This window comes from Hippocampus bargibanti, linkage group LG04 (assembly GCF_051943395.1).
Source record: "Hippocampus bargibanti isolate YZ-2025 linkage group LG04, ASM5194339v1, whole genome shotgun sequence".
NCBI classification, from domain to species: domain Eukaryota; kingdom Metazoa; phylum Chordata; class Actinopteri; order Syngnathiformes; family Syngnathidae; genus Hippocampus; species Hippocampus bargibanti.
The window spans coordinates 10938500-11172500 of record NC_142737.1 but is presented as its reverse complement, the minus strand read 5'-3'; the positions used below and the strand labels follow the sequence as shown (position 1 = coordinate 11172500).

At 40.4% G+C, this 234001-nt stretch overlaps 13 protein-coding genes across 25 annotated transcripts in view; 4 read left to right on the top strand and 9 right to left on the bottom strand.

Moving 5' to 3' along the window:
* loxhd1b (lipoxygenase homology PLAT domains 1b) overlaps positions 1 to 20886 on the top strand; it is a 37970-nt gene extending 17084 nt beyond the window's left edge. The window contains exons 19-42 of the mRNA XM_088993802.1: positions 1 to 84; positions 1210 to 1528; positions 3157 to 3308; positions 3741 to 3874; positions 4102 to 4253; positions 5525 to 5629; positions 5692 to 5820; positions 5895 to 6059; positions 6142 to 6323; positions 6381 to 6497; positions 6565 to 6727; positions 8418 to 8572; positions 8640 to 8849; positions 8925 to 9045; positions 9995 to 10203; positions 11700 to 11885; positions 11963 to 12090; positions 13903 to 14020; positions 14105 to 14282; positions 15824 to 16009; positions 17389 to 17559; positions 17652 to 17784; positions 17869 to 18024; positions 20350 to 20886. The exon at positions 1 to 84 is cut by the window's left edge and continues 77 nt beyond it. Coding sequence (XP_088849928.1) covers positions 1 to 84; positions 1210 to 1528; positions 3157 to 3308; positions 3741 to 3874; positions 4102 to 4253; positions 5525 to 5629; positions 5692 to 5820; positions 5895 to 6059; positions 6142 to 6323; positions 6381 to 6497; positions 6565 to 6727; positions 8418 to 8572; positions 8640 to 8849; positions 8925 to 9045; positions 9995 to 10203; positions 11700 to 11885; positions 11963 to 12090; positions 13903 to 14020; positions 14105 to 14282; positions 15824 to 16009; positions 17389 to 17559; positions 17652 to 17784; positions 17869 to 18024; positions 20350 to 20830 — 4134 coding nt within the window. The 3' untranslated portion in view covers positions 20831 to 20886. The remainder of the gene's footprint in view (positions 85 to 1209; positions 1529 to 3156; positions 3309 to 3740; positions 3875 to 4101; positions 4254 to 5524; positions 5630 to 5691; positions 5821 to 5894; positions 6060 to 6141; positions 6324 to 6380; positions 6498 to 6564; positions 6728 to 8417; positions 8573 to 8639; positions 8850 to 8924; positions 9046 to 9994; positions 10204 to 11699; positions 11886 to 11962; positions 12091 to 13902; positions 14021 to 14104; positions 14283 to 15823; positions 16010 to 17388; positions 17560 to 17651; positions 17785 to 17868; positions 18025 to 20349) is intronic.
* Positions 20887 to 24899: 4013 nt separating this feature from the next.
* ark2cb (arkadia (RNF111) C-terminal like ring finger ubiquitin ligase 2Cb) lies at positions 24900 to 46196 on the bottom strand. Its single transcript, XM_088993999.1, has 8 exons — positions 45875 to 46196; positions 39340 to 39661; positions 38459 to 38587; positions 36919 to 37048; positions 36721 to 36825; positions 34776 to 34871; positions 34470 to 34573; positions 24900 to 32808 (listed from the first exon to the last, which is right to left on the bottom strand). Exons 1-8 carry the CDS (start codon positions 45933 to 45935, stop codon positions 32691 to 32693), a joined length of 1065 nt encoding a protein of 354 aa, XP_088850125.1. The 5' UTR covers positions 45936 to 46196; the 3' UTR covers positions 24900 to 32690.
* A 1167-nt stretch (positions 46197 to 47363) lies between these two features.
* On the top strand, positions 47364 to 53103 carry LOC148898963 (ATP synthase F(1) complex subunit alpha, mitochondrial-like). Its single transcript, XM_088993997.1, has 11 exons — positions 47364 to 47518; positions 47992 to 48067; positions 48654 to 48823; positions 49078 to 49251; positions 49335 to 49501; positions 50461 to 50761; positions 50828 to 51052; positions 51127 to 51234; positions 52232 to 52376; positions 52459 to 52609; positions 52686 to 53103. Exons 1-11 carry the CDS (start codon positions 47459 to 47461, stop codon positions 52762 to 52764), a joined length of 1656 nt encoding a protein of 551 aa, XP_088850123.1. The 5' UTR covers positions 47364 to 47458; the 3' UTR covers positions 52765 to 53103.
* A 5512-nt stretch (positions 53104 to 58615) lies between these two features.
* Positions 58616 to 66181, bottom strand: LOC148898962 (phospholipid phosphatase 1-like). Of its 2 annotated transcripts, XM_088994004.1 has the most exons (7): positions 65903 to 66181; positions 64512 to 64663; positions 64138 to 64418; positions 62648 to 62705; positions 61071 to 61247; positions 60250 to 60423; positions 58616 to 60152 (listed from the first exon to the last, which is right to left on the bottom strand). In XM_088994004.1, the coding sequence occupies exons 1-6, from the start codon at positions 65958 to 65960 to the stop codon at positions 60298 to 60300; spliced, it is 852 nt and encodes a 283-aa protein (XP_088850130.1). In that variant the 5' UTR covers positions 65961 to 66181; the 3' UTR covers positions 58616 to 60152; positions 60250 to 60297. The 2 variants fall into 2 exon arrangements, with proteins under 2 accessions (XP_088850130.1, XP_088850129.1); XM_088994003.1 differs by having other exon boundaries at positions 58616 to 60423.
* A 1113-nt stretch (positions 66182 to 67294) lies between these two features.
* On the bottom strand, positions 67295 to 77279 carry LOC148898961 (chondroitin sulfate N-acetylgalactosaminyltransferase 1-like). Its single transcript, XM_088995453.1, has 10 exons — positions 77144 to 77279; positions 75341 to 75901; positions 73974 to 74074; positions 73490 to 73668; positions 72243 to 72459; positions 72047 to 72148; positions 70895 to 71076; positions 70624 to 70718; positions 68615 to 68696; positions 67295 to 67619 (listed from the first exon to the last, which is right to left on the bottom strand). The coding sequence occupies exons 2-10, from the start codon at positions 75710 to 75712 to the stop codon at positions 67345 to 67347; spliced, it is 1605 nt and encodes a 534-aa protein (XP_088851579.1). The 5' UTR covers positions 75713 to 75901; positions 77144 to 77279; the 3' UTR covers positions 67295 to 67344.
* Positions 77280 to 80035: 2756 nt separating this feature from the next.
* rnf122 (ring finger protein 122) lies at positions 80036 to 93960 on the bottom strand. 3 transcript variants are annotated; one of them, XM_088993994.1, is made up of 7 exons: positions 93815 to 93960; positions 93405 to 93716; positions 88018 to 88174; positions 83997 to 84042; positions 83761 to 83802; positions 83605 to 83687; positions 80036 to 82331 (listed from the first exon to the last, which is right to left on the bottom strand). In XM_088993994.1, exons 2-7 carry the CDS (start codon positions 93427 to 93429, stop codon positions 82220 to 82222), a joined length of 465 nt encoding a protein of 154 aa, XP_088850120.1. In that variant the 5' UTR covers positions 93430 to 93716; positions 93815 to 93960; the 3' UTR covers positions 80036 to 82219. The 3 variants fall into 3 exon arrangements, with proteins under 3 accessions (XP_088850120.1, XP_088850122.1, XP_088850121.1); XM_088993996.1 differs by having other exon boundaries at positions 83605 to 83684; XM_088993995.1 differs by lacking the exon at positions 93815 to 93960 and having other exon boundaries at positions 93405 to 93797.
* Positions 93961 to 94647: 687 nt separating this feature from the next.
* Positions 94648 to 103208, bottom strand: gghl (gamma-glutamyl hydrolase like). The gene is made up of 9 exons (XM_088993991.1): positions 102854 to 103208; positions 101262 to 101376; positions 101129 to 101179; positions 100979 to 101063; positions 99568 to 99706; positions 97807 to 97913; positions 97548 to 97641; positions 97096 to 97233; positions 94648 to 95660 (listed from the first exon to the last, which is right to left on the bottom strand). Exons 1-9 carry the CDS (start codon positions 102963 to 102965, stop codon positions 95542 to 95544), a joined length of 960 nt encoding a protein of 319 aa, XP_088850117.1. The 5' UTR covers positions 102966 to 103208; the 3' UTR covers positions 94648 to 95541.
* A 150-nt stretch (positions 103209 to 103358) lies between these two features.
* nmrk1 (nicotinamide riboside kinase 1) lies at positions 103359 to 106972 on the bottom strand. The gene is made up of 8 exons (XM_088993993.1): positions 106773 to 106972; positions 106239 to 106329; positions 106101 to 106149; positions 105481 to 105646; positions 104994 to 105065; positions 104806 to 104912; positions 104321 to 104404; positions 103359 to 104012 (listed from the first exon to the last, which is right to left on the bottom strand). Exons 1-8 carry the CDS (start codon positions 106799 to 106801, stop codon positions 104002 to 104004), a joined length of 609 nt encoding a protein of 202 aa, XP_088850119.1. The 5' UTR covers positions 106802 to 106972; the 3' UTR covers positions 103359 to 104001.
* Positions 106973 to 107883: 911 nt separating this feature from the next.
* ostf1 (osteoclast stimulating factor 1) lies at positions 107884 to 117595 on the top strand. The gene is made up of 10 exons (XM_088993992.1): positions 107884 to 108041; positions 112761 to 112807; positions 113642 to 113692; positions 113790 to 113853; positions 113927 to 113980; positions 114073 to 114180; positions 114294 to 114343; positions 114428 to 114506; positions 117113 to 117211; positions 117299 to 117595. Exons 1-10 carry the CDS (start codon positions 108008 to 108010, stop codon positions 117355 to 117357), a joined length of 645 nt encoding a protein of 214 aa, XP_088850118.1. The 5' UTR covers positions 107884 to 108007; the 3' UTR covers positions 117358 to 117595.
* Positions 117596 to 119183: 1588 nt separating this feature from the next.
* Positions 119184 to 130858, bottom strand: mapkapk5 (MAPK activated protein kinase 5). Of its 4 annotated transcripts, none has more exons than XM_088993987.1 (14): positions 129972 to 130858; positions 128970 to 129043; positions 128314 to 128389; positions 126963 to 127060; positions 126784 to 126892; positions 126473 to 126562; positions 126280 to 126375; positions 126135 to 126215; positions 124815 to 125002; positions 124485 to 124605; positions 124273 to 124403; positions 122710 to 122825; positions 122519 to 122623; positions 119184 to 121436 (listed from the first exon to the last, which is right to left on the bottom strand). In XM_088993987.1, exons 1-14 carry the CDS (start codon positions 130005 to 130007, stop codon positions 121342 to 121344), a joined length of 1416 nt encoding a protein of 471 aa, XP_088850113.1. In that variant the 5' UTR covers positions 130008 to 130858; the 3' UTR covers positions 119184 to 121341. The 4 variants fall into 4 exon arrangements, with proteins under 4 accessions (XP_088850113.1, XP_088850116.1, XP_088850114.1 ...); XM_088993990.1 differs by having other exon boundaries at positions 129652 to 130856; XM_088993988.1 differs by having other exon boundaries at positions 128970 to 129889; positions 129972 to 130856.
* Positions 130859 to 131809: 951 nt separating this feature from the next.
* On the top strand, positions 131810 to 158773 carry atxn2 (ataxin 2). Of its 5 annotated transcripts, XM_088993979.1 has the most exons (26): positions 131810 to 132150; positions 136270 to 136300; positions 137838 to 137897; positions 138241 to 138312; positions 139562 to 139712; positions 140801 to 140815; positions 142838 to 142992; positions 143071 to 143162; positions 144510 to 144698; positions 144774 to 144946; positions 146865 to 147128; positions 148504 to 148689; positions 148779 to 148952; positions 149026 to 149127; positions 150650 to 150720; positions 150805 to 151133; positions 151219 to 151282; positions 151359 to 151505; positions 151712 to 151729; positions 152534 to 152606; positions 152717 to 152910; positions 155377 to 155503; positions 155580 to 155762; positions 155842 to 156053; positions 157941 to 158118; positions 158200 to 158773. In XM_088993979.1, the coding sequence occupies exons 1-26, from the start codon at positions 132056 to 132058 to the stop codon at positions 158226 to 158228; spliced, it is 3384 nt and encodes a 1127-aa protein (XP_088850105.1). In that variant the 5' UTR covers positions 131810 to 132055; the 3' UTR covers positions 158229 to 158773. The 5 variants fall into 5 exon arrangements, with proteins under 5 accessions (XP_088850105.1, XP_088850108.1, XP_088850106.1 ...); XM_088993982.1 differs by lacking the exon at positions 136270 to 136300; XM_088993980.1 differs by lacking the exon at positions 140801 to 140815.
* A 1507-nt stretch (positions 158774 to 160280) lies between these two features.
* On the bottom strand, positions 160281 to 222408 carry sh2b3 (SH2B adaptor protein 3). Of its 2 annotated transcripts, none has more exons than XM_088993984.1 (8): positions 222120 to 222408; positions 194484 to 195644; positions 170003 to 170104; positions 169415 to 169503; positions 167395 to 167546; positions 165385 to 165599; positions 165118 to 165295; positions 160281 to 164219 (listed from the first exon to the last, which is right to left on the bottom strand). In XM_088993984.1, the coding sequence occupies exons 2-8, from the start codon at positions 195615 to 195617 to the stop codon at positions 163837 to 163839; spliced, it is 2253 nt and encodes a 750-aa protein (XP_088850110.1). In that variant the 5' UTR covers positions 195618 to 195644; positions 222120 to 222408; the 3' UTR covers positions 160281 to 163836. The 2 variants fall into 2 exon arrangements, with proteins under 2 accessions (XP_088850110.1, XP_088850112.1); XM_088993986.1 differs by lacking the exon at positions 222120 to 222408 and adding an exon at positions 200084 to 200214.
* A 1837-nt stretch (positions 222409 to 224245) lies between these two features.
* On the bottom strand, positions 224246 to 231465 carry pheta1 (PH domain containing endocytic trafficking adaptor 1). Of its 2 annotated transcripts, XM_088993977.1 has the most exons (3): positions 231249 to 231465; positions 230909 to 230989; positions 224246 to 229132 (listed from the first exon to the last, which is right to left on the bottom strand). In XM_088993977.1, the coding sequence occupies exon 3, from the start codon at positions 229091 to 229093 to the stop codon at positions 228260 to 228262; it is 834 nt and encodes a 277-aa protein (XP_088850103.1). In that variant the 5' UTR covers positions 229094 to 229132; positions 230909 to 230989; positions 231249 to 231465; the 3' UTR covers positions 224246 to 228259. The 2 variants fall into 2 exon arrangements, with proteins under 2 accessions (XP_088850103.1, XP_088850104.1); XM_088993978.1 differs by lacking the exons at positions 230909 to 230989; positions 231249 to 231465 and having other exon boundaries at positions 224246 to 228230; positions 228335 to 229103.
* Positions 231466 to 234001: the final 2536 nt, after the last annotated feature.

The following is a 234001-nucleotide window of genomic DNA, read 5'->3' as shown; positions in this document are numbered from 1 at the left end:
TATGGCGACAAAGGAAAGACCGAGGTCATCGAGCTCCACAGCCGGTCCAATAAGTTTGAGAGAAGATCCACAGACATATTCAAGGTAACCTATTCTTTAAAAAAAGGCATTTCCTCAAGACCCCAAGATGACCAGCTACACCAGACATGGCCAAATGTTACAAAAGTTACAAAAGAGCAAAGTGAGTATTCAATTGCAATTTTCATTGCCAATTCAATTTTTATATGCATGTTTCAAATCAACCAAACACATGCTTAAATTAGCTGAAAGTAAAATAAAAAAAAGCAAATGTACAACACAGAATGGCCTGCTGAAATGTATTTAAATGAATTCCTGTTATGTATATGTAAAGAATGTCCGCCAAGGTTGCCCCCCCGCCTATATTTTTAACACACCAAATCTGGCCTCCTTTGCAAAAAAAATGGACATCCCTGTGCTACACTCTCAATTATACAATTATCTCTATTTTTACTTCGGGATTTGCCAAAAATGTTGGTTTATTCAAGCTATAACTTGTTTGCTCTCTGTTGGTTGTGTATTGGCTATTCGTTATCTAGCTAGCTAGCTAGCTATTAGCTATATAATAGCTAGCTAGTAGCTAGCTATCTATTAGCTAGATGCCTATAAAATAGCTACCTAGTAGCTTGCTATCTATTAGCTATATAGCTATTAGCTAGCTAGCTAGCTTTCTATCTATTTGAATGACTTCTGGGTTGAGTGAACGCTGGCGCGTGTGGCTGCCGCTGATCACCCACAGAAAAATTTGTCCTGTGACTGTAGAGTGACCTTGAAAGTTTTGAAAGGCGCTTATAAATGAAATGTATTATTATTATTATTATTATTATTATTATTATTATTATTATTATTGTTATTATTGTTTTTGTTGTTGTTGTTGTTCTTCTACATCTTCTTCTTCTTCTTCTTCTTCTTCTTCTTCTTCTTATTATTATTATTATTATTATTATTATTATTGTTTTTGTTGTTATTATTGTTTTTGTTGTTCGTCTTCTTCGTCTTCTTCTTCTTCTCCTTCTTCTCCTTCTTCTTCTTCTTCTTCTTCTTCTTATTATTATTATTATCATTATTATTATTATTATTATTATTATTATTATTATTATTATTATTATTATTATTATTATTATTATTACATGAGCCACATCTGCCTAAAAGTGTATGAACCAACCCCTCTTGTCACTCCCGCCCCCCAAGATCGAAGCCAGAGACGTGGGAAAGGTGTTCAAGATCCGCATCGGCCACGACGGCTCGGGCGTCGGATCCGGCTGGTTCCTAGACACGGTGGAGGTCAAGCACCTCGCAATGGTTGCGGTGCCAAAGGAGAAGAAGAAAGAGGAAAAGAAGAAGAAGAAGAAAAAGAAGAAGGATGAAGATGAGGAGGAGGAAGAAGTGGAGGAAATGCAAGAAGTGGTGGTGACGTATAGTTTCCCTTGCGGCCGGTGGCTTGCCCACGGGGAGGAGGACGGCGAGCTGCAGGTGGAGCTGCTACCTGAAGGAGCCGAAGAACTAGAAGGTAAACACTCCCTTAGTTGGATGAAAATGTAATCCACTTAATTAACTCATTCACTGCCATTTACAAATTTATTCGGGAATTGAAACTATGACGTAGAGCGCCATTCCTGAATTTGCTTGGGTTTTGGTTTTTCTTGCTGGGGTGCCGATAAAGCGATGGGAAAAAAACCTCTGGCAATGTTTTTCGCATCCACAAGAGGGCATCATTTCCCTTTTTTCCATGTTAGCGCTTTGTTCCAGCTTCAGCTGTTGTGAAAGCGCTATATAAACAAATATGTATGGATTGCATTGTACGTATTTTGGATAGCCTATAATTTAGGAAATACAGCATTTTCTGCACTATAAGGCGCACCTAAACGCCTTCAATCTTTTTCAAAAGCTGACCATGTGCCTTAAAATCCAATGCACCCTTTACCTGTATATGGAAAACTATATGAAAAAATATGTCATTCATTGAAGGTGCTCCTTACAATCCCATCCGTCTTATACAGTGAGACCTCAACTTACGAACTTAATTGGTTCCCAGACAGAGTGTGTAAGGCGAAAAGTGTGTATCTAAAAAAAAAAATTCCATAGGAAACCATTAAAATGGGAATCATCCGTTCCCGGGTTTCCATAAAATATACTTTTCAACTAAATAAGCCTTAAAACTACACACAACATACCTTATTCTATGTATAATAAATGTGCTATTGTATTGTAATGAAAGAATTACACTGCATTATATCATAAAGTCACTTTATTTACATTTGTGATGGTCATTGATGGCTTGGTGGAATGGCGTTGGAGGTCGAAGGTCAAAGGGAATTGCTGTTTGGAAAGAGAGGCGCATTACATGAGGACTGTAATTAAAGAAATAAACTGTGCTGTAAAATAAAGTTTTATTTGCCTTTTTGATGGTCGTTGATGGCTTATGGAAGGAGAGTCACCTTCCATAAGGACTGTTGGTAACTTAACCTCTGGTGCTGTTCGGTCGTGTGCTTCCGCCGAAGATCACTCCGCCAGCCGTGGTGGGTGTGTATTATGAAAATAGTGCTTATTATAAGGTTTAATTTTCAGAAATTTGACGTTTGTAAGACAAAAAGTTTGTAAGTTGAGGTGTTTGTAAGTTGAGGTCTCACTGTATATGGAAAGTTTTAAAATATGTAATTCATTGGAGGTGTACCTTATAGTGCGGACAATATGGTAATTCTTTTATTCTGATGAAAGAAGAGAGTTTAAGGTTTCTTACGCTGCACTGAATTTTTATGTAGTCCTCAAACTCTTTTGTGGGTCCTGCAATTTGAGTGAAAATGACAAACACCCTGGCATTGGAGTGGACACATTTTTATAATAATAATAATAATAATAATAATAATAATAGTATCGATGAGAAGGTTTCTTCAGCCGTAGTAATAATAATAATAATAATAATAATAATAATAATAATAATAATAATAATAATAATAATAATAATAATAATAATAATAATACATTTTTGCAAATCGTCTGGCAGTGAATGAATTAAAATTCAATTGAGTCATTTTAAATTCCAAATCCTATTTCAGTCGCACATATGGTGTGTTATTATTTCTTGCCTACAATGTAGGACAGAAGTGTTGGTAATTTATCCTTTGTATTGTCTCGCAGTCAACACCTACGAAGTGTGCGTCTTCACTGGTGACGTCCTGGGAGCCGGGAGTGACGCCAATGTCTTCATTAATATTTACGGCGAGAACGGAGACACCGGAGAACGCGGTCTCCTAAACTCTGACAACCTCAACAAATTTGAACGAGGAGAGGTAACATTGGCTCATTGGTGTCACGATTTGCAAGGTGGTGGTGGTGGTGGACCCCAAAAAAGCAGGCAGGAGGGAGGAGCAGGGTGTAAGTGACAAATTGTATTAAATAAAGTCAGCAGGAACAACATTTCAAAGAACAAAGTCATCGGAACAAAAAGGTCCAAAGTAGCAAATAAAACCATGAGTAAAACATGACAAAACGAAAAAAACCGTTTTTGACATGATGACACAAAAAAATAACCTGACACTGAATGGTCGCACCGGGAGTCCTTTTAACTCATTCATTGCCAGACGTGCAAAAATGTGTCCACTCCAGTGCCAGGGTTTTTGTTATTTTCACTCAAATTCAGGGACCCACAGAATATTGAGTTTTAGGACTAGATAAACAGTCAATCCAGTGTTAGAAACCGTTGACTCTCTTATGTGCTGTAGGAGGACGTGTTCATCTTGACAGCTATTAATTTGGGCCCTCTGAAGAAACTTCGGATACGTCATGATAATACGCGGCCGTATTCATCGTGGTATCTGGATCGAGTGGAGATTGTGGACACAAAGGATGATATAACGTGGGTGAAAATGGATATGCACTGTATAAATATATCAAAAATATACTAAATATATTTTAGAAAATCTCTCTCTCTCTCTCTCTCTCTCTCTCTCTCTCTCTCTCTCTCTCTCTCTCTCTCTCTCTCTCTCTCTCTCTCTCTCTCTCTCTCTCTCTCTCTCTCTCTATCTCTTTCTATTTCTCTCTTGCTTTGTCTCTCTTTCTCTCTCTTTCCTTGTGGGTTTTCAGGTACTACTTCCCGTGCAACCGATGGCTGGCCGTGGACGAGGATGATGGCCAGAACGCGAGAGAGCTGGTTCCTGTGGATGAGGCCTTCATGAAGAAGGATGAGGATGAGGATTGGGAGGGAGGTGTAGCCACTCTGGGACTTGAGCAGAAAGGTAAGTTATTTCCAATCCATGTGATTTAGAAAGGGGAAGATAAAAGGATGTATTTATTCAAGTGGCTACGTTGCAGATATTGTCTAACCCAAAAAAATGTATGAATGTTAGCAATCATTTTTATGGATTTTTACATGATACCAGTTCCCTCTCGAGTCACTATACATTTTCTCATAGTCTATAGCAGACATGGGCAAACTACGTCCCGCGGGCCACATACGGCCCGTTAGGCTTTTTAATCCGGCCCGCCGAACTCGTCCAAATTATAGTAAAAACGGTGTCTGAATGTCAGTGTCAGTTCAATGTGTCCAAAAAGTCCATATAGACTCTTTAGGGACTTTTTTGACACATTGAACTGAATTAGTTAAATGCCCTTGCCTGTGGGAAAGGAGAGTCACAGTCATTGATAGAGATTAGGCAGAATAAGAAGTTATCATATTTGAAAGTTTCATGCTGTGTGACTCGAATACACAATTGAAGTACAGACAACCCGGGGTCAATCAGGTCAACAGACACAGCCAGTTAAACTGTCAACTTCATCTCGGAGATCTGGCCTTGCACAGAATTTCCTGCCTTTCCAGCAGATCATGTATTTTGTTTTTCTACTTTCATTCCTTTCATCACTTTGCTGCTGTGAAATGTAAATTTCTCCACTGTGAGACTAATAAAGGCATATCCAATCCAATCCAATCCAATCCAATTTAGGATTTGGGAAATTCCTTACCACAGGAAAACCTCATTAGCCAGGTTACAAATGTATCAGTTCATAGAAAAGACAATGTTTTATTGCTTACAGCTGTTGGGGCTCAGAACGTTCCAGGGGCGTGGTATTCTAATCAAGAAAACTATATTTTACTAATGTATGATTTAAATGTGCATATACTCTCAATAAACAGCTTGGCAGAGGGCTGCAGAATTCAGACATCTGTCATGAACGGCTGCGTCTCCTGCCGGCTGTAAAAGACAATCTTTCTGGGTCCGAGCCTTCGTCCACAGTGTCCGATCAAACATCTCTGACAGTCATCAATGCAGTTTTCAACCGTTTTAGGCAGTTTATGGAAAGTCACTAAAGCCCTCCATCACGCCGCCTGTTTCAAACCACATTTTGTCGCCCTTTAAAAAAAAAGTTCAATGTCATATTTAGACCCCCCCTCAATCAAATGCCTTATACATCTCACAAAGTTAGCCCCATCTTCTAAAATCCCCATACATCATCCATTGTAATCAGATTATTGATCAATCATCACTGATAGATTTCATTTCTCTTCCAGCTATGTCAACAACATACACCGTAAAAATCAAAACCGGAGAAAAGAAGTACGCAGGAACCGACGCTAACGTCTTTGTCATATTATTCGGAGAGAACGATGACACGGGTAAGAAAAGTCATCCACCTTCTTTGGGTGTTGTTTGGTTTCAACTCCGTTTCATCTGACAGGTGTCGTCAACCTGAAGGCGTGTAAGAACTACAAGAACAAGTTTGAGCAAGGCGCAATCAACGAGTTCACCGTGGAGGCGGTGGACTTGGGCGGGTTGGAAAAGCTTCGAATTGGTCATGACAACTCAGGTGCTGAAAAACTAAAGCGTTCTATGATGATGACAAGTCAATAAAACCTAAACCCCCTCACCTCACTCTTAAAGGAGGATCACCTGGTTGGTTCTTGGACTGGGTGGAGATCGACGCTCCCTCCAAGGGTCTGAGGTTACGCTTCCCATGCGGCCGCTGGTTGGACAGAGGAGAGGACGATGGCGCCATATTGAGGGATCTTTATCCAGCCGAATTACAGACAGAACTGTACACGCCGTGTGAGTCGACAAGCAGTCACGAAATGTACCTGTGTATGGAATCGAGCATGCTCTGATGACAAACCATCTGTGCGCATTTCAGTTGTGCCCTACGAGCTGAAGATCTACACCAGCGACGTGTTGGGCGCGGGGACTGATGCGGATGTGTTCATCGTTCTGTACGGTGAGAAAGGAGTGTGTACTTTGCAGAAGCATCTGTGTGTCAACAAGAGGGAGAGGCGACTGTGCTTTGAGAGAGGAGCTGAGGACATGTTCATCGTGGAGGTAAAGTTACTTTGAATTGGGCTTTTTTATACACCCACTGTATGTATTCTGTGCCAGTTGGAAGACGTCGGTGACATTATCGAGAAGATCCGAGTTGGTCACGACAACAGAGGCTCCAATTCCGGATGGCACCTTGACAGAGTGGAGATCAGACGCCTGCTGAGGAAAGGAAAGGTAGCACCAAAAAAAAAAAAAAACATCAATCGGAGATAAACACACTCGTGGTCTATTTCCATGACAGGGTTCCGAGACTACCATTTTCCCGTGTGAGCGGTGGTTGGCGAAATCAGAAGATGATGGGGAGACAGTGAGGGAGCTGGTCCCGTCAGACATCATCACAGAAAAACTCCTCAGGGGTGGCACTCTAAAGCGCACTGAGACTGAGGTGGAAGATGCTTTGGAAAGTGAGCTGAAACCCCAAATTCCATGAATCACTTAGTTATTGAACATTTGGCACACATACACAATTAAAGGACAACCGACACCATTTTTTTGTTTACTAACTGACATCAGAAAAACGTTTTATAGCATCTAAAATACCCAAAACACGCAGGCTGATATTTTTAGTCAAATGCAAAGCACCAATAAAAATGAGTTAAACTGTCCCCAAACTACTTCAAAATGACCTCGGAGATGCCAAGTTTCAGAAAGTCCCACCCCCTTGTTCGTGACGTCACGCCAGGACGTCTTGCCTTGCTCGAGAATCAAAACAATGGCTTTAGATTCGGAGAAGATGCTTTCTTGTTACTCATCCAGTTATAAATATGATTCAAATAGTTCTGAAGAGGAAAGCATAAATGTTTGCAATCGATTAAAGAAGTCCTCCTGTATCAATTCGAGCCGTCAGGACTCCAATGTAGCGTCCCAGAAAATGCACAAGATGGCACCTAAGCTCCGTTGGTGATGGGCTGATTTGTCTGCTGGGAATGTGTGTCAACTAGTATCAAATAGTAGTCTTGGTGCAACACACAACGATTCACCATCACGTTATTTATGTGTTTTCCTTCTAAATTTGCCATCAACACGGATCAACATGAAGTTTTCAGATCAAACAAAAATCAACGCATGAACCACATTGAGTTATTATGCTATTTCTTTCATGTTATTATTTGAATTATTTTTGTTATTGCTTTGCAGTATTATGACTGTTACTATATTTTGATTGCACTAACATTCAATATACCAGAACAGCATCAGAATGTTCTTTTACGTGTTTACTGAATGAAGGGAAAGTTCCCTTCCACTATGTGATATAAATGTTTCACTACATGACCTACTTCTTTGTTGTTTAATGATAAACCGTGTCATGAAAATACTAATACTTTGGATTAAATAAAAGTTCATTCCTTTTGGGAGTGAATGGAGTTGCTAGAAAACGCCTTATACTGTATATATAACTCGCTATCCGGCTACCTGGCTACCTATCTATTTGATATCCATTCGCTATCTAACTAGCTAGCTAGCTACCTAGCTACCTATCTATTTGCTATCTATTCGCTATCTAACTAGCTACCTATCTAGCTATCTCTTTGCTATCTATTCACTATCTAACTAGCTAGCTAAATAGCTATTAGTTATCTATTAGCTAGCTAGCTAACTTTATATCTATTTGAGTTATTCCGGGGTGAGTGAACGCTGGCACATGTGGCTGCCGCTGCTCACTCGCAGAAAAACTGATGAAGTGACCTTGAGAGTTTTGAAAGGCTCTTATAAATGAAATGTATTATTATTATTGTATGAATAAGTTTTAAAATATATACTTTAATTCATTGAAGGTTTGCCTTATAATGCGATGCGCCCTATAGTGCGGAAAATATGGTGGTTTAGAAAAAAAAATATTCATATGGTAATATCAGACACTTGATCTGGGTTTTACTCCCTGGCGCTTTCTACTACTATCTTTGTGACTGCTTTGTTTCATGTATATGATAGCTGTTCATGTTAAGTGCTTTGTTACAGTTACGCTGTTGTTACAGCGTTATATAAATCAATATGTAGTGTATTGCATTGTATAGAGACCATCATCACAGAATGGCAAACAACCAACTTTGCGTTCACAATGCTTTCACTGATGTGTTCTTCCTCCCATGCCAGCTCACACGTACCAAGTGTCCGTACGCACCGGTGACATGTACAAAGCAGGAACAGATGCCAACGTCTTCCTCACTATCTACGGAGACCTTGGAGACACGGGAGAGCGCAAGCTCGCCAGATCTGAAAACAACAAGAACAAGTTTAAGAGAGGAGAGGTATTTGAGTGAAGACCATGGAAATAATAAAAGTAGGTCTCACATTTTATTGAAATTTGGGTTCTAGGTGGACAAATTCACTATTGAAGCGGTAGACCTGGGTCAAGTCTATAAGATCCGGATTCGTCATGACAACTCCATGATGGGGGCCGACTGGTACCTGGACCAAGTGGAAGTTCTGGATATAGACACGGAGGAGGTTTCCATGTTCTTGTGTGAGCGTTGGCTGTCGAAAAAGAAGGAAGACAAACGCTTGGAGAGGACCTTTTTTGTCAAGGTTCATGAAATGTGGTGAGCCAAATAAAGAGCAGACAAAAAAACATACCAGTGACACCAAACATTTGTATTTCAGGGCTATGAAGGTGAAAGAAATAACCATTCAAATTCCGAGAAGATGGCACACGCTAAAATGGGGCTGGACCGAAATTCAAAGAAGAAGAAGAAGAAGATAGCAATGGTGAAAGAAGCGCCAAGTAAGGATGAAAACGATATCTTCCATTGTAGGAATTGTGATACAAACACTCCCCTAATTACGAACATTCGAGTTACGAACAATCCTACATATGAACATTTTTGTAGTACAAATGTAGTCCTCTCTCCAGTTGTACATGTACATATATTTATAGAGCATATATTTTATTAAATACGGATGTTTATTTTCAGTACAAACCAATACAGGTTACGTGTACAAGCCTTAAACGTACTTATATACACCTTAAACATATTTATATAAGCCTGAAGCATACATTCCATACAAAATATAGCACTGAAGCAACGTACAAAAAAATTCACCTTATAAACGACCGTTCGGAACGTATCTCATCATTAAGTTGGGGAGCGTCTGTAAACAGTATAGATTATGTGCCCTTACCGCGCCCCCCCCCCCCCAAAAAAAAAAATCTTATATATCTTATATATCTTTGCTGCTGTGAAATGTAAATTTCTCCACTGTGAGACTAATAAAGGCAAAAATCCAATCCAATCCAATCCAATATATATATATAGCATCGCTACATAGATGCTACATAGCATTAGCATTAAGCTAACCAAGAGATGAAGCCATGTGGTTGTTTTCAACACATAAAGGTTGTAATTATTTTTGTTTGCATGTTTAGTTTGACAGTAAACTGCAACTGGGAGTGATCAGAAATCGGTTTTGGGAAGTCTTGTTTATTTTTTGCTAAACTGATATGAGATATGTGAGCTTGTAGCTAAAAACAAAACTTGTAAAATTTGTCAGTCGTATCTCAAAGCACTATTGTTGATATTTCTGACTCAAAACGTCTGTGAATATTGATGTACATGTACAAAATATAAATTTCATGGTTTCTATTTCACTCCATAAACTCTTTGTATCCTCCAATGAGGCTTTTGACCTTCCTTATTAGATTTAAAGCTACTTTACAATTCTGTGGCTCCCAGGCATCCCGTATCACTTCACACTTTCCACCGGGCTGGAGCGCGATGCCAGCACCACCGCCAGGGTCTACGTCATCATTATCGGTCCCGGAGAGCGAGAGACGGACCGGCTGTGGCTTGATCTGCCAGATGGGAAGAAATCCTTCGCAAATGGCAGCATGGAGCATTTTGTGTGCTATGGAGCCGACGTGGGAGAGATCAAGCGAGTGGAAGTGAGAATCTAGGACTCTGTTCGAAACACACAGCACTGTTTGATTTCTTTAGGCGTTTAATGATAGCCAATATAAGGACAGAGAACGTGTTAATGACTGAATATTATTCCAGATAAAATATATAACATTGAGACATTTTTCATCGATATTTTATCCTTCTAACAAACTTTAAACATATTTAAACAGAATGATGGAAACAGAAAGCCGTGGATTTCATCGCTAGGCCTTCAGTAGTGCTACGTCTGAATCAATCCAGACTGAAAAAAGTGTGGTGTAATTTACTAAAAGTCCACTAGAGGGCACCACTAGCCAGGAAGTATCTGACCGACCTTTCTTAATGATGTCCATTTTTTCTTGAAAAGTCCGTCTTGAAAATGGCGTTAACGGTAAATCTCCAACCAAATACATTTCTTCTCCCCCTTCAGCCATTGTGGGTTGACAAAACTGCTATCCATTGCAATTGATTGGCTTATGCAGCTCGCTACCGATGCAGTGTGCTAGCTCTGGCCAGTATGCGCTTATCACTCGCGGCTAGTAATAAGAGCAGTTTACGCAAACTATGATTGGCTAGTGTCTAACCAATCATAGTTTGCAAAAACTCTGACGTTGACCAGCCTTCAAGAAGGCGCTGGTACCCCTTTTGGGTTGCCAACTTGAAATCTGATTGGTTAGAGCACAGGTGTCAAAGTCAAGGCCCGCGGGCCAAATCCGGCCCGCCACATCATTTTTTTCGGCCCGCAAAAGCAAATCAAACTTCTTAAATTCCATGATGATTGCTAAAATCTGAGCCAAAATGTCATATTTTCGGATGTCAACCACAATAAAAGTCATTATTCTTGACTTCAGATTTGAAAACGAGTTATTCATTAATTTGCTGTGTGCTCTATATGTAATATTTGAAGGGATTTAAACATTCTAATGGGTTCCCCAAATTCATAACGGCCCTCGAGAGGAAACCATAACTACAATGTGGCCCGCGGCAAAAAATGACTTTGACACCCCTGGGTTAGAGTAACAGTTTGATGGACACATTTGATGCGACAGGGGCCACAGAACTGATTATGAAGGTGTCCAGGTAGATTTCTGACCCTGGTAACAAATGATGGCTGAAATGTGATTGGTTGAAAATTTAAATACAAAAACACATGTCTGGAAGCAGCATAACAGGGAAAAGTAATGAAAGGAAGCTGCATAGCAATTTGTAATTATTTACATAAGAATTCAAGGACAAAGTATCATTAACATCAGACTGTGATTCAGATATTTTTAGGCCAGCAAAGAAGGCTTTGCAGGCCTTGACGGTCCGCCACTGATATTCTATCCTTCCCACTTCAAAGCATTGCGTCGTTTGTATCCCAAGGGAAAGTTTGTATGGCAAGGTAAAATTTTCCTGAATGTAACTTTCGTAAACCGAAAAGTTCGTAAGCCAAGGGGTTCGTAAACCGAGGTATCACTGTATATTTTATATTTGTTTTCTTTATCCTGCCATTCCTTAGCTCGGCCATAACGGCGCCACGCCGGAGAGTTGCTGGTTGGTGGACGAGCTGGTGATCGGCGTGCCCACTAAAGGCATCGAATACAGCTTCCTGTGCAAGTGCTGGCTGGCCAAAGATCGGGGTGACGGTCTCACCGTCCGACTGCTCAACGTGTTGGACGCCAGCACTATCAGCATCAGCCGCAAAGTGAGTGTTGATTAATGCGACAGCTTGTCTTGATACGTAGACGATATCTTGAAAAAAAAAACACTTTTTGGGAATAGGTGATTTATTCTGTGGTGGTTGTCACGGGCGACACGCAATTTGCCGGTACGGACACCAACATTTTCCTGACTGTGTTTGGAAACAATGGGAGAACTGAAGAAATTCTTTTGGCCAAGAATGAGGACAGGTGAGATCATTGTAGCAGCTACCTGAAACAAATATGGAAGACATTAGAGAGTGCTTCGTTTGGTCTGAAGAACTTTTGATTTTGAACCTCGTACTGTTTGTATAGACGACAGCAATTTTTATTTTTATTTGTATTTTTCCCATGATAAAAATGTGCATTTTCTTTCTCATAAATGACGAAATGAATAATTTGAAGTTACATTTTTTTCTAATTCATCCTTTAAAGGACAACCGACGCCTTCGGAAAAGTTGCGTCCATAATTTGTAAAATCACTTCAAATGACTTCTACTGAGCGTATTTTACAAAGATTCCAACCCATACAGCTATATTTTACGGTTTAAGACTCGCGCTGAATATTCAGGAAGTCTTGTTTTTTAGTTGGTCACGGTAGGTATTGTCACTGACCGAGAAAGTGACACACAATGCATTTTGGGTACTTTGTTTGGTCTGAAAACTTCGTGTTTATCCGTGTTGATGGCGAAATTAGAAGGACAACACATAAATAACGCGATGGTGAATCGTTGTGTCTTGCACCAAGACTACTATTTGATACTCGCTGACACAAATTCCCAGCAGACAAATCAGCCCACTTCCAACGGAGCTTGGGCGCCATCTTGTGCATTTTTTTGTTCGGAAACAAAAAAATGGCGTTGGTTGTCAAAACAATGGCTTCAGATTCTGAGAAGATGCTTTCTTTTTACTCATCCAGTTATGAATATGATTCAAATAGTTCTGAGGAGGAAAGCATAAATGTTTGAAATTGATTAAAGAAGTCCTTCCGTGTCATTTTGAGGCGTCTGGTCTCCAATGTAGCGTCCCATAAAATGCACAAGATGGCGCCCAAGCTCCGTTGGAAATGGGCTTATTTGTCTGCTTATTTGTCTGCTCTGTGTCAGCTCGTATCAAATAGTAGTCTTGGTGCAACACACAACGATTCACCATCGCGTTATTTATGTGTTTTCCATCTAATTTTGCTAACAACTCGGATCAACACGATGTTTTCAGACCAAACAAAGTACCCAAAATGCATTATGTGTCGCTTTCTCGGTCAGGGGCGTTCCAGATGTGATGTCACGTCAGGAATCGTCACCAACTCGAAAACAAGACTTCCTGAATATTTAGCGCGAGTCTAAAAACGTAAAATATAGCTATATGCAGTGGAATCTTTGTAAAATATGCTCAGTAGAAGTCATTTCTAGTGATTTTACAAATTATGGACACAACTTGTCCGGAGGCGTCGGTTATCCTTTAAATATTTTGACCTCAACATGTCATAGACGTTTCATTAACTCATTCCCCGCCAGACGATGTGCAAAAATGTGTCCATTCCAGTGTCATGGTTTTTGTCATTGACACTTGAATTATAGGACCCACAGAATATTGAGTTTTAGGACTACATCAACATTCAACGCGGCGTAAAAAACGTTAAACTCTCTTCTTTCATCAGAAAAAAAGAGCTTATTCCTAAATTCGATGGGTCTGGAGTTATGAGTTTGAAATGAGGGCAGCTGTCCAAAACAATGCAATACTGTACATACGTACATACCTGTACATATACATACCTGTATTGGTTTATATAGCGCTTCAACAACACCTGAAGCTGGAACAAAGCGCTAAAATGGAAAAAGGGAAATACTGCTTCCTTGTGCAAGAAAAAAACAAAACCTGAATTAATTCGGGAATGCCGCTCTCCGTCATATTTTCAATTCCCGAATAAATTCTTGAATGGCAGTGAATGACATCCAGAAACATTTTTTCCCCAATTTTCCATTTGTGTTAAAATGACGTTTAAAATAACATTACGCTACTAAGGTTTGAGAGAGGCCAAGAGGACACATTCAACCTGGAGGTGGACGACATCGCCCCGCTAAAGAAGATACGGGTCAGGATTGATGGCAGCGGGAGTCGCCCCGATTGGTGCCTTGAAAGGGTAACTTCCGATGATGAAAATAATATCACAAATACATTTTTAACCCATCCAGTTTACCTGCGATGTATATCTTTTTTTATTGAGATCCTGTTACGGAACCCGATTACAGAGGAGGTGTGTACATTCACCTATGACAACTGGCTGTCAAAGAGCAAAGGTCCAAGAAGGACTCGCATGTGCGAGCTGGCGGCCGTGGTGGACGGAGAGGAGATGGTGGAGAAAACCACTTACGTCATCCAAGTCCAGACCAGTGACGTCACAGGTAGGTTGTGCTCATATCTCCATCGTAGCGCCGATGCGCATGTGGAGCTGTTGCCGCTCGGAATTGAAGCGGATTTACGTGGGACAGGAGATGTGAGAAGATGTCTTTTCGTCAATGGATGCTACAGCTTCGTGTTTGCTTTCAACATTTAACTTGTAGGAGACGTGCACATTTCACAGTGACGTCCGTGATCCACTGGTGAAAAGGACTCTTTGATCCTTTCCTCTTTCATGTAGAACTGTTGCATACAACAAAAGAGGGTGCAGAAAGTGCTTAAGATTGAAGACTGTCTGTGTCTATTGTGTTGCATCACATTCTTTGTTATTTTTTCTTGTTGTTTTGTCTTCAAGACGGCGCCGCGAGAGTGGCTGCCTTTACAGCAGCTCCTGTATTTTGTTATTGCTGCAGTCAAATATAAATTTCTTCACTGTGAGACAAATAAAGGCTGATCTAATTTAATTGTAGGGAAACTACTCTCCCAAATTATTGTCAGATTCCCTTAACGGACAACCGACACCATTTTTTTGGTTCCTAACTGACATCAGAAAAACGTTTTATAGCATCTAAAATACCCAAAACAAGCAGGCTGATATTTTTTGTCAAATACAAAACACCAATAAAAATGAATTAAAGTGTCCTCAAACTATTTCAAAATGACCCCGGAAATGGCGACTTTCATAAGGTCCCGCCCCCTTGTTCGTGACGTCACACCAGGACGTCTTGCCTTGCTCTAGAATCAAAACAATGGCTTCAGATTCAGAGAAGAGGCTTTCTTGTTACTCATCCAGTTATGAATATGATTCAAATAGTTCTGAAAAGGAAAGCATAAATGTTTGCAATCGATTAAAGAAGTCCTTCTGTATCAATTCGAGCCGTCAGGACTCCAATGTAGCGTCCCAGAAAATTTACAAGATGGCGCCCAAGCTCCGTTGGAAATGGGCTGAATTGTCTGCTGGGAATTTGTGTCAACTAGTATCTAATCGTAGTCTTGGTGTAACACACAACCATTCACCATCACGTTATTTATGTGTTTTCCTTCTAATTTCGCCATCAACACGGATCAACATGAAGTTTTCAGACCAAACAAAGTACCCAAAATGCATTGTGTGTCGCTTTCTCGGTCAGGGGCGTTCCTGACGTGACGTCACGTCAGGAATCGTCACCAACCCGAAAACAAAACTCCTGAATATTCAGGTCTTAAAACGTCAAATATAGCTATATGCGGTGTAATCTTTGTAAAATATGCGCAGTAGACGTCATTTCAAGTGATTTTACAAATTATGGACACAACTTGTTCGGAGGCGTCTGTTGTCCTTTTATGATGTAATACTGTAACTTCATACAGACGGTGATCCCAAAAGTGACAAAAAAGTAATCATCACTCATTTTATTTTGCCACGAACCAGCACAGCATATTATATTTATTTTCTGATTGGTTCATCCATTTCATAACCATTGTCGTTATTTAATGGGAAAAGAATGGCTGACGCTGAATGAGTAAAATAATAAATCAGAAAATCTCTTTCCGTTCATTTTTTTAGGGGCTGGAACAGATGCCAACGTGTGTCTGATGGTGTTCGGGGAATTCGGTGACACAGGGACTTTGCCGCTAAAGGAAAGTGCAAACAGGAACAAGTTTGAGCGCAAAATGAAAGACGTGTTCCATTTCCCCGACATGTTGAGTTTGGGCGAACTCTCCAAAGTGCGAGTTTGGCACGATAACAAAGGTAATGATGACATTGTCTCCATTTAATTATAATGTTGAAGCCTTTTATGGGTAACGTAAAACTTTGCTCAATGTCAGTCTGGGGTGAATGATATTCTGTTCAGCAGCGCCTGCCATTAAAATCAAACAACACAAATTGGGATCAGGACCAAAATGTTCAACCTTTCATAGCTTGTTTTTGTTTTTCTTTAAACAGGGAAATTGAGATAAAAGTATGAGTGAGAACTTTTCGATGAAGCGTGACCCAAATTTATGATTATCGAGTGTGGAGAGATATTTTAACACTTTCAGGGGAAGCGGGAACAACAGTGGACAGCTTATCAAGTTGTTCGGTGACAGGGTGCACAAAGGTGTTCATGTAAATTTTTTTAAAATATGTTCCTATGTTTCTGTTTTTTTAAATTTATTTACTTATTTATGTATTAATGTATTAATCCATCTACACATTTATTACTCATTCATCCATTTAATTATTAGTCCACCCATGCACCCACCAACCCAATTATGTATGTATGTATGTATTTATTTATTTGCATATTCATTCATATATTTATATGTGTATTTATTCATTTATTTATTTATTCATTCAATCATTCATTTGTTTATTCATTCATTTATTAGTTCATTCATACATCCATCCATTTATTTATCGATTTGCTTATTTATGTATTGATGTATTTATTTACAGTATTATGTGTTCATCTTTTTTTATTTGATTTTATTCATTAGTTTATTTATTCATTCAGATATTCATTTATTTATTTATGTGTTCATTCATTTATTCATTCATTCATTTATTATGTGTTCATCTATTTTTATTTATTTATCTATTTGCTAATTTATATCTGATTCATTAATCCATTCAATGGATCGTTTATTTGTTCATCTATTTATTTATTTGCATATTCACTCATGTATTTATGTATATTTATTCATTTATTTATTCATTTATTCAATCATTCATTTTTTATTCATTCATTTAGTTGTTAATTCATGCATCCATCCATTCATTTATCTATTTGCTTATTGAGGTATTGATGTATGTATTTAATGTATTATTTGTTCATCCTTTTTTATTTTTTATTAAAAATGTATTCATTCATTCATTCATATATTCATGTATTTGTTTATTTATGTGTTCATTCATTCATTTTTATTTGTTCATCTATTTTTATTTATTTATCTATTTGCTTATTTTTGTCTGATTCATTAATTCATTCAATGATTCGTTCATTTATTTATTTATTTATTCCTGTGTTTATTCAAGTATTCATTCATGTATTCATTCATGTATTCATTTGTTCACCCGTTCACCTATTTATTGATTTATTTGTGTATTGATTTATTGGTTTATTTTTATTTATTTATTTCAATAAAAAGGTGTCGCTGCGGGTTGGCACCTGGATTACATCGACGTCAAAGATGAAAGCATGGCAAAAACATTCAGGTTTCCGTGCGACCGCTGGCTGGCTAAAAACAAAGACGACGGTCAGATCATCAGGGAGCTGGCGTGCGCCAACAACGATGCTGTGGACCTTAGCGAAAAAACAAGTCAGTCATTAAAAAAATATGTAATAATAAATAAAAAGGGATTAAAAAAGAACAAGTCATCCATGCAATGGTGTGTATTTGCTTTCAAACAGATTATGAAATTACCATAACCACAGCAAACACGGATGATGCATCCACCAATGAGAATGTTTGGATTATTCTGGAAGGAAGGAAAGCCCGCTCCAAGGAGTTTGTTTTGGAGAATAAGAAGAACACATTTTCTTGGTGGGTATTTAAAAAAAAAATCCATCTACGCTAAAAAAAAAAATCATCAATGTGTTTCTTTTGTTTTTGGGTCTTATCTGACAGCGGCTCCACTGACACCTTTGAGTTCTCGTCCAAGCACGTGGGCGAGATCGCCGGCATCTGCATCGGACATATTACCAAAGACGGAAAAAAAGTGAAGAGTGAATCCTTCTGGCACGTGGCTGAGGTGGTGGTGACCGAAAAGGAGCTGGGCAATAAGTGAGTGACATCCTTTCTGGGATTCTTGTCTGGCGCACGTGCACCTTGATAAACAACACACATTTGGTTGGCAGTGTTTTTGTTGTGATTCAGAATTTGTACTGTTGGTGAATTGGATTGGATTAGCTTTTATTCATCTGACAGTGGAGAAATTTAAATTTCACAGCAGCAAAGTTATGAAAGGAAGACCAAATGAAAGGAAGAGGTAGAAACACAAAATACATGAGCTGCTGGAAAGGCAACCACTCCTGCAAAGATGTTGAATTAAAAAAAAGGAAATGTAAATTCCAAAAAATGCACAAAATTGGATTGAGCTGAATGGTTCAAAATTGAGTTTTGCAAGAATCCTGAGCTATAAAATATTTATAATTTCATATTTTCTTGTGGCTAAAAAAAGCAAAGCACAAAGAGTCTCAGTCGGATGGTTTCAGTTGTGGATATGCATGGCAGTGCATGGAGCTATACCTTGTTACTAACAGTTTTTTAAAATATCCACACTCTCGATTGTCCTCCCTTTGATTCAACATGCTACTTCCCTCACAGTTTTTTTTAAATTAGTATTACAAAATAACACAGCACGTAAGCGCCTTATTTTCCGGTGTATAAGACGCACCCAAACGCCTTTATTTTCTTCAAAAGATAACCCTGTGCCTTATACACAGGTGCGTCTTATATGTGAAGTAATATTGAGCCACAACAGGTCTCGCAACGACTGTCAGCAGTCACCGACTCCATTTCCCCCTGTCGAAGACCTAGCGCGTAACCACAGCCTCGACTATTGTGCCTTATAATGTGGTGTGCCTTATATTTCGAATATTTGATATTTTTCTATATTAGATTTGAAAACCCTATTTCATTCATTGGGACTGCCCCATATAGTCTGGTGCGGACTATATGAGTGATGGAGAATAAGAAGGTATCATATTTTAAAGTTTCATGTAGTTATATGCTTCGTGAACATGTGTGACTCGAAAACACAATTGAAGCACAGATAACCTGGGGTCAATCTAAGGTCAACAGACACAGCTTGTTAAACTGTCATCTTCATCTAGGAGATCTGGTCTTGGACAGAATTAAGAACTTGGGAAACTCCTGTATCACCGGAGTAATTTACGACTTCAAACTCCTTCACAGGAAGAGCTCATTAGCCAGGTTACAAATTTATCAGTTCATGGAAAATACAATGTTTTATTGCTTACAACTGTTCGTGTTTAGAACTAAAGAGCTGTGGTATTCTAATCAAGAAAACCATGTTTTACTAATGTATCACTTTAATTTGCATATACATACTCTCAATAAATAGCTTGGGCTGCAGATTTCAGGCGTCTGTCATGAATTGCTATGTCTCCTGCCAGCAGTAAAAGACAAGCTTTCTGGGTTCAGGCCTTTGTCCACAGTGTCCGGTCGACATCTCTGATAATGGGGCACCTTATATATGGAAAATGTCCACACCTTATATATGAAAAAAGTTTGTAAATACACCATTCATTGGGGGTGCGCCTTATACTCCGGTGCGCCTTATACATCGGAAAATACTATATATTATTTTTAGAGTCTCAAAACCCAACACATGTTGCAAGTTTCCTTCATTGCAGCCATTTGGTAGGTGTACAGCACCCATTCACTGTTATTCCCCAATTATATTTTTATTGCAATAGTCCACTTCAGACCGGCGTAGGTTAAATAGCGAAATGTTGCTGTGATTTAATTGACGACCGTGAAAGCAGAATGTGGATCTCAGTGACTCGGGCCAATCCTTCATGAAGCGTCTCCAGCTGATCCAGAATGTGATTGCTCGCTTCTTCACTGGTACCCGTAAGAGGGAGCATATACTGTAACTCCTACTCTGGCATCCCTTCACTATACATTTTAGAGTTCTTTTCAAGATCTTATTTGTTTTCAAATCTTTAAATGGCCTCGCTCATCCACCCCTATACACCTTCCCGGCGCCTCAGGTCTGCTGACCAGACATTATTAGATGTGCCAAAAACTAATCGGAGGCTCAGAGGGGATGGAACCTTTTCCGTTGCTGGTCCCACTCTCTGGAGTGACCTGCCACTGAACATTCGGCAAGCCTTCCTCGCTGCCCATTTAAAACCCGCCTCAAAACTCACTTATACTCTTTGGCATTCGACTCAGCATGACACCAACTTGATCTTGGTTTTACTCCCTGATGCTTTCTACTATTTTTTGTCACTGCTTTATTTCCTGTATATGATAGTTGTCCATGTTAAGCGCTTTGTTACAGACTCAGCTGTTGTTAAAGCGCTATATAAGTCAATATGTATTGTATTGTATTGTATTGTAATGATTCGCATTCTTCAGGTATTTTTTCCAGTGCGACGCCCGAGTACCGCTAGCATCCAAAAAGGATCAGTTCCGCAACTTTGAGTGCTCCAAGTCAACGGAAAGCTTTGCCAGCAAAGTCCGCAACCTGGTAGCCGTCAAGTACGAGATCATCGTGATCACAGGCGACGTCAAGGACGCCGGCACGGACGCCAACGTCCACGTCACCGTCTACGGCGTCAACGGCGACTCAGGCAGGCGTCATCTGCGCAAGAAATTCCGCAACCTGTTTGAGCGAGGTGGTGCGAACCGTTTTGTGGTGGAGATGTTGGATCTGGGTGAGCTGCTCAGAATCAAGGTGGAGCACGACAACAGCGGATTCAACCACGGATGGTTTCTGGAGTGCGTGGAGGTGACCAACATGGCTAACTCGGTCACTACCATCTTTCAATGCGGCAAGTGGCTGGACAAGAGTAAGGCTGATGGCCACACGGAGAGGGTCCTTTACCCCAAGTACTAGATGACCTTATTCAGAATCAGAAAACCTTTAATCGTCCCACAATGGGGAAATTTGCAGTCCACAGCAGCAATTTGAAAGGGGATGTGGTGGGGGGTGAAAGAATAAAAAACGATATTCTAAGCATAGTAAAAATGTCAGAAGACTGACATGTATACTGTAAATGTGCAAAACTGTTTCATTAAAAAACTGTACATAGTGCAAGTATCAAAGAAAAGGTATCTTGATATATGTAGCTGTATTGCATCAACACATGTTCACATTCATTTTTAACATTTCTTTTTCATTCAATTGAAAAAGTCTACACCAGTGTCTGAAACTCATGACAAAAAGTTAGCGGACACCAGGGCAGACAACTCTGAAAAGTTGCCTGCCCCATTTTTCACAACTTGAAACACAATAAGACGACTAATCGCAAAAAAAAACAAAAAACAAAAAATTTGTTGCAAAGTATAAAGGATTTTTTTAAATTAAGAAAGTACCTCCCACAAATGCTCCCTTGCTTAATTTATGGTAAATATCCCTTGCTGAAGATTTTGCTCCAGTTGTCGTTTGTCGTCATGGTGCACAATGCAATGTTTGTATTGCGTTGTCTGCTAAAAGCCACCTGGACTCCTCTTTCTAAGCGCCTTTCAAAACTCTCAAGTACACGTTACAGTCACGGCATAATGTACGTTTACATTTTGTAGCGTCATATATTTTGTTAGCTTCTGTTGAAGCTTTCTTCTGGGGCTGAGGTTCAGGAAAATGATATTCAAATGCACGACCTTATAACGCTCGGAAAAGTCTGTATTGAATAATGCAAACGTTTGATTTGGAAAAAAAAGCATTTTTTTTTTCCTTGAAGAAGTTGTCGGCCACCCAGTTTTGAAAGTTGTACGCCCGACGTAATAGTTGTACGCCTCGGGCCTCCGGGCAGACGTTATTTCAAACACTAGTCTACACCCCATGGACAAATGCCAGGTTTTTGTGATACCAACCAAATATCTGATCAAATCATTTCAAACCTTTTTACACCAGAAATGTAAACAATAACCAATATGAAACAATCTAAAATAATAAATTACATATTTTATAGTGGGCAAGCATAAATACATTTTGATTCTGTGATGTTGCAGAAGTGTGCACACCCTCTTACGACAGGGGATGTGGCTGTGGTTGGAATTAACCAGTTGTAGAGTCGTATTATATTAGATCTTTTTGACTAGGAGAGCCATAAAAGTAAATTAAATGTTTTGCAGTGAGAGCCACACACACGCGAGCGCGCGCGCACACGCACACACACGCACGCAAACATGCACGTGCGCGGCCACTTTTCTACAAAATGTCAGAATGTATTATTTAAAATAACTGTGATAGTCCTCACCGTTAACATGAATGGTTTTTCCATTCCTCATGATTGGTAAAAATCCAGCCAAACGATGGGAATGAAAGTCAACTTGCTGGCTACATACGCGAAGTCACTGCTAGCCTGCACACAGCTCATTAGCTTCCACACTTGCTATCTGCAATCTACTTCTCGCAGAAGTATATTGATGCTAACATTAACATGGGGCTTGTTAAAATGACATTCCACTGTTTCATCGATGGTATTGTTTCATTGCAAATTAGAATCAGAACCTTTTCATTCCACAAAGGCGAATCCTCCGGTGCATTCAAGCTGAAGTGTACTTGTCATTTTTTTTTTACTTGTCGGGATCATTTAAAGGGCCGTTTACCTGTTTCAACATGACGGCCAGTATCATCCAATCAAATTGGCGCTTTCTGCCGACCTAGGTCAGTGTCATCCAATCAAAATTGCGTTTTCCGCCAACTGCAGCCCCAACAGGAAATGAACAGCAAAAAAGCGAGAATATGTATTTAGTTTTATCGGCGAGCCATATGCAATCATCAAAAGAGCCATATAGGGCTCGTGAGCCATAGGTTCCCGACCCCTGTCTTAGATGATCACATATTGATGGAAAAATCGAGCAGGAATCAAAAGTAAGAGCCAAAAAAAAATCTTGAATCTTTGGGACGGCACAAAAGCATGTTTCTCCGAAAGCAGTGGAGGAGAGAGAGAGAGAGAGAGAGAGAGAGAGAGAGAGCCCCTCGCCTCCTCCGGGTTGATATACATTGGGGAAAATGACATCATTTCAAATGAAGGAAGTCACATTTGGACTAAAGAAATACAAAAATTAGTTATTGAAAGTAGCATATGTTTAAAAATGTGTACATAAAATTACCCTATCACTACTAGTCACATTCTGACTCATGTATGGCAGTCAGGCTTTTTATGACATTTTTATCTGCTATTTGGAACTGTTCACATTTACCTCCATGCTGACAAAAGCCAGGTCTCGACACTGTTTTTACTAACTGGCATTGTTTTAAATTTTTGGGGACAAAATGCCACCATTTAGGGGCAGTGTAAACCCTTGACATCATGGTGTCCACATCCTGCTTTGTGGCAGTTTTTCCTTCAGCTGGAATTGGGGCCTTAGACAAGGTGGGAAGAAATATGTGTGTGTGAGTATGTGCGAAACCATCAAGATGCCAGTCAAGTTAGCGCCATAATGAAGTACAAAGGAGGGGCAGCATTGAAATTACCGGTCGATACAACATTGTAATCATGATATGATATTTGGAGTCAATCAGATTAAATTCATTTCTTCTCAGGAAATGTTAAAAGTAAAAAAAAAATCCATGGCAGAAGTAATAACCTGACATAACTTGTTTTTTTTCATCATAAATGTATGCCAACACTGAATATTAAGACAGATTTAATTGGATTACAATTACCTTTATTCGGCGTGCAATGGATACATTTACATTTCACAGCAACAAAGTTATGAAATGAAGATGAAAGGAAAGAAAGAAGTAGAAAAACAAAAAACACAAGCTGCTGGAAAGGCAGCCACTCTCGCACCGCTATCTTGCATTGCTTATTATTGACATTTTTTTAACTTCAAGATGGCGGCGCGAGAGTGGCTGGCTTTACAGCAGCTCCTGTATTTTGTTTTTGCTGCTGTGAAATCTAAATTTCTCCAGACAAATAAAGGCTCATCTAATCTAATCTAATCTAATCTAAAACATGTTTAATTTTTGTATTTTGGCTGTTCATTGAAATAGAAAAGGAAAAAAAATCTACCCAACCAAGGATATATTTTAATGCATTGTATGAATATTTGAACATTACTTTTAATATTATCAGGTTGTCAATAAATGTTTAATGGCGATTATGTGTCCGATTTGGTATGTTGTCATTTTGCACTCTTCATTCATGAACTATGAATAAATGAATCCGAAACGGTGCCTTTGTCGTCAGCATTTTAGGCGTTTTATTTGAAAAACACATAGAAAAAGATCATATACAAGACAATAAATAAAAAAGAGACAGAACAGTTTGGGTTAAGCTATGCAATTTTTTTGCATTGTCATTAGTAATAAATACAGTACAAAAATCCACCCAGAGTGAATCTAAAGGTTCCTTTTTTTTGTCTCCACAATATTAATCACCGATCAATGTTATTCTTCATGATGATTTAGCTATTGCTTTCATATTATTGATGATACATACTACTTCTCTATAAAATACTCAAGATCATAAAACATTGCGCGGTTACAGCAAAACAGCAGGGCGTTATACAAAGATGGCCACTTCCCTTTTTCACTGGCAGGTTAATAATCATAAACCACATTTTTTTGTGAGTGTTTTTTTTTTGTCATTGTTTACTGTCAGCAGCAAAGAAAAAGCATATTCAAGAAGGTATACAGCATCATATGAAAGACATCTAAAACAGCTACTCCCACATACACATAGGAAAACCTGAGAAGGACATGCATTGAAATAGCTTGTGCTTTCATAGTTCTACTGTTTCGTCAGTTGGACTTCATGTAATACGTACTATGGCTACGCTCCGTTTGGCTATGGAGCAACACACGGAGTGGCAGAGGCGGGGGTCGGAGTGTGGGGGTTCACTGTGGCGGGCATACGTGGGCTAAGGCCAGTGAGAGCACACAATAACCATTCGAAAATGCTAAAACAAACAAACAAACAAAAAAGAATAATAGTCAATACCAGCCCGCCAGCTTTGTTTTTTTCAATATTTAGTTTTCCTTGTTTTTTAATCTCCATTTTTTTTGTATCGAGAGCAAAAGCACACTGAAAAGTTAGCTTTTTACATCCACACTCTGTTTACATGTGTGTTTTTTTAATAGATATTCGTGGATAATGGCTCAAGTTAGCATGTTAAGTAAATAAAATATACCCCCTCAATCCACCTACCCGCTGCGAGTACATCAAGCAAAAACAGCCAGCGATACAAAGAGCGACACGTTACCTCGCAATCCGGATATGAGTGTCCGCTATGTGGAGTTTAATAAACAAAAATTAAAATTAAAAAAAAAACATTGATTGCAAAGCAGCATCTTATGGCAAAAAGAAGAGCGATTACGAAGACAAAACGTGTCTCCGATCCAAAACGGGGAGGCTAAAGGGAATGTCATCTCAATCAACAGCACCATGCTGGCTTCAAAAGTGTAAGATGTTTCTTTGTTTTGTTTTGGGGATGGGTAATAATAATAATCATCATCATCAAATCATAATCACACAGACTGCATGCAGAAGCATCCCCACTTACCCAATGCATAATGAGGTATTGTTTTTTTGTCATTTTTTTTGTCTTATTTTAAATAAATATATCCATTAAATTGCAAAGTTATGAGACATGAAATATTCCACCACAATAGCTAGCTAGCTACAGTTAGTAATAAATAATGATTGTTAAATACTTAAGGCATCTTTAAAATCACAGCATTCTATGTGAACTAGCAGAACCTCCTGTTATTTCAGCACTTTTTTTAGGGGGGGGGGCGTGGAGAAATCACATGAGCGCAGGAGGTGTGGGGGGGGGGGGGGTAACTGAATCAAGTTATTCTCCTATAAAGACCAAGCAGTGTTAGCGCGAGGCTGACTGGCAAAAAAAAAAAACAACAACTCCAATTCCAAGTATATTTTCAGAGGCAGGGTGGAAAAAAGTTATCTGACCAGATTTTGGCTCCCCCTCCCACACACACATTTTCAACAATTAAGTCATACTACAACATTGATGAAAAGGTTTCTTAAGCCGTCATCTGTACTTCTTTGAAGGTGTCGGACGTTTCGCTTCTTATCCAAGAAGCTTCGTCAGCAAACTAAAGTCTTACTGGTAGTTTCGGCCCTATATATACTGTCCCTACTGTCCAGACGTGGCGGTGCCGGACTCTGCTATGATTGGTCCCTGCTCTCAGGTTGGAGGGAGCAAATTGATCAATCGGTAGTACATATGCACCTCAAAGCTAGCAACCACTCATTTGATGACAATAAGGTTAAAATCATAGCGAAAGAAAATAGATGGTTTGAAAGGGGAGTAAAAGAAGCTATTTTCATAAAACAGCAAAATCCTTCCCTTAACCGCCATGGTGGAGTGAGGTTCAATTCGGATCGTTCGTACAATAGACTGCTTAGGCAACATAGGGTTAGTTATGATGATGAGGTGATACCAGGGCAAATTGGGCAATCAGGCTAGTCGTCAGTCAGGACAATAGAAGTAACCTGTGGAGCCGCAGGGATTAGTCCTCTGCTCCCCCCAATCTGAGAGCAGGGACAATCATAGCAGAGTCCGGCACCTCTGTCTGTCTGGACAGTAGGGATATATATATATATATATATATATATATATATATATATATATATATATATATATATATATATATATATAGGGCCGAAACTACCAGTAAGACTTTAGTTTGCTGACGAAGCTTCTTGGATAAGAAGCGAAACGTCCGACACCTTCAAAGAAGTACAGATGACGGCTGAAGAAACCTTTTCATCAATGGACCATTCCTGTACGGCTGAGAGTTTACACAGACGTATACTACAACATTGGAATTCACAGACACTACAGATTCCGCAACAAAAAGTGGAGGTTACGCCAAAAGCCGATGAAATGTCATTTTGAGCACCTTTCAGACAAGACGTAAGCTGTCAAGTATTTGACAGCTTGGGTTTGTCAATTTTTTTCACCATAATGATGTTGGAGGAAACTCCAGCACACCCCGCTAACCATGGTGATGACAAGCGGATTCGAAATGTGGATAAATGAAGGGATCATTTTCTTGTGAATGTATCGCCAATAGACATTAGAGCAGTGTTGAAAACTTGCCATCCAGCAATTTTTTCTTTTCTGTCGCAGACAGCATCATTTGGAAACCATTACGGCCATCACACTTCTTTGACGTGTTGTATAATTTCTACTGTTTGTGTTTTTTGAAACAGGCTCTGTTCTTGATGAAGCAAATGTCTTAACTCATTCACTGCCTGACTATGTGATAAAATATGTCCACTCCAGTGCCAGGGTTTTTATCGTTTTCACTCAAATTGCAGGACCAACAGAATCTTGAGTTTTAGGACTACATAAACATTCAATTCAGCATTAGAATCTTTTTTTTTTCATCGGAAAAAAAGAGTTAATTCATAAGTTATTTGGGTCTGGAGTTATCTGAGCTTGAAATAGGGGCATCTGTACAAAATACAATAAAATACAGACATATTGATTTCTATAGCGCTTTAACAACAGTTGAAGCTGTAACAAAGCACTAACATGGACAAAAGGCAAATGCTACCCCCTCGTGGGAGGGAAAAACATTGCCAGAGGTCTGACCAGCACTTTATCGGCCAAGCAAGAAAAAACAAAACCTGAAAAAATTTTGGAATGGCACTCCATGTCATGCTTTGCAGTTCCCAAATACATTTGGGAATGGCAGTGAATGAGTTAATAGTCATGATGGTTTCACTGCATAGCTTACAAAATTAAATATTTTTTGTTGTTGAGGTGAATAGCCTTAACCTCTGGACAAGTTGTGTCCATAATTTGTAAAATCACTTCAAATGACTTCTACTGAGTGTATTTTGCAAAGATTCCACGATATATAGCTAGATTTTACGTTTTAAGACTTGCGCTGAATATTCAGGAAGTCTTGTTTTCGAATTGATGACGTTGCCTGACGTGACGTCACGTCTGGAACGCCCCTGACCGAGAAAGCGACACACAATGCATTTTGGGTACTTTGTTTGGACTGAAAACTTCGCGTTCATCCGTGTCGATGGCGAAATTAAAAGGAAAACACACAAATAATGCGATGGTGAATCGTTGTGTGTTGCACCGAGACTACTATTTGATAATAGTTGACACAAATTCCCAGCAGACAAATCAGCCCATTTCCAACAGAGCTTGGGCGCCATCTTGTGCATTTTCTGGGACGCTACATTGGAGTCCAGACGCCTCAAAATGACACGGAAGTACTTCTTTAATCGATTGCAAATATTTATGCTTTCCTCTTCAGAACTATTTGAATCATATTCATAACTGGATGAGAAACAAGAAAGCATCTTCTCCGAATCTGAAGCCATTGTTTTGATTCTAGAGCAAGGCAGGACGTCTTGGTGTGACGTCACAAACAAGGGGGCCGCTCTGAAACTCGCCATCCCGAGGTCATTTTGAAGTAGTTTTGGGACACTTCAAGTCATTTTTATTGGTGTTGTGCATTTGACTAAAAATATCAGCCTGCGTGTTTTGGGTATTTTACATACTATAAAACGTTTTTCTGATGTCAGTAAGGAAACCAAAAAATGGTGTCGGTTGGCCTTTAATCATCAGAGAAGTGTGATGGCTGAACTTTTTGCTGGTGGAGCAATTTTGCACCCCAACTCCAGTGTCAACTTCGGGGAGGGGAATGCCATGGTTGTAAAAACTAGAAAACAGAAACTGTCAAATACTGATGACGTCTTTTTAGTCTGCATTAAGAGAAACTAACAAGCATCTGGTGACCATCAGGGCCTGCAAGGCCTTCTCTGCTGTCCTAAAATATCTGAATCACAGACTGATTAATTATATTTTGTCCATAATTTTTTATTAAATAATTCCGAATTGTCTTTCAGTTTCCTTTCGTTGCTTTTCCCCTATTGTGCTGCTTCGAGATGTGTGTTTTCGTATTTAAGCTTTTAACCAATCACAATTCAGCCATCATTTGTCACCAGGGTCAGAAATCTACCTGGATGCCTTCACAATCAGTTCCGGGGGATCTGTCGCATCAAATGTGTCAATCAAACTGTTGCACTATCCAATCAGATTTCGAGTTGGCAAACCAAGGCCTTCTCGAAGGCGCTGGAAACGTCAGAGTTTCCGCAAACCATGATTGGCTAGTCACTAGCCAATCATAGTATCACTATCCGCGAGTGATAAGCGCATATTGGCCAGAGCGATAGCGGTAGCAAGCTGCACAACCCACAATGGCTGAAGGAGAAGAAATTGATTTGGTTGGAGGTTTACTGCTAAAGCCATTTTCAAGACGGACTTGTCAAGAAAAAATGGACATCATTAGGAATGGTTGGTCAGTTATTTCCTGGCTAACAGCACCCTCTAGTGGACTTGTAGTAAATCACACCACACTTTTTTCAGTCTGGATTGATTCAGACATAGCAATACTGAAGGCCTAGCGCTGAAATCCACAGCTCGCCACTGCAAAATAAAGAAGCATTACTACCAAAAAATATTGAGTTTATGAGGGGAGAAAAAAACTCGAATATTGCAAAATATATTCTCATTTAAACTGAATGAAGAATAGGGAACCTTTTTCCAACCACTCTTAATTCACTTTTTTGTGTGTGTCTTTTTAACATTCCAGCATGGCCCTATCACTGCTTGGTAAAGAACGCACAGGGGAGCATACAAATATTTGGAATCCAAACAAAACACAAACTCCTAAGACAAGAAAAAACTCCACCCACACACTCACGCCAAAACAAACAACTCCATACAATAGTGCACATTTACAAAAAAAACAAGCTACATTACAATAAATACATATCTTTTTTTGTTGCAGAATTGCAGCTATTTCGCTTCACTGTGGTTAATTGACACGGACATGGGCCAGGTGTAGTGGGCCATGTCCAAAATGGCATGTGAGGTAAAAAAAAAAAAAAAAAAAAAAAAAAAGACAAACAAACAAGCAAACGGAAATGACTATCCAATCATATGAGTATACAACGTTAAGAACAATTGTTTGGTTGTTGTTTTTGTTTTTGTTTTCCAAAATGGATGGCTTTTAATCCCTTTCACCCTAAGACTACATGCGTCAATTCACACACACGCACATTCACACAGGCCATGACAACATCACTGCAAAGGAAGCGAGCGTTCATTCAAACAAACGCAGACAAAGTAGTGTAACTGTACGTTTTGTTTTCACCGTTAGCGCTATTTGCATGCGAGTGGCGGCAACAGAGATTGAAATGGAAATTAATATTCATGACCAATCACCCAAAAAGTCACATGTGCTTGTTCGGTAGGCAATAAGGTTCTGAGAAATGTCACTTATCTTGAAGCAAGATGGTGGCGATGCAGGAGGTTTTGGGGGGACCCGAGGACTAGATCTGAGTGCGCGTGTGTCGAAGAGGATTGAAAGAGAGGTGGGGTGGGGGTCACTGCATGTACTTAGCAACACTACGACCACGATGAGCACGACGACATAGCTCACAAAACCTTAGCCAACGGGCATGCAAACCGGATGATGGCATAACACACAAATCCTTGGAAGCCATGCCTGCAGTTAGCTTTGTTAGCATGGATAGCGTCAACAGCCCGACCACCACCCCCCCCTTCCTATATTGCAGTTAAAGTTTGAATTTAACTCATTCACTGCCATATGTTTTTTCCCTCCCACAATGGGGCAGCATTTGCCTTTTGTACAGCTGCTTCAATTTCAAGCTCATATAACTCCAAATCCATACAATTTAGGAATTAACAGTTTTTCTTCTGATAAAAGAAGGGAGTCTAAGGTTTCTAACTCTGCATTGAATGTTTATGTAATCCTAAAACTCTAGGTTCTGTGGGTCCTGCAATTTGAGTGAAAATGACAAAAACCCTGGCACTGGAGTGGACACATTTTTTGCACATAGTCTGGCAGTAAATGAGTTAAAGAAGCAGTTGTTAGTAAAACATTTCCGCTAATTTCAGTTAGCACACATATGGTGTGCATTAAGCTAGCATACTTGCATTAAAAGAGCTAATATGGTTTGTTTGATTTTGCAACAAATGATAGCATTAACCAAATGTTAGCATTAAGCAAGTGGACTTTTGTTAGTTTTAGTTTTTTGTTGTTTGTTTAAAGGACAACCGACGTCTCCGGACAAGTTGTGTACATAATTTGTAAAATGGCTTCAAATGACTTCTACTGAGTGTATTTTAAAAAGATTCCACCGCATATAGCTATATTTTATGTCTCAAGACTCGCACTGAATATTCAGGAAGTTTTGTTTTTGAGTTGGTGACGAGTACGTGACGTCACTAAAGGAACGCCCCCTGACCGAAAAAAAGACACATTGTAGCAGTCCTTCCATCACGTCAATGTATTTTGCTGTGTTGTTTGGTCTGAAAAGCTTGTGTTGCACCCAAAAGCCGCCAGAAGAGGGTGTCCAAGCTCCATATAAGGAATTTATCAGCCTGTGGAAACGGAGGTGGCCACAGGAGGTCGCCATTTTGTGCCTCTTTTCTGGTGATCCTTTCTCCCCAATGTTGCCTCAAAATGGCACGGAATAAATTCTTTAATCGTTTGCAAACATGTATGCTTTCCTCTACAGAACCATTTAAATCATATTCATAACTGGAGGTGTCACAAGAAAGCATCTTTTCTGAATCTGAAGCCATTGTTTTGATTCTCCAGCAATGCAAGACATCTTGGCGTGACGCCACAAACTGGGGGCAGGACTTTCTGAAAATGCCCAATTCGCAGCTCAATTTTTTGCAGATTTTGGACACTTTAAGTCATTTTTATTGGTGTTTTGCATTTGAATAAAAATATCATACTGCGTGTTTTGGGTATTTTAGATGCTATAAAACGTTTTTCTGATGTCAGTTAAGAAACAAAAAAGACGTCGGTTGTCCTTTAAATATAATTCTGTCCAATTCATGGTTAGGTTTGTAGCACATTTCAGCTGGATGTGACAAATACAGATGAAGCAAGAATGCTGTGCCTCTTTTTTGGAAAAGTTCCACACGCAAGACTGTAACTTGGGGAGGGCGGGTGAAGGGCAAAATTGGCATCATAATGATCAACTCCTTATAAGTGAAGTTAGACCCTCATTTTGTTCCATTTCTTGCCAATAACAGAGATGAATGTTGTCGGGTTGAAACTTAAAAAAAAGTTCTATATGATCTCACTGTATGACAGATTTCCACTTAAACACAACAAACAAGGGGACGGGGGTTGTCCGCTATTTTTTTATTTTTTTGGCCTTAGGACGCTGTGAGCCTCCCCCCCGCCTGGTTTTCTAACCTTGGCCTATCTGTCACACAGACTCTCAAGTTGCTACACAACACTGTTACTCAGTAAATACTCAATCAGTACTATAGCACACCACAAGCATCGGGCTACACACCAATCATGCTTTTGTATAATGTTCTATACAGATGTGCTCGTGTGTGTTTGTGTATGTGAAGTGGAGAAGGGGCGGGTCGCGATCAGAGCATGACTCAGCACGTCCGTCTTACAGCCGCTCCCTCCCTTTTCTTGTACATCCACTAAGTCAGCCCAGTTTTCTTTTTAAATATGTCCACCGCATTCTCAGCTTGTGTTCTGCATGAGTCGGAGTGCGAGTGTGTGAGTGTGTACGTGCCTCTGTTTGTGTGTATATGTGTGTGTATATGTGCTTTGTTCATATCCTCCCCTTGGCCCCTCCTACTAAAAATAGGGGGGAGCGTAGAGGCCTACCTCCCGCGACTCCCCCTCAAGGAGAGTGAGTGGAGGATTGTGGGATACTAGGCTGCGTGCTGCGCAGCAGTTATCAACTGTCGGGGTTGAGCTGGGTTTCAATGTCCACTCTGCAGATGGGGCACTTGCGACTGGTCGCCAGCCATTGGTCCACGCACGCCTGATGGAACAAGTGCATGCAGGGCAATCTCCTAAACAGACACAAACGACACCGTTTTAGGGAACGTCAAAATAGTCAGCTCTCACATCATCTTTCTCCATTGAAATGAATGGGAAAGCCATTAATCTGTTCCAATTTTCCGCAAAAAGCAAAAAAAAAATGTTGGAAGGTATAATTAGGGAAAAATAGTTCAGAAGACCCCCTGTGGTGTGTCTACCTCCGGACACACGGATATAATGTTCAATGAGGAATTTGTATGATTCTCTGTATGGGGGAAGATTTTTGAACTCTTTTCAACACATTACCAATGAACCACCAATATTTGTCGCTTTATCCAGAGGTGAGAAGGTTTCTTCAGCAGTCATCTGTACAAATATATTTGCACAGATGACGGCTGAAGAAACCTGCTCATCGATGGACCACTCCTGTACGACTGAGAGCTTACACAGACGGATTTATCCAGAGGACAAATAAAAAATATTGTCTGTGGCATTTTGAACTAACATACAAAAATGGCTGCCGCTGCTCCCCCGCATAAAAAAAATGTTCTTATGGCGTGCCTGTAAAGTGTCCTTGAGAGTTTTGAAAGGCGCTTAGAAATCAAATATATTGTTATTATTATTAAAAGTTAAAAACTCGTTTTGTTCAACAGTAATGGGGAGCGTAAATAAAAATAAAAAATAAACTGGACGTAAGCACGAGACCTTTTTAATCAAGACCCCTGTTGTGAAATTCACTGTTGGCATTAGATATTTCACAAGTTGGCTGCAATCAGCAGAGGGAGCAAAAAAGTCTGACCAAACTGGCTTTCTGCCTTAGTGGGTTACGAGAGATATTCAAAACAGGATGTAAACGGTTCCAACTAGCAATATACAGTAATTGATGATGACGATGATGATGATGATGATGATGATGATGATGATGATGATTAGTATTAGGTGCGGCATGAGTAATTAGAGGCATGAGACATTTCAGAGAGGAGTGAAAGAATTGACGAAAAAAATGTTGCAAAGCTTTTTAGGAATCATCTGAAATAAAGCATATCCAAACAAGGGGTTTAAAAAAAAACACAAATTAGGATGTGGTCAGATATCAATTTTTTTCTTTTTAATAAATAACTGCCTGATTTCAGTTTCAATACTGTATGGTATATTGGAATACAAAATATCAAAGTAATAAAACATAAACGAAAGGATGTGTCCTGACACAAGAAACAAATGGTATGCCGGCGCAAAATGATAACATTAGAAATGACTATACGTGTACAGTATTAACTCATTCACTGCCATTCCCAAATTTATTCGGGAATTGAAAATATGACGTAGAGCGCCATTTTCGAATTTGTTCGGGTTTTCGTTTTTCTTGCCGGGGATGCTGATAAACCACTGGCAATGTTTTTCCCTTTCACGAGGGGGCAGCATTAGCCTTTTGTACAACTCCCCCCACTTCAAGCTCAGATAACTCCAGACCCATATAACATGGGAATTAACTCTTTTTCTGATGAAAGAAGAGAGTCTAAGGATTTTTATGCTGAATTGAATGTTTATGTAGGCCTAAAACTGAATATTCTGTGGGTCCTGGAATTTGAGTGAAAATGACAAAAAAACCTGACACTGCAGTGGACACATTTTTGCACATCTGGCAGTGAATGAGTTAAGAAGAAACATGCGTGTGTGCTAAGTGTATTGGTACCTGACATCTTCTCCATCTTCAAGCATAGACAAACAGATGGTGCACTTTTCGTCCGTATCCAATTCCTCGTCGTCCAGACACATTTTCAGGTCTTGTGGGAATCTCTGCAACCCCAACACAAATTGGTGTGACCCTTTTTACCTTGTATTTAGGTCACGTTGGCTATATGCGCTGCTTGAAATTCACTGGAATGAGTCATCCATCACTGTGATATGGAGCAGGCTGCAGGCTGCACGCTGGTCTCACTTCATCTGCTGCCGGAAACGAGTTTGCACGTTCAACTCACGGAATCGACAAGAGGCTTACCTTCTTGTACTTGTGGGGGAAAGTAAATCTCTCGATGGTTGTCTGGACTGCGCCGCGGTTCACGCTCCCTAATCGGTCCTCCAGCTGCAAAAGTTCCTGTTTAAAAAATAAAAAAACAAAAACAGAATAAATAAGGAGAATTTGCAAAGGTTATATTTGTTGTTGTAAAAGTGGTTCTAAACATGTAACAGCGGGAACGTTTTAACCACTTTGCAGTAAATAGCACAAAGGTGGAAGAAAATCTCATTTTGGTTTGTTGCCTAAATAATAATAATAATAATAATAATAATAATAATAATAATAATAATAATAATAATAATAACAACAATCACACATTATCTATTTATTTATTTATTTGTACATAATAATACATTTCAGCTATAAGCGCCTTTCAAAACTCTCAATGTCCCTTTACAGTTACAGGATGTGTTTTTTTCTGTGGTCGAGCAGCAGCAGCCACACGCGCCAGCGTTCACTCAATTCAGAATAGCTCAAATAGATAGAAAGCTAGCTAGCTAATAGCTAGCTAACAGATAGCCAGCTAGATAGCTAGATAGCTAATAGTCAGCTAGATAGCTAATAGATCGCCAGCTAGCCAGATAGATCGCTAATAGACAGCAAAAAGATAGCAAATACATAGCTAGCTAGGTAGCCAGCTAGGTAACAAGCTAGATAGCGAAACAGGCTACGGGACGAATGTCACTCAAAATATATATATATATATAAAGTGAGCCAAACAAGGTTTTCTTTGAATATTAATTGGTATGTTGTGAATTTGTGGAGGAAGTGAAGATGTCACAACTTGGTGAGAGAAATTCAGACACAACCTGTTTGGATGCCTGAACGGGCTGCGTGACGTCCCCAAAACAAAAGGGAAAACGCTCTTTCACCGAGGTTATATTGTTGTGTCCGAAAATAATGGCAAGAAAAGAGGTGATTTCATGGTGAGTAGAGGATGCTAGAAATTCAGCGGCCACTGGTTTGCTGCCGAGACAGGCAGCAGGCGAAACCGAAAACAGAATGCTAATGGGGCTCCAACACAGTGTGACACAAATAGTAATTGTTAAGGATTTCGCAACTTGGCTGCACGTTTCAGAGAATGCAAGCATTTCAGGCCAGACTGGCTTGCTGCCTCGTCGGGCAGCTTCATAGAATGTAATTACAATCAGACATTTGTTAAAAGGTATGGAATAAATTTCGAATTTTGAAGAGGATTGTCTACATCCTTTCTGTTCTATTTTACCATTTTTATGTCTAACGAGATTTGCTCAACTCATTCACTGCCAGACGATGTGCAAAAATTATGGATACAACTTGTCCGGAGGCGTTGGTTGTCCTTTAACTCATTCACTGCCAGACTATGTGATAAAATATGTGCACTCCAATGCCAGGGTTTTTGTCATTTTCACTCAAATTGAAAGACCCACAGATTGAGTTTTAGGACTGCATTCACAGAAAACTTTAGACTCTCTTCTTTCATCAGAAAAAAAAGTTAGTTCCTAAGTTATATGGGTCTGGAGTTATCTGAGCTTGAAATGGGGGCGGCTGAACAAAAGGCAAATGCATTGTGGGAGGGGAAAAACATTGACAGAGGTCTGACCAGCGCTTTATCGGCACTCCTCGCAAGTTAACCAAAACCCAAACAAACTCGGGAACAGCACTCCACGTCATGCTTTTCAATTCCCGAATACATTCGGGAATGGCAGTGTATGAGCTAAACAATAGTCTGAATATCATTAAATTAATCTGGAAATACATCAGTTTGACAATTGTCAAATCTGTGATTTGATACCGATAAGAAATATGCATTGGAAGGTGTTTAAAAAAAAATCTTAATAATTCAATTATCAAATTTGCGGATGTCTGCTTCTCAGAACTGCACGAATTACCCACATTTTTTTATCCTGGAAAAATCTTGAATGAATGATTTTAATCGAGCACTCACCTCATAGCTCTCCCTGACGGCAGAAGCGTGTCGTGAAGGGTTGAGACTCTGCAGCGCCAACAGGTGCAGCTGAGGGTACGGATAATTCCGGATCTCGTGAACGACCTGCAAGAGGACGGAGAAAAGAAAATGGCGTCGGTCCCTCCGCTCATCCAGATGACCAATGTTTGCCGTGAAAAGGACGTGATTGCGACTCACCACTTGTGTTGAGGTGTTGTTTCTGGGGAAGTGGTGCATCCTGGGAGATGTCAGGTAGTGCTGATAGTGCTGCGGCAGTGGGTGGATGTGGTACTGGTGTGGCGGTAGGCCTGCGTCGACACTTAAATCCCTGGAGCAGAGGGAAAAAAAACTTTTTTTTGTCCACTTGCACCAAAAATGAGTTTGACACCCTTGTGTCCGAGGATCTTTTTTGCACAATTTTTGTCCATATTTATATGATCAAACAGCCGTCAATCTCCAAAGCGGCTATTTCCGAAATATTTAGAATGCTAAATGCTTTAATGGTTTCTAATGCCAGAGATGCTTGAATACGTCTGTCTAAGCTCTCAGTCGTACAGGAGTGGTCCATCGATGAAAAGGTTTCTTCAGCCGTCATCTGGATTATATTAGGGATATATATGTAAAGGGCCACAGCAAATGTTTAATTCGCTGACGAAGCTTTTCGGATGAGGAGCGAAACATCCGACACCGTCCAAGAAGTACAGATAACGGCTGAAGAAACCTTTTCATTGCTTGAACTTTTGATGAATTTTGAAAATGCGCTTGTCTGTACACACTGGGCACATTGTTACCAGCAGCAACAGCAGGTGGTGATGCTCGTGTGTGTCTGTTTCACACTTGAACTAGTGCTGTAACACCTCCCGCCCCCTCTACTGCCCAATCACTGTGCCACGGGGAGACTATACAAATATTACTGCATCTGCCTGTGCCTGCATACTAACAAAAATGACTTTCTGGAAAAAAAATAGGGAGAGCTTCTTCAGAAAGGGGATATGGCTAAAGGCGTTTCACAGGCACTAATCCAACTCCTGTAATATGCATGTATTTAATTATTGCAGGCACCAAATCATTGAGAGATTTGAGTCGCATCGCGATAGACAGCAGATTGGACATATAATCATTGCCACTCAGTTATTCTATTTACGCCCTAAGCGATTGTATATGCAAAATCAGGGGACTGTGGGAATTCTGGACAGCGTGACTATCACCCTTGTTCGTATAATTCATAATATTTATGCCACTGTTTTGTTATTGTTTTTTAATGTCCTATTTCCCACATAACAAACAGACAGACCCATGCTAGGTTCTCACACTCAGAACTGACTCTAATGATGACAAGTGCCATAAAAAACTGACCGATGTACAGGATCAAGTTTTTTTTATTTCTTTAGATTGAAAGGTGTTTTCTGTCTTCAAAAAAATAATATTTAAAAAGCTGAAACTGCAGCAATTTAAATGTGTTAATAGTAAATAACGCTACTAACATTTTATGCCTCTAGGTTAAACCTCAGAAAACTCATTACTGCCTGTTAATGTTACAACCCTCATGAGACGTGCGCTGTTTACTCCTCAGTTTAGTGTTAAAGCAACGTTCTCGTTTCATGAAATTAAACTCAATTGCGACCATGTTCTAATTGCCCCTAATTTATGACAAGAAAAAAAAACAGCTTTTGTGATCTTTAAATAAAACAGCACTTTCGTGCACTTTTCAGGCGTTGTTGAGGTATGCGCTCCCTACCAGTCTGTGCCTTCGGCCAGGTAGCGGGGCTGCTGAACCACCGGTTGGGGCGGAACGTGCAGAGGTGGGGCAAACTCGAAGCCCGGACGCAGTCTGTGGGGCTGGTGAGGAACCCTCTCTGTTGTACGTCTACTGACACATGAATAGGTTTTATATTGACTTCAAGTAAGACACACACCTACACAGGTCCTCACAATGTCATGGGTACAAGAAACAACCATGGGTCCCCACAATGTCATGACTACAAGAACACACACAGAGAGGTCTTAACAATGTCATGGGTACAAGAACACACACAGGTCCTCACAATGTCATGGGTACAAGAGCACACACACACACACACAGCTCCTCACAATGTCATGGGTACAAAAACACACACATTGGTCCTCACAATGCCATGAGTACAATAACACACACAGGTCCTCACAATCTCATTACGACAAGAACACACACACCAGTGCTCACAACATCATGACTACAAGAACACACACAGAGGTCTTCACAACGTCATAACTAAAAGAACGTACACAGAGGTCCTTAACCTGTCATGGGCACAAGAACACACACACTGGTCCTCACAATGTCATGACTACAAGAACGCACACAAAGGTCCTCACAATGTCATGGGTACAAAAACACAAACGTACACACAGGTCCCCACAATCTAATTACGACAAGAACACACACATAGGTCCTCACAATGTCATGAGTACAATAACACACACACACAAACAGGTCCTCACAGTGTCATGACTACAAGAACACACACAGAGGTTTTCACAATGTCATGGGTACAAACACACACACACACACAGGTCCTCACAAGTACAAGAACCCACACACATCTAGTGGTGTGGGTTCTTTGTGCCTTTGAACTGTACCTGTTGGGTGGCAGGATGTGCCGGTGCTGGGCCTCAAGGATTTGCTGCTGGAGGAGGTATTGCTGGTGTAATGCCTGAGGTAGGAAGGGAGGGGCGGGGATGTCCTGGAACTGGGCCGCGGGCATGGGGTTGAGGGGTGGGTGGTGTAGCGGGGGTCCGTGCTGGTGGCCAGGTGGGGCCATGTGGGGGTTGATACCCGACTGTGGCTGACCTGGGTGAGGCATGGGGAAGTCCATGGGCAGCGGGGCCTGGGGACCTAGCTGGAAATGGCGGCAAGAGGTAGCATGGCTGTGCTGCTGCTGTTGCCGGGTGAAATGGGATCCTGGGGGCGGAGTGAGGGGGAGAAGCAGAATACGTCAGGTACCCCAACATCAAAAATGAGCTGTTATTAATTCTGGGTGAAATATGCTGTCAATGTATGTATACATACGTGTATGTGTGTGTATGTGTGTGTGCATGTTTGTGTATGTGAGAGACATCATGTTCATGAAGCCCTACCTCATACCTACGATGAGAAAAATGCTTCTGTGAGGGTGGGACAATGATGGATACCACAAGTGTCACCGAAAGCAAACACCGAAATGTGCTCCGTCACAAAAATACATGAGCCGCCATTTTCGGGATCCTTTCCTGTTCTTGGAAGTAGACGAAGCTACCATGGGAACTAAGTGTATACACGGCCCTGTCCAGGTACAATGTGGCTAAGTCAAAAACATGACGAGAGATGAAATACCTGTAAAAAGCAACCCGAACGGAACACAATTTTTTTACTGATGTGACGGATTCGGTTTCTTTTAAAATTGGTGTGACCTTTAAAGGTTGACTGACCCTAGTGGAAGTCGATTGTTTCCTATAGCAAAAAAAAAATGGTTTTGAAATCCAAACAAATCAGCAATTGATCATCCTGCGGTACAAATAGGGCTGGTTCGACAGTATTCAATGTTCATTGACACTTTATTCATGCATTGTCAAAATGTAGTATTTACAGATTAACCCTAATTGTCCCCTCTCCGAAATGTTCCGCTTCTTAGAATTATCTTGGCAAGTTTTTTTTTTCTTCGAATAAAAACCGACCACAAGTATTTGGCAAGCGCTGTTCGCAGACAGTCGAAACACGGCAGGCTTCCTTGGGTAGCTGCGTGCTTTTAATATATTCCACATGTGTGCTTTTTTTTGTCCTAGAACATTATAAATGACATCCATTTGGCAGGGCTTCAGATTTCTAAAAAGACAAAGAAATCCGTTTTGTAATTCTATGTCTAAATGGCTAGTCTGCGTTGCATTTTCCGAGACGAAGAAAAAAAAATGGGTTATAGCAGGGCTTGATAACCGCAGCCAGGCGGCAGACATGTTGTGACCTTACAAGGTCAAGTTCAAAAGAATGGGGGCACAGAGGACGTTTAAGGGAGGGCGGGGGTGATGGCCACCACGAATGATAGCAGATAGGTTGGTACGGGCTCTGTGATGGAGGAAGCATGGAGAATCGTCTATCTTTTGTCACGGTGGGGGGGGGGGGTGGGACGAGGGGTAGTAGGGGGTAGGACAATAAATGGAAATCAGCAAGAAGCACACTGAAGGTTAGGAAAAACACTAGATTCTTTATTGAAAAATATTAGTAAACTGTTTTTTTTTCTTGGCGTTTTTTTGTGGGGGCGGGGTGTAATAATCGTATAAAAATCCATGCAACCAAAAAATAAACCACATAGACTGAAGGCAAGGCCCACCATGCTCCGTATAGGGTTAAATAAAGGAACAAAAGCGGCATCCAATGAGCTACAGCACATGATTCAAGTACAGCAGGGTAAACATCTTTACTACAGAAAGATTACATTGGATTCTCACAAGTCAATGTAGAGTCAAACCAAAAACAAAAACCAAACAAAAATATGAATCATAAAATGTGACCATGCATTGAAAAAGTACTATCAAGAGAGACCACAACCAAACAATAGAGACGTTATTTACTAATAGAGAATCTCTTTTAGCAGTGCAGGAAAATATAGGCATCCCTGTGAAATGGATAGCATTTTGGCCATGTTAGTGGGTGAGGGAGGGGGTATAGGGGGGGATTTTTTTAGAAAGGGATGAACCACCAGTGAAGTGAGCTTGTTTGACCTGCTGATACAGTGGAACCTCCAAAGTCAAAACGCTGCGAAAAAGCATGAAAATTGGGAGTGTTTCAGGAAAGAAAAATGGTCTTCCAATGTCCTATAAATTTGAAAAGGTTTCAAGAGCATCTCATAACATTTTTTTACAGTGCATGTGTACTGCCCTTTTCCGTTGACCACTTGTGGCTTTTTATTGCACGAAATTGAAACAGAAAAGACTCTTAAAGGACAACCGACGTCTCCGGACAAGTTGTGTCCAGAATTTGTAAAATGGCTTCAAATGACTTCTACTGGGCGTATTTAATAAGATTCCACCGCATATAGCAATATTTTACATTTTAAGACTCGCGCTGAACATTCAGGAAGTCTTGTTTTTGAGTTGTTGACGAGTCCTCACGTGACGTCAGAAAAGGACCGCCTCCTGACCGTAAAAAAAATGCATTGTAGCGTCTTTCCATCACGTCAATGTATTTTGCTGTACTGTTTTTTGGAAACCCTTGTGTTACATCCAAAAGCCACCAGCAGAGGGAGTCCAAGCTCCATGCAAGGAATGTATCAGCATGTGAAAACGGGCTGACTCATTCCTCACAGGAGCTGGTCGCCATTTTTCTGCCTCTTTTGTGGTACGTTACATTATGTCCAGATGCCTCAAAATGACACGGAAGGACTTCTTTAATCGATGGCAAACATGTATGCTTTCCTCTTCAGAACTATTTGAATCATATTCATAACTGGATGTGTAACAAGAAAGCATATTATCCGAATCTGAAGCCATTGTTTTTATTCTCCAGCAATGCAAGACGTCTTGGCGTGACGTCACGAACTGGGGGCGGGACTTTCTGAATTTTTTTTTTGCAGATTTTGGACACTTTAAGTCATTTTTATTTGTGTTTTGCATTTGACGAAAACTATCATACTGCGTGTTTTGGGTATTTTAGATGCTATAACACGTTTTTCTGATGTCAGTTAAAAAACAAAAAAGTGACGTTGGTTGCCCTTTAAGGTCTCCGAGTATATTTGTCATGCATTTGCGAGGTTTTCAGGGTCCTCCACAGCCATCAATAAATAGCATTACTCATTACATTTGTGCTCCCTTTCTTCTCTCTCATAGAATTTTCCGGACACCATCTAGCTAGCATGAAACTAGCGGACTTTTGTTGGATGAAAGTGAATTTTGGAGGGTGGTTAAGAATTTAAGCCTTGAAATATTCGCTTCAAGCACACTTACATTTCTTTTGACTGTTTTTCTACTTTTTCCGTTTGCATTGAAGGCCATTTGTTTGTGCTGTTCAACAAGACGCAGCACCAAGGTAAGGCAATGTTGTGCTAACTAGTTAGCAGTAACTTTGAATATTTTTGTATGTAGTGGTTTAATTTGAATTCAAAGAAACGTAAAATTAACACTGCCCTGTCGTGGGTGACATTTCTATTTCATTTCTATGAAATTTAACAAAAATGGACTGAAATTAGATCATATATTTATACACCTCGCCAAATTAAATTAAAAATATAGCCAAATACAAATTCATAGTTTGGTTTCTATCATTGTCAATTAATATCATAAATGAGCTTTCAGGGTTCATTTTAAAAGAATTAATTTCAGTGCATTTGTAGAACATTACTTGATTCCATCATACTTTAGTCTAATCTCGCACCCGACAAATCCTCCACACTAAAAAGTTACTAATACATAGATAATGTTCAATGTACTTAAACATATGACCATGTTTTCCATTTTCTAACTGTTTCCAAAAAAATAACAAGTTTAATAATAAAAAGTTACTAATACTAAAACTAATTTTAAAACTTGTTTCAATATAAAATAAAAAAATAAACCTTGGTTCACAACGCATTGAAACTCACCAATAATGGAAAAACTCAACAGAAAATAATAATTATAGTAAAAAGACCAAACTATTAGAACTCACATTAAAACGTGAGTCAAAACGTTGCTTATATATTGAGTTAAAATAAACGCATGAAAAATTGTTTTGAGTGTTTCATGGTTCCATGCACGCAACACAAGAAGGCTCGCTCAACTATAGCCGTCCTTAGTTTTATAATTAGATTTTTTTTTACGTAATTGTTATAATATTTGAACAATAATTTGAACATCTTTCAACATTTTCTTTAATTATGACTTTTTTTAGTGATGGACTATGACATGTTCCAACCTTCGGGTAATTTTACCAGTGAGGGAACAGAACGACTTGCTAAACCGAGGACCGCCTGTTTTACTTTTCCACTTGGTCTCGGGAACAAATCAATGCAAATTAATTTCCAACTGGAAATAATGTTTTCACTTCTACGACGGACAGCATTCAACTTTTGAGGTAACACTGTATCTGATATTAAATTTTTGGGTCCTGTTAAAAATGAGAAGGAGGGCAAGCAGCCCCTAATAATTCAGTGTGATTCAAAGGTATTCTTATTTTTTTTGGGGCGGAGGAATAACAAAAAGGACTACACAAAATGGAGACAGTTATGGCAGGTTGTCGTGTGCAGGTGCAGTGTACCTTCACTCCATTCATTTCCCGCAGAAACTCCCAAGTCCAGCACGCCAAACTAAATGCCTAACAACCATCATCTTCCTTTTTTGTTTTTCCACCACATAATATTGTATGAGGTGCACACGTTTGTTGCCGTGCGACAATTGACTGCACTAAGGATCTATGCTGATTTTCAAGAGACCATCAAGAAACTTTCACATTTATGCCAGTTCCACGATTTTCATTGCATTCGTTTGTAAGGTGCGGTTGAACATTTTAATGTTTAAATACAATGTTTAATTCTCTTATATTTTGCCTGTAAAGTTAATAAAATTTGATTACAGCTGATCTTAGTGTTCTTAGTTTTATTGTTTTTATGTAATAGCTTAAAAATACCACGGAAGCGCTTTTACTTTTATGATGGTGGTAGTTTCACCTCTGAATGAACTGGAAAAAAATTCTCCAATAATCAAAAGGTTTCAGAAATAATAACAGTCATTGAGGGGCTTGTGTTGGACTTTGGAAGTTCCACTGCACAGCAAAACACTGATTTTGCCATTCAAATAGTCACATGTACACTGCACCTTGAGTGAAGAGAAAGGAGGATGAGCCAAATTCTGGTGTTCAACGATGCGAGTGCAGCCGTTTTTTGAGATCATGCAAAAATGTATCCACTTGACAGGAATTTACAGCATGTTGTCTATCAAAAGACTGGATGGGAGGTACACAATGACATTCCATTCAAAAAAAGGAGCTACATGTCCACTCAGGTGCTACAGCAAAAATTTGACAGAAACAAAAGACAAAAAGGTGCTCTGCTCTAAGATGTTAGCTATGTTTTTAGTCAGCTTAACATGGTTGGAATACATCTTGAAGGGAGGAGGAGGAATAGGAGAGGGGGAAGGGGTGCTTTGTTTTTTTTTCAATACCAATGTCGTCTTCGGATGGAAAGAGGAAATGAAGAAGGGGTTCACAATACAGCTAAATGCAGAGAACAGGCAGAGGCCACGCCACACCACACAGCAGCAGATGATCATTAGCTACACAATGGGGGGACGACAAAGATCTGATAAATGCAGAATGTAGAGCCAGCCTCCATACTATGAAACAGGGAAATAAGAACAGAAATAAAAGCACAATGAAATCGCTGATGCCACTGCTGTCAAATTAATGTTGCACTGCAGCTTCGTGTATGCGCGTGTTTCTTTTATTAGCCGCTAGCTCGCATCTGAGTGTAAAAAACGCAAAGTTCCAAACACCAAACAGCTGACAGTTTGCGGTAAATTTGATTCATGTGTTCTCCATGAGCAATTACCGTTCGTATCGATTTACAATCTCACCGATCGACGCAAACAGTTGTAAATAACGCGATGGCAAAACCAGATGATTTTTTTTTCAAATGACATCATCCAGGCACAGATAAAACGACTGTCTGGAGACGGCTATGATTAGCTTGCGGTATTTCTAAGGTGCAAATACACAACCGCGAGTAAAACCCGAGAAGAGGCGCATTGCAACGTAATCCAATTGACGTTAGCAGAAAACGAATGGAAAGAGCCACCGCGTTGTTCTGTTCGGGAATGTTGTGTACACGCAACAGCCGGCGCTTGCCGAATCCTTTGTGACAATTGATTCCGCTTCTGGATGAAGCCATCCCCCCGCACGAGTCAGTTAGCTTATCTCGAGTGGCGATATCTGGATGTTAACTGGAGCCAAATACAGCTGTCAAAACAAGTCATTTCGTGATTTACGGTTATCTGCGAACAAAGCAAAATAACGCCAAATGGAATTTGGCGAGTAGTTTGTGCGGAAACGACGACCTAGCTAACGCGAGCTAAACCAGCGGCTAAATTGGGAGCTAACTAGCCAACAGCTGCAGTGAATATTAAGATAAACAGGGCACACGTTTAACGTGCTTACCAACAAACCACGACATACCTCTGTTTCTGACTGAGCCAAATACGGGGAGAACCAGATATCCGACATGCACTAACACCATCCTGTGATCCTTGTTTTGCGACTCCGTTGGCTTATTTGGAGAGAAAGAGTGCGATGGTTGTAGTCGCCCATGCGGATCTACATTCAGGCGGCTGGGCTAGCGTGCAGCGCGCGGGCCGAGTCACTGAAGCAACTGTTTCGCTAACTGACTGATTAAATTGCTGCACTGTACTGTACTGGGGCTTCGTGTCTCTCCCTGCAGTCGATTGACTCGAGTGCCCGCCTGGTGATGACTGACAAAAGCAGACGTGTCTTTCTTCGCAGTCGACACGGGGGGCGCTGTTTCCCCATTGCGTGACCTCGGGAGACCCAGTTCAGTGACAATGGACGGCCAGCGGGCAGCATGGAACCCCGCTCTCGATTTATTTTTGAAAACAAAAACAAAAAGGACATCGCTTACCTACGGAAGAGGATTAGGGCCAACGAAGAAAAAAAATAAAGTTGGCAAGATTCTCACTGTAATCTCAGAATTCTGACTTTATTGTCAGAATTCTGACTTTAAAATCAGAATTCTCGCAAAACGCCGCGAGGTTACGACATTGTCTTTTCTTCCAAGCCACACCACACGGAGATGCCCCCCACACGCAGATGCCCCCCACAATTCAAAGTGAAAATTCTGACTTTATTCTCAGAATGTTCACTTTTAAAGTCATAATTCTGAAATTATAGTCAGAATTCTGAGAATGAAAGTTTAATTCTGAGATTAGAATCAGAATTCTCACTTTAAAATCATAATTTTGATTCTGAGATTAATGTGAGAATTTTGCTAACCTTTTTCTAAAGTGTCCCTAATCCTTTTCCGTATTTACCAGCGCCTCCAAACCCGATGTGCTAATTGTAAACAAGATCGTCTAATGGACACCACAGCAATCTGTAATCCCCCCAAAACAGTGTACACGTTTTTCTTTTATTTAAAAGCAAATGTTAAATATTTTTGACAATCGTAACTGGTGTGAGAGAAAGAGGATGCACAAAACCGGGTTAGATGGAGGACACTGATTCGCTGTGGCGACCCATGAAGGGAAAAGCCGAAAGGAAAATAAATGATTTCCTACTTATGGATATACGCTACATGAATTAAAATGTTCTATCATAACATAACGAGCGCAAAAATTACAAACAATATCCACTATCATGATGTCAATCTTTTGGACGTTTTTAGAACATTCATACATATTCTTGAGTTCCCCTATTGAATAAATATTGTACAAAGTTGTGATGTACCTAAACAGTGAACACGTGTTCTTCTTACAAATTCTTATTCAAAAAAACATGGACAATGGTACACAAAAATACCCACCACTTTGTCACACACGGTGGGGCTCTCACAAAGCATGTCTGACCTTGCTGACGTTGCTTGCAGTACGTTAGCTTCAGCGAGAAGTGGCGGTATTGAGTGCAGTTGGTCAGATGGAGGTGGAATTTGCAGATAAATAGAAGAAGAGTTCATTCAGCCATTACATTCTCCCTCAGCCAGGTCGAAGCCGTCAGTGGTGGAGGACAAGTCATTACCAAGCGAGTAAAATGTTATCCGTGCGAGTTGCAGCAGCGTTGGCCAGGACCCTGCCAAGAAGGGCCGGATTGGTAGGCGCTTCATAAAAAAATCCTTATCGCTTTCATGTTTTCACGGGTGCTTCATTTGTATTCAATGCGTAAACTTCGTCCGTGAGAAGGGTAACGCGGAATATAATGTCAACCGAGCAGGCCCGCTAACTTGACTTGCACTGCAAAATGCCATCTAAAATATACCCTCAGTGCACTTTAATGTTACTTTCTATCTGTTATGCAGTATGTTGCAATTGTGTTGATTGGGTTGATGTTGCCCTTGTGACATCGCCTGTGCGCCGTGCTAATAATAGCACGCGAGCTAACCTAAATGCTAGTTAGCAACTCATTTAACCACGCTTTGAAGGTCAGCTAGCTTGACAGCAGCCGACGGGACTGCAACCACGGTGCACCTTTCTCATTTAGCATGCATTATTTGTAATGCATAGTTGCAACGTTATGAGAATAGTAATTATTTACAATATAATGACTATCGATCATTTTAATCGTAGGTGTCCAAGGCTCTGCCAGCCGCCTGCGTTGGGGTCAATCATCTCCACACCCACAGACCATGGCTACAGAAGACTGGTAGGAAATATAACGGACTACAAAATTAGGATAAAATATTAATTTTTATTTTTTTGCCCTCGTGGAAACTTGTTTCTCACCTTAAATTGCTCCTGTTAGCCTAGTGGGCGTTCAAATAAATCAATGCAGTTTTGTTTGCTGTCACCGGTTTCAAAAAATAAAACAACATTTGAACGCAAATGCTCAAAAAGGTTCCCTTTTAGTCCAACCCCTCTCCCGTGGTGGGATTTTTGGTACTCTATTACCAAAATAGGCTTTTAAACAGTTTTCCCCAACAACATCAACATTTTTATAAGATTTTTTTTCATTGTTTCTGTGGAAATAACTTAGTAATGCACATTAACAATAATTCTGACAGCAATATTTTAATTGTCTAAAATGTATATCATGATTAGGATTTATATAGAATTGTTTTTAATCACCAAGTTATAACTTAGGCCTTGTTGAAGATTTTACTCCATGTATATACAGCCTTTGAATGTGGTGATGGATGTTTTTCAAGTCCTCTACAAGTAAAGTTGAAGTAGCACCACCAATGCTATGTTACAATTACCATGATGATGATTGTGGCTGTTTTTTCAAAAAGGAACCGCTGAGGTGTCTTCAATCCTGGAGGAGAAGATCATGGGGGCAGACACCTCGGCTGACCTGGAGGAGACCGGCCGCGTACTGTCCATCGGCGACGGTATCGCCAGGGTGTATGGTCTGAGGAATGTTCAGGCGGAAGAGATGGTGGAGTTCTCATCTGGACTCAAAGTACGCATGGAAAGATGCTCAAGCAGTGGTTATTGAGTAAAGGCACATTTTACATGTGAAAAATGCCAAGGCCATTGATGATGGAGTGGGGCTTGACAATTTAAGATTGTTTTCCCAAGTAAATAACACATATGAGCAATAAACACAATGGCATCCTCCATAATACATTAGGCAATGAAAATTAAAATCTTAAAACTGTCAGCGCTCTACATTGGAGAGATTTTCATTCATCCAGTCTGCTTCTCACCCACCAGGGAATGTCTCTGAACTTGGAGCCCGACAATGTTGGCGTGGTGGTGTTTGGTAACGACAAGCTGATCAAGGAAGGTGACATCGTGAAGAGGACTGGCGCCATTGTGGATGTTCCCGTCGGTGAGGAGCTGCTCGGCCGTGTGGTGGACGCCCTGGGAAACGCCATTGATGGAAAGGTCAATAAAGCCACAAAAATAGTCTTTTCGTTATAATAAATTGAAATAGATGGTTTTCAGTGGGCCTTTTGCTTTTCCCACAGGGCCCTCTCGGTTCCAAGACACGTAGACGTGTTGGTCTCAAGGCTCCAGGTATCATCCCTCGTATTTCTGTGAGGGAGCCAATGCAGACTGGTATCAAGGCTGTGGACAGCCTTGTGCCCATTGGCAGAGGCCAGCGTGAGCTCATCATTGGTGACAGGCAGACAGGGTAAGAAGTCTTGAAATGCAATTAATCGAATGCATTATAATCTTTAATGGATGCTTTTGTGTTTGACAACAGTCATGTAAAATAAAGAGTTAAAATGGTCCCTTATGAGTGCCGTGAATTTAAAAAAAAATGGAACTACATTTAAGTCATTCACTGCCATTCCCGAATTTATTTGGGAATAGAAAAGGTGGTAATAATAATAATACATTTCATTTCTAAGCGCCTTTCAAAACTCTCAAGGTCACTTTACAGTCACATGATCCGTTTTTCTGTGGGTGAGCAGCGACAGCCACACGCGCTAGCCTTCTCAACCCCGAAGTAACTCAAATAGATAGGAAGCTAACTAATAGATAGTCGCTAATAGATGGCTACCTAATGATGAAAATAAAATGTGTGTTAGAGCGCTTTATAAATCAATATATATTGTATTTTGTACAGCCACACCTATTTCAAGCTCAGATAACTCCAGATAATAATAATAATCATAATAATAATACATTACATTTTAAGCGCCTTTCAAAGCTCTCAAGGACACTTTACAGTCACAGACAAGCATAGGTACTGTAATAAATAAAATGCAATCACAACTAGAATGCAATAGATAAAATACAATTATAAATATAAACAACAGAGAGAACTACACAGAAAATGCATATAACTTAGCAATTAACCCTTTTTTATGATTAAAGGAGATAGTTTGTTTCTTACGCTGTATTGAATTTTTATGTAGTCCTAAAACTCATTATTCTGTGGGTCCTGCAATTTAATTGAAAATGCCAAAAACCCTGGCACATTTTTGCACATCATCTGGCAGTGAATGAGTTTAGCAATGAATCCATGTCTTTATCTTTGGAAAGTCTATTATTTGGCTGAACTGTTGGTATCTATTCAATTGATGAAATATTCTTTAATTCTATGTTATAAGGGAACAAAATATGATCAATACCTCCCCTCCACAGCAAAACCGCCATTGCCATTGACACCATCATCAACCAGAAGCGTTTCAACGAGGGAACTGACGAGAAGAAGAAGCTGTACTGCATCTACGTGGCCATCGGCCAGAAAAGGTCCACCGTGGCCCAGCTGGTGAAGAGGCTGACTGATGCGGACGCCATGAAGTACACCATCGTGGTGTCGGCCACCGCCTCTGATGCCGCCCCCCTGCAGTACCTGGCCCCGTATTCGGGCTGCTCCATGGGCGAGTACTTCCGTGACAACGGCAAGCACGCCCTGATCATCTATGACGATCTGTCCAAGCAGGTGAGCGCATGACGAGCAAATAGTTCTTCGGAACCACGGTTTCATGACATTTTGGGTATTTCTTAGGCCGTAGCCTACCGTCAAATGTCCCTGCTGCTGCGTCGTCCCCCTGGTCGCGAGGCTTACCCCGGTGACGTCTTCTACCTGCACTCGCGACTGCTGGAGAGAGCCGCCAAGATGAACGACAACTTTGGAGGCGGCTCCCTCACCGCTCTGCCAGTCATCGAGACCCAGGCTGGCGACGTGTCTGCCTACATCCCCACCAATGTCATTTCCATCACTGATGGACAGGTATTTTTTGGGTGACGTTGCACCATTTTTTTTCTTGGGCCCTTGTGTCAATGTTTGTCGTGATTTTGGCGTAGATCTTCTTGGAGACGGAGCTGTTCTACAAGGGTATCCGGCCTGCTATTAACGTGGGTCTGTCTGTGTCCCGTGTGGGTTCTGCTGCCCAGACCAGAGCCATGAAGCAGGTTACTGAACACTTTCGTCATATCATGAAAAAAAAGAAAATAATAGCTCTTATTTCGTAATAAGGTGGATCGTTTTATCAATACTAGCTTTAAAAATCAGATTTTTTTTCTAATTGAGGATTTTTAAGATCTTGATTCCAGGATTTTTAAAATTTAGATTTTATTGACCGTATTTTCTGATGTGTAAGGTGCACCCCCAACGAATGGTGTATTTTTAAACATTTTCCACATGTAAGGCACATCAGACTATAAGGTGCACCTTCAATGAATGAGAAAAAGTTATCCAAATATAATACATAAATATCTAAAAGTTCCAAATATAAGGCACACCACATTATAAGGCACTACAGTAAAGGCTGATGTTACACACTACTTCTATGTGGGGGAAATCGCGTCGGTGGCTGCTAATAGTATTTGAAAGACCTGTTGTGGCTCAATATGACTTCACATATAAGGCGCACCTGCATCTAAGGCGCAGGGTCATCTTTTGAAGAAAATGAAGGTTTTTGGTTGCGCCTTATACACCGGAAAATATAGTACTGTATTTTCCGGTGTATAAGATACGCACCACCAATGAATGGTGTATTTTCAAACTTTTTCCCATGTAAAGCGCACCGGACTATCAGGCACACCTTCAGTGACTGAAAAAAAAATCCAAATCTAATTTATAAACGCCTAAAAGTTTTTGAAATATAAGGTACACCACACTTATAAGGCGCTGCAGTAGAGGCTATGGCTATGTGCTACTATGTGGGGAAATGAGGTTGGTGACTGTTAACAGTAGTTGAGAGACCTATTGTGGCTCAATATTACTTCACGTATAAGGTGCACCTGCGTATAAGGCGCAGGGTCGTCTTGAAGAAAATCAAGGCTTTTGGATGCGCCTTATATACCGAAAAATCCGATAATTTATTTTTTTGATCGTACTCTGGCTTTTTTATGCTTATTTAATGCAAGAAAAAAATCTATAAACATCTTGATCCCCTGAACATTTCAGGTTGCTGGTACCATGAAGCTGGAACTGGCTCAATACCGCGAGGTGGCCGCTTTCGCCCAGTTTGGCTCCGATCTGGATGCCGCCACCCAGCAGCTTCTCAACAGGGGCGTCAGGCTGACGGAACTGCTCAAGCAGGGACAGTACTGTGAGTGTTGAGCTGAATAAGTCTCTCTATCTGCTTTTGGAGTTAAATCTGGGACCCACTTGTGGCTTTCCTTCCTCCTTAGCTCCCATGGCCATCGAGGAGCAGGTGACGGTTATCTATGCGGGCGTCAGGGGACACCTGGACAAAATGGAGCCCAGTAAGATCACAAGGTTCGAGAAGGCTTTCCTGCAGCACATTCTCAGCCAGCATCAAGACCTGCTCGCTGCAATCAAGTAAGATCGCTCTTGTCCCGATTGAGTTTTTTAACATCCCATTGAAAACATTCGAACTTCAATGTTTACCTTCCAGAGCTGACGGCAAGATTTCCGAGGCATCCGACGCCAAACTCAAGCAGATTGTTCTAAATTTCCTGTCCAGTTTTGAGTAAGCAGATTCAGCACTTGATCTTCAGTGTCCCCCCCCCCCCCCCCTCCCCCTTACCATTATGTATGTGAACACGCTGAACGCCAAAACCTCCATGTACAGATTTGTCCCAAGAAATATCTACACAAGCCTGCCGAGCTGTTAAATGTATTCTGATTGGATCAGACAAAATCTTGAATACACACGTGGATCATTTCAGAACATTAGTTAAGAGTCCTGCTGTTCACTGTAGTAATTGAGGGGGAACAAATGTCGGGTCGTGTGTTTGGCTCTTTCTGCACCTAAGTATGTCAGGTTGGAGTCAAATGTTTGTTCATATGATGAGAATAAATTGTGTAACAAATGTCAGTGGTTTTGTATTATCTGTTGAACACATGGCTGTATGAGACACATTGAGAGCCTGAAAGCACTGAGACAAATGTATTTCACATTCAAGTTGAAATATATATATATATATATATATAAAATTTGTTCTCATTTTCAAGAAATTGTGTTGAATGATTCAACATAATTTCTTGGTGACCGAAATGAGAACAAATTATTTTAAATGCATAAAATTACCTCAGTATGGCATAACATCCAGCAGGTGGCAGCACACGTACAACGCTTTCAGGCCATGACTAAGTTCATTAGTCAGGATTTAAAATTTACAAGATATAATTTAAAAGGTAAATCATAAGTGATTCATACACAATGACCACAAAATTGTATAAAATTACCTCATTTTGGCATGATAACGTCCAGCCGGTGGCAGCACATGCTTTCAAGCAATTAATACGTTCATTAGTCATGATTTAAAATTTACAAGATATAATTAAAAAGGTAAATCATAAGTGATTCATACACAATGGCCAAAAAATGGCATACAATTACCTCATTTTGGCATAACGTCCAGCAGGTGGCAGCACACGTACGACGCTTTCAAGCCATGAATACGTTCATCAGTCTTGATTTAAAATTTACAAGATATAATTTAAAAGGTAAATCAAGTGATTTATACACTACACATTCACAATCTATAATTCACTGGAGTAAAGTTGGATGCAGATCTGTGGTGAAAGAAACATCGTCAATACAGGTAAATTGTGGTTTAATATCCAAGAAAAGTTCAGTTAAAGTGAGATATTCTTCAAAGTCAGGAAATACTTAATTATTGCTTTTTATTTTATTGATAATTCTTGCACGTTTTATATTTTGGAAATGTGTAATATTCCAATTTGAGATGGAATTTGGTTTATGTGAATCCCATGAACCAAAAAGTCAGTCAAAAACCAATTTGTATGTATTGCATCGTATTTTGGACAGCCACCCTCATTTCAAGCTTATATTACTCCAGGCCCATATAACTTAGGTATTAACTTTTTTTCTGATGAATGAAGAGAGTCTAAGCTTTCTTCCGCTGCATTGAATGTTTATGTAGTCCTAAAACTCAATATTCTGCGTCCTGTAATTTCAGTGAAAATGACAAAAACCCTGGCAGTGTAGTGGACACGTCTTTCCACATCATCTGGCAGTGAACGAGTTAAAATAGAACCAACCAAGTGTTTCACAATACTGTACATTCATTGCAATTTAAAAAAAGTAAAATTTATATTTTAGTTTCAAGATGGATCGGTACCTATCGGCATCAACGTCTCGCCTGCCAGGAATGACGTGATTCATGTGATTGAGTCATTGAGTGACTGAAGCTGCGTTTATGAGGGCTTCAATTGTAACAGCAGGCGAGATCTCCTAAGTAGCAGCAGCGCATGACAACACAGATGCTTCATACTCACTGAATGAGTCATCTCACAAAGCAGTCTGGAACCATCTCAACCATTCAGCACTTGTTCAATTTAATTAGCAGTTCCACCGCTCCAACATGATTGTAAAACCAAAGCCATGACGCCTGCAATTGAGTGGCGAAAAAGTCACAGCACAGTTATCAGGTTACACATTTAGCTGGAATACATGACAGCGATGATGGACAAAAGTGTGGCATGCGTGAAGGTTGCTTTCTTTTAATTGAATGTCAAAAGAATTACCGCACCAAGTGCTCCGAAGTAGCTGTCAACGTAAAGCCCGGGTTGATATGCTGCTGGTCAAATTTGAGAAATCTTTCCAGTCCTCTCTTGTGTGATGTATTCAGGGCTGACACTGAGATGCCCCAAAGTGGCCACGCATGCCAAAACTCATCGTCCACATCAGTTGTTCTCATCAGACTTAAAAAAAACAGTGTTCATTTCACATGTGTACACTTCCAGCACCACTAACAACAACCAGGCACTCTAAAGCAGTCATGCTACCTCAAAATGTGACCACATGCTGGCCGTTTTAAAGGTCACTCACCTTCCATCTAACTTTTATCAAATGTTTACTAAAAAAGGAAAACATCATCGGAAAGGCTGTGTATGATTGATAATAAAACCATTTCAATGTTACAGTATAAGAACACGGTTGTTTAAATGGATTACAGTAATCCCAGTAAAAAAAATGCCGGGGACTGGGTGGAATGGCCAAACCCTACTTCACGGAATTTTGTCTATCGCGGGTGGTCCTGCTCCTCATTAACTCATTCACTGCCAGACGATGTGCAAAAATGTGTCCATTCCAGTGTCATGGTTTTTGTCATTGACACTTGAATTATAGAACCCACAGAATATTGAGTTTTAGGACTACATAAGCATTCAATGCAGCGTAATAAACCGTAAACTCTCTTCATTCATCAGAAAAAAAGTTAATACCTAAGTTATATGGGCCTGGAGTTATATAAGCTTGAAATGAGGGTGGCTGTCCAAAATACGATGCAATACATACAAATTGGTTTACCTAATAATAATAATAATAATACATTTCATTTCTAAGTGCCTTTCAAAACTCTCAAGGGCACTTCACAGTCACGAGATAAGACATTTTCTTGTGCGGGTGAGCAGCTGCAGCCATTCGCGCCACAGTTCACTCTACCCGGAAGTAACATAGCAGCAAAGTTATGAAAAGATATAGATTTAACAACAGCTGAGGCTGCAACAAAGCGATAACATGGAAAATAGAGAAATGCTTCCCCCTTGTGGAAAAGAAAAAACAGAGGCCATGGCCAGCGCTTTATTGGCACTCAAACAAGAAAAAACAAAACCCAAGCTAGTTCAGGAATGGCACTCTGTCATATTTTCAATTCCCGAATAAATTCATGAATGACAGTGAATGAGTTAACCACAAAAACAAGGGATTGCTGTATTAACTCCACAATTCAACAAACACCTTGTTTTCTGTCAGCCATTATCAAAGTCGTTGATTTTAGTTCTGATGAGTGCGTGAGGTTGTCACTTTTTTTTCTCTGCAACGCGGTGATGCAAACAAACACTCAGCAGTTACGCACACTGCCATGCATCATTTGTTGCACAATCGATTTTCACAGCAGCCGTTTACCAAGGTCTTTAATAACTGACAGACGACTCTTTTGGTGACGCATAGACAACCACGGTTGTTTCGTCTGGTAGACTCACAGAGTGCACCTGAGGGGGCATGTTGATCAACCACTCAAACCACCGATACGCTGTCATGAGAGTGAACAAGGATTTCAAAGTGGTTTCTGTGGTCGGGCTCACTGAGCCGAATGCTTACAAGCAATTGTTTGCATGTTAAAATAAGGTAGTTTCGGTACGAGTCGGCAAGATACATTTCACTGGACACGCCGATACGGTGCGTTTGTTTGATGAACTCATTCACTGCCATTCCCGAATTTATTTGGGAATTGAAAATATGGCGTGGCGCGCCATTTCTGAATTTGTTGGGGTTTTGCTTTTTTCTTGTTTGGGTGCCGATAAAGCGCTGGCCATGGTCTCTGGCAATGTTTTTCCCTCCCACGAATGGGCAGCATTTGCCATTTCAAGCCCAGATAACTCCAGATGCATATACAGTAACTTAGGAAATAACTTTTTTTTCTGATGAATGAAGAGTTCAAGGTTTCTTATGCTGCATTGAATGTTTATGTAGTCCTAAAACTCAATATTCTGTGGGTCCTGCAATTTGTCTAAAAATGACAAAAACCTTGGCACTGGAGTGGACACATTTTTGCACATCTTCTAGCAGTGAATGAGTTAAATGAAACATTAAATTTGCGCATTTATGAGAAAAATGAAATAGATAAAAAAGGCGATAAAACAAATACAGGTAACATCCGACTTACGACCGACTCAACTTACGACCACCAGTACTTACAACCATGACATCCAGACCCTATTTTTCATTTTTTTATTCTACGCCTGGCACTTCAACGCGCTAGCAGGCAGGCAACGCGTACGACAATTTTGGCCAGTCAGCCAACATCTCACTTTCGCACAGCAATTGACCGTGTGATGGCACCAGAGGGGGCAGTTTGTGAGTCACTTAACCTCCGAGTCTCTATTCAACATTTTGAATGGATTTTGACTTACGACCATTTCGATTTATGACCGTTTGGTCGGAACGGAACTCGGTCGTAAATCGGATGTTACCTGTAATATGGATTGGATTAGCCTTTATTAGTCTCGCAGTGGAGAAATTGACATTTCACAGCAGCAAAGTGATGGAAGGAAGAGGAAGGGAAGACGTACAAAAACAAAATACAGGAGCGTAAAGGCAGCCACTCTTGCGGTGCCATCTTGAAGTTAAAAGAAACTAAATAACAAATACATGCAACATTCGACTTATGACCAGCTCGACTTACGACCGACCACCCGTACTTACGACCATGACATCCAGACCCTATTTAAAAAAATATATTCTACGCCTGGCACCACAACGCGCTAGCAGCCCGGCAACGCGTCCGACAATTTTGGCCAGCCAGCCAGCATCTCACTCTTACACAGCAATCAACCGCGTGATGGCACCAGAGGGGGGGAGTTTGTGAGCCATTTAGCTTCCGAGTCTCTATTCAACATTTTGAATGGATTTCAACTTACGGCCATTTCGACTTAGGACCGTTTGGACGGAACAGAACTCTGTCGTAAGTCGGATGTTACCTGGACATTAAAAAAAGGCAGATGAAAAAAGAACGAGCAACATTCACTTGTTTAATTTTTCATATTTTCAACAGCACCCGTCACCCGTGGGAGCGTTTGATCTGGCCTGCCTCGTAATTTTTAAAAACAAATAACACCTAGTAAAAACAAAACATCAAAAAACTTTTGATGTTGAATAATAAAGATCATCATTGTTTTCATGAATTTGGTATGGTCATCAGAGAAATGAAAACTGAAAAGATTGAACAGCTTTGATTTGGGTAAATTTGAATAAAATGAAAAACACAGACGGGCGCACGGACACACACATTCAACATGTGACTGAGCCTTTCACAAGTTGCCACTGGCCACAATAAAAGGCAATGAATGAATGCACACAAATTATATCGATATAACACTCCGATAAGCGGCACTTTGTTGTTGACATGCTGGAGGCACAGGTGTGGAGGGGTGTTTGTGTTTGGCAATGTGTTCATATGGCATATACACACACATAGTACAACCATGAGTTGAAATTAGGCTCCATGGTGCTAAAAAAGCTATTTTTTAAAGCAATATAATGAGCACAAATGATGCTATTTTTGGTCTTGGGCAGGACTAACCAAAAGCACGTCACAGACATGTTATTATGACAGGTACAGGACAGGTTTGAAATATTGGGATTGGGGAAAAAAATGTCTTTTCACATCTTGCATAAAAACCGAGTTAGCTTTCAAGTGAAATTTCAGGATAAGCCTAAGATATAATAGGTCACCTTTTCAGGTGAACTTATCTTGACCTTCCCTTATTTTTTGAAAAACCAGTACACACATTTGCCGAGTCTACACTTTTTCTACAACTTGTTAGACTTCTATCTCATTGACAGGTATGAATAACTTTGCCGGTTTTCCCTTACATTTAGTTGTGTGTATATGCGAAAAGCTGACTTGAATGACTTACATTTGCATATTTTTGTATGCTCGCACATTACTCGTATTTAGGCGAATACCGTATTTTCCGGTGTATAAGGCGCACTCAAAAGCATTGATTTTCTTCAAAAGATGACCCTGCGCCTTATATGCAGGTGCTCCTTATATGTAAAGTAATATTGAGCACCCACCAAATTTTTTTATAGATTTATATATTATATTTGGAAAACTTTTTATTAATTCAAGGTGCGCCTTATATATGGAAAAAGTTCGAAAAAGACACCATTCATTGGAGGTATGCCTTATACTCTAGTGAGCATTATACACCGGAAAATCTTCTTTTCCTTTTCGGCTTTTGCCTTCAAGGGGTCGCCAAAGCAAATCAGTGTCCTCCATCTTTAGAGGTTTGATCCGCATGTTTGTTTTGGCCAAGCTTTTACGTTGGATGCCCTTCCTGACACAAGAAGACATATGTCCCTTTGTGGCGACAGAACAAGCAACTCGCTGAGTAAAAGGCTCCCAAACACAAAATGGTAATCGGCACAGCAACATTCAAAAAAGCAAAAACTATACTCACCATTTGATGACAATGCTCTGATCTTACAGTGAAATGGGCATCTCTTTCCTTACATTACATCACAAACAGAACTTCAGTCCTTTAAGATGCTTTATCTTCCAGTCACACCGGAAAATACGGTGAGTATAATTTAAAAAAATCATATAAAACTCAATCTGAATTCTTCATTTAAGTGTGATCAGTCTCAGCATTTCTTTTGTCTTTCTGGCCTCACATATGAACCCATCAGTATTTCTAATGCTTCGCCCATTCCGAATTAATGAACTCGTGAATATGTATACTTTTCAATCAGCTGTGACTTTCACGAGGACGTATGACTTTTTAATATTGTGCATAAAATTCCAGGAAATGTTCACTGGAGAGCATATTTGGAATTTGTTTATATATTTATATATTATATTTGGAAAATGTTTTTCATTCATTGAAGGTGCGCCCTATATATGGAAAAAGTTTGAAAATTCACCATTCTTATACTCCGGTGCGCCTTATGCACGGGTAAATACAGTATACTAACAAACGATATCATTTAAAGATTGAGCATCATACGTGCTAGATCCATGGTCTTGATGCTTCAGTATCGTCGCTATCTTTGCAACCATGTGGTGGCATCCATAGTTATATATTGATGACAGATTTTCATTATTCACCGCAGGGTTGAGTTTCCTGTATTGGTCCATCCATTGAAAAAGTATTATCGTACATTTTCAGTCCATCTTTAAACGTCACTCAAAAACGGATTTTTTTGGGGGGTGCGGGGGATGTTGTACAGTACCTGTGTGTCTCATTTCAGGATAGTGGAGGTGTTGAAATGTGCCAGACTCTCCATTACAAGGTTGCTCGCAGTGAGTGCACAAGCCTCCCATTATATTCACAGCAAATGGAATTTCATTCCTCCGTGACACACGGCATATATCCACCCCATGGCACCCTGTTGTAAAAAAAGTCCCCTCCCGCTTGACAAGGCGCTCAGATTGTGCCAAAAATGTGTAGTTATCTCAGTAAAGTGCATGTGCTGCCACCCCTACCCCGATCGCTCCGCCTGCAGGGGTGATCACTGATTGAGGTGAGGTGGTTCAGTCAGTGCTGCCGTAGTGGTTGGAATTAGGGGGATTCTCATGTAAACTGGTGTGCTGGCTTCCCTCCTCCTGGGACACGCCCACCTCAAGGGGCTGCTGGAAGAAATTGGACACGCAGAACACCTGCGGGTGGAAACAAAAGTGCTTTTACTCTGAATTTAAGAAGAGACAAAAGTGGTGATTCTATTCATGTGCAGATTATGAAATGTATTTAACTCATTCACTGCCATTCACAAATTTATTCGGGAATTGAAAATATGACGTAGAGCCATTCCTGAATTTATTCGGATTTGGGTGTCGATAAAGTGCTGTCCATGGCATCTGGCAAGGTATTTGCCTTTCCACAAGGGGGCATGATTTCCCTTTTTTTCCATGTTAGCGTTTTTTTCCAGCTTCAGCTGTTGTTAAAGTCCTATATAAAGCAATATGTATGTATCGCATTGTATTTTGGACAGCCGCACTCATTTCAAGCTCATATAACTCCAGATCCATATAATTTAGGAATTAACTCTTTTTTTCTGATGAAAGAAGAGAGTCTAAGGTTTCTAACGTTGTACTGAATGTTTAGGTAGTCCTAAAACTCAATATTCTGTGGGTCTTGGAATTCAAGTGACAGTGACAAAAACGCCGGCGCTGGAGTGGACACATTTTTGCACGTCTGGCTGTGAATGAGTGAAATACAAAGATAGAGCAGTTTCGTCTCACTCTCTTCACTGGTCATCCCCATACGCGGGAGAAAAAAAGTTAAACACCAAGGGGTCAGAACTCACAGTGAAGGCGGCCACAGCGCCGCCCTGCAGGAGGCCGGCAAGCACGTCGGTCCAGTGGTGCTTGTAGTCGGACACGCGGGACAGACCCACATAGACGGCTGTGGAGAGCAGGAAGAATTGCACAGTGGGCCGCAGCAGCCTCGCCCACTTGACCTTCAGCCTGGCTTGGATGTACAACTGGCAGCGGCAGAAAATGATTTCATTTAAATTATATATATAGACAGTAACAGTGATGCCTTCATGAACAAAGTTATTTATTTCAATTCAGCGATCAAATATGTCACACAACACAATAAAATGTCAACAAACAATAAGTCAAAAATCAAGTAGTAAGGTAATACAGTACTTATGCTTATTGCCTAATACGTCTGTGTAAGCTCTCAGTCGTACAGGAGTGGTCCATCGATGAGAAGGTTTCTTCAGCCGTCATCTGTACAAAAGTGAAGGTTTCGGACGTTTCGCCTCCTATCCAAGAGACTTCGTCAGCGAACTAAAGTCTGACTGGTCGTATCGGCCCCATTTATATATCCCTAATGTCCAGACCTAGTGGTGCCGGACACAGCTATGATAGGTCCCTACTCTCAGGTTGGGGGGGGGGGGCGCGGGACCCCCCCCTGTGGCCCCACTGATTGTTCCTACATTCCTGACTAACGATTGGCCTATTACCCCCACACCCCCCGGTATCACCTCATCAGCATAACGACCCTCATCAGCATTGCGAAAGTTGCCTAACCTGTTTTGCCTGAGCAGGCTATTGTATGATATCATATCATATGATATGATATCATATGATATGATATCATATGATATGATATCATACAATAGCCTCCCATATGATATCATATGATATGATATCATATGATATGATATCATATGATATGATATCATACAATAGCCTGCTCAGGCAAAACAGGTTAGGCAACTTTCGCAATGCTGATGAGGGTCGTTATGCTGATGAGGTGATACCGGGGGGTGTGGGGGTAATAGGCCAATCGTTAGTCAGGAATGTAGGAACAATCAGTGGGGCCACAGGGGGGGGTCCCGCGCCCCCCCCAACCTGAGAGTAGGGACCTATCATAGCTGTGTCCGGCACCACTAGGTCTGGACATTAGGGATATATAAATGGGGCCGATACGACCAGTCAGACTTTAGTTCGCTGACGAAGTCTCTTGGATAGGAGGCGAAACGTCCGAAACCTTCACTTTTGTACAGATGACGGCTGAAGAAACCTTCTCTTATTGCCTAATAGACTTTTTAAGTTCTTGGAATGAATTAAACTGCAAGGAAAATGGCAAATCTGTTGTTTCAAAATCCCAAACGGGACAACAATTTTGCAAGATACAACACGCAAAAACAGATTGAACTCATTTTAAAATCTGACTATCGTACTGCTATTGAGATTGCATTTTTTATACAATACGATACATTTTTTTCTACATGTTAGCATATTGCGTTTTGCCATTTTATTTTCATATAGTAGATCAGTGATCCCTGACACTGCATGTTTTTCAAATTTTGTGCAAGGGTTATTGAGGGTCATCTCATTTTAAATACACAAAAAAAAAGATTTTACTTACAACCAGAAACAACATGCAGTACATGGAGAACGACGAATGTCCAGAGTAGAAGGACAGCCTGCAAAAGTAAAAAAAAAAAACATTGACAAAAAATATCTTATTTAAATATGCTGTATAGAATTTGATAGATAGCTAAATAGCTAGATAGTTAGATACTGTAGCTAGATAGCTAGACAGCTAAATAGATTTTTGGGAAGGAGCATCAGTGTTTTTTTGGGGTCCGAAGTGGATTATTTGGAACTTCAAACAAAAGGTCTTTTTTCCTCTTTCCGCCTTTATATAAACTATGCCTGACAATATTTGGACCTGTAATAATAATTTCTATAAATCGTTATAATCCAACAAAAATCATGCATCTCCATATGTAGTGACATTTTTCTATATTTAAATAAAAAATATATATGAACGTAGTTTCCTTTGTATTTTGGCTTAAAATGAAGAAAAGAAAAAAAATTGAGGAAAAAAGGGGTACTGAATATGCTTTTTCTAAGGGAAGGGGAAAACAACAATATTCAAATTTTATTTCTGCCCTTTTTATGGAAAAAAAATAATAATATATTTTTAGTTTATACTATGTTCATAAGAATAAAAATCAATGACCCTTAATTTGTTGCCATTGCTATTTTTGTTAACATATTACGGTGCTTTAAGTACCGTATTTTCCGGTGTAAAATACACACCCCAATTCCTTCATTAAACCGGTCTGGTGGGGTGAGGTTCAATTTGGATCGTTCATACAATAGCCTGCTTAGGCAAAACAGGTTAGGCAACATTCGTAATGCTGATGAGGTGATACCGGTGGGAGTGGGGCAAATAGGCCAGTCGTTAGTCGGGAATGTAGGAACAATCAGTGGGGCCACAGGGAGTGTTCCTCTGCTCCCCCCAACCTGAGAGTAGGGACATATTATAGCTGTGTCCGGCGCCGCTATGTCTGGACATTAGGGATATATAAATAGGGCCGATACGACCAGTCAGACTTTAGTTCGCTGACGAAGCCTCTTGGATAGGAGGCGAAACGTCCGAAACCTTCAAATTTGTACAGATGACGGCTGAAGAAACCTTCTCATCGATGGACCACTCCTGTACGACTGAGAGCTTACACAGACGTACACACCCCAAAGCCTTGATTTTCTTCAAAAGATGACCCTGCGCCTTCTACGCAGGTGCGCCTTCTATGGGAAGTAATATTAAGCCACAACAGCCACCGACTCCATTTCACCCTGTAGTAGTGCGTAACTCCTGCCTCTACTGTAGCACCTTATAATGTGGTGTGCCGTATATTTGGAAAATTTTATATATTTATATATTTGGAAAACATTTTTCATTCAGTGAAGGGCGCCTTATATGTACTCCGGTGCGCCTTATACATGGAAAACATTTGAAAATACATCATTCATTGGGGGTGCGCCTTATACTCCGGTGCACCTTATACACCGGAAAATACATTGCATAAAAAATACAACAAATGGTCAACGGAGTAATGTTTCTACCTGGCTTCATCCACCAGGAACTTGTCACCTGTACAGGTGAAGTTCTCCACATATCCTCCGGCTTTGCAGTTGATGCGATCCCACCGCGGCTTGCACACGGCCAAAAAATGCGGCCGGAGACGCCCCACAGAGTACTTAGCGATATCTGTCAGCGACTGGTTGGCCGCCGCTCCGAATAAGTAGCAGCCCACGGCTTTGTAGACACACGCTACATACTTGCGGCCAAGCCTTTTTTTCTTGATGTGGGACAGGTAGACGGAAAGACACTCACCACAGATGATCTGTAAAGGAACCGAGAGTGGGAGCTACAGAGGGGAAGGATGGATGCCCCAGAATGGATGACATCACGATATCGCAGACTATTCCATGCTTACGGCAATGAGCGTGAAAGGGATCATCACGCCCCCAAGGAGTTGGTAGGAAATGGTGTCCTCTTTGAGGGGGTATCGGATGGAGTCATCATCGCAGAAGAAGCCTCGTTTGAAGGGGTTGTGCTGAGGAGTCAGGATGACGAAAGGGAGTCCCACTAGTGGAGGGCAAACAAAGGCACAAGCATGGATCGAAAATTGTTTTTTACTAGAAAGCTAGAGATACATAGAATAAGAAATATGTTACACTATGTGGAATTTATTTTTTTAGTGGGGCAGGGTTTCATGGCCCTAGCATTTGAGAACAGATTTTGTTTCATTCAAATTGGCAGAACTGATCACAATATTTCTCGTGCAAGGGTCACCAACCTTTTTGAAATAAAGAGCTCCTTATTGGCTATTGATTAATGGAAGGGCTACCAGTTTGAGAGGATGATATTCAGCAATTACATTTTGGAGCTGCTTATTGATTTAAGTGCTGACCCTTTTGCTAATCAGAAACGTATTTTCAACTCCTCATTCTGTTATGTGTGGTTTTTGGCATTGCTCTCATATACTGTATTATTTTTCAACAGCTTTGTGTGTGTACAATATATATATATACATGCATACATGACAGAAACATGAAACATGTGTATTTCATAAACAATATAAACAATGGCATATATTTAAGGGCAATGAGAAGAAGAAAGAGAGAAAAGATAAACACAGTACAACTTTTGTCACTGGCAGCCTAGGAGAAAACAGATTCAATAGTGAGACAAACACTCGAGTTGAGCATGACTTTGGAGACGAACAATCAATTATTTTTCGTCTAAATTACTATATTAAATTATGCTTAATTGCTTTTGTTAAGAAATACTTCACAGAATTAAGAGAAGGTAGTTTAGTCCTACCAGCCTAGCCAGATAATGACACAAAATGTTTGCTTTTTAAGTGAGTCGACTGTTTGTAATTCGGCCCTGCGGTGATATTACAAAACATCTTCAAACAGACTGAACAACTAGATGGTGTTACTACATAGCAAAATACATGACTACTGTACCAAAGGGGAAAATTACACCAACTAGTCACATCGAACCAAACGGACAGTTATGGAACCAGAGTGCAGGCTACAGAGTCAGTGGCAGCAATTCTGTTGGTGCTTCAGGTTTCTTATGATTACAAAGCAAATACAGTAGTGGACTAAAAATACAACTTTGGGCTGGAAAACTCACACACGGGGTAGAACTTTTCCATTGCCCTGTCTGCCGTTCCACACATCAAGCTTCCCTATGTGTATACTATTTAAATGCTCTTAACCTCAATCGAAAAAAATACACTTTAGAAATAATGTACTTGGGGGAGAAATACCAGTAGAGTGTAAGGTATCTTAAAGAATGGACAATTTCACATACCGAGTATGAGACAAGTAATGTCCAGCAGGAAATATGGAATTCCAGAAACTTCAAACATGTTGTCTTCTTTGTGTTGTGAAATAAAAATAAATGGTGACTAAAAATCCCTTCGTTTCGCTGTCTTATTCCATAAAATACGGCCAAAATAATTAAAAACGCGCATCTAACTTATCCACGCTTGGACAGTGTTAGGTCCGTGATAGTTGTTCGAGCACATTTCTCCACAGCTGCGTTCGAGTAAAACGTCTCCGGTGAAACCACAGAAACAAGAACCTCGTTACCGTTGTGAATAATGAGAATGTTGTGTTCTGCTGGGAAATGTTAGTTTTTTACGGCAGCAATTTCTGACAGATGAGCATGAGGGTCAAAAAGAAGTAATATACGGGATATTTTAGATTTGATACGTGACAAAAAATATCTCATTTAAGCAATTAATATTATATGTCTGAATTAAATATATTTCATGGAACAAATAGAAGAAGAAAACAAAAAAAGCAGTGACGGTAGAAAAATGTCCGTTTAACGGTTGAACACGAACGCAGCACAAAATACGGAAGTTGGAAATAGGAGTAGCCAATCAGGTGCCAAGCATGCCCTCGGGCGATTGCCACTGAGAGGCCCTGCCCCTTGCCTCGTGTCACTCATCCTGAGCTACGATAATGAGGTTTGGAGGAGTCACATTGTCATTAAAACATGCCAACACTGCACTTTGTTCGATTGGATTTGGCCTCGAGCCTATTCCACGCGCGTTTTCAGCTGTCTTCTATTCAATAACGTCAGGCAAAAAAAAAAAAAAAACAGAAGAGGACCTCGGTTTACAAGGCAGTAGCATGTGGGTAAACAAGTTTCAAATCTTGACAACAATAGGACAAAAACACATCTGGTGCAAAATATAAAAGAAATGAATAAAAATAGTAGAAGCTTATTGTCATACTAAATATAAATCAGCTCCTCCAAATCAAAGTTAACCATACTTGGCCCAAATTTAGTCAAAACATCACGCTCAACCTCTCCACTTTGTCACCCTCCCTCCCCGACTGCAGACCTGCGGCAACTTTGACAGCACCCTATCCTTCAATCAACGTATTTTTCAAAGTTTAATGTTATTATTAATATTATTATGGAATTTAGGGAAATAAAAGATCCTTTTACGGTATTTACTGGCCTGTATCCATTGTGCTAAACTCACGTCTGCTCTTCACACCCTTCAATTTCGCACTGACCTATCTATCGCCATGGGTCCCTTAATAAAAAAACAGATGCTCTTCCACCTCCAAGATTTTGCGGTGGATGAAACCAGGAAGGGCAATTACTGCAATTCTTGATTCTCGGACTATTGTACAAAAGCATGACACAGATATTTTATTAATTAATTGTTTTTATTTATTCCCATTTGAATGTCATCTTTGGTTCAATTAACTATGAATTCAACGTCCAACTCTTCAAGATTTTGTACTTTTCCTGTCAAGGTGCGCTTGGATATCTGCTTTGAAAAGTAGCTCTCCCAGTTGCCCATGTGAAGCCTCGCTCATGGCTTTGGTCCGCATGCACATTTGGTACTTGTCCGGTGGCAATTCATCAGCACACGTCTTCTCATGCCATAAGTGAAAGAGACCACGGGATGGAGCGCGCACCACCATCAGTTTGCTGTGTAGATACTTCCTGTACAGATGCACATCCTCCAGCCCCCAGCCTTTGATGCTGCGGTCAAAACCACCTGCAGAGAGTGGACAACCACTCACAGTGAAAAGGAAATTCACTACGTGTCAGAATCCAGAGGCTTTCTCGTGAGTGCTACTTCCGTAATTTTATTTTTTGCAATATCCTGCAGTTGTATCATAACATTGTCACGTTTTGTTTTGTGACCAACGGGCGGCACTGTAGGGCTCAACCTGCTGCAGCACACCTGTTGGCCGTTTGTCATAATAATAATAATAATAATAATAATAATAATAATAATAATAATAATAATAATAATAATAATAATAATAATAATACATTACATTTTAAGCAGCTTTCAAAGCTCTCAAGGACACTTTACAGTCACAGACAAGCATAGGTACTATAATAAATAAAATACAATCACAAATAGAATAAAATAAATGAAATACAATCACAAATAGAATACAATAAATAAAATACAATTATAATTATAAATACAAACAAGAGAGAGAGCTACACAAAAAAATGCAATTTTAAAAAGGTCATTAAGTGTTAAGTGCCATTAGTGACACTTAACGGTAAAAGGACTCCCGGCACGACCATTCATGGTCGGGTCATTGTTTGTTTCACCCTGTCGGGTTTGTTTCACCATGTCATGTTTTACTCATGGTTTTGTTTGCTACTTTGGACCTTTCTGTTCTGATGACTTTGTTGTGTGACATTTGTTCCTGCTGACTTCAATTTGTCAAATAGAGCTCATTTCTCCCTCTTGCCTGCTTTTTTGGGGTCCATCACCTTGCAAATCGTAACAAACATATGATTCAAACTGACACCAGCAGTAATTTGTGACATTAAGAAGGATGCAATAAATAAAGACACTGAGGTGAAATGAGATTTGTTAGTGTTCTTAAAAAACGAAATTCAGCAATTTGATATTTCCTTTTTAGAAACTTTTGCTATATGCTATAAACGTCCACTCTTCTTGCTATTTTATGTCAGTGTATACGTACAGTAATGTAACATTTCTTCATCATGTCGCTTAGTCCTTACCTATGTTGAGGAAATCCGACCTGTACTGGCATGCCATCCCAAAGCCAAAATCTCTCCAGAAACCCGTGTCGCGTCTTATCACCTGGAAAAAAAGTGGAAGGGGGTGGTGGGAGAGGACACTTTAGTGTAAAGAGTAGACATACAGTAACCCTCCATCCATAGTGGTCTTGCTATTTCATGGCTTTTTCTTTGTTTTTTGTTTATTTGTTTTTTGATTCGTGCATATAATTAAAAATAATAGCATTTTAAGATCGTTTTATTTTTTTACTGAAGTTATTTAGAAATCTCACTATACTATATTATCCTGTGTTTTATCCTAATAGAAAGGAAGTGGATTCATTTCCAAATGTGCATCTTTTGGCATGATTGTTGATGTCCGTCAGAGTTGTCGAACTCGTTTTTTTTTTGTCACGGACCACATTGTAATGAATAATAATAATAATAATAATAATAATAATAATGTAATACATTTCATTTAGTCTGTGTTTCGTCCAGGGGGGGGGTTGCCATGATTGTGAACTCAAATAAATGTATGAATATCTCAAATTACATTTACACAACAAAATTACAATATATATATATATATATATATATATATATATATATATATATATATATATATATATATATATATATATATATATATATATACTTGCAGTGTGCAAGTCCTTGATAGTGGGGTTTTTCCACTGTCCTAACTGTTGGTTGAAGTTGTATTTTGTCCATTTTTGTGGCAGCCCCGAACCAAACCGTAATGGAAGAACACAGGATTGATTCGATGACTGCCGTGTAGAATTGTCGTAGCACCTCCTGTGGCAGGCCATGCTTCTTCAGCAGCCATGCAGATGATAAATAAACCACGCTGTAAAGGAACAGCCCAGCCCAACCCCCTATGTTTTTGTTATGCTCCAAAGCAAATTATGTATGTCCACTTTGTGTCCCTTGGCTGAAGTAACAAAATGGCAAATGATCAATTTCAAACACAATGAGTTATTGCAAGTATTTTTTGGTAACAAATCCCCTTCTTAAAATAAATATTTGATACCCAGTTTTTATTGACCTCTGATTTCCGATATATATATATATATATATATATATATATATATATATATATATATATATATATATATATATATATATATATCGGAAATCAGAGGTCAATAAAAACTGGGTATCAAATATTTATTTTAAGTTTTAATGTATGTCCACTTTGTGTCCCTTGGCTGAAGTAACAAAATGGCAAATGATCAATTTCAAACACAATGAGTTATTGCAAGTATTTTTTGGTAACAAATCCCCTTCTTAAAATAAATATTTGATACCCAGTTTTTATTGACCTCTGATTTCCGATATATATATATATATATATATATATATATATATATATATCGGAAATCAGAGGCCGATATATATATATATATATATATATATATATCGGAAATCAGAGGTCAATAAAAACTGGGTATCAAATATTTATTTTAAGAAGGGGATTTGTTACCAAAAAATACTTGCAATAACTCATTGTGTTTGAAATTGATCATTTGCCATTTTGTTACTTCAGCCAAGGGACACAAAGTGGACATACATAATTTGCTTTGGAGCATAACAAAAACATAGGGGGTTGGGCTGGGCTGTTCCTTTACAGCGTGGTTTATTTATCATCTGCATGGCTGCTGAAGAAGCATGGCCTGCCACAGGAGGTGCTACGACAATTCTACACGGCAGTCATCGAATCAATCCTGTGTTCTTCCATTACGGTTTGGTTCGGGGCTGCCACAAAAATGGACAAAATACAACTTCAACCAACAGTTAGGACAGTGGAAAAACCCCACTATCAAGGACTTGCACACTGCAAGAACCAAGACAAGGGCACGGAAAATCCTCCTGGACCTTCAGCAGCCTGCCCACCACCTTTTCCAGCTACTCCCCATTGTAGCTCTGTACTCACTTGAACCACAGTTACTGACCAATATACAGTAATCTCCAGCACCAGAGGCACTCAAACTCACCAGTTGTTGCTGTATAGATGGTACATGAGTGTAATTACTGTAGATGATGGATGGATTGTACTGGCTGAAGAGGATTGGGTAGTACACCTTTTTACCTGCTCAAAAACAAATATCACAAAATAACTCATAAGCTAGATCGATCAGTTACCCTAAAAAGATTAAAGTTGTTTAATGTTTTCTTTTTCACACCAATGCACAGGTAGCATCAAGCTGGACCGATGAAGACGTCAAATGTTGAATGCGGCTATCAATTTCAACAAAGAACACCCACCTGGCTCTGCATTGAGGCGACAGGAAGTCAAGAAATCTGCCGTGAAGTGGATGTCGACATCACAGAAAAACATCAAGACATTGTGGCTTCGCCTCCATGCCCTGGCACCCACTTCTAAACCCCGCCCACGTGAAAACTCCTCATTGAGCTGGATCAGAGTGAAGCTCTTGAAATGGGTCTCTCTGGTAGAAGAAGGAGAAAGCTTTACCACATAATTTAGGATCATTATATGTTTTGACTGATTGTCTAAAAGGCCTGCAAAGCCTTCTTTGCTGGCCTAAAAATATATGACTCACGGACTATTGTTATATTTTATCCATGAATTCTTATTAAATAATTCCAAATTGTCTTTCAGCTTCCTTTCATTACTTTTCCCCTGTTGCGCTACTCCCAGATGTGTGTTTTCGTATTTAAGTATTTAGCCAATCACATTTCAGCCGTCATTTGTTACCAGGGTCAAAAATCACCTTCACAATCAGTTTTGCGGGCCCTGTCGCATCAAACGTGTTAATCAAACTGTTGCTCTTACCAATCCGGTTTCGAGTTGGCAAACCAAAATTGGTACCAATGCCATGAAGGTGCTGGTTAACGTCAGAGTGTGCTAATGACTAGCCAATCTCAGTTTGCGAAAGCTGTTCATCACTAGCCTCTACTTACAAGAGCATACTGGCCAGAGGTAGCACACTGTATTGGTAGCGAGCCCCATAAGCAAATATATTATGTTGATTTAATAGCGGTTTTGTCAACACACAATGGCTGAAGGAGGAGAAGAAATGGATTTGGTTGCAGATTTTACGTTAAACGACATTTTCAAGACAGACTTTTCAAGAAAAAAATTACATTTTTAAGAAAGGTCTAGTGGAATTATAATAAATCACACAACACTTTTTTCAGTCTGGATTGGTTCAGATGTAGCATTACTAGCGATTAAATCCACCACCCGCCATTGGTTAAGAGTGATATTTTTTCCCCTGTCCAAGCTCCTCAGAAAAATGTCAGGCCCCAACGTTATGAATGTTGAACCTGTTAACATTGTTAAATATATATATTTTTAAGATGGTAAATCCTTCCAACTGGAATCAACATACTGGACATAGCTAGCTAGCTTGTAAGTAGCTAGCAGGCAGTTAAAACTAAGTTCATGTTACCTACTTGCTTGTCTGATCCAACACGGCTTTCACCTGGTCAATCTGCTCACGCCCAAAGTAGACCACGGTGAGATGGACTTGGCCATCTTGCTGAATACACACTTCTCTATGGCAAACATCATAAAATAACGCACAGACTTGAGCATTACTTACCATCAAAACTGTCCCACAATGCCTCATTTTTTTTCTCCATATAGTACCTGAAGTTGTCGACAAACTGACGGAAGGTGTGCGCCCTTTTAGAAAGCGGTACGATGATATTGACGAGCATGCTACTTGTGTCCACTCGCACGCTCTTCACCTTAACCAAAGGACCGAAAGGCCTGAAGAGAACCATCTTGGCGTACTCTCGCGGTCCGCCGCCTTTGAACATCAAGTCGTACACAGTACCCCTGTCCCGTTCGGTGCGAGTCAGTCCTGTGAGTACAATGTAATGCTTGGTCAGCGAACCATATGTAGTTACCTGTGGCAGGTATAAAATGTGTAATGTATGGAATTGTGTTTTTATGTTTCAGATACCCAAGCTATCATATGTTTTAAAACCCAATGACAAAATAACATTATAAAATATATGTGTATATATTCTGTATATATACATCGGAGTGGTGGGCCGTGCATGTCAACCCAAGGCCTTCAGTAGTGCTATGTCTGAATCACTCCACAGCTGCGAGTGTGGTATGATTTACTACACGTCCACTAGAGGGTGACTTGAAGAAACTTAACAAATACTGTCATTAAACTGTTTGAATTTTGAACGTATGGATTCATGAAAACCTCATAAAATTGCAATATTATTTGCTATTTTTGCTAACTTCGGAGCTGCCCAATCTTAATGATGTCCATCTATTCTTGAAACGTCCATCTTAAAAATGGCTTTGACAGTATATCTGCAACAAAATCCATTTCTTCTTTTCCTTCACCCATTGTGGGTTGACAAAACTGCTATTAAATCATAACAAAAATATATTTCCTTATACAGCTCATTGCTGATACAATGTGCTAGTTCTGGCTAGTATGCTCTTATCACTAGCAGCTCGTGATACTATGATTGGCTGCTAGTAACTAGCCAATCATGTGACTAGCCAATCATAGTTTGCGAAAACTCTGGCGTTTCCAGCGCCCTCGAGCAGGCCTTGTGTTGCCAACTCAAAATCTGATTGGTTAAAGCAACAGTTTGATCAACATTGATTTTTACGCTGCAGGGCCTGCAGAACTGATTGTGAGGGCGTCCACATAGATTTCTGATCCTGGTAACAAACGATGGCTGAAATGTGATTGGTTAAAGGCTTAAATACAAAACAAACATCTAGAAGCAGCGCAACAGGGGAAAAGCAATGAAAGGAAGCTGAAAGACCATTTGGAATTATTTAATAAGAATTCATGGACAAAATATAATTCACATTAGTCTGTGATTCACATATTTCTAGGCCAGCAGAGAAAGACTCACCCTCAATGAAATCTGATGGGGAGAAGGTGCGCTTCCTTCTGCTGGTGTCCACATGTTGCTGAGGTCCATTCAGGACATGAAGTGCTGTTTCCACGCTGCCTATCAGCTCATCCCTGCGGTCCTTCCTCACAGGCCTCTCCTCGGGGTGTCTGGTTAAACCCGTCTCCAGTTGGTAGACCCTGAGGGGGGAGACACCCACTTGCCTGCCTAACATTGATGATGAACTTCCACACTTAGAAAATAGTTTTCCAAAAGAAAATATAAATACCTTGAGTTACCCTATAAAAATAAATCAAATCATTTTGGGAAAAAAAAACTCCTAAAGCGGATATTTGAAATCCAGCCACGATGTGATGAAGGCACAGATTTTACTGTTTCAAAGTGCTTTTATGCAAGGGGCTACCCCACTGCAAACAACAATAATTTGGTAGAATAAAAACTTCTCACAAATGAACAATGTGTATGCCAGATCAGTATCTCTTACCTTCGCAGTGTAAAGGTGTCAAATGGAATCACAACATATTCGTTGGGTAGCGGTACGCCCATATTGACCTCTGCATGAATCAGCTGTGAGCGGAAGAACTCCTGGAAGGATTAAATCATTCATTCATTCATTCATTCATTCATTCATTCATTCATTCATTCATTAAGTCATTCATTCATTCATTCATTCATTCATTCATTCATTCATTCATTCATTCATTCATTCGTTTGTGCATCCATCCATTCATTCATTCATTCATTCATTGATTCATGAAAACTGTAGAACAGGGATGTGTCCCAGGCCCACTTTGCTTCTAGATTGAAATTAACTTCAAAGGCCAACCGACGTCTCCGGACAAGTTGTGTCCATAATTTGTAAAATGGCTTCAAACGACTTCTACTGAGCGTATTTTACAAAGATTCCACCGCATATAGCTATATTTTACGTTTCAAGACTCGCGCTGAATATTCCGGAAGTCTTGTTTTTGAGTTGGTGACGAGTCCTCACCCTACGTCACTGAAGGAACGCCCCTCAGCGAGAAAGGACATACCTTGCATCACCTCAATGCATTTTGCAATACGTACTTTGTTTGGTCTGAAAACTTCGTGTTGATCTGTGTTGATGGCGAAATTAGAAGGAAAACACAGAAATAACGCGATGGTGAATCCTTGTGTGTGGCACCGAGCATCTATTTAATATTCACTGACAAAAATCGTAAAGAATTAATCAGCCCGTTTCCACGGAGCTTTCCATGGAGCTTTGTCGCCCTCTTCTGCCTCTTTTCGGTGCTACACCACCCCCCCAGATGACACACATTCGGTGCTACATTTCCCCCCTCAAAATGACACTGAATAAATTCTTTAATCGATTGCAAACATGTATGCTTTCCTTTTCAGAACTATTTGAATCATATTCATAACTAGATGAGTAACAAGAAAGTATATTCTCCGAATCTGAAGCCATTGTTTTGATTCTCGAGCAAGGCAAGACGTCTTGCCGTGACACCACGAACATGGGGGCGGGACCTTCTGAAACTGGCCACTTCCGGTTTCATTTTTTTGCAGTTTCAACACACTTTAAGTCATTTTTATTGGTGTTTTGCATTTGATTCAAAATATCATCCTGCATGTTTTGGGTATTTTAGATACTATAAAACCTTTTTCTGATGTCAGCTAGGAAACAAAAAAGTGACGTCGGTTGTCCTTTAAGATAAGATCAGAAAACTTAATTTGTATCAAAATGGAGAAATTCCCAATTTAGAGCATCAAAAATTATGAAAGGGAGAGAGACAAAAATGACTTTTGCGTCATGGTCACCCCCCCCCCCCCCTCCCGGCCTATGACATTATCTCATCAATATTACTGTACCTTCAGGTCAGACTGCATGGGGGATTTGTGCAAACTCTCCAGGCCCTGAGTCAGAATCCCTTTGCTTTTGGCTTTGTCCAGGGACTCCTGCAGCTGCAGCGTCCGGTCCTGGAGAGCCCCCTTGAGCTGCGCTATCTGCTTCCCCAGGCTGTCAACATAATGCCTGTGGGAGTCTTCCCTCTCCTGGAGCAACGCCATGTAGCCTTCCTTGCTAGTGGTCCCTGTTGACCACAGGGGGTCTCGATGGAGGTCTCTGGACGCGGGTCTACAGGCCAACAGGTAGAGCAGCGCCACGCAACAGCAGAGGCCCGCTAGCACTGCGCCGACCCGGGCCAGCAGGGCCAGAAGCCATCGTTTGAACATGGCTGTCATTCAGTCGCAGAAACGACTCCACGAATGTCATGTGAATATGCAAAATGCAAAAAATAATCGCAATTGTTTCGTTATGTGACTGCTGAAGTTATTTTGCGCATGTAACTCGTTTGATTTTGACCTTTATATAAAAAAGCATCTTTACGGTGGGTCACTTTTTTAACATCCTTCAGTAGTTGACTGGCGCTCCTGAAATGGCAGAAAAATACAACAAAAAACTTCAATCTGAGAGAGTGAATACTGTATGTATTTCTTTTTAAAACGAATTGTTTGTATACAGCTACAGATACATGTTTTGTTCGTATACAACGCCTTATATGTGAAGTCATATTGATAATAATAATAATAATAATAATAATAATAATAATAATAATAATAATAATACAACAACTACTACTACTACTACTAATACTACTACTACTACTACTACTACTACTACTACTACTACTACTACTACTACTAATAATAATAATAATAATAATAATAATGATCATGATCATGATATTTTTAAAATGAATTGTTTGTATACAGCTACTGATACATGTTTTGTTTGTATACAACGCCTTATATGTGAAGTCATATAGATAATAATAATAATAATAATAATAATAATAATAATAATAATAATAATAATAACAACTACTACTACTACTACTACTACTACTACTACTACTACTACTACTACTACTACTACTACATGATCATGATAGTGATCATGATAATGATAATGATAATGATAATGATAATGATAATGATAATGATAATGATATAACTACAACTACAACTACTACTACTACTATTACTACTACTCACAATGATAATGATAATACATTTCATTTACAATTGCCTTTCAAAACTTTAAAGGTCACTTTTCAGTCACATGATCAGAGAATGACAAAAAAAGCACAAAAATCATGAATAGAAATACCTTTTCTGCACACAGAAAGACCAACTTTGACCTTCTCTGAATCTCATAAAACCCAAGTGACAGAAACAACCGTGTCTGTGTGTGAGTGTGTGTCTATTCGTGTGTGTGCGCGTGTATGTGCTCCCATGAGTTCCCATCATCAGTTTATTCGCAGCACAGTTACGTCTTTCTTGCACAGGTAGAGGCTGAGCCCATGAAAGAGCTGCTTATGTTTCCACATTCACCCATTTATGGCCTACTCTCAGTCAGTGTGTGCGAATAAGAGAGAAGCGTGTTGTGATTACAGATGTATGCATGTTTTCTTTCAATGCAGATTGGGTAAGATGTTAAAATTTACAACATTGGGAAATTAAAAGTAGCCCAAAAGTCATTATATAAATCTGAAAGATGTGTTTAGCTTTTTCAGTATTCTCACCAAGTAGTAAATAACAACACCCGTAGCACACATTCACTAATTCACAAGGTTATTAATGTAACGGAAAAAAAAAAACTATTGTACTTACCCAAGCAATCAGCAAGGCATTCAATGCTTATTAATTCAAAACCTCTATTGTGAAAAATATTTTGGGTTGTGAAATGTGTCAAAGGTGAACGAAAAAAAGTTCTGAAGTGAACCCGTAGGAGCAAAATGAGTATGCATCCTCCTCCTCTCATTTTATCGCTGCCCTCCCTCCCAATAGGACCTCCCTCTGGTTACAGATTCTGTTTTGGGAATTTAGTCTTAGAAATCATCACAGAGTAGAATCTCCCAAATGAATCCCAATTTAAAGAATAAGATTGTAAAAAGGGAGAAAAAATCCTCATCCCATAGGAACTACTCATAAAGGCGACGTGAGTTTATAAACAGATTGCTGATCATGATTTAAAGGACAACCGACACCATTTTTTTGTTTCCTAACTGATGTCAGAAAAACGTTTTATAGCATCTAAAATACCCAAAACACGCAGTATGATATTTTTAGTCAAATGCAAAACACCAATAAAAATGACTTAAAGTGTCTAAAAAGTGTTCGTGACGTCACGCCAAGACGTCTTGCCTTGCTCGAGAATCAAAACAATGGCTTCATATTCGGGAAGATGCTTTCTTGTTACACATCCAGTTATGAATATGATTCAAATAGTTCTGAAGAGGAAAGCGTAAATGTTTGCATCGATTAAAGAAGTTCTTCCGGGTCATTTTGAGGCGTCAGGACAGATGTGTAGCGTCCCAGAAAATGCAGAAGATGGCACCCAAGCTCCATTGGAAATGGGCTGATTTGTCTGCTGGGAATTTAGGTCAACTAGTATCAAATAGTAGTCTTGGTGCAACACAAAACAATTCACCATCGCGTTATTTATGTTTTCCTTCTAATTTCGTATCAACACGGATCGACACAAAGTTTTCAGATCAAACAAAGTACCGCAAAATGCATTGTGTGTCGCTTTCTCGGTCAGGGGTGTTCCAAACGTGACGTCACATGGGGATCGTCATCAACTTGAAAATAAGACTTCCTGAATATTCAGCGCGAGTCTTAAAATGTAAAATATAGCTATATGTGGTGAAATCTTTGTAAAATACGCACAGTAAAAGTCATTTGAAGTGATTTTACAAATTATGGACACAATTTGTCAGGAGGCATCGGTTGTCCGTTAAAGGACAACCGACGCTGCCGGACAATTCCGGACAATATTCCGGAAGTCTTGTTTTTGAGTTGGTGACGAGTCCTCACGTGACGTCAGAAAAGGACCACCTCCTGACCGTAAAAAAGACGCATTGTAGTGTCTTTCCATCACGTCAATGTATTTTGCTGTACTGTTTTTTTTTTAAACCCTTGTGTTACATCCAAAAGCCGCCAGCAGAGGGAGTCCAAGCTCCATGCAAGGAATGTATCAGCCTGTGGAAACGGGCTGATTCATTCCTCACAGGAGCTGGTCACCATTTTTCTGCCTCTTTTGTGGGACGTTACATTGCAGTCCAGATGCCTCGAAATGACACAGAAGGACTTCTTTAATCGATGGCAAACATGTATGCTTTCCTCTTCAGAACTATTTGAATCATATTCATAACTGGATGTGTAACAAGAAATCATCTTCTCCGAATCTGAAGCCATTGTTTTGATTCTCCAGCAATGCAAGACTTTCTGAAAATGCCCAATTCGCAGCTCCATTTTTTGCAGATTTTGGACACTTTAAGTGATTTTTTTGGTGTTTTGCATTTGACTAAAAATATCATACTGCGTGTTTTGGGTATTTTAGATGCTATAAAACGTTTTTCTGAAGTCAGTTAAAAAACAAAAAAGTGACGTCGGTTGCCCTTTAATGATACAATTCAATTCATTATGCATCTCCCTCCGTGGTACCCGTCTTGGCCAGCGGGAGGCAGTCTAGCACAAACAGACTGATCAAAATAAAGAAGACTTCTATTGACAGTGTGAAGGATTCAGGGTGTGTTTGAATGTTCAGATTTTTTTTCCCCAAAAAGCGGGAATATTCACCTCCTTTCTGGTGCTGTTGAAATTTATGAAACAAGTATTTGTTTATATTGTTTGTTATTTCGTAACATCGATTCGCTTCCCACCTTCAAATCCCATCTCAAAACCCACCTATTTAAAATTACATTTTCTGTGTCGCTCTATTTCTTGTTTCGATTTATAATTGTATTTTATTTATTATTGTATCTATGCTTGTCTGTGACTGTAAAGCAGTGGTGTCAAAGTCATTTTTTGGCGAGGGCCACATTGTAGTTATGGTTTCCTCTCGAGGGCCGTTATGAATTTGGGGAAGCCATTAGAATGTTTAATCCCCTCCACATATTACATATAGAGCGCACAATAAATTAATGAAGAACTAGTTTTCAAATCTGAAGTCAAGAATAATGACTGTTATTGTGGTTTACATCCAAAAATCAGAAATTTTGGTTAGGATTTTAGCACACATCATGGAATTTCACATATTGATTTGCTTTCGCGGGCCGAATAAAATGATGTGGCGGGCTGGATTTGGCCCCCGGGCCTTGACTTTGACAACCTGTGCTGTAAAGTGTCCTTGAGTGCTTTGAAAGGCCCTTCAAATGAAATGTATTATTATTATCTAGGATTTTTTTTTGTTCTTTTGGCTTCAAGATGGCACCGCGAGAGTGTCTGCCTTTCCAGCAGCTCATGTATTTAGTTTTTTCTACTTCTTTCATTCCTTTCTTCTTCTTTTCATAACTTTGCTGCTGTGAAATGTAAATTTCTCCACTGCGAGACTAATAAATACAATCCAATTACTTGTATCTCTTTGGTCGTATTTTGCAGTATTTTACAGTATACTTCAATGGTAATGAATAACCATTTACAAGTACAGTACAAGACAAGTTTTTCATCTGAGGGTGGCGCCACATGCACTCCTGTCAAGACCAAAAAAAAAAGAGCTGATTGATACAAGTACATTTATTTTAAGTTATTTACATATGTTGTTTTACATAGTGAACATTTTCTTTTGCTTACACAACTTCTTTAGTTTGTTTCTTGTTGTTTGTCATGAATTCAGGAGTGTGCTTTGTGACGCTTGTGCTCAATTTAGGCAGTGTGTCGCTTCAAGAGAAAAAATAATGGAATGTAAAATACGGAAGCACCACTAATCATCTGAGGGGTGCCTCTGGGGTGATCTTACATTTGTAAAGTGCGTTTGTTTTGAACGGAGAGCCACACAGTTGGTGCGGTAACAAGAGATTTCATTAGGGGCACCTTTCATAATCTAATGAGAAAATGAAACTAACCCAGAAAAAACACTAGTTCGCGACAATAGAGCCATTACAAGGGACCATTTACCATATTTTTTGGTGTATAAGGCGCACCCAAAAGCCTTGATTTTCTTCAAAAGATGACCCTGCACCTTATACGCAGGTGCGCCTTATATGTGGAGTCATATTGAGCCAGAACAGGTCTCACAACTACTGTCAGCAGCCATCCACTCCATTTCCCCCATGTAGAAGTAGGGCGTAACTCCAGCCTCGACTGTAGCACCTTATAATGTGGTGTGCTCGGTATTTGGAAAATGTGTAATATTTATATAGTATCTTTGCAAAATCTTTTTCATTCATTGAAGGTCCGCCTTATACTGCGATACACATTATAAATGGAAAAAGTTTGAAAATAAACCATTCATTGGGGTTGTGCCTTATACTCCGGTGCGCCTTATAGTCCGGTGTGCCTTATACATTAAAAAGAAAGAAAAGAAAAATATGACAATTGAACACATTTTGTATAGTCTGTGGGTTAAAGAACTTAGGGGGCATTTTGATTTATAACAAAATAGCTATAATAATAACAATAATAATAATAATAATAATAATAATAATAATAATAATAATAATAATAATAATAATACAGACCTCTTTTTAACTCATTCACTGCCATTCACAAATTTATTAGGGAATTGAAAATATGACGTAGAGCGCCAAATTTGTTCAGGTTTTGTTTTTTTAATGCTTCGGTGCCGATAAAGCGCTGGCCAAGACCATCTCCAATGTTTTTTATTTGCCACAAGGGGGAGGATTTCCCTTTTTTCCATGGTAGCGCTTTGTTCCAGTTTCAGCTGTTGTTAAAGCGCTGTATAAACCAATACGTATGTATCGCATTGTAGTTTGGACAGCAACCCTCATTTCAAGCTCAGATAACTCCAGATCCATATAATTTAGGAATTAACTCTTTTTTTCTGGTGAAACAAGACAGTCAGGTTTCTTACCCTGCATTGAATGTGTATGTAGTCCTAAAACTCAATATTCTGTGAGTCCTGAAATTTTAGTGACAATGACCCCATCCAGCCCCTTTCAAATTTCCCCATTGTGGGACGAATAAAGTTTTTTTTTTAATTCTGATTCTGATGACAAAAACCCTGGCACTGGAGTGCACACATTTTGGCACATTTCTGGCAGTGGATGAGTTAAAAAGTTCCCCCCAAAATTGTTTTGGATATACGTGTACCAAATGGCAACAATTTATTAACATATTCCCTACGAATGATTAATTAAAATAAAGAAACATAATTAGTGTGCATGTAGGACCAAATTGTTACATCTCAACTGTGTAACATTTGTAATTCAAGTTAACGTACAAACACAACACTGTATTTGTTCATATTTGTTATCCAGAATGTTCTTGCCACAGTGCTTTGTTCTCTTCAAAGGTAGTCTTCTCCACAGTGTGTCGACATAACAATACGCTTGTGCAAACGTCTTTCATTGCGGCCATGAAAGTCTTGTAGCGTCGAAGAGGTCACCGAAACATAAAAAAATGTTGTTGACCTCCCTGGAGTGGAAAATGTGAAGATGTGTGAGTGGGGAAGCATGAAAGAAAAGCGGTTGGAGGGACGTGTGGGTGGCTGCACATAATCTCCGCACCAGAAGGCGGTGTCATGTTCCCATCTAGGAGGAGGGAGTTGCCAGGCAACAGCATCCCTCACCATGAGGGATTTGATTTCTTTTTTTCTGGGTGTACAGTTACTCCGAAGTGCTGTGGTGTTGTTGCCACAGCTGTTAAATGTTGATTTTGACATCCGGCAGCGGTATGTCCATCCATCAGCGCCGCTGCCCCTAGAGTGGGAAGCGAGTTGTCGAGCTACACCAGTTCGTCCAGTAGGGTACCAATGCTGTGGTGCTCAGGGGGGCCGGCGATGGGCTTGTTGCACATGGGGCAGACGCAGCGCACCTCTAACCACTTGACAAGACACCTGCAGACAGGCAGAGTGAGCATTGGTCAGCACACCCATATGGGCCATATGAAATATACCGTATTTTCCGGTGTATAAGGCGCACCCAAAAGCCTTGATTTTATTCAAAAGAAGACCCTGCGCCTTATACGCAAGTGCGCCTTATATGTGAAGTCATATTGAGCCACAACAGGTCTCGCAACTACTGTCAGCAGCTATCAACTTAATTTCCCCCCCATCGAAGTAGTGCGTAACCCCAGCCTCTACTGTAGCGCCTTATAATGTGGTGTGCCTTATATTTCCAAAAAATATATATATATACAGTAAAGTCTCGTTATATCGATATTCAAGGGAGTCCGAAAAAATATCGATATAACCGGGACTATCGATATATCCGACCCTGTTTGCATGTAATTTTCTCCGTGCGTGCATAGAAATAGTATCGATATAACCGGGACTATCGATATATGCGATATCGATATAACGAGACTTTACTGTGTGTATATATATATCATCTGTACTTCAAAGAAGTACAGATGACGGCTAAAGAAACCTTCTCATCAATTCAAGTACTAAATACAGGAAACTACACAAAATCTATAGATATTGCCACTGCTCACCCGCAAAAAAGTTATCATGTGACTGTAATGTGTCCTTTAAAGTTTTGAAAGGCGCTAAGAAATTCTTCTTCTTCTTCTTATTATTATTATTATTATTATTACAAAGAAGCTTAAAATGATGTCATCGCTACCTTGAGAAGTGGAAACTTCCCCCGACAATAGACACAATGGCAGTCGACGGCGAGACTATTTTTATCAATGAGCAACGGAAGTTGCCCAAATCTTAATAAAGCACAGTTGAACTTGTTAGTTTCGTTGCCCCCCCGCACAAAAAGTTTTTGTATAAAAGTGTAGCCCTGCCTGTAAGGAAGGAAACAATTGGCTATTGTCATGTTTCAGTTTGCAACCATCGGGTGGCGCTGTAGGGCCCTGCCTGCAGCTGCACATGTGTTCGTCGTTTTTATCAGTGCCGGTTAAAAGGACTCCTGGCACGACCATTCATTAATTGTTCCACCCTGTCAGGTTTGTTTCGTCTTGTCCTTATTTATTCATGGTTTTGTTTGCTACTTTGGATCTTTTTGTTCCGATGACTTTGTCGTTTGAGATTTTGTTCCTGCTAACTTTATTTCATACCATTTGTCAAATACACCCTGATTCTCCCTGCTGCCTGCTTTTTTGGGGTTCACCAACACCACCACCGCGCAAATCACGACAGCTTGTACTCGCGTACTCACTTTCGATGGAAAGCATGTTGGCATGGCAACACTCCCAGCTCGTCTTTCACTTTAAAGTCCTCCAGGCACACTGCGCACGTCTGCTGCGTGAAGTGACAGACAGCACACTCAGCATCTTTTTTCTCATTTTTTAGACCAATTGTTGTTCATTCTTACCCCGTGTACGTTTAACCTCTTTGGATCTCCTTTCAAAATCACCTGTAGAGTCGCGCGCGCGCACACACACACACACACACACACACACACACACACACACACACACACACACACACACACACACACACACACACACACACACACGCACACGCACAGACACACACACACACGCACACACACACACACTTAAATGAAAGCAGTGCGGGAGAAGGCATAATCGACTGTTTTGAGTTTACCTCTCTGTATCCAAAGCGCTCACTCTGGGCCTGATGTCGAAGTTTACTATTGGAAAAAAGACACAACATGGTGTTAAATATTCTCGAGTCACTTCAATGTGGAGGAAACGTGATTAAACAGTGACTAGAAATAGGAGAGACCTTTAGTGGTTTGTTGTCATTATTTTAAAATATGAATGAGGCTGTCGGCTGTCGTGTGTGTATATACAGAATGGGATTCCCCTCCATTACTTAGCAAAGTGATTGACTCATTCATTGTGTTTTGGAAACATGGGAGGGGGTCCTGAGCTCGTGGTCTGTAAACAGGTCTGATCAATGGAAGTAAATCTTGCTGTCTTTGAACTCTAAAGTTGTCTCTCACTTTTGAAAGGGAGTCTTTCTGAGATGAAGCTCAATCGAAATGACGAATTGGCAAAGTCAACCATTTTGACAATCATCTGTAATGGCAACAAAAATATGATAGAGTTTGGCGCCAATAGATTTCTTTTTCATTTTTTCTTCATATAGTATACATGTATTAGTAATTGAAATGTTTACAGCGTACATGAAAAACAAAGTAATGCAGTTTATTCAATACATTGTAAAAATGAAAATTGTAAAGAGCAATACATCGCAGGGATAATACTAGTGGGCCTCAATCGGCAGTACATATGCACCTAAAAGCTAGCAACCACTCATTTGACGACAATTAGGTTAAAATCTTAGCGAAAGAAACTAGATGGTTTGAAAGGGCAGTAAAATAAGCTATTTTCATAAAACAGCAAAATCCTTCACTACATCGCCATGGTGGGGTGAGGTTCACTTTTGATCGTATGTACAACAGACCTTTTAGGCAACATAGGCTTACTTATGCTGATGAGGTGATACAAGAGCAAATGGGGCAATCAGGCCAGTGCTAGACCTCATACTCAGGCAGGACAAGAGAAGTAATCAGTCAGGACAATAGAAGTAATGAGTGTAGTCCGGCACCGCCACATCTGGGCAGTAGTGAGGAGTGTATTACATGTTCAAATTTTTACATCTATCTAAGTTCATACTGTGTTATGTATTGTCACTGGCAGCCATTTTATTGGATATTTTTCCAACAAATGACCAACAGATTCGTTCTGACCCTCAAGAAGAAGGTTCGACTGTTATAAATTGAATGCAATGAATCCACGCGCCACCCAAAAAAGCAACAATGGAGGGATGCTTATCACTGTCAAGGCCAAATCTGATGAAGTGGTTATATTTACACCCGAAAACACAAACACACACACATGTTTTGGATTGTCAGACCTCATGTTGCCACACACGCGCAAGCACATACACGCATATTGACATCCACCTAAATTAAAATCCAAATTCCGTTTTGCTGAATGACTGTTTCGACAAGGGAAATAACAACTATTGGCTGTTGTCATTGGACTTATTGTTTACGCTGATTGCAATGAGCGAACCTCTGTGCGGAACAATGTGAGGATACAGCTTTCGCGTGCTTGTGGAGTTCCCATGCTGAGAGAATCATGAGAAGTGGGTTAAAACTTGGAAAGGGGGTTTCGGGGGAAGGGTGTCATAATGGGCACTTCTATAGCTGTTCTGTGCAATTGAAATTGTAAATGTTACACATTTCAGAATGTGTATTCTGTGTCTGTTAATTTGTCATTTTTATGTATTAGAGTGATACCTTGGCTTACGAACTTAATTGGTTCCCAGAAAGAGTGTGTAAGCCGAAAAGTGTGTCTGCCAAAAATTAATTTCCCATAGGAAACCATTAAAATGAGAATAATACGTTCACAGGTCCCTATAAAACATAATTTTCTACTTTATAATTTTCTAAGCCTTAAAACTACACAAAATATACCTTAATTTATGTATAATAAATGTGCTATGGTATTATAGTTAAATAAATAAACTGTACTGTATAATAAAGAACGACACATCACTCATTGAGGCAGCTCCATGTGTATCCCGAAAAATAGTTTGTATGCCAGAGTAAAATTTTCAGAAATTTAACGTTCGTAAACTGAAAAGTTCGTAAGCCAAGGTGTTCATAAACCAAGGTATCGCTGTACTTCTAAGTTGTTGAATTTTTCACCCAAAGCCCTTAACTCATTCACTGCCTTTCATGAATTTATTCGGGAATTGAAAAGCATGACGTGGAGCGCCATTCCGGAATTTGTTCGGGTTTTGTTTTTTTCTTGTAGAAGGGTGCCAATAAAGCGCTGGTCAGACCTCTGACAATGTTTTTCCCTCTTACGAGGGGGAATCATTTCCCTTTTTTTGCATGTTAGTGCTTTGTTACAGCTTCAGCTGTTGTTAAAGCCCTATATACACCAATAGGTATGTATTGCATTGCCTTTTGTACAGCCACCCCCATTTCAAGCTCAGATAACTCCAGACCCATATAACTTAGGAATTAACTAAATTTTCTGGATGAAAGAAGAGAGTCTAAGCTTTCTTACGCTGCATTGAATGTTCACGTTATCCTAAAACCCAATATTCTCTGGGTCCTGCAATCTGAGTGAAAATGACAAAAACCCTGGTACTGGAGTGGACACATCGTCTGGCAGTGAATGAGGTACAATAACTCTCCTTCAATGGACATCATCTTCTTGCCACTTTGTGATTCTGTTTCCTTTTTTTGTATAAGGTGATTAAAAAATGGTATCCGGATGGTGGTGGGGGCATAAAGACTTCTCTTTTGCACCATGCAGGAGATTCTAGATCGGGAAGGAGCCCGTCGGAGGGATAGCGGGAAAGCTGCCCTCTTATCCTACAAAGAGTGGCATTCATCGCTGAGCATTCATCACATGAATCAGTCGCTCTATAAATGAAGCTTTCGCTCGCCCCCCCCCCCTCTTTTTAACGCTCTACCATCAGCATGTTAATGTGGACACAGGAAGTGACTCACTGCTGATGACTCACATTGAAGTAATCAAACAAGATTTTTTATGAGGGATCGACATGACCAACAATTGAGGTGTCTGTGTGGCTTTTAACTCATTCACTGCCATTCCCGAATTTATTTGGGAATTGAAAAGTGTGACGTGGAGCGCCATTCCCAAATTAGTTTGGGTTTTGTTTTTTTTCTTGCGGGGGCGCAATAAAGTGCTGGCCAGACCTCTGGCAATGTTTTTCCCTTCCACAAAATTTGCCTTTTGTCCATGTTAGCACTTTGTTACAGCTTCAGCTTGTTATGATCTGGTTGGCGACCAACGGGTGGCACTGTCGGCCCCGCCTGCACCTGCACAGGTGCTGGTGTCCCAATCAGTGGCAGTCAAAAGGACTCCTGGCACGACCATTCGGTGTCGGGTCATTGCATTGTGCTTTGTGTATGCATTGTATGCTGTGCATGTGTTTGTTTCATCATCTCAGACTTGTACTGTTGGTTTTTCTTTGATACTTTGTATTTTTCTGTTCAGATGATTTTGATGTTTTAGATTTTGTTCCCGTTGACTTTATTTTAAGACGATTTCTCAAATACAACCTGCTGCTCCCTCCTGCCTGCTTTTTTGGGATCCAAAACCGCCATCACCACCTTGCAATACCGTGACACAGCTGTTGTTAAAGCGCTATATAAATCAATACGTACGTACATATTGTATTATATTTTGTACAGCCGCCCCCATTTCAAGCTCACTCCAGACTCCTATATAGCGCTTTTTTTTCTGATGAAAGAAGAGAGTCTAAGGTTTCTTATGCTGCATTGAATGTTTATGTTATCATAAAACTCCATATTTTATGGATCCTGCAATTTGAGTGAAAATGACAAAAACCCTGGCACTGGAGTGAACATATTTTGGCACATCGTCTGGCAGTGAATGAGTTAACAGCTTCACTTTAAATTCTGATCTGAGAAAAGGACCAAAAGTAAATGAGAAAAACTGTACAGTACTTTGTGCATTTTCCCTCAACCTTGTCCATGTTGCACAGGGTCACATTTCATAAGGAAGCTTCCTGTTGCCTCATTTCCTGCAGTCCCCAACAGCCGCAAGTTGACCTCAACAGTGCTGTAAACTTTTCAACCGAGTGTCCTCACCTGATGAAATAGCAGCAAAAGATGAGGCTGAGGATGAAGACGAAGATGCCCGTGCCGAAGATGACCATGTAAATGTTGAGCGGCAGGTCCTGGAAGGTGATGGGCGGCATGGCGCACGATTTGTTGCCGTAATCCAAAACCAGACCACAGAAGCAGTCTATGTGAGGAGAGATAGGCAACTTAACAAAGTGGATATTGAATTTCCCTCCATGGGTCACAATTTAATCATAAGTAGCATAATCAATTCCAATGAAACTAATTAAGTGTGAAGATGTCAAGTGGACGGAAACAGGAAAGTGAGACGATGCTGTTGTGATAGGAACACAACAGCGGAAGAAGCAGGAATGATTTGGTCAGCACAAACTGTACATCAAGGTCTTTAAAGGGGGAATTGATGGAATCCGATTTTTGTTAATCTTAACTCATTCACTGCCAGACGATGTGCAAAAATATGTCCAATCCTGCCACTGAACATTCGGCAAGCCCCCTCGCTGCCCATTTCAAAACTCACTTGTATGTACTCTGACATTCGACTCAGCATGACATGGGTGCGGGGGTGGTGGCTGCTGACGACAAGGCATTCGTAGCTGGGCTTGTATAATAAAAATGATGTTTGCTGTATGTATGCATGTTGAACATTTCAACAGTAATCCTGATAGAAGCACCGAAGAACACCTATTACCTCAAAAACGCCAAAATGTTAATATTTGATATTTGACAACGGAGTTTGGTTCGTATAACTCCGAAGCATGCATTATTTTATTTATTGCATTCTATTTGTGATTGTATTTTATTTATGATTGTACCTATGCTTGTCTGTGACTGTAAAGTGTACTTGAGATCTTTGAAAGGCACTTCAAATGTAATGTATTATTATTATTATTAATATTGGCAACTGATTCGATGGACCAATCAGGAGATTTGTGTATTAATGGATTTTATTAGATTAGATTGAGAAGAAAGGAGCGTCAGTGCAGAGTGCCGAGGCGTATCTGAACTGTCGTGGCTTGGAATTGAAGCGGATTTACGTGGGACAGGAGATGTGAGACAATTTCTTTCGTCAATGGATGCTACAGCTTCATGTTTGCTTTCAACATTTAGCTTGTAGCAGACGTGCATATTCCACCATGACGTCTCTGATCCACTGGTGAAAAGGACGCTTTGATTGGATTGGATTGGATTTGCCTTTATTAGTCTCGCAGTGGAGAAATTTACATTTCACAGCAGCAAAGTTATGAAAGAAATGAAAGTAGAAAAGCAAAACACAGAACAGCTTCATGTAAGAGGGTGCAGAAAGTGCTAAAGATTGCATGACTGTTTGCGTCTTATGTGTTGTGTCACATTATTTTTATATATTTTTTTTTTCAAGATGGTACCGCGAGAGTGGCTGCCTTTACAGCAGCTCCTGTATTTTGTTTATGCTGCTGTGAAATATAAAATTCTCCACTGTGAGCACCTGCTCTAGGACAAACAAAATAAGAGGAAGATAGGAATAAATGTTGGATATGAGACTGGATGGATGGACCCAAACGCTTATTCTGTGGGACACTTTTTGTACAGACGAAGGATCTCAAATTAAATGGCAATGGCAGGATGAACAATGAAACAATTGTGACCTTTAGCAATTTCATTCTGCCATCAGAGTTATTGTTTTCTTTGGCCTCTATTTTCAAATCGATCACGGTCTCTTTTTCCTCTCCCCTTTCACAACAAAAATAACATTCCATGTGGCATTTTACTCCCACCTCTCAGCCCAAATTGAATCCGCAGAGTGGATCAATAATCGACGCCACTGTACTCCCTTCTATTTGACCGAGCTATTAATCAGCACCCAATAATGGCCTGTCGGTCAACTTCCGCAGGAAGAAACAACTTAATTATTTAAGATAGGAATGCGATAGCCATTGGTAATAATAGCTTGCAAACATCCAAAATAAAATCAACCGAATAATCATGGTGGCGGCGTACGAGATGACGATACCTGCGAGGATACCGCACATGCACTCAACAAATCTGGGTCAAGCATACAGCCCATTCTAACCTTATCAACGATTTCTACATGCATGAGTGCACGCATGTTCTTCATTCACCTATATGTGCCGCACGAGGAGCTCTGTGTTTTGCAAAGGTTACTCAAGTACTCACACTTGGTGCATCCATTTTATTTGTGGTTGTATGCTATGTGCACCCCACTAGGTATTCTATCTCCTACCACATGAGCTGCTACGACATTTCTACACGGCAGTCATCAACTCAATCATGTGTTATTCCATCGCGGTTTGGTTCGGGGCCGCCACAAAAATGGACTATAGCTATATTTTTACGTTTTAAGACGCGCTGAATATTCAGGAAGTCTTGTTTTCGAGTTGGTGACGATTCCTGACGTGACATCACGTCAGGAACGCCCCTTGCTGAGAAAGCGACACACGGCCCATTTCCAACGGAACTTGGGCGCCATCTTGTGCATTTTCTGGGAGCTACATTGGAGTTCAGACGCCTCAAAATGATACGGAAAGAATTCTTTAATCGATTGCAAACATTTATCTCTTCATAACTATTTGAATGATATTCATAACTGGATGAGTAACAAGAAAGCATCTTCTCCGAATCTGAAGCCATTGTATTGATTCTAGAGCAAAGCAAGACGTCCTGGCGTGACGTCACGAACAAGGGGGCGGGACCTTCTGAAATTGGCCATTTCTGAGGTCATTTTGAAGTAGTTTTGGGACACTTTAAGTCATTTTTATTGGTATTTTGCATTTGACTAAAATATCAGACTGCATGTTTTGGGTATTTTAGATGCTATAAAACCTTTTTCTGATGTCAGTTAGGAAACAAAAAAATGGTGTCGGTTGTCCTTTAATGATACACTCCAAATTGTCCATCAGTGTGATTGTTAGCACAATTGGTTGTTTGTCAATGTGTGCCCCACGATTGGCTGACTACCAGTTAAAGGTGTCCTACTAAGCTTTTTTGTTGTGGATGTCAAAGCCCCGCAGGAACGTTGACCTAAATATGGTCACACTTGGGTAGCAAATCCTGAGTAGCAAATCAATCACAACAAATAGGACGATCCACTCGTCACGTTTGGCTGCTCGACATGACGTTGGGAAAGCCCTTGTGATTCCGTATCTCCTTGAACTGCTCCTGGCGGAGTTTTGTCCTATTTACACACAAAACTGCTGCTGCGTGCATCAAAGGCGGTATAAAATATTCAACAGTTCCCGTGAAGAGGAGGAGGAGGATTTTCTACGCCTGTTTTTGCCGCTACAAAGTAAACAATGGCAAATGGCAGTATGACATTGTGTTGGCACAAACATGGTGCTATCGCAGAGACTGGACGTGTGGTAAAAGACCACCAGATCCATTTTCCTTTAGTTTCAATATACATACAGTATATGTTTTGAATTTGATACTGAGTCATGATTTGGAAGCAAATGGTAACGAATGAACTTGTCTAAAATGTTTTTGTCATGCTGTAGATGTTTCTGTATAAAAGATCCATATTTTATGTTTAATACAAGACCACTGTGAAATAAATGTGTCGGAATAAAGTTTAAATTCCATTTAAAGTATTTGTCATGAACAAACCCTAATCCTCAAATTGCTGTTTATACTTATTCTGCTTTCAATACATAAGTAATCATTTAGTATGAGGCGACAGGCATTGTCCACCCTCGACTGGTCGCTAACCAATCTCAATCAAAATTAACTCATTCACCACCATTCACAAATTAATTCAGGAATTGAAAATATGACATAGAGGGCCATTCCCAAATTTGTTTGGGTTTTGTTTTTTTCTTGTTTGGGTGCAGATAAAGCACTGGCCATGGTGCCTGGCAATGTTTTTCCCTTTCACAAGTGGGCAGCATTTCCCCCTTTTCCGTATTAGCGCTTTGTTCCAGCTTCAGCTGTTGTTAAAGTGCTACAGTACATAAAGCAAAATGTATATTGTATGTTGCATTGTATTTTGGACAGACGCCTATTTCCAGCTCATATAACTCCAGACCCATATCATTTAGGAATTAACTATTTTTTATGATGAAAGAAGAGAGTCTCAGGTTTCTTATGGTGCATTGAATGTTTATGTAGTCCTAACACACAATAGTCTGTGGGTCCTGGAATTTGAGCGACAATGACAAACACCCTGGCACTGGAGTCGGACACATTTTTGTATTTCTTGAAGTCAAAAGAACAAAAAAAGGAAATAACAAATAACATGACAACACAAAGACACAGAGAGTCATTCATTCGTAGGAACTTTCTGCACCCTCTTTGTTAAACAAAGCAGTTCCAGATGAAAGATGAGAGGGCCAAGGCATCTCTTCACCAGTGTATCAGGGACATCATGGTGGAATATGCACGTCGACTACAAGCTAAATGTTGAAAGCAAACACGCAGCTGTAGCATCCATTGACGAAAAGAGATTGTCTCATATCTCCTGTCCCACATAAATCCACTTCAATTCCAAGCCGCGACAGTTCCACATATGCATCAGCGCTCTGCACTGACGCCCCTTTCTTCTTATCGCGGGCTCTTCAAGCCATGCATACATCCAGCCGCAGACTGTCCAACAGCACTGACCCTTCCGCTGAACAAAGCGGGGCTGTGAAGATGCTGCCCATTACAGGCGCAAAAAAAGCACAATGGCCTCACAGCTGTCCAGCAATCACAGTCAAATGGCACCGACATTCCTCCCATTCAAAAACAGTACTGGCATATTCATGCTGCCGAAAAGGCGCAACCGCTCAGCACAGTCTCCTCCTTGATGAATGTCGTGGCCAAAAATGCTGAAAAACAATCCGAATCCATTCCACACGATGCGCGACAACACAAAGTGACAAAAGAAAACACAAAAACAACAAAAAAAGCAAGGCTCATGAGAGCACTTGCTGAGTTAAACAAATAGCAATTTCCGCTCACATGCACCTATGGAAAATTTAGAGTTTTTAATAAGCCTACTAACCTACTAACAATGTTTATTTTTGGAATATATGAGGGACTTCATACACAGAGCCAGATGTAACGTGATGTCTTTTTTTTTCTGGTATATACGTACTATCATTTTTAAAAACAATATAAAACCAACACTGATCACACTTGAAACCAAAACACCCTCCAGTGGACAACGTAATTGTTTTGCCATTTACTGCTGTTTTGCCTCTAAAACAGGAGGGGAATTGAGCAGCACAAAGGGAGGAATTGTTCTAACCAAAACAGCAACGTGCTTGCTGCGCCCAAAATGAAGCAAGCTGATACAGATGGTTGCTTTGGATCGACCTATTTATCAGCATTTCATTGCAACAACGCGGTCCAACAACATTATTGCACTGCTTGAGTTTTAGATTTTTTTTTAAGATGCACTTTATGAGATCATTTATGCTTACCGTTGCACCACTGAGAGGGGTGCATCAATGCATTGGTGGTGGGGGAGATTCTCTTGGAAGATCCCACCGTTTCAACCAAGCGGATGGTAGTCCTCAACAAAGTCAAGCAGTCAAGATGAGGTCACATAACAAAGTCAAGAGCAACACAGATGAAAACAAGCGCCGGCGATCCAAGCTGCATCATCCACCGTTTCGTCAGCGAGTGACCACCCCTCAAAATAGGCGGCGGGTGGGGTGGGGGGTCGAGTTGACCGTCCAGGTTCGGTTATTCATCACACAGAGGTTTCACGAGGACGGGGAGTCCGCCGACATCTGTGGGAGAGACAAAGTGGAACACATTCACGATTTTTTTCCACCGCTCCAGCGGGCTCCCTCCCTCCTTCCGCCCCCCACGAAGGAGAGTGACGTACGTGGGGACGGATATGCGACGTTTGCGTTGGAATCGTGTTTCCCGACATCCGAGGTCATCCTCTGACTTCTTCTTTCTCAAGAAGGGACAAACACTCCACTCAACTCATGAATCGCTCCTCGAAAGCCAACGACCAAAGGTCGACACCCCCCCCCCGAAAAAAATCATATAATACTGGAAAAAAATCATACTGGAAATCGAATAAGGAACACATTTGTCAAATTCTGAATTTGACTGCCTGTAAAAAGCACCCCCTTGTCGCCCCTTTCTGGTAACATTCTGATTCCTATACAATACAAGCAGCTAACCAAATCAGCGAACCAAATATCAACTTAATTCACCCTGAAAAAGTCTGACATTTGCTTTGCTGTTGAATTGATGATTATATCTTTATGAGATCCTCTATGTGCCACCCTCCCTCCGGAAATATTAAATAATGTGAGGTAGGTAGACAACCTCTCCACTCCCACTGCTTCCTTTGTAAGTGTACTGTGAGCAAGCTAGCTCTTTTATTTGACGGTTGACATAGCTATTTTTTGACAACAACATAACCTTCCGCACAGTAGCATTGGATTACCTGCCAAGACACGTGGGAGATATGGATGTTAAAATATGTAAATAATATTTAAATAGATTGTTATTTTCAATTAAAACAGGCGGTGTCAGAAGATACTCAGTGTGCGTATAGTAAAACACGATTGATAGCAGTGGAGGACTGTGAAGGACGGCAATGTAAATTTCTCCACTGTGAGACTAATAAAGGCATATCCAATCCAATCCAATCCAATCCAATCCAAAGCCGTCTCTGCTGGCCTAAAAATATCTCAATCACGGACTGATGTTAATTATATTTTGTCCGTGAATTCATATTAAATAATTCCAAATTGTCTTTCAGCTTCCTTTCATTACTTTACCGCTGTTGCACTGCTTCCAGATGTGTGTTTTCGTATTTAAGCATTCAACCAATCACATTTCATCCATCATTTGTTACCAGGGTCAGAAATGTACCTGGACACCTTCACAAGTAGTTCTGGAGGACCTGTCGCATCACATGTGTCGATCAAACAATTGCACTAACCAATCAGATTTTGAGTTGGCAACCTAAAATGGTACCAACGCCTTCTTGAAGGCCGTGGTCAATGTCAGAATTGTCACAAACTATGATTGGCTAGTCACTAGCCAATCATAGTTTGCAAACACTGCTCATCCCTAGCCATGAGTTACAATAGCATACTGGCCAGAGCTAGCACGCTGTATCTGTAGCAAGCTGCATAAGCAAATAGATTGTGTTGATTTAAGAGCAGCTTTGTCACCCACAATGGCTGAATGAGAAGAAATGGATTTGGTTGGAGAATAACTGTTAAAGCCATTTTAAAACGGATCATTTCAAGAAAAAATGGACATCATTAAGAAAGGTCGGTCAGTTATTTACTGGCTAATGGCACCCTCTAGTGACCTTGTAGTAAATAATGCCAAAAAAATTCAGTCTGGATTGATTCAGACGTAGCACTGCTGAAGGCCTAGCGATGAAATCGATGAAATCCATGGCCCACCACTGATTGATTGTCACCATTGTCAAAAGTATGTTTTTGGAGGAATACTACAATAATCATTTTATTTACAAAGACATTGCAATAAAATCACATCACAATTAATTATTAAAGAAAAATCAGGATCCACACGTGACTTGCCTTCCTTGCGAAATGTGACTTTTTTAATGACAGCTTTTCAGAAGAAATAGATCTGCTCATAACCACTGAAGTTTCCTGCAAAGACGGGCGTGTAGCTGTAAATCAGGTTCAAGGCCTCCTCTTTCGAGTCATCAAACTTATGTAAACTTTTCCTTGCTGAAAAAAAGCAGAAATGAGATTCATGTGATTTGGTCACATCCTCTTTTCATCCTCTTGATGTACTGTAGAATGGTGGTTCTCAAACTTTTTTTCACCAAATACTGTATCCCCCTCAAAAAATATCTTTATTTACATAAATATCAATGTCAAAATACGGTAGCTTACTAGACCTAAGTGTTGACCACACCAAAAAACGGCAACGTGTTTAGTCTTAAAAATAATATGTAATATTTTTCTAAGTCACTATAACATTATGTACAGTTTGAATGTCAACACTGCATTTAAAAACAGGAAACCAGAAAACTGTATTTAAAGGACAACCGACACAATTTTTTTGTTTCCTAACTGACATCAGAAGAAACCTTTTATAGCATCTAAAATATCCAAAACACGCAGGCTGATATTTTTTGTCAAATTAAAAACACCAATAAACACTAAAAGTGTCCAAAAACTACTTCAAAATGAAACCGGAAATGGCCAGTTTCAGAAAGTCCCGCCCCCTTGTTCGTGACGTCATGCAAGACGGCTTGCCTTGCTCGAGAATCAAAACAGTGGCTTCAGATTCGGAGAAGATGCTTTCTTGTTACTCACCCAGTTATGAATATGATTCAAATAGTTCTGAAGAGGAAATCATAAATGTTTGCAATCAATTAAAGAAGTACTTGTGTATCAATTCGAGCTATCAGGACTCCAATGTAGAGTCCCAGAAAATGCACAAGATGGCGCCCAAGCTCCGTTGGAAATGGGCTGATTTGTCTGCTGGGAATTTGTGTCAACTAGTATCAAATAGTAGTCTTGGTGCAACACACAACGATTCACCATGGCATTATTTATGTGTTGTCCTTCTAATTTCACCATCGACACGGATCAACACGAAGTTTTCAGACCAAACAAAGTGTGTCGCTTTCTCGGTCAGGAGCGTCATGTCAGGCATCGTCATCAACTCAAAAACCAGACTCCCTGAATATTCAGCGCAAGTCTTAAAACATCAAATATAGCTATATGCCGTGGAATCTTTGTAAAATAATAATATCCAATAACATAGAAGTCATTTGAAGTGATTTTACAAATTATGGACACACCTTGTCGGGAGGCGTCGGTTGTCTTTTAAATAATGATTCAATTAAAATCTACTACACACGTTGAAGAAAGTTGTACTTCGATAAATACATTTTACGTAAAAATTAGCTTAAAGGTTTCTTGATCCTGATACCAAGATTTAATTCTGATCAAAGTCACTCATTGACGCCACTGTAATAAAATCCAACGTTATCTACAGTGCGATCGAAGCATCACTTATTTGTAACAGTGTTATTATAAATACTTAATGTGATACATTTTTTTCTGAATTTATACTCAATTAAAATGATAATTTGTTTCTACTTTCCTCCTCTCCCTAATTGTTAGATTTTTGTAGCGATTGGAGGCTGACCTTCATTCACCAAAAAATGGGCCAGAAGTGATGACAGCTGGACGGCATGAGGAGAGTGGGGAAAGCTCAGTTTGCTGTCCCACTGAAAACGGTTCACCTCTGGGTGCCACTGCACCCCATAGAATGGATATCTCTTGCCTGCCATAACAATACAGTACATGAAAATATTGTTTAGAGAAATTTAGATTCACAATACGTAAGAAAAAAAATGGCGGCATTTCTTTATTCCAGGAAGGGAGAATGGTTAAAATGCGCTGTTACATTTTCAGCTGTTGTTAAAGCACTATATAAATCAATATGTATTATATTGTAAAATATGCAGGCTCAAACTGGGACCCTGAGCCATAGCTTGGTGGTTAACCAAATTGTCGATGCTTTGCATTTTACTGGTGAGATTGTTTCGATGCAGTCTCCATAGTGAATCTGGGTAGGATGACTCATTTTTCACAAACCTTCGATGGTTGAGATGAAGTGGACCCCATTTTCACCAACATTTGTAGAAATCACCGAAAAGAAGTTCATCAGCTCTTTGTTTTGATAGAAGGCCTGGCAAAAACACAATACTGTTTTGAAAGGGGCTTAGAAATAAAATGTGTCGTTATTATGATGATTATTAATTATTCTTCTTATTATTATTAATAATCACAATTCTTCAGTAAAACAAAATGAGTAGTGTTTTGTCTTAAGAGGACGTAGAATGATTTACTCTACTTTCGGGCTGAGTCCATAGTGGTGAAAATGGCCAGTGAGAGGTTCTCTTTGCAAAGCTTGCATCAACTCCTCAGGAAAGCCCTGAAACATGTGACTGGAGAAGCCCGCTGAAACATTGAAAAGACACTTCATTAGTTCAGTGTTTTGTTTCTTTTCTTTTTTGCATGTTTTGTGAAAGTTGAATAATACACAGTACAATGGCCAATTAATAATTCTTGAAGTGTCAATAAAAAATGCATTATGATCGTGATGCAGCATCAACATAGTACACAATTATCATTATTATTACTGTATATTAATTACATGTGCGTAATTAATATGTGTGTAATTAATATTACGTATACGTATCTGAAAGTGAAAACTTTCGGTCGTAGTTTTCACTGAGTGTCCAAAGTCAAAATTTGAATTGTGGCAGTTGTCACTCTGCTTCCACAAAGTGGTGAGATTCAGTATTGCACATTGTGTTCGCTTTGTTGAAAATCCATCACACTGAGGTGGTTGGTGAATGCTGTGGATTCCCAAAAGTTACACTACTCCAGAATTTAGGCATCAACATTTAAAAATGAATAACAAGTACACGGGCAAAACATCATATTGGTGTTCTGTTTTCAAAGCTAGATAAAAATTGTAATTCCTGTTGTTAAATTGAGAATCATTGCTGAATTTGGTTGGCAAAAAGGGATTTTGTGTAAGCTCAATACCACCAGAGAAACATTTTTGTACATTTAAAATATATTTGTGATAAAAGAAAATTCTTTAAAAATTATCAGAGGGATTGTCAGAGATATAACAGTCAGACACTGTGGACGATGACTCGGAACCAGAAAGATTGTCTTTACTGCCGGCAGGAAACGTAGTCATTCATGACAGACGTCTGAATTCTGCAGCCCTGTGCCAAGCTATTTATTGAGAGTATATGCAAATTTAAGTGATACATTAGTAAAACCGTTTTCATGATTAGAATACCACGCCCAGGGAACGTTCTGAGCCCCAACAGCTGTAAGCAATAAGACATTTCTTTTCGATGAGCTGATACATTTGTAACTTGTCTAATGAGCTCTTCCTGTGCAGGATGTTCAAGCCGTAAATAACTTCAGTGATAAAGGAGTATCCCAAGTCCTAAATTCTGTGCAAGGCCCGATCTCCTAGATCAGGGGCCGGGAACCTATGGCTCGCGAGCCATATATGGCTCTTTTGATGATTGCATATGGCTCGCCGATAAAACTAAATACATATTGTCGTTTTTTTCGCCGTTCATTTCCCGTTGGGGCTGCAGTTGGCGGAGAGCGCAATTTTGATTGGATGACACTGACCTAGAATGACCTAGCTGTGTCTGTTGACCTGATTGACTCCAGGTTGTCAGTGCTTCAATCAAGTCACACATGTTGACTAAGCATATAACAGCATGAAACTATGATAACTTCTTATTCTGTCTAATATCTATCAGGGATACATCTGTAACATCATATTTTAGATTTAATTGAAAAACAAATCTACTATCCATCCATTTTCCATACCGCTTATTCCTCATTCGGGTCGCGGGGGGTGCTGGAGCCTATCCCAGCTGTCTTCGGGGACTAGGCGGGGGACACCCTGAATTGGTTGCCAACCTGAGAAAATGTCCGCCAATTCTGAATTGCTCTTAGATAAACAACCATTCACACCAATGGACACACCAATGGACACTTCAATGAACATGTTACCCGGACCCAAGATTCTAACCTTTACAAACAAAAACAATCAGACAACTAAGTAACAAACCTTGTGTTAAGTTCAGAGGCAGGGCCGCATTCTCAACCGTGGCTGTCGTCAACAGGTTGTGGCCGGACACCAGGACGGTGAGTAGCTGCATTCCCAAGCATGTTCCCCACATTGGGAAGTGATCACCTGCTTCGTTGGCCTGTCAAATTTCAGATGTTCTAGGAGGCTTTTCCTGATATTTGTTTATTTTTCTTTATTTGTTGTTTTTTTTTCTTGTCATTTCAGAGAAATACATTTCATTTCTTTCCTTTGATTTTTCATGTTTTCAAATCCCTCCAATCCCCATGTCAATAAAACTACCGTATTTTCCGGTGTATAAGGTGCACCCCCAACAAATGGAATATTTTCAAACTTTTTCAAACTAAGGCACACCGGACTATAAGGCACACCTTCAGTTAATGAAAAAAGTTTTCCAAATATAATATATAAATACAGTAAAGTCTCGTTATATCGATATTCAAGGGAGTCCGAAAAAATATCGATATAACCGGGACTATCGATATATCCGACCCTGTTTTCATGTAATTTTCTCCGTGCGTGCATAGAAATAGGATCGATATAACCGGGACTATCGATATATCCGATATCGATATAACGAGACTTTACTGTATATCAACATTTTCCAAATACAGTATAGGGCACACCACATAATAAGGCGCTACAGTAGAGGCTGGGGTTACGCACTACTTCTTTTACAGGGGGAAACGGAGTCAGTGGGTGCTCAATATTACTTCACATATAAGGCGCACCTGCCTATAAGGCGCAGGGTCATCTTTTGAGGAAAATGATGGCGTTTGGGTGCGCCTTATACACCGGAAAATATGGTACTCAATAATGTTTGACTATTTGGTACAAGTCACTTGTAACTTTGGCTTTCATGTTACAGTCTTTAAATTATTTATTTCTTACAAAATGGCATTTGCATGTGTACAATTCTTAAATCTCATATTTTTCAATTGTAGTTTTGTATGAATTTCAAACAATTTCGATGATCAATGCCTTCAATTGACAAAAATGTGAGACCTTTGATAAATTATTACTAAGAAAACAATGGTCAATATTCATTCATATACTAAATTATTCTTATCCTTATAAACAAATGATGTATTTATTTATATTGTATAATTTTTTTTACATTTTATTATAAATGTTTATTTACATAGATTTGTTTAATCTTTGTGAAATCACTTTAAGCATATGTATTGTCTCTTGCTCTGTTTTCTTTTTCCTAATTAGTAACATTTTAAAAATTAGTTTACAATACATTTTTGAAATGTATTGAGGTTTTTTTTGCGTGATAAACAATGTTTGGTTAACATTAAGTCTTTGCGACCTAATACTATTAAATATTGATCAGCTTAAATTAAACGTCAGTAAAACTATGAAGCTTCCGGTACAGTATGCAACTAACCTTCAGAGCAAGTCGATAGAAAATCTTTGACACCCGAGCAAAGTCAGACGTCTCAAGATCGCAGTCTCCGCCGATGAGAAGGAGACTGAAACATGAATCACGAATCAAGGCGTGGGTCTTTGACTGGTGATGTCATCAACATTTGCTTACCCATTTATCCTGCTGAAGATGTTTTCATACTCCACAGTACTAAGCGTCAGTCTGCATGAGCGAAGATGAAAAGAAACATGGAATGAAAATGTTTTAAATATGATGTTCATGGCCTCAAATGTTCCCAACTGACTTAATGGGCATCACTCGGCTGCCCGCAGACTCAATGTACTTGACGTAGGACGCAGGTATGTATGTACTCCCGTATTGTTTCATGGCTTCATCGGAAACCATCTGAGTCAAAATACCTGCACAGAAACAAAATATTTAACACAAGAAGAATGTGTTGGTAACCGATTAACTCCTTCAATGCCAGAGGTGCAAAAATGTGTCCATTCCGATGCCAGCGTTTTTGTCATTGTCACTCGAATTCCAGGACCCATGGAATATTGAGTTTTAGGACCACATAAACATTCAATACAGCGTTAGAAACCTTACACTCTCTTCTTTCATCAGAAAAAATAGTTAATTCCTAAATTATATGAGTCTGGAGTTATATAAGCTTGAAATGAGGGAGGCTGTCCAAAATACAATGCAATACATACATATTGGTTTATAGAGCGCTTTAACAACAAAGCGCTAACATGGAAAAAACGGAAATGCTGCCCCCTTGTGAAAATGGAATAAACATATCCAGAGGCCATGGCCAGCGTTTTATCAGCACCCAAACATGAAAAAACAAAACCCGAACAATTTCAGGAATGGCACTCTGTCATATTTTCAATTCCCGAATAAAATCGTGAATGGCAGTGAATGAGTTAACTTTAAAAGTGCTAAGTTTTACTTTTATAATACATTTTACATCGCGCATCTTTGAATTTTCGTCCTTTCTACATACCGTGATAACTCGGTTTATGAACCCCTTGGCTTACGAACTTTTCGGTTTACGAACGTTAAATTTATGAAAATTTCACCTTGGCATTGGAACTTTTTTTGGGATACACACGGAGCTGCCTGAATGATTGGTGTCGTTCGCGAACGAGCCCGTTCTTCTCACAACAAAGTGGCAGCCGACTGTTTTTGTCCTCTATTCCCCGCCCCAGTCTTCGATTAAAGCCACGTGACTGGTCAAGAACGCAGAAGTGATGGGGCAAGGGTGGTTTAAACATTAAAGAGACAGGCAGACGACAGTGAGAGTTTCAACTTTGATAGTTCAAAGGCAGACTGTAGACTGCAAGGTTAAGATATCCCATCAATCAGGCTCCACAAACAAGCCACACAAGCCATCTATACACTTGATGCAAAACGCTATCAACCCAGATAAACAGAACACAACTGATGAGGAACTAGATAAAATTATCACAGAGAAAGCACCGACAAGGATCATTCCTCAAGATGGTGAAAATAGGCTACGTTCCTCATCAAGTGTTTAATGCTGATGAAACCGGCCACTCCATTCCAATAAAACGGCTTTATTAAACAGTACAGTTTATTTCTTTAATTATAATACCATAGCACATTTATTATACATAACATAAGGTATATTTTGTGTAGTTTTAAGGCTTAGAAAATTAGAAAGGAGAAAATTATGTTTTATGGGTACCTGGGAAGGGACTATTCTCATTTCAATGGTTTCCTATGGGAAATTAATTTTTGGGATACACACTTTTCGCCTTACATTGTCTGTGAACCAATTAAGTTCGTAAGCCAAGGTATCACTGTACTTATTTTTAAATTCTCTGCCTTTTTTTCATCCGGTCAGCAATTGTATTGTACTGTACTTACCAATAACAGGTCTGTCATTCAAAATGCTCCGCTTACTTGCAATCAGCCTGTTATGGCAAGAACCAAAACATCCGCAAACCAAAATGATGCAGAGAAGAGAGCAAAATCGCATTTTGAAGCCTTAACTTGATTCAAATGGCTCAATGTGCTTTCAACAGATTCGGAAGAGGTCGAAAGAGAAACTTTATGTTGACATTTCACTGAATGAGGAAGTGTAGTGAGGGCATGTGACCAATCACGTGCACGCAATCAGTCCACTGATAACATGTCACAACCAAGTTTGAGGAAAATAATCTGTGGTAATCGTCAATCGATTTCTGGTTAATATGATGCTTTTGAACTAAATGTTATTTTTTGAATGTAATTCTCTCAACGCCTTGGATCGGACAGTCGTGATGTTTTCTCTCATTGCAACAGATGGTAATAATTTGCTTTTCTAACCTGTAATAGATTTAATAATAGAAATGTTTTTATGGTGTGGACAAAGAAGGGGACAAAAACGGGATGTTGTATTGATCATTGATTCACAATGTACAATATTAACTCATTCACTGCCATACGTGATGAAAAATGTGTCCACTCAAGTGCCAGGGTTTTTGTCATTGTAACTCGAATTCCCGCACCCACAGAATATTGAGTTTAAGGACTATATAAATATTCAATGCAGAGTAAGAAACCTTAGACTCTTTTTTTTCATCAGAAAAAAGAGGTAATTCCTAAATTGCACCAATGCAATACATACATATTGGTTTATATTGAACTTTAACAACAGGTGGAGCTGGAACAAAGCACTAACATGGAAAAACAGGGAAATGCTGCCTCCTTATGGAAAGGAAAAAAAACATTGCCGGAGGCCATGGGCAGCGCTTTATTGGCACCCAAGCATGAAAAAAAAAACAAAACCAGAACAAATTCGGGAATGGCGCTCTACGTCATATTTTCAATTCCCGAATAAATTAGTGAATTTCAGTGGATGAGTTAATAATCAATCTCAAGCAGTACGGTGGCTAACTGGTTAGCTTGCCGATCTCACAGTGCACAGGTCAAGGTTTCGTTTCCGGCCTTCTTAATGTAGAGTTTGAATGAATTAGTTTGGTCCTTTTGTAATAAACATGAGATTGAAGTCTTCCAGTTCAACCGGATTTCAGTCAGTCCTCCTCTGTAAATAAGTAAACAAACAAAAAAAAATGTTTAATTGCATATACAATGCAACGCATCTTGATTTATATAGCACTTTAACAACAGCTGTAGCTGTAACAAAGCGCTTAACATGGACAAATATATACAGGAAATAAAGCAGTCACAAAGGTATTCGAAAGCATCAGGGAGTAAAACTAAGATAAAAAAAACAAGTCTGAATCATGCTGAGTCAAATGTTGAAAAGTACAAGTGAGTTTTGAGTCAGGTTTTAAAAATGAGCAGATGTTTGAATATGTTCAAATTCCATGCATATACTTCACAACTTACCTCTTTGCATGTTTATTTCCCGACTAACATCTTGATACACGGTGGCAAGCAGATCCTCCTTTGACTTCAATCCATCCAAAAATACTGTATGATAGACACAATTGAAATATGTTTTCGTGATACAGGACATTTCTCCTCACATTGCAAAATTTTAAATATCAACATCTAAGTAACAGCTGTTTGAGCATTTTTTAATATCCTGCTTGAGGATGAGAATGTGCAATTACTCACATGTGAGGGAATATTACATGAAGCCAACATTTAACTACAGTAAAGTCTCGTTATATCGATATCGGTTATATCGATAGTACTGCTTATTACGATACTATTTCTATGAACGCAAGGAGAAAATTTACATGCCGCAGGATCGGATATATCGATAGTCCGGTTATATCTATATTTTTTCCAACTCCCGAGAATATCGATATAACGAGACTTTATTGTAATTGAAATTATTTTGAACTTTTCAAATGTCTGAGACGCACAGATTCCCGTCGCCGTGTTATCCATCTCCTGGCGGTTCCTCAAGTACATGGGCCATACGTGTCCGTCAAAGTAGCCGGGTGGGTCAGGTGGCTTGTACACCCTCAAACTGTTTGTTCCACACAAGTGACATCCATGTGCTTACATGATGTTCAACATGTCAAGCAAGAAAATAAAAAGAGAGACTCGCCTTCGTCTTTTCTTGCAGATGTCATACGGAATTTCCAGGAAATATCTTTTGTTCATTAGCTTATTCAAAGGTCTGCAAACAAAGGTTCAACTGTTCATTTGAATTGAATACTTTCTGCACAATTTACTAACAAGCAGCGAAATGGAAACATTCACAACAGTCAAGTGAACATTGTTTCTTGAAATCTAACAAAATAACCCAAATTAAAATTGCACATTTTAAAAAGAAAAATAAATACAAAATAAAGTGCTTTAAAAATGATAACTGACACTACATTTTGCGTTTCCACAATTAAAAACAAAAGTCAAGACAAAATAACAAAAGATGTTTCCCCCCAAAAAATCTAAAATTATTACATCAAATGAACATGCACTCACAAGCTTAGAAAAGGTCAAATTCAATTTTAATAAGCATGATCCTGAAATTTCACCACAAACATGACTATCCCTAAAACTATCCCATATTATTGTGTATTGTGCATATTAACCTGTAATTGAATATCAGGAAGCCTTCCACAATCAGCACAAACACGTGATTGGCTGATGATGTCACTCTCTCCGTCGTCTGACCCAGTTCCTTCAAAAATGATTGTGGGTCTTTTCGCCAGGCGTTAACCTGGCTCATCATGGCATCCATGTGGAGAGCATCCAGCGCTAGACAAGGTCACACACAAATGCATTGAAAGTGTTTTTAGAATTTCAGATCTGCCTGCTCCAAATACATTGACATGTCTATAAGTGGAACCTGAATTTTCTGAGAAAGTATGTCTCGAACAGTGACGTGCAGTCAGTGCAGGCAGGTGAGGCAGTGCCTCACCTGTCATCATGGAAAGCTGTCATGGAAATATCAAATGAAAAAATAAATTAAACAGTTAGATGTATTTAGTGATTTGTACTTTAAAGTTCTTGTCCATTTAACTTCACCGTTTTAGGATTTTTTTCAAAATACTAAGTCGAGACGAGCGGTGACGTCATTGATGGCGTCAGTGCCTCACAAGCCATGAACCTCACCGCACGTCACTGGCTCCAATGTCACTGGACTGCAGTGACATTTGTTAAGTTGACTATTTGTGCTTTGTGACATGTCCAATGCGTGATATATCCTTACTGTCATACTGCTTGAAGCCATTACCGTCCACTGGGACCACAGAATCATCCTGAATGAACAGCAGACTCAAGTTAGAAAATGTGGATTTACAAAAAAATGGTATGTTTCTCACAGGAGTTTATAAAAAAAAACGTTTACCTTGAAAAACGAATCCTGTGCAATGATAAAGCTGCGGGGTATCTTCTCTTTTAAACTTTTGGCAAGAGTGGACTTTCCTCCATTGGTCATTCTTAAAAAAATACCATAAAACGTGATGAGAATTAAAACAAGACAAACACCTGGACAACTGGCGTCCTTTTTACATACGTCAGAAAGACACTTTCTTTTAAACAAAAGTCGGAAGTGTACCATAATTGTTTAGTTTTATAAGAAATCATAACTGTACCAGAGAGACAAGGTATTATTAAGACACCCGGGTACTGTTTCAAATTGTGGGACAAAAATGCATGTCTCTTTTAAAGGATTCACAACATACAGTACTTATTTAGCTGCTTTGTATACCACCATATGTTTGTTAAATGCGGCGTCACTCTTCATTGTCATTTGCATTCAGTCTCAACATCGTTCTCACATTTTATTTTATACATATATTGGTTAGCATAATTGCTTTGTCCACAAATTAGGAGTAGAGTTGGGAAAATGTCCTTGATGAAAATAAAATATCGCACTTACCCACCGACTCCCACAATTAGTTTCTTCATATCTACTTGCAAAGGTCGCTCGGGGACGTTAGCAATTGCATGCTAGGCTACCCGGTAAACAAATAGCTCATATCGTTCAAAATATGCACGATCTGACACGCTGCAGTAACTACGGCAGTAACGTGTGTACCTCGACCATGTTCTCATAACATTTTGCACTCATCCATAAACTTCCGCTTACACTCCTTCGCAAATGGCTGGCTACAATGTGACGTCATTCAGGGGAAAATCTTTAAAAAAGTACAGTAAGATTTTAATTGGAAAAAATATTCATTCGTTCATTCTAAATACCTGTAATCCCTATTTGAGTTACAGAATACATAATGTAAATAAAATGTAAAAATAAAAATACACGAGAAATAATGTTTAAAATTAAATAACAATAAAAAAATCAATCATTTTCTGATCGTTTATGATCACAAGGGCGTGATAGACCTATTCCAGCTGTTATAGGCCAGGAAGTGGGGTAGACCCTGAAATGGCTGCTAGCCAATCGCAGGGCACACAGAGACGAACAACCATTAAAATCACACCTTGGGACAAATTAGAGTACGGACTAGGAAACTCGAGTACCCTGGGAGAACACGAATACGGCACGCAGGAAAGCCGTAGCCGAAATCGAACCCTGCGCCTCTGCGGTGACAGGCTAACCACCGCCTCATGTATCTGAACTGTAAAAATAATACGTTGCGTGTCACATTGTATCACCGTAACTTATTTAGGTGATTTTGTTATCTTAAAGAAAATAACCTAAACCGTTGTGCACATTTTCCTTATGATTCTTGTCAATGCAAATTCGAGGCACATTTATTGTATTAGGTGTCTTTGGATTAGATATTAGTGCAATTGGTTCCCTTAACCGTCTGGTTTGTCCGTTTTTTGTGATAAGCATATGAAAAATATACAACTATGTATCTAAAGTCATTTTTCAAATACGGGTTATGGGAAAACACAGTAAAGTACTAAGATTTGGTCAACCCATATGAAATGTAAAGTTGGCAAAAAAAGTAAGACCAAATAAGTAAATACTGTATATAAATTAATCATAATGGATTATTTTTTTGCGCATGCGTAGATGGTCACTTCCGTGTAGCCAGAGGCAGCCTCGACTTCCTCAAAGGGAGTGACTCCTGTGCTGAGTGTTTAGCTCAGCAAACTTTTTCATTTCACAGCGTTTGGTTTGCAATTTGACTTTTACCCTCGCCAATGTCCAAGCCTCCTCCAAAGCCGGCCAAGCCTGGTAAGAGATACATTACGTTTGACCTATTGGTTAGATTTGCCGAAACTCGTTTCGTACACCTTGCTAGCGCGATTCCAGTCGTACGGTTTGGTGAAGAAAAAAAACAATATGGGACATCTCTGAGTTGTATTGAGTCCCTACCCCGCAAAAAAAGTAAGATCAACTAGTGAGCAACGAAGGAACGACGTAAACCGGGCAAAAATAGTGATGGAGGTCTTGAGACAATCGCCTGGCCTCTGACTTCCCTATTTGCCCCAGTCCTGTAGGTGAGTGTGTTGCGTTTAAGGTCACAGGTTAAAAGCTCACAGGAACCGTAAACGTCGATACAGTTTGTACAGCTTTACGTTTGCGTATGCGCAATGTTTAAAATCAAGCGTTTATTGAAACACAAATGACGTGGCGCACATTCGTTTTTTTAAACGACAAAATACTAACGTACATAAACATGGAGTCCTTCCATATTACTTCGAATATTTCCACCCACCAACCCCCAGGATCATTTTTACGATTTAATTAGAAATAAGAGAAAACTCACATGCAGTGTATGGATGGACCTCAGAATTAAGAGACACAATACTCCCAAAGTCTAATTTATCAATCAATATAAAACCCACAAGAAAGATAATATACACAAACTTATCTTAATGGTTACTGACTTTAAAGTAACCTATAACTGGTCAACCATTAACCGAACTGTTGGTTGATTGTGCATTTAATTGACAAGAAAGCCATTGAAAGACAAAGTAATTGACCAGAGTCTGATTTACAGTCAATTAAAAACTAACACAAGTCCACCACTATCATAAATATGATCTCTGTAACAACAACGTGTAACTTTTATATTAAAACTACTAGATATACAACATGTGTAGAGAAGAGCGCTTATGTTACATTACACTCTTTGTCGTTCAGAGAATAATTTATTTGGATGAGAAGTGATGGAAAATGCTTCCATGATGTCATTTGGATGTGAAATTGCATGTGTGTATATTTCGGAGCCTCACTTTTGGATGATGGCAAGCAGTCTGTCACCATGAACCTACTTGTGTGGTTTGATTGCACTGGTAAAAACCAAAGTGCCAAAAGAATGATTACTGCTTGTTATTGTTGTACTAAATTCATCCTGTCTACTTGATAACTAATGTTAAGCAGATTCCTTACTTACTTGTTATTGTCTTGTGGTTATTTGTGAGTATTCGGCTAGATGAAGGGCTATTTGTTGCAGAGAATTTACACAGAAGTCCTCCGGTGGAACTAATTACGTTTCTGGACCTTTGCTAAATGGGTGCTGCTTTTTAAACATTTTAGTTTTACATTTTTATTTTATTACAATTTTACCTTGCAACATTTGTAAGCACCGGACGGCTGCCATGATTCAACATTCTCAGGCATGTTACTAAACCTCAACATTTGAAATTCTCAGTCTGGTTGCACAAACGTTATTAAAAACTGTGCAATTTCTCATACACTAAAGCCCACGTCGAGAACATCTCACCTCACATCATGATAAGAGAGTTCCGCCATCACCATGATATTGCCAAAAGCAAACAAAATCAACAGATCCACTCTAGGGGTTCTCCAAATTATATGTATTTCTTAAGACAAGTGACAATCGGATTTGCTGAAGGTAACAAGGCTCACAGCTATACTCCTCCATAACCGACTTGTTTTTGTACTCTTTGTTAAATGACTTTCATGTCAACCCAAGACCCCCAATTGAGACCATATTACATCATGCAGGTGTACCGAATAAAATGTTTCTGCGCTTAGATATCACAAAATGTGATTCTTGGCATTCAATCCACCCTGAAAGCACCACGAAAAAGTTTGGGAGCACACAGAATGCGTTTAAAGCGGCGTGATGGGGCCTGTGGTGTGTATCTGTGAGAGCTCGACATGACCGGACCTGCGGAGTGTGCAAAAAAAAAAGATGCAAATAGAGCCAAGGCTTATGTGTGAGGCACTCGCCCAGCTTGAAAACACTGCCACACTTGTCAGTTTGAGGATACACACAAACCAGGATGTAAATAACTCCCGTTTGGTTACAGATGAAGCCATTTGAGGTCTTGTGTAATACACGCCGATGTCTAAAGGGTACAACATGGCTGCATTCCAATGGTGGGGCTCGCCTTAGGTGTATACCTGGAAAAATGGGACACTCGGCCGTCAGTGTCGTCATTTCGTGGGGACGTTACTGAAAGTTGACGCTCCGTCAGAATTTGGCCGATTTTAGTTGAAACAACGCCTTCAAACCATGACTTGATTCTTACAAGGATGAAAGTCTTGTCTTGGTGTCTCTGTGCACTTCTGTTTCTGTGTCGAGTGCACCTTGAGTGTGCTTTTTCGTCTTCTAACTCGCGCTGCCGCATTGCAGCGAGTCCATAATTATCCGAATGAGCTATTAAAGGACAACCGACACCATTTTTTTGTTTCCTAACTGACATCAGAAAAACGTTTTATCGCATCTAAAATACCCAAAACACGCAGGCTGATATTTTTAGTCAAATGCAAAACACCAATAAAAATGAGTTAAAGTGTCGAAAAACTACTTCAAAATGACCTCAGAGATGGTGAGTTTCAGAAGATCCCGCCCCCTAGTTCGTGACGTCACGCCAAGACGTCTTGCCTTGCACTACAATCAAAACAATGGCTTCAGATTCGGAGAAGATGCTTTCTTGTTACTCATCCAGTTATGAATGTGATTCAAATAGTTCTGAAGAGTGTTAGGGTAAAATATTACGGTTATCTTTAAAATTGTAAATATTATGAACAGAATTAAATATTTACCTTATTGCGCAACGTTGTAACCTAACAATTGGCATGTTCGTTGTGAGAGAGATCACCAAAGAAGCCGGCAAGTTACTCACAGATGATTTATTTCTAACAATTTGATCTAATGCAAAATTCTGGGTCTCAGCTCCCTGACACAGAAAATATTCTTGTGCCCCAAATCAGTAAGAGAGACCAAAGACTGAGACTGAGCAGCCCAGATTTAAAGGTGTCCCACATGCATATTCAAATATGGCTCAAACAAAGAAATCAGCAGTTGATTGGATCCCTCTCCTCTGATGTCGTCATCCTTTTGGTGGAGTGTTGTGGAGACGGCTCCAGTTGCCTTTGCCAAGATAGCGTTGGTTTATGTTGTATCCCTTCGCCTCCTTCCTTCAGGCTTGGTCAGGTCGTAACTTTTCCTCTCCTTTTGGTGATACGAATCAGCGTGGAGACGTCTCGAGTTGCTCTTTTATCTTTCCTTGGGTGATGAGGACCAGCTGACCCCTTGACATCCTGGTTCCTGAATAGACACAACTCCACAAACAAACATGCAAACCTTCCATGCCCGCCTGCACATCCTCCTGTTGAAAGCAAAGCACTATCAATGCTGAATAACTCAATTGTTTTACCGCTTATCCTACACAGTGCCTAACATGGCTAAGTAAATTTATTACTTCCTTTATTGCAGACCAGCCGACCCCTTAACCCCCTGGTATCTAAACAACCAGAACTTCAAACATGCAACCATTCCACATCTGTTCCTTCACCCATCCACTGAAAACAAAACACAATTGATACTGATTACCTCACTATTTTAATGTTCATCATACAATGTTAAAAAATGGCTAACTAAATGTATTTATTTCCTTCAAGAGGAAAGCATAAATGTTTGCAATCGATTAAAGAAGTCCTTCCGTATCAATTTGAGCCATCAGGACTCCAATGTAGCGTCCTAGAAAATGCACAAGACGGCGCCCAAGCTCCGTCGGAAATGGGCTGATTTGTCTACTGGGAATTTGTGTCAACTAGTATCAAGTAGTAGTCTTGGTGCAACACACAACGATTAACCATTGCGTTATTTATGTGTTTTCCGTATAATTTCGCCATCAACACGAAGATTTCAGACTAAACAAAGTACCCAAAATGGATCGTGTGTCGCTTTCTCGGCCAGCGGCGTTTCTGACGTGACGTCGTGTCAGGAATCGTCACCAAGACTTCCTGAATATTCAGTGTGAGTCTTAAAACGTAAAATTTAGCTATATGCGGTGGAATCTTTGTAAAATACGCTCAGTAGAAGACATTTGAAGTGATTTCACAAATTATGGACACAACTTTTCCGGAGGTGTCGGTTGTCCTTTAAATATGCAATTCAAGTCAGTGTGGTGGCGATGCAGGCAAGTCTGCTTCATTTATATTGCACATTTCAGCACAGTTTTTGAAGCTGCATTCACAAATGTGGCTCACTTCACTTCTGGTGACGGTTTATTTCTTTTACATGCTGCATAACAACTAAATGCTGATTCGCCGTGTTTGTTTTAAACTCTCGTCTCCAACTAATTGACTTAAATTTGCAAATCTCAGTGCTTTACTGGTCTATATTTAATTAGCATTGCCTTCCTGGATTGAGGACCTAAACCATTCAGTGATTTATAGACCAGTCGCATCATTTTTAAATCAATTTATGTGCCTGATTGGGAGTCTGCGTACCAACTTTAGGATTTGAGTTATATGATCCAATGTCTTTGTTTTGGTCGGATTCCAGCCTGCAGCATTCTGAATGTTGGATTGTTTTATTTTATTATTCTTTTTTTTTTTTTTTTTTTTGAGGGAGTTAAGACGATACAATAATGAACTCCACTGGAGATAAATAATAGACGAGTCCAAATGAAGGGCATTTCCTTCTGCCATTTGCTGTCTGATGTTTTATTTTTTTTGTTTTACTTGCAGGCCAGGTCAAGGTGTTCAGAGCTGAGTTCACCTTTGACCCCAGGACGGTAAGTAATTTTTTTTCTGGGCAAAGTCATATTGTGTGTAAGATATGTGAGTGATGAAATATTGAGTGCCTGATATATATCTAGCTAGCAAGCTAGCTTCTTGTTTTTCTAGCTCGCTAGCTACTTGTCTATCTAGCTGGCTAGCTACATGTTTATCTGTCAGCTAGCTGGCTACTTGTTTATCTGTCAGCTAGCTGACTAGTTGTTTATCTGTTTAGCTAGCTGCCACTTGTTTATTTATCTATCGAGGTCTTTGTTTATTTATTTATTTATTTATAATAATAATAACAACAATAATATAATATTAGCAGTTTTTTTGACGACGATACTAGTGCAGCGTGTTCTACGGAAACAAATTCCTTGTGTGTTCTACATACTTGGCAATAAAGATGATTCTGATTCTGATATAATAATAATACATTTAATTTCTAAGCGCCTTTCAAAACTCTCAAGGACACTTTACAGTCACTGGATTTTTTTGTGCGGGTGAGCAGCGGTACATTGTAACTGGTACTCCTGTGCAAGTAGTAACTACAGATAAAAGTACAAGTTGCTTATTATAAATTAGAACATAGGAAAAAAACAATAACATTCATCTTACTCCAAAAGATGAACCGATGTAATGCACAGGTTCTGTTTTTCCAATAGTAGCAGTGAACAATATCTATTATTTCTGAAATGAAAATTAGTTTGGAGATCAGAACATGTCTGCCATGTCTCTGATTGTGTTGTTCATACGTTTCACCATCGTGAAGTTGCTGAAAAGTGAGCAAGAGCATTCACACTCCAACAATCTAGTCGCTCGTTGAACCGTGCTCTTGTTGTACGTTGCAGCCTGATGAGCTTTACTTTGAAGAAGGAGACATCCTTTACATCTCTGACACAGTAAGACCGACCTTTCAGAATAAGAATATGGATCAAAAAAAAAAAAGATCCAGCCCAATGGTTTTTTTCTCCCTTAACATTTTGCCGTTGTCCTCAGAGTGACAGCAACTGGTGGAAAGGAACATGCCGAGGGAGGACGGGTCTTATTCCACGCAACTACGGTAACCGAAAGAAGATGATAAAAATCTTTCCATCTGTGAATCCAAAATCATAACACTTGTTGTCCATTTTTAGTGACGGAGCAGGCGGAATCTATCGACCACCCAATGCACGAAGCGGCCAAACGAGGTGGGCAGCCCGCACGGTTTCCACCCTTCTGTTAATTGTAACTGTTCCAAGTACATTGATTGATTGATTGATTGATTGATTGATTGATTCAGGGAATCTTTCCTGGTTGAGGGAATGTGTGGAGAACAGGGTGGGAATCAACGGCCTGGACAAGGCTGGCAACACTGCCCTCTACTGGGGATGTCACGGAGGACATAAAGGTACAGTGATGGGAAATACCGGCATATTTATTCAAGCATTTATTATATTTTATATTAATAATTTCACTCTGTTGTCATTATGAGCTGTTTGATTCTCATGTTGTTCCCCTTAGATGTCGTGGAGCTTCTGCTCAACCAGTCCAGCGTGGAACTCAACCAACAGGTTAGGATCCGTTAAGAACTTTTTGGATAGATGACGTTAAATGAGAAATAAAAACTATATTAAAATGCAAAACTTGTCTTGTAGAATAAGCTCGGGGACACTGCTCTGCACGCTGCTGCCTGGAAGGGTTATTCTGACATTGTGGCCATGTTACTGAACAAGGGTGAGAGTATTTCCACAAACCCCAATTCCAATGAAGTTGGGATGTTGGGTTCAGTGTGAAAAAAAAAAAACATTTTCTACCTAAATGTAATTGAATCCACTGCAAAGACAAGGAGTGCTTAACTCATTCACTGCCAGACGTGCAAAAATATGTCCACTCCAGTGTCAGGGTTTTTGTCATTGTCACTTAAATTCCAGGACCCACAGAATATTGAGTTTTAGGACCACATAAACATTCAATGCAGCGGCTTACATTTTCTTCTTTCATCAGAAAAACAGTTAATTCCTAAATGATATGAGTCTGGGGTTATATGAGCTTGAAATTAGGACGGCTGTCCAAAAGACAATGCAATACATACATATTGGTTTATACAGTAATCCCTCACTACTTCGCGGTTCACTTATCGCGGCTTCAGTGCATCGTGGATTTTTTTTCTGCGGGAACAAAACTATATATTTTTTTTATTGATGGCATGGAAATGTGCAAACAAACAAAGTATAACGATGAGGGTTTCTTCAGCCGTCATCTGTACAAATGTGACGGTTTCGGACGTTTCGCCTCCTATCCAAGAGGCTTCGTCAGCGAACTAAAGTCTGACTGGTCGTATCGGCCCCATTTTTATATCCCTAATGTCCAGACATGGTGGCGCCGGACACAGCTATGACTGAGAGCTGTACGACTGAGAGCTTACACAGAAACAAAGTACAGTAAAGTCTCGTTATATCGATATCGGATATATCGATAGTTCCGGTTATATCGATACTATTTCTATGCACGCACGGAGAAAATTACATGCAAACAGGGTCGGATATATCGATAGTCCCGGTTATATCGATATTTTTTCGGACTCCCTTGAATATCGATATAACGAGACTTTACTGTATAAGAAACAACACTGCAAACAAAGCAGAATAAAATCAAACACGCTGGCTTTGAAAAGCTCATGGATGTCACGGTTTGAGAGGTGGTGATGGTTGTGGATCCCAAATAAGCAGGCAGGAGGGAGCAGCAGGTTGTATTTGACAAATTGTATTACAATAAAGTCAGCAGGAACAAAATCTAGAACATAAAAGTCATCAGAACAGAAAAGTACAAAGTATCAAAGAAAACCATGAGTAAAAATCCAAGATGGAACAAACCTGACAGGGTGAAGCAAACACATACAATGACCCGACTCGGAATGGTCGCGCCGGGAGTCCTTTTAACTGCCACTGATTGGAACGACCAACACATGTGCAGGTGCAGGCGGGTCGACAGCGCCACCCATTGGTCGCCAACCAGATCGTGACAGTGGAGCATTCTGCTTCTCGAAATCGGTTTCTAAAAATCTTCTTGTTAAAAAAAAGAGAGTGCCAGCAACTACCGATAACAATTTTCTTCTCTCGGAGAAAGACTCCTTCAGTAGAAAAAGACGCTACAGCGCAGCAGAGTCATGATGAATAGGCCCAGCCACAAAATATTGTTTTACAACACTCAAAAGAGGTTTTATTTTTTGTTTCATTCTGTAGTATATACAGTTTGCATTGTCAAAAAAAAGCTGACTACATTGTAGTTTGCGGATTTGACCTATCGCGGGCTATTTTTGGAACGTATCTCCCACGATAAATGAGGGTTCACTGTATAGCGCTTTAACAAAAGCTTAAAGGACAACCGACTTCTCCGGACAAGTTGTGTCCATAATTTGTAAAATGGCTTCAAATGACTTCTACTGGGCATTTTTTAATAAGATTCCACCGCATATCGCTATATTTTACGTTTTAAGACTCGCGCTGAATATTCCGGAAGTCTTGTTTTTGAGTTGGTGACGAGTCCGTACGTTGCGTCACTGAAGAACGCCCCTGACCGAAAAAAGGACATATTGTAGCAGTCCTTCCATCACGTCAATGCATTTTTGCTGTACTTTGACGTCTGAAAACGTCATGTAGGACCAAAAAGAGGCAGAAGAGGGCGACAAAGCTCCACGTAAGGAATTAATCAGCCTGTGGAAACAGGCTGATTAATTCCTTACACGGCTTTGTCGCCATGTTCTGCCTTTTTTTGATGCGACATTTCCCACACCTGATGCCTCAAAATGACACGGAATAAATTATTTAATCGATTGCAAACATGTATGCTTTCTTCTTCAGAACTATTTGAATCATATTCATAACTGGATGAGTAACAAGAAAGCGTATTATCCAAATCTGAAGCCATTGTTTTGATTCTCCAGTAAGGCAAGACGTCTTGGGGTGACACCACGAACATGGGGGCGGGACCTTCTGAAACTGGCCACATCCGGTTTCAAATTGAAGCACTTTTTAGACACTTTTTTTTTAATTGGTGTTTTGCATTTGACTAAAAATATCATACTGCATGTTTTGGGTATTTTAGATGCTATAAAACGTTTTTCCTTCCTTTAAGGTGGAACAAAGCGCTAACATGGAAAAAGGGAAAATGCTGCCCCCTTTATAGCCATTTTATGGCCAGCACTTTATCTACACCCAAACAAGAAAAAAATGAAACCTGAACAAATTCAGAAATGGCCCTCGACGTCATATTTTCAATTCCTGAATAAATTCGTGAATGGCATTGAAGAAGTTAAACGTCTTTTTTTTTTTTTCATTCAGATGCACGGACAGACATCCGGAACAATGAGAACAAGCTAGCTCTGGAGATGGCCACCAATGCACAATGTGCCTCGCTGCTTAAAAGAAAGCTGGCCAGCGGTAAGTCCAGAATCCGCATGGTGCTTTTGCTCCAAATAAAACTGAGAAAAAACGCACACATCAAATGTGTTCCTTATTCCCCCTCAGCTATCACCCGCTCGCACAGCAATGCTGAGGAGTATTTGGACGAAGAGGACTCGGACTGATGACGTGGCGCCCGCAGAGAGATTTCATCAGCGATGTAAAAACGTAACGAAAAAAAGTTCCATGTTGTCCTCCTCCTCCTCCTTGTTGGCATGGTTGTTACTGTTAACTCTATTCTGAATTAAGCCCTCAGCATCACAGCAATGCAAATTGAAACATCGAAACAGTTAATTCATTGTCTGGAATGTTGTTGCGCAACGGGACCAAAAAAAAATTTTGAAACGTATTGATTCGATACAACTGCTGATGCTGTTTGTTGACTTTAATTTGTGTGTGTGTGAGCACAGATTTTTTTTTGTATATGCTCCTTAGTCAAATTAAGACGTCTCATTCCTCATATTTCTCAAAATTATCGAAAATAAGAACCGTATCAGTTGGTCTTTTCACTTTCAAATGGCACTCTGAAACCTAAAACACAAATGAGTCATTATTTTGTTTAGTTTCTGTAAACGACAAAATAATCCGGCATTTTTTGTTTGTATTTATATTGCCAATTTAAAATGTGAGAGAATGCTACAGATTTAAAATACTCTTCAATTCCAACGCGTTCCAAGTGTTGCTGCTTCGAGGAAGAAAATCCAAAGTGCCTTTTGTATGTGGAATAGTGTCTTGGTGGCTGTGAATTTATCTTTTCTTACGAAACACAAACTTAATTTCTACCTGCTTCTATCCACAATTAAAAGCGTTTAACTTAAAATGTGGTTGGCATTTATTGAACACATGCTTGGCGCCGCTGTTCGAATTTCATCAATTATGTGTTTTATTTCATCAAGCAGTATTGGTTTGAATGTAAACTCAAGAGACAGATGAGTAGAACATTATTCAGTTAAAGGACAACCGACACCATTTTTTTGTTTCCTGACATCAGAAAAACGTTTCACAGCATCTAAAATACCCAAAACACGCAGGCTGATATTTTTAGTCAAATGCAAACCACCAATAAAAATGACTTAAGTGTCCCAAAACGACTTCAAAATGAACTCAAAGTTTCAGTTTCATAAGGTCCCGCGCCCTTGTTCGTGACATCACACCAGGACTTCTTGCCTTGCTCGAGAATCAAAACAATGGTTTCAGATTCGGAGAAGATGCTTTGTTAGTCATCCAGTTATGAATATGATTCAAATAGTTCTGAAGAGGAAAGCATAAATGTTTGTAATCGATGAAAGAAGTCCTGTTTCATTTTGAGGTTTCTGGACTCCAATGTCGCGCCCAGAAAATGCCCAAGATGGCGCCAAAACTCCATTGGAAATGGGCTGATTTGTCTGCTGGGAATTTGTGTCAACTAGTATCAAATAGTAGTCTTGGTGCAACAAACGATTCACCATCACGTTATTTATGTTTTCCTTGTAATTTCGCCATCAACACAGATCAACACGAAGTTTTCAGACCAAACAAAGTACCCAAAATGCATTGTGTGTCGCTTTCTCGGTCAGGGACGTTCCTGACGTGACATCACGTGGGGATCGTCATCAACTCAAAAACAAGACTTCCTGAATATTCAGCGCAAGTCTTAAAACGTAAAATATAGCTATATGCAGTGCAATCTTTGTAAAATACGCTCAGTAGAAGTCATTTAAAGCCATTTTACAAATTATGGATGATATACGGATACTATACTTGTACTTGTCCGGAGGCGTCAGTTGTCCTTTAACTGTATGTTATGTAACACGAGAAAGAGGAACTTGTATTTATAGCTTGACCATAGTGAGCTAACTTCAAGTTGACCCGATTTGGAACATTCATGCAAAAAAATGTCTTTAAAACAAAAACTTTTTTTAAGTTTTTTTTTTTATTTCAAAGTCAGCAAATTGAAGACATTCCAGGGAAGGAAGAAAAATGACTTTTATGGACTCATGCTACATCAGCTGATAAAGAAATTTTTTGACATGGATAACCACTGTTGGTGAAAATCATTTGAGGATTGAATCAGTTGATCAACTTCAAAGGCTCATTTTTGTAATGTGCTTAAGTGATGCTCCCCCCCCCAAAAAAAAAATCATTGATTTGAAGTCTTATGAAAAAAAAGCCTTTGATGGAATTATTTCATTTTAACAATATGACCGATTTTATACTCATGGTCACCAAGGCACGTTTGCTTGTGCAATAAGGCCTTAAAAAAACATTCTATTATGGTGATTACAGATCGTTAAAGTCGAAAATCCCCCCCAAACAAGTTTCCCGCAATATGAAAATGACTGAGCAGACCAGAAGAAGGGACAAAAAAAAAAAATCATAATCCAAACAAATGGTTTACAAAAAGTGAAGTTTCAGTAACGCTTGATGTAAACGGAGTATGAATCATTGCAGTTTTGACTAAAAGTACTATGGTAAAGACTCCGCCCATCGCTTTCTGATCATATCCAAACACGTGACTTGCTTTTCCAACAACAAAGGATTGGAAAACAAATATACACGTATCATGAAAATGGGTGCAGAGGAATTGCCCCATAAATATTTCTTTAAAAAAACGTGTAAGGAGACAGCGTGTACAGGGTTCTGGCTCAGCCCGACACCATAGAAACGCTACACTGGCTCACTGCAGATGTAATCACTAGAATCCGACATGCTGATATGATAGACAATGTCCATAATAATGCCATCATGTCAAGTACATTGACATTCCAAATATGACCATATATGAACATGAATACATAAATTATATTAGCACATGGTCTTGAAAACATAGAAGCATGACTACCCAGTATGGGTATTTCACATGACCATATTTGGGCATCACCACATACATAAGCGCACAGACCTACCATGGACATGACCATATTTGGGAACGACCACCTATGGACATGACTACAAGATATGTACATTAGGACATGGATCTAGCATATATGGTCATGACTCCATTTGATGGACATCAGAATAGACATGACTACATATAACCACTTAGAAACGATTCTATCCTCCATAGTCTGGATATTAGGACATGGACCTGACCATATAAGGGCAAAACTCCAAGGGTCTGACTGTATGTGAATCTGACTACAATATATAGATTTTAGCACATGGCATTAAAAAGTGATTGGCTTTAATTTATTCACTTACTAAAATTGAGGCGATGTTTTTTTTACAAAAGGGTATCTTGAAACAATATTCCAGATATATTAGATTAGAGATCAAGTGCTGCCGTTTTGGTTAGCAATATAGTTCCAATGGGCACAGCAAACCGTGAAGGATATCGTTTTGGAAGTGACATTCTGTTTTAGGACAAATGGTGCATAGTTTCTAAAAGAGAAGTGAGTTCTATATGAGGAAATATGGTGGATGAAGACAGATGTCCACTCCAAAAGAAAATTGATTAGCCACGCAACATGCTGTGCAAGTTTGAAACAGAAACAAATCCCATTTAAAAAAAGGCAATGTTTAAGGCTGAATCATGACTTTACCAAGATACATTTTGAGGTGTAGTGTGACACATTGAAGGGAAGTGGAGAAGGAAGATCTAAATGCTGTCAGAAGCTCAAGTCAGTGAGATTTAGTCAAAAGCGGATTTGATGTGAGGCGTAAGAACCTTTCATGTCTTCTTGGATTTGCAGCTTTAAAATAAGGACTCATCTTTTCTTGAACGCAAAAGATGAATTAAATGGGGACAAACAAGAGGATAGAATTCATAAAAAATTGATTTCTTCTCTTTAAAGTCTGCTCATAGGCTACCCCACCCCCCAAAATTATATAAATAATGGAACTTTTTCTTTAAATAAATAAATGTTAGGAAAATTAAAATAAAATCATTGGGATCAAACAAATACTCCAAGCAGCAGATACAAATTCCCCACTTGATGTGATTTTTTTTTCAAAAACAAAGATAGTCTTTTTTTCTTGCAAGTACCAATGAGTCTTTTTTAAACAGCTGTACTAAAGGCCTTGCAAATGGAACCATGGGGTGAAAAAAAAATGGACTTTTTACTCCTTTTAAAAAAAAAAAAGCCTTGTTAAAAAGAGAATATAAAAACAAGTGGGGAGAAGGATGTTCGCTAGTGAGGCTCTTCCAGATTTGTCCTCTCCTCAATGGCCTGTTTCACAATTTCGGCCAATTTCAGGCGATCCACCTTATCACAGAACGCTCGACCTGTGTCACAAAACAACAAATAAGAATGTAAAGAGTCCTTGAGAGTTTTGAAACGCGCTTAGAAATTAAATGTATTATTATTATTATTATCATCAAGTAACAAGACTAAGAAAAAGAAATAATGCTACAAAGACAATGGGCAAAAGTGCTTATTGACAAAGCTTTGGGCATCATTCATGATTTGGTTAATTCAGCAGATTATTTTTTTTGTACAGTGATACCTTAGTTTGCAAATTTAATTGGTTCCCAGACAGAGTGTGTAAGGCAAAGTGTGTATCCCAAAAAATAATTTCCCATAGGAAACCATTAAAATGAGAATAATCCGTTCCCAGGTCCCCATACAACATAATTTTCTACTTTCTAATTTTCTAAGCCTTAAAACTACACAAAATATACCTTATTTCATGTATAATAAATGTGCTATGGTATTATAATTAAAGAAATAAACTGTACTGTATGATAAAGTCGTTTTATTTACCTCTGTGATGGTCGTTGATGGCTTGATGGAATGGATAGCTTTTTGCATAAAGTGTCTCAAGGAGCTCTGGGTTGTACATCTTGGAAGTTGTGATATTGCAACAGATGCAAGCAGACACACTAGAAACATCATTAATAGCTCGTTCCCTTGCTTGTCTTTTCATTTTAAATTGAACTGATGGCTAGTGCGGGTTATTTGTGGAGCCTGATTGATGGGAATTTTAACCTTGCAGTCTACACTCTGCCTTTGAACTTTTGAATCAAAGTTGAAACGAGTCCAAATTTCACCTTTTACTATCTATTTTGTCACTTTCTTTAATGTTTAAACCACCTCCCCCTTACTGCTGAGTTCTTGACCAATTACGTGGCTTTTACCGAAGCCACCAAAACAACCCCGAAGGACAGAAACAAGCCGGATGCCATTTTCTTTTAGGAGAACGGGCTCGTTCGCGAACAACACATCACTCATTGTGGCAGCTCCGTGTGTTTCCCGAAAAATAGTTTGTATGCCAAGGTAAAATTTTTAACGTTTGTAAACCGAAAGGTGAGTAAGCCAAGGGGTTCGTAAACCAAGGTATCACTGTACGTAGTAAGTGAACACGAACCGTTCCAGCTGAGTCCGTGCAAGCCATCTCGCAGGAGTTTACAGTCCCTGTTGAACCTCCAGGCTTCAAACATCATCACGTTCAGCTTCTCGTCTTCGTTCTCTCCTTATCACACAAACGCAACCATTTGAAATTTCCCCCCCAATATTTATTGCTGTATGTATTTTAATTTTTTTGGGGGGTTGACTGACCAGCCTGTGGAAGAATACACTGTGCGATGACATCGCGTAGTTTCTCCAGCGCTACATTGGAGTCCTCGCCTCCGTTCTCTGGGTCATGAATGAAGAAACCATCACTGGGCTTGGGGCTGGCGCAAAAACAACAATAACAATAATAATAATACATTTTATTTCTAAGTGCCTTTCAAAACTCTCAAGGGCACTTTACAGTCATGGGATAAGAACATTTTTTTCCTGCGGGTGAGCAGCAGCAGCCATTCACGCCGGCGTTCACTCAACCCGGAAGTAACACAAGCTCACGCCACTAATGTGAGTGTGTGTATATAGACAATACATCCTAATTTATATAGCGCTTTCACAGCAGCTGTAACAAAGCGCTTCACATAATAGTCAACACAAAGCAAAATAATAAACAATGAATGTACGGTGATACCTTAGCTTACGAACTAAATTGGTTCCCAGACAGAGTGTGTAAGGCGGAAAGTGTGTAACCCAAAAATTAACTTCCCATAGGAAACCATTGAAATGAGAATAGTCCGTTCCCAGGTCCCCATAAAACATATTTTTTCTATTATTTTTTCTAATTTCCTTGGGGTTTCGGGGAAGGGTGTCATAATGGACATTTCTATAGCTGTTCTGTGCAATTGAAATTGTAAATGTTACACATTTCAGAATTAGTATTTTGTTATTTTGTCATTTTTTATGTATTACATTGATACCTTGGCTTACGAACTAAATTGGTTCCCAGACAGAGTGTGTAAAGCGACAAGTGTGTATCCCAAAAATTAATTTCCCATAGGAAACCATTAAAATGAGAATAATCCATTCCCAGGTCCCCCTAAAACATAATTTTCCATTTTCTAATTTTCTAAGCCTTAAAACTACACAAAATATACCTTATTTTATGTATAATAAATGTGCTATGGTATTATAATTAAAGAAATAAACTGTACTTTAGCTTTTTGCATCAAGTGTACAGATGGCTTGTGCGGGTTGTTTTTGGAGCCTGATTGATGATTGATATTTTAACCTTGCAGTCTACACTCTGCCTTTGAACTATCAAAGTTGAAACTCTCTCACTGTCGTCTGCCTGTCTCTTTAATGTTTAAACCTCCTCCTCTGACTGCTGAGTTCTTGGCCAATCACGTGGCTTTCACCGAAGACTGGGGGCGGGGAATGGAGGACAAAAAAAGTCGGCAGCCATTTTCTTTTGGGAGAATGGCTGCACTCTCTCTCTCTCTCTGTGACCCCCGCCCCCACTGCTGCGTTCTTGACCAATCATGCGGCTTTAACTGAAGACTGAGGGTGGGAAATAGAGGAGAAAAACAGTCGGCTGCCATTTTGTTTTTAGAAGAACGGGCTCGTTCGCGAACGACACATCACTCATTGAGGCAGCTCCGTGCGTATCCCGAAAAAAGGTTGTATGACAAGGCAACATTTTCATAAATGTAAAAACCGAAGAGTTCGTAAGCCAAGGGGTTCGTAAACCGAGGTATCACGATACATACTGTTAAAATATGCCACAAAAGCCCCCTTAAAAGGTCATTCCATTGAAATAAACTTAAGCAAACAAACCCAAGTAGTTTCCTCTTCCTGAGGATTGGGTTGTTGACAGTGTTGAGCGGCTTCAGGCTGATGTTCAAATCCTGAATTCTCATGTTGGCCAACTGTTCCGCATGGGCCTGCTGGATGCCCGCCACCACGGCCTGAGATACAAAGTCATGGTTATCCTCCTGAGTAGCACGAAATATATCATGATTTAAAAACAACCACTCCTTGACGCCCACCTTGTCCATCATCATCTGAGCAGAGGGCAACACGTTGTCCAGCGCCTCGGTGCAATTGAGCCAAGGGTGAGACAAGACTCCTTCGATGGTCAGCCTCTCTTCTGGCTTTACCTTCAGCAGCCTGTATGTGAGCACAGCAAGAAAGACAAGTGAAGAAGATTGAGATTTGGAAATTTCTGACACAAGTTTTTTTTATTTTTTAGGTTTTCTTTGGCTTTTTCCTTTGGAAAATCATATGATGCTGACCAAACTGGAAAAGGAAACAGATCATACCGGAATGGATCACAGCTGACTAAACCCTGGACAGGTCACAAATGAAACTAAACCTACTTGCGCACGATGTCCTTTGCCATCTCCGAGATTTGACTCCACTCATCTTCGGGGAAGTCAAAACTGCCCATCATAATCTTTTTTCTCATGTCCTTGGGAATGGTGCGACTGTGATGCTTGGAGTAAAACGGAGGATAGCCGCACAGCATTACGTAGATGATGACGCCCAGAGACCACAAGTCACAGCTCTGGGGGGAAAAAAAATGACGAGAGTTTATTTAAGGACAACCGATGCCTCTGGACAAGTTGTGCCCATAAAGCTATATTTTAGCTATATGCATGATATTTCTAAATTGTAAATGAAAAAAAAAACATGATTTGTGTAAATTCAATTTTTCTAATATATCAACAATTTTAATTCAAGTCAAATAATTGAGATTCATACATAAAATAAACATTTTCCATTTTCTATAGTTACTAGACAATTAATCCTGTGCTATTTTGATATTGTGCTGTATTACAGAGAAGACAAATTTAATTTCCCATAGGAAACCATTAAAATGAGAATAATCCATTCCCAGGTCGCCATAAAACATAATTTTTTACTTTATAATTCTCTAAGCCTTAAAACTACACAAAACATACCTTATTTTATGTATAATAAATGTGCCATGGTATTATAATTAAAGAAATAAACTGTACTGTATAATAAAATTGTTTTATTAACCTTTGTGATGGTCGTTGATGGCTTGATGGAATAGAGTGGCCAGTTTCATCAGCATTAAACATTTGATGAGAAACGTAGCCTTCTTTCACCATCTTGAGGAATGATCCCTTGTGGGTGCTTTCTCTGCGATAATTTTACCTAGTTCCTCATCAATTGTGTTCTGTTTAGCTGGGTTGATAGCTTTTTGCATCAAGTGTACAGATGGCTTGTGCGGGTTATTTGTGGAGCCTGATTGATAGGATATTTTAACCTTGGAGTCTACACACTGCCTTTGAACTATCAAAGTTGAAATTCATTTTCTCACACTCTCTCTCTGTCGTCTGCCTGTCTTTTTAATGTTTAAACACCACCCGCTCACTGCTGCGTTTTTGACCAATCACGTGGCTTTAACTGAACAAAAACAGTCGTCTGCCATTTTCTTGTTAGGAAAACGGGCTCGTTCGCGAACGACACATCACTTATTGTGGCACTCCGTGTGTATCCCGAAAAATAGTTCGTATGCCAAGGTAAAACTTTCATAAATTTAACGTTCGTAAACTGAAAAGTTCGGAAGCCAAAGGGTTCATAAACTGAGGTATCACTGTATAGTGTCCATTGAACCATACAAAGACATTGAAAGGGAATGAAACTGCAGTGAGGTGGGTGAGTCTGACCTTGTTGTAGGTGTAAGGAGTGGGTGAGGTAGGTATGATTCCAGACTTTTCCTTCTGGTGTCTTCTTTGAGCCTCAAGTACCTACACAGCAACAAGAAGATTTGGGGTGTATTCTAATTTTTGTTGCTGTTTTTATTTTCCCTACCTGAGGTGCTACATAGTAGGGAGTGAACTGGGGTGTCATCAAGTCCCCCTGATCAATTTTGGCAAAGCCAAAGTCACACAGCTTCACGGGTGCATCCTGAAGAAAATATTTCCAAAAGGAACAAAACATAACAGTAAAGCATTTAACACATACAATATGAAGACCGCACATGTGTGCAAATTCCTCAAATTACCAGAGAGTTATCCTTGAAGAGCAGGTTCTCTGGTTTCAGGTCTCGATGTGCAATATTTAAGGAGTGGCAATGTTGCAAGGCTTGGCTGATCTGGAAGAGTGATTTCACACATTTATATGCATATCTAAACAACTGCCTTATGGCGTGCTGATCGAGTGTGACATCCGTTGCTGAATCCAAGCGGGAAGCTGCTAACGAGACTGCCAGACGCGCTATTAGTCATGTGACCCAAAAATAAATCAGACTCCGAAATCATATGCACAGACGACGCTGGTTAAATCACAATGAAGCTTGATTGTGCTATCGGCTACCTGCTTTGTAACCTCGCTAGCCATCTTTTCAGTAAAGTGCCTGTGCTGACTGATTCTGTGGAATAGTTCGCCACCTTCCATCATCTCCATGACGATTAGAAGCCTGGCTCTGACAAAACAAACCAAGATTTTTTTATTATAGCATGAATAAAGAAATTGTGACAGACAGAAAAAGTTACCTCGGACTAGACTCGTGTGGGAACTGGACACTATTGGCGTACACTTCCAAGATTTGTACGGTGTTTGGGTGGTTGGCGCACATCATATGAAGTCGCACCTGCGGGCGGAGACGGTCAAGTGTTTCAAAAACAATGCAGGTAAAAGTATCCAGTCTGTGATGTGACCTACCTCGGTGAAAAGTTTCAAAATAAGACAAGATACATTTCCATTTTTTTTTTAATTATTCCCACATAAATTTAAAACACAACTCATCCTCATCAAAATCATTTTTGAAACGCAAGTCTACATTTGTGTTGGTAACCGATTAACACATTCACTGCCAGATGATGTGCAAAAATGTGTCCGCGACAGTGCCAGGGTTTTTGTCACCGTCACTCAAATTCTAGGCCCAACAGACTCTTGAGTTTTAGGACTACATAAACATTCAATACAGCGTTTCTTCTTTCATCACAAAAAAAAGAGATAATTCCTAAATGATATGGGTCTGGAGTTATATGAGCTTGAAAAGAGGGCGGCTGTCCAACATACAATGCAATACATACATGTTGGTTTATATAATGCTTTAACAACAGCTGAAGCTGGAAGAAAATGTGAACATGGAAAAAGAGCAATGCTGCCCCCTTGTGGAAATGAAAAAAAACATTGCCAGAGGCCACGGCCAGCGCTTTATCAGCACCCAAGCATGTAAAAACAAAACCCGAACAAATTCGGGAATGGCGCTTTACATTATATTTTCAAGTTCACACGAGATCTCCGTGTAGATCACTTTCGTGCCGATCAATGAACACAAGCCTCCGTAATGTTTAGCGGGGTGACGGAGCCAAAATATATTGGTTATGCATCCATTCTCCCTTTTTTTACTTCCATTTTTCATGCACTGAAGACTCAAGATAGATAACCTTTCCAATATCATACTCGAGTTTCTGGAAAATGAATGAATCCCACCTCTCATTCAAAGTCCAAAGTAAGATTGGAAAGACTCCAACTCTTCCCCCCCAAGTCTCCCGTCAAGACAAATACTACCTAAAACGAATGGCTGAGCAAAAACAAGAGTTGGTGTTCCTATCCCCCCTCCGTCCCGATTGCACAAGTTGAGGACACGCTGTACTTTAATCAAAAACAAAAGCTCATGATTCAACTCAGATGTTCTGTTCTTATTTTTACAGCTGTGTCAGGAGTGCTTGCATGTTGACTGCATGCCTGAAAAAAGAAAACGGTTGCTACCGATAGAGGAGCCTTAAATGCTATGTTGAATTATTGGACACCCTCACAAACATTAGTAGTATTTGAGACTCAAACGCAAGTCAAATTAATTCAAGGGTAACAAAGAACAGGTAATGATCGTCTAACCTCATTTCTGGCTTTGGGGCGATCAATCAGGATCTTCAGGGCCAACCGTTCCTGTGATGACTTCTTCACACAAACTCTTCAATGAGCACAAAATACAAGGAGAAAGTTGAATGCAAAGGCTGCATCAATCATGTTATATTAGAGCCTATTTCAGAAACAAAAACGTAGAAATGTGCTGTGACTCAGAAGTGATCCAACACAGTCAAGTGCGGTCTTGAGTCATCGAGTTCCCAAATAACGCACGTCATGCAAATGTGTCACGTTTCCGGCGTCTCGAGGACATCGCGAATCAAAATGACAGCTTTTCATCTGTACAGTGCCAGACACGCTCTTCATCACTATGTTTAACCTTTTCTAAGTTAGTTTTTAGGAAAACCATTGATTTAATAATAATAATACGTTTAATTTACAAGCGCCTTTCAAATCACCCAAGGACACTTTATAATTAAAAGAGCAAGAAACACCAGAACAATAAAACCACAAATAAAATGATAAATAATAACAGACCTGATTAAACTAAACTGTGAATGCAATTTTAAACAGATGGGTTTCACATTTTGGGTAATTCAAGTAAATTTTAAAAAGATTCAGGAACCCGATGGACTGATCATACTGGAATTTGACACTCCTTACTTTTTGTCTCACCCCAGACTCACCTGACAGGTCCACTGATGCCAGCGCCAAGCTTCTGTGTCCAATTTATGCTGTATTCCTCGAGAATAGATGCCTCCTGTAATTAGGGTTAGGTATTAATCTAAGTTAGCCATAATTAGTCATTTAATTTGTTCTACATATCTACCACATGCAGGTTTTAAGATAACTTGACCAATCAGCCAAATGTTGGTTATTGTTGAGCAAGTTATCCAGCAGGTTGTCAACTCCATTCTACTCCACACCACACTGTCTGTGATCATAGCCGAAGTGGACACTCTCATCAGTGTTCAAGTTGTCAGGGAAATAACCCAGTCACCTCATCAAGAAGCACACTCAGACCCAGTTGTAAAAGCAGAGGCTCGTAGCATTTGAGATCACATTTTCCTGCTGGCTTCGATGCCAGGCTGGTGATGCGTGGCAGGTAGTAAGTTAGGAGGTATTCCCATAGGCAAGGTAGTAGTACTAATGGAACCCAGACACCCAATCAGGAAGGATGAGTCTTGAAGATGGGGATTGCAAATAAAGTCAGGTGGATGAATCTGTGGGAGCATGGCTACGTTAGTACATCTGCCTCACAAACCCACGTTGCATTTCTTGGTGAATTACAACTTTATTGTCAGTAATTAGATTGTGCAGTGGCTGTTTGTCAAGCGAATCGTACTCAAGAAATTACAATACATTTACCTAAGTAATGAAAATCTGCACTCTGAGATGGACGTGCGAATGAGTCACCCACCACACACATTATCTATATGTATATAGCTAGATAGATTGATAGATCAATAAAGACAATGTTTAATTTTGATGAATTGCACTGCCCTAGCCCTGATATTTACTGATGACCATCCCACGAGGTTAAGGCAATTTCGGGATCAACTGGGCGCCTTCTGACTTTGGTAAACGCTCCAGTAAAGTCCCTGTCCTGGGAATGAAACTCCATCGTAAATCAAGACGCCCCATCGAATGTGCTTGCCAAATGACAGTTTTCATTTCCCATACGTTACCTTGATGAAGTTATCTGCGCTGTTATCTTCAGACATGGTGATCCACTTGGCAAAGTTGTTATCACCGTAAGATCTCGCACAGTTGACAGTGGAAACAAAGGCTTTATGCTTGACCTTTAAGCAAGCCTCGATCCTGTATCCCTGATCCGTACCAGGGCTCGTTATTTGACTACTAACGACAGGGCATGGGGACAAAGTAACGCTCGACCACCCCCCTCACCCCCACCACTTCCCGGCTGGTGAGATGCGGCGTCACGTCAGCCCAACCCGGCTCACCACCACGGGGTCCGACTCGCTCTTCCTGTCGCCTTGGATCCACTGTAGTGACCATGAAGAGTGCCAAACACCGATCGGTTTCACCATAAAATCCGCAGACTAGGATAATTTTGAGGGTGAGCCCACCACTTAAGCGGAGGACCACAGGACAAGAGTGGATTTTTAGTAGAAGCTAGCTAGCGAAGTCGAGGACCCTTGGTAACAGCTAGCACGCGTCCTAGCATATAGCTAATGACATTCCATTCAGGCGATCGGGTACAAAACTGTCAAGTGGGTTCTATCCAAAAACACTGTCTAGCCCTACCTTAAATCTGCATTTAACCCAACAAGAACATTGCCGCAAGAATAAACCTCCGAGCTGCCCCAACGTGTCATCGAGCTTGAGCTGGAGCTAACTCGCTATCGAGTCGGCTCATGTGACAAGTTACGTTTGTCACTTTTAGGTAGCGAGAAACATATTAACATCCTTCCACTGAGGACAGCTATTGGCAGCCGGTTGATGTCTGCGAAAGGCAATGGCACGAGTGGTGGAGAACAGTCCGAGTGTAGTATCCCAACAAACGCGTGTACCTATTATGCTAATGTTGTATCATGTTCGCAGGAGGAACAGCTCGATTGGCCTAGGATACAAAATAGGAGGTAAACCATAACGCCTGATCAAAATGTTTAATGACTCTTTAATATGCAAAACATACACCATAACACGACAAAATAAATAAATTACATATATTGAATAAGGTAGTCTTTTTCACTACCTTATTCACGTTGACGAGTCAAAATATAGGCATGTCGCTAAAAAAAGTCTCACAATTTAGGGAAATTCGTCAACTTCGTGTTCTGTTTGTTGTGAAAGAATAATGACGTCCACAAAATAACTGGGACGATAACATAAAATAAACTTCACATCATTCACGTGAGTGATGGCATTTATTTTATTCACATTTTCTTCCTGTTGTCCACGCGAGGGAGACAAGATACAACAGTAATTTCAAAAAAATGTGGAATTAATCGTGTGCATTACAAGACATTTAATAATTTCTAATGCTGTTGTTGATATGCATGTTGCGTATTAATTACGGTACAATAGAGGCGCATGTGTATGCGGTGTGTTCGCCGGCTCACGTGGATGCCGCAACACAGCCTTGGAGGACTTCCTGAAAATAGTTCCATTAAGTTGCGCGTTTGTTTCAAATACTTCCAGTATTTCCGTGTTTAATTGATTTAAAATGGCCTTTTGCGGTCCGTTCGCGATAGCCGTGAGTTGTCGTTAAATGTGGCCCGGTTATTTATTTCTGTTGGATCGGAAGCCAAATGCCGCTCCGCATGTCAAATATCCCTCCGCTATTTTTTTGTCCCCTTTCAGACTGTTTTGGTCTTTTCGATGTTAGCAACGGAAACAACCCGAGACAGCACTAAAAATCTAATTTCAGATTACAAAATCATTTCGTTCGGATTAACGCATAACGTTGGCAAGAGGTTGAACGCCAGGATTTATTTCAGCAGAGCCGTTTTCAAGTGCTGTCTTTTTTTAAGTCGCGTTGTTTCCCATTTCTTTTAAAAGCAATTGTACAGGGTGCTAATTGGGCTCGCCTAGCCCCGCTACCTAGTTAGCATAGCATCTTCAAGACAGGCACGTTGACATTAGCCTGCTAGCCACTAGAGCTCGGTACTGTGCTAACGGCGGGGGCTAACAATCACAAAACCAACCACCACAAACACATACGCACACAGTTGTCTCGTCGTCGTCGTCAAGAGAATTTGCGGTGCCAAGCTGGTCATTGTAAAACGCCGTTTTTTATGGGCTCGGCATGTCAATGAAGGCCGGTGGAAATCGCAGCAAGCCCGGCGGTGGCAACGCCGCTGGTGCCGGAGGAAGCGGCGGGGGAAGACAGAATCTGGGCAGGTCAGTGCAAATTTCAATCATTCAACGAAGTGAGTAAATACAACGACGGATTCTTGTACATTGTTCCGATTTATCGATGTGTTTGCATTTCTTTGAGTGTGGCGTCGTTATTTAGAGATGACATGCCTTTCTTGTGCTTATTTTTGATTGGGGAAACGAGTGTGAGGGCCTTGCGACGTGATGGTCACCCAGAAAGCCTCCGAGCTAACGCGGCCTGCCCGTTCGCCCTACGTAGTGCACAATTAACGTCACAATTTCGATTTAATTAATGTGTTTTCAAACACTCCCGTCCCGGCATGCTTGCATACTGCTCCTTTTGGATGGTTTCCTTTACGCATATTAGCATCTTGGCAGGAATGTAACTGAACGCCCCGGCCTCGCTAATCACTCGTTTGCCTGAACGCACGATTTGACTCGAGTACGACCATTATCATTCATGTCGACCGATGCCAGATTGGTATTTTTGTCCTTCAATTACACCAACTAGAGCCGGGGGTCTGTGTGCGCGTGTTGGTGAAGAAATGGTCGAGTAAGATGTCTGTCAACCTTGACGTCGCCCCTCTCGTGTGAAATCATCATGTCCTTCACGTGTGACTTTTAAACACGATGCCCAAGGATCATGTGATCGCATAGCTTGTCAGCTACATACATTCATGTCATCTCGGCTTCTTCTCACACTCACCGGCTCAATACGCCCTGTTTGTTCACTGCGCAGCTTTCCATTGAGGCCGCTTTACATTTTCCCCCTACATTTAAACGCACACCATGGCATAGGAGGCCATTTATTTGTACATCTGTAGATTTATACGAGTTGATATTAGTGGAAAACGAAGCTTAAATTTTCCACTTAAAGATATTTAATGATAGCGAACGTCTATTGATTAATATTTGAGGCCTGGCCACATTCCAGTAGCTCAATAAGGTGCATTCTAGGACATGATAAATGTAGAAGGTGCATTTAAGCTGTTACTCCAGTTTAAGAAATCAACAAATTTCACTGATTGATGAATGTGCATCCAATGACATACTTATTGAATGAGGCCTATTCTAGGCCGTCACAATAATATGTCAGTGCCTGATACACGTGAAAGGTGCATTTAAGGACACAAGCAATGAGTGTTTATTTTAGGGTGTGATTATAACAATATAATCCATTTAAAACAAAGTAAAAGGGCATTCAAGGTCGCTTCCTGAACTCGACTAAGTATACAATGGATTTTAATTCAAGATTACAAAATGGGTAAAGGTGCATGATGGAGGAGGGTGTGGGCTATATGGGTAAAAAAACAAACGGGAAATGCAATCATATTGCAAATTTGCTATGAACAATCTATGAACAGACACCATTTCTGAACACAAACTAATACATCGGTTACCCTCAGTGGTCGTTTAACAAATGTCAAAAAAAGAACAGTGAATGAAACCAAAAATCCTGAAGATACAAAAAGGAGAGCAGTAGCAGTACCGTACATTACAGGGGTTTCTGAAAAACTACAGAGGGTCCTTTGGCAACACAAAATTCCTACTTATTTCAAACCGATAAACACTTTAAGACAAAAATTAGGGTATCCAAAAGATAGGCTGCCAAATGAAAAAAAAAAAGTAATGTAGTTCATTCGATACATTGTAAAAATGAAGCTTGTAAAGAGCAATACATTGGCCAGACTAAACAAATTCTCCAAAAAAGACTTTATTAACATTGCAGGGATAATACTAATGGGCCTCAATCTGCAGTACACATGCACCTAAAAGCTAGCAACCACTCATTTGACAACTGTGGTTAAAATCTTAGTGAAAGAATATAGATGGTTCGAAAGGGCAGTAAAAGAAGCTATTTTTATAAAACAGCAAAACCCTTCACGTAATCGCATGGTGGTGTGAAGTTTAATTTGAATCGTGCTTACAACACGTCTTATTGTTGATTGTTACCACATAGGCTTAATAATGCTAATGTGAGGTGATACCAGAGCATACGGGGCAATCAGGCCAGTCGTAGACCATAATTAGTCAGGACAATAGAAGTAATCCGCCTCAGGAAATAGTCCTCGGCTCCCCCCAACCTTAGAGCAGGGACCTATCAGAGCAGAGGTCTGTCTGAGGTCTGTCTGCTACTTCTGGACAGTAGGGATATATATATATAGGGCCAGAGCTACCAGCAAAATTTTAGTTAGCTGACGAAGCCTCTTGGATGAGAAGCGAACCCTCCGACACCTTCAAAGAAGTACAGATGACGGCTAAAGAAACCTTTTCATCGAAACACAAATTAATGTTATTTTAATAGACATCAATCTTGTCAAACTTTGTATAAGTTCCAGGCCGGGCATGTGATCTTGCGTCTTGCAATTAGATAAGCCATTGCTCCATATTTGAAATCAAAGTTGTGTTCCCACGACTTAGTCACACGACGGAATCCTCCCCGTTGGTTTGTAGAATGAAGACTTATCCCTTCCCTTTCCTCTTGCCGTCTATGCATGCTGATTTGCTGACTGAGCAGAGGTGGGCCATTTCCAAAATTTTGCCAGTTCGTCATCACTCAATTTTTTTTTCCCCAAGCCGAACGAAACCGTCATCGTCAGTCGGTCATGTTATTTTAACTCCTGCTCCTGTTGTCGTCTGTTTCTTCTCCTCTTTAATCTAGGTCAGGGGTCGGGAACCTATGGCTCGCGAGCCATATATGGCTCTTTTGATTATTGCATATGACTCGCCGATAAATATTACATATTATAATACGTATTGTCGTTTTTTTTCGCCGTTCATTTCCCGTTGGGGCTGCAGTTGGCGGAAAGCGCAATTTTGATTGGATGACACAGACCTAGAATGGCCGAAAGCGCCATGTTGATTGGATGATAGTGGCCGTCATGTTGAAATAGGTAAACGCCCCTTTAAATGAGCCCAACTTGTGCATTTCAGCGTGAAGGCACCGGAGCATTAGAGGAGAGAAAATGTTCTGATTCTAATTTGCAATGAAACAATACCATCGATGAAACAGTCGAACAGTCAGTGACATTTTAACAAGCCCGATGTTAACGTTAGCATCAACATACTTCTGCGAGAAGTAGATTGCAGATAGCAAGTGTGGAAGCTTATGAGCCGTGTGCAGGCTAGCTAGCAGTAACTTCGCCTCTGGACCGGCAAATTGAATTTCATTCCGATCGTTTTCCTGGATTTTTACCAAACACGAGGAACAGAAAACCATCCATGTTAACGGTGAGAACTATCACAAAGTTATTTTAAATAATACATTCTGATATTTTGTTGAAAAGTGGCCGCGCGTGTGTGTGTGTGCGCGACGCGAGCGTTTGTATGTGCGCGCGCGCACACGAGCGTTTGTATGTGCGCGCGTGCGTGTGGCTCTTGCTGAAAAACATTTCTAAATATTTTACTTTTATGGCTCTCTTAGTCAAAAAGCTTCCCGACCCCTGATCTAGGTTCATAGGCAGATTATACCTCTATGGTGCAGAAGGACACCTACTGTACATGAATCAAAAGCTTTTCGTACATAGTCATGGAAGCAATTCAGCTTTTATTCAACCCCACAAACAAACTTATGCGATAGAGGCGGGCATGTTTCTGTCAGTATTCAGCAAAACAGACTGAGAAGTCTGTCAGTATTTGATCTGGTGATTGATGATTACACTGATGTACTCCGATTTCTTCGCATATTCCAAAAACATTCCGATTGAACACCCCAAATTGTCACTGGGTGTGAGTGTGAGCATGGACGGTTGTTTGTCAATATGTGCCCTGCGATTGGCTGGCGACCAGTTCACGGTGTACCCCGCCTATTGCCCGAAGACGGCTGGGATTGGTTTGGATTGGATTTTCCTTTATTAGTCTCACAGTGGATGGACTCCAGCACGTTCCACAACTCTCGTGAGGATTAGCGGCTCGGATAATGGATGGATGTTTCGTTCATGTATCCCATGCTTTTAGGAGAACTGGATTAATTGCATTTGTGTATACTCGTGCGGTCTACACTGCTTTAATCTTGGTTAGCGAGCCACATGTCGGTGTCCTGGAATTTCTGTCCCTCCTTTAACGGAAACACTTTGATCGCTCCACTTTGCTTGTAAAGCGTAAGAACGAATGTTTGTCATTTGTGTTACTTTGATTATCCAGGGGAAGACACAGTGGTAAAGGTCCTTCAGCGGTAAGTATCACTTTGATTCGTGCGATCTTGTGGGTTGTGATGCTCTTTGATGTTGTCAGTTCTTCTGCTAATGAGTCCAATATGGTGGGGTCAAAATATGTGATTCATCGGAAGGATCAGATTAACATGGGAGTAAACAATAGAACACATAACAAACTCAAACAAGGTGCTGTAAGGTCAGACTTTTTATTTGCAGTTTCTTGATTTCTTTTCTTATAGTGGGATTTTGCAAGGCAAAAAACGTTGCAAGGTAGCTTCAGATTTTCTTAATCTTGAATACAGTAAAAATAAAATGAGGCAAATCAAGTACTGTATTTTCTGCACTCGGACGTTGGACAACCAACGTCACTTTTTTGTTTCTTAACTGACATCAGAAAAACGTTTTATAGCATCTAAAATAGCCAAAACACGCAGTATGATATTTTTATTCAAATGCTAAACACCAATAAAAATGAATTAAAGTGTCCAAAATCTGCAAAAAAATTGAGCTGCAAATTGGGAATTTTCAGAAAGTCCTGCCCCCAGTTTGTGACGTCACGCCAAGACGTCTTGCATTGCTTGAGAATCAAAACAATGGCTTCAGATTCGGAGAATATGCTTTCTTGTTATACCTCCAGTTATGAATATGATTCAAATAGTTCTGAAGAGGAAAGCATACATGTTTGCAATTGATTAAAGAATTTATTCCGTGCCATTTTGAGGCAACATTGGGGAGAAACGATCATCAGAAAAGAGGGACAAAATGGCGACCTCCTGTGGCCACCTCCGGTTCCACAGGCTGATAAATTCCTTATATGGAGCTTGGACACCCTCTTCTGGCGGCTTTTGGGCGCAACGCAAGGTTTTCAGACCAAACAATACAGCAAAATACATTGACGTGATGGAAGGACTGCTACAATGTGTCTTTTTTTCGGTCAGGGGGCGTTCCTTTAGTGACGTCACGTACGGACTCGTCACCAACTGAAAAACAAGACTTCCTGAATATTCAGCGCGAGTCTTAAAACGTAAAATATAGCTATATGCGGTGGAATCTTTTTAAAATACACTCAGTCGAAGTCATTTGAAGCCATTTTACAAATTATGGACACAACTTGTCCGGAGACGTCGGTTGTCCTTTAAGGCATACTCTATACCTGACACATGACTACAACAGTACTTCCAATAGTTCCTCTTTCTTAAACCAGATTATTTTTTTTCCTGTTTTAGATTTTCACATAATAATAATACTACGAATAATAATACATTTTATTTCTAAGCGCCTTTCAAAATACAATTCCTTTATAAAAACACATACTCGGACTTATTTTTTGTGGGGTGTCTGTGGTGGTCAAATTTTGTGGAATCATCCACATATCATATACACATTGATGCATATTTCTACATTAATTCGAGAAGAACTAATTACACTGTCGGACTTAGAAGTGTGTGCCTAAAAAAAGCATGATCGTCCCTATTTAAAATTCATTCCCATAAGGAAAAAATCTTTAGGGATTGAATTAAACTTGTAAACGTATAACTGTGTTTCTTTCCTTTGCAGGTCATTTTCAACGGCGTGTATGCAAACATGAGGATGGTTCACGTCTTGACATCAGTTGTGGTATGTTCCCCGTCCAAATAACCACATTGCGCTTTGCAGAATCGGGTGTGACCTTGACACAGCAGTAATGGCAGCAATTCCAGATAACATTGTGTCACTTGTGATTACTCAAAATGATTGAGTCAAACTAGTTTGACTGAAAATGTCCACACAGCAATAAACAAAAGCCCGGGTGATTTGCTTAGGCAGCTGCTTGCTGTATGTAACACAATGCGCATTGATCAATCAGCGGGGCGTTTCACAGCAGATGGTTTTTGAACGTGTCTTTGGAGCATGCAAATTGACTTTGAGTGTGTGAATGAACGACTCTTCACCCGAGTGAAAACATGAATAATGATTACAGGGAACCAAGTGTGAACTGAAGGTGAAAAATGGAGCCGTTTATGAAGGAGTATTCAAGACTTACGGTCCAGAGGTAAGTCTGTTGTCGTCGAGGCTGACTTCAGAGGTGGGGATGACAAAGTCCACTCCTTTCAGTCTGCACTTTTGTTTTTTTTGATGCAGTACGATGATAATTGAATGTTGTGACAATAGTTAGTGATGCAATTTACCCATTTGGGGAACAATGGTCATGATGGCTGACAAGCTTATCATGTTATCAGTTAAACCAGGAGCCTCGCCAATCAGTCGGTCACCTCACGTATCATGAACAACTCCAAATTAAAAACGGGACAAGGCATTGGTGCGCATTTATTCTAATGTTGGCCTTCTTACCACGTTGCTGGTATGTTGCACCAAATGAACAAATACAGTCTTACCTCAGTTTTCAAATGTCTCTGTTCTCAACCAGAAAACGTAAGATTTTTACGTCTTGGATTACAACCGAAAATATTTTTTTTGACCAAACAAAGCAAATCCGAAAATGCCACAAAAAGTCTAAGGGAGTGATTTTTTTCCTCATGTAACGTCAATTGAGAGCAGACGTGTTTATTGTAATTTAAGCAAATTTGACATAGTTTTCTGCATAGTGTATTAGCCCTTAATCATGTGCTGAAAACATAGTTTCGGATTTGAAACAATAAGATCAATGGTTTACAAAGTGTAAATCTAATTAGGGTATTGGATGTTTTTATTGTACCGTATTTTCCGGTGTATAAGGCGCATTCAAAAGCCGTGATTTTCTTCAAAAGATGACCCTGCACTTTATAATCTGATGCGCCATTTCTCCAAGTCGTGCGTAGTCCCACCCTCTACTGTAGCACCTTATAATGTGGTGTGCCTTATATTTGGAAAACGTTTATATACAGTAAAGTCTCGTTATATCGATATTCAAGGGAGTCCCAAAAAATATCGATATAACCGGGACTATCGATATATCCGACCCTGTTTGCATGTAATTTTCTCCGTGCGTGCACAGAAATAGTATCGATATAACCGGGACTATCGATATATCCGACCCTGTTTGCATGTAATTTTCTCCGTGCGTGCACAGAAATAGTATCGATATAACCGGGACTATCGATATATCCGATATCGATATAACGAGACTTTACTGTATTTATCTATTATATTTGGAAAACATTTTTCATTCATTGAAGGTGCGCTTTGTAGTCCGGTGCACCTTATATATGGAAAAGGTTTAAAAAATCACAATTCATTGGGGGTGTGCCTTATACTCCAGTGTGCTTTATACACCGGAAAATATGTTACTTTTTTTCCCCCAGTGTGACCTGGTGTTGGACGCAGCCCACAGGAAGAGTCCCGAACTGAGCGCAGCCCCCAAGAAAGAGGACATTATGGAGAGCATCGTCTTCAAGGCTTCCGATGTTGTTGCTGTTTCTTTTAAAGACGTTGACCTTAACTTTGCTCGGAAAGGTATGGCAAATATTTCTTACTCATCAACATTATTTGTATATCAACCCAATTTCACGGAATGCAACTGTTGGCAAATCATCTTCAGCTTGTATTTAACTCATTCATTGCCACACATGCTAAAATGTGTCCAATCCAGTGCCAGGGGTTTTGTCATTGTCACTCGAATTCCAGGACCCACAGAATATTGAGTTTTAGGACTACATAAACATTCAATACATCATTAGAAACCTTAGACTCTCTTCTTTCATCAGAAAAGAATTCCTAAATGATATGGGTCTGGATTTGAATGAGCTTGAAATGAGGGCGGCTGTCCAAAATTCAATGCAATACATACATATTGGTCTGTATAGTGTTTTAACAACAGCTGAAGCTGTAACAAAACGCTAACAAAAAAGGGAAATGCTGCCCCCTTGTGGAAAGGAAAATACATTTCCAGAGGCCATGGCCCGCGCTTTATCACACCCAAACAAGAAAAAACAAAACCCAGATAAATTCGTGAATGGCAGTGAATGATTTAATTACGTTTTTAATTGGGTTTGCACATACACTCGACCTTGATGATATAAGAACTCGTGAAGCATTCACACTGCGAGAAGGTGACTTTGTCATTTTGCATTTGCTCACAAACAACCACACAACTGAGTGGGTCAGTGCATACAGCCGACGACACTGTATTAATCTGTGTGTTTTAATGACCAAGTAGGGACGAATGCGATTCATCGATTAGTCCGAAGCGAAGGCACTCAATAAAGACTGAACGATGCCATCGAATTCATTCTGATCTATACAATTCTGCTTTGAGATATATCCACTGTGTGCGCCACGGTTTCGTCTAAAAATGACCAGGTGCGACCGTGTGGTGTGTGTGAAGGGGGTCTGATTATGACGTCAGTGTTTCTTAACGTGTTGATATACACAATCTTTCATGTGGAACAGCATCATTGCCAACATTGATTTTTTTATGTTCCTGTGTATGAGCCTTTGAATTTAGCTGTACAAAGAAATGTGCAGGATGTAGTTTATTACTCTTTCATCCTCCCCATCTTCTGACACTTTTGTAACTTGTCTTTTACCCTCCAACATTATAGTTTCCTCCGACACAGGTAACATGTTTGTTTTTACTTCTCTCTCCCCTTTCTGTCCTGCAAATTGTCTTAAAATTAAAAATCAAATCCGTTGCAATTTCTCGTGCTGCTTCTTGTAATCCGGATGCAGATTCTTTCAAGGTTTTCTGCGGCTTGAAAAAAATGCCAATCAAAAACAGTGGAACCTCCAAAATCAACTGACCAATACTTACTAAATTGACCCCAATTTAGTACCAATTTAGGGGGTATATATATATATATATTCCCACACACTTAAATTTATGTCACTTGTGGTCAATACAACAAATTCCTCCGCATATTCTTAGTTCACTTTTCATCAGTACCATGTTTACTTTCGATGTGGATCCAAAACCCACCCACTTGTTTTTGTGCCTTTCCCCCCAAAAGATGTCCACCAAACCTTGTCTAGATAATAATTTCTCAGTAGGTCAGAAGTAATGCGCCACACCAAAAGAAACTGGGTGTCAGGGAGGAGCTTAGTTTAATTTGGGATGTTTATGGATGTTATGGAGATTCTTTGCTTGCACCCCCAGGTCAAATCACATAAAAGCCTTTTTTAATCTTTAACTGAATAAAAAATGTGTTTGCAGTGATATTTAACTGTTTTGGGGGTCAGAGTTTGTGGTGTGGTTGCAGTTTATAAGGTAAATTCTAAACATTTTATCTGCTTGTGAAAACGTCTATTTTTTTGCTTGTGTATACGCATCAATTACTTGAATAAAAATTAAAGCAGATCATCAGCATTTAGCAGCTTTTGGATTAGCTTTTGACACTCCTTTACTGGTTACATATTTTACAAAGGCCTTAACTCATTCACTGCCATCCCCGAATTTTTTCGGGAATTGGAAATATGACATGGAGCGCCATTCCCGAATTTGTTCGGGATGTGGTTTTTCTTGCGGGGCTGCTGATAAAGCATTGATCAGACCTCTGGTGATGTTTTTCTCTTCCACAAGGGGGCAGCATTAGTCTTTTCTCCATGTTAGCGCTTTGTTAAAGCTTCAGCTGTTGTTAAAGCACTAATCCAATCTAATAAATCAATATGTATGTATTGTATTTTGTAAAGCCACACCCATTTCAAGGTCAGATAACTCCAGACCCATATAACTAGGAATTAAGTATTATTTTATGATGAAAGAAGATAGTCTTAAGTTTTCTTACACTGCATTGAATGTAGTCCTAAAAGTCAATATTCTGCGAGTCCTGCAATTTGAGTGACAATGACAAAATTTGAATAACTTTTAAACTGCTCTGATTCCTTAAGATTTTTCTGTTCCACTGAAGAGGTTCCACTGTAGTTGAGCTTTGTGTTGTTGCTTTCATGGGAAGATCAGGCAGGCAGGTCGTACCATTCAGCTTTCACGGTAGACTCTTGCAAAGGATTGATCATCAGTCCATCTTAGACTAATGCTTCCATCATTGTGTTAGTTTGTAGTCCCAGACTAATCATGTAACCAGTTGTAAACTCACTTTGAAAACACAAGAAAATGAAATGACTCGCTAACAATCGAGCTCCTTATTGATCCGTCTGATTGACCGCAGTCTAAATGCATGCCCGCTTCACCTGCCCCCCCGCACCCCAAACTCTCCCCACCTTGTGTGTGCAACTTTAACTTGTTTGATGGACAGCAGTCACAAAATATTGGCGAACTCTGCTAACTCCGATTACTCATTACTCCGATTAGCACAGTGCCAATTTAAGTAATGTGGCTGATGTGCTTTATTACATCCACTGGTGGCAGCTACTTTTAACAGACGTCTTTTTTTTAATTGGGGTTTTTATTGATCAGTTTAATCGAGTGACAACCGTGATATATATTTTTTTGCTTCAATGATAACCACTCATTGCATGGGTTTGTTAGGTGATTTGATAAACAGGACATCATATTTTTGTGAATGGTTACAAGTAGTTGTGACTTTAATTTCCTTCTCAAAAATCTTCAAGGCATGTGTGGGTTCTTTTTTTTTTGTTAACAAGCTGTAAGCATACAATTTCCTTGCCTGTTTGTGTGTTTGCAGAGCATAAAGGCGTATCCTTGCGCGTCTCCGATAACTTCACAGACGCTGCAGTGAGCGGCAGGATCAATGGCGAGCACAAAGAAAAAGATCTCGAGCCGTGGGATGGCGGCGAGACCCACAATTCTGACAGTCTTGAGTCTTTGGATACTGATGTGGTAAGAAATAAGAAAGCCGATGAAGGCATTGCATTTGCATAAAATAAAATAAACGAAACAACCTCTTTCTTGTTGTAGTCAAATGGGTGGGACCCCAATGACATGTTCAAGTACAACGAGGAGAAGTATGGGGTCTTGTCTACATATGACAGCAGCCTGTCCACCTATACGTAAGAATGCCCTGTCCATGTAGACACCTCTTGTTCCATTTCACTTTCCTTTTTTGAGTGGTCTTTTTCAGTCTTTGATGTTGATAATCATAATTCTAATACTACTACTGCTACTACTACTACTACTACTAATAATAATAAGAATAATAATACAAAAAATTTAATGTATAAACTCTCAAGGACACTTGACAGTCACAGCTTAAGTTTTTCTGTGGGTGAGCAGCGGATGATGCAAAGTTTCAGTCATTTAAGTCGTGTAATAGTTCAATTTCACCGTATAAATAAAACGGTGGTCAGAGCTATGTCTTGCAGTGCCGTTGTTTAACCCACCCATATTAAATGATCAAGTCCTATATATTTTCCCCTAAAATTGTTACTTAAAAAAACAATTTTTAAAATTAATTAAATCATATTTTAAAATGTATTTATTATTGGAAATAATGACAAATATTTCTTACATAGAGTAAGACATTTTATATTTTTTTAACTAATTCGCTGCCATTCCTGAATTTATTCGGGATTTTAAAATTGTGACGTGGAGCGCCATTCCCGAATTTGTTCGGGTTTTGGTTTTTCTTGCGGGGTGTGCCGATAAAGCGCTGGTCAGACTTCTGGCAATGTTTTTGCCCTTCCACGAGGCGGCAGCATTTGCCTTTTGTCCTTGTTAGCGCTTTGTTACAGCTTCAGCTGTTGTTAAAGCGCTATATAAATCAATATGTATTTTTATATAAAGCGCTATATAAATCAATATGTAATCAATTGTATTTTGAGCAGCTGCCCCCATTTTGAGCTCATAACTCCAGACCCAAGTTATAACTTAGGAATTCACTTTTTTCCTGATGAAAGAAGAGAGTCTGAGGTTTGTTGCATTGAATGTTTATGTAGTCCTCAAACTCAATATTCCGTGGTTGCTGCAATTTGAGTGAAAATGACAAAACCCCTTTAGCACATAATCTGGCAGTGAATGACTTAATATAACATTTTATTTTGGAGATGACAAAATTAGAAATTAGATTTACATTTTTACTCAATTTACTCATGACCTAAAAATCCACTGTGGCATTTGAGCAAAGACCTCCACCAAGGAAAAACATTTGTCCTTTGCATCAACCCTTCAATGGATGCACATCACTCACACATATTAAAGTCTAGGTTTTTTTTCCAAAAAGATTTGTTGTCTCAACTCATCCCCCCCAAAAATATTTCCCCTTTGATCCGGCCCCCAACCTCCACATTTTTGGGTGAAATAGGTTGAAGTGTTTATTATTCTTGAAAACTTAAGCAACGCAACTGCGGCACTATACATGTCAAACTATTTCTGTATCCTAACCTGCTTTTGTTTGCCAGAGTCCCGCTTGAGCGCGACAACTCCGAGGAGTTTCTCAAGAGGGAAGCACGGGCCGCCCAACTGGCCGAGGAGATAGAATCCAGCTCTACATACAAGGCCCGTGCGGCCCTCGAGAACGACGAGCGCTCAGAAGAGGAGAAATTCACCGCGGTGGTGAGAGGTGAAAGAGAGATGCACACGTTAAGCAGGTGATACTTACTTCACATGGTGACAGGTCCGCCGCCGAGCCCAAGCAGCATCGTATTGATTGTGTCTGTGTGCAGGGAGAACAAATACATCCCACCGGGTCAGAGAAACAGGGAGGCCATGTCATGGGGGTCAGGACGTCAGAATTCCCCACGTCTGACACCGAATTCAGCCGGGCCGTCGGCTCCTCGCGTGGGACTGCATGACTACAATCAAAGCCCGGGGGGCGACCAGAGGGTGGTGAACGGAGGTACGGACGGTCCGGCTCACACACACCCGTGATGCAGCGTTTTCTTTACAAAATGGCTGACATGTTTTCAGGTCAGCTTTTCCCACCTGTTTTCCGTTCTCATTTAGCACCATAAGTTTGTCATACAAAATTAAAATGAATAAAAAGATGTTCACCCATTAAATGAATGATTTATTACTTTTTTAATGCTATCATATTCACTGTAATAAAAGTAATAAAAATAATACAAATAATACAAATAATAGAAACAATAAAAACAATAATTGAAATAATTAACATAATACAGTGGTTTAAAATCCTCTGACGTATGAAGTTACACCATTACATGTTACATAATGGACCTAGTTTGTGCAGTGCCGTAAGAATACATCACAAGAGCATGAGCCGATACTGCCATTCTTTTTTTCTCCCATTTTTTTCCCCCATTTTTTTCACTTTTATAAAATAGTACTGCTTGTCATACTAAAAATGTATTGTAATTATGACATTTAAAGGTTATAGACATTGCGCAATGAATTGCTTTACACAACAGCGTCAGAAAACATCAAACCGAGAAGATATGAATCATTCCCACCCTTCTTAATTTTTTATTTGCTTATGCAGACGCTCCCCACCTTACGAACGAGATACGTTCCCAGCGGTCGTTCGTAAGGTGAATTTGATCGTAAGTTGCTTCAGTGTTATATTTTGTATGGAATATATGTTTAAGTCAAACACTGAACGGGGAAGTATAAAACACAGATGCTCCAACAGTCGTAAAATAAATTCACACCGACTGTAGTAAAACGACATAATGTATATCCTTGGGTCTTCAGTTAGACATTACTGAAGCTGCTGGCACGTCATTACTGAATGATGTGCCAGCAGCCATCGCTTTTTGTTATGCATCGCGTCCTGGAGCGTCAACTGGGAAGAAGGATTTCCTCCCCGCCCACATACTGTAGTCTACACAGCCAATCGTAAGCGAGCTCGGCTGGAAAAAGGTGCGCAATACAAAATCTAACTTACAGCATCTCTGTCCGAACATTTTTCGATAATACTATACCCGCAAAAATGTTCGTATGTACTGTAATGTCATAACTCGAATGTTCGTAATTTGGTGAGCGTCTGTATTTGTATATGCCGGAAGTACCTTTATTTATTTGTGGATTCTAAAATACAACTGTTAACTAATTTCCCCTTTTGTGTATTTTTTTTTGAGTCGATGCTCAGGCGTTGTTGGTCATTTTAGACTGTGAACTTGGCACACTAGTCGGCGGTGACATGAACCTTTCATTTAATTTCCCCCCAGTGGAGGCGTTACTGATTGCCCACCGCTTGTCTTTGCTCTGTCGTCTGAACAGTCGCTACATTATATTTTATGTCAGAGCTGCTTTTGGACAGCGTTTGGTGTATTTTGTGGAAGATGCCATGTTTGAGCTGATTTTGCGGGCCACATGAAATGATCTGGCTGGCCAGATCTGTGCCCTCGGGCCTTGAGTTTGACACCTGTGTTTTAAGTGTCTCGCCTTCAGTGAAACATTTTGACCTGCTTAAAGCACAGTTGATAATTTGCTGCATGGATCAAACACCTGTTTCTTGGCAGCAAGACATCTGTTGTGTTGATTGCAAGACACGGTTGGTGACTTGAAGCTACAATTTTCATTTAGGGCTTTATGATTGCATTAGTTTAAGTTGAATTACGCCAATTTCTAACTTGTTTATATATTCCTGTTATGTCACCGCAATAGGAATGAAACTTTGTCACAAAGGGGATTCCTATTTTCGATGTGTTATGTTTTTTAAAGACTCATTTTTCTATTTCGCGTTAATGATCGCAGGCGCCTTTTAGGTTCTTGCACGACTCTTTTTTTTTTTTCCATTTGAATAGCTCCTCGCAGTGTGTCATCCTTGATCATTTTTCCCTTCCCTCTTTTAGGTTCATCTCATTGGCCCTCACCCTGTCCGTCTCCTTCCTCCCGCCCCCTTCCTCGTTACCAGTCAGGTCCTTCCTCCCTGCCTCCTCGGGCCATCACGCCCACCAGGCCACCCTCCAGGCCCCCCTCTCGACCTTCCAGGCCTCCATCTCATTCATCCCACCCCTCTTTTACCACCTCGTCGTCCTCCTCATCTTCATCTCCCTTTCCCCTCCACGGGTGTTTGTCGCCGGCCTCCACTCTGCCCAAACGCATGTCTTCAGAAGGTACCCACACCAGCGTGGTGTCGACCTCCGTAAAGGCATGAGTTGAAGGTGGATGGATTGGTCTTACCCACAGTGACCCATAGCATATCTTCAAATTCTTAATCGGAATAATCTTTATTGGCCAAGTCTGTAGAACACACAAGGAATTTGTCTTCGGTAGAATACGCTGCACTAGTATCATTATAAAAAAGACATGACAACCAGTGAACGAACTGCTGTCAACATTTTGTTTTGCTCAGGTCTAGTGTGATTGAACATTGGTGGGTTTAGGCATTTTTGAAAGGGGTAGACACAAGCAACACTTGACCTATATTACCGTATTTTCCGGTGTATAAGGCGCACCGGAGTATAAGCCTTATTTTTCACCAGTGTGTGAGTCTTAACTACTTGAAAGTTGGTCTTAACTAAATTGCGTTTCCTCTGCAATCTACATTTTAGCACACCACACTGTAATGTAGTACCATATTTTCCGGTATATAAGGCGCACCACCAATGAATGGTGCATTTTCAAACTTTTTCCATGTATAAGGCACACCGGACTATAACGTACACCTTCAAATAATGAAAAAAAGTTTTCCAAATTTAATATAGAAATAAAAGTTTTCTAAATATAAGACCCACCACATTATAAGATGCTACTTTAGAGGCTTGGGTTACGCACGACTTCTTCTACAGGGGGTAATGGAGTCGGTGACTATGAGACCTGTTGTGGCTCATTATTACTTCACATATAAGGCGCCCCTGCGTATAAGGCGCTTTGGAACAAAATGAAGGCTTTTGGGTGTGCCTTATACATCAGAAAATATGATACGCCTTACACAAATGTGAAGGTCATCTCCTAGGTAGCATTTATTTAAGAAAAATGACTTTTTTTTTTTTTTTAATGAATATGTTCCACAAAAGAGATGTGTCTTTCCAACACATGGATACTGATGCTTCTGCAATGACAAATCAATGCAGCAAGTTTCTGGCATGTGTAACTAAATGGATATTTCTGAACATTGCAAGTTATAAAAAAAAATAAACAAAAAAACTTGTCAATAAACCCCTGGAGCAAGTCGTCTACGAAATGACCAGTGTACCTGCTTTGTGAATTTATTTTCTGCCCCAGTTCTGTCAGTCCTCAAGGGTCACTACCTCACAAGCTGCACAACTCTGCTTGTTAGCAAATCTGTTCCATAGCCCCTGACTTTTAGCCCCCAGCCCCACCACGTTCCATTTTCTGTTCACCTGGCTGCGGTTTAAGACGTTTGCTGTGTTGGCGTGTGATTCAATCACTTCTCTGCATGTCCCAACACATCCCGGTGTGACCCCCGCTGACCCTCCTTCCCCTTGGGCTCTTCTTTCAAACATTTTCTGTCTTCTGTCCTCATAGGCCCACCGCGGATGTCTCCGAAATCGCAGAGGACGCCCCGTGCTCATAGGATCCCACCCAGCCGGACCACTGGGATGCCGCCGGTGGTGGATCTCATTTCTCACACAACGCCCGGCGACGCCCCAGCGGCTCCGTCCAACAGAGGCAACTCCTCGGGAGGAACCTGGTCTTCTGTCGTCAGTGGAGGTAAACGTTTGGCGTCATCAGCCATGATGCTAAAAGGCTAACTGTGTGATGTTGCAGAATTGCACACAAAAATATCTTCTCCTCACCAGCCCACAGACCTCGCTCCCCACGTCAGAACAATATGGGCGGAGCCTCCCCTTCCTCCGCCTCTCTGCCTCAGACAGGAACAGCTCCCGCTGAGTCTTTTGCCGCGCCAACGTCAGCTTCCGCCCCGAGCGCTCCGAGCCCCGCCACCAACATGGTAGCCTCCCTGTCAGGAGATGGTAAGGCTACAAGTGAGGCAACTGTCACAACTGTTTCATCACGTACGGACGGTAACGTGGAAGTCTGTTACAGGTAAAGAAAGTCGTGTCCAGGAGACGAGACAAACGTCCCCCAAAGCCAACAAAGACAGCATGAAGGACAGTTCTTCCAATATCAGCAGACCAGTGTGTAAAGGTAGTCAGCAATCTTTCAGAGTCTTTTGACCCTGAAACAAAATTTGTGATTTTGGTCAGAATCAGAATCAGAATCATCTTTATTGCCAAGTATGTAGAACACACAAGGAATTTGTTTCCGGTAGAACACGCTGCACTAGTATCGTCGTCAAAAAAAACTGCTAAGTGGCACTATACCGTTCCATTTTGGCTACTGTTGAAGCTACATGAGCAATTCAGCAATTGCCATTCATAAAAGACAAAAACTGCTTTAGGTCAAACTAAATAAAGAACTCATTTCAAGTACGTTTGTGAGTAAATTGAGATTGGAGCACAGCTATCAAAGTGAAAGCCCGGGGGCCAAATCTAGCCCGCCACATCATTTTATTCGGCCCGTGAAAGCAAATCGAACTTGTGAAATTCCATGATGCTTGCTAAAGTCTGTACCAAAATTCCAAATTGTCCCATCTAAACCACAATCACAGCCTTATTGACTTCAGATTTTAAAACCAGTTGTTCATGAACTCTTTCAATGCGATTCCCAAATCTATTCGGGAATTGAAAGTATAATGTAGAGCGCCATTCCAGATTTTTTTTTTCGGATTTTGCCAATAAAGTGCTGGCCAGACTTCTGGCAATGTGTGTATCCTTTCACGAGGGGGTAGCATTTCCCTTTTTTCCATGTTAGCGCTTTGTTAGAGCTTCAGTTGTTGTTAAAGCGCTATATAAACCAATATGTATGTAATGCATTGTATTTTGGACAGCCACCCCCATTTCATCCTCAAATAACTCCAGAACCATATAACTTAGGAATTAATTTTTTTTTCTGATGAAAGAAAACAGTCTACGGTTTCTAACGCTGTATTGAATGTTTATGTCGTCCTAAAATTTAATATTCTGTGGGTCCTGCAATTTGATTGAAAATGACAAAAACCCTGGCACTGGAGTGGACACATTTTTGCATGTCTGGCATTGAATGAGTGAATTTGTTGTCCGCTCTATATGTACCTTATTTTCCGGTGTATAAGACGAACCTGCAATGAATGGTGTATTTTCAAACACGTCAATATATAAAACTTATCCAAATATAAGGCACATCACATAAGTTGCTACAGAGGTTGACATTACGCACGACTTCTTCGATGGGGAAAATGGAGTCAGTGGCTACTGACAGTATTTGCGAAACCTGTTGTGGCTCAATATGACTTCACATATAAGGCACACCGGCGTATCAGGCGTAAGGTCATCTTTTCTAGAAAAGCAAGGCTTTGGGTGCGCCTTATACACCAGAAAAGACGGTAACATGTGGAGTAGATGAAACATTGTAATGGTTTCCCCAAATTCATAACAGCCCTCGAAAGGAAACTGTCCACTACAATGTGGATTTAGGCAAAAAAATTAGATTGACACCCTTGGATTAGAGCGTCGGTACTTTTCATGACATTTTTGCTGTCACGTGCGATTTATCTCGTGGAATTATGCACCTTGACTATATCAAGGTTGTGGAAGCCCTACCCTAATATGATCTTTTCCTTCACTCACAGGTCTTCCCTCGTTGGCACTTGACCACAGGAAACAAATAGACAATCTCAAGAAATTTAGTGAAGATTTTAGGGTGAGTTTGTCTTTTCTTGTGCCGCCGAATCATCCTTTATTTTTCATGCCACTTTAAACCCTTTGCTGCTCTTTCATCCTACAGTTACAGTCAAGTTCCAACCCGGATCCTGCCTTCGACCACATGATCACCAAGCCGACAAGAGACTCAGCAGACAAGCCCACCGATCTTGCCTCTATGGACAAATCGTCCTCAATGAGCCCCGAAGACCGCGGTGGCACCACCCCATCCACAGGCGCCATCAACACGAGTACGCCTGGTAGCCCTGCCACACTGTCCCCGTCACCTTCAGGGCAGGAACAGAAAAGGGCGGGGCTGGACGTGACCTCGCAGGGGGTCCAGACGACGGCCGTGTCTAATTTTGGTGGGCCCAAGCTTGAAGAAAAGGAGGACAAGAAGGAGGCGGTGCAAGAGTGAGTGAGCCCGTTTGATGGACCCTGTCGGAACGGTTTGATCATGCCAATCATAATCTTGATCTGCTGCTTTCCTTTCACGCAGTCAAGTCCGAAAGTCCACTTTGAACCCCAACGCCAATGAGTTCAAACCAAGGTTCAACACGCAGGTGAGAGCAAAAAATGTCACCTCCGCAATCGGAAACGGAACGCCTGACCGTGTCGCGACCCCACGTGTGTCAACAGCCCAAACCAGCCAACACCCCGACCCCGCCGCGACCTCAGGGCCAGCCCAGCCCTTCCATCCTGGTCCAGCAGCCTCCCACTGTCTACGGCCAGCCCGTGTGCTTCCCCCAGATGTATCCTCTCACACCAGTTAGTCCCGGAGTACAGGTGAGACATGTGCATTTTTTATCGCAGCAAGCCTGACCATGACCTTTGACACGAATGTTGCGCCGGAGTGTAAAATGGATTCATCTCGTGTTGCTTTAAGAACAACTTGGTGATCCAACATCAGACCATATATAAAGACAACGCATTTTTCCTTTTCTCCCTCCTTCCTCCCCCCGCTCCTCTCTGTATCTCTCTTGCTCCATTAGAAAAGCATAATATGGAAGGTTTGTAAATTTTTTTCCTAAATTTTTCTTCTTTTAAAATCCTTTTAGTTACTTTTTTGTTTTGTTAAAGCTCAATTAGCCTTTGTGATGTTTTGCCTGCTTGCCAATTTGAATGCATTCAGATGTTGGTTTGCCAACTTCTTATTGCAATTCATCTCTTACCACTTTACTTTTCCTATTTCTTCTAAAGTTTTATTTCTGCTGCAATCATTAACTCATTCACTGCCAGACGATGAGGACAATTTTGACCACTCCAGTACCAGGGTTTTTGTCATTTTCACTCAAATTCTAACACCCATGAAATATTGAGTTTTAGGACTGCGTAAATATTCAATGAAGAGTAAGAAACCTTAGACTCTATTCTTTCATGAGAAAAAAGTAAATTCCTAAATTATATGGATCTGGAGTTATATGAGCTTGAAATGAGGCGGCTGTTCAAAATACAATACAAAAGGCAAATGCTGCACCTCGTGGAAAGGGAAAAAACATTGACATACATCTGACCAGCGCTTTATCGGTTACCCCCACACCCTCGTACGAAAACCCAAAACTCGGGAATGGCGGTCCATGTCATATTTTCAATTCCCGAATAAATTCTGGAATGACAGTGAATGAGTTAAAAATGCGAGAAAAAAAATAGAGAATGCATGCAAATCCAGGTAAGATTAAGCCTCCAGTCTGATATATTATGTCCTTTGTTGTTATTTTTTCCTAAAATGTTCATATAAATGCAATGTTAAATAAAAATAATTCCCTGCCATTGTGATTTGCTTAAAAAAATACTTTTTTATCCTTTTCATGCAGTCTCCAGCGATGTACCAAGTCCAGATGCCACACATGACTGTCAACCAGTCGAAACCGTACCGACCAGGTAAAGGTGAGAACAGCCTGATTTCTCTCCTCGTCACACATAATCACCCCACCTCCTCAAGGCAATAATTTCCCATGTGTAATACTCCACGGTCCAACCTTCTTTTCCTCGGACAGTGCCCAACATGACCCAGCAGAGGTCGGACCAGCACCACCCGCCGGGCACGCCCACCCTCATGCACCCGGCCACTGCGGCGGGGCCACCGATCATCACGCAGAGTCCGGCTTACTCCGCTCAGTACTTCACATGCAGCCCGCAACAGTTTCCGAGTCAGCAGCTGGTTCAACAGATGCCACACTACCAGTCTCAGGTCTGTTTAGGGGGGGGGGGGGGGGGGGGGGGGGGGGGGGGTACATCTTATCATGGCTAAAAAGTCAATGCTGAGTCTTTAAACTACAATGTTGACAGATGAAAACAATGGCTGTTCAATTTTTTTTAACTCATCCACTGCCAGATGTACAAAAATGTGTCTAGGGCTTTTGTCATTTTCACTCAAATATAGCTATATTTTACATTTTAAGACTCGCGCTGAATATTCAGGAAGTCTTGTTTTCGAGTTGATGACTATGCCTGACGTGACGTCACGTCTGGAACGCCCCTGACCGAGAAAGCGACACACAATGCATTTTGGGTACTTTGTTTGGTCTGAAAACTTCGTGTTGATCCGTGTTGATGGCGAAATTAGAAGGAAAACACAGAAATAACGTGATGGTGAGTCGTTGTGTGTTGCACCAAGACTACCAATTGCGGTAACATCGTACAGAAGTTGACACAAATTCCCAGCAGACAAATCAGCCCATTTCCAACGGAGCGTTGGCGCCATCTTGTGCATTTTCTGGGCGCTACATTGGAGTCCAGGCGGCTCGAATTGATACAGAAGATTTGTCTCTGTAGGTCTGGACAGATTTTATCAGTATCTACTACCAGGGTACCCAAAATTAACAGGCCTGGCTGCTAAAAGTTTGTGCATGTTTGGGACAACCTATCTTTGTGAACAAATTTTCTCGTTGATGAATATCAATAAAACAAAAATGTGTTCAAGGCTCACAAACAAGCACTTAAATGACATTCTGAAAGTGACAGCTAGTCAACAGTGGGATCAGTTGCAATGCATATTTGTGAATGATAAAAGTAAATTGCACATTTGTCTAAGGAAATATGAGGTGAGATGTTTTGTAAAAGGATAGTTCATTAAATTTCAATATTTTCCTAATGTTCTTGTGCTTCTTTACACCAAAACAAAGGAAAGACATTATATTTTTGTTATTTTTAGCAGAGTATGGTATAATTTTAATGGTCCGGCCCACTTGACATCTCTCTAGGCCAGGGGTGTCAAAGTCATTTTTTGCCGCAGGCCACATTGAAGTTATAGTTTCCTCTCGAGGGCCGTTATGAATTTGGGGAACCCATTAGAATGTTTAAATCCCTTCAAATATTACATAGCGAGCACACAGCAAATTAATGAATAACTCGTTTTCAAATCTGAAGTCAAGAATAATGACTTTTATTGTGGTTGACATCCAAAAATATGAAATTTTGGGTCAGATTTTAGCAATCATCATGGAATTTAACAAGTTTGATTTGCTTTCGCGGGCCGAAAAAAAATGATGTGGCGGGCCAGATTTGGCCCGCGGGCCTTGACCTTGACACCTGTGCTCTAGGCCGTATGTGGCCCACGATGCGAAATGAGTTTGACACCCCTGTTTTAGAGCAAAGCAAGACGTCCTGGCGTGACATCACGAACTGGGGGCGGGACTGAAAATCTCCAATTCGCAGCTCATTTTGTTGGAGTTTTAGCACACTTAAAGTCATTTTTATTGGTGATTTGCATTTGACTAAAAATATCAGCCTGTGTGTTTTTTTAGATGCTATAAAACGTTTTTCTGATGTCAGTTAGGAAACAAAAACACTTAAGGAAACTCAAAACATTCAATGCACCGTAAGAAACCGTTTTTTTTTCTAATTCCTAAATTATATAGATCTGGAGTTATCTGAGCTTGAAATGGGGGCGACTACAAAATACAATGCAATACATACATATTGGTTTAGATAGCGCTTTAACTTTAGCTGAAGCTGGAACCAAAAAAGTTCATTCCTAAATTATATGGCTCTGGAGCAGTGGTAACCTTTTTAGAGGTTGCGAACCGAACCAGTAAATATGCACATTCACCGAACCCTTCATGAGTGAAAAATAGGGATTTTTTTTTTTACAAATTCTAGGAAAAAAAGTACAGTATTAAAAACATGAAAAAGTTAACAATATATTAAAAGATAAGTATAAATGTTGACTACAAATCGAACTACATTTCCCACAGCACTGATTGGCCAAGCAATGTCATGTGATTGTTTGCAGCAAGTGATGGCCTAGTGGGTGTGTCAACTAATGAACATGTTGAGTCGCATGTGTCTTCCCCTCTATACAGAGGCTTTGTCGAACCCCTGAGACCGACTCATCAAACCCCTAGGGTTCAATCAAACCCAGGTTAAGAAGCAGTGGTCTGGAGTTATCTGAGCTTGAATTGGGGGTGGCTGTACAAAATAAATACATATTGATTTCTATAGCAATAACAATGGCTAAAGTTGTAGCAAAGTGCTAACATGGACAAAATTCAAATGCTGCCCCCTCATGGAAGGGAAAAACATTGCCAGAGGTCTGACGAGTGCTTTATCGGCACCCCCGCAAGAAAAATCAGGCCCGAACAAATTTGTGAATGTCGCTCTCCGGAATGGCACCCTTCCCCACCCCTTCAAAGTAAAACATGAATTTGTGTTCCAGGCGCAGCATGTGTTCAGTCCTGTCATGCAAGGCAGTGCCCGCATGATGGCGCCGCACGGCCACGGCCAGCCCAGCCTGGTGTCTTCCTCCACCACTCAGTACCCAGAGCAGACACACACCATGTATGGTAAGTCCCGCCCCTTCTGGCCGCATCCCACAATGCACCTTGGCGATGCGACATCTCACGCCGCTTCTCTCCTCAGTGTCTCCTGGCCCCATGCCCCAGCAGTACCCTCACCCGAGCGCCACCTTGCACCCCCACCCGCAGCACCCTCAGCCCTCGGCCACGCCCACGGGCCAAGGGCAGCAAGGGGGCCCACCTCAACACGGAGGACCGCCCGCCCACCCAGCTGCTAGCCCCGTGCAGCACCCTCAGGCGGCAGCGGGTGACTACATTGGTGCCCTTCCGAGAGCTCCTTTGCGTCGGCTCGCTTGACTTTTAACCTCGTCGTCTTGCCCCCTCAGCTGCCGCCGCCGCCGCTCAGGCTCTCCACCTGGCCAACCAATCTCAGCAGCCCATGTACTCGGCTTTGGCCCCCACGCCGCCTTCCATGACGCCGGGCCCCAACCCGCAGTCCCCGCAGGCGTCCTTTCCGTCGGCCCAGCAGACCGTCTACATCCACCCGCAGCAGGTGCAGCATGGCTACAACCCCAACCACATGGCCCACGTGCAGCAGGTAAGAACAAAAACACACCCGGCAACAACCAAAAAATATATACTCCATGAATTACAGATTGTAAGTAAATACAGTGATACCTCAGTTTACCAACCCCTTGGCTTACGAACTTTCCGGTTTACGAACGTTAAAATGATGACAATTTTACCTTGGCATACAAACTTTTTTCGTACACAGAGCTGCCTCATAAGTGATGTGTCGTTCGCGAACGAGTCCATTCTTCTAACAACAAAATGGCAGCCGACTGTTTTTCTCCTCTATTCCCCGCCCCCAGTCTTTGGTTAAAGCCACGTGATTGGTCAAGAACGCAGCAGTGACGGGGGTGGTTTAAACATTAAAGAGATAGGCAGACGACAGTGAGATAGTTTCAACTTTGATAGTGCAGAGTGTAGACTGCAAGGTTAAAATATCCCATCAATCAGGCTCCACAAACAACCTGCACAATCCATCTGTACACTTGATGCAAAAAGCTATCAACCCAGCTAAACAGAACACAATTGATGAGGAACTAGATACAATTATCGCAGAGAAAGCACCTACAAGGGATCATTCCTCAAGATGGTGAAAGAAGAAGCTTACGTTCCTCATCAAGTGTTTAATGCTGACGAAACCGGCCACTCCATTCCATCAAGCCATCAACAACCATCACAAAGGTAAATAAAACGACTTTATTATATAGTACAGTTTATTTCTTTAATTATAATACCATAGCACATTTATTATACATAAAATATAGTATATTTTGTGTAGTTTTAAGGCTTAGAAATTTAGAAAGTAGAAAATTATGTTTTATGGTACCTGGGAACGGAATATTCTCATTTTAATGGTTTCCTATGGGAAATTAATTTTTGGGATACACTCTTTTCACCTTACACACTGTCTGGGAACCAATTAAGTTCGTAAGCCAAGGTATCACTGTTTATTAAATATGAGCAGCCCTGTTCAAATGGTAATTTTTGTTGATATATCTAAAATAAGAAAGGACACCAATGTCATTTCATAAATTTTCCATGAAGGTGGCCGATCCCCTGTACAACAAAAAGTCATTTTTTTAATATTGTAAATAAAAGTGATCACCTGAGACAGTACACACAGGCTTAATCAAGGCTTTTCCCAATATGCTTGCACATGCAACCAGGTTTTCTCAATTGGATGGTTTAAAAAAATATATTAACACAGTGTATGCTTTTAACTCATTCACTGCCAGACGATGTGCAAAAATGTGCCCACTCTGGTGCCAGGGTTTTTGTCATTTTCGCTCAAATTGCAGTACCCACAGAATATTTAGTTTTAGGACTACATAAACACGCAATGCAGCGGAAGAAACCTTAGACACTCGTCTTTTATCAGAAAAAAAAGTTAATTCCTAGTTATATGGCTCTGGAGTTATTTGAGCTTGAAATGGGGGCGGCTGTACAAAATACAATACATGCGTATTGATTTATATAGCACATTAACAGTTGAAGCTGTAACAAAGCGCTAACAGGGAAAAAAGACAAATGCTGCCCCCTCGTGGAAGTGAAAAAAAACATTGCTAGAGGTCTGGCCAGCGCTTTATCAGCACCGCCTGCAAGAAAAACCAAAACCTAAGGCGCACCTTCAATGAATGAAGTTTTCCAAATATAATATATAAATAGATACAAGTTTTCCCAGTACAAGGCACACTGCAATATAAGCTACTACAGTCAAGGCTGAGGATATGCAATGAAGACATTTGGGTGCGCCTTATACACCGGAAAATACTGTATACTTTAGAACACATAACTTGTAGTTGTCACTCCGGGCCAACAACGTCACTAAGTAATTGTAAGATACCATATTGTCAAGTTCACTGAAGCCATCTCGGGGCCAGAAAAGCCGAAACTGACCAAACTATCCTTGTCGCAGGCGCACTTGCAGTCGGGCATGGTGCCCTCTCACCACGCGCCGCCTGCGCACCCCCCGATGATGCTGATGGCTCCCCAGGGCCCCCCGGGTGGCCCTCAGCCGCAGATGGGGCAGACAGCCCTCAACCACATCCCCGTCTCTTCCACCACACCCTTCTCCTACCTGGCACATCCGCAAGGTAAATATTGCACAAAAAAACAATTGTCATCCATCTGTCGGTGTCGGGCCACGTTAACGTTTGTCGCGATGGCGTTTGCAGTGCAGCCTCATCACCAGCAGCAGCTGTAGGTGACGAATAAATGGCGCCAACGAGCAGAAACTTCATTCATGAAGAGGATGAGGAGCCCTCTTCCTTTTTCTTTCCATCCCCCCCTCCTTGCCCGACATGTTCCCAATTCACTTCCCTCCCCGTTTTCCCGTCTTCCCCAGAAAAGGCAATAAGAGAATGTTAACAGGTTGGTGATGCAGTGATTTGTCTTAAGACAAAACTAATCTTTGAACGAAAGAAATTAAACTGGAACTCTGTTTGCACCGTGTCAGGGTGGAGGGGGGAAAAAGCAACCCATTTTCAAACAGTATTAATGTTACTGTTGTATCGCTGATGCTGCTCCAAGACAACAAGTGTCTAACCAAACTAAAAAAAACAGCCAGCGACAGGGAAAATACAACAGTGTTTATTTATGACAAAAAAAGATGGTTATGGCAACCCACCTCTCACCTGACCCTAATGTAACTTTTAAGTTAAAACTTTTACTTTGTAGATAATATAAATGATTTAAAAAATGAGCCAAAAAAAATAAAAAAATAAAAAAAGTTTTAAAAACTGACCATAATGTTGTGTGTGTGTGTGTGTTCTTCGTGTGTGTGCGTGTGTGCGCTCGCTCCTTGGAAAAGCAATCTTGCTTTTTTTGTTTTTAGCCCAAAACGACGTATTTGTATAAAAAGCACATTTCCCCATCGCCACTTTCCCCCCACTTTCACTATCATTTTCTTGAAAGTGCATTTTTCATCTAAAATTGACAACATTACAGACGCTCCCCACCTTGTGAACGAGATACATTCCGAGCGGTCGTTCGTAAGGTGAATTTGATTGTAAGTTGTTTCAGTGCTATAGAGTAGTTTGTGTGGAATGTCTCAAACACTAAACTGGGAAATATAAAACACAGACGCTCTAACAGTCGTAAAATAAAGTCACCCCTACTGTAGTACGATGTCATATATCATTGGGTCTTCAGTAAGGCATTACTGAAGCTGCTAGCATGTAATTCACTACTTACGTGCCATTACTTTTTGTTTTGATCGCCATTCGACACCTCGCGTCAACTGGGAGAAGGGATTTCCTCCCCGCACACATACTCTACACAGCCAATTGTAAGCGAGCTCGGCACCTCCTCAGAGCGTCAACTGGTAAAAGGGATTTCCGTCCCGCCCACATAATCTCCGCAGCCAATCGTAATCGAGTTTGGCGAATCGAGGCCTTAACACGTTGTCAACACTTCAGCATAGCCGGGCGCTGATTGGTCAACCTTGGTGTCCATCGCGTAAACATCCAGCCCTTGAAACCTCCAACGTGTATGTTTGCTTGCGTGTGCGTGAAGCGCAGTATGCAGCCAATTGCGAGCAAACTCGGCCGGAAAAAGGCGCGCAATACAAATTCTAATTGACAGCATCTCTGTCCAAACATTTTTCGACATACTGTATAATATTTGGAATCTTAAAATTACCGTTACTGTAATATTGGCATTTTTGTATTTTAAAAATGCCATTAAATTAAATGAAAGTAATGTAAATGTAATTCATGTGGCATTTTCTATAACTGTAAATAGTCAAACAAAAACTAACAAAGATCACTGAGCGGAATTACATTCATCACATGTAAATTGCGATTAAGTCAGCAGCAGATGGAAGGAAACTTTAATCTGCTAAGGTTTATTTTAGAAAAAAAAAATAAACTGATCAGTCCAATGTACAGTTGATAGTATATAATTTAGAAGGCTTACAACTGAATGAAAAGGGATTGCCAACACAAAGACATCTTCATTCAAAAGCTCTGTGGTAGTCTGGGGAGGGAGCTTTACAGTGCTGAGGTAAACACACAGTATTGAGAACACATTCATGTCATGAACGGGAAATTTTCAAATCAACCCAAAAGCCATTTTGGCATTAAACCATCTCTCTCCATGGTCAATGAAGGGGGAGGGGGGCGTGGGTAAAGCAACTGAGGAATCCAACATGGAGTGATTTGAAAATGTAACATAAACCCAAGAGGAACAGTTAAATAAATTTGAGGAAAACAATTAACCCAACGCTCATCGAATTGAACAATAAACATTTGTTAAATCACATTTTCCCCATTTTAATTTAGTTTGCCCCTCAGAGGATTATAAAATATTTAAAAAAGGATTCTCAACACTGATTTAACAATACATATATAAATGTGAACATTGTGGCTATGCGAGATCCATATTGCGCGACACACTCTTTTTAAATGTTTTTTTCTGAAGCAAAGAGAGTAGTCGTGATTAGTCAACGTGATACAGTTGCAAGAACAACACCACACGTGTCCATTTAGTTTTAAGAGCCAACATAAAAACAAAGGGAGGGCGGGGTGGGTCGGAAAACAATCGGACGTGCGTTAGTGTTAAGACATCCCATTGCTTAGCAAAATAAAGCGTGGTGGGCATAGATCTGATGACTTGTAGTCATGGTGATGACGCAAACTAAACAGTTAATGCTACCTGTGTGTTTAAAAAAAAGTAGCGTTGGATATTTATTTTAAAAAATGAAAATGAGAACGTGTATGCTTGTGATAGTGGGCAAACGTGCCACAAGGCACATCATTTTTTTTTCTTAACAGCGACTTTAGTGAGTATTGTCTATCTATGCCAACAACGGCAGAACAATGAAACAATGTTGAGCCTTGATCACACTTTTTTCAGGTTATTTAAAGGACAACCAACACCATTTTTTTGTTTCCTAACTGACATCAGAAAAACGTTTTAGCGCATCTAAAAACAAAAACAAAACACGCAGGTTGATACTTTTCGTCAAATGCAAAACACAAATAAAAATGACAGTGCTGAAACTGCAAAAAATGAAACCGGAAGTGGCCAGTTTCAGAAGGTCCCGCCCCCTTGTTCGTGACGTCACGCCAATACGTCTTGCCTTGCTCGAGAATCAAAACAATGGCTTCAGATTTGGAGAAAATGCTTTGTTGTTACTCATCCAGTTATGAATATGATTCAAATAGTTCTGAAGAGGAAAGCATAAATGTTTGCAATCAATTACAGAAGTAATTCCGTGTAATTTTGAGGAGCCTGGACTCCAATGTCGCGCCCAGAAAATGCACAAGATGGCGCCCAAGCTCCGTTGGAAATGGGCTGATTTGTCTGCTGGGAATTTGTGTCAACTAGTATCAAATAGTAGTCTTGGTGCAACACAACGATTCACCATCGCGTTATTTATGTGTTTTCCTTCTAATTTTGGCATCAACACAAAGTTTTCAGACCAAAGTAAGTACCCAAAATGCATTGTGTGTCACTTTCTCGGTCGGGGGCGTTCCAGACGTGACGTGACGTCAGGCATCGTCATCAACTCAAAACAAGACTTCCGGAATATTCATCGCGAGTGTTAAAACGTAAAATATAGCTATATGCGGTGGAATCTTTGTAAGATACGCTCAGTAGAAGTCATTTGAAGCGATTTTACAAATTATGGACACAACTTGTCCGGAGGCGTCGGTTGGTTGTCCTTTAAATGACATGTTTCGGGAAAAGTATTTTGCCTTTCATCAGAATCTCACATGATGTTGTCTATCAGATTTGATTGACGAGTCACTCCCCTCTCCCCCAAACACTATCTCTAAAAGCTACCATTTGTCATATTTCAGCTGTAATGACCTACTTTGGGTGTGAAAAGTCCACACGTCCCTAATCAAAAGATTATTTTTCCACAATTAACGGAACCTGTAACCATGACAACCCATTTAAAAGAGGACATCAAGTAAAGCTGACTAGAACATATGAATTTCATTTCAAATTCATCACTTTAAATGTTGATAGATCGATGTTGACTCCTTTCTTTCAAATTTGGATGTGATTTGGTTCATTGTGAACACAACCACATCCCATTTATAACAGGGTGTGCACACTTGTGCAACTACATGATCATAGTTGTTTTTACCTTGCCTCAAGAATATATATTTTTTAATTGAATTACCTTGAGCCATCTATATATCAGATTAAATTTGTGGAAAAATTATCTGTATAGCACAAAGCCTTTACTGGGGTGTGCAGACTTTTTATATCCAAGATTCTACAAATTTGGAACATGTGACACTCATTTCTAAAATTTCACATCCTTTTCACATCCACTGGTGCTGACAGAATTATTCGAGTGCGGGATGCTGAGTACACGTGTGAAAGTCGACACAGATGTGAAGTTTCACACGCGTTGGCTGGGTTCTGTGTAAAATGTATGAAAAGGGTTTTTAAGTCATTCACTGCCATTTGCGAATTTATTCGGCAATTGAAAATATGAAGTAGAGCGCCATTCCTGAATTTGTTCGGATTTTGTTTTTTTTGCTTGCTTGGGTGCCGATAAAGCACTGGCCAGACCTCTGGCCATGTTTTTTCCCTTCCACAAGGGGGTAGCATTCGCCTTTTGTCCATGTTAGCGCCTTTTTTTTACAGCTTCAGCTGTTGATAAAGCGTTATATAAATCAACATGTATGTATTGTATTGTATTTTATACAGCCACCCCCATTTCAAACTCAGATAACTCCAAACCCATATAACTTGGGAATTAACTTTTTTTTCTGATGAAAGAAGTGACTACGGTTTGTTACGTTGCATTTAATGTTTATGTCGGCCTAAAACTCAATATTCTCGGTCCTGGAATTTGAGTGACAATGACAACAACCCTGGCAATGGAGTGAACAGATTTTAGCACATGTCTGGCGGTGAATGATTGAAGCAATTTTTAATCTCCTGCAACTTCGGTTTCAAAGCAGTTGTCACTGTCTGGTGTGAAAATATATATTTTTTCGACATCACACCAAAAATTTGCATTGACGTAATTGAAAGCTGCTGTGTTATTTGTAAGCGCACCCAAGCAAAAGCCATCCCGTGAGAAGGTTTCTGTGAAAAAAGTCTCACAAAATGACGGCGCTTCACAATTTTGCAGGATCTCTGTATTAAAAAAAAGGTGGCAGCCACGTCGGGCAGAATAACGTTGATGAGGAAGTGTACGCAGGATTCTGTGTGAAAGGGGCTCGAGCTGTGTTTTCGGGCAGAAACATGGCGGGGTAAAAAAGTTGCTGGTCACTGTCGGGCAGTTTAGAGGCCGTCATGAAATGAACATGCATGTTTTGGGGTTGAGAGATAAAGATGGAGTATTTGAACCCACAAACCCACCGCGTTGCTTTCATAGTGAATTAATACGCAAATATGAGAAATCTTGTGACAGAGCATCAGAAGACTTAAAGCGTGACAGAGAGGAGAAAAAAAAAGAGTGCCTCGTTGTGTTTATAGAAAAAAGTAAGCCCACACGGGAAATGTGCCAAGAATTAAAGTATTTCTTTTAGGGTGGGGAAAGTGATTTAGCATATCAGCAAAGTAATAAAAGGAGGTGGTCTAGATGAATTAGGAAAATGCTCAATTCACCCGTGACTGGTGCGAAGAAGCGCTGGTTGCTTAAAGTCAAACCTTGAGTGAAAAAAAAAAAAGTATAAAAAGAGTTTTTTTTTTGCGCGCTGGGCTTGAAGATGAGCCGCGTGCTCCTCAGCCGTCCCAAACATCAATATACATTCACTGCGGACACTCGTGCGGAAGCCACGGGGGGGCGGGGGCTTGGTGGGGTCACTGGAACCCATCTCGTGTCAACGGGCGGCGGGAGGTCAGAGCAGCATGTACTGGTTGTCAATGGCCCGCTTGCGTCCGCGATCGGGTTCCAGCTCATAGTCCGAGTCCCGCCGGGGGAAGACCGGCGGGTGGGCGTGGCGGAGCGGCGGCGGCCTGCCCGCCGACGCACTGCGGCGCGGGGGAGCAGAGGAAGCGCTGGCGTTCGGCGGCGGCGGAGGGGCCGGCCCGGTCCGGCGAGGCGGTTGCGGGCCGGAAGCGCCCGGGGCGGCGCAAGAAGATGACGAAGACGAGGAGGAGGAGGAAGTAGAAGAGGAGGGCGGCTGGCTGCAGCTTGGAGGTGCTCCGCAGTGAGCCAAGTTGGGCTCCGAGTTCCAGCGGTGAAGCGAGAACGGCGCCAAATGGCTGCCGGAGAGCTGACCTGGGGGTGGGGGGGGAGATAAAACAAAAGTTTCAGTTCTTTGCCTTGACACTTCACATTTCAACCAAATATAACTAGCTATTAGCTCTGTAGCTATCTATTAGCTAGCTTTCTATCTTTGTGAGTTATTCTGGGCTATGTGAACGCTGGCGGGTGTGGCCGCCGCTGCTCAACCACATAAAAACTTCTTCTGTGACTATAAAGTGACCTTGAGAGTTTTGAAAGGCGCTTAGAAATCAAATGTATTATTATTATTATAACTACAAGTTTTATTTTGTAAACATCTCTCTCTCTCTCATTCTCTGTGTCTCTCTCTGTGCCTGTCTCTCTCTCTCTGTGCATGTCTATCTCTCTCTCTTTGTGTATGTCTCTTGGTCTATCTCTCTCTTCGTGGCTGTCTCTCTCCCCTTTTTCTGTCTCTCTCACTGTTTCCGTCTATCTCTCTCGATCTTTCTCTGTGCCTGTCTCTCTCTCTCTGTGTGCATGTCTGTCTCTCTCTCTTTGTGTATGTCTCTTGGTCTATCTCTCTCTTCGTGGCTGTCTCTCTCGGTCTCGCTCCCCTTTTTCTGTCTATCTCTCTCTCGATCTTTCTCTATGCCTGTCTCTCTCTCTCTCGCTCTCTCTCTGTCTGTCTGTCCGTCTCCATCTCACTCTCTGTGTCTGTCAGTCTCTCTCGCTCTCTGTGTCTTTCTCTCTCTATCTCTGTCTCTCTGTCTATGTCTATGTCTGTCTCTCTCTCTGTCCATCTGTTTCTCTCTATGTCTCTGTCTGTCTCTCTCTCTGTCTGTGTCTGTGTCTGTCTCTCCCTGCGTCTGTCTGTCTCTCTGTGTCTCTCTTTCTATGTATGAAATATATATCAAAGATTTTTCTCTGGTGAGACTGCGCATGTGCTCCTCACCCTGCGAGGGCGGACTGGAGCCCGCCACGACGAAGCTGGAGAGCGTGACGGCGCCGGCGGATCCGCACTCCAGCGGGATGGGGAAGATGCGGAAGTGGCTGAGCATTTCCACGACGGAGGGGAAGCGCAGATGCTGAACCCTGCACTGCCCCCACTCGGTCAGCGAGAGGCGCAGGTGCTGCACGCCAACACAAATGGGGAAATCACAACCAGAATCTGAAGAGTGTCTTTTTTTCACCATCCCGCCGACGAGGCTTCCAGGCGCACCTTGGCTTTTCCTTGGTAGTTAAAGGTGAGGACGTAATCTCCTCGCCGCGTCTCGCTCTGACGCACCAGAAAGACGCCGTGGCCCTCGGCCCCCGAGCTCTGAACCAGGTGGGCCGCCTTGACGCGCGATATGTGCCCGTGGAACCACGGGTAGGAGAACAGGAAGTGATCGGTCTTGTGGATGAGCGGCTCTGGCAGAGCCAGGGCGACTGGGTCTGGGGAGCAGGAACACAAAAATGGCTTTACAGCTGCACCCAAAAGGAAAGTCATTGACATTTGTATTCATCAAACAACCAAACGGCAGCTTTGCATCCATTTGGATTTTTGTTCAGCACAGTTTTTGAGTAGAAGAGAAAATCCGGCGGGTAAATCTCAGCTTGTCACACCAGCAATGAGGCACAGCTGCCCACATTTGATGTATACGTATCGTATAAACAGCAAATGTCTCGATCGTAAAAAAACAAAACTCAGTTCGGCGTTAAAGGCAACTGACACGTTTCTTGCCATGAAAACCCCCTGTTTTTGGGTGAAACCAATTCCTTTTCTACCAATTCCTTTTCTACTACTGATTGCTTCAGAAAAGCCAGAGGCGACAAATTAACTTTTTTTTCCTGGTAAAATAAGGGTGTGTTTTGTTCCGTTGAAGCACGGTGAAAATGGAAGGCAACATGGAGAGCGGTGAATGCGTCTATTAAAGGACAACCGACGTCTCCGGACAAGTTGTGTCCATAATTTGTAAAATGGCTTCAAATGACTTCTACTGGACAACTTCAACTGACATATTTTAATAAGATTCCACCGCATATAGCTATATTTTACGTTTTAAGACTCGCGCTGAATATTCCGGAAGTCTTGTTTTTGAGTTGGTGACGAGTCCTCACCCTACGTCACTGAAGGAACGCCCCTGACCGAAAAAAGGACACATTGTAGCAGTCCTTCCATCACGTCAATGCATTTTGCTGTACTTTGGTTTGAAAACTTTGTGTAGGACCAACAAGAGGCAGAAGAGGGCGACAAAGCTCCATGTAAGGAATTAATCAGCCTGTGGAAACGGGTTGATTAATTCCTTACACAGCTTTGTCGCCATATTCTGCATTTTTTCGGTGTGACTTTTCCCACCCCTGATGCCTCAAAATGACACGGAAGGACTTCTTTAATCGATTGCAAACATGTATGCTTTCTTCTTCAGAACTATTTGAATCATATTCATAACTGGATGAGTAACAAGAAAGCATATTCTCCAAATCTGAAGCATTTGTTTTGATTCTCCAGCAAGGCAAGACGTCTTGGCGTGACACCACGAACAAGGGGGCGGGACCTTCTGAAACTGGCCACTTCCGGTTTCAAATTGAAGTACTTTTTAGACACTTGAAGTCATTTTTATTGGTGTTTTGCATTTGACTCAAAATATACTGCATGTTTTGGGTATTTTAGATGCTATAAAACATTTTTCTGATGTCAGTTAGGAAACAAAAAAGTGACGTCGGTTGTCCTTTAAGGTTGCAAAGACCACGGAAATATTTTTCCAAAGGAAGTTTAAACTAAAACGTTACAATTAAAAAGCATGCCATAGCAACACATGTCTTTGTAACCCTTATCAGGTTTCAAATATTTTATTGAACAATCAATTCTTTCCGTGGATAGGAAAATAAATCAATAAATCATGCAATGACATGTTACTCCACCTTTGGAAGCAACCCTTTGAAACATGAACCAAATTCCAACCCTAAAATACTAACAAAGTCCCTATTAATCATCTTAAAATCAATAGAGCGTCTCTCCCCTTCACGTTGAGATTCCAGAAATCATCTGAGGACATGACGGAGGAGGTTTCCAACTTTGAAAAAAAAGAAATCAGGGAATTTTGCAACCCTCTGATCAATTCATCGGCAAATTGCTCGATGGATTTCTTCCCAACTCCCGTCGACTGAATTTGGAACACAAAACGTACCGACGCGAATAGCGTGACGTCAATGAAAAGACAAAAAGTACAAATAAAAAAGTACATACAGCTAATTGTGACGGGACGCGCCTGCTGAGTCGGGTGGGACGAAGCAGGCCGCCAATCACTTTGACTGCCAGGCTCAGAGTTTGCCCTGTGATTGGTCGACAGGGCGCTGTCAGCCACCGAGGGGAGGGGCTCCAGATCCACCGTGCCCAACCTGAATAAAAAAAAACACACACACACACACATACTTTGCATTTAATTTTGAAAGTAACTTGTTGCAAACCAAGAGAGAGAGAGAGAGAGAGAGAGAGAGAGAGAGAGAGAGAGAGAGAGAGAGAGAGAGAGAGAGAGAGAGAGAGAGAGCGATAAAGACAAAATGACAGTGAAAGAGAAAGAGAAAGATAGAGACAGACAGGGAAAGAGAGACAGTGATAGTGAGAGAGAAAAAGAGTGAAAGAGAGAGAGAGAGAAAGAGTGAGAAAGAGAGAGATAGACAGAGAGAGAGAGAGAGAGAGAGAGAGAGAGAGACAGAGAGAGAGAGCGATAAAGACAAAATGACAGTGAAAGAGAAAGAGAAAGATAGAGACAGACAGGGAAAGAGAGACAGTGATAGTGAGAGAGAAAAAGAGTGAAAGAGAGAGAGAGAGAAAGAGTGAGAAAGAGAGAGATAGACAGTCAGAGAGTGTGCGAGAGAGACAGTGAAAGAAAGAGAGAGCGCGATAAAGACAGAATGACAGTGAAAGAAAGAGCGAAAGATAGAGGCAGACAGGGAAAGAGAGACAGTGAGAGTGAGAGTGAGAGAAAAAGAGTGAAAGAGAGAGAGTGAGAGAGAGACAGAGAGAAAGATAGAGAGAGACAGACAGGGAAAGAGAGAAAGAGAGAGAGAGACAGAGAGAGAAAGAGTGAGAAAGAGAGAGATAGACAGTCAGAGAGTGTGCGAGAGACAGTGAAAGAAAGAGAGAGCGCGATAAAGACAGAATGACAGTGAAAGAGAGAGCGAAAGATAGAGGCAGACAGGGAAAGAGAGACAGTGAGAGTGAGAGAAAAAGAGTGAAAGAGAGAGTGAGACATTGAAAGAAAGCAAGAGAGAGAGAGAAAGACAGAGAGAGAGACAGGCAGGGAAATAGAGACAGTGAGAGTGTGAGAGAGAGAGTGAAGGAGAGAGAGAGACAGTGAAAGAGAGAGAAAAAAAGAGAGATACAGTGAAATAGAGAGACAGTGAAAGAGAGAGACAGAGAGAGGGAGACAGACAGAGAAAACAAGTGAAAGAGAGAGAGACAGTGAAAGAGAGAGACAGAGAAAACAAGTGAAAGAGAGAGTGAAAGAGAGAGACAGAGAGAGGGAGACAGACAGAGAAAGAGAGAGAGAAAGACAGAGAAAACAAGTGAAAGAGAGAGACAGAGAGAGGGAGACAGACAGAGAGAGACAGAGAAAGAGAGAGAGAAAGACAGAGAAAACAAGTGAAAGAGAGAGAGACAGTGAAAGAGAGAGACAGAGAGAGGGAGACAGACAGAGAGAGACAGAGAGAGACAGGGAAAGAAAGAGTGAGAGTGAGAGAGAGAGAGTGAAAGAGAGACAGAGAGACAGTGAAAGAGAGAGACATAGAGAGAGGGGGAGACAGGCAGAGAGAGACAGAGAGAGAGGGGGAGACAGGCAGAGACAGAAAGACAGAGAGAAAGAGAGAGAGAGAGAGAGAGAGAGAGAGAGAGAGAGAGAGAGAGAGAGAGAGAACAAGTGAAAGAGAGAGAGAGAGAACAAGTGAAAGAGAGAGTGAGAGAGAGACAGGGAAAGAGAGACAGTGAGAGTGATAGAGAGAGAGAAAGGGGACACCACAAGGGGCGGAAAAATAATTCAAATTCCAAAAATAATGAAACAAATAATAATTCCTAAATGTTCTATGATGCAGAGAGGTCTCTTGGTTTTCTAAATAGCTCACGCCCGGCACGTCTTCTACTCAGTGGCGTAACGTGACATGACACGCGTGAACCTTGAACTCCACTTCCTGCGCAGCGTCGAATTAAAGTGATTTTTGTCCCATCAAAACAAATGTTAAAATCACGCGGGTTCCATCGCGTTTCCCACCTGTTGCTGATGCATTCTTTAATTTCGGTGGTCCAGGAGCTGACCTGCTGGTCGTTGTCCGTCTCAAATAGCAAACTGCCTCGGTTAACCTTTAGGGGGTGACAGAGAAGTGTTTTCAATGGACACACACACACACACAATTAAAGGACAACCGACGTCACTTTTTTGTTTCTTAACTGACATCAGAAAAACGTTTTATAGCGTTTCCACAGGCTGATAAATTCCTTCCATGGAGCTTGGACGCCCTCTTCTGGCGGCTTTTGGGTGCAACACGAGGTTTTCAGACCAAACAAGTACAGCAAAATACATTGACGTGATGGAAGGACTGCTACAACGTGTCTCTTTTTCGGTCAGGGGCGTTCCTTTAGTGACGTCACGCGAGGACTCGTCACCAACTCAAAAACAAGACTTCCTGAATATTCAGCGCGAGTCTTAAAACGTAAAATATAGCTATATGCAGTGGAATCTTATTAAAATACGCTCAGTAGGAGTCATTTGAAGCCATTTTACAAATTATGGACACAACTTGTCCGGAGACGTCGGTTGTCCTTTAAGGCTATGAGTCTCTCAAAAAACAAAGCAGCTCACCTTTAAAACAAATGTGTTTAAGTTGTCGGGCATCTCTAGACGGTTGCAGCGACGGACTTCTTGGATATCTGAGCAGTGAGTCGTCAGTTTGGGAGTCGAGGCCTACAAGAGACAAACGGTCAATGGCCGTTCATCGGAATGTCGCAATGTCAGCAAACAGAGACGCCGGAATGGAAGTCACGCTCGTATTCCTGTCGCCACGAAGGGCGCTCAGTGAGTCAAACGTGGCGTGGAAGGCGCACAGATGCTCCAGTAAAAGCAGGAAATAAATGGCAGGAGGAAAAAAAAAAATGGGAGCCGTGCGGCAGTGTTGGCGTGTCAGGAGTAAATACGGAGGGAAATCTTTTACCCTTTCTGCCTTTTCGCTATACGTACGTTATATTCCTGCTGCCAAATAAATAAATAAATAAATAAATAAATAAATAAATAAATAAATACACGAATACATGCATGCATACATATAAATAAATAAATCACCAATAGGTACGGTCATTGATTTTCACCTCATTTTGGTTTTGACAAACTCCGAAAATATGAGGCTCCTTATAGCTTGTCGTTTTGAAAAATGTATAATGTATAATTTTCATATTTATAAATGTATAGATTTTTTTGTAATATATATTCATTTTTGTATTTATTTGTAGTTTTTTTATTGTATTTATGTATTATTTTTGTATTATTATTTGTTGTTTTTTTTGTATTTATTATTATTTTTGTATTATTATTATTTATTATTCATGTATCTAATTTAATTTTAATATTTTCATTTTCTATTCTATTTTTTTCTTTGTATATAACTTGCGTGTATATATAAATATAAATACATGAAAATTAGATACAAAATATGAACAAAAACATTTGAATAGTAAAATATATATTTACATATATAATATATACTGGAAAGTTATGTATGAAATATAAAAAAATAGAGTAGTAAATTAAAACATTAAAATACAAAAAATACATAAATAAATAATAATAAAATAATACAAATAATAATAAAATAATAAATACAATAAAAAACTACAAATAAATAAAAAATTACAAAAAATGTACAAAATATATATATAAATAAACAGAAATTGTAATTCTAATTATAAACAATTACATATGTAAACAAAATGGTTTTCATATACGCTTTAATAGGCCGTAGAAGAGTGGCTGCAGTTGATCTACGCATCCACTAGATAGAGCTAACCTAAAGGTAATACTATCCTATACAAGACAGCTTTATTCATATAATACCATCACAACCGCTGCAGCTTTGACAAAGCGCTTTACAGAATACTGTAAATACTACATCCATTCAATCACATTATTGATCTATGTACTGTAAAAGGCACATCGGATTAAAAAGGTGCAATGTCAGCTTTCAAAGAAAATTCAATGCTTATAATAGAGAAAATATGCTACAATCATTTTTGCAGTCTCTCAGTGATCCGGATTTAGTTGCACGATGTTGACAGTGACAATGACGGTGATGAAAGATGTCAGCCAGTGGATAACTTGGGATCATCATCATTGCCTGGCGACTACCCCCCCCCCCCCCCACCTCCCCCACACACCTGTCATGTGCGCTCGGACGCACAACACCAAACATGAATTACACGCTTTAACCTCTCACGAGTGTCTGACTCGCATGCCTGCGCGTGTTATTGTCAGCTGCCACCTTTCACCCCCAGGGGGGCTACGAGCCCGCACGCCCGGCTGACCGACTCATCCATCCGTGTGCGTGTTGACGCCGGTGGCCATGTTGGCGCTCGATTGGGTGTGTGGGGACGCTGACATTTTGAGTCGCGCCAGTGTGTTCTCACTAAAATATATATTTCCCAGGCTTTCTTGCATCCATCTTGTTCTGCCTCCATATCAATCATTGCACCTGCATGACATTTTTTTTTGTTTTAGTTTATATCCAACTAAAAGCATGACCGATTTTACGTGTCAAATATTCAATAACACTAATCACGGATGTCCCTATTTTTTTTTTAAAAAAAAAAAATCAGCCTGAATCCGAATCTTCGGTTTTGGCAAATGCTAATTCAGAGTCCCAATCCGATACTAAGGCCATGTTTGCAGAAAAACAGACCACGGATCACGATTATTCAAAAATAAATAAATATACATATAGATACATTATGTATACAGTATTTCTCAGTGTTATATGCTGTTTAGCTGTGATTATATTACAAATACGGTGTTATATTTATGGTAAAGCTATAAATTAATCTTGTAAATATGTGAATGGATATGTTAGAAAATTTCCAATTTTGTGACAGAAAATGTGGATTAAGTAAAAGAAAAATAGCATGATTTATACAACTTTTAAACACTGCCTGTTATAATCCATTTCTCCAAAGTATTTTCCCGTGTGTCATTTTTTTGACGACAGTTACATGTATTTCAAGAAAAAAAGAACATTCTGTTGAATAAAAGCACAAAGTCCCACGAAAACAAATCAAGTACAGTGAGACCTCAACTTACAAACACCTCAACTTACAAACTTTTTGTCTTACAAATGTCAAATTTATGAAAATTAAACCTTATAATAAGCACTATTTTCATAATACACACCCACCACGGCTGGCGGAGTGATCTTCGGCGGAAGCACACGACCGAACCGCACCACAGGTTAAGTTACCAACAGTCCTAATGGAAGGTGACTCTCCTTCCATAAGCCATCAACGACCATCAAAAAGGTAAATAAAACTTTATTTTACAGTACAGTTTATTTCTTTAATTACAGTCCTCATGTAATGCGCCTCTCTTTCCAAACAGCAATTCCCTTTGACCTTCGACCTCCAACGCCATTCCATCAAGCCATAAATGACCATCACAAATGTAAATAAAGTGACTTTATGATAGAATGCAGTGTATTTCTTTCATTACAATACAATAGCACATTTATTATACATAGAATAAGGTATGTTGTGTGTAGTTTTAAGGCTTATTTAGTTGAAAAGTATATTTTATGGAAACCCGGGAACGGATTATTCCCATTTTAATGGTTTCCTATGAGAAAAATGTTTTTGAGATACACACTTTTCGCCTTACACACTCTGTCTGGGAACCAATTAAGTTCGTAAGTTGGGGTCTCACTGTATGTCAAGTGCCATAATGCTTGCTAAAGTCCGACCCAACATTTAAAATTGTCCAATGTGAACCACGAGAACAGTCATTATTTTAGACTTCAAATTTGAAAATTAGTTCTTCCACTAACTCATTCACTGCCGGACGATGTGCAAAAATGGATCCTTGGAATATTGAGTTTGAGGACTACATAAACATACAATGCAGCGTAAGACTTTTTTCATCAGAAAAAAAGAGTTAATTTTTGGAAAATAATTAAAAAATGCTAGAATCCATTTCACCCAATAATGTGGAGTGAGAGTGTTTTTTCTAATGAATTATGACAAGAAATCTTTTTAGAAAAAAAAATCAAGACTATGTGAGTGATGTGCATTCATGGAAGTGCTGATGCAAAGTACAACTGTTTTGCCTTGGTGAAGGTGGCCACATTGGATTTTTTTAGGTCATGTTTTTTTTGGAGTAAAAATGCAAATCCAATTTTGAATTTGGTCATCTCCAAAATAAAATGTTATATTAACTCATTAACTGCCAGATGATGTGCAAAAATGTGTCCACTCCAGTGCCAGGGTTTTTGTCATTTTCACTCAAATTGCAGGAACCATGGAATATTGAATTTTAGGACTACATTAACACTCAATTCAGCATAAGGAACCTTAGACTCTCTTCTTTCATCAGAAAAAAAGAGTGAATTCCTATGCGTCTGGAGTTATCTGAGCTTGAAATGGGGACGGCTGTACAAAATACAATACAATACATATTGATTTATATAGCATTTTAACAGGAGCTGAAGCTGTAACAAAGCGCTAATATGGACAAAAGGCACATGCTGCCCCCTGTTGTGGGAGGGAAAAACATTGCCAGAGGTCTGGCCAGCGCTTTATTGGCAAGAAAAACCAAAACCCGAACACATTCAAGAATGGCGCTCCACGTCATGCTTTTCAATTCCTGAATACATTCGGCAATGGCAGTGAATGAGTTAATTTGTTGTGGAGGGCATGAAATATTGTAATTGCCCCGAGAGGAAAGTGTAACTACAACGTGTCCCGCGGCAAACAATGAGTTTGACACCCTTGATCTACAGCGATCTATCTTCCGACAAATTTCCACAGTTTATTTAACTGCTGAGGAAATTTATACAACAATCATCGCTCTCTCAACGGCTTTGTCGTAGGCCCGACCGACTACCACGTCCATACATGGAGCACAAACCAGACTCGAACGCCTTTCTGGAATGAACACGACAGCTCGGCGGGACAACAAGCAGTAACAAAAGCATCCAAAGGAAACAGACGAGACAGCGAGACACTGCGTTGAGGGAGGTGGGGTGAGATGGAGGAGGCTCGTGGAGGAAAAGAGGGAGTGATGGAGAGCAGAACGGATGACAGATTCCAGGGCTTTTGTGCACCGGATGAGTCTGAGTCCATGCGACAGTGTGTGAACCTGAGGAATGTCTACGCTAATCCTCAGACGCAGACACACGCATGTACTGAAACAAACACACGCACACTCACCGGATGAGCAAATGATTTGCTCAGATGGGCACATTTTGTGAATGGACGCCACCGGTCGGTCGGAAAGTCGGGTGTCTCAACCGCGGCGTCTAATATCATCAACAAGACGTGTCCTCACACGGGTGAGCGGAATGACTCATTTGAAGTCGGATGCAATCGGGAGGAAGTGACTAAAAGTGAAATTGCAGAGGCATATCTGAGACCGCGGTCTTTATTTACACTTATTATATGAAATTTGTCAACGTATTGTGTTTAATTTTTTTTGCACGGGCTTTGTTCATAGAGGAATAATGATCAAACAAAAGTCAAAGTGAAGATGAATTTCATTTCAACAGCCCCATGGTGAGTTGCTGTTAATGAACTTAAATGAGGTGAGAAGCTAACGTTCTGTTTAGCTAACGCAAGGGTGTTAAACTTATTTTTTTTTTGCCGCGGGCCACATTTTAGTTACATTTTCCTCTCAGGGGTCGTCATGAATTTTAGGAAACCATTCGAATGTCTAATCACCTCCACATGTTACATATAGAGTGCACATCTAATTGATGAATAAGTCAATAATAACAATAATAATAATAATAATAATAATAATAATACATTTCATTTATCAGCACCTTTCAAAACTCTCAAGGTCACTTTACAGTCACAGGATCAGTTTTTCTGTGAGTGAGCAGCGGCAGCCACACGCGCCAGCGTTCACTCAACCCGGGAATAATTCAAATAGATCACGTTAGCTAGCTAGCTAATAGATAACTAATAGATGTGGCGCCAACTTGAAGTAAAAACAACAACAAAAACAGCCCCCTCACTGCTGCGTTCTTGACCAATCACGTGGCTTTAACCGAAGACTGGGGGTGGGGAATAGAGGACAAAAACAGTCGGCTGCCATGTTGTTGTTAGAAGAACGGGCTCGTTCGCGAACGACACATCACTCATTGAGGCAGCTCCGTGTACGAAAACAGTTCGTATGCCAAGGTAAAGTTTGTATGCCAAGGTTAAAATATCCTAAATGTAACGTTCGTAAATCGAAGTTTGTAAGCCACGGGGTTCGTAAACCGAGGTATCACTGTACTTGACACTGTTACAATATTTGTTTTAGTACAACATAATAATCTATAAATTGAACAACAACGGTTGGAACGGGCTTTCAAGTGTCATAAAAGTAACGATAAACAGCAGAGTTCAATTACTAACGTTGTCACTCAAATAACAGAAAAAAACAACAAATCCTCAAAATTCATCGATGAAGTGACCCCGCACGGCTTAACACGACTCTGACGCAGGTGTGGGATCGAATGAGATCTTGGTCTTAAGCGAGAGTGACTCACAGCGAGGAATTCATTGTGAGAACGTGAATGAGTTTGCGATGACTTTGAGGAACCACATGTGGCGGGGAAGAGGAACAAGATGGAGAAGAAACGAGCAGCAGATGTTTTGAGTGGTTGAGCAACACATCACGGTGCGGATCTATCTGGTGAATCAACTCCATTGGGGAAGCCAGGTCACAAGGCGGTGATGACTGATCATCTCCACAATAACAAACAATAAACGTTAGCATACACACATTATGTTAAATGGGTCGATGGTGCATTTATTGGACAGACGGCCACACATGAGACATGCCAAAAGCTCAGAGGCTCTCTGGGGGGGTACTCGCTGACATCATACACACGCATGCGTCCGTACCTGTATAGTACAGCAGAGAATCGCACGGGTATCAAGACACAGCAAGTGAGCGCAAGCGTACAGTAAAATCCCCACGGGGTGTTTTTCAGTAGCATCTCAAATGACTGATCCCATGTGTGCTTGAGTGCCTTGTTGGGTCGTTTCCGCATAGCCCTCCAGTCATCTTTTTATTTATTTATTTATTTATTTTTATTTTTACGCTTTCTCATCCGGCAATTGGTGGGAGTGAGACCACAAAAAAATAAAGGTCCCAAAAGCCATCAAATATGTTTTTCAACTGGGGAAAAACAAGTTGTCTATGGTAAGAAAAGGGGATTCAAATAAATTCAAAATACTCAAATTGAGATATTTTTTTTTAGGTTATAACATTAAATACAAACAAGTCTGATTGTATTTAATGTGAAGTTTCGAAATCAAAAGGCATGTTAAAAATTGTTTTGTGGGCTATTAATTTAGGATGGGATTCGCTCAGGATTCGTTTTTTTTAATATGACATTTTTTGAGTGCTTTGGGAATCATGAAAAAATAATGCTGTGGTGTCAACCATATTTTTAATTATTTATCTATTTATTTATCAAGTTATCTTTTATGTATTTATTAATGTGTTAATGTTTTAATAATGTATTAATAATGTATTGACAATGTATTAACAATGTATTAATAATGTATTATTTATGTATGAATTTATGTATTTATTTCTTAATGTTTTTATTTTTGTACTTATTTGTTTTAGCTATTTATTTATTTAGCTACTTGCTTATTGAGGTATATATTTATTTAGCTATTTATTTATTCAGCTACTTGTTTATTGAGCTATGTATTTATTTATTTAGGTATTTGTTTATTTATCAGTCTGTCTGTCCATTCGTCCGTCCATCCACCCATCCATGTCTACTTCTGAATTACAGCTTGCCTCGGAGGCGCGGTGAAAAATCCGAACGCAATTAATTACGTTACATTATTTCATACATTTATTTACAAGTACAGTTTCCAGCAAGAATCATGAAAGTTGACACGCATCAAATGATGTGGCGGGCCGATCTGGCCCAGGGGCCTTGAGTTTGACACCTGCACTGCACATCGTCAGTAATTGTGATATTGCAAATTGTGAATTAAAATCAAGGCCTGATTTGCAAATGAGCAAGTCTCGTAAAGCGGGCTATATTTCAACAGGTTGCTGATAATACGAGTGCATTATGACTCGTCTCTCACTCTCCTTTTCACACTGACTCAACTTTCACCGCGGCCTACGAAGACACACTCACGCTTCCTCACCCTCACGGACACTTTCACACAACGCAGACGTGGACGAAAGTAGTTCGACAACAGACGAGGCAACAACGGATGTGACCGAGCGACCTCGCGCCCATTCGGTCCGAAACGCGGGTATGCCGTCCGTACAGTACCGATCACGCACACACCCACACTTGGGTGACACACAGGATGTTAGGAGAGCAACATGACATTCCCAGGGTCCCTTTTGCAAGGCCATTGCCATGGTAACGGACTGACATGCAACATTCCGCTATCCCGATGAGGGTTGCTGGGGCCTACACTGTCCAGAGTGCCTGTGTATGTGTGTGTGTGTGTGTGTGTGTGAGTCTACGCACGCGCACCATATGAGACCATCGGCTGGGGGCTGAGGAGACCTCAACTTTCAATGTCATAATCGGCACATCTGTCAGTGCTCCCCTGGGCGGTTTGTTTCTCTCAGACTGAAAATATCCATTTTTGTCAAAGCGTACGGTGGAACCCGCAAAGCCAAACTCCAGAAATGGCGGACATGTTGGCGTTCGATCAAAATTCAATGGAAAATTAGATCTCAACAACATCCATCGTGTTTTGTTTTTTTGTAGGATTTGTGAATGAATTCTTTCAAAGTTTGCACTTGTGTATTTCAGCCTTCTTTGTGTGATTCCACAACAGTGATTGCAAATCCATCAAAGTGTGTCAACGACAAAAAAAAAAAAAAACACACTTGTTACATTGACAAGGTTGCTCGGTACAACATGTACAGTGATACCTTGGGTTAGGAACTTAATTGGTTCCCAGCCAGAGTGTGTAAGGCGAAAAGTGTGTATCCCAAAAATGAATTTCCTATGGGAAACCATTAAAATGAGAATAATTCGTTCCCAGGTCCCCATAAAATATAATTTTCTACTTTCTCATTTTCTAAGCCTTAAAACTACATAAATATTTAAAGTAAATCATTTTTATGTATAATAAATGTGCTATGGTATTATAATTAAAGAAATAAAGTCTACTTAATAATAAAGTCGTTTTATTGACCTTTGTGATGGTCGTTGATGGCTTGATGGAATAGAGTGGCTGGTTTCATCAGCATTAAACACTTGATGAGGAACGTAACCTTCTTTCACCATCTTGAGGAATGATCCCATGTAGGTGCTTTCTCTGTGATAATTTTATGTAGTTCCTCATCAATTATGTTCTGTTTAGCTGGGTTGATAGCTTTTTGCATCAAGTGTACAGATGGTTTTGTGCGGGTTATTTGTGAAGCCTGATTGATGGGATATTTTAACCTTCCAGTCTACACTCTACTTTTGAACTATCAAAGTTGAAACGAGTCCAAATTTCACTGTTTTCTATCCATTTTCTCACCATTTCACTTTTGATAAAGGACAAAACAGTCGGCTACCATTTTCTTGTTAGGAGAACGGGCTCGTTCGCGAACGACACATCATTCATTGTGGCAGCTCTGTGTGTATCCCAAAAAATAGTTCGTATGCCAAGGTAAAATTTTCATAAATGTAAGGTTCGTAAACCGAAAAGTTCGTAAGCCAAGACCAGCAATAAATATTTGTCACTATTTTTGAAGCTAGTTAATGGATTGTATTGGTTAGCCTTTATTAGTCTCGCAATGGAGAAATTTACATTTCACCGCAGCAAAGTGATGAAAGTAAAACGAAAGCGAAGGAAGAAGTAGAAAAACAAAACACAGGAGATGCTGGAAAGGCAGCCATTCTCGTGGCGCCATCTTGAAGTCAAAACAACCAAACAAAATGGCGGCATAAACTAACCTGTTTTCCCAAGTTCTGTCACGTGAGCTCCCGCACTGCGCAAATTGATTAACGTATTTTCCGGTACATAACGCGCACCTAAAAGCCTTGATTTTCTTAAAAAAAAGACCCTTTGCCTTCCACGCAGGTGCGCCTTATATGTGAAGTAACATTGAGCCACAACAGGTGTCGCAACTACTGTCAGCAACCATCGACTCCATTAGCCCCTGTAGAAAAAGTATTGCATAACTCCAGCCTCTACTGTAGTGCCTTATAATGTGGTATGCCTTATGTTAGGAAAACCTTTATAGATTGATATATTATATTTGGAAAATTTTTTTCATTCATTGAAGGTGCGGCTTATACTCCAGTGCGCCTTAAATATGCACAAAGTTGGAAAAAAGTTGGAAAACTCATTCACTGCCAAAAAGTTGGAAAATACACAAATAGAGGGGATGCTAGAATCTATCACAGCCCTCTTTGGCCAGTCAAATGGGGACAGTCATCAACAAATTATTATTGTTTAATGTTTTTCTTTTTCCAACAGCTTAACAAAAATACAGAACACAAGGTCAAAAACACATTCCAGCATCATTACACATTGGTCAGGTGGCGGCAAAGTGCCAGTTTTACTTTATTTTGGTTAAATTGTGTTGTATTATTCAGTTCTGGACTCAAAGCATTACCTCACTGCACGCACCGCTGAAAACTACACCCACAAAAAGAATGGAAATGAATATCCCTCGGACAGTGCTAATCGCAACCGAACACGATTATCTTGATTGAAAACAGAATGTTTGATTCAACTTTATATTTAAAAAAAAACAAGCATTCCACTGAGGTAGTTTTGATCTCTTCATATTCTCCATCAACACCATCTGCGGCAGGAGAGGAGGATGTGGTGACAGAATTGCACATTTACTAAACTTTTAAAAAGCGCGCACACACACATGCTGGACGCGCAGAAGTGATCGAAGAGAGTGTTCTAGGAAATTGGTGGAGGGAGATGAAATAAATGTGTCAGTTTTTTTTTCTAGGCTTCTGAGAAATAGTGAAGGGCTGGCGAAATATGCACATGTTGAAAAAAAAAAGCACACACATCCACAGAAAAGATTCACATGGGCCAATTTAGCTCAGAGTTGATGAATTAGAGATGGTCTGACTGGAGATGTTATTAATTGCTTTGCACTTTTAAAGAGTTTTGGCAAGAAAATAAATACATACTGTGTGCATTGTAAAGTTAGATTTTTTTTAACCTTCTTGACAGCACTTTAGATCGGAATTCAATTGATTTTGTGACTATACTCAGAACTTAAGCAAATCTCCCCTCCCCATTAAAATGAATGGAGATACTGTTAATCCATCCCAATTTAGCACCCTTCTTAAAAAAGCAATACTTTTGTTCGTTAGAAATAAGAAATAAAACATTGTACTCAACAAAAACATACTATGATTATGTAAAATTATAGAATGTGAAAACACTAAACATTTATGAATATTTTATCTATTTTTGCTTCCTGGGACTAATTGTATAGCCACTTGGGGCTAATTATATTGAAATAAAATAAATACAATCACTTACTGTGAACTCAATTAAAGTCACAGTTGTTGAAGCGTAATTTTTATGCCTGTGTGTATTCTTATATTGTCTGTCTACTTGTATTGCCCCCTCATTTGTGTTGTGTTTACACCGTGTGTGAGAATTAACTCATTCACTGCCATTCCCAAAATTGTTCAGGTTTTAGTTTTTCTTGCACAGGGGTCAGGGGGCGCTGATAAGGCGCTGGTCAGACCTCCGTCAATGTTTTCCTTTTCCACAAGGGGCAGCATTTTCGTTCTGTTTCAAGCTTGGATAACTCCAGACCCATATAACTTCGGAATGAACTATTTTTTTTCAGATGAAAGAAGAGAGTCTAAGGTTTCTTACGCTGCATTGAATGTTTATGTAGTCCTAAAACGCAATATTCGATGTGTCCTGGAATTTGAGTGAAAATGGTAAAAACCCTGGCAATGGAGTTGATAGAGTGCTTATGCACATTAGTAAACATATTATGTTATTTCATGCTTAGATTAGTAAACATATTATGTTATTCCATGTTTAGCTTAGAACATATGTTATTGCATGTTTAATTTAGTCTACATGGAATTATGAAGCTTATTAGTTGAATAATTGCGTGTCTGCAGAGTGTAACAAGTATCAACTTTCAGTCTAATGTTCTCCCAATACTTGTCCGTAGCTGATTGGACAACAGATCGCTGCTGCGTGACTTCCAATACTTGTCCGTAGCTGATTGGACAACAGATCGCTGCTGTGTACTTTTAAACTAGTTTGAGCAGGCGGGCTTTGTGCGTCTTGGCTTCCCGCTTCAGACGAGAGATGTTCTCCTTTTGTTTTACGAGAATAAAGTATTTTTTTCTGTTCACTATCTATCGTCCCCGCTGGTATTTCATCATAAAACTTCGTTCAACTCCGAACCAGATGAGAAACAGGAATTAGAATCCAACAGGAGTGGACACATTTTTGCACATCATCTGGCAGTGAATGAGTTAAGCTAACCCAACGTTCGTATGGCAAAGTTATGTGGTTGTTTTAAATACGATTTGTTCTGTGTTTAGTTACTAGAGTTAGTCAACTCTAGTTGGAAGTTGCAACAAGCCACTTTTTGGGAAGCATTGGTCCTTATCCGACAACTGTTGCTTGTGGTTACGGTGGGTTTAGAGCGCATCTCAGATTTTTTTTACTCGCAAGTCAAAGCAAACTTCTGCAGTTCCTACTTTTGGAATAAATTTGGTGGTATTATTTTGGAACAGTATTATTTTTTTGTTGTTGAGGTTCATCCAAATCAAATGAATAAAAAAAATAATCAAGAGTGGTTTAGAATGTGAATGAGAAAAGAACATGATTAAATGAATCGTCAGCACAGCAGCCACAATGTTAGCATACATTACTCACACATACAAAAAGTATATCTCCCCCTCCCCCCATATTTAACTTTGTAATTTCTCCCTTTTCATATACGAGATGTTTTGCCAGGAAAGATTTGTGGCAGTGACATCCTCTGCCATAAACGTCTCGGTTTATTGAGCACGTACGTATGCCAGCATGGAACTTCATCGTCATCATTCCAGAAAATCAAGAGGAACTTTTCTCATCTTCCAACTTTATCCAACTCCTTTCAAAAAAGAGCAGCAAGTGCGTGTGTTCACATTTGACTTTGTAGACACGTTAAGGGTGTGGGTTTATGTTAACGTTCAATCAAGAGAGCAAAAACAATAAACATTGTCAAAAGATTTCTCCCAAGATGACAGTTTGTCAAAACACTGAGTCAAGTTCAAGCGGAGAACAGTGTACCGTATTTTCCGGTGTCTAAGGCGCACCCGAAAGCCTTCATTTTCTTCAAAAGATAGTCCTGCGCCTTATACGCAGGTGCGCCTTATATGTGAAGTAATATATTTATTATATTCATTATTATATTATATTCTGAACATTGTTTTCGTCCATTGAAGGTGTGCCTTATAGTCCGGTGCACCTTATATATGGAAAAGGTTTGAAAATACATAATCCATTGGGGGTGCGCTTTATACTCCAGTGCGCCTTATACACCAGAAAATAAGGCATCAAAAATGTTGAAAACAATGGCTGCCTTAAGAATTGAATTTTTTTAAAGTTGATAAAATTGATCAGACACTTTTGTAATTTATTGTTTTTTCACTTAATGTAGAAGATTCTAAAGGCCTTTGAAGTGAACATTTGGATTTGTTCAGTCATTTTCATTTTCTTCATCCTCACAAGGGTAAAACTTTATTTAACTTAAAAAAATATTTATTTATTTATTCATTTATTTATGCTATGCTTGTTTAATGTTACTTGTACACCTTCTCAAAACCCACCTATTTAAAATTGCAGTTTCTGTATAGCTCACTCTCTTGTTTCTATTCATAATTGTATTTTATTTATTGCATTCTATTTGTGATTGTATTTTATTTATTATAGTACGTATGCTTGTCTGTGACTGTAAAATGTCCTTGAGAGCTTTGAAAGGCACTTAATAGTAATGTGTTGTTATTATTATTACCGTATTTTTCGGATTATAAATCAGTTTTTTTTTACTTGAGCAAGCTGAAATTCACATTGAAATTCCTCATTTTTGTTCAAAATTAAAAAAAAAAAACAGCAGAGAGCTCCAATAAGTCTGGTTTGTTAAGAACTGATTGTTCGTCTCTATCTCTCCATCCATTACATGTGATTAACTCATTCACTGCCATTCCCGATCTTTTTTGGATATTGAAAATATCCAAAAAGGAGCGCATTTACCATTTTTTCCCCCGGTATTTCCGATGGGGCCGAGAAAGCACTGGTCAGACCACTGGCATTGTTTTTCCCTCCCACGAGGGGGCAACATTTGGCTTTTGTACAGCCACCCCAATTTCAAGCTAAGATAACTCCAGACCCATATAATTTAGGAATTAACTTTTTTTCTGATGAAAGAAGAGCATCTCAGATTTCCAATGCTGTATTGAACTCATTATTCCGTAGGCCCTGGAATTTGAGTGAAAATTACAAAAAGCCTGGCACTGGAGTGGATACATTTTTGCACATCGTCTGGTAGTGGATGAGTTAATGTTACTTGAGCAAGCTGAATTATCATTTTTTTTATTCCACTTTTTTTAAAATTGCCTTGACATTGGCCATTTTGCTATTGAAATCTGCATTCATTCATTCATTTTCGGTTCCGCTTTATCCTCACGAGGGTCACATGTATTAATTTTGTTATTTTTGCTACGCTTGTTTAATGTTCCTTGAGCAAGCTGAAATTTGCATTTAAATTCCTCATTCTTGTTCAAAATTGAAAAACAGCAGAGCTTGAAAAAGTCTGGATCAAAAGTTTATTTTAAAACTGATTGTTTGTCTCTATCTTGATCAATGACGTGATCAAATGCAGATCCGTCCCGATCACAATTCAGACAAGAATCCCATTCAGACCAACAAAAAGGCATGATATTATCCTGTCAGTGTTTTTGTTGTTGTTTGTTTTGTTTTTATGAAAATAATCGGCCAACCCGCCATCATTTCTTTCCTCTTTTGGCACGTTTGAACAAACGTTCTAACGCACTTCTGCTCCTCTTGACTTCACTTCCCGAGTTCAGCTGAGCCAGAAGCAAGCCTGCACTGGGAGCCAGATCAAACCCACGATAAGATTTTCCGCACCAGCGTTCACGCCAAACATGACTAGCCCGGGTCAAAACTATGCCAACATGTTTAAAAAAGGCAATTTGCTCCGAGAGGTGGACATGCTCCACTCGCAATGGGGATTTGATTAGATCATTTTTTTAATATTCTGTTCAAAGTGAGAGGCCCAGAATAATACGTAATGTACACCTAATGTACTGTGATGGAAACCTGAAAGAGTGAGAGGAGCAAGCTTCTAGGCTGGAGGAGATTACACAGCTGCTGCACAATGTGAACATTACAAGCAAACACAGTTTTTAAGGCACGGGAACATTCGGGGTTGGACTCCAAACGTTTACCACTTCGTACATTCACACTTTACAGTGATATTCGTGCAACTACATGTGCGATACAATTTATTAAATTGGGTTTTGTGGCTTCTCAAAATTAATTTCCCTGTGCGAGACTGTCAAAATGGCTCATGCAGATCCCTCCTTAAAATATGCCCATTGCCCCCCCACCCCCCCCAAAACAACAACAACAAAAAACACCCGGTTCAGGATGTTCCCCTTCGACTGCCCAAAGATGGCTGGGATGGATTCTAGCACCCCCTCTACCCGTGTGGATGTGGTTTGGGTTGAGTTTTGTTTTCCCCATTTTACTGTATTTTCCGCAGTATAAGGCGCACCCCCAATAAATGGTGTATTTCCAAACTTTTTCCATATACAGTGATACCTTGGCATACTAACTTAACTGGTTTCACAGAATGTGTGTGTAAGGCCAAAAGTGTGTATTCCAAACATTAATTTCCCATAGGAAACCATTAAAATTAGAATAATCCGTTCCCAGGCCCCCTAAAAAATAATTTTCAACTAAATAAGCCTTAAAACTACACACAATATACATTATTTATGTATAATAAATGTGCTATGGGATTGTAATTAAAGAAATAAACTGTACTGTATAATAAAGTCGTTTTATTTACCTTTGTGATAGTTGTTCATGGCTTGATGGAATGGATAGCTTTTTGCATCAAATGTCTCAAGGACCTCTGGGTTGTACATCTTAGAAGTTGTGATATTGCAACAGTAACAGATGCAGGCAGACACACTAGAAACTTCATTAATAGCTGGTTCCATTGCTTGTATGTTCTCTTCAAATTGTACAGATGGCTTGCGCGGGTTATTTGTCGAGCCTGAGTCATAGGATATTTTAACCTTGCAGTTTACACTCTGTCTTTGAACTATCAATAAAGATGAAATGAGTCTGAATTTCACTGCGTTTTCTATCCATTTTCTCACCATTTCACTTTTGTTTTTTTGGTTCAAGCTCTGTTGTCTCCCTTTCGTGTGTGTGTGTGTGTGTGTGTGTGTGTGTGTGCGTGCGCGCATTTCTGTTTCTGTACCCCTCCCCCCACGCAATGCTGCATGTGTCCTGCTGCGTGTGTCCCCTTCCTCCTGTTTCACGGATCTTGACCAATCACGTGCGGCTTTAACCAAAGACTGGGGGCGGGGAATAGAAGGGGAAAAAAGCCGGCTGCCATTTCAGGAGCTGCAAAAAACGGCTTGTTCGCGAACGACACATCACTCATTGTGGCGCTCCGTCTGTTCCCTGAAAAATAGTTCGTATGCCAAGATTATATTCTCGCAAATTTAACGTTCGTAAGGCAAAAAGTTCATTAGCTAAAGCGTCCATAAGCCGAGGTATCACAGTATAAGGTGCACGAATGTTTTCCAAATATAATATAAAAATACATAAAAGTTTTCCCAATACAAAGCGCACCGGAGTACAAGTCGCACCATCCATGAATGGTGTATTTTCAAACTTTTTCCATATATTATATTGCAAATTTCCCCATTGTGGGACAAATAAAGGTTTTCTGATTCTGATTCTGATATAAGGCGCAACGGACTATAAGGCGCACCTTCAATGAAAGTTTTCCAAATATAATTTATAAATATCTAAATGTTTTCCAAATACATTATAACATTATACAGTAGAGGTTAGGGTTACCCACAACTTCTTCTGTGGGGAAAAATGGAATCAATGGCTGCTGACACTCATTGCGAGACCTGTTGTAGCTTAATATTACTTCACATAAAAGAAGCACCTGCGTATAAGGCGCAGGGTCATCTTTTGAAGAAAATCATGGCTTTTGGGTGTGCCTTATACACCGGAAAATAGGGTACTCCCAGAGTTGAATTGCGATAGACAGCCAAAGTTTTGAGATAAACGTCACGAAAAAAAGGGGTGACATGATAATTAGTTCGACTAGATTGCTGAGAAATGTATCCAAGCTTGATTTAGAAGAAGATGACAACGAAGAATATCCAATGTTGGTTGAAGTTGGTTTCACTGCTGCAGTGGTTGGACAAAGGAAAATTATCGGGCAGCTTTACTTTGGGGGCTCGGCTGAGTCGTGGTTCATCCCGGAGAAGACATTTAATACAATTAATACCAAATAGATAAAAATGGGAACACACATGGGTTTTATACAATAAAAAGGGCTGCTTGCCGACCCCCCTCTTGCAGAAAGAGACACTAGAAAGAAACGAGAGCAAGATCTGACAAACATCTTGACCACATGACTCTAACCACTTCACTTCCTTTAGATGTTTCTCTTGATTTCTGTCACACCGAAACACATGTGCAAATTTAAGGGCTCTTCAACAGTCAAAGTGAAGCATCCGGCTCATTGTTGCGAGCCAGGGGGGGGGGGGACTGTCGAGCCCACCTCCTAAAGAGAATCCAAATCCAAGATCTTTGGTGTTCGTTTTAACTCATTCACTGCCAGATGATGTGCAAAAATGTGTCTACTCCAGTGACAGGGTTTTTTGTCATTTTCACTCAAATTACAGGACCCACAGAATATTGAGTTTTAGGACTACATAAACATTCAATGCAGCGTAAGAAACCTTAGACTCTGTTTTTCATCAGAGAAAAAGAGTAAATTCCTAGATTATATGGGTCTGGAGTTATTTGAGCTTGAAATGGGGGCGACTGTACAAAATATAATACAATGCATGCATATGTCCCCTCGTGGGAGGGAAAACCATTGCCAAAGGTCTGACCAGCACTTTATCGGTACCCCCCGCAAGATAAAAGCAAAACCCGAACAAATTCGGAAATGGTGCTCCACGTCATGCTTTTCAATTCCCGAATAAATTTGGGAATGGCAGTGAATGAGTTAATGCGCTACAAAACTGTAAAAAAAAGGTACTTGAATGAAATAAAAAAACTTGAATAACAATAAAAAAAAGACGCAAAATGACTTTATCCACTTTGCGATTCCCACCTCTGCTTGCGTTTGGGTTCCGGTTCTGCTGACCGGGCCTGTGTTTATGAAGCACTTTAGTTATGGTACATACAACGAGGGGCTAATCAACACACCATGTTGCCATCTAAGAAGCTAAAGTACAAATAACGCACAACAGCATGATCAGGTGTTAGGGCAATTCGTTATACGAACACATTTCTAACATCTTCTCTATTTCTTTACATATCTTTTATTTTATCAGACCTCCTGTCATCATGCCACATTCTGTCCATCTTTACATGACATCACATCCTGTCAGTCTTTATAAAAGCTCTCCCAACAAGCCCCTTCTTTTTCTTCCTTCTTGGCTCTCCTTCTCTGCCTGCCCCTTGGGGTTTAAAGAATCTTTTTTGTTTTTACTTTTGATTCCTGCATCATTCATGAAGACCCTAACACAGGCTGAATGAAAAACTGCTTTCCACTGATGCTTACAATCGCCCTTTCGTATACTTTGGTATGCGCTAACAACTTGTTGACAATGATTTCAAATTCAAATGAGCATCCCGGTACGGTAATGCATGTATGACAAATTTTTCCAATCAATCATATTGGCTACAGCAACGCCACATTAAACCTCATTTGGAATTTTTGTCGTGTCACTGAAGCATTTAGAGGAGCTCTAATATGCTGCCAATACACGGCAAAGCACAAGCTAAGCAGGGGGTGGGGGGGAAATCATAAAGAGAAAGCATGTGGGAAATATTAGGGCGAGAAAAGCTGGAACAAACACACACAAACAAACAGATGAGATGCGATTAGGACAAAACCTACAGGAGATCTGAGGAAACACATCCGCTAAGAGATGCTTAGCCGTTTATGGGAACTCAAGTGACTTTTGATCACCACAACTTTCCTGGCAATATTCTGAGCTTTTCGGCTGCCGTTTTGTGCACGCGCAAGCATCAGATGAAAGGAAAAGGAACACTCGTACAGCGGCGGGGGCGGTTCAAAAATCTGACAGGCGACAATCGCAAGGCGAAGCTCAAGTGATTTCATTCTAAACATTCATTCCCGTCGGCACAGGCCACTTTAAATTTAAAACGGAGAGGAAAAGAATGTAAATTGTTTACAGATTTTGGGGGATCAGTTTGTCCTCTTTAACTCATTCACTGCCAGACGATTGCAAAAAATCCAGTGCCAGGGTTTTTTGTCATTTTCACTCAAATTGCAGGACCCACCGAACATTGCGTTTTTGGACTACATAATCGTTCAATGTAGCACAAGAAACCTTTTTTTCTCATCAGAAAAAAACAGCGTTAATTCCCAAGTTATATGGGTCTGGAGTTATCTGATCTTGAAATGGGGGCAGCTGTACAAAATACAATACATACATAATGATTTATATAGGGCTTTAACAACAGCTAAAGCTGTAACAAAGCGCCAACATGGAAAAAACGGAAATGCTGCCCCCTCATAGAAAAGCATTGAGTCAGAGGTCTGACTAGTGCTTTATTGGCACCCTCCTGCAAGAAAAAACAAAACCCGAGCAAATTCAGGAATGGCGCTCCATGTCATGCTTTTCAATTCCCGAATAAATTCAATAATGGCAGTGAATGAGTTAATATACTGAAGCCAAAGAACCCGGGATGAGATGTTGCCATCGGTGACGCCTGCGTCCTGACTTCCGTCCTTTCAGCTGAAATGACAAGATTCACTTCTGCAGGAAAGCATCTTTGACATGACTCTTTCGTCCACAAATCGAGCAAAAGCCAACTTAAGCGAGGCGTTGGGCATCACGGTTGCAACAAATCAATTCATCCGTAAAAAACGATAGTAGTGCATATGAAGTCAACTTGTGTATTAGTATATAAAGTGTACTTTTGCATAACAAACGGGAACAAATAAAGTTATAAAAGTATACTGTATGTATACTTCTCAGTATAAGCAAAGATTATTTAAAGGACAACCAACAGCACTTTTTTGTTTCCTAACTGACACCAGAAAAACGTTTTATAGCATCTAAAATACCCAAAACACGCAGGATGATTTTAGTCAAATGCAAAACACCAATAAAAATGACTTAAAGTGTCCAAAATCTGCAAAAGAATTGAGCTGCGAATTGAGCATTTTCAGAAAGTCCCGCCCCCACTTTGTGACGTCACGCCAAGACGTCTTGCATTGCTGGAGAATCAAAACAATGGCTTCAGATTCGGAGAATATGCTTTCTTGTTACACATCCAGTTATGAATATGATTCAAATAGTTCTGAAGAGGAAAGCATACATGTTTGCAATCGATTAAAGAAGGTTTTCTGGGTCGGGTCTGGGTTTGATGGCTCAAGACTGACGTGTAGTGTCACAGAAAATGCAGAAGATGGCGGCAGAGCTCCATGTAAGGAATTAATCAGCCCGTTTCCACAGGCTGATTAATTCCTTACACTGAGCTTTGTCGTCCTCTTCTGCCTCTTTTCGGTGCAACACGAGGTTTTCAGACCAAACAAGTACAGCAAAATGCATTGACGTGATGGAACGACTGCTACAATGTGTCCTTTTTTCGGTCAGGGGCGTTCCTTCAGTGACGTAGGGTGAGGACTCGTCACCAATTCAAAAACAAGACTTCCGGAATATTCAGCTCGAGTCTTAAAACGTAAAATATAGCTATATGCGGTGGAATCTTAAAATACGCTCAGTAGAAGTCATTTGAAGCCATTTTACAAATTATGGACACAACTTGTCCTGTCCGGAGGGGTCGGTTGTCCTTTAAACATGCATCTGCGAATTTTATAAACATGCGGTGGAGCGCGCAGCTGGCAGAGGAGTTGAGGGCTCCAACTTACTGGTACTGTAATATTGACCACTTGACCACTTTTGGAGGAAAAGAGCTTAGCAGTATCCCAAAAAGTCGGTGGAAACTGGTTCCTACTTAGTTATGACCCACTGAAGAGAAGTGCTTATATAAAATGAATAGATCGATGAATCCCACAAAAATGTTTTTCATTTATTTACTTTTACTGGATTGTCATAAAAAAATTGTAAAGGGAAGCCCAGACTTTGTCTGACTTTTCGTGGAAGGGAAAAAACATTGCCAGAGGTCTGACCAGCGCTTTATCAACACCATGGCAAGATAAACCCCCCCCCCCCAAAAAAAAGTTCTATGTCATATTTCCAATTCCCGAATACATTTGTGAATGGCAGTGGATGAGTTAAAAACCAATTGAAATAGCCCCATTTAAATAAATAAATAATATGTTCACAATAGCATCGCTTTGACTTTGGGACTTGTAAAATTGCCTCCCCCCCAACTCATCCTATCTACAGGAAATATGTAAATAATGGTGAGGTCACAGACTTTGATTACACAACACACATTTTCATTATCGGACCTTCAATCTAAGACAATGCAGCTTTGGGTTGGGCCTTCAATAACAAAAAGGCACTTGATGCGCCCGGAAAAAACACATTTGTTTTTTATTCACCGTCGCGTTGACACGTGAAGTAATCCGACATCAGATCATCTGCTGGGATTATTACATTTTCTGATTATTCTCAGGACTTCTTGCAGCTGTGTCACGGCAGGAACGACATTATCAGTTCCCAAGCAGCTTCCTCTTTGAGCTAAATGACCTTACTGATAATGCCGTTTCACACAAAAGACAACACAGCCAAGATATAAATACAAGTCACGAATATCGGACGTGTTTATTATTGCCATCTTTGTGCTCATATGATGACAAAGGGAAAGTCCTCTGATATATTTCAGCTTTATTTAGTTTTTGAAACACATTTTCCTCACACGAGCCTTAAATTGTGCACATGTTAGTGAACAGCTCTCCTTCCTTTTAAGGCCATTCTCGGGGCCGTTTACGCTCGCCCTTGCCAAGATTCCGCACGCGTGTGCATAAAACCCAAAAAGTGAGAGATCCTCCGATGAATTTGGCGTCACAGTCAAGCAGGGCCGAGATCTTTGGCCACGGTGCGCAAAACGTACATGTATGCACGGGCACGCGTGGCTCTCGGGCTCTATCATTAAGTCAATTACTTCAAGCATGCGGTGGAGCGCGCAGCTGGCAGAGAAGTTGAGGGCTTCTAAATATAACAAAAACGCTACCAAGCGCACACGCATGCCATCTCTCTCACTGACCTAGCTTAAGCACGTCTGTGGCCCGAATACACACTTGCAACCAACATAGGTGAGATTGAAAAACAAACAAACAAACGGGATGCTTCCGTGAGCGTGACGCGCTATTTCCAAGTGTGTAACCTCAAGCTAGTTTCTTGAAGCCAAAGGGCTGACACGTGAACGTGAGATTCATCGTTGAGTCCGAACGGAGGCACATGTTGAACACTAGCGAGCGTGTGGCTCAAGTGAGCTACAAACAGGAAGCAGCGTGGGAGGTGTACCTTCTCATAACAGTGAGAGAGGACGTCCATTTGAAGTACAGTGACCCGCTACTTCACGGTTCATTAGCGCGGGGTCAGTGCATTGCAGATTTTTTTTCATTTAAAAATGACTCAGGTTTTGTACATCGCTATAGCTTGATTGGTTCCCGGCGCTGACGTCGACCAATTACAGCACAATATCCCATGAACAGCATCTTCTCAGCCCTGCCCAGCACCCCCTTGTGTCTAATCACGTGGGTTACTGTTTGATCGGTCGATTCAAATGCTTGCGTGGATCAGCGCTTTCCATTTAGAGTGTGTGTGTATGTCCCCACTTCGCATGTTTTCACCTATCGCTGTCCCCATTAACCGCGATAAACAGAGGATTACTGTAATTCAGGGGTCGGGAACCGCGAGCCATATATTGCTCTTTTGATGATTTCATCTGGCTCGCCGATAAAACGAAATACATATTCTGGCTTCTGCACTATTCATTTCCTGTTTGGGCTGCAGTTGGCGGAAAGCACAATTTTGATTGGATGATACTGACGTAACGTGGCCATTAATGTTCAAAGAGTAATTTTGATTCGATGACAACGACCTAGGTGGCCATTCATGTTAAAACGGGTAAACGTCACTTTTAAATAAACCCGACAAGTAAAAAAAATGACAAGTATAGTACACTTCAGGTTGAATGGACGGAAGGATTCGCCTTTATGGAGAGAAAAGGTTCTGATTCTAATTTGCAATGAAACAATACCATCAATGAAACAGTCGAATGTCAGTGGCACTTTGACAAGCTCTGTGCTAACGTTAGCATCATTATACTTCTGCGAGAGACAGCAGAAAGCAAGTGTGGAAGCTAATGAGACGTGTGCAGGCTAGCTAGCAGTAACTAGCAGTTGACTTTAATTCCGATCGTTTGGCTGGATTTTTACCAATCATGAGGAACGGAAACCATCATATTAATGGTGAGTTGAGTGAACGCGGGCGCGTGTGGCCGCCACTGCTCACCCGCAGAAAAGTGTGTGTTCGTGTTTGCGTGCGTGTTTACGTGCGTGTTTGTCACTGAAAAACGTTTCTCATATTTTGCTTTTATGCCGCTCTTAGTCAGAAAGGTTCCCGACCCCTGCTGTCATTCATCACATAGGAGAAGAGCCAAAGTGGTGAAATGCTAGTTGTTGTTTAATGATAGCCTTCATTTGGGCATTGGGGTGGGTGTGGGGGGTCACTCTGTTTCCTCTTAGCATCTTTAAAGAGTTAGTGCTTTGTGTGAACTACATGATGGACTAAACTGAGAAGTGTAGCATAAATGCAGTGTAAAAATGGAATGCCCTGTCTGCCTGAAAAAAAAAATTCTCATTGGAATTAAAATAAAAAGGACCCAAAATAATTAGAACCAGCATCACAGAACTAGTCAGTTCAATTCCAATTGACCAATTTCACAGCTTGTTTGATATTACATAGCAGCGAGTGGGTTTAGTTAAAAATGCTAACTTGGTGACCGAAAGCTAATGCGAAAACTCCATAGCAATATCAATGCCCAAAATAGCTCTGCTCTTATTTGGCCAAAAAGTCAGCGACACTTTGATTTTATTTGCTCTTATGAAAATAAACAGAGGGTTCAAGAGAGTTGATTTAAAAATGGAAGGGGGGAAACCCGAGACGAAAACAAATGGATGCAGGAAATGACTTGTGCCCCCATGTGGGTTGTGTGAAAGTTGTAGTTTGCGTTCTTATGTGTTGCTTCCGCCTAGTCTAATGACATAGACAAAATATTTTTTTTTCCTGGATTTTAAATCCGCCAATTGGATCCTTGCGTGTTTGGATTCTAGTGTTATCTAGCTAGCTTGCTATCTATTCGTTATCTAGCTGTCTATTGGCTATCTGGCTATTTATTGGCTGGCTGGCTCTCCTAGCTTGCTAGCTATCTCTTAGCTAGCTAGCTAGCTCTCTATTTTTTGAGTTATTCTGGGTTGAGTCAACACGGGCGCGTGTGGCTGCTCACCCACGGAAAAATGTATCATGTGACTGTAAAGTGACCTTGAGAGTTTTGAAAGGCGCTTATAAATGAAATGTATTATTATTATTATTATTATAGCTATCTATTCGCTGGCTAGTGGCTATCTATTCGCTAGCTAATAGCTGTCTATTCACTAGCCGTTCCCAATCTATTCGCTAGCTAGCTAGCTTGCTATCTATTTGAGATACTTCGGGTTGAGTGAACACTGGCGCGCGTGGCTGCCGCTGCTCACCCACAGAAAAAAACTTATCCTGCGACTGTAAAGTGACCTTGAGAGTTTTGAAAGGCGCTTAGAAATGAAATGTATTATGATTATTATTATAAGTCGATTTACATGCGTTTGTGTGTGTTTGTACCTTTGGGGGATCATAAAGCTCCAACTGGTAGCTTTCGCCTCCTTCGCCTTGGCTATCCCTGATCCTCCTGACCAGCAGGCGGCAGCGCTGCCATCGCGGCAAAGAGTCTGAGATGGCGTCGTCCACCAGCAAGTACCTCAGCTGGCCTTCTTTACAGCAGCTGCTGACCTCCGACCTCCTTCGCCTCATGCTCCCGCCGCGTAACCAACGGAAACGATCCAGGAAATGGGAGGCGACTCCAGAGAGAGGCGACACCGTCGTGGATGTCGTTTCGGCGTTGGGAGTAGTGGGCGGTTGAGAGGAACAGGGGGGTAACATTTGCTCGGATGTGCGGGGCGAGACGCTTGCGGGGCCGGTGAAGGAGTGGGTGGGGTTGTTGATGGACAGGTCCTGTGTTGAGGGTGGCCTGGGAAGAGGCCCTTTCTTAAAAAGTCGTCGGACAGACTGCCGGATCTGACTGACTGAGAAGTGTGTGACATCGGCGTGCGCCGGACCCGAAGTTGAAGAGTCGGATATGTGTCGATTCGCTGTACCAGATAGCTCCTCGTTACTACGGCTACGGAACAACAATGACCCGCTACCCAACGTACGGGTCAAGCCCCTGAGCAGCACCGGGTTCCCTGAACGGGGGTTTCCTGCCGCGCACCGCAGGGGCCGCTCTTGCTCCCTGGTCACCACCACCGGCTCCACTTTTGGCGACACCACGGCAAAGAGAGCGGCTCCTCCGGTTTGTCGGCCCGCCTCCCGGTAATCCTGCACCCCGGAGAAAGCGGTGATTCGTAATCGACCGATCACGGTCTGCGACGGAACCCTATGAACCGCCGGGGCGATGCTGCCGGGAGCGTTGGAGGAGGGGTTCTGCTGGAGAGGTGTGCCATCTTTGTCGACCTCGCAGCAAAAATGCTGCTGGAAGAGGTCGGTGAACTGCTTGGAAAAAGTCTCCGGCGGGGGGGCGTCATGCTGGGGGCGCTCCCTGGCGAAACTCCGATAGTGTCCCGCGAGTTGGCGCGCTGTGGCAATGGCATGCAGCTCGCAGAACTCCCTCCAGCCACGTGGGAGTGATGCCACTGCCACCCCTTGGCCGCCTCCTACTGTCGCGGTGCTGCTGGCTGGCTGGAATGTGTTACCATTCATTGCAGTAACCACACCGGCTGAGAATCACTGCAGGGACGCAAACACACAGAGAAGTCAATCAAACAAGGGTTCAAAAGTCAATATGAATGTGGCGAATAGATGCACGGGTGGCAGTTACAAAACGGAAAGAAATGGAAATGGAAGTAGGAGTCAATTCAGATCATCACGAGAGCATCCGGTATTTTCTTAGAACATTCTTAGAACATCAAACAATGTGACAGAACATCCAAAATGTTACAAATTACAGTAAAGTCTCGTTATATCGATATTCTCGGGAGTCGGAAAAAATATCCATATAACCGGACTATCGATATATCCGATCCTGCGGCATGTAAATTTTCTCCTTGCGTTCATAGAAATAGTATTGTAATAAGCAGTACTATCGATATAACCGATATCGATATAACGAGACTTTACTGTATCTCACACCAGAAAAAAAATGTCCAATCTCCACTCCATGAGAGAGACACTGACTCCCACGCGGTCAAGAAAATCATACGCATGAGGACTGGAGGAAATCGTTCCAGTCAGGAGATGGACCCACTTAAAAAGCAAAAATAAATACATAAAGAAAATAATAGAGAAGAAGAAAGGAGTGGAAGCAATTAACACGGCGAATTGTGTTCTCGTTCCCCTCCTGCGCCGATTGCAGAAGGTCAAGTATGTGAAATGAATGAACACATTCATAAGTAATTGAGACAGACAGTGAATGAGGTCTGACTAAGGAAGTATGGCTGGAAAATTTCTCAATCAACCACACTGCCGGCCGGCTCCGCCATCTGTGTGCTCGGGTGTGAATACGCGACCTATTTACAGGCGCAACCCCTCCACCCCCACCAGCACACACACACATACACACACTGATGTGTGCACCAGATATATACACGTTTCACTTTCTTTGTTTCAAAATCAATTCATGAGAGCTCCAATAAAGGGGTTTATTCTAAACCAGGCTAGTGTCCCAAGTCCGGTTGAGGGGCCAAATGCGGCCCGTGGTCAATTTTTATCCGTCCTGCAGCCTTCGTTATAAAATCAATAACGTCTGGCCCGTATGTAGAAATAATACATTGGGCAATAGCGCTGTTAAACGACAACCAACACCATTTTTTTGTTTCCTAACTGACATCAGAAAACGTTTTACAGCATCTAAAATACCCAAAACACGCAGGTTGATATTTTCAGTCAAAGGCAAAACACCGATAAAAATGAGTTAAAGTATCCCAAATCTACTTCAAAATGACCCCAAAAATGGCGAGTTTCAGAAGGTCCCGCCCCCTTTTTCGTGACGTCTCGCCAGGACGTCTTGCCTTGCTCTAGAATCAGAACAATGGCTTCAGATTCGGAGAATATGTTTTCTGGTTACTCATCCAGTTATGAATATGATTCAAATAGTTCTGAAGAGGAAATCATAAATGTTTGCAATCGATTAAAGAAGTCCTTCCGGATCATTTTGAGGCGTCTGGACTCCAATGTAGCGTCCCGGAAAATGTACAAAATGGCGTACAAGCGCCATTGGAAATGGGCTTAATAGTCTGCTGGGAATTTGTGTCAGCTCATATCAAATAGTAGTATCAGTGCAACACACAACTATTCACCATTGCGTTATTTATGTGTTTTCCTACTAATTTCGCCATCAACATGAAATTTTCAGACCAAACAAAGTACCCAAAATGCATTGTGTGTCACTTTCTTGGTCAGGGGCGTTCCAGACGTGACGTCATGTCAGACATCGCCATCAACTCGAAAACAAGACTTCCTGAATATTCAGCGCAATTATTAAAACGTAAAATATAGCTATATGCGGTGGAATCTTTGTAAAATACGCTCAGTAGAAGTCATTGGAAGTGATTTTACAAATTAGGGACACAACTTGTCCGGAGGCGTCGATTGTCCCTTAAAGGACAACCGACGTCACTTTTTGGTTTCCTAACTGACATCAGAAAAACGTTTTATAGCATCTAAAATACCCAAAACACGCAGTATGATATTTTTATTCAAATGCAAAACACCAATAAAAATGACTTAAAGTGTCCAAAATCTGCAAAAAATTGAGCTGCGAATTGGGCATTTCCAGAAAGTCCCGCCCCCAGTTCGTCCGGGGCTTCAGTTGTCCTTTAGGTGCTGCCATCTAGAAACTCAATTCGGAACATAAAATTAGTATATGACTAATTGACTGAATGAGCTCCCCAATTTTTTTAAATGGCGACACGTCTGTGTAAAATGGCGACAATTAAAGGTGTAAAAGTAAAAATGAAGTGAATAGTCAATTTCAATTTTCAATGTCAATTAAATTTTCATATGCATGTTTCAAATTAACCAAAACACATGCTTAACTCATTCAGTGCCAGACGTACAAGAATATGTCCGCTCCAGTGACAGGGTTTTTGTCATTTTCACTCAAATTACAGGACCCACAGAATATGAAGTTTTAGGACTACATAAACATTCAAAGCTGCGTAAGAAACCTTAGACTCTCTTCTTTCATCAGAAAAAAAGAGTTAATTCCTAAGTGATATGGGTCAGGAGTTATCTGACCTTGAAATGGGGTCAGCTGTAGAAAAGGCAAATGCTGTCCCCTCGTGGAAGGGAAAAAAACCTGGCCAGACGTTTGACCAGCAGTTTATCGGCACCCCCCGCAAGAAAAAACAACCCGAACAAATTCGGCAATGGCGCTCCACGTCATATTTACAGAATGGCCTGCTGAAATTTGTGTAAATTAATTGCTGTTATATGTAAAGAATATCTGCTCAGGCTGCCCCCCCCTACATTTTTAACAGGCCAAATCTAGCCCCTTTTGCAAAATGTTTGGACACCCTTGTTCTAAATGAACAAAAACAGTCTGTGTACTGGTCGCAAGTCGATTGTGGAGGTTGTAGAAGGAATTATTTATGATACTAAGATTCTTTTAACTACCCTGTCAGATGCATCACAGAGTCCGTTACTGCGGCGTTTGACTGATTATGTGTCAGACATAATGGTATAAAATTAGCATGGTTTCACCATCTCCCCCTCCACCCGTATTGGTTTAGTGATAACGAAACAAATAGGACGGGTTAGCTTATTCATTGCCACTGAAGCGATGATGAGGGATTTGTGCTGAGTCGACAGAAGCGCGTCTTTGTGGCCTGACAGTCCCATGTTAACGTTGGATGGTGATTTTTATTTGTATTGTTGGGGGTGGGCTTCTCTTCCCTTTTTCCCGCGGCGGCCATTTTGTCGCACTGTTCAAATGTGCCTTTTTTTTGTTTTTTCGCTCTTTGGCTCAACTTTCTTTTGGCGAATTCAGCTTTTTTTGTCTTTTCTCTGGACTTTATTTTTATTTCTTTTTTCCTCTCTTCACTGCTTTCTATCTATCTATCTATCTATCTATCTATCTATCTATCTATTAGCTATGCTCTTGAGAGTTCTGAAAGGCACTTATAAATACAATGTATTGTTATTATTAGCTAGCTTTCTATCTATTTGAATTACTTCCGGGTTGAGTGAACGCTGGCGCGTGTGCCGTTGCTCACCCACAGAAAAACTTATCCTGTGAATGTAAAGTGACCTTGAGAGTTTTGAAAGACATGAAATGTATTATTATTATTATATATTTTTTGTACCTGCAATAATCAGCATTTCAGCCATAATGGCTCCAAAACCTAAAAATAATAACAATCGGTAACATTAATTATAATTGTGAAACAAACAGTGCCTTGACAAGAATAGCCTATTTGAAACTGGAGAGACAGAAAGTGTGGTCAAGAGGTGTCGATAATCATTTGCTAAACTGATGACACACCGAGGAAGGTTGCATCAGGTCAACGACGATTTGGGGCATTGATGAAGTGGATTGAGGTCAAAAATGTTTTTTTTTCCACCACAGCTAAATGGTGCCAATTTCATTTAGAAGTTCTACTAAGAAGTCTTGGTGTGCGATAAAAATCACCCTGAACTTCATTCAAAAAGACTCAAGTGTGCCAAAGTGAATGCACATTGTTACCCGCCTCCCCTCCTCGCCTCAAACACCACAATATTTATTTTGTGATCTTAAACATGACCCCCCCCAAACTTCCTTTTAAAGTCAAGGGGACGCTATAGGGTCACACATTCCCAGATGGGGAAAAATGATTAGTCACGGCTGATACTAAGCGTCTCTTCAGATAATTAGAAAGGCATTGGCGCCGTGGTTTCACCAATCAACCGATTATGTCAACAAAGAAACAGTTTGTAGTCATTCCACCCAAAAGGAAATTCAGATCCCGTCCATCACCTCTTCAAACAGTTTTGCTCTTGTCCGCCAGTGAGAATAAGTACGTCTAACTGAGTCAAAGCGGCAAAAAAATAACAAATAAATAAGCTAATTGGAAGTGACATTCTACCTGCAAGCACGTCATTCGAGAATTTAAAGATTTCCTTCACAACCTCTGCGCCTACCGATGCCTAAAATGTGGTTTAAGGAGTAATCATAAACCTACAATACATACCGGCTTCCTCCCATGCAGCAGTCAAGGCTCTTTTTTACAAACAGGAAGTACGACGGTATGTGCGGATATTTGCCAATATGTTAAAAACGCGGGTATGCGTGTGTGTGTTGAGGTGGCAGAGGAAAAGGGGACGTTCGGGAGCCCAAAAGACCACCTAAAAAAATAAAAACAAGAAATAGAAGGTGGGTGCTTCTTTGTGTTCAGCAAAAACATGCTCCAACATGACAAATTATCTGCTGGCCAAATCTCTCTCCATGTCCCCAGTGACGCCATTCAGCATGAGTGTCGTGCAGCGAGCTTACAGCTGACTTGGGACCTCCCACCCGTCCCACCTCACATAATCAAACATACTCATGTGGACATAAGGAAAAAAAAAACTTGGCATCGTGAAATATTGCATCACCAACGTTCCTAGAGGAGTCCCGCCACAAGTGCCAATTCCCTTCCTGTCGTGTATAAGAGCATGCTCAGTGCGCGCTCTCTTCGAGCCCCTTCAGTCGGCCCCCCAAGAAGTCTCTTTCTATCTGCATGGCCAGCCCAGCGATGACTCAGCAACAAGTGACTCAACATGCGCACACATTACAAACACTTCCTCTTGCTGGATCCCTCCGGGGGTGCGGGGGGCTCACACGCCACTGTTCCCATCGGTCATCCTCAGCGTCCGGCCTTCTAAGCGTTCACACTCATGCATGCATTCCAATTGTAGAGCAAACTGAATATTTTTGGAAACATTTCAACTCTCTTGACAATCGGTGGACATGTAATGTAGATCGTCAACCACCAGGCAACGACTCTTGCCGATGGGCAATTTAGAGTTTTTCAACCAGCGTGCAGGATTTGAGGAACGTGTGAGGAAGTCAGGGCCCCAAAAACCCAAACCTCAGAACTTTGAGGCAGAAGTGCCAACTGCTCGACCACATTGAGTCCAGCTCAGTTGAACCAAATTCAAAAGCGTCTGCTTGCAATAGCGTTTGCTCACTCTTGCACCCTGGTGTGATTTGGTTCCCCCTGACAATAAATAAATAAATAAATAAATAAATAAATAAATACCGCTGACATGACATCACCGTAATAGTTTACCATTTTAAATGCCAATGTGAGTGCCAAAAGACCCAAAATCGACAAACTACATTTGTTGCCGTTCCCGAATTTTTCGGGAATTGAAAATATGACGTAGAGCGTCGATGAAAAGATTTCTTCAGCCGTCATCTGTACTGCTTTGAAGGTGTCGGACGTTTCGCTTCTTATCCAAGAGGCTTCGTCAGCAAACTAAAATCTTTTGCTGGTAGTTTAGTTTGCTGACAAAACCTCTTGTATAAGAAGCGAAACGTCTGACACCTACAAAGAAGTACAGATGACGGCTGAAGAAACCTTTTCATCGATGGACCACTCCTGTACGACTGAGAGCTTACACAGACGCATGACGTAGAACGCCATTCCCGAATTTGTCCGGGTTTTGTTTTTTCTTGTGGGGGGTGGCAATAAAGCGCTCGTCAGACCTCTCGCAATGTTTTTTCACTTCAATGAGGGGGCAGCATTTGCGCCCCCTCGCTAACATTTTGTCAATGTTAGCGTTTTGCTACAGGTTCAGCTGTTGTTAAAGCACTATATTAATCATTATGTATGTATTGTATTTTGTACAGTCGCCTTATAACTAAGGAACTCACTCTTCACTCATAAAGGGTTCAGTGAATGTGCATATTAACTCATTCACTGCTATTCCTGAATTTATTCCCGAATATATCCCAAATTTATTTATTATTATTCCCCCATTTCAAGCTCAAAAAATTCCATACCCATATAATTTAGGAATTAACTATTTTTCTGATGAAAAACAGAGTGTAAGGTTTCTTACGCTGAATTGAATGTTTATGTTGTCCTAAAATTCGATATTCTGTGGGTCCTGGAATTTGAGTGAAAATGACAAAAACCCTGGCACTGGAGTGGACACATTTTTGCACATCGTCTGGCAGTGAATGAGTTAAAAAAGTGGTACTGAAATACACACCGTTTTAGGCGATCACATCTTTAATCATTTATGACCCCCTTATCCATCTCACCTTTTATCATAGCTCAACATACTGCGTCCATTGAGTCGATTTAAATACAAACACCCCCGCACCAGCCACAGGGTAGGTCCCATTTAAGACTACTGAGGCTGCGGCTCAATCACTTCATCTTCAAATCAAAAACAGGCAAGCGAAGGCCTTTATTGGACATACCCACGTGTCAAACAGCTGCCGAATTAAATTGTTTTCCAGGAAAGCAGCTTGCGACAAGAATCAAAACGAGCATTTTCAGAGAGCTGCATGCCTTTCGTCAAAAAAATATACATATTAAAAACTAAGATTAAAATGGACTTGAAAATCACATAAACCTGACGCACATTGGCGGTCTTTTACTTGTTAGTTTTGTTTAAAAAAAAGTGACCTTATGATGGTATTTTTAAAAAAGTGCTGAGGAACCAATCCACAGACTCATGGCTAATCAAGACTGTTAGTCATAGTCTTCATCAAGGAGTCTCTCTGTTTCGAAAAAAAAAACTACAATACAGATGGAAGCCACAAGACTTTCAATGTGAACCAACCCAACATCAAAACGATACTCCGTAACGCTCGTATGTGACAAACACACGTCAAACCGATCTTGTCTTCTGAGTTAACCTCATGACCTCACCGGTTTGATTTGTAGCGCAACCTTGAATTGACCTCGGATATGCTGTGACACTTCACCCAAGGGGCTTGCGGGGATTTTTCACGTTCAAAATTTGATGGTGACAAGTAAATACTGTATTTTCCAGATTATAAGGTGCATGGGACTATAAGGCGCACCCCCAATGAATGGTGTATAACTTTTTCCATGTATATGGCGCACCGGATTATAAGGCACACCTTAAAGGACAACCACGTCACTTTTTTGTTTTTTAATTGACACCAGAAAAAAGTTTTATAGCATCTAAAATACCCAAAACACGCAGTATGATATTTTTACTCAAATGCAAAACACCAATAAAAATGACTTAAAGTGTCCAAAATCTGCAAAAAATTGAGCTGCGAATTGGGCATTTTCAGAAAGTCCCGCCCCCAGTTCGCGACGTCACGCCAAGACGTCTTGCATTGCTTGTGAATCAAAATAATGACTTCAGATTCGGAGAATATGCTTTCTTGTTACACATCCAGTGATGAATATGATTCAAATAGTTCTGAAGAGGAAAGCAGACATGTTTGCAATCGATTAAAGAATTTATTTGTGCCATTTTCAGGCAACATTGGGGGGGAAAATCTCTCACCCAAAAAAAAGAGGAACAAAATGGCGACCTCCTGTGGCCACCTGCGTTTTCACAGGCTGATAAATTCTTTATATGGCGCTTGGACGCTCTCTTCTGGCCTTCTGGCCGCTTTTGGGTGCAACACGAGGTCCCCAGACAACACAAGTACAGCAAAATACATTGTGACGTGATGGAAGGACCGCTACAAAGCGTCTTTTTTACAGTCAAGGGCGGTCCTTTAGTGACGTCACGTACGGACTCGTCACAAACTGAAAAACAAGACTTCCTGAATATTCAGTGTGAGTCTTAAAACGTAAAATATAGCTATATGCGGTGGAATCTTTGTAAAATACGCTCAATAGAAGTCATTTGAAGCCATTTTAAAAATTATGGACACAACTTGTCCGGAGACGTCGGTTGTCCTTTAAATGAATGACATATTGCACGCGTGAGCACGCAGCTGCTCCCCTCTCCCGGCAAATTGGCATTTTCGTGTTTATTATGTTTCATTATAAGTCATTATAAGTGCCTTGCACGCTGGGTCCGAGAGGACAGTAATTTCATCATAAATGTTTGGAAGACAAACTTTTTGCCTTAAACACACTTTCTGGGAACCAATTACGTTTGTATGCTGAGGTATCACTGTATATTTTTTGGAGACACTAAATACAAAACCAAGCAAAAAAAAAATAATGCCAAATCTTCCATTTCTAGTCATTGTGCTAAAATAGAAAATGATGTTGAAATTGAGAAAACACACAAGAGATTATTGAAATCAAACAGTGATTTATATATCCCTGCATGGACCGCGCACTCCTTCTTCCACAAGGTAGAAATGGAGTCGTGGCGGCTGACAGTAGTTGGAGACCTGTTCTGGCTCAAGATTACTTCACATATAAGGCTCACGTATGTATAAGGCTCAGCGTCATCACATGAAAAAAAAAAAGCTTTTGGGTGCACCTTATAGTATGGAAATTACGGTAAATAAAACATCGCGTGAGGGGGGTGCAGGCTTCAACGATGCACTGCTTTATGCTCATTGTGAGGAACGATACATCCCGAATTGCGTAATTAAGTTACGTTCAGATGGCCCAAACATTTGCCAAGTCAATGAATGAGAGAAAAAAAAAATAAAACACGATGTTAACATAACAAATCATTCAACTAAATCAAACTCGATTATCACGAAACTATTGAGTGGGGAAACTATAAAAGTTTTACAAATATAAGGTGCACCTTCAATAAATGGTGTATTTTCTATATACAGTATAAGGCGCACCTTCACAGAATGAACAAAGGTTTTCCACATATAAAAGATAAATATATAAAAGTGTTCCAAATATAAGGTGCACCGGAGTATATGGGGCACTCCCAATGAATGGTGTATTTTAAAACATTTTCCATCTATAAGGCGCACCTTCGATGAAAAAAAACAAGTTTTACAAATATAATCTATAAATATATAAAAGTTTTCCGAATATAAGGCTTACCCCATTATAAGGTGCTACAGTAGAGGCTGGGGTTACGCATTACTTCTCGAGGGGTGAACTGAGTCAGTGGCTGCTGACAGTAGTTGCGAGACCTGTTGTGGCTCAATATGACTTCACATATAAGGTGCACCGGCGTATAAGGCGCAGAGTCGTCTTTTGAAGAAAATCAAGGCTTTTGGGTGTGCCTTATACACTGTAAAATACAGTACTAATAATAATACCATCTTCTTGTCTACTGCTTCAGATGTCAAAGGAGTCCCATGCCCCAAACAATCTCAAACAATTTACTATTCCCATTACTATCAATCACGGACAGCTATTTCCGAACAGCGTGTGATCTCACAGGGCTGCGTGGCACGAATTGATCAGACACATCAAATGTGGTTTTTCCCGAAAATTGGAGTGAAAAAAAAACATGGTAACATGTGCATCACAGGATCTGGGATGGAAAACAGATTTTGTTACCACCTTTGAATTTTCATTGTGTGAGTCAGTGTGGCTTATGCTGAACAAAGCGTAGCAAGTGCGTGGGCACTGGGGGTTGGGGGTCGGGGTTATTAGAAAAAAGAAGGGCTGTGGGTGGAGGGGGTTAAGGGACTAAAACGAAAGAAAAACTGAGTTAGGCAAGAAAGAGTCATTGACGGAGGAGGAGGAAGGCCATGTTTGGGAATGGGGGTTCAGGTGGTCGAGTGGAGGATCTTAACACTTACTGGGCTCGCAATCACAGTGACAGGAGCCCTGCGCCGGCGAGCATTGACTGCCACGTAAAAGGCGATGGGTGCAATTTGTACGTGTGCCTATGATGACATCATTGGTGCTGACGGATTGACCGACTGCGCTGAGGTTGATTGAAAAATTTGACACTCCAACGGCATCAGTTTTTCCACAAGGGTGGAAACTCTCGTGACTGTAGTGAGGATTGATTCCATCTTTTCTTCCATTTTGGCTTTGTGTTCTTTTGAGAAAGTGGATTTTGAAGAAGAGTGAAAAATAATAATGGCAGTAGAAATCATCTATATACAGTAAAGTCTCGTTATATCGATATCGGATATATCGATAGTCCCGGTTATATCGATACTATTTCTATGCAGCACGGAGAAAGTTACATGCAAACAGGGTCGCATATATCGATAGTCCCGGTTATATCGATATTTTTTCGGACTCCCTTGAATATCGATATAACGAGACTTTACTGTATATACATACATATATATACATACATACACATACATACATATATATACATACATATACATACATACATACATACATACACATATATATATATATATATATATATATATATATATATATATATATATATATATATATATATATATATACATACATATATATACATATACATATACATATATATATATATATATATATATATATATATATATATATATATATATACATATACATACATACATACATACATACATATATATACATACATATATATACACATACATACATTACATATAAATACATAATAATATATATATATATATATATATATTTATTATTATTATTGGACAAATCTATTCTATTGGTCAGATGCTACATGTCATTTTTTGAAATTAATGATTCAGCTGAAGTGTTGAAAATGGTCAGCTGTGTCAATTTGAAAGGCAAAATAAAGAAAATAAATGAATCAGTTGTTGTTTCCATTTACAACCGGATATTCATAACCATTACTGGTGAAACAACGAATAAATAAATCAATATTTTGCACATATTTTCAATCCGGGAGGGTGTGGGTAAACTGGATTGCCAACCCGCAGGAAAAAGCGGGCCACTTCATGTTGGCCATCACGACAGTAGGGGAAGAACTGACGCCGCGTGACCTTTTTCGGCAACTTTCACTACAAATCATATAACGAAGTACGACAAGCCGCTGCGAAAGGCCAGCGGGAGTACCGTTGCGTAAAAGTGTACGACTTCTTGATGGTAAGCAAAGGACAGCGGGGGATGATGGGACAGGACGGGTCTCAGCTCTCTTTAAGTTTGAGTCGAGAGAGACGCGAGATCGCCTTTCAACGCACACACGGACGCTCCTTGCATAATTGAAGAACATTCTGTCAAAGGAGGAAGCGACACTGAAACATGAGATAACCTTCGTCTTACTTCCCACAGCCTGAGTGGCGCATCAGCTGATTTGTGGTGAAACAAGCAAGGAGCCTCGAGCGACTTTGCAAAACAGCCCGGTGGAAGTCGTTTCACTGAAATTCCTCCCAATTTAACACGCTGACGGGATATGGCAAACTTAAGACAGTCCCTTCCTTGCCTAATATGTGGCATTTACTAACTACTGTAGCTTGGTTAGCACATACAATATTTTTAAAAAGCTTTTGCACAACGCGGAAAAGTATACGTTACAATCAATATATTGTCTTGTTAGCTGTTTTTATTGTATTTATTTATTTATTTTTGCTTTGGTAGACATTCTCCTTCTCAGTTCTGCATTCCCACAACAATTTGCGATCCGACGCGACACAATGCTGCTATTCTTAAGGCGCGCAGAAATAACGCTTTGCTGCTCTCAAGGCCATTTCCTGTGGTCTGGGAACTCGAAGGCTCGCTGGGAAAACTGAAAAGCACCCAGCAACATCTCAAAGCATGAAGAGTAGACAGACGTTCGGAGTAGTAGTGTCGCAAGATGAGACAATTCCACGAGGGGATCCGAGGCCAGTATGACTAATAAAAGATGTCGACACAAAGCCTGAAGTTCGTCACAATGCTCACTAAGACAGAACCTGGCATATTGGGGAAATGATAGTAAAAACAGGGATTTAAGGAGTGAGTAGAGATATCTTGGCAGGATGCACATGTGATAAGTGATTCTGTGTGTGTGGGGGGGGTGAGGTTGTGGGGGGGGGGGGTCTGGGGAAGGCGACCAGTGGCTAGCATCAGAACTAAAAGACACTATAGAATACTGTTGACGATAGAGCACAATCTCTATGAGCAAACATGTAAACCATTGTTACAGTGCCAGTGATAAAGGCGGAATTTCTGACGCATTCGCTGTTTCGAGAATTTACATAAGTATAATGTAATAATAATAATCAAAGAAGATAGCCACAATATGTGTTTTAAGAGTTACATACAACTGTGAATTAAATGTCAGCACGGGTGCTAATGCAACGCAACATCAAAACTGTGTCCTGGTTAGCCTACAGATATTACAATAGACAAAGAATTAACGTAATTATAGTGAAATAATAATAATCGAAGAAGCTAGCCACAAAGTATGTTTAAATAGTTACATACAATTGTGAACTAAATGTCAGAACTGGTGCTAATGCTAACGCAGCGTCAAAACTGTGTCTTGGTCAGCCTACCTGTATTAAAATCCAGAAGGAATTCACATAATTATTGTGATAATAATCTATTACCATTATGATAGACTAATGTAAATGAATTATACTGTTTTCCTTGAATAAGTGTATTTCATGTGCAATGCAAAAACAGTGCAATCTCAAAACTTTGGGCTCATTTTTATTTTTCTCATGTTGCTAAATGTATAGTTTTTGAATGTTGCTGTGCTGATGGCCATTTTGTGTTTGGGAGCCTTTTACTGAGCGAGTTGCTTTTTCTGTAACCACAAAAGGACAAGTCTTCTTGTGCCGGTCCCAAGCCCGGATAAATACAGAGGGTTGTGTCAGGAAGGGCATCTGACGTAAAAGCTTGGCCAAAACAAACATGCGGATCAAACCTCTAAAGATGGAGGACACTGATTTGTGGCGACCCCTTGAAGGGAAAAGCCGAAAGGATAAGAAGATCGTGTGATAATCATCATCATCATCATCATCATCATCATCATCATCATCATCATCAAATAAGCTAGCCACAAAGTATGTCTAAAGAGTTACATACTGTGAACTAAATGTCAAACTGTTGCTAATGCTAACGCAACATCAAAAGTGTGTCCCGGAAGGCCTACCGATATTGCTAACAACTCAAGTAGATGATGTTACACAAGAACAAATTATTTTGTGTGACAGCTACGTTTGCGTCAGGGATCATTAAACTTCTGGAAAACAAAAGCTACATTTTCTACTAAGCTACACGGATGACCCTGTTGCGTCACACGAGTGTATGATTTTGAAGTGCGTCTTTCAACACTTTCATGTCTTTCAATTCCTTGATCTCTTGTTGTGCGTATCACCCTGACGCATAGCACACGCTTGCAAATTGTATAAAAGGAGCTGTCGCGGGACAGAGAGATTGGGCGAACCACGGGGCAGAATCATCTCGGACTCACAGACCCAAAGAGACTTGCACGGACCCGCTCAGGCGCCCGGCTCGCGCCGGGCGTCGGACGGACATCACGGCACGACTTGCTCAACTCCACGCCACGGTCAAGCTCTGCGCGTCACCTGCCTGGGAGATCTGACAACGAACCTACTTACAAATAAAGAGAACCATCAAACTCTTTATTGGCGAGCCAGCCAGGAGGATTTTTTTCCCTCCTCCTCAGCCCAATCAACTCTCCAAATGGAAACACCCAGATTTCCCAGCCGCCCGTGAACCCGGCATCTTCACAGCAAGACCCCTCAAGCCGAGCTCCCGATGGACCGCCACCACCCGTGGGCGCCCCGACCCCACCGTGAAACCTGCCGCACCCTGATGGCCGACATCGTCCAATTCGCCTGGCGACTCTGCAACTAGCTGCATCGTATATGTCCACGATCGCACATCGTCGGACATCGCTTATGTCCACGATCGGACATCATATATGTCCACGATCGGACATCGTCGGACATCGCTTATGTCCACGATCGGACTTCGGGAAGACGCTTCATGGCCGACACGGCCGCCGACGTCAGCGTTCTTCCTCAGCGTCCTGCAGAGCGCCATGGCAACGCGATCATCGCCACCGTCGCCGATGACCGGCCTGTCCGTGCCCGGCAGCGTGGCCAACCCTACGCACCTTCGTCCTCACAATCCCTCATCGATTCTCCGACAACTCACGGTGAGAAGACCTTCCGGCATCGACTCGACGGCCGCGAGGAAAGTTTCCATCGATCGACTCAAACTGGCAGTCGTAGAGCACTCTTTGCCGTGCTCCCGTACAACGACTTCAGACACCACGAAACCTCCTCGGCAACCTCCCAACCGACGCCTGCCACGCCCGGTGACCGTCATCTTGCCTGGCCTCACCATGTCGCAGAATTACTTTTGTTTTTATTTCTTTTTCCTTCATCGTTTTCACCGACTTCGGATCCAGGAGGGGAGCCCTGTTGCGTCACACGAGTGTATGATTTTGAAGTGCGTCTTTCAACACTTTCATGTCTTTCAATTCCTTGATCTCTTGTTGTGCGTATCACCCTGACGCATAGCACACGCTTGCAAATTGTATAAAAGGAGCTGTCGCGGGACAGAGAGATTGGGCGAACCACGGGGCAGAATCATCTCGGACTCACAGACCCAAAGAGACTTGCACGGACCCGCTCAGGCGCCCGGCTCGCGCCGGGCGTCGGACGGACATCACGGCACGACTTGCTCAACTCCACGCCACGGTCAAGCTCTGCGCGTCACCTGCCTGGGAGATCTGACAACGAACCTACTTACAAATAAAGAGAACCATCAAACTCTTTAACCCCCTCCTGCACTGACACTGACATATCGAGTACAAACAGCTTTGTTCAAAATAATTTGCTTGTTAATTTTAAGCAGATTGGCGATATAACTATGTTAAAAAAAGAGTTGAATATATTTCTGCAAGGCAAACCTAGTCAGTACTTTCTTTTCACTTCTTATCACAAGTAGTGTTCTCAACTGTACTGTGCAAGACAGATTTGAGACAATGGAGGCGCTTGAACATGGCCAAACAGACTTGAAAGTCAAAAAGAAAAAAAACAACAACAGCAACATAATCCAAGAGCATGAAACACAATTTATCACCGGAATCTTTAAACAGATGCTTGTTTGGGGGAAAGTTGAAAGCAGCAATCCATCATTCGCATCCGAGCCAAGACGAATTCACACGGTAAAAACACGCTTCAAATATGAGGCCGTCACTCACCGAGCGTTTACTTGCGCCAGCCAAGCGTTAAGAGTGACTCATTCCAAAGTGTCAATAGTTTTCTTGATTTCAAACTGGGAAGACTCCTGACAAGATTGCAGATGTTGAAATGGTGGCGTGCGAGCCAGAGGAATAATTACAGTACGTTTAATCTGACTTGGAATTCTAATTGTAGAGGGAAAGGTCCAAACTGCTTTGAGGAAAGTGGTCAGAAAGACAACTTTTTTGGTAGCGTGCGACTTCTGCTATCTAAAGTTATACAGTGAGATTATGTTCCATGTGCATCAGACCACACTGTAAGATTTAAAGGACAACCGACGCCTCCGGACAAGTTGGACAATTCCCCCGGGCCTGTGTGTGTTTTCTCCGGCTACCCCAATTTCCTCCCACATTCCACAAAAATGCACAGTAGTTTAAAGGACAACCGATGCCTCCGGACAAGTTGTGTCTTGTCCATAATTTGTAAAATCACTTCAAATTACTTCTACTAAGCGTATTTTACAAAGATTCCACCACATATAGCTATATTTTACGTTTTAAGACTCGCGCTGAATATTCAGGAAGTATTGTTTTCGAGTTGGTAACAATTTCTGACGTGACGTCAGGAACGCCCTGACAGAGAAAGCAACACACAATGCATTTTGGGTACTTTGTTTGGTCTGAAAACTTCGTGTTGATGGCGAAATGAGAAGGAAAACACATAAATAATGCAATGGTGAATCGTGTGTTGACCAAGACTACTATTTGATACTAGTTGACACAAATTCCCAGCGAACAAATCAGCCCATTTCCAATGGAGCTTGGGCGCCATCTTGTAAATTTTCTGGGCGCTACATTGGAGTCCAGATGCCTCAAAACGAGACGGAAGGACTTCTTTAATCGATTTCAAACATGTATGCTTTCCTCTTCAGAACTATTTGATTCATATTCATAACTGGATGAGTAACAAGAAAGCATCTTCTCTGAAACTGAAGCCATTGTTTTGATTCTCGAGCAAGGCAAGACGTCCTGGCGTGACGTCACAAACAAGGGGGAGGGACCTTATGAAAGTGAAACTTTCTAAGGTCATTTTGAAGTCGTTTTGGGACACTTTAAGTCATTTTTATTGGTGTTTTGCATTTGACTAAAACTATCAGCCTGCGTGTTTTGGGTATTTTAGATGCTATAAAACGTTTCTCTGATGTCAGTTAGGAAACAAAAAATGGTGTCGGTTGTCCTTTAACTGTTGGTTTTAACACAATGTTTGTCTTGTATGCTTGTCATTCAAGCGTGTCAAACTCATTTTTGTGGCGGGCTAAATTGCCATTGCGGTTTCACCTCGAGGTTAGCAATAATTGTGAAACAGTACATGTAGGATCATATACATGACGAATTGATGGTAGTAGTTTTGAAAAGAGGGACAAGTTAATTGTTTGTTCACATTTTTCCAATTAATTTGAAAGACGAACTGGTAACAACAGCAAAATGTATATAGATTATCGACAAGTAATGGACTTCAAGCTTGAATAGTCATTCCGTAGGGGTAAACCTGACACGATGACTAGTCAGTTCAACTTTTAGACTCATTTTACTCCAATTAGCCCAACGGCAACGGAACAACAAATCCAAATTTGCCACACTTCTGCAGCATGCCAGAGAGCAAAATGTGTATTAATGTCACTCTTCTGAAATGTAAAGCCTTGTCAAACACGTCTAAACCGTGAACTTCCCAAATATAAGCAGCATATTGACTGTTTCACCAGAGAAGAAAACATTCTAGACCCTCCGCTCCTGCCCACCACCTTTTCCAGCTACTCCCCTCAGGCAGGCGCTACCGATCCATGCGCAACAAATCCAGCCGACATTTAAACAGCTTCTTCCCCCAAGCCATTAACTCTCTGAACAGTAGCCCAAATGGAACTGTATGATGATACTGATGATACTTGTGCAGCGTGTTCTACCGGAAACAAATTCCTTGTGTGTTCTACATACTTGGCAATAATGATGATTCTGATTCTGATTGAAGAAAATTGAAAAAGTTTGTAACGCATTACTGAAAGGAGAGTTTTTAATTATTTTTTAAACTGATTCACTGACATTCACAAATTTCCCCAATAAAGGTTTTCTGATTTTTCTGATTTATTCGAGATTTGAAAATATGATGTTGAGCGCCATTCCTGAATTTGTTTGGGTTCTTCTTTTTCTTGCGGGGATGCCGATAAATGCCTGGTCAGACCTCTGGCAATGTTTTTTCCCTTCCACAATGGGGCCGCCTTTGGCTTTTGTCCATGTTAGCGCTGTGTTACAGCTTCAGCTGTTGTTAAAGGACAACTGACGTCTCCGGACAAGTTGTGTCCATAATTTGTAATGGCTTCAAATGACTTCGACTGAGCGTATTTTAATAAGATTCCACCGCATATAGCTATATTTTACGTTTTAAGACTCGCGCTGAATATTCAGGAAGTCTTGTTTTTGAGTTGGTGACGAGTCTGTACGTGACGTCACTAAAGGACCTCCCTTGACCGTAAAAAAGACGCATTGTAGCGGTCCTTCCATCACGTCAATGTATTTTGCTGGACTTGTTTGGTCTGGGGACCTCATTTTGCACCCAAAAGCCGACAGAAGGCCAGAAGAGGGCGTCTAAGCGCCATATAAGGAATTTATCAGCCTGTGAAAACGGAGGTGGCCACAGGAGGTCGCCATTTTGTGCCTCTTTTTTTTTGGGTGAGAGATTTTCCCCCCCAATGTTGCCTCAAAATGGCACAAATAAATTCTTTAACCGATTGCAAACATGTATGCTTTCCTCTTCAGAACTATTTGAATCATATTCATCACTGGATGCGGAACAAGAAAGCATATTCTCGGAATCTGAAGCCATTGTTTTGATTCACAAGCAATGCAAGACGTCTTGGCGTGACGTCACGAACTGGGGGCGGGACTTTCTGAAAATGCCCAATTCGCAGCTCAATTTTTTGCAGGTTTTGGACACTTTAAGTCATTTTTATTGGTGTTTTGCATTTGACTAAAAATATCATACTGCATGTTTTGGGTATTTTAGATGCTATAAAATGTTTTTTTTTCTGGTGTCAGTTAAAAAACAAAAAAGTGACGTCGGTTGTCCTTTAAAGCCCTATATAAACCAATATGTATGTATTGCATTATATTTGGAACAACTACCTTCATTTCAAGTTCATATAACTCCAGACCCATATCACTTAGGAATTAACTCTTTTTTTTCTGATGAAACAAGAGAGTCAAAGGTTTCTTACGCAGCATTGACTATTTATGTAGTCCTAAAACTCAATATTCTGTGGGTCCTGGAATTTGAATGACAATGATAAAAACCCTGGCACTGGGGTGGACAAATTTGCACGTCTGGCAGTGAATGAGTTAACTGAAGCAAATTTCTCATCAACATTCGTATTTTAAAGGTTACCTAAAATGTTGCTCTGGCAGTCAGTCAATGTTATTGATGGCGAATTTTTGATTGATTTACTGAACCGTTAAGTGTTGACAACATGCACTCTTTCGGAAACTCGTGACGTGCAGTATTGCCAGACAAAAACTTAGCTTGCAGTAAATCCTTCCGAAAAAAAAAAGTCAAGATGTACCCATGAAGGCAGGCAAAGCGTCCTGTGACTCAACAGCAAACAATCAGGGCATGTTTCTTTGACCGCATCCCTGCGCCAAGACTCAACCGCAGCACCAACAAGCAGACACATGTTCCCACCCCCAAACCCCCCTTACAACCCCTAATTCCCCGTTGCCAACAACATCCCCCTGAACAACTGCAAGTCTACCGGGCCTGTAATCAACATTTTTGCCAAACAACAAGATTGCGGTGGAGGAACACGACAGCGTGAAGTCACCCAAGTACGAAACAGTCTTTAATTATGGCCGCTTTGAAGGTGGCGCTTGAGTTTGCCTCAAAACAAACATATACATAACCTGGGTATTCAGAGTTTTGTGGTTTTTGTTTTCCCCTTCCCCTAAAAATCCACCTAAAAAAAACCCAAAAACTGTGTTTCCAGCAGTAGCGCACGGACAGACCTTTGTACTGTTTTTGTACTGCTCAAAGCCAAATGACATGTTCCATGATACAGTAAGCTAGCTGCTAGTTTATATGTTCAAGAAAACAACACGAGTCAATTTCATCCCAACTAAAGTCAAGTGAATTAACAGCATGAACAATTATTAATGATATGGACCATGTTTTCATCAACAATTGAAGGAAAAGAAAGAAACATAAGTGTCAATGAAACGAAAAATGAAGTAGAAGCCATCAGCTATTCAAGCTAACAGACAGCATGTTTATTATTTCAGTTTGTTTCTATGACGGAGTATTTTTCCTTTTTTTTTTTTTGGTTAATAGTATTTGTACAAGTGGTTTTTGTGATCATGAGAATAAAGCGTATTTCATGCTGTTTACAATGCACTGAGCACGCAGGATCTTGTCAGTTTTGATTTCAATTGTTCTTACTAATATTTTTCATCACTTGAAGCATACAGTGGGCATCAGTAAACATATAAGTTTAGACGACAAAAAAAAAAACAAAACGCAAAAAAAAAAAAAAGAAAAGTACATTTATGAAGTTGTCCTTTCAAGCAGAGGTCCCCAAATCTCGGGCCGCGGACTGGCACCGGTCTGTGGGTCATTTGGTACCGTGCAGAAAGAATAAATAATTTACATAATTTCCGTTTTATTTATTATCTGAGTCCGAACTATGTTTTATTTTGAAAACTGAAAAATTACCAGATTACATTCATCTATGACTTACTCTTGACGCATGTCAAAACGCTTGTCTAGGTCACGTGATACGTACCGCTAAAATTAGCCCACCGACTACGACTTCTAAGAAAAAAAGGCTACATTTAACAGACAATACCAGGAGTCCTATTTAAAATTTGGATTTATTGCGACAGATAATTCCTACGCACCACACTTTGTACTTGTTTTTGTGGTGTATCTTATTTTGAAGGCACGTTTATACATTATGGTGACCATAGAGCGTTAAGGGACAGAGACAATGTTACATATGCTGTTGGCGTGATGGACTCTGCTAATAAAGTTGTATCAAAATACACAATGGATTCATGTTTATTATTATATTTAAAAGAAAGAAAAAACACTTTCCATGCCTGTCGTATCATTTTATTTTGTTGTATTTATCCGCCGGTCCGTGAAAATATTGTCTGACATTAAACCGGTCCACTGCGCAAAAAAGGTTGGGGACCACTGCTTTAAAAGACAACCGATACCATTTTTTGTTTCCTAACTGACATCAGAAAAACGTTTTATAGCATCTAAAATACCCAAAACACGCAGGCTGATATTTTTAGTCACATGAAAAACACCAATAAAAATGACTTAAAGTGTCCAAAAACTACTTCAAATTGAAGCCGGAAATGGCCAGTTTCAGAAGGTCCCGCCCCCTTGTTCGTGACGTCACGCCAAAACATCTAGCCTTCCTCGAGAAGCAAAGCAATGGCTTCAGATTTGGAGAAGATGCTTTCTTGTTACTCATCCAGTTATGAATATGATTCAAATACAGTAAAGTCTCGTTATATCGATATCGGATATATCGATAGTCCCGGTTATATCGATACTATTTCTATGCACGCACAGAGAAAATTACATGCAAACCGGGTCGGATATATCGATAGTCCCGGTTATATCGATATTTTTTCGGACTCCCTTGAATATCGATATAACGAGACTTTACTGTAGTTCTGAAGAGGAAAGCATAAATGTTTGCAATCGATTAAAGAAGTACTTCCGTGTCATTTTGAGTCGTCAGGACTCCAATGTAGCTCCCAGAAAATGCACAAGATGGCGCCCAAGCTCCGTTGGAAATGGGCTGATTTGTCTGCTGGGAATTTGTGTCAACTAGTGTCAAATAGTAGTCTTGGTGCAACACACAACGATTCACCATAGCGTTATTTTATGTGTTTTCCTTCTAATTTTGCCATCAACACGGATAAACACGAAGTTTTCAGACCAAGCAAAGTACCCAAAATGCATTGTGTGTCGCTTTCTCGGTCAGGGGCGTTCCAGATGTGACGTCACGTCAAGCATCGTCATTAACTCGAAAACAAGACTTCCTGAATATTCAGCGCGAGTCTTAAAACGTAAAATACAGTAAAGTCTCGTTATATCGATATTCAAGGGAGTCCGATAAAAATATCGATATAACCGGGACTATCGATATATCCGACCCTGTTTGCATGTAATTTTCTCCGTGCGTGCATAGAAATAGTATCGATATAACCGGGACTATCGATATATCCGATATCGATATAACGAGACTTTACTGTATAGCTATATGCCGTGGAATCTTTGTAAAATACGCTCAATAGAAGTCATTTGAAGTGATTTCACAAATTATGGACACAACTTGTCCGGGGGCGTCGATTGTCCTTTAAATGACTCACACGGCTGAAGGTTCATGAAAGCGTGACTGCCATTAGGGCACCACTTTTCTGCTTTACAAAGTTTCTTTCTCTTCCATATTTCCGCCCTAATTTGGCTCTTCCTTTTTCAATTCCCATTCCGATCCGTCAGGCAATTATCTCCCCCTGTGAAGCCCCGCCACCACTACCCTTTGCCTTTCCCTTCCCCCTCTCCTACAACACAGCCGTTTCTCGGTCCTCACTCATTGGTCTCGTCAGCAAAGTTCCTGGAAACCCAGAGAAGAGAGGAAGAAACGATGGCCGACAGCGCGGAGATGTGAAGCCGAGGTCACGTGGACTGATCCGCCAGAGACGGCGGACATCGTGTTTCTTCTTGGAAAAATTAACCATCGTCCAAAGCACAATTACCATGTTTGATGTATGCCTGAATGCAAGGAACATAAGCAGCTCATCGCTAAAATCACTGATGGACTAGCTCTTCCGGATTGGAAGAGCTAGTACCAACGAAATACAGAAGTATGGAGTATGAATACAATAACATAAATACAAATCTTGTGAATTGTATTAATTATTGTATTGTATTAACCAGAAAAGCCTCATAAAATACCTGCGTCCCGGGGTCGCAAGCGCCGGTCGGTCCAGGACAAAATCCCCCCTGAAGCCAAACGATTTTTAACATTACAGCGACTTAAAATGAGGCTTGAAAACACCATACAAATGTTGATCAATGTTAAATATATACTCGTGAAAAAATACCAATATTTCAAATTGTCAATCATGAGAATATTATGGTTGTTATTATTTTAAGAAAACAAAACAGACATATTTTACAATCAACCAAACATTTTAATAATCTACAGTGATAACTTGGCTTACAAACTTAATTGGTTCCCAGAAAGTGTGTGTAAGGCGAAAAGTGTGTATTCCAAACATTAATTTCCCATAGGAAACCATTAAAATGAGAATAATCCGTTCCCAGGTCCCCATAAAAGACAATTTTCTACTAAATAAGCCTTAAAACTACACACAATATACATTATACTATGTATAATAAATGTGCTATTGTATTGTAATTAAAGAAATAAACTGTACAGTATAATAAAGTCATTTTATTTACCTTTGTGATGGTCGTTGATGGCTTGATGGAATGGATAGCTTTTTGCATAAAGTGTCTCAAGGAGCTCTGGGTTGTACATCTTAGAAGTTGTGTTATTGCAACAGCAACAGATGCAGGCAAACACACTAGAAACCTCATTAATAGCTGGTTCCCTTGCTTGTATGTTCTCTTCAAATTGTACAGATGGCTTGGGCGGGTTATTTGTGGAGCCTGATTGATAGGATATTTAACCTTGCAGACTACACTCTGCCTAACTTTCAATAAAGTTGAAATGAGTCCAAATTTCACTGTTTTCTATCCATTTTCTCACATTTCACTTTTGTTTTTTGTTTCTCAACTTCTCAATAATCAAAATATCATGTTTGCTACTATTTTAAGAAAACAAAATAGAAACCTTACAATCAAGCAAACATTTAATCATCAATCTTGTTTGAAAAGTACAATGAATTGTAAGACATTGTTAGCACCTTTTTGTTGCTTTTTCTCCGACACATGGCATTACATGACAATGATAAAAATGATGCTAACTCTTGACTTTTGATTTCAGGAATGATCCGTAGAACGCCCATGCGCAATTCATCTACAGGAAGCTAACAGATGGCACAGTGACGATCGCCTGTTTTAAATTATATACGATACTTAGCGATCTCGTGTTTTGAATGAATGAACGTTGTGTATTTACTATTTAGACGATTTTTAACTTATTGTTTTTAATTGGAAACCGTAATTTTCATTAATAAACCGTAACCCGGAATGGGATAATGAAAACCGTACTCATTATGGCAAAACCAGAGTAGTTTGCACATGTGAAAATGTCCAATAAACATCCCCATAATAGTTGCCATTTGTGCAACTCACTTGACCTCATTTGAACCTGCCTCAAGAATTAGACCACCGCGTGTATTTTGCTTTGGTCTTTGCTTGTCACTCGTGATCGGAGGGCAGAGTATTACGTGATCATTTAAGTGTGTGTAAAAATGATTTAAGATTGCTTTCAAATGTGTTTCGTAACATAACATTTGACTGGTTGGCTTTTGCAGAGATTTAAAAACATTTTTCAATATGTTTCTCAATGGATGAGGAATTGGATTTGGATTTGTGTCAAAATGATGCTGACTATGAAAGTAAGTGGCGAAGCCACCAAGAGTGCTATCTTGTTAACATTCCAATTTTATTGACCACTTGCTGCCTGTTTTTTTTAATTAATTACCTCGTGTGATTCTGACTTCCTGGTGCCCCTCTTGGCACAAAACAATATAAAATCTAGGACAAATTCCAGGATACTGAAGCCATTACCGCCTGTTTGTTCATCTTTTGTCCTCCTATTTTTTTATGCCGCTTATCCTGAGCAGCGTACAGGCGCGCCGGAGCCTATCCCAGCTGACTTTGGACGTGACGCCTGTCACACTTGAGTGATTGCCAGTCAGTCAGAGGGCAAAAACAGACAAATTGCTATTCACGATCACAGTCAAAATTAGAGTAGAGTATTTTCCCGTGTATAAGGCACACCGGAGTATAACGGGCACCCCCAATGAATGGTGTATTTTAAAACTCTTTCCATATATAAGGCGCACCTTCAATGAATGAAAAGTTTTCCAAATATAAGGCACGCCACATTACAGACACACCCCAATTTATGAACGACATACGTTCCGAATGGTCGTTCGTAAGGTGAATTTATGTGTTGACTATATATGTTGTTATACTATATGTTGTGTCCATAATTTGTAAAATCACTTCAAATGACTTCTACTGAGCATATTTTACAAAGATTCCACAGCATATAGCTATATTTTACGTTTTAAGACGCGCGCTGAATATTCAGGAAGTCTTGTTTTCGAGTTGGTGACGATGCCTGACATGACGTCACATCTGGAACGCCCCTGACCGAGAAAGCGACACACAACGCATTTTGGGTGCTTTGTTTGGACTGAAAACTTTGCGTTCATCCGTGTTAATTGCGAAATTCGAAGGAAAACATTAATAACGCGATGGTGAATCCTGTGTTGCACCAAAAGTACTATTAGATACCAGCTGACACAAACTCCCAGTAGACAATTCGGCCCATTTCCAACGGAGCTGGAGTGCCATCTTGTGCATTTTCTGGGACGCTACATTGGACTCCAGACGCCTCAAAATGACACAGAAGGCCTTCTTTAATCGATTGCAAACATTTATGCTTTCCTCTTCAGAACTATTTGAATCATATTCATAACTGGATGAGTAACAAGAAAGCATTTTCTCCGAATCTAAAGCCATTGTTTTGATTCCCGAGCAAGGCGTGGCGTCACGAACAAGGGGGCAGAACCTTCTGAAAGTGAAACTTTCTGAAGTCATTTTTATAGTGGTTTTGGGACACTTTAAGACATTTTTATTGGTGTTTTTCATTTGACTAAAAATATCAGCCTGCGTGTTTTGGGTATTTTAGATGCTATAAAACGTTTTTCTGATGTCAGTTAGGAAACAAAAAAATGGTGTCGGTTGTCCTTTAAGGCTTGTATAAGGAACCTGTATTGGTTTGTACTGAAAATTAAACATTTAATAAAATATATGCTGTATAAAGATAAGTACATGTACAACTGGAGAGAATAGTACATATGTAACGACAAAGATGTTCGTATGTACCGTTGTTTGTAACTTGAATGTTTGCAAGTAGGGGAGTGTCTGTATATGGTGACACAATGGAGGCTGGGGTTATGCACTACTTCTACAGGGGGAAACGTTGGTGGCTGCTGCATACATGGTTACTGTAAATCCTGACAATAGTTTTTGCTATTGAATATTAGAATAATCATTTTATCTATCCAAATGTTCCATCCTGCTTCTCTTCATTTGGGTGGCGATTGGGCTGCAAGCGCCGAGTCTAGCTGACTTTGCGCGAGAGGTTGCATACACCCTGGACTGCTCACTGGCCAACAGCAGGGCACTTACACATATACAGTCCAAACAACTCACACTCACCTTTACAGCTAAGAAAAATTTAGTCTTGAATTCACCTAACATGCTAAAAAGCCAGAATAGCTGGAGAAAATTCATGCAAGTCAGTCTTGTATATACTAAAATATGTAGATAGTGGTGCAAAAATGCTAACCACAAGAGTGCCATGTTGCTCTGGATCGATTTAATTTATTGGACTTAAAAGGGAAAGAACATGTACACTCTACACAGGAAAGATGGTGACGAGTGGTGACGAGATTCGAACCCAAAACCGCAGGATTGTGAGGCACTGGTAATAACAAAGTTACAAATTCTGACACTTGTGTTTGAAATTACATTCAGGAACTTCTAAGAATTTCTGACACACTTAGACATTAGGTTGTATTTCGTGTTAAATAACGGACTTATCTCAATGTTAGTACATCCACAAAGATGTGGAGGTGAGATGGGCGAGCTGAGTGCCATCTTGCGTCATTACCATGGTGACCATTTCTAGACTTACGTCAATTTTTCAATGACAGCGTCACAACAACGTGGACTTTTCTCCCCACTTTAAAACATATACACACACGCACTTATGCCAAGTTTATCGCACGCCGAGCAATGTCAGAAACATATCGAGTTCCCTTATAAATGTCACTTCGGTGTGTTTTTCAAAATGAAAACGAAAAATAACTGCGGCGCTTAGAACTTGAACGCATCCCCGGGGAGTCGTCGTTTGTGGACAGTGTGCCATGTGGCGAAAAGACAGCAAGTTATTCAAGTATAAGAATGTAAATACTTTGCACAAGTGTACTCACGTTCTCCGTTATCTCGGACGGGCACCCACCGCTGCACGACGACAACACGACAGTTTGGACTTTGCATAACGGAAATGTGTCGAAAAAGCATCAAAAAGTTGGTCGCTCAAGTGGCGTCGGCGAGAAGAAAAAAAATGAGCGAGAGTCGACTTTAACGGCTAGATGTATACAAAATGGTCTCTTGGGCTTCCATTGTGACTTGACGCGACACTGTCTCCGAATTAAAAGAAAGAGGAAGAAAAAAAACTTAAGGCACGAACTTGACGCGGAAAAAAGTGGGGACCCTCGTTTCCGCTCAGGGGGGATGGGGGGTGGGTGGTTAAAATATCCACCGCTGCGTCAAGTTTGGAATATTTCACAACAGCTTTTCCGGCTTCCGCTTGAGAACAATAAAACGCAAAGAAAACCCGCGGTATTTTTTTCTTCTTCACAATTTAACCCATGGGCCTTTTTCAAAATGTACGACTCTTGGAATTGTATTTTATTTATTGTATTCTATTTGTGATTGTATTTTATTTATTATAGTACCTATGCTTGTCTGTGACTGTAAAGTGTCCTTGAGAGCTTTGAAAGGCGCTTAAAATGTAATGTAATGTAATGTATTATTATTATTATTATTATTATTATTATTATTATTATTATTATTATTATTATTATCTATTTTTTTCCAGAACCACACCTTATTTTACTACTTTAAAATAATGTTAGTTTACATAGTTTAATATATTGGTTGTTAATACGTACAGTATGAGGCCTTACATCATATTCATGGAGCATTGGGATGAACTGAGCCCACATTGAGCAAAAATTCTGATAGAAGTGACGACCATTGAAATAAATTGGGAAAAATGTAAGAACTATTAATGCCCACACCCACCCCAAAATTCCCAAAATGCTGCTAAACATTGAAAACATGGAAAAATTGAGGAAAGTGTGTCACACCCTTTCCTAAAGTCAGTTGGGATTGACTCAAGCACACATCCAACCCTAATGACGATAATCAGTATAGAAAATAGACAAATGAATGAATACATCATGCTAAACTAGTCTTTACACTTAGTTAGCATGTGCTAGCCTGACTTTGGCATTGACTTTGTGATACGCACACATGATCTGTCAACATGAGCCCAGAAAACTCCCACGGTCCACATTTTTTGTTTGCTTCAACAGATGCAAATTCCTCCCACAAATGTGCTTTTCATCTCATTTCCGACACAGAGGGCGAATAGGCATGACCTGAGGCTGCATGCAGGGTCTCATGACAAACCAAATGCTTGCTTCCTGCACGGTGCAGTCAAACATGTTATTGTCTCCAACTATTATGTCCGCTATTACGTCTATTATGAAAAGAAAGGAATTCTAATCGAATTGGACCGGGCTAAAAAGGCTCATTTGGTGGGCATGAGCGTATCTTCCATTCCATTCAGAGTTTGTGTTGTAGGAAAAGACAGGGCGAGTTTGTTCGCATGGATTTTAAAATATATTTACTCATCATCAGACTTCATGTCAGCATTCAAATTAGAGTTGAGCCGGAGCGGACTTGTCCATTGTGTTCTCTTGAATATTCATTTGATTGATGACAGTCTGACTTGGACAATCCAAGAACTACCATTTTATTTTATTTATTGGGAGTGACTGTATTTGGAAGCAGCTTCTCATTGACTCGCCAATTTTCAAAGTAAAATGCTGGATACCATTACACTGATACTGAATCAAGAACACAACATTCTTCGACCCTCTTTTTCATTTTTTCAACACATTGTCGATTAAAATTTAATAGTTTTATTGTGATGCTGTTAAAACGGAAGTACGTTCCATTGGTCGTGATCTTCATATCGTAAACATCTCTTACAACTCTTTCCATGGACTTCCCAGGCAGCTTCCAGCGTATTGGTATTTATAGTACATGCCGTTCATAACACAAACATGATTGATGGTCACTCCACACTAATCTCGTAGGTCTTAATTTCTTTACTTTACAGGATTAATCGTGTACAAAAATATTGTAATAATATTCAAGTACAGTACTGTATACACATTTTTCGTCTGGCATCCCATTATGACTTTCCCACAATGGTTAAATTGTTAAACATCGCCATCTGGTGGATAAATGAAGGGCGACACAGTACTCTTATCTGGGTTTATTGGGTAGTTTACAGTCTGTGATTAAACATATTTCAAGGTACCATAATCATCACAGAATATCTGACATTAGTTCGAAATGATAAAAAGACTTGAATATGTAAAAAAAAACTTTCATAAACAACACATTTGATTACCATACATCATAAACTTTAATTTATGTATTCAAGGCGACACACCAAACTACCGTTAGCAGGAATGATCAATTAGCTCAGTAAAAAAAGATACATCTGATATGTGATTAAAGTATGCCTGGTTAAAATTAATTATTCAAGACAACATGTGTATCATGTGCAACCATTTTTTAAAGTCACAATATGTAAGATTAAAAAAACATGTTTTGGTTGAAATTTGGCACTTTTGATTATGCAACGATTATTATTCATACAATTAAAAAATAGGCATGGTCAAAAAAAAAAAAAAAAAAACATGCCACCATAGCAGTCATACTTTTTTTTACCTCCCTCTTGTACCACATGTGAAACATTCATGATAATGCTGTGCAATGCAGCCGCTGTCAGAACATTTAATCAAAAGAAAGGCAAACAAAGAAACAAAGTGCGGTCCTCTGATGACCCTTGACTGAAAAAAAATGTTAAAAACAAACATAACAAAGCAAGGTTAAGGCCTTCTAAATGAGTCACCGTAAAAATCAGCCCATCTTCCAAGCCCTGGCTGGAAAGAAAAAAAAATAAAACTTCCAACATGGAAGAGGAAAAACGTGAGTTCAGATATTCTGATAATACCTGTGAGCGAACAATTGTGTAGTGAAAAATAATGTGAATTGTAGGGTACACCCTGAACTGGTCTACAGCCAATCTCAAGGCATATATTAAAAAAACAATCACTCTCGCACTGTCTTCAATGAACTTAAAAAGCATTTTTTTTTTGCAAATTCAGAAGACGCCAGAGAGGAAATGCAACCTGACGGCCTGAGTCAGGATTCAAACACAGAACCTGAAAACTGTGAGGCAGGACAGATATCCACTTGGCTGAGCACTACTGTAAAAACAATCCGGGCAAGTCACCCGCCGCAATACATCTAAATCAGATTGCATAGGCTAATAAATAGAAACAACAATGTATTGAGTAATGGAATGGAAACTAAAGGGAATGGTTAGTGTTGTTATGGACTTCCATATTTCATGTCAGTTCCTCCAGCAGCCTTTGAGTCACTTGTGTCTAAAAATAAAAAGCAGATATACACTGTAGGCACTAAAAGAGATACGAGCAGAAAAAAAATGTCAAAAACTGGCTAAGACGTTAGCTCCTTTGTTGCCAATATTCCATTGATAACTGTTATCGATCAAGCAAAAGTGAAGAAAAATGACAATTTCTCCGATTGCACATTTGCTCTTTCCTGTACCCGACTGAATGAGCAATCGCAAATATAATCGCCAGTGTCAAAAATTAGCATTTGAAAGGCGCGTATAAACAAACATGCGAACCAAACCTCTGAAGATGGAGGACTCTGATTCGCTGAGGCGACCCCTTGAAGGGAAAAGCCGAAAGAAAAAGATTATTATTATTATTATTATTATCATCATCATCATTCGCCATCGATATTATAGTGGTTCACAAAGCTAACTGAACATGATTGATTAATTTCTACTCCGAGTGACAATTCTGCTATTTCACACCGCTACCTAAAAAAAATAAAAATAAAAACATCGCGCAAAAGGGCAGGGATGTGTATAGGGTGTCAAACTTCAACACGGTGATCCCAGTATGTACTGCAAATTTCATTACAAGCAATATTTATACTGTAAACAACAACGTTACAGCCACATGTATAAAAGTGGCTATTGCCGATAAAAGTTGAAATTAGCCCCTCTCGCCTCCTCGTGCATCTGTGCTGTTAATACAGAACAATGACACAAAAAGGTGTAAAATTGGCTACTACTGTCAAAAGTGGGGCAAGTTTCTACCACAGTTCTGTTGTGGCGTCATTTATGCTAAACAGTGATTTTGGAAAAGGCAAACATGGCCTTTTGCTACATCCAAAAATGGGGAAAAAGCTACATTGTCTTTGTTTCCTGTTCCAGAACAGCAATACGAGAAACTGTATCCCCTCCATTTTGGCAAATAAGGGGGAATTTCTTTCCAAATAGTCTACTAACTCATTCACTGCCATTCCCGAATTTAGGAGCAATTTTACAAGTCCCATAGTCAAAACAATGCTATTGTGAACGTATTACTTATTTAAAGGACAACCAACACCTCTGGACGAGTTGTGTCCAAAATTTGTAAAATCACTTCAAATGACTTCCTACTGAGCGCATTTTACAAAGATTCCACCGCATATAGCTAGATTTTACGTTTAAAGACTCGCGCTGAATATTCAGGAAGTCTTGTTTTCGAGTTGATGATGATTCTTGACGTGACGTCACGTCAGGAACGCCCCTGACCGAGAAAGCGACACTCAATGCATTTTGGGTACTTTGTTTGGTCTGAAAACATCGTGTTGATGGCGAAATTAGAAGGGAAAACATAAATAACGTGATGGTGAATCGTTGTGTGTTGCACCAAGACTACTATTTGATACTAGTTGACACAAATTCCCAGCAGACAAATCAGCCCATTTCCAACGGAGCTTGGGCGCCATCTTGTGCATTTTCTGGGAGCTACATTGGAGTCCAGACGGCTCAAATTGATACGGAAGGACTTCTTTAATCGATTGCAAACATTTACGCTTTCCTCTTCAGAACTATTTGCCTCATATTCATAACTGGATGAGTAACAAGAAAGCATCTTCTCCTAATCTGAAGCCATTGTTTTGTGTCTGGAATATCCTGGCGTGACGACACGAACTAGGGGGCGGGACCCTCTCGCCATTTCCAAGGTCATTTTGAAGCAGTTTTAAGTCGTTTTTATTGGTGTTTTGCATTTGACTAAAAATATCATCCTGTGTGTTTTGGGTATTTTAGATGCTATAAAATGTTTTTCTGATGTCAGTTAAGAAACCAAAAAAATGGTGTCGGTTGTCCTTTAAATGGGGTTATTTAAATTGTTTTTTAACTCATTCAATGCCATTCTTGAATTTATTTGGGCATAACGTGGAGCACCATTCCCGAATTTGTATGTGTTTTGGTTTTTCTTGAGGGTGGGAGGTGCCAATAAAGCGCTGGCCAGACCTCTGGCAATGTTGTTTTCCCCTCCCACGAGTGGGCAGCATTTTCATTTTTTCCATGTTAGCGCTTTGTTACAGCTTCAGCTGTTGTTAAAGCGCCATGTAAATCAATTTGTATGTAATGTATTTTGCACAGCCGCCCCCATTTCAAGCTCAGATAACTCCAGACTCATATAATTTAGGAATTAACTCTTTTTTTTCTGGTGAAACAAGACAGTCTAAGGTTTCCTACCCTGCATTGAATGTTGACGTAGTACTAAAACTCAATATTCTGAGGGTCCTGCAATTTGAGTGAAATTGACAAAAACCTTGGCACTGGAGTGGACACATTTTTGCACATATCTGGCAGAGAATGAGATGAACATCCGTAAACCTGTTTGGTATCTTTGATCCTTTTTCCTAAAAGTACATCATTTTCTTGATTATTTCTGATATCAGCACAAGAATCTTCTTGATTAGGGTGGAATATCTGAGAGAATGTGTGGTATTCGGGTCAAAATGACCCGATACGGTGTTAAAAATGTCCAAAAAACACCCTAATTTATATTTTTTTTAACTTGAAATGTTATGACTTATCCCCAATTATAGAAAAATGGAAATTTAATTTTCATTTTTCTGATGGAAGCGAGAGCATTGCATTGAATGTTTATCTAGTCCTAAAACTCAATGTTCTGAGGGTGCTGGAATTGGAGTGAAAATGACAAAAACCCTGGCACTGGAGTTTTCGTCTGGCAGTGAATGAGTTAAAAGTAACTTGTGATAATAATTCCAAACATTCCAGGGTGTAGTCTGCTTTTAGCAGCAAGTCCTCGGGGATGCTCTCCAGCGTCCGCTTTGACCTTGGAAAATGGAACCACAACGGAATGAATTATTTTTGGAGAACTTGACCCCCGTCTTCACGGGTGCGCTGACTCTGCAGCCACTGTGCCCTCAGTTCCTCCACCTCCAGTCCGTACCATTCGTGGAGCTTGGAAAAGCATCCCGTTCCAGGGGAAAAGGGGCTTTCCAGAGACTCTCCTCTTCTTCTGGGAGGCACCGGGGGAGCCTTGGACCCATTGGCGCCGCCCTCCCAGGCCACACATGAAGACCCCCCCTCAGAGGAACCATTAAGCAAGCCGGAGCGTGATTTGCTCCAGGCGACGCCGTTCTCCTTGGGACCTGCGGACAAGACTTGGATTTCATCCAGGTGGTTCTTTTGTCCAGAGCTGGACGATGACGTCGACAAAGACGATGAAGATGAGGACGATCTGGATTTGGACACTCGTTTGGATGTCTTGGGCCTGCCCAGCGGGCCCCCGCCAGTCGCCTCTTGGATCTCCTCCAGTTGCCTTTCGAGTTCCTTGACCACCAGCCTCATATAGTCAAAACTGGCCCGCGACAACGCTTTGACCCATGACTCCATGGCTGCCTGGCTGTCAGCCGCCATTTTGTACACGCGAGCACGGGCGCAGTCGAATTTGACGGCGAAGGCGAACTCCTCGGCTGACTCGCAGAGCTCCACCGTGCAGCCCTCCAGGATGATGACGCCGATGGGCTCGCGGCTGTCGCGCTCTTCAAAATAAAAGAGCATGTTGCCCTTGAGGACGAACCAGCGGCGGTGGTACGCCGTGTTGCGCTCGCCTTTCTTGAACAGGAAGCCGGTCTTGTCGGGCGGCGAGTCGCACGTGGCGTAGTGGGCTACGCTGCGTTCGTTCAGTTTCATCGTCACTCCTCTGTCTTCCTCGCCGGAGGATTATTTCATCTGCAGGAGATCCATGAAAGGGTTAACGTTGTGTACGGGGGACATTATAGGTAAAGAGTCACTCATAGTGTGAGAATCAAGCAAACGTGTGCTAGGATGCAGCTGTCAAATATTTCTAAAATGCTACCCCTTGTGATATAAAAAAAAAACACTTTTCATCGGCATTTTCTGCCAATTTGAAAATGATAAATCCATTTAATAAATAAACATGACAAACTTCATTTGCTTAAAGGACAACCAACACCATTTTTTGTTTCCTAACTGACATCAGAAAAACATTTTATAGCATCTAAAATACCCAAAACACGCAGGCTGATATTTTTAGTCAAATGCAAAACACCAATAAAAATGACTTAAAGTGTGCTAAAACTGCAACAAATTGAGCTGCGAATTGTGGATTTTCAGAAAGTCCCGCCCCGAGTTTGTGACGTCACGCCAAGACGTCTTGCATTGCTCGAAAATCAAAACAATGGCTTCAGATTCGGAGAAGATGCTTTCTTGTGACTCATCCAGTTATGAACATGATTCAAATAGTTCTGAAGAGGAAAGCATACATGTTTGCAATCGATTAAAGGAGTCCTCCCATATCAATTCGAGCCGTCAATAACAGCAATGTAGCACCAAGAAAATGCAGAAGATGGCGCCCAAGCTCTGTTGGAAATGGCCTGATTTGTCTGCTGGAAATTTGTGTCAACGAATAGCAAATAGTTGTCTTGGTGCAACACACGATTCACCATCGCGTTATTTATGTGTTTTCCATCTAATTTCGTCATCAACACAGATCAACACGAAGTTTTCCGACCAAACAAAGTACCGCAAAATGCATTGTATGTCGCTTTCTCGGTCATCGGCGCGATTCTTAAAACGTAAAATATAGCTATATGCGGTGGAATCTTTGTAAAATACGCTCAGTACAAGTCATTTGAAGTGATTTTACAAATTATGGACAGAACTTGTCGGGTGGCGTCGGTTGTCCTTTCAGTGAAACAAAAAATATACATAGCTGCTGACACAGAGCCATAGATTTGTCACATAATTCAGGGGTGTTAAAATCCCTTTCACTACAAGATACACTTTGCGTTGCAGTCACATGCGAGACCATAAATTGGGTCACAACCTTGAGTAAACAACTTAAGTTACAGTGGGTCCATCTACTTTTATCATGAATTTAGATTAATGATTCTCAAAACAGTCGTGGGTAGTCTTTGCTTGGTAGTTTGCTCAATAAATCCAAATCAAATATCATATTGTTTGATTTTTTTCATTCCTACATATTGTTAAATATTGACTTTTTCCCCCAAATCGCAAATAAACATTATCAATTATATCTATCATATGTGATTTGGTCTTGCAGGTTAGGCGTATGCTAAAAAAAAGGGCAAATGAACCATGACTTTAAAACAAAGACAGTTTATTGACTTCATTTTACAGTTGTTGATTCACTAAACTCGTAGTTAACACTTTCATTGAACTATTTTTGGTGTTCGCTGCAACAACTTCACCAAATTATTTCTAACAAGTGCGGCAGAAGCTTTAGTTAAGTCAAAAGGTACTTAATAATTGAAACAAATATGAATATGTAAACTTAATCGGACCAGGAACTTTAAGCAACACAGACCAAATCACTAGAATAACCTGTAGATTGTAAATATTTCATTTCATGTAAATAAATGATTTAAAACAAATGATACATTTAGATACCGACGTCTTCAGTGAAGTAAGATATTAAGATAAATAGCGAAAGTAATGTTTGACTTTCCAAACAAAGCGACTTACCTATACTTCGTCTTCATCCTCGATTCATTCCAAGCCTCCACATCTCCCAGTTCATCTTTTGAGGCAATTGTCGAGAACATCCTGAGAAAAATGGGGGAAAAACACGACAGAAAACATGTCACGTTTGGTTGGGAAAATATGATTCACTGGCTTTGTCAGCAGCTTTTGACGCATCAGCACTTTTCCGATTGTTTAAAAAAAACAATGAAGCCAAATGAAGAGAAAGAGCCAAAGTATTCATTAAATGCGCGTAAGTACTGTATATTATTTTGTGTTTGGAGAACTCTATAGTGTTCGCCACTTTGACGGACATTTGAGGGGGAAACGTTTTAGCGCTTACCTTAAACGTATGAAAGCTCAGCTAGAGGCGTTGGCGTCTACATTCCGACGCCCATTTCTTAATGGTTACAGCACTTGGAAAAACATTACCCGTGGAGTCTAGATGCCTGTTCTGGAACAAGTCCCTCATAGCGGTGTCCATCTCGCTGCCCTTTTTCTCCCATTTTTCCCGTGTCACGTGACCTACAGAAGGAGCGCTAGTGTTGTTTCCCATGCAGTTAGCCAGATGGGCGGGGATTATGAGTGGTCTTCCTTCACAGCTCAAGAACAGATTGACGATACGGCAAAACGAGCGCACCAGCAGAATCGGTGGTGGACCGCAGTACCGCTTAAAAAAATAATATACAGTAGTGTTCATGTACAGTGTACATGACGATAAGTATTGTATCGTGTATATTATACACGATACAATAGTTATCGTCACACACATTATTATGAAACCAGTTTAAAAAAACAATTCTACAATAAATTAGCTGTTTAAAATGTACACACACAAGCGCACGCAAATACGTTTTTGCTACACGGTAGGGACAGTGGGAACCCAATTTCAAACATGAATTTTTTTTTATGAAAGTCATAAAAATTTGATTTTAGGACAATTTTTTGAGCCTGTGCTCACTCAAAATTCACGTTAAAAGGTATATTTCTTGATTTTACTTTTCCAGTTTTTTTTGGCAGCCTTGTGGTGACTTTACGAATCATGTCAGACCAAAACCACCATCATCTGGCGCTTATCTTTTTTTTCCAAAGACAATATTTAGAGCCTGTAAAGTCAGCAATTGGGTTTTGCAGGAGCAAAAACAATTTTTTTTTGGACAATCCTGAATTTCGAACACATAAATGATGAAATATTTTGTTCATATGCACAACTGGGTCACTTTTCTGACACGATATCTGACAGAGTAAACAAGCACCAGATGTAGGTCTACCATGTTCTGTCACAACCAAAAGTTTGACTGTATCCAATCAGTATTTGACTTTTCAATGTGCTATTCTTTATTATTTATCTGTAAATTACATCCCATTGGTGCTTCCAGCAATTTTTTTTTCATAAATGTGCTGAGTTACACACACACATACACGCACGCGCGCGCGCACACACACACCCACACACACACACACACACACACACACACACACACACACACACACACACACACACACACACACACACACACACACACACACACACACACACACACACACACACACACACACACACACACACACACACACACACACACACACACACACACACACACACGCACACACAGACACACACACACTCCTGATTCAATGGTTTTGTGAGGTCCGGACAACTCCAGATAAGGGGTGAGGACCACCGTTGCTGATAAGTTTAGAGAACTAGTGTTACATTTGAACACTAAATGTCACCCCATTTCCCACTCCAACTTCTTGAAAAACAAAGAAATAAAAAGTGGACTTGAGACTGAAATAACAGCATGAGTGAGGTTTCTGAATGGGTACATTCAAAGTCCTCACCCCTGTAGTGAATTTGGTTAAAATATTGTTTTACTTTTTGTGGTATGAACTTTTTCCTCTCATTACACACGCACACACACAAACATAAACACACACAGTGAATAAAAAGTGAAATGAAAATACAGACTAAAAAATCGTTTTGGGTGAATTTGTGAGGACCTCTCTGAAACGTTAACAGATGGATATATAGACCCTCTAGAAGCCTTTAGATTGAAAAACTTGTGAGGACTGGTCAAAAGGGCCTCACTTGTCACTACGTATGGTATAAAATCGTAGAGGTCCTCACAAGACTAGTCATTCAAACACACACACGCACACACGCGTAGTACATTAGAGTACAGTGAGACCTCAACTTACAAACACCTTATCTTACAAACTTTTCGTCTTACAAACGTCAACTTGATGAAAATTAAACCTTATAATAAGCACTATTTTCATAATACACACCCACCACGGGTGGCGGAGTGATCTTCGGCGGAAGCACACGACCGAACAGCACCAGAGGTTAAGTTACCAACAGTCCTTATGGAAGGAGAGTCACCTCCCATAAGCCATCAACGACCATCAAAAAGGTAAATAAAACTTTATTTTACAGCACAGTTTATTTCTTTAATTACAGTCCTCATGTAATGCGCCTCTCTTTCCAAACAGCAATTCCCTTTGACCTACGACCTCCAACGCCATTCCATCAAGCCATAAATGACCATCACAAATGTAAATAAAGTGACTTTATGATACAATGCAGTGTATTTCTGTCATTACAATACAATAGCACATTTATTATACATAGAATAAGGTATGTTGTGTGTAGTTTTAAGGCTTATTTAGTTGAAAAGTATATTTTATGGAAACCCGGGAACGGATTATTCCCATGTTAATGGTTTCCTATGGGATTTTTTTTTTTAGATACACACTTTTCGCCTTACACACTCTGTCTGGGAACCAATTAAGTTCGTAAGTTGAGGTCTCACTGTATATGGATAGACTCTGTCGTCCTGAGGATACACAGCCTTTATAGCCACCGTGTAGAAGCATTGTCATGTTTTGCCCTGAGAGCCTTCAGTCAGTCAGCCCCACTCCAACCCGCATGCCAAACACCAGTGACGTGCTTGAATGAACACTTGGCACCGTGTGCAATTCGTTTGATGCAGCACAGATGCGGCGAGTGGTTAAACAATACCCAAAACAAACATTCTGACAGGAAGACAAGGCCTTGTGCGGAAATCCAGACCAGGCTACCTTCTGATGATT

Excerpts from the sequence above, each read along its gene's own strand:
- ark2cb (XM_088993999.1), bottom strand. The coding sequence starts at position 45,935 with ATGGTGTTAGTGCATGTCGGATATCTGGTTCTCCCCGTATTTGGCTCA. Across the intron at positions 34,574-34,775 it reads TCCCCCACAAGTACAAGAAG|AGATTCCCACAAGACCTGAA; the intron begins GTAAGCCTCTTG and ends TTGGGGTTGCAG. Across the intron at positions 32,809-34,469 it reads GAAGATGGAGAAGATGTCAG|GAGATTGCCCTGCATGCACT; the intron begins GTACCAATACAC and ends GTGTCTGTTTAG.
- LOC148898963 (XM_088993997.1), top strand. The coding sequence starts at position 47,459 with ATGTTATCCGTGCGAGTTGCAGCAGCGTTGGCCAGGACCCTGCCAAGA. Across the intron at positions 49,252-49,334 it reads GAAACGCCATTGATGGAAAG|GGCCCTCTCGGTTCCAAGAC; the intron begins GTCAATAAAGCC and ends CTTTTCCCACAG. Across the intron at positions 50,762-50,827 it reads ATGACGATCTGTCCAAGCAG|GCCGTAGCCTACCGTCAAAT; the intron begins GTGAGCGCATGA and ends GGTATTTCTTAG.
- LOC148898962 (XM_088994003.1), bottom strand. The coding sequence starts at position 65,960 with ATGTTTGAAGTTTCTGGAATTCCATATTTCCTGCTGGACATTACTTGT. Across the intron at positions 61,248-62,647 it reads ACTGCATGTTGTTTCTGGTT|TTGTACATCCAAGCCAGGCT; the intron begins GTAAGTAAAATC and ends TGCCGCTGCCAG. Across the intron at positions 60,424-61,070 it reads GCGCTGTGGCCGCCTTCACT|GTGTTCTGCGTGTCCAATTT; the intron begins GTGAGTTCTGAC and ends TTCCACCCGCAG.
- LOC148898961 (XM_088995453.1), bottom strand. The coding sequence starts at position 75,712 with ATGACAGCCATGTTCAAACGATGGCTTCTGGCCCTGCTGGCCCGGGTC. Across the intron at positions 73,669-73,973 it reads GACACCTTTACACTGCGAAG|GGTCTACCAACTGGAGACGG; the intron begins GTAAGAGATACT and ends CTCCCCCCTCAG. Across the intron at positions 67,620-68,614 it reads GTCGGATTTCCTCAACATAG|GTGGTTTTGACCGCAGCATC; the intron begins GTAAGGACTAAG and ends CACTCTCTGCAG.
- rnf122 (XM_088993994.1), bottom strand. The coding sequence starts at position 93,429 with ATGCACCCCTCTCAGTGGTGCAACG. Across the intron at positions 83,803-83,996 it reads AGCGCTTTGGATACAGAGAG|GTGATTTTGAAAGGAGATCC; the intron begins GTAAACTCAAAA and ends GCGACTCTACAG. Across the intron at positions 82,332-83,604 it reads CAACATGCTTTCCATCGAAA|GTGTCTTGTCAAGTGGTTAG; the intron begins GTGAGTACGCGA and ends GCCTGTCTGCAG.
- gghl (XM_088993991.1), bottom strand. The coding sequence starts at position 102,965 with ATGCGATTTTGCTCTCTTCTCTGCATCATTTTGGTTTGCGGATGTTTT. Across the intron at positions 97,642-97,806 it reads ACTATGGACTCAGCCCGAAA|GCCTTCTATCAAAACAAAGA; the intron begins GTAGAGTAAATC and ends TGTTTTTGCCAG. Across the intron at positions 97,234-97,547 it reads CTTCATCTCAACCATCGAAG|GCAAGAGATATCCATTCTAT; the intron begins GTTTGTGAAAAA and ends TTGTTATGGCAG.
- nmrk1 (XM_088993993.1), bottom strand. The coding sequence starts at position 106,801 with ATGAAGAAACTAATTGTGGGAGTCGGTGG. Across the intron at positions 106,150-106,238 it reads CACAGGATTCGTTTTTCAAG|GATGATTCTGTGGTCCCAGT; the intron begins GTAAACGTTTTT and ends CTGTTCATTCAG. Across the intron at positions 104,405-104,805 it reads TAACACGGCGACGGGAATCT|TATTTTTGGATGGATTGAAG; the intron begins GTGCGTCTCAGA and ends TCTATCATACAG.
- ostf1 (XM_088993992.1), top strand. The coding sequence starts at position 108,008 with ATGTCCAAGCCTCCTCCAAAGCCGGCCAAGCCTG. Across the intron at positions 112,808-113,641 it reads TCACCTTTGACCCCAGGACG|CCTGATGAGCTTTACTTTGA; the intron begins GTAAGTAATTTT and ends TGTACGTTGCAG. Across the intron at positions 113,854-113,926 it reads TCTTATTCCACGCAACTACG|TGACGGAGCAGGCGGAATCT; the intron begins GTAACCGAAAGA and ends GTCCATTTTTAG.
- mapkapk5 (XM_088993987.1), bottom strand. The coding sequence starts at position 130,007 with ATGTCTGAAGATAACAGCGCAGATAACTTCATCAAG. Across the intron at positions 127,061-128,313 it reads GCCCCAAAGCCAGAAATGAG|GTGCGACTTCATATGATGTG; the intron begins GTTAGACGATCA and ends CTCCGCCCGCAG. Across the intron at positions 126,893-126,962 it reads CCACACGAGTCTAGTCCGAG|AGCCAGGCTTCTAATCGTCA; the intron begins GTAACTTTTTCT and ends TTGTTTTGTCAG.
- atxn2 (XM_088993979.1), top strand. The coding sequence starts at position 132,056 with ATGTCAATGAAGGCCGGTGGAAATCGCAGCAAGCCCGGCGGTGGCAAC. Across the intron at positions 138,313-139,561 it reads TCAAGACTTACGGTCCAGAG|TGTGACCTGGTGTTGGACGC; the intron begins GTAAGTCTGTTG and ends TTTTTCCCCCAG. Across the intron at positions 147,129-148,503 it reads CAAACGCATGTCTTCAGAAG|GCCCACCGCGGATGTCTCCG; the intron begins GTACCCACACCA and ends CTGTCCTCATAG.
- sh2b3 (XM_088993984.1), bottom strand. The coding sequence starts at position 195,617 with ATGAATGGTAACACATTCCAGCCAGCCAGCAGCACCGCGACAGTAGGA. Across the intron at positions 170,105-194,483 it reads AGCTTTATGATCCCCCAAAG|GCCTCGACTCCCAAACTGAC; the intron begins GTACAAACACAC and ends TGTCTCTTGTAG. Across the intron at positions 164,220-165,117 it reads CTCCAGTCCGCCCTCGCAGG|GTCAGCTCTCCGGCAGCCAT; the intron begins GTGAGGAGCACA and ends CCCCACCCCCAG.
- pheta1 (XM_088993978.1), bottom strand. The coding sequence starts at position 229,093 with ATGAAACTGAACGAACGCAGCGTAGCCCACTACGCCACGTGCGACTCG. Across the intron at positions 228,231-228,334 it reads ACGAATGGTACGGACTGGAG|GTCAAAGCGGACGCTGGAGA; the intron begins GTGGAGGAACTG and ends CCATTTTCCAAG.